Source organism: Drosophila rhopaloa, unplaced genomic scaffold, assembly GCF_018152115.1.
Source record: "Drosophila rhopaloa isolate 14029-0021.01 unplaced genomic scaffold, ASM1815211v1 contig_115, whole genome shotgun sequence".
In the NCBI taxonomy this organism is placed as follows: domain Eukaryota; kingdom Metazoa; phylum Arthropoda; class Insecta; order Diptera; family Drosophilidae; genus Drosophila; species Drosophila rhopaloa.
In genome coordinates this window covers 7,595,370-7,833,135 of record NW_025334990.1, presented here as the reverse complement: position 1 = coordinate 7,833,135, position 237,766 = coordinate 7,595,370, and the positions used below count along the sequence as shown (strand labels likewise).

Sequence of the window (237,766 nt, the reverse complement as noted above, 5' to 3'; positions counted from 1 at the left end):
ATGCGTGATCAAAGTTTCTATCTCCATCTCCCTCGCACTCCCTTTACCTGAGTAACGGGTATCTGATAGTCGGGGCACCCGACTATAGCGTTCTCTCTTGTTTTTGTAATATAAAAGCGACATATCGAGGAAATATATAATTTAAAATATTAAATTAATATCAATGGATTGGGCGAAGATATATTACTTGTTATAACGCTTATATTCTCATGAGTTTCTATGCTTAACTTTATTTCTTTCTGTGGATCTGCGCAATGACAGCGAGTGCAGATACAGATGAAGAAATGCTGCCGCAGCCGCTGCTCCTTTCACTTTCAATTCGTGTGCGAATCGAGAGCAAAACGGACTCTAAGCTTCGTTAAATAGCAAGGGGCGGCAATCAAAGGTAAATAGAAGAGATCCGCCAAAAAAGCCGATGCCGGATGAATCATCATCGTTCGATCGTTCGGCAGCGGATGCTGTCTTTTGACCGCCTTGCGGTTTTCCAAAGGCCATTCCGACACAGAAATCATCACATGCCATCCGCCGCTGTTTTGGTAACTCGGGTAAAACCCGTACCACCCCGTTTTAAGATCAAGGCTTTCCCGTCCAGCCTTGACGTTGAATTGTTAAGTATCCACTGTACGGGTTTGAACGCTCGAGTGGCGCAAACAGATAACAGATGAACCATTGTGGGGAGCGATTTGTGCGCTCCGTAAGTAAGTTGTCACGGCTCAGCTTGGAACTGTTGAACTCGGAACACGTAATTGTGGGCAGCTGCAGAAGGTCTGGGAACTCGAAGTTAGATTATCTTCAAAAGTCATTTAATGTTCGGTAAGACTTTTCATATATTTTTCTGAAACTTTTTTAGTAGATTTTATAGTAGATTTTAAGCTAAATAGTAAGTATATTTATAAGACTTCATATATTCAACAAATTAAAGAAATAAATTATTGGTATTATCTTAATATATTTCTTGATAACAAAAGATATGGTTTTGTGGTTTGGGAAAAGATAATGTTTATTTGATAACAAAAGATATGGTTTTGGGAAAAAATAATGTTTACTTAATTAGGAAATGTACCTAATGAATATATAAAATTCCCTAAATGGCATGAAATTATCCTTTCATTATTTTTATACCACAGTTACTAGCTGTTTTCTGTTTTGTTCTTTTATTTTGCTTTTATTTTTGAGAATTTTTATAATTTTGCCTTTGGACCATGGACTTCTGGGACACACTGGTGATATAGTCTGCACTTAATGTGGTTTGCTCTCCGTTGCTCATAAGTTGGTGTGAGTTGGACAAGGCGCACACGCTGCTTTATGTACATTTCAATCAAATCAACTGCAATTAGCTGTCACAGCCGAGTCACAGCCTGTCACAGTCTGTCAAAAGGCATTAAATGTTGCGACGCTTTCGTGAATTGCGGGTTCTGTTTTTCTGTTTTTCTGGTTTTCTGGCTATCGGGCTTGTGGTGACTTGCTTTCGGGCCAAAGGCATTGGGAAAATATGAACTGAAAATGTTTAATTGGCGGCTGTCATGTTTGGCCAGTAACAAAAACTGATATAAAACGATGGTGCTTACTATTGGCCATGGCGGCCAATGATGCTTTACGACTTCATATCATAATTGCAGCTTACGAAAGGGTGGTTAGGGGGGAGTTGATGGCTGGCAGAGGGGCGATAAATACACCAAAAAAAATACAATTAATTTAATAAGTTTAAGTCAATTGTATTCTTTTCTTTATCAAATTTATATTTGGATTACTTTCAATTCGGATTACTTTAATTTAAGATTATCATATAAATTTTGTTCTGATTTCCAGAACACTAAAATGTATTCGTTAGTTATTAAATATAATACAATACAATACAATACAATAATAGTATTTAGTCATATGTAAATATAATTAATTATCTTCTAAAGGAATTGGTTTAAAAGACCAGGGATCAAGGAACGTTCCAGGAACATTTAAATAATCTTAAATATTTTCTTAAATTATTGCTTTGCTTTAGTGTGAATACCAGAGGTACATAATTAAGGATAGTTCAATGGCAAAGCATTTTTATGTTTTAAGATTGGTTTTCCTGTCGTAATTTGTCTTTAAAGTATGTTAAACAAATCCAAAGATATTACACCAGCTTGGATTGTTAAGATCTAAAGGAAAGAAAACTTAGAGCAAATCCTACGATCTGGTATCAGCAAAAATTGCATTGATTTTGGGAGATGTTCACATTATCAATAATATATTTTATTTTCGGTGTACGTACTTCTGCCGGCATTAAGCAATAATTTGTATTATTTGTACAATGCGGTGGCTGTTACAGTACTCCATCTCCCTGCTCGATCGGCCCCCCTTTCCCCCTCTCCCAGTTCACCGCCCCAACCCCTTTTGATATCTTTTACGCTTGTCTGTGCATTTATTGTTGCCTAATCGACGGAGGGGCATTGGAGGGGGTCGGCGGTGGCAGCGGTATGGGGCAGACAGCTGATTTTCCCAGTACCGCTTTTGGCGCTGCTTCGTAGGAAGCGCAGCGGCGTCGCTGCGGCAGCGCAGTCGCCCGAAAAGCTCGCGCTCAACTTCGCTCAGCTTTTGCGCCTGCGCAGACCGTTCAGACTTCTTTGAGACTCCGCTCAAGAAGGTCGTGTTTGCGCTTCGCTTCGCCTCGCCTCGCTCAACTTCGGCTTAAGTTCGGTGCGCGTTCGCATATTTACAGCATAACATATATATTCGTGATCGCGATCGCTGTAAGTGCCAACTGTGTGAGTGCAGGATTAAGATAAAGCCCAGGACTCGAGGCGAAATACGGCCAGAAAACTGCAATTAAAGTGGCAACCGATGGTAGCTGAAATTCGAGAGAGTGAGTGCTACGGATTGGATTCAGCTTGCAGTTGTTGTAACAGCCTGCAATTTCAAACGTCGGCCCCCCTCCCTCCCGCCCCTCCCCTCCTTCGCCCACCGCTCTGCGCCTGACAGTGAAAGTGATTTGATTTTGCAATTGGAGTCGCAATCGCCGCTGCTGTTGCTGTTGTTGTTGTTGCGAGCGACTTTGAACAATATTTCTGCTTGTTTGCTGATCCGATCAGCCAGCAGCAAAAAGCAAAAAAATAAAAGCATTTTTATTTCTTATTATTACACTCGCTTTAACCAAACGAAACAAAACTCCGGCAAAACAATAACGAAAAGTGCAAAGAAAACAGCCACATAAATTGCAAGCAATTTGTAATCGGTATCCTAATAAACAATTTCTTTCTCTTATTCCGCACAGTACTAAACTGCCACTGTGCTCTTAAAACAAACAAACAAAATTGGATTAATTCTCAGCGTATTTGCGCTAAACTGCAGAGGTAAGATAACCAAATTTGTTGATTAAACACGTTTTATAAGGCATTCAAATTGATTTTTGCCGCTGCCAGCGATTAAATCATTTGGACGTTGCAACATTCGCACTGCTCACGAACCGCAAAAAAAGAAACTGCTCAGTTATGGTGCAAAAGTAAAGCGTCATTATCTAATAAATCTTACCATATATATATGCCCACTCTGCAAAATGCATAAAACGCAAACCTCATGGCGTGGTCGTGGTCTCTTGCAAAATGTGGAAAGTATTTGCACTTAAATGCTTGCAAAATGCTGGACACATAATCCACCGCAACAGATTCATCAGGGTGTCCCGTTTGGGGAGTGGTTGTGGTTTCCGAATCACACCTGTAAGAGATATATACTTCGATCTCTGGAGTCTGCTAGAATCCGGTGGACAATTATATTAATTACTCTTCGTGCATGCAAATGTGAAGTGGGGCACAGCTGGCTTGCAAAACAGGAAAATAGTTAATAACTATATTTTTTGTGAGAACCGCACATTTATCATATTTTTTGAAAGCGTAATATTTTGAATAGACCAGAAAAAAATATTGTATGAAGGAAATCTAGTAATTTCGACTTTTCTACTTTTTTCTCCGGCAATAAAATCTTTTAAAAACCTTAACATGGGTTTAAATAAGTTGACTTAAATAATGACATTAATTTTTCTTTTACTATTTCTGCAAACATCTGATTTCAGAAATTGTCAACTAATTTTTTAACCTTTTAATTTTTTTAAAATTAATTTCCAACATTAATTTACTTTCAAAAGCCTTAAAAATGAACTAAGACAAACTTGTTTATTCTTTAATAACACCTACTTCCAATGTATACCTCAAAAGTCATCAGGTTGTGACCCAATAATATGTCATTGCGATAAAACAATGCCAAAATTCGTTGGATTATTCAATGTGTTTCCACATTAACAGCTTGATAATTATTATATAACTGACACAGACTTGGAATAATAAATAGGTTGGCTTGAAAGGGCTGAATTAAAACAAAAGCAAAAAAACCATGTCAAGTCGCCAATAAAACAAATAAAAGCCAACGAAATGCAAAAAGGAAAGAAACAACAAACCGGAAAACATAAATACTGAGGCACATACAAAAGTGCGTAAAAGAAGGGCAAACGAAATGTGAAATGAGTCAAAAGGCAGAAAGAGGAAAAGAGGGGCGCATCGCAGCGGCGTCTTAGCCTCAATTTGGTTAACTGCAGCTTGAGCCACAAATTATTTGGCAACGTTTTTATGGCTCCGTCGATGTCTTGTGTTGACTACACAATATACTTTCGTGCGAGTGTCTGTGTGTATAAGTATGACATGAACTTCATTATCAGCAACGTTGAACGCCGACGCTGTTTGTTTTTTTTTTTTTTTTGGTAACATCTCTTTACTTTTTTTTTCGTTTTCCTGAAGTGGTTTTATTTTATTTTGCTTTTTCAATGTAGGGCTGGCTTATTGCATAAGCGGAGAAACTCGTATTGCCTGCTCTCTGGAGCATGCTACAATATATATATATACATATATATATAGGTGCCATATTTATATATGCCTTGGTTGTTGTGGCTGAGAACTTTCTTTCCAGCAGCCCGACACAAATTACTTAATTTTAGGAGCTGCTGCTGTGGCCTTAAATCCGGTTCGGGATTTGGGACCCTTTTTCATCATGTAATAAAATCCAAAATATACGACCCGAGCGTTGGAAAACAAGTTCCGCCAAATTGTGACCATGGCCATGGATTTCTTGGCTTCATTTGCCTTGCTTTTATTTTCTTTTTTGATGCTTTATGTAAATATTTTTCTCTCTTTCACCTTCTTTGTGCATTGCTGGCTTATGTAAGCCAATCGAAATGCTTGAAAATTGTTGCTAGCTTTATGCAAATGATTTCTCAATTTTTTGTTTTCATCATTTTTCTTTCTTCGCATCGAGTCCAATTGATTATGCATTCGGGCTGTTTGTTTATCGGCTTGTTGTTGTTAATTGGGCGCTCCGTATTTTTTTATTTTTCTTTTTTGAGGGGGAGGTGACCGCAGTGGCTACTGGCTATGGGTCGGCTAATTATTTGTATTTGACTGAGCTTAGGTCGGGGCAAGTTCGTGCCCTGAGTCTTTTGTTTTTATGTGGGTAAGGAGTGGAGGAGGGGATTTCCCTACATTTCCGGATATGTAAACTCTTGCAGCATCTTTAATCCGGGCAAGATTTGTGATCTAAGTTTTTTGTTTTTAGATTGGGTGGATCTCTAGTTCGTTGCCTAAGTCTTTTGTTTTTTTTCTGCTTAGAGGCGAATAAACGGCCATATAAATGGTTTTACAGCACGCCACGAGCCATTGGCACGAGATTCTCTGAAAGTTTATTGCGCTTATCTAATCGGACGTTTTAGAGCTCTTACAATCTACTGATTAATATTGCTCATTCGCCGTGTGATCCTGCCACAGTGTTAGTGGCGCTAATTGCATAATCATCACCATTGATATAACGTGTGCGATTTGCATGCAACGCTTCATATACATATAAACTTATCAGTTTTTGTTTTTGTTATTGCTGTTGCCATGGTCCACACTCGGCCACTTCTTAACACTCGACTGCTGCCGGTGTTGACTTAACACATTCGTAACAATTGCGCAGCAGCCTTGCGTATTGAATATTAATTAACACTCTACGGGTGTGTGTGTGTGTGTGTGTGCGTGTGCTTGTGTGTGGAGCAGACGTCACAGGTGCCATCATTTGGCCATCGATTGATTAGGTGGACGGGCGTGTTGAAACGCTCTGGGCTGCGGTTTACAACGGCACTTACCTTACCCAACTCTCGCGGCTCTAATATGTATATTTCGCTTGTCGTCTCCTCTGTTTTGGGCCGCACAAAATGTGCCAATGGCATGACACCGATTTCCACTTAATTTAGCTTTGGCCGGGCCAAGACGAGCGCAGCTGTTTGACCCACTTGAGCGATGGGTGGTGGTGCCAGTGCTAGCTGGTGGTGGGAAAGTCAAATGGGTTTAACCTTTCGGCTTGTGCAAACAATTCGTAATTGCAAATGGTAGCAATTCAAAATAATTGAGCAAATCTATTTTAATCCCATTTGGCCAAGACGACGTCCACCGAAAATGGGTGTGGGAGTGGAACGATGAACGGGAGGGGCTATCAATTTTGTGGTTGCTGTGATTGTCTTTTGATTGCCTGCTTAAATAAATGTAAACGTTTAACCAAGGAAAAGTTGGAAAAACACGAAAATTATGTTTGCGATCGTTTGACGAAACAGTACAGTTAATTTTGATACAATGAAAAATGTTTAATTCAAAAATTGTATTAATTAATAGTAATTTTGTAAAAATAGTTTAATAGTTTTGTATAAAAATGCATAGGTCACATAATAATTATTTTGAATATACAATCTTTACAACTATTTAAATTTTATTCATTTTTGTTGAGCTATCGATTTGATTTATTATTAAAAACGAGGACGGAAGCTAACTTCGGCAAGCCGAAGTTTTAATACCCTTGCAGACTTTGCCGAAGTTGCTAAAACTGAAAAAGTAGCGAAAGGAATAAGATATACATAAATAAACTAGATTTGCGTCGTTTGATGTCAATTGCTTTTATACTGCAAAAATGTCATATAAAAATGGAAAAAAAGGGATACTTTCGCAGCCTTTAACTATTTTTCCTACGGAAGCTATAAGAAATAGACGTCCGATCGGCAAGCGCTTTTACCCTAATCAAGATATGCGTAAATAAATAAGACTTGGAAAAATGTATGTCAGTAGCTTACACACTACGCGAAAAATTCAGAAAACCAACAAATTTGGACCGATTTCACCCTGTTGTTCCTATGGGAGCTGTAGGATATAGACGTCCGATCGTCACGTGCTTTTACCCTAATCAAGGTATGCATAAAAAAATACGATTTGGAAAGATTCATGTCAATTGCTTATATACTGTGCGAAATATCCTAAAAATCATTAAATTTTAACCGATTTCACCGTATTGTTCCTATGGGAGCTATAGGATATAGACGTCCGATCGCCAAGCGCTTTTACCCTGATCAAGGTATGCATAAAAAAATAAGATTTGGAAAGATTTATGTTAATAGCTTTTACACTGCGCGAAATATCTTCCATTCTTGAAAGTTATATCCGATTGTTCCTATGGGAGCTATAGGATATAGACGTCCGATCGCCACGCGCTTTTACCTTGATGAATGAATGCATAAAAAAATACGATTTGAAAAAATGTACAGCAATAGCTTTTACACATCGCGAAATATTCTGAAAAACATAAAATTTGGACCGATTTTACCCTATTGTTCCAATGGGAGCTATAGGATATAGGCGTCCGATCGTCACGCGCTTTTACCCTGATCAAGGTACGCATAAAAAAATAAGATTTGGAAAGATTTATGTCAATAGCTTTTACACTGCGCGAAATATCCTAAAAATCATTAAATTTTAACCGATTTTACCCTATTGTTCCTATGGGAGCTATAGGATATAGACGTCCGATCGCCACGCGCTTTTACCCTGATCAAGGTATGCATAAAAAAATACGATTTGTAAAGATTAATGTCAATAGCTTTTACACTGCGCGAAATATCATAAATTCTTGCAAGATATATCCAATTGTTCCTATGGGAGCTATAGGATATAGACGTCCGATCGGGGCGATTTTCAAACTTGATCTGCGTACACATGTTTTAGGACGATTGTGAAAGTTTCAGATCGCTAGCTTTTAAACTGAGCTCGCAAACGGTATTGAAACAGACGGACAGACGGACATGGCTATATCGACTCCCCTATTGATCCTGATCAAGAATATATATACTTTATGGGGTCGGAAACGTCTCCTTCACTGCGTTACAAACTTCTGACCAAAATTATAATACCCTCTGCAAGGGTATAAAAATTAAGTTTTCTATAATTATACATAAAAAAAGATTAGCTATACGTAATTAATTTAATTTTTAAATAGCGGATGTAGTATGTACTTGTCTGATTGGCAGCAACTTTTACCCTGAGCAAGGTGTACATAAATAAAATAGATAAATTGCATAGTTTCATGCCAATAGCTTTTATACTGCAAAATTGTCATATACAAATAGGGAAAAAGGGATATTTTCGCAGCCTTTAACAATTTTTCCTACGGAAGCTATACGATATAGACGTCCAATCGGCAAGCGCTTTTACGCTGATCAAGGTATGCGTAAATAAATAAGACTTGGAAAAATGTGTGTCAATAGCTTATACACTGCGCGAAATATTCTAAAAAACATGAAATTTTGACCGATTTCACCGTATTGTTCCTATGGGAGCTATAGGATATAGACGTCCGATCAGCACGCGCTTTTACCTTGATGAATGAATGCATAAAAAAATACGATTTGAAAAAATGTACAGCAATAGCTTTTACACATCGCGAAATATTCTGAAAAACATCAAATTTGGACCGATTTTACCCTATTGTTCCTATGGGAGCTATAGGATATAGACGTCCGATCGTCACGCGCTTTTACCCTGATCAAGGTACGCATAAAAAAATAAGATTTGGAAAGATTTATGTCAATAGCTTTTACACTGCGCGAAATATCCTAAAAATCATTAAATTTTAACCGATTTTACCCTATTGTTCCTATGGGAGCTATAGGATATAGACGTCCGATCGCCACGCGCTTTTACCCTGATCAAGGTATGCATAAAAAAATACGATTTGTAAAGATTAATGTCAATAGCTTTTACACTGCGCGAAATATCATAAATTCTTGCAAGATATATCCAATTGTTCCTATGGGAGCTATAGGATATAGACGTCCGATCGGGGCGATTTTCAAACTTGATCTGCGTACACATGTTTTAGGACGATTGTGAAAGTTTCAGATCGCTAGCTTTTAAACTGAGCTCGCAAACGGTATTGAAACAGACGGACAGACGGACAGACGGACAGACGGACAGACGGACAGACGGACATGGCTATATCGACTCCCCTATTGATCCTGATCAAGAATATATATACTTTATGGGGTCGGAAACGTCTCCTTCACTGCGTTACAAACTTCTGACCAAAATTATAATACCCTCTGCAAGGGTATAAAAAAGCATTTTAATTGTGTTTACAATTTGTTTCTTTGAAATGTAACATTTATTTGGCTTATGGGGAAGATAAACATATTGACCAGAAATAACAAAAAACCATTTTTATTATTATGCCTTTGTACAAGGCGTTGAGTGAAAAGCAAGAAATTCTGATTAATGTGTAAAATGTGTTGTTATGCATATGCATGTTATGCATAGTCATATTTTTCAAACCAAAGAAATAAAGCTTTGTTTACAATTAGTTCAAAGGCATTGTTACCAGCTGGCAGTTTTCACAGCTTAGTTTGTAAGGAGCCGCTAACTGGGATCTGGCATGAAAGCAATTTCGGCTGTCTTCTTTGGGTTTTCTTAATTTATTAGCCAAGCGCTGGTCTCCCTCCTCCATAATTTAGGCATTTTCCCCCAATTCAACAAAATGCATAAAAATTTCCTTGAGTCAGCGGTGCAGCTTGTCTCGCATTTATTTTATGCGCAACTCATCAGCCAGCGACAAACGGGAGACAACGAAAATGACAACTTTTGGCTGAGCTTTTGTGTTGCCATTGTTGTTGATGTTGCTGATGTTGCTGGCGATGTTTGCTGGTGTAGCTATTGCCATTGTCGTTCGCCGCATTAGCCATTGTCTTCAGTTGCGGGGAGAATTCATTTGTCGTGAATTATGCGTGGCCAGATAAAAGAAAAGTCTTTCGGATTTGAGACGCATAATCGACTGCCCAAATGCAATGAGCAGTGGAATATCGCATCTGCATACGCAACTGCAACCAGTTGCTGCTGTTGCTGATGTTGCAGATGTTGCTGCTGCTGCTGTTGCTGCTGTTGCAGCTGCGGTGGCGCATTTAAAATGCATTTATCTCAATTACGAGCAGAAAAGCAACCAAATCGCTTGTTTACAACGAAATGGAAACGAAATGAACGACGCATTGTTTGCAGCTGAAAAAAAACTTTCACTGCCAGCGCCAAACTAAAACAAAAGTAATGAAGTTGCGGGCGGGAGGGATCTGGGGAATCCAAGGTATAGCTCCGAAAAAACACAAAACCCTTACAGAAAATCCCAGCAAAGTATTGTTAATTAAAACAAATAAACTGAAAGCAGACAGAGCAACGTAAAGCGATTGTAAATTATGCGTAAGAGTCGGAGAAAGAGAAAGAGCCGCAGAAAGCCAGTTTCCGGCGTCCTTCACTCAAGGCCGTTTCCATATGGAGAAGCAGCACGCATGTGCATTCGCATTGTTGCTGACCAACCATGATGATGATGATAATGATGATGATGATGATGATGACGATGGGGCAGCTGTCATTTAAGTGCAGTCTTATGTAACCCGATCCAGGAGACCGTTACGGGATGGATTAGCCCGGACTTAGCCTGCACTGCCCAAAAAATGTAAATTGAGTTTTGCAACAGTTGCATCACAATGCGTCAGCATGGCAAAAAACAAAAAAAACAAGAAAGGAAAGCTAACTTCGGGCGGAGCCGAAGTTGATATACCCTTGCAGAATACTCTGTAAATTATATTCTCCAAAATTATTCATATGATGCATTCTTAATACTCATAAAAAATCCCAACTTCCTAACTTTAAAAACATCAAAGTTATGGCATTTCCAATCGTTCAGTTATATGGCAGCTATAGGATATAGTCGGCCGATCCTTATGAAATTTGGTAGGTCGGATTGATTGGCCAATTATAAAACCCATAGAAAATCCCAACTTCCTAACTTTACAAACACCAAAGTTATGGCATTTCCGATCAATCAGTTATATGGCAGCTATAGGATATAGTCGGCCGATCCCTTTGAAATTTGGTAGGTCGGATTGGTTGGCCAAATATAAAACCCATAGAAAATATTAACTTCCTAACTTTACAAACACCAAAGTTATGGCATTTCCGATCAATCAGTTATATGGCAGCTATAGGATATAGTCGGCCGATCTCGGCCGTTCCGACTTATATACTGCGTGCAAAGGAAAGAAGGGTGTGTGCAAAGTTTCAATTCGATAGCTTTAAAACTGAGAGACTAGTTTGCGTAGAAACAGACAGACGGACAGACAGACGGACAGACGGACAGACGGACATGGCTATATCAACTCAGGAGGTGATCCTGATCAAGAATATATATACTTTATAGGGTCGGAGATGTCTCCTTCACTGCGTTGCACACTTTTGACCAAAATTATAATACCCTCTGCAAGGGTATAAAAATAACACCATCTGGCAAAACCAGTTGAGTCGCCAAAAAATATTTCATAACGAACATCTATACATAAAGTGTCCGCAAAATGTGTTAACTATTATGCAAAGCTGTCGAAGCGCCGAGTCACGTTTTCGGGAGGCAACATCCCAGCTTCCTGGTGGAAAATTGGAAAAATCGCAGGCCGGCACACCGCAAAATCAAGTTCAAAATGTCAAGTTTGAGCCAAGTTAAAGGAAGCGATTGGCAGATCGGCGCACAAACAAACACTTTTCGCCGAGCAGCTGCTCTCGTGGTGCTTGAACTCGAAATGAAAGTGAAAAGACGCCGACTTCGACTGCACCGCTGCCGAGCAGAGCGAAAAAGCTGGCTAACTCTTACTTTCAAGGCGATTTCTGTATAGCGACTGACCAGCCAGTGCAGCCATACTAACGAGGAGTTCTGAGACTGGTCGACTATAGAGTGCACTCACTGTGATTGGCAGGGGAACAAATGTAGTTCAAACTTAAGAGGCAGTCTCCCTAGAACCAAAAAGCAAAGATTTAGAGATTATTCTAAATTATGTTAAAACTAATTTTTCTATCAGTGAAATTAATCTAGTTTAGTGGTTCAATTACTATCACAAATCGCTTAGAGTTTTATTTTACAGGTATATAAAAACATTTTTATTTCCAACCAAAAACATATTTGTTGTGTAATTCATTAAAAACTTGTGGCCAGCTCGTAATTTACTTCTGCTGAATTAACATTATATGCAGAATAAATCGAACTATTAAAGAAAATGTTAATTAATACACTATCTACACTCCTTCAAATTAATTAAATTTGGTAATATTTTCAAAACATCTTAAATCGTAATTGTTGCTAGCAATTGTTGTTAAACATTTTCTAAAAATAAAGTTTTTTTAATTAACTTAATTCTGTTTTTCGTAACTCATGCAGTATTTAGTTTTTATTATACCCCAAATTCAAATGCCACAAATTAAATGTGTGCAACTAGGACATTTGAATGCAAGTCATATTAAAATGTAATTAAAAATACATATTACAATTCAACATAATCATAGCATCCAATTGTACACAAACTTAACTAATATGCCTTTTAGGCAGACATAGGGTACTGAACTACACCTCAAATTTGCTTTTATTGCGCTTTTTTATTACATCCATTCATTTCCTTCTATCGTTAAACGTAAAAACAAGGCAGGCAAAAAATAAAAAATTCGCAAAAAGTAAAAAAGGGAAATTAAATAAAAACACTGCGAGTTGTCAGGTGCTGATGATGGTTTTTCCAGTTTTCCCAGATGCTTTTATCGCGGCGACAGGTTTCCAAAAACTCAGCTGTGGCTTTTGTGACCGAGGAAACGCGTGTGGCAGTGGCAAGTGCACCTCGGCCAGCAACGGGTTTCTTTTTTGTTTAGCGTAAATTGATGATTTAAAATTAATTTGCTACGGGATTAATGGGAATTTAATGCGCAAAGCGGAGATTATGCTTTCTGCATTTATGCATTACGAGTTAGCTCCACACCCACTCATAATTGCCCAAAAATTGAAACCGGTTTTTTGGTTTAATAATAATTTCTGTTTATCCGTTGCAGGCAATTAAGGAAGTAATTCGTGGCCGGAGCTTTAATCGTGAACGTTGTCGCGATGCGGTGCAGCATGCAACCACACGAAACCGCTTGAAACGTCGCTGTTAAAGCGTCAACAGCAATTGCCATAATTGCCATTGGAGCAGCACAGTCCAATAACCGCTGGACCCGCACATACACACACACACCACACACCTTGTACACCACACACCTCATACCTATACCCAAGCACACCCCATCCCATCCCGGCACCCGGACCAATTCGGCATCGAAATCATCGAAACTGGCATCCAAAACCCGCCACACGAGCTGAGCTATCGGCGGCAGGCACACAGATTGCCGCAAATCCAGCTGAATTGTAACAGAGCCGCCGCAACGCGCCGGAAAATCGAAAAATCGGAAAATCCGAAGTGCCGCGACCGAGACCAAGACCAGACCAAAAAAACCAGTGAGGAGAGAGATCAATGAACGCGGCACGCAGCTGACAGGCATTCGGTTGGATATCCACTTTTCAGCAGCCAGCAGAGCGTAAGAAAAGCGAAACGGACCAACTTCGCATTGCTTTTGGGGCGGAGATTCAGCGATCAGTATTCAGCGTTCACCGATCAGCGTTCAAGTTCAGGCCGGCGCCAAGCAGGAAGTGGTGCGGCTGCACCTTAATTGGAGGCAGAGCCAGTGTCATTACCACCAGACAACCACCATTCACCGCCGCTCATCCTGCTCGATGTAAGATGTTAGTATTAGCCAGCAACAGCCGCAGTACTAGCCTCAGCCGGAGCAGCACACGCAATAGTTGGAGATGGAGCCGATTGGCGTTGGCGATTAATCTGTTCGCCTACTGCTGTTGTGTTGTCTCCCCTGCGGTGGCCACGCCCACCACGGCGGTCACCACGGCCGCCCTCCTGTCGGGCCACCAACTCCTGCCTTGGCAGACATCTGCAGCGGCGGCCACCACGCCCTCCACCGCCCGCAATCTGTATGCCCCCTACCAGAGTTTCAGTCGGCAGGACGACATCAGCTTCAAGGATGTGCGCCAGCGCAGCGATGGAACGGTGGTGCAGTCCTTCGGTTCCTATCGCACCGCCCGCCAAATGGGTGGCTTTGCCAGTGCCCAGCGGCGTTCCGATGCCGCCGTGGAGATCGTTCCGGCGCCATCGGTGGAGCTGCCCCAGAGCGAACTGATCACGGTGCCCAGGCAGCTGGTGCCCACCATGCCGGAGAATGTGACGCGACAGGGAAGGCGGCGCAACTACATGTACATACCGCTGCAGACGGAGGGGGAAAATGGAGGTGCGGGATCGCTACTCCAACTGCGTCCCAGTCGGAATGCCACCCTGTCCGCTTTGGGACCACCTGCCGATGGAGTGGCCGCCGTGGCCCACGAATTCGGAGCGGAACTGGCCACCCAGGGAAGTCCGGAAGAGCAGCCACTTGAACTGGAACTGGGTCCCGATCGCACCGAGCGCAGTGATCTCTTGGCCGCCGCCAGTTCCACGGACAAACTGGAGTATGCGGAGCCGGAGAATACCAGTCGACGGGTGGGATTCCAGTTTCCCAGCTACAGTTTGAAGCCAGCCAGTCCTTTTCATCCGCAAGCCTATCGCGAGGATAACCCCATCTTCGGGGAGACCAGTGCAGGGGGCTATGAACCCCAGCCGTTCAGCGAGGATGCAGCTGCTCCTCCTGTTCCGCCACCCACGCAATACGAACAGCACGAGACGCGCCACACCCGCCAGCTGTACTTCGATACGGACACGGCATCCTCCAGCTTCGAGTTCCCCGGCCTGGTGAGCAACTCCAAGCCACATGGACTGAAGCTGTACCGCGACGATGTGACCAAGTTTGGGGACATCAATGGACCGATCACCGCCTTGCCGCAGCAGAGACCGCAGCGCGGCTTCTACTTCGGCGACACCGAGTTCCGAACGGGACCACCTCCCGCTCCAGTCCGCCAGTTTGGACCGCAGAAGAACTTCCAGGAGTATGTGGGTCCCAGCGAGTACCAGGGATCGCGCAAGAGTCGCTACTACCCGTACAAGTCGTCTCGCAGTCCCCGCGTGGTCTTCCCCACCAACGACAATGTGGGCACCACCGGACCCAGTGGACCCGCCGGCAGCAGCGGACCCTCCGGAAACGGGGTTTACTTCAGCGATAACATCGCTTTCAGGTGGGTACCTTTAATACCAAAGACTAATAAAAATAGGAAGCTACACATCTGCTTGGTGATGCACTTGATTGAAGGATATATATATTGTATAATCTCCCTAAGAAGCGTTTGACTGAAATATAAACAGGGACTACATGGCTTTTTTTTGCTAAGAAGTTGTAAAAAAGATATTGATTTAATTCATTTCTAATTAGTTTTTTGTTTTGTATTTCTTTACAAAACAAAAAAATATTTACACAAATATGTCTGTCTGTCGTTAGCAAGTTCTAAAACAGATATTGGTAATATTTGATTTGTTTTTCTATATAAAAATATGATAAAGGAATATAAATTGTTTTGATTTCCAAGCTTTATCGAAGTTTTAAAAAGTCTATTAAGAAAATTTCTCTTAATTTATATCGGATTGGTTTTTCTAATCGAAAAACCTTCAATAGTTTACACGCTTACCATATTTTACTTTAATTTTTAAATTAAGGAAATGATTTGGCTTTTGTGAGTAATTTTCTTCGCCTTTTTAAGGTTTTCCATTTTTTAAATCTTTCCATCTTTTTTATATATTATACGATGTCACTATGTTTCAAACCAGATAAGATACAGAATTCTATATTTTTTTTAGGGAACTTACATTTTTTGTTGTCAAGAACAAAACATGTTAAAGAAGCTAGGCATGTATTAGTTCTAATTAGCGCAACTTATGTTGTTCGGAGGATTTTATCTTTTCAAAAACTAACCCCAGCATCCAATCTCCTCCATACCAACAGGGACCAGAACTTCGGCATCAACGAGCTGGCCGCCGTGCAGGATGTGCGGAACGACTACAGTCTGCAGGAGCTGGACAGTGCCTCGGAGGCGACCAGCAGTCCCCAGTCGGCGAGTACGTTCAAGGAGAAAGGTAAGTGCCTGCCGCAACCGCAACCGCAACCGCTCCTCCGACTCGACCCCCTCCCCGCATTCGGTAGGGCTTAGGAAGGGGCTTCAGTCAGCTGCTGGGAAACTGCTTGCACTAGGCCACAATAGAAACCCACACACACACAGATTCCCACATTTATTCCCACCCACCCCACAACAACACGAGATCCAACCGATTGCAACTCCGATTCCCATTCGACAGTCGACATCACTACGGACACGGAGTGCCAGCACCGGGGCGGTACGTGCGAGTTCTTTTTGGGCTGCTGGCTCTCCGGCGGCCTCATTCAGGGCACCTGCGACGGACTGCTGAGGGGCTGTTGCCACCGCACGGCCAAGTCGGCCAATCTGGGCAGCTCGGACTTCGTCGGCAATGCCGTAGATCTGACCGATCTGCCGCAAAAGAACTACGGACCGGTCAACAACGAACCCAGTGAGTGTGGCAGCCTCAGCTCGAACGCAAGCCAAACCAACTCCAAACTCAAAACTCAAACTCCAAGCACGTGCACACTAAAACCCAAAATTACAAAATACCAAATACCCAAAAAAATATATATAAATAAAAAGCGGTTGAACGAAATAGTTGAGAAATAATTTGCATGCCCACCTCTAACAATTTACGTATATTTTGTAGTTCGTTTTGTTATGTAGTTATGCACTCGTAATTCGCATTTGTTATTTGTTACACTCTTGGGTAGTTTTCAGTGCCTAATTAAGCCGCAATCTGTGCAACTATTTGGGCCTAGATGTACGCTGAGATGCCTATAACACACGCCACTCAACCAAAAACCAAAACCAAAAAAAAAACCACCCGCGAAGGAGGCTCAATCAAAAGAAAGGCTGAGCACAACACAACACAAAAAAATAAAAATATATAAGTTTAATTGCCCGGCATGAGCATGTTAATTACCACAGCACGCTAATGATAATTAAGCCATATATTACACATAGCTTAACGGCATTATGCTCCATGTCCAGACCCCGACCAAACCGAGACCCCAAATCCCATCAAGACGCGACGACGACGACTCGACTCTAGAAAGCTGATTTGAACCCGGCAGCTGCACGTTGCCCGCTTGTTTGGCTAATTGCTTGCTTGGTGGTCACCCTCTGTTGTTAAATGCTTCACTAATCCAATCCCGAAAATCCCTTAAATGCTAAGAGGTCCTGGAACTACACATATGACTTGACTTACCTTTGCCTTTTGCTTTTCCAGGCTGCGGCATTTCGCTGGCCAAACAAACCGCCCAGCGGCGCATTGTGGGCGGCGATGATGCGGGCTTTGGTTCCTTCCCGTGGCAGGCCTACATCCGCATCGGATCCTCCAGGTGAGCATCTTCATCAGGGTTAACTGGCTCCTCCTTGTACTCACACTACCCCTCGCCCCCTTGCAGATGTGGAGGTTCGTTGATCTCGCGGCGCCACGTGGTCACCGCCGGTCACTGTGTGGCACGGGCCACTCCGCGCCAGGTGCACGTCACCCTGGGCGACTACGTGATCAACTCCGCCGTGGAGCCCCTGCCCGCCTACACCTTCGGCGTCCGGCGGATCGATGTGCATCCGTACTTCAAGTTCACGCCCCAGGCGGACCGCTTCGACATCTCCGTGCTGACGCTGGAGCGCACCGTGCACTTCATGCCACACATAGGTGAGTTTCCTTAAAAAATAGTCATTAATATTTAAAAATACAAAATTATATTAGCATAACGTGCTTTCTTAAAAGTAATCTTATTATCAATGGACCGAAATTATAGTTGTTTGAGACTAAACTGGTTTTTATGTATTAAAGTCACAAATTAAACTCCTTATTACTCTTGTCTACAAAGCGTATACAAATTAGCCGGATTGGAAAACATATTGAACTCATATAAGAATTATTTTCGGCTCTTGTGATTCAGTGTTATTAAACATCGATTACCATTGAAAGAAAAACTTGGTTAATGTGTACTCTTAATGGGCTATAAGAATTCTCTTAAGATTATGAATCTATAAAACTTTATTTAAATAGGTTATTCCACAAGTTAAAATATTACTTAGTCTTAATACTATAACAACGCCTAGTGCTTAGCGGGGAATAATTTGAAACGGTTAAAAATTTTCCAAAACAGTTTCAATTTAAAATGTTATTTTTGCTACTCATTTCAATCTACTCATTGAATACGGAGCCTTGGGTGGAACAAGTGTTAATAACTGATATAATCAGTTTTATTACTTGGCCCCTATTTTTAGATTGAAAGTAAGAAAAGGTGATAAATTTATTAAGACATTTATAAATAGCATTTATAAGCTAATGAGTAAGCAAACAAATTATTTTTGAGTTACAAACTAAGTATTAATGGTCCGACATTATAAATATTTTCAGCTCCCATCTGCCTGCCAGAGAAGAACGAGGATTTCTTGGGCAAGTTCGGCTGGGCCGCCGGCTGGGGAGCTCTGAATCCGGGATCTCGGCTGCGACCCAAGACGCTCCAGGCTGTGGATGTGCCGGTGATCGAGAACCGGATCTGCGAGCGCTGGCATCGGCAGAACGGCATCAACGTGGTCATCTACCAGGAGATGCTGTGCGCGGGATACCGGAACGGGGGCAAGGACTCGTGCCAGGGCGATTCGGGAGGACCCCTGATGCACGACAAGAACGGACGATGGTACTTGATTGGTGGGTGTTGAATGCTAGATGATCCCTTAAGCAACTGTTTAAACTATAATCCGTTGATCTCCTTCAGGTGTGGTCTCCGCTGGTTACTCCTGCGCGTCCAGGGGGCAGCCGGGAATCTATCACAGCGTCAGCAAGACCGTCGACTGGGTGTCCTACGTCGTCGGACTCACGATGAACATCTAGGGACGACGACGACGACGACTCTAACTTATTCTCATCGCATTCGCATTAGCATTCGCACCTGCCTGCTAAGTGGGCCACAGATTGTTTTGTACATAACTCACTTCATTCTGCTCCCAAATCCGACTTCGCTTCCACTCCGATCCACGTCGACTTAATTTATGGTTACACAAGAAATATATATATATATATATTATTATAATTTAACAAACAAATTAGCGCAGTACAATTTAGCAATTAGGATTGGCTGTGTGTGTCTGCAAGATACACACGTGTGCGATATATTTGCAAACACCCTAAAAAACTTTAAATTAATTATAACTGATAATTATGGTTTAATTTACTTAGTCATATGCGCTGTTATGTAATTTTAAAACTATTTATGAACTACATTTCGTGTGTAAATAAATTATACAAATGTTGAAATGAATTCGAACTTGTCAAACGTTTATTAATCGTGCAAACAAAGTCCAAATGTCATTTAAATCTTTTTTTTCTCTACTCGTTGCTGTTGTAGTTGCAATTGTCTTGATGTTTCGGAATTGTGCAATTTACTTTTGGATCGGCAGACGGGGCAGGTAGACCTGCTGATAGGGAACCCCAGCCGCGGTCCACGCTTGCTCGGCATCCTGATAGTAGAACCCGCCCATGTCCCCACTTTTGGACTGCTGCTCCATCACTCGAAATAGGGTGAAGACCTCGTGGTAGATCTTGTAAAAAATAACTACCAGAAAATGTACATATTAGCAGAGTGGCATCTTTGGCTGGATAGCATACCTACCCAGTACAAGGGTGAACACCAGAAGACACATTAGAAAGCTCGAAAGGTCAATAAACAGACCTGCGGTGGCATAGAAAACCCCCAAATAAAGACCAAAGCCAAAAATAACGCCATGATAGATCAACCACGGGTACATCAGACAACTAGAGTCCTAAAAGAGAGGGTGTAAAATAAGGTAACTGAGTATTATACTACTGAGTTCGCAATACCATCCTAAAAAGAGGCTATTAATATCAAACTTGTTTGCATAACTGAATTGAAATAAATATATTTTACCAATTAAATCAAAAGATATACAGAATTCTACCGATAGCTAGGAAAATCTTATGAAAATCTTATCTTATCAAAAATAAATTCACAAAATATGTCATGTTGTGTTTATAATGCCAGTTATTGGTGATCTTAAGTATATATAATTACTAAACTTAAAAAATAATTTATGATTTTCTTTGTGAATATTAGATGGACTGACAGAAAATCTGTAAGTTACATTAATCCATTAAACTTACCCGGGCGATACCTATTAGCAGCAGCAGACTGACTCCCATGTTGATCAGCGACATTCCATAAACAATAGTGCTAAAGATGGTCAACACTGGGCAACGACCAGCAAATCAGGAATTAGTGCCTCTAAACCTAGGGTCTAATATCAAGTCACAATACTCACAATTAATCAGGGCCTGCTGCTCTGTAACCGGAACCAAGTTCATAGGCCATTGCTTGAGCAGCAGTTCGATGTCCGGCTGCAAGTGGATTGTCAGCACGGAGCTGCCCAGGATGACGCTGGAGATGATCACGCCCAGCCAGCCGAGGATGAGGACATTGTACTTGAGGTTCTGGCACTGCACATACGAGATGCTGTGGCTGGCGACCATCGCCATGGTGGATGCGGATCTCTTACTGCCAGGATGCGGCGGATCGTTGGGGGCCATTGTCACCGTTTGTTGGGGTTCAACTTAACGTACGTTTTGCCGGATTCAGCTCTTCTTGGGCTCCGTTTTTGGGGTTTAGTTTGTGTTGCTGTTTGTGTGTTTGCAACAGAACAAACAACGATGAACTGAGAGTCAGGTGATAGGCTTCAAGGTGACTGGAAAGTTAGAAATCAAAGCCTACTGTGTATGTTATTGGATGAAAGTATTTTTCAATATAATTCTAACAAGTTTTCAGTTCTTATAGAACCATGGTGTATTTCTATTACCATAGGTAAGGAAAATAAATAGTTGGCAATCATTCAAAAGAAATTCAAATTAATTTTTAGACTCCAAGACAAATCTGAACAAAAATCAAAGAGGTTATTGGTTTCTTAACACTTAAAACTTTATTCTCACTTTTATACTCAAAATTACTTGGGAGAGTGACACCCAAGAACCCTACTTAATATGTTAATCCCACACAACTCCGCCCAGCTGGCGACAAATTAGAAAGTTATATAAATTAATGTGTGGACCCCAATTCGGTCAGTGGTTCTCCTTTGTCTAGATGGCCTAACCCAAAAACACTGCGATTGCCGCAAGAGAACTGTTCCCATTCCGGCGAGATATGCCAGCGGTTGTGGCAATTATGTCGCATAAAATAATTATAACAGACTGGGAGAACATTTCCTGCGCCGCTGGCGGCGTCATCAGCATTTCGTAATAATTAGTAAAGATGAAGAAGATCGTTGGTAGCAACTGAAGCGGCAGCAGTAGCAACAGCAGCAGCAACAGCAGCAGCAGCTACTCAACCCAGCAGCAACATCAACTGGCGACAGCAGCAACACAAACGAGAACCAAGATCAACCTGTTGCTGCGTCTTGGCTAATGGCGTGAAGTTAGTTTGCGTTTGGCCAGCAGCTCGTGCGGTTGTGGCTTATAACTCCATCTCGATCTTCAAAAACCAAAAGAATAGTTCTCGGAAACGGAAAATGTGTGAAACTCGGGTGCGTGGCTGCTGGGAAAAGGAAAACTGATGGAAAACTGTGCCATCGAGACGGCCATTCAGCGAATTGGCACAGTTCCCATTTATGAGTGTTATATAAAAATCCATTAACGACCGACCCATTTGCAAGCGACCCCGAAACTTGTTCGCCTATCAAGGACACACATCTCTTTCACTGGAGAAGATCGCTTGGCTGTGAGTCACCCAGACAGGCCCATAAAACGGCATTGGCAGCGTCTTCTAGTAAAAGTGGAGCAGCAATAATAGGAAATGTAAGAAGAAAACGGCAGAAGCCAGCTTAAAAAGTGAATAAGAAATTGTCATGCTTTCATTAGCAACAAAAGCGTTATAGCCCATTCCAATGGAGTGAAGTGAAGTGAGAATTGTTACCCCCGAACAAGACACTAAGATGCAGTTGCTGCTGTGGCTGTGCCTGTGCCTCCTGCTCCTCTGCCACCTTGGCCCCGCCCAAGCCAGTGAGTAGATCGCATATCGGTTCTATGCACCACTAACGATCCCAATCCCGATCCCCGCCAGACATCCTGAACACGCTGCTGGGCGTGCCCGCGGAATGCGTCCACCAGAGCGGCGTGTGGCCCTGCAAGCTGAGCTTTTCCTGCTGGCTCCAGGGTGGCAAGCATGCCAAGGGCTGTGGCAGCAACAAGTGGCTCTTCAGCTGCTGCGTGGCCGATTCGCAGCACCAGCTCCAGATGCAGCTGCAGCATCACTCCCCCTCCCCGCTGGCCAACCTGGTGGACTACGGCAAGCTGAAGCTGAGCTTGAACAGCCTGCCCAAGCGCATCATGCTGCGCCGACGTGACGACAACGAGCTCCTCGGCCTCAAGGTGGGTCGCAGTCGGGAATAATTGAGTTATTGCCACTGCTGAGCGGGATAATTGAGCAATTTCCCAGGCAATTGACAGACAGGCGGGATTTAGATCATTAAAGCCGGATCAAGGACTGCTACTCCTTCTAGACATTATTTATTAAAGCTTCGGCACGCCGAAGTTGCAGCTAAACCAGAAACGCGTTTGGCTAAAAATCATTATATCGTGAGTTACATACAAATACATATCTTTAAAACCGGGGAAGATAAGCCAGCTAATCTTATGGTTGGTTTTATCTTCTATCCGATATTGTCGGCAGATTATTTGCACATTTATTTAAGATCCATGAGTTTATGTTTTAAAAGGTTGACAATTTGTTTTAGAATTTGTCAATCGATCGTCCGATCTCGGCACACTGCCTGCAATAAAAATCAGAATTTTTGTAAAGTTTCGGTTTTTTTTTATCAAAGCTCTGAAAAATAATAGTCAAATGTCATAGCTTGTTGAATAGTTTAGGTCGTCAGCTGCACAAAATATACATTCTTTTAGCTGTCTCCCTCATTTTGGATAAGTTAAGCACAAAAACCTTTAAATGTATTTAATGGCCAAAAGCCCGAGAAAAATACATTTTTGTTTCGGTTTTTTGATCAAAACCTTGTGAAAAAATAGCTTAATATTTGAATGTCATACCTCATTGAATTTGTAATCAAATTTCCAATCGATTGGGATTTACAGCTTACAAATTTAATTTTTGTCCAATTTTCGAGAAAAATCATGAAGTAACACCTTATAAAAAATGCAAAAATTGGTCAAATTTTTTTTTTTTACAAATTAACACAGAATTGATAGATTAAGAAGATTAAGATCCTTGGCAACAAAAAAAAGCCGTTCTTTTGGTTATGGGTCGTATTTTAGCTTAGTTAGAACAAAAAGCACTGAAACATTTTCATTTATGGTCGAAATTCCGAATAATTCAACTCGAGTCTTGGTTTTTTCAAACTAATGGCACAAGCATGGTTGCTCTGCAATCCAATTTAAAATTGATTAAGTTAACTTATATAGTGTTTAGTTCTAAACAATCTTTCTTGAATTTGCGTAACAACATTAAAAATACAAAAAGTTGTGGCTTGATTTTAAATTATAGGAAAGTTAGTTATAATGAAAGTAAGGCACTCCACTATCCAACTAATATAAGTAAAGTCGTGGTATGTAAATTCATGGAAAATCTTAAATTTGATATTAATTAGTGCAATGTAAAGTGCCAGTATTGTTCACCTCTTCAAATTTATAAGTTACTTGTTGATCACAAATAGGGATGGTCTTTGTTACATTTTAGTAAAGCCTGTAAGCTGGCAATAGGAACTCAGCTTAAATAATAATTAGGAATGGTTATTCTTAATAAGTATAAACTTATATGCACTTAAGTACTCGTACTAAGCCTCTGGCAAAGCTAGCACAAAAGCTAATACAAAATTGTTATTAACAAAACTGTTCACAGCCCGAGTGTGGTTTGCCACGAACGGCGCAAAATACGCTGCAGAAGCGCATTATCGGCGGTCGTCCGGCGCAGTTTGCGGAGTATCCGTGGCAGGCGCACATCCGCATTGCGGAGTATCAGTGCGGCGGAGTGCTCATCTCCGCAAACATGGTGGCCACGGCTGCCCACTGCATCCAGCAGGCCCAGTTGGCTGACATTACAGTATATCTGGGGGAACTGGACACGCAGGATCTGGGCCAAATCCACGAACCGCTGCCCGTGGAGAAGCACAGCGTGCTGCAGAAGATCATCCATCCGCGCTTTAACTTCCGCATGACCCAGCCGGATAGATACGATTTGGCCCTGCTGAAACTGGCCCAGCCGACGGCCTTCACGGAGCACATCCTGCCCATCTGCCTGCCGCAGTACCCCATCCGCCTGATTGGCCGGAAGGGTCTGATCGCCGGATGGGGCAAGACGGAGGCGCACATGGGTCACGCGGGCACCAACATGCTGCAGGTGGCCAGTGTACCCATCATAAGTGAGTACTCCTGCAAGACTTCTCCCTTGATTTTAGTAATACCTTTTTTTATAGCCACCTTGGACTGCATTCGCTGGCACGAGAGCAAGCAGATTAATGTGGAGATCAAGGCGGAGATGTTCTGTGCCGGTCATTCCGATGGCCACATGGATGCGTGTTTGGGTGAGTTACTTACTTTCTACCATAACATAACTAAATAATACATTTTTGAATCAAAAATTCTGAGGGAAAACGAATACAATGTTAGTTAAATTAATATAATAATACAACAAAGCATACTTTTAGGCTGTACTAAATTTCTGTTGAGTTCAAAATATGCTTGGTAAATTGTTTGCTTGTACCAAAAGTTTAAAAGCAGTTATGGGACAATTATTACAATGTACCACACCATTTATATAAACAATATGATAATAAATCTGTACACCTAATAATTTTATAACGTTGAAATCCGGATTTGGAAATAATTAAATTAATACGACTATAATTGTTTAATTGAACTTGATTTTTAGTAGACTTCAAAGTAAAAAAATTATGCGTCTTAAATCTGAAGAGAAAGTAACTTAATTAAATTACAGGCTTGATTTGTGTACTTTTAACAAACGCCAAATTTTTAATACATACGTTATGCATCTAATTAACCAATATCACACAAATATAATATTTTTCAGGCGATTCAGGAGGTCCACTGGTGATCAAGGAGCGTGGACGCTTTGTGCTTGTAGGAATTACCAGTGCAGGCTTTGGCTGCGGAGTAGATCATCAGCCAGGTGAGGGTTCCTCAACCTCTGTTATCTACCAAAAAACTAAAAAAGGTAATATTTGTTTTTACAGGCATCTATCACAACATTCAGAAGACTGTGAGGTGGATACAGGAAGTGGTGACACGCAACGAGTTATAGCTGCAGACGACCCTGGAAATCCCCTCCGAACCTTTGGCAATGCAACCCATCTCATTAGTTTACGGCTCGTAGCATTAGGCAATGGCAATGTGCAATCCGCCGCCAGAGACACAATATTTACTAGATTTAATAAACAATACAATTAGCTAATTGTAATTTCGTTTGCCATTTGGGGGAAGTGGGCTGGAGACCGACCTTGAACGCCGCCCGCCGCCAAAAAAAGAGAAAACCAGGCGGCCCAAACAAACGAGCCTCTTGTTGGGTTATGTCACTGGTTTTGGCCTATTTGGTGGAGTGCCACAAATGGCACAATCCCTAACTGCCAGGCGGTAATTTGTACATTAGGCACATTAAGACCAGGCAGCCTGCGTTGCCCAATGTTGTTGCGCAGTGCAATTGCTGCTGTTGGGATTGCTGTCGTGCTGCACCGCAGCAACATACTTATTTCGGTGGGCGTTGGCAATGAAATCGAAAATGTGTGCCATTGAATGGCCAATAATTATTGACTGGTAATCATTGGGCCCCCGGCTCGAAAGCTTCTTTGTGCCGAAAGCAAGTGTCACGCTTGAGATAAAGTCCCCATGTTGCTGAGTGGAATTTTCCGGCTGCAATTTGTTCGGCAATTGTTGGTTTTGCTAAAACACCAATTTGTGTTTGTGAGGGAAAACGCGACTTCCTCTTTGAAATGGTGAAGGTAGAGAGGCGCGAGTGGGCAAAGAAATTGGATATTAGTCATGGAGACAACACCAGCGACAGCGGCAACATGCAATTGCCAGTTGAGCGACAAAACTCGTTGCCTTGGCCACTTTCGTTTTCAATGCGGGTCTCTCGTCGTCTTGGATTGGATTGGATTGAGCTGGCCGGGCTTTTCTCTCCGACGCTCCGCTCTTTGGTGACTATTACTCAATAGTCGGCGCTCGGCACGCTGCGTACCGCTCAGCAGTCCGTTGGCGGTGTTGATGGCATTTTGATTTTGAATTTGTCAGCCAACTGTTTATTAAGTGTTTCGACGCGACGGCACACTGTTCGCGAACTGCGGCTGCATTTGGGCGACGCGAGACCGCAGAAAACGCAGAAAACGGAGTGTGAAATATTAAAGATACGCTCTGAAATATTGCCAAAGCCGAAGCCGCGAAAAAAAAGAAGAAGGTGGAGAAAATTGTGAACTTAATTCCATTTACTGGGCCGCACTCCTCGACATTTCGGCCTGCTATGCAAACGAGGCGCGATTATTCAATCAAAAACTCGCGCCGCTACGTGAATTAAGTGAAACACAATTGCAGAAATCAGTGACAGGCGCGGCAACAACAAGTGTAAACAACAACGAAAGTATTGCAAAATGCGCTCGCCGCAGCAACTGTTGTTGCTGATGTTGCTGCTTGCAACAGTGGTCGCTGCTGCTGTTGCTGGCCACAGCAATTACAATTCGGTGTACAACGAGGTGATTCCGCCGGAGCTCAAGCAGGCCATCAATAAGGAGCTGCCCAAGGAGGCCAAGTTCTTCGATGAGCTGGACTGTGAGTATTACGCCCGAAGTTGCCCCTCCCTCTGCAGTCAAGTCGAATCGAGTTCGTTGCCTAAGTCTTTCGTTTCGCCTTACACAATTTGCATATTAGTTAACACGCCATGCTTAACCTTGATCTTCGTCAAGTTCGGCCCCAATTTCCAATCAAGGCAATTGAGAAACCCTTTTGAAAAATCAGACTTGGGCCCCGGCGAAAGTTGAGCATTCCGTTCTTGGGCAGCCAATTCATCTTGTTTAATTGGACTTTCCAAGAGAAAGAAGCGAAAGGCAATTAAGACCGAGCTTAAGGTGATTACACATTAACATAAAGGCCCAAACTGCGAGATGTAGATCCACAAAGAAAGGCCGCGTTTTTGGGCAACTGTGAATGACTATTAAAACGCTGGCCAGCCGGGCAAAATATTATAAATCAAATGCAAGCGTGTGGCGGCTGCACAAGTTCAATGGCAGCTGCTGCCTCCACGGATATATGTAATATGAGTACGGTACGAGTACGAGTACGAGAAAAGCAAAAGTGTTTCCAGATACCGATACACAGACAGGAAAATCAACTGCAATTAACTTCAATTGCACACTGGCAGTATTCGAAAGTGTTAACAGCAACCGCCGTGAGTCGGCCATTTTCCCAAAGATTATAGATTATTTGGTTTGGCCTTTTATGTAAGCAGAAACCTTGGCCAAAAAAAACCAAAACCAAAAATAAAGTCCAATTGAAGTCGAGCAAATTGATGGCTCGGCAACATGTTGCTGCTCGGTTCGCTGGCAACATCGCCGCTCTGCTCTGTTTTTATTGCGACGAAGTTGCTCTGCAAGTGAAATGGCCAACAGCGGCTTGTCTTCGGCTCTTCGGCTGCTTTTCGGCCATGGTAGCTCGGCTCTTGGCTTGGCGGCCACAAAAGCTTGGCTTAGTTCTGAGCCGATTTTCCCGACGCGCGGTCGCCTTTTCAGTTCACTCGCTCCTCGCCGACTGTGTGCGCATGCGTAAAGAAAGATAATTCCAGGGGCATATAAAAGTGAAGCGGAGATTACGATTTTCTTTTTTTCGAGCCGTCGAAACTGCGCATGCGTGAACCGCGCTCAAGAAAGCGACCGATGAAAACAAAAGTGAAATCCTTGGTGAACTAGAGGCAGGACTGCAGCTGGTCGCGATCGACTTGCAGTGACAAATCAATCATAAGCCAGAAAGCGAAAGTGCAGCTACCCCAACGAAAGTGAAAGTCCGCGTGGAGAACCCCCCTTTTCATACGTTTAGCCGCCATGTTGCCATTGCCCCCACACTCCAAGGACACCTGGCTGCGGCTGGTGATCCTGGGTGTGCTGGCGGTGAGTGCAGCGGATGGCCTGGGCTATCCCAGTGCCCAGCAGGAGCACGACATGCTCATCCTGGACGCCCTGTCCCGACGCAGTGGAACCGGATACTACGGCGAGAACAGCGTGATGGAGATGCTTTCCCGAAGTACTTAGCCCCGACCAATTTGACTTGACTCAGACAAGCCCCAACCCTCTTGATTAATCTCGTTCCCCCACCGCCCCCTGTCTTTACAGTGATACCGCAGTCGTGCCGCTTTCGTGGCCACAAGTTCGAGTGCGGCCTGTCCATCTCATGTGTCTTGGGCGGCGGCAAGCCACTGGATCTCTGCTCCGGCGGCATGATCTGGTCGTGCTGCGTGGACAAAGATCTCGACGCCGAGGAGAGTCCGCATGCCGCCCCGGTCAACAACACAAGTGAGTATCGCCCCCCTTCCAAGTGCATACCCCATTCCGATTCCCCAAAAACAAGACAAACAGTTGATTCTGAAAGACATTTCGCCTCCTGCTTTCCCCGCGCCATTCCCTCCAATTGTAAATTGCTGCGCTTCGAGTTATGCAACTCGGTTTCGTATAATAGAGCAATAAATTAGCTTGCATTTCGAAAATGACAACAAATTGCTCTGCGCACAAGTACACAAAGTATGCCTTTGGGCTTAGTCCGGGGTAACTCAGCTAAATAGCAACAAACCTGGTTTTCCAAATGGATAATACATTGGTGATAGCTGCAGAGAGTTTGGTACTCTTCTAGGCCTTGGAAACTAGGCTTTCTTTAGTAGTCAAAATATTTATTTCATTTTAGGGGATAGGATAACTGCCATGGTCTAAAAAAGCTTTGGATGTTTTTTATAAGAATTCTTTAACTAACCATAATTCAAACTGTTTTTATCTGCAAAGAATGATTATCTAAAACAAAGGCTATAAACTTATAACGTTATAAGTGTATAAACATTTCTTTCATATTCAAACTTTGTATTTATTTATTTTAAAAAGCAACAAAGTTGTTAAGATCAGTTTTTTCATTGTACTCCAAAATGTTTGATATTTTGACTGTTATTTTTTAATGGAACCCCATTTTGCATGATCCGAATAGAGTTTCACCATATAAGCTTAAAAAATTATAAGAAAAATTTAAAACAACAAACTCCTGCATTGATGTTGATGAAGGATACTCCGATTTTTTATACCTTGCTACAGAATTTACTCAAAGTTTTCACAAAAAGGGCGGAAGTACAAAGCAGAATTTGAATTATATCTTCCGATCTTTTAGTAACCTTTAAGAATGGAGTTTTTAATGAATAAGCTTTTTTCTTGATGACCTAGTGACCTACAACATAATTAGATTTTAGACACTCAGTGCTTTTTATATGGGAAAGTCTAAACACCAGTCCCAAAATGTGGGAAATTTTCATTCGGGAATTGAAAATTAAGGCAAAACTAGATAATTCATAATATATTCAGTAAATAAAATCATCCATTTTTTGTTAGCATTCACATACTTTGAATTAACATTAGATGATGTTATTATATTCGCTAATATTACCTATTCTCTATTCTTATTTATTTTTGAACGTTTCCTTCATACGTTCACATTCCTAAAACCAACTTGAACGAGTACCCGCTGGTTTATGGATCAATTGGTTTGCCATCAAGTGCATTGGTTATATCGTAATCGCAGTGGATGCAATTACCAATTCGGCAATAAGTGCAGCAAGAAGACCTACGAGAAGAGGCAGAGCCACTTACTATATATTATGCCACACACGCATGACTATGGCCAACGAAGTTTTGTTTATTTGGCTACTGTGAGTTGCTGTTTTCCTTCTTCAGCTGTTCCGCAGCTATTTTGTTGTGCTCTGTTTAATTTTCTAGATTTCTGCCTTCTTTTTTCGAATGCGCACGTTACAAACATAAAAGCAACCTGAACAATAACAAAGCATTACAACATGTTATGAATAATTCTTAGTGGAAAATTTTGTTTTCCACCGCCTCTCTCTCTTTCTGCCCCTTTTATTTCGGACTCACATCAATCTCGTCTTCAACCTTTTCTTTTACCGCAATTTAACTTAATTTTGAGAGTTTTTTCCCCCACTTTTCGGTTAAACATTTCCTCAAAGCCCACAAAGAAGCGGGTTCTGCGTGCTTTCTTTGGTAGTTCATGTGTAAAGTTTTCCCAAGACATCTGGCGACAATGATAAAGCCGAAAACCAGAGTCAACGTCAACCCCGAAATGGGCAAAACTCACTTGCGGAAATAAACGAAGGTGAACGTTTTCGCATTTAAAAGTGAAATTTTTGGTTTTCTTTCTTTGTTTCAATTCGGCACCCTCAATCCCCACCGCCCCCACCCCTTTTCGAGGGTTTTATTATTTTGTTTGCTTTCAAATGTGGGAAAAATCACAGCGTTAAAGTTACGGCATAGCCGAGCTCCTCGAAAGTGTTAATCAAGTCATGACGCCGTTCTGTGTCTCCCCCGAAATGGCTTTCGTATTGGTTTGAATTACGTGCGAAACGCCCAGTCTTTGTTTTAATGACATGACTGACCAGTCTGGAGCCTGACATAATCGCGATCGTGTCTGGGGACTCACTTTTTATTATGATTGCACGTCAGTTTTTTGTTTGGGGGAAAGTCTGACACCGACTTCAAGGGTGACCCCTGGGAGTTGGTGGTCAGATCATCATCCTGTATCACGATTCTCACACACAGGCGACATAATACACTTGCATGACATATACCCCGACCTGTCGACGAACGCCAACAAGCCGCAGCACCACCTGCACCACCACAGTGGCAACGGCCTGTCGGCGGCCTCATCCACCTCGTCCACGGCGTCCTCCTCCTCGGCACGACCGGCTTACCCCAGCAGCTACTACGGCACCAAGCGACCATCCTTGTACAGCAGCGGTTCCAATCCCTATAAGCCAGGATCCAGCCGCCCATCCTCCTCCTCCTCCTCCTCCTCGTCCTCCTCATCCAGCCTGAACAGCTGGGAGCACGAGGGTGGAGGCGGCCACTTGGGCAACATCAATGGGATCACCAACCACCTGGACAGCTTCTTCGATGCCGAATCCACGCCGCCGTTGGACTCGGCCGGCGCACCACCACCACCATCGCCCCATGAGCCACTGCCCAACGCCCAGGCCTTCGCGGTGGGCAATGTCCTGGATCTCAATGCTGGCGAGGCGGCGGATGAGTACCAGAGTGGCGGCGGCGGGGGCTACCACGATGCCAGCTATCGTCCAGTGCCGGGTACAAAGCAATCTCAAAACACTCTCTGTTCTCTGGCACCACTGCAACGGGTTTTCCTTTAAGCTGCACCACACAACCACACAACCACTCACCCACTCTGTCACCGCTCACACTGTTGTTCTCTTAGATTCTGTAGATCTTTTCTATACTTTGGTGGACTTTTAAGGGTACCTATGAGATTAACCTTCCTATAACATATCCCATTCTTTATTCCCAGGCTGCGGTGAGGTCTACACCCGATCCAATCGCATTGTGGGAGGCCATTCCACCGGCTTTGGATCCCATCCCTGGCAGGTGGCACTGATCAAGAGTGGATTCCTCACCAGGAAGCTCAGCTGCGGTGGTGCCCTGATCTCCAATCGATGGGTGGTCACAGCCGCCCATTGTGTGGCCACGTAAGTGTTAAAAGTACTAAGAGAATTTTAAAGATAGTAATAATATCTTTGAATACAGCACCACCAACTCCAACATGAAGATCCGCTTGGGCGAGTGGGATGTTCGTGGCCAGGAGGAGCGGCTGAATCACGAGGAGTACGGAATTGAGCGAAAGGAGGTGCATCCCCACTACAATCCCGCCGACTTCAAAAACGACGTGGCCCTGATCCGTTTGGATAGGAATGTGGTCTATAAGCAGCACATCATACCCGTCTGTCTGCCGCCTTCGTCCACGAAGTTGACGGGCAAGATGGCCACCGTGGCGGGCTGGGGGCGAACCCGACATGGCCAGAGCACAGTGCCTTCCGTGCTGCAGGAGGTGGACGTGGAGGTGATCTCCAACGATCGCTGCCAACGATGGTTCCGCGCGGCAGGACGTCGCGAGGCTATCCATGATGTGAGTGCATGTAACATACATTTATAAATAGCTAAAGTTACCGTCTTAAAATTTTTTTTAAAAAAATTTTTGTATTGGTTGGTCTGCTTCAAGGCTTAACCTGCAAGTACACATTTTAATCTTGTCGCTGTTTTGTATGGAATGGCTGCATTCGGACAAAATAGTATTTCTAAGCTATATTTTAGTTGGTTTACAAGTAATTATTATTATCTTTTTCTTGCCCCGAATCTAAAAAATATTAAATTAAAAGTTGTCCCTATTTCTGATAACAGTCAAATGAAAAAACACAATAACATGATCATTGGGGGTTTGGAGAAGACTATATATTTAACTAGCAACCAAATGGTATAATTTAATTGATATTGCGCCTATAATAGGTGCATCATTTTGTTTAAAGAAACAAATATAGAAATAATGATTTATATTTATTTTTTTGCTTCCAGGTCTTTCTGTGCGCGGGATACAAGGATGGCGGGCGGGATTCCTGTCAGGGCGACAGCGGCGGGCCGCTCACGCTGACCATGGACGGACGAAAGACGCTGATCGGACTCGTCTCCTGGGGCATTGGTTGTGGGCGGGAGCACCTGCCCGGCGTGTACACCAACATCCAGCGCTTCGTGCCCTGGATCAACAAGGTGATGGCCAACGACAACGCGTAGGAGCCACTGCACCAGTGAATTTACAACCGGAAGACTGCAGTCACCGCTCGAGGAGTCCTGCAGTCGTGTGCGTCCGCTGCGGAGATGAGGAGGTGCATCCCGTCAGCCAGGCCATGTGATTCCTCTACGACTCGGGGTTGCTAGTGTGTAAGACCAAGGCCTTTGGGGCCTTGTATTTATTTTGACCATATTCCACGTCCTAGGGATCCCTTCGCCTTCATTCGTTTCTCATTGCATTCCACGCATTCGATTTAAGTTTTCGATATTTATTATACACTGCTCGAAGAAAGATTCCTACATTTGAAATCCACTTTCACGTACAATTATATTTATAACTTTAATTATGTTTTAAAATACAAATAAAAAGTATTAAAAATTAATCAAGGTTGTTTTTATTTCATGGGTATTTTCTTTTATACTTAAAAAATGGCCTAATGGCGTAAAACATTACCTTGTGAAAGCAAATTTCGTAGTTATACACTTCTTAAAGTTACTTGAAACTATAATCAGTAAATCAGTAAATTAAGTTCAATTAATCAGTAAAATAATTTTTAAATTATTTATTTGTATCCTGAAAGATTATTATGCCCCCTGTTCTTAATTATTAAGGGTTTTATTGTATTTGAATTCGACCTTATAAAGTAACAATAGCAGCATGAATTGGTTTATCACAAAAACCCTTTGGCATCTTTACATTACGCCTAATTGCAGGCAATACTTTTTGTTATGGGAACTCTACACGAATTTTACATTTACATTGGACATTCTACACCTTTTAAATTGTGATTAAAAATACATAGCATACTTTTCGCCAGCAGCTCAGCCCTGACACTAAATAAATGATTTGAAAATAGATAGGAATCTGTATTTATCTTGTTAGGCAAATAAAAAACAGGGGCAGCAAACATCAGTCAGAAAGGCACAAAAGACACGAACAACAAACAGTGATATCTTCGGGAGTCGAGATAAGCGGGAAGGTCCAAACTGTTGAGTAACTGGGTCCATGCAACAGGTGCCACATGCGGCGCATGAGCTGAATTTCTAATGAGCCCAACTTCCGCTACTGCCTGGCTGGCCAATATCTCCGCTGGGCATCATGTGGATTGCGGGGCAATCAAAATTCAATAATATAATCAAGAGGGGAAGAGACAGAGACGAAGTGGCTAATGAAGGAGCTTATCAGCTGCTCTCTCCGCGATCACATCTCTACGCTCTTAGCATCCACATTGGCATCCACTTCTTCGGGCACTGCCAATTGGCCTGGCCAAAGAACAGGGGATCGCTCCGGCTTCCAGTCCCCAGTGCCCAGTCAGTCGCTGTGGAGCAGCGCCAGTGTCAAGGTCTCTCGAGTTCAAGGAACGGCCAAAGACACGCGTCATCGTCATCGCCAAGTCAGTCAGTGGTGGATGGTTAATTGTGCGTTTTGTTTTGTTTGCTTTCGATTCATTAAACAAAGATGTTGTGAGACGCGTTTTGTGTGATTTATAATTGGGTTTTCTTGGCAGTTAAATGGCTTTTTCATCTGGCCTAATGATGTGTTTATACGTGTTTTGTGGTGGTGTCTTTATAATTTACAATGCGAATAAAAATTACTCCAAAACGAGTGCGCTTCTTAAAGCTAGAAAGTGCTTTTCTTGAGAATTTAAGCAAATATGTTAGTGATAGATACAAATATTACCCAGCTGAAAGTGTCTTTCTTCACAGAATCATTCCGGCTTAAAAGTTCTTTCTCAGAAGTTTCTGAGGCAAATGTCCAAAAATAAAGGAAGTCACCATGCAATTCTTATCAGCCAACAGGTTTGCCTGTTAGGTCCAGCATAATAACGATTGACTTTCTTAACCTGACGACGTGCATAAATTAAAAGACAAACAAACGGCGGCCCTCGAACTCATACTCACACGGGTGACAAAGAATGGCAAGCGGCAGCAAAAACAAACTCATTTGCACCACAAAATATTAAAAGAAAAAGCCAGCCTGTCTCTACATGTGTGTGTGTGTGTGTGTTGCCCGCTCTGTTGTCTTCTGCTTCTTGCTATTTTAATGTGAAAGCGCTGTTAGCCCCAAACCTCAACCCCCTCCCCCCGCCAAACACCTTTTGCCGCCAATCAGCTGTGAGCCGCCCCAAGAAAAAGAAGAAAAAAAAGAGAGAGGTGGCCAAAAGAGAGAGATGGTTCATTTGAATAAGAAACAGAAACAGAAACAGCGCCTAGCTTTTGGCCGTTCTCGCTGTTGGCCTTAATGGAAACCGTTATGCGCGTAGCGCAGTCAACGTCGACTGCACGCATGCGCACATGTTGGTGGTTTTGGCTTTGCCTTTGCTTTTGCTTTTGCTTGTTTTTCTTTGCCTTTGGCTTTGAGCCGGAGCGAGCGAGAGAGCGAGCTTAGCTTACTTACCAATTTCGCCTTACCAAGTTCTTCGGCTCTGCCGGCGTGGCCAAATCTCAGTCGCAGCGGGCAGAGGCAGCGGCAGAGGCATCGCAGCAGCGACTTCACCTGGCTCACCTGGTTTGTGGATCTTTTGTGCGAGCTCCACTCCGCAGACGTGCGCAACTTGTCGCGCTCTTAACTTGGTCTTCTGCTCGTCTTCCGTATTCCGTATTCCCTCTTCCGCGTGTGTGTGTGTGAGTGCGGGGCCTAAACGATTGTGTTTGTGAAATAATTGGCCTGACCCAAAAGTCCCGAGGCAAGTTCAAGTGCAAGAATACAAACCGATAGGAAACAAATTTCGGGAACTAAGATTTTCCCAGCCGGCCTAACAGTGCTTTGTGTGATTTTTTTCTATAAAACAAAAGGTAGAATTCCGGAAAAAGGCCAAGAGCCAGTGTCAAACAAAAGAGGCAAAAGTGAAGAAACTCATAAAACGAAGCGGCCACAAAGAGTTAAGAGTTATAATAACACTCATATGGTAACAGCAAATTAAAAGAAATGACCCAAAATAGCTGGCCGCAGTGAACCGAGCCGCGACGTCAACTGAACTGGCAGCCAAACGCAAGTAAATGCAAAAGATCCGAGACTTAGATACGCATCCGCCAGATATGCCGGGCTTTTGTGCCCAAAGTGGCTGTGCACTTTCTACCGCGTACAAGTCAATTAAGCGCCAACTCACTACGGCCACAGATACAGATACAGATTGAGATACAGATACCGAGATACCGAGATACAGAGCAGCCGATAGATGCGCATAACTGCAACTAACTGCACCAGCAGAAGGCAGCCGCAAAACAAGAGCAACAAGTTCAAGCGCCGCAAACACGGCCAAAGCTTAAAAACGAGTCCAAAGCAAAAGTCGCCGTCCGCCCGGCTCCTCCTGTAAATTTATTGAAATTCCTGTAAAATGCAGGCGAGCCAAGGCGGCTTGCCACAAGAGTTGGCAACAGCAGCAGCGGCAACAGCGGCAGCGGCAGCTTACTATAGTACAAGTGTTTCAATTGCGCTGCGACTGCCGACTGCTTCTGCTTCTACTTCTGCTGGGGCAACTTTGCTGCTGGGAAAAGGCAAGAGCAGAACTTTGCCTTCTCCAGCTTCCCCTGCCAATGTTTTCGCCTCCTCTGCACCTTGGCAAACGATTTTTGCTTTTCGGTTTAAAGAACTGGTCTGATAGTGGTTATGCCAATGCGCAGGCGAGGGTATGCCGGGTTAAATGGAACAGTGAACAGCAGGCTAAGGCAGTCTAAATTTGATTAGGGATATTTTTATAAAACTTTAAGTGCCTTGTTGGCCAAGTGACACTTTTAAGCTGTTCTTCTTGCTTAACTAAAGGATAATTGTGGGGTTTTACTCTTTTACAACTTTTGGTGTCGAAAAGAGAAATTTATTTAGGTAATTAAGTTTATCTGGGATTGTCCCAAGGATACCGCAGTTAATTTCATTGGCATTTCAGTGTTATATTAAAAGAGCGTATTTAAGACCAACGTTTTACCAAAGACAATGAGCATTTGAACTTGGCTTGATGGAAGAGCACATTTATAATCCAAACACTAAATGCGTTTTAAAAAAATATTTTTCCTACCTTAAAAAAGCATTTCCACAGTGTTTCTATGATTATAATGTTGTTTAGTGAATACTTTTCACAGATTTATTACACAATTATACATATTAATTAATACAATACAAAATAATAATATGCCAAATTAAGTAACACAATTTTAAACCTATCTGAGTCACCAATCGAATCTCTAATCCTTTTCAACTAAATGACTCACTAACTGATTCACTCATTAGGTTGACCATTAATGTAAATTTGTCAACTGAAAATGTTTTGAAATGAGTACCAATAGGTCGACTACATCCCAATCACACACCAGCTCTTCCTTATTGTTTGAGACCTGCCAGTCCGCCTGTCTTTGGTCTAAAACGCACTCGACAGCAGGGAGGGATGGAGGGGGAGGGGGGAAAGGGGCCAGGCACGTTTGTCTTGCGGCCACAGATGATCTGGCAGTAGGATGCCTGTTGCGTTATTTGCATTTCACGTTCTGGGGCCGCTCTGGTTTATACAGGTTTGTCGGGGCAGATCTCCTGCCAGGCCGACGATGATGGGATGATAGGATGAGGGGCTGCGTAGAGTAGCATAAAATGGCTTGTCGTAATTATTGTAATTTGCATTCGGCATTTGCAATTGAGAAATTGCCGTTGATGGTTGCATTGAACCTGCAGTCGCAGCTGCCGAAACAATTAGCCGGCCCTCAGCGACAGGCGATGCGCACGCCTGCCCATCAAGTTTGTGCCCAGAGTCTTTCGTTTTCAGCTAATGAACTGGGGATGCCTTGGCCACCAGTTGGGGGACCAGTAGCCCAGAGCTACCAAACCGCTGAGCCATGGCAGCCCGCAGCTGAGTGGACACAATACCAAAAAAAAAAAAAAAAGTAAAATATAACGCACACACAAAATTTCTCCGAGCTCCGTTTTTGGTAAGCAGAAATGAAAGCAGCGCCAAGCGAGACGCACTTCTTATTTGATTACACTAGAAACGTAGCCGATGTGTATGTGGTTTCTTTTGACGAACTAGCCGTTCCACGGCAAATGGCATAATTCTTTTGTTCAGCATTTGAAATTACAAGCTGCTGCTGCTGGCATTTCACTTTTCCTTTAAGTAAATACTAAAAAAAAAAGCCACAAAGAAATTCGTTGGCTTTCGCTTTTACTCAGGGCAAACCCAGCTGCAAAATGTATTTTTAATAACAAACAAAACAAATTGTAATTTCACTTTTAACGAGCAAATGAAATTGTCACTTGTATCGAGTCGCAAAGTGGAAATTACTTAATTGCCCATAAAGCGAGCTGGAGTTGGTGTTGGAGCTGGAGGGACAGCCCCGGCGTTGGAAATCAAAATCATGCAAATCATCCGCTGCTTCTGACCCAGATCCGGCCCAGATCTCGCTCTTCCCAGGCATTCTGGTTATCGCTCAGAAATTCATGTTAATTTGCACACACAGCCAACAGCCAACGCCAACACAATTATACAGATACGCATACCGATATGGTCTGAACGTGACCCAAATACACAAATAGCTGGCCAACATTTTTGAGGCTGCGAAAAGCCAAACAATCGTGGAACTGGACTTGAGATCGTGTGTAGTACTAGTCAATGATTATTTCGATTTTCGATTCCAGTGTTTAATTGAGGTAATCCGCCTGCTAGCTGGTATGTTTTATGGCTTCCGGTCTTAATTACGGATTCTTGATACGGATTTAGCATTCGGGCTTAATTAAAGCCATTTACTAAGCTGCGGTCCAAGTTCCTCTGAGCCCGGTTCCCCGGTTCAACGACCGTATTACGCAACGCACAGAACAGCCGCTAACAATGAGAGTTACTCTGCCCCTTCCCTCGGCAAACGCAGCTAATTTCTCAACGCTGCAGAATCGTGACTGAAAGAAAGACCAAGCCATGCCATGCCATGCCATGCCGATCCAAACCAAACAGAACCGAGCTGAGGAGAACGTTCGATCAATGAATGTGTTGTCACCGCAAGATGCCTCCGGGCATGGGCATAAGTATGCGACTCGCCTTGTCATCGGATCCCGGAGCAGGTCCAGTTAACTCCAGCCAACTCATCATCATCATTCGCTGTCGCCAGTTATTGGTTCGCTTTCTTTGATTGCTCCGGTTTATGTCATCATTTCTGTACATTTTCTAGCGATGAACTTTCTTTGCCAGATCGAACTCCGGCTCAATTAGGCGTGTGTTGAACTTCAAGACGGTCGTCGATGAGAACCAGTTGGTTAGGTGGCCCTGGGAATGGGAACCTGGGGTTAAATGCATTTCCGTACGGTTATATAAACGGTGGACAGATTATACAATCAGTTAAACGATTCCCGTTTGGGTCGCTTTCTATGCACACACTTTTGCTTTCCATTTGGGGCATTTTGGGCATGACTAAACCGGGCAATACAGCATATTACACATACGCCCTGGGTGCCTCGGCAAATTTAGCTTCGCTCGGTTTCTGTTTCTGTTTCTGTGTGTGTTTTGTTTCATTTTTTACCCGTTTTTGCATATGCAAGTCACCGGAGACAGACTTTCACCTACTTGAGTCAGCATTGGTGTATTGCTTCTACGCACTTGTTGCTTCCTCTGTTTCGCCCGCTTCTTTTCCTTGTGGTTGTTGTTGCTGTTGTTGGGCCGTGCCCATCAGCTTGGGTGTAGAAAAAAAAACATGGATAAGTTTAGTGATCAATTTGAATAGGGCCGTAAAAAACGTTTCACATTTTATATGACTCACCTGGAGGGCAGAAGACTCACCAACTTGTATGCTCTTTTTGCAGATGGATGCACAACACACGGATACAGACACCTACACGTACACAGCAGCCAGGGCGGTAGAAGCCACAGATCTGAACCCCAAAAAAAATAGATCATCAGCGATAATTCCGGTCAAGATGCCACGCCCCAGCCTCGTCTTCAGCCTCCTCACACTGGGCAGCCTGCTGTTGCTGCTGCTGCTGCTGCCCACGACGATAGACGCCAGTCCCGTCTTCGTGGATAATCCCAGTTTAGCACAGTGTAAGTACCCGAAGTCCCCACTCTCACTTCACTTATTGAATCATCGGCCCAATCAAGTTTACGGGTGTCAAGTCATTGACGCTCTCACTTAGCTGGAATTACTCAGCGCGAAGCGATTCGGCTGCAGATGCAGATACCGATCCCATCAGGCCTTTTCTTCTACATTGTTTCCCAAGAACTCCAGCACTTTCTCTCACGTAGACAATTAAAGTTTTTGTTTTTTTGGGAAGGCACAGTCAGTAGAGCATCCAAAGTGATTACAATGAAATTAAACCCAGATCCCAAGTAGCCCCACCTTCAACCAGAAGCTAAAAGAAACTTTAAAAAATATAATAAGCACGTTCGGAATGAAGTAATAAGTATGAGATGGGAACTCTGGCATATCCAAAACATCTTAAAAGCCAAGTTTAAAAAGAAAATGTCATATTTTGTATTTTTTGATAGCCGCAAAATACACTTAAAAGTACAAAATTGGTTTTAAAAGACATCTTCATGGCATTAAAACTTTAGCAAGCTTTCCCTTAACGAATTTTTTAGTATTCTCCAAAAGAATATGCTAACAAATTTATTATTAAATTTATGTCTCGTTTTGAAGATATAAAGATAAAGAGATTAATTAAGATTTAAAAAGAAGAATAATAATTAAGGCTGAACTATTTGTTAGTTAGAGTTTCTAATAACAATTATTGCAACTCAAAAATAAATTGAAAAAGGCTTCACAAGATTTTTTATAATGGCTTACTTTTTTTAAGAATTAGCCATAAATATTAAATCTGTGGTAGATAAATAATTGGACTAACTTAAATCATAAAATCATAAAAAAATTTGTTTAATAGTCACTTCTTGAGCTATTTTCTTTATGCTTAAAAAATTATAGTTAAAGATAAAGTTCCTTTTCAACATAAACAGCAGCTGGCAGCATTAAACTTTATTGCCAAAAAGACGAGAGCTCGGCAGCAGAAAACAAAAGACTTAAGCGACGAACTCGCAGGCAGTGAGACCAAATTGAGAACAGAAACAGCGACAGAGCCAGAGCATTTCTAATGAAAGTAATCAAAATTAATGACAACAGAGACAGGCGTTGCCGGGAACGAAGATTAATTGGGTCACAGCCATTAAGAATCAAATTTATACGCTATTAGCACTTCCTCTGTGGCCGCACACAGCTGCCAATTTGTCTGCCGAAAGACAACAAAGCGCAGCCTTTGAGCGAAGCCAGCGGAGAGATGAAAATAAAACTACGAAACTTTCATATAAACCGAGGCTGGCCTGGCCAAAGAGCCAAACTGGCCAAACGTCAGCGAGCAAAAGCAATTGAGGTCAGCCATCAAAGAATGTTGCCATAAAATAAGCAACCGCCGCCGCCAGTCGGGCCAGTCCGACTTGGACACTTGGACGCGGACCGGGAATCGGAATTGGAATTGGTATCGGAATCATACTCGGACTCGGACTGGCACTCGCACTCTGGCCAAGAAAGCGTGTGCCGGCGAGCATTTCATGTTTACGACTGGACCGCAGCGGCAACAAAGAAAATATAAATAATATGGATACACACTGGCAGACAGACAACCGGAGGCGGGAAGAGGTGGCTGCAGAAAGCGGAAAGTAAATTTGATGGCAAGTGAAAGGGAAATAAGGCAAACAAACCCGGAGATCGAACCGAACCCTCGGTTCTCGCTTCTCGCTGCTCGGTTCTTGGCTCATGGCTCTTGGCTGACGGTGACCCACTTAATCGGTGCGCCACTCACCACAATCGGGCCACGAAAATGTGGTGCCGCATTCGCATGCCAAAAACGAATTTCCTACATTGCAATGCGGGCCTCACCAAGTTCCATTCTGGCTGTTTGGTAGGCCAGGCGAGTGGCTAGCGAAACATATGCTAAGCTGTTGACCCAAAAAGCCACAAAACGAAATGCAAACAGAAACAGAACCGCTGCCGACTCTCGGCCACGATCTATGGAACGTGACAATGTCTCGGGCTGAATTCACTTTACGATGGATTGATTTTGACTTTCGGCTCCGCTGCCCGCAAGTTCGTGCCTTGAGTCATCTGTTTTTGGGCCGCCTTTTGAGGCATTGAAACTGGAAAATGGCCAGGAGAGCTCAGGCCAAAATGTCGTGTTAATTGCATAAGAAATGCGCGACACTTTAGCCGTAAAGTTCAATAAACGCAAAACACCAAAAAGTCAGTTGGCAATATTTATTTGGATACACTATAAAAGGGTGGGAGTATCAATGTATAGGGTTTGATTTAAATGCAAAGTATGTGAAATGTTTTTATTTTCATGACATGTTTTAATTTCTAACTACTTGTAATTGTGCTGGCACAAACTTAACTTAAAACTTATATTTTAATTCGTATCACAGCTTAAAAAGCATAACAAAATTGTATGTAGTTGAGTATCTGCACTTCTTATCCAAATCGTTGGGATTTCAAATGCATTATATAATTATTATGAGCTCATATACTAAATGTTCCCCATTAAATAAAATCACCTTAACGAACTTTTTTAAATCATATCTGGAAAGGTTAGTGAAAATACTTTTTTTTTATTTTGAAGATAAACTTTTTACTTGTTTCTATTATTTTTTACGCTTTACTTTTAATAGTATTCAAAATGTATACAGCATCTGTTATCCTACTAGAATGAAGCAGTTAACAGTTCATAAAATCCTAAATGAAAGTCATTTTCGAAATTCGCACCTCCCATAATGCTTTCCAAAAAGGTATTTAAGAAATCGCCTTGGTCAAACGGCGTCCGAATTGTTTTCTTAACATTTAGCAGCAAAAATCAAGCAAAGTGGCTTATTTATGTGCGAGTATTTTAAGCGCTTAGCCCGAAATGCCACGGCCAGCTTGTTAAGTAAATTTATGGCCAAAAAGGGGGAATCAGGACCGCCAACTGGGCTTTCTTCGGGGGCTCATGCTGTTCGAAGTTCCCTCGTCCCTGGCCGCGATTTGTCAGAGCCCCGAAACACCAATAACTCTTGGCCCCGTGCTGCTGCCTGTAATTATATAAGTTCAAAGCTCGGGCTCTCGGATAATTCTCGGCTCGATTACACAATGACGATGATGATGACGATGCTGGCGGTTCTTGGAGAAGCGGCAGCCGCAGAAAAGCAGAAATCATAAATAAATAACAATAATGCGGATGGGCTACTGTTGCCTCATCGGGCGGTCTTATGTGTATGTTTTGGCCGGGTGATGATGACGCCCTTCAGCGATCTGGCGGCTTTTATGGGTTCTCCTCGTGCTGGGCTTTGGCTTTGGGTTCATGTTCATGTTCGTATTCGTATTCGTATAAGTGTTCGTGTTCGTTTGTTGCCACTTCATTTTCACTTGTGTTAACTGTTTGCCTAACGGTAAAGGCCTGGCTCAAATTGGCGTACAAATTCGAAGGCGTTAATCGCCGCGGCAAACGGAAATGGTGTGGAGCAGTCGATTTGAGTCGGTGGAACCAGAATGGGAATCTTATTTGCTTTGTCCCCCCATCACCACCATCATCATCATTATAATCGTTATTCTGTTTTACCATTATGCTGATTGTTCTGGTAATTATCTTGCCATTGACAGTCCAATCTGGTCGAAATATTCGTCATCTGCCCTGCATCGTTCGCAAATCGGGACGGTCGGGAGTCTGCATGTTTGCCATTGATTGCATCAAGCAGAATGGCACGCATCTGGGAACCTGCATCGATCGCTTCTACTTTGGCTCGTGCTGTGCGATGAAGGTGAGTTATCAGCCATCCTGAATCTCCGCCAGATGCCACTAATTCCCCTTTTCTGTTTTCCCCCAGGAGGAAGCCCCGCTCTTTGCGCCGGAAATCAACGACAACAGCATCGACCAGAACACCATTTCCCACTTTGCGCACGAGTCCACCACGCTGCCCACCAGCGCCCTCTTCAAGCTAACCACCGAAAGCAGTCTCTCGAGTGATAGCACCCACCAGCACACCACCAATGAGCTGCTCAAGAACGTCACCCAGTCGTACCTGAGCACCGCCAAGCCGGCACCTGTTCGCACCACCAGCAACAGTTCGCTCATAACCACACGCCGCCCACCGCTGGCCCACACCACCCACAAGAACTCGCACTTTGTGGTGCGCACCACTCTGAAATCCGCTGTGGTGCCGACAACGACGACGCTGACGCCAACCATTAAGCCGCCACGCCGTCGCACCACCACTGCCAAACCGGTGCTAACCACGGCACCGATTGTGGTGGAGCAGCGCATTGAAACCACCACGGTGCCTACGAAGTTTGTGACTTTCCAAATTGTGGAGACCACGACGCCGACGGTGACCGATCCCACCCACCTGCAGGAGACCACGACAACCACCAGCACCAGGCGACACACAAGGCCTACGGGGAGTAGCTCAGTGGCCAGTAGGACAACCAGTAAAACAACAACCACTAGCCCCACCACCACAACAACAACATCAACAACAACAGAAGCACGCGCCACAACAACAACAAGCACAAAAGCAGCTGTGACCACCCCACGTCCAACACCACCACTGCGAACCACCACGCCAAAGCCACACAAAACACATTCGAGCCGGAGGCCAGCGCCTGCGAAAAAGCCAGCGAGTACAACAACAACCACTGCCAGTGGATCACAGTCCACTAGGAAGCCGGCTGATAGTGTGGCGAGTAGCAGCACCACTGCAAATGCCACCACAGCCACCACCTTGCCAGCTCGCAAGCCAGTCATTCAGACGAGCAGCAGCAGTAGCAGCACCACTAGTTCAACATCAACAACAACCACCGTGTTCAAGGACGAACTGATTAGGAACCGCACCACAACAAGGCTGCCAGAGCGCACCACCCAGGCGCCGCGACCCAAGCCAAAACCCACCGGGGAAATTGTAAAGGTGCCCGCTCTGCTGGCTGAGCCAACAACAACCACCGGAACAACGGCAGGATCCAGCAGCAGTAGTCCTTCAAAGACGCCAGCCAGTAGCACCACTCCCTTGGTGACCAAAAAGAAACCGAACACCACCACTGCAGCACCTACATCGACTACAACAACAACAACCACAACGCCAAAACCCACTCGGAGATCCACAACAAAAGCTCCAACAACAACCACCACTAAGGCAACAACAACTACTACAAAGGCAACAACAACCTCCACCACTTCGACAACAACCACCACAACAGCAAAGCCTCTGCTCACCACCGAGGCACCCACAGTAGCACCCCTAACAACAACCACCAAAAAGACCGGACTGATCACCTGGACAGATGTAGAGGCCGAGCCACCGACCAATGCCAGCATTTCCAACGATTGGCAACCTGCACCACCTTCAAATTGGGTGCCACTCGCCACCCAAACACCTGAGGCGGCGAACCAAACATCGGCAAGCACAGGTAAGTCTTGCACCACTCAAAGAAAATATGTTAAGGAACCAACTTTGCTTACTCAAGATTAATTTATTTTCCACATACATATGTAAATTATCAAATTATTATATATATTTGAAATAATCCTTCCATAAATTATTATAAAGCACACCTGAAAAAAATGTTTCTTAAACACGATTATTACTTTTAAAAATTTTACTTTATATTACTACTATATTTCTACCTTAACATGATCTTACGTTTTTATTTATTTTTTAATTTGGATCAAAAATGTATTTTGAATACGAAATTGTTGATAAAACAATGTTAACTCAATCTAGATGCAGTCTATTGTCTGACATATATTTTCATAGTGTTTTGATGGCCAAACTAATGCCAGTTTTTCACTCCTTTACAGCACCACCCAGCGCCACCGACAAAGTGGTCATCTCGGTGGCCACCAGCGTTAGTGAGGTGGAGACTCATGGACCGGGCAAGCCGCACAAGACCACAAAGCCGTCGAAGCCGTCGAAACCTTCCAGCACCGCCAAGCCCACCACAACAAAAACAACCACTGCGGCGACAACCACAGTGAAAACCACAGAGGCACCAGCGAGCAGCATAGAATTAGCCTCATCTACATCATCTTACACGGATCTCAGCAGTGAGGTGGCAGCCAGCAGCAGCAGCAGTAGTAGTAGTAGCAGCACCACTAGCACCACCACCAGCAGCCCAACAACCACAGCTGAAACCACCGATTATAGCGGCGAAGAACCGAACACAACGACCATCGAGGCTACAGGCAGCACCACCGTGGCACCCGCCAATGCATTGGAGGGCGTCGATTACAAGGAAGGTGAGTGCCGAGAAAACCCGTTTCCTGCGGGGAGAAATCTATTAATACCCTCGTGGCTGACTTTGGCCATAAGACAAAGCCAACGTGCGTGGCCATTAAATTCAATTTGAAGGCTAAACGCTGGCCTTGGGCCCGCATCGGGCTGAAGACCACGAAGCGGAGACATCTTCCGAGATGCTGTCCTGGGCCAGCTCATAAATGGTTACACCGGGAGAAAGTACAACTAAATCTGTTATCGGGCTTTCTTTAAACATTTCAAGGAAATAACAGAAGAATTGGTTATGGGTGTCACGATTTCCTGTGAACATAATGCCATAAAAATCAATTCAAAACTTAGCTGCCGCTATAAAGAAAGATCAGAGTCGCTTCTATCGACATTTTTTAAGTAAAGTAATCATGTAATGTGGAACTGTTTGGTATTACAAAATATTAAAAAATTTTATGATAAATAGTTTTTTCAAATTGCTAGTTATGCTATATTATGTAATTATTATAACTTAAACTAAACTATAAACAAACTATTCTTGACATCCTCAGTATAATTTGCATACAATTTCGACCTAAGTTCAATCGCTTTAATTTAATTGGTTTTAAAGCTCTTCGGTGAAAGTGTTAGTTAAAATGACGAGATCAACAGCACTGCCGTACTCATGAAAGTGCCTTCTAATAACTTAAATTGCATGATTTGATCTTTCACTTATAGTTGTTTTAAAAATGTTAGAAGTTACTGTGATATTTTTCGCCGTGCAAGAACACTCCTAAGCTGGACTTTTGCTAGACGCAGTCCGCAACAATTTTTACAGCAATCATTTACAATAATGACTGCATCTGCATCGAGTATGGGATCGCGTCGGTCATTGTGCCGCCTGGGTCACGTTGCCGGTCGTCTGCCAAAGCTCTCCAAAAACGAGCCAATCCGCACCCTGTTCCTGCACCCTGCTCCCTGTTCCCTGTTCCCTGTTCCCTGCAGCCCGTTGACCGATTTGCGGCGGCGAGAGCAATCTTGATGCACGAATCGAAACGAGTCGCGGGTTGTCTCGGCTCGGCTCGGTTCGGTTTGGTTTCGTTTGGTTTGGGCCAAGGCAAGACAAGTTGCTGGCCATAAAGTAGGCCGTTGACTGCCTGAGCCTGCCTTGCGGCTGGCCAAAGTCAAGGACTGGGCTGCTGCGCCTCCTTGGCCAAAGCACATTACATTTGGGCCGAAATGACTGAGTGCCAGTCGGAGTGATTAAAATGTTTAAGACCCTGGCGGGCCCATTACCTTAATTGTGACCTGGCGCAGGCCCATTAACCAAGATCCCACTCTGTATTCTGTATTCTGTATTCTATATTCTATATTCCAGTCTGCGGTCGTCGCATGTTCCCCGAGCCCCGGATCGTTGGAGGAGCTAATGCCGCCTTCGGACGCTGGCCCTGGCAGATCTCGCTGCGCCAGTGGCGCACCTCCACCTATCTGCACAAGTGCGGAGCGGCCCTGCTGAACGAGAATTGGGCAATTACCGCGGCCCATTGCGTGGACAAGTGAGTGGCCTTAGTGGCTTTTCCTTGAATCCCTGTTCTCATAAGTGTGATTTTCAGCGTGCCACCCTCTGACCTGCTGCTGCGCCTGGGCGAATACGACCTGGCCGAGGAGGAGGAGCCCTATGGCTACCAGGAGCGACGTGTCCAGATCGTCGCCTCGCATCCGCAGTTCGATCCTCGCACCTTCGAGTACGACCTGGCCCTGCTGAGGTGAGCTATGGCCTGTCCTGGAGAGGATTAACCAATAAAGAGTTTCGTTCCCCTCCAGATTCTACGAGCCAGTGGTCTTCCAGCCCAACATCATTCCCGTTTGCGTGCCCGACAACGATGAGAACTTCATTGGACAGACGGCCTTCGTCACCGGCTGGGGTCGCCTGTACGAGGACGGACCGCTGCCCAGCGTGCTCCAGGAGGTGGCCGTGCCCGTGATCAACAACACCATCTGCGAGTCTATGTACCGCTCGGCGGGCTACATCGAGCACATACCGCACATATTCATATGCGCCGGCTGGAAGAAGGGCGGCTACGACTCCTGCGAAGGTGAGTGATGGCCAGAGGTCGGGAAAGGGACCTCCTGTTAACGCCTCTGTCTTTTGTTCCCAGGCGATTCCGGTGGCCCGATGGTGCTGCAAAGGGAGGCGGACAAGCGATTCCAGCTGGGTGGCGTCATCTCGTGGGGCATCGGGTGTGCGGAGGCCAACCAGCCGGGTGTGTACACCCGCATCTCGGAGTTCCGGGACTGGATCAACCAGATCCTGCAGTTCTAGAGCCCGTCCTGGCCAGATCCTTAGTGAATGCCTAGCACGTCTTCCCCACAACGGCATCGGAATCCAACTCAAACTCGGACTCGTGCTCCGGTTATGAAGAGAGATCGGCGGATCAGATCGGACATAACCCGAGCAACGATTCCAGTTGCCACCATTTACCTCCACCTGCCCGCACAGCAACCACTGAACCAGAAACTGATAGCACTTCCATTGTCATAATCGTAATCTTACACTTAGCGTTGCCTAGCCTAGCCTAGCCTAGCCCTAAAACTAGTTAGTGAATGTGATTAACCAGAGGTCACTGTTGCAGTCACGGCTCATGTAACGTATTAATCGATTGGACTCCTAATTTATTCCCATTTGCTGTACATAATTTTCTAAATTATTGCATAACATTTACACTTAGCTTTAGTCCTAAACAATATTAATTTAGGGGACTCGACGGCGGTTGGGTCCCTCGGTAGGGCATATTATCACGTAAGTCGCTTCTACCCGAATCGATCCATGCGGCAGAAGCTATTGTAATTTTATTTTATAACTTACTGTAATTATTTATTTATAGCAGCTCATGCACGACAAAATTAATTCAATTAAAATGTTTAAAACAAACAAACTAAAGTGCGTTTATACTTAATTTATTTGTCAAATCTGCTTTTATTTAACAGCTCTTTAAATCAATGAAGTAATCAAATTAACCTTTTAAATTAAACTACAAAAGGCCAGCATTATCCTGATCGCAATAAGAATTAGCTTAGAAAAGTAATCGTACACCATAAACCTGATTAAAATGCCTTATAATTTCAATTTTAAATTGCATACGAATCAGTGCCTCGAAGTTTGGACACAAACAAACTAAACATTTATTGTTGGGCATATAAATGAGCAAAGTAAATTTTCCTCTGATTTTAATTTTTCTAGAAAATGAATCACCCTCCCCGCATCAAGACTCCGTGGCGCAACGGTAGCGCGTCCGACTCCAGATCGGAAGGTTGCGTGTTCAAATCACGTCGGGGTCATAATCATTTTTATAGAATCGCGATTAAAATTTAATTTTTGTAGTCACACACACAATAAAAACGCTAATTACAAGTGGTTTTTTTTTGTAAACTATTTTGTCTTAAATTAACTCACAAGCAAAAGATCATTTTATTGGGAAAAAAATTTAATTAATTTTGTAGGAATGAAATTCAATACAAATACAAATTCCGATTTTTATCAGGTTGGTTTAAAAGGAAATAACAAAACTTGTTTATTTATGGAATAGGTTTTCTTGTCAAAATATGCCTAATACAAACACCTTATGATCATCAGAAAGTAAAGTCGATATTAACATTTTAGTCTATCTTGTTTTTAAAGGTGTAATTTTAAACGTAGCCGCTGTTAGATCGTTTGTGATGGTGTAGTCACCGAACCAAAAATTACGTTTGGACACATTTTCCATAAGCATCGGTGGTTCAGTGGTAGAATGCTCGCCTGCCACGCGGGCGGCCCGGGTTCGATTCCCGGCCGATGCAAACTTTTTTTACTTCTATGATTGATCATCGAGGCATCCATATCGGCGTATACCATTATACCATTACCAATTATAAATTGGTTTTAATCTTCAAAATTTTATTCGTTTTGAATATTGTTGCAAAACGGCAACAAATTTAATTTAAATGTATGGGTTTTGTTTTGGTTGCCCTTTTCTTGGCGGCTTACCAGAATGTCTTGCATCTACTCGATCGAAATTAAGATATGTATTTGCTCACTTTCAGCTCACCAACTAGTTCCTCTAAATTATAGCTAACATTGGGGTCGGGACGGCACCTTTTAGTAGGGTTCCAAATAACTACTTCGTGGTTTTATTGAGTTATAAGTGCAAAAAAATCCTAAATAGGCTTTTAATTAAAAAAAAACTTCCTTTGCTTGACCCCGACGTGATTTGAACACGCAACCTTCCGATCTGGAGTCGGACGCGCTACCGTTGCGCCACGGAGTCGTTGTTAGAATGCGCGCCCAAAGGTCAACAAGGACTAAGTCTCTCAAACGTCATGTGATTTAGGTTTCGTTAATATTAATAATGGAAAGGGGCAATCTTTAGCCTCTCGCTTAAATTATAAAGTTAGTTTTAAGCAATTTTAATAGGACTTTGACTAAAATATGTTTAAATATTTTCAGAAATGCACATGCAGATGCGCAAAATACATAGCGCCATCTTGCGTTGAATTTTGCGCTCTGGTATCGATAGCCAGGCGAGCACATGTATCGAACCGCTGCATGCAGCCCTGCGTTTTCTTAATCGCAGCCAACTTCACTTCAACGCGTTCGGTGTATAAGATTTCGGGGCCATTTATTTATTCGCAACGAATGCGAATGTAAAAGCGAATTCGGTGATTTAATTGTGCGCGCACGGTGCTAGCAAACATTGCGACTTGACTTTGGATACATTTTTAGCGCGAGTGCCATTTGCCGAGAGCGCGATTTGTCGCTTAATACCCAGCTCTTTTTTTTCGCATCGCCAGCTTTTCAGCGGTGCGTTGGTGTGAGTGAGCGTGTGTTTTTCTACCGCCAATCCAGAGTTGAAGCGGAAAAATGGATGTGGCGAAGCTGGAGAAGATGAAGGTGGTAGACCTGCGCAACGAGCTCCAGTCGCGTGGCCTGGACACCAAGGGAGTCAAAGCAGTGCTCATCGAGCGCCTGAGGGCCCATGTGGAAGGAGGAGCCGGCGACGGAGGTGAGTTTGTGTGTATGCGTCATTTGTGCGCCTGTTTGTGTCTGTGTGTGCGAGTGGCTTGCCGCGTCTAACGTCTATGTGTGTGTGTGAGCGTGTAACTCAGCGTAAATTAGTTGTAAGTTCTCCTTATATAATGGCCAGTTCTTACCTTACAATTTCCCTCCTCCAGAGAATGCGCCGGTCACACCAAGCCGCAGACAGCGCCGCACGCGTTCCATGTCCCGCTCCCCTTCGCCCGTGCAAGCTGCTCCGGTAGCCGCAGAGCCAGTGCTAGACACCCTGGAAGAGGAGGAGCAGCCGGTCACGGAGGATAAGCCGGCGCCAGAAAAGGAACAGGAACCGGAACCAGAGCCCAGTGTACAGGAGGAACCTGAACCAATAGAGGAGACAGAGGAGACATCCACAAACCAGGCGGAAAATGAGGAACCGCAATCGCTGGCTGAGGAGTCTGATGAAAAATCAGATTCAGAAGACAAGGAGGAAACAGTGGAACAGAAAGACCCTGCCTCCGCACCACAAGATGAAGTGGTCGATGAACCCATGGAGGAAGACCATGACTCTGGCCCAGAGGAACAGGAGCAGACGCAGGCGGACGAGCCAAAGGAGGAGAAGCAAGAGAAAAACGCTGTTGCCGAGCATCAGTCAAATGGCGATAGCCAGAAAATGGACGTCGACGATGAGGAGTCGGCTGCCCCGAAAGCAGAGGAGAATGTAGAAACCGCTGCCAAGTCGGATGAACAGCTCCAGGAGCGACGCAAGCGCTCACACAGTCGTTCACGCTCCCGCTCGCGTAGTGGTTCCCGCTCCCCCAAGCATCGCAGTAGTGTGAGCGACAAGCGCGACTCAAAGTCGGCCGCTGAGGAGCGCACCGTTCCAGAGGACGAGCCCACCATCGAGGAAAACAAAGTTGGACTGAGCTGGCGTAAGTTTTAATATAAATCCAAATATAAAAACGCCTTTGGAAAAACTAAGGCTTAAATTAAATTCTATACAAATTGTCGCGAAACTGTCTAATTTGTATTGTTTTGTATACTTCTATAATTTACGTTAACACACATAGAATTCTTATTTTTGGATCACATAGTTTTTGTGGTGATATATATTTTTTTATATTGACGTAAAATTATTAGGTATAATTTAAACGTTTTTGTCAACATCAAAAGCGTTTGATTAGTTATTTTGTGTTGAATCATGAACTTACTTCGCACTTCTATAATTTACGTTAACCCACATAGAATTCTTATTTTTGGATCACATAGTTTTTGTGGTGATATATATTTTTTTATATTGACGTAAAATTATTAGGTATAATTTAAACGTTTTTGTCAACATCAAAAGCGTTTGATTAGTTATTTTGTGTTGAATCATGAACTTACTTCGCAGCTTAGAAACCAGATCAGTGTCCAATGTAAATAATATGTTCTTAATTATTTCACGTGAGATCACTTTGGATGAGCCAAATTTAGTTATTTTACATCAAGCTCAGTTTAATCTCGAGCGATTTATCGCACAATAGCCTATTCTTTCGCACAATATGTTCGATTTGTCATTATTCATGTTTATTTTAAAGCACCCAAAGTTTATTGAAACTAAAATTGTTTTGCATCTCTATTTTAGTGGATTCTGACCTGCATTTGCGCATTGATCCCACTACTTTTGCCTCGGCTAAACCTTTGTCATCGGAGATTTACTCCCTGATTTGGTCTGGAGCTCGAACGAACTTTGGAGTGCGCGAGGGCAAAGTGTGCTTTGAGGTGCGCCTGTCAGAGGAGTCCCTGCCGGATAACTCGCACTACTTCCGGGATGAGCCCCATGTGCGAGGCTTCCGCGTGGGTTTTTCTTTGCCACAGAGCTCCCTCCTGCTTGGCGAGGCAGAACATTCATTTGGCTACTGCGAGACTGGACGAAAAGCCAATCAGGGCGAGTTTTCCGACTACGGCAAACCTTACAAGCTGGATGACGTGATTGGCTGTTATTTAAATCTGGAGAGCGAGCCATGCATCATTAATTACACTCTGAACGGCGAGGATCTCGGTGTCGCTTTCGAGTTTGAAAAGAGCATACTCGGCGAGGAGGGAGCCCTGTTCCCGCACATTGTAACCAAGGGCTACGAATACTCGGTAAATTTTTCAGACTCCGAGCAGTTGTTGGTTAATGCCGAGAGGCCAACGCGCAAGCGCCGCAAGCCTCGCAAAGACGAGGACAAGGACAAGGACGACGACAAGGATGACAACGATGGCGAGAAGTGGAAGGTCTTGGACGAAGCCACAGCCGACGACGATGAGGTTGAGAAAAAGGAAGAAGATAGCAAGGCGTCTTCGGATAAGGACGAAGAAGAAGGCGAGAAGCCCGAGAAAGCAAAAGAATCTGAGTCGGAGCCAAAAGCAGAGCCAGACGCAGAAGCCGAAGCTGAGGCTTCTTCTGAAGCTGCTAAGCCGGAACCAGAAGCTAAAGAGTCTTCGGAAACTGGTACGTATTGGTTAAATTATAACACTTTCAACATAAATCTGCAATTATCGCGTTTTCTTTTTCCCCAGCTGAGGCGTCTACTGAAGCTACCGGAGAAGGGGAAGCTGTAGCCAATGGCGATGCGTCCGAAGAAAAGGCCAACGATAAAAAGCCAGTTGAGGAAAAGAAGTCGTCGGCCGACAATGATGAAGAAGACGAGGACGGCCCGTCACCCAACAAGCGAGTTAAGACCGATGGGGATTCTGAGAAAGCAGAGTCTGAGAAGGAAAAAGAAAAGTCACAGACCGAGGATGAATATGAGGATGTTGTGCCCGAGCCAAGAGATACGGCGGCGCTGTTGGAAGGCTATGTACTGATAGGCCTAGTGCCTGTCGAACAGCTGGTTTCCGGCCCACAACGCGCCGGCTCTCGAAAGGAGTGCGAGGTCATTCTTTTGGTTGGATTGCCCGGAGCAGGAAAGACCCACTGGGCCCTTAAACATGTGGCTGAGAACGCTGACAAGCGATACGAGCTGATTGGACCCGATTCATTCATTTCTAAGATGACAGTGCGTTAATTTGCATTTAAGACTATCAATTATAAACTAATCTCATCCGACCCCCTTGCAGATCGATGGAGCCTCCCGAAAGACTGTGCACAAAGGCCGCTGGGACAAGGTGTACGAGATATGCTTGAACAGCCTGGCAGCTTTGGAAGATATTGCCATGAAGCGGCGTCGCAATTTCATACTTGACCAGGTAAAACATAAACAAATGACTTACACACACCCGAAACAAAACACCAGTCCACAAACACACAAGATAACACAATGAACGAACGATAACCAAACACCAAACGAAACAAGCGAGAATTATACGTTGATGATGTCTTTGGCGCCCGGCCATCACACTGGGGCTCAGATCCCCTCGGGAATGGGGGGATCCACCAACAGGGGTGCAACTCAGTTGCTCTACATTTTTTTGTTGTGTACATTTGAGTATGAATTATATTGCTCATTGCTCGAACCGTAGAGATCCCAAGTGCCCCAAAGGGGTGCCAACTCGCTTAGTCGGCAGGCAGGTATGTCCTAACTGTAAGTCGATCCGATAATTAGAGTACTTAAGTTAAAGGCAGTAAGTATTGATGGCATACCCGTAAGCTTAAGTTTTAGGTGCAGGTGCAACAGTTGACGGGGCAGTTAAGAGGGCATTGTAAGAGAAGTGGGGATGGATGTGGAATGAATATGGCATTGGAGAAAGATGAGTGAGTGAAATGGAATGGAATGGAGGGAAGTGAAGTGAAGGAGGAGCGAGCGGCATGGAAGCCACTGTAAGTAGACAAACACAAATCCGATCGACGAGTCGTTCGCCTACAATCTAATCACATATACGTATTAGTACCTACTATCTCTACTCTCTATCTCTCTCTAAATGCCAACTATCTCATATATATGTATGTGTATCTACAGAGAGCAATGCGATGCTTCATCCTACAGCCAGCAGCACAGCCAACCACGACTACTTTTACCCCATTGTACATTCTATTATCCTTATGCAAAGTATTAAGTCAACTGTTGTTAGAAGTGGCCGGGTTAACCCGAGCCCTCTAGGTATTATGTTGGTGTGCGCACCCCTTCCGTAAGACCCCTCCCTGGCGGAGTGCGGGTGAGAAGTGGAAGTGGGTGTCCCGCCGTGCCACAGGTATGTGTTAGCTTGTAAGCGCAGAACCCGGGCTCCACGCGAGTTGGGCTCGGCAGGAAGGAGTACGTTTTCCCGGGGTCTGCAACCGAGCCGAATCATCAACGTGTTTCTCAAATGGCTTGCTATCCGTTCGACGACTATCCCAACAACAACCAAACCAATCCAACCAAACTACAACTGGCAGACAATATCTGAACCCAATTCAACAAAACACCAACCAACCGATCAACTGTATTCTTGTAGACCAATGTTTATGCCTCGGCCCAGCGACGTAAAATGAAGGGTTTTAACGACTTCAAGCGCATTGCGGTTGTTTGCATACCCAGCGAAGATGAATTGAAACGTCGCATCGCCGAAAAAGAGGAAAAGGGAAATGCTTTTACAGTTAAAGAATCAACAATTAATAACTTACGAGGTAAATATTGTCCACCACACCAAAGCAACGAATTGAAAAATATCAAGAATAATGTACGATCGTATAACTTATGTTCTACCTATCTAAATAAGGAGACATTCTTGTAAAAAAGAAAACATTATAAAAAGTTATGTAAAGTACTTAGTTTTTAAGCAGCTGCACTTTATGTATCTGTACTTAATTGTAACTATAAGCCTTTAAAAATATCTCATAATTTAATGATTTTAATTTCCATTATTCATTAATATTTATTATATAAACACCCACAAGTCCTCTTGGCAACTGGAACGTATAAGGTCTCACTGGCATTTGATTTATAAATGTTAAACGGATAACCATCGATTGTTGTATGCTTCTTTAAAGTATATATTTTTTTCGTTCACCGTTCTGAAAAATTCAAAATATTATTCCTTACGCGCCCAGTTGCCGACACTTGACCTGACCCGTCCTTACTCCCATTCTCCCTCTATAATAATTCCTAATGTATAATGATAACGATCGAATTTTTCTATCGGGCAACCTTATTTATGATGCACTCGCAATCTTTTTCCAGCCAACTTCACACTTCCCTCGCTGGAGTTTGGCTGGTTTGATGACATAAACTACACGGAGCTAACTGGAGACGAGGCCAAGAGCGAGGTCAAGAAGTACAACGAGAAAGGCAAGAAGGCCATCGATGCGGATAGGTCGCGGGACAAAAGGTCCCGGGGAGGCCGTGACAACTATCGCCGTGATGACCGGAACCGGAATCGATACAACGATGACCGTCGACGCGACTACGGCGGCCAGCGGCACGAAAGTCGGTGGAGCGATTCGAGACGTGGAGGCGGCGGCGGTGGTGGCGGAGGCGGCGGCGGCTACTCTAGCAATAGTGGAGGTGGAGGAGGCGGCAGCCGTGGGTACGACAATCGCCGCAGCTACATCAGCGGAAGCGGTGGCCAGCAGAATTGGGCGCAGAACAGCCGCAGGAGCGGCTACGATGATCGCGGTTACGGTGGCGGCGGAAGCGGTAGTCGTGGCTACGACAATCGTAACCGTGGCTACGCAGCTGGCAGCGGAGGCGGTGGCGGCGGTGGTAGTGGCGGTGGTCAGCAAAACTGGATGCAGAACAACCGCAGAAGCGGGTATGACGATCGCGGTTACGGGAGCTCGCGAGACTACCGCGATAGAGACCGCGGCAATGACCGCAGTCGAATGGGAAGCAACGACCGCAACAGGGGCAGTAGCCAGAGCAGCTATCGCTCGGGAGGCGGTACTCATCAACAACGGGATTTTCGGCCTGGCCACCGCGACACCAAAGAAGATAGTCGCGGTGGCTATGAGCGGTCAGCTGGTCAATCGCTGCCCAAGTACGGCAATAACTCTGCTGCCGGCGGAGGCTACGATCAGTACAAGCAGGCGGGTGGAACACCCGGCGGAGGCAAGGTAAGTGTGCAGGACTTTTTCGATATGCGACAGTTACTTAACCGAAACCTTTTTCCAGGCCTCTCTCAGCGGCAAATGGAGCACCTACACGCAACACCATCAGCAGCAACAGACGGCGCAGCATCAGCAAACGGGTGTCTGGCAGACTCAGCAGCAGTCACAACAGTACCAGCAGCCGCAGCAAACGGCGGCGGGCCAGCAACAATACTGGGCCTATAATCAAGTGCAGGGTAAGTACGGCATTGTGTGAATTCTTGGGTTGCAAGATCTAAAGTATTTGATGGTTTACCAACAGGTTATGGCAACCAACAGGCCTGGCAGAGCGCCGATCCGCAGCAGCAACAGCAATGGATGTCCTGGTGGCAGGTAAGCAAGTCGTCTCGAATCGGAAAACGGAAACTAAAGAGCTCCTTTTTCTTCCAGCAACAGCAGCAGGGCTCTGGCGGAGCAGCGGCCGGAAATGCCAGTGGCGGAGCGAGCGTCAATGTCGGAGGCGCCGGTGGGAATAATGATGGCGGTTCCTCCAATCATTATTGGTCTCAATATTCGTACTCCACACAGTCCAATGCGGGCGGCGACAAGAAGTAGAATGCATTCTCTGCACCCCTGTTCCACCTGCCCAGACCCCTACATTGTCGCGGAAGGAGTAAACCACAAATCTGAACTAAACTTTATAAAATAGTTTTAAAAGATTAACAAACAGTAAAAACAAAATTAACTTAGTTTAGCCAGTTTTAGGCGTATGGCCGTTTGGGCTAGTCCAAACCAAACCACTACGAGGGCTAACCCTCAATCAAAATTCTTTCCTAACACGCAGAAGCATTGTATACCATGAAGACGAGCTATTTCATTATAAATTGAACCTTCATTAATGTTTCGTTTTTCATTTTCCATAAAGCATTTTCCCTTTGACGGTGGCAAAGCAAATAAAAGAAACTCGGTCTTTAATCTGACACTACGTATCTAGGCAGTACAACTTGTTTTAACGTTTTATTATGATTATTGTTTTATTTTTTACAATCAACGCAAACAATTGAAAGGAAAGCATTAGAGAAGAAACATTAACAAATAAATCTATACATTGAAAAAATTAAACAAATGAAGTTTGATTGTGGGAGGTATGGGTGGATACACAGTACAAAATAAGAGCAAAACAAATTCCTAAAAAAGATTTCCAACACATAAAATAAAATGTGTATGTAAACCATCATACTTGGGTACATTTTTAACAGAATGTTATTTAATAACAAACTTATAACCTTTGGAATTTGAATGTATGATCAAGAATATGTATATGTTCTTTATACAAGCTGGTTTTGCCTATTACATTAGTTGATTTACCTTTTAGTCTAAAAGTAATGTTAATTTGAATTAGAATCTCCACCATCACGAAATGTGAAAATATTTTCATTCAAAATATTTACATGGATCAAAATAATCCGCTGCTGTTTGTTCTTTCTAGTGGTGATAATTTCGAATGATAAGCAGAATTAACCGAAAAATTAATGGCTACCTTTTGAGTGTGTGTGAGAGCTTTTAGGCTACCACTTAAAAATTCTAAAAAAATTGGAGAACTGTTTAAATTGAAGACTTTTTTTTGGAAAAAATTAACTCCAAAACAAAAGCAGCTATAAAAAAAGAAATAAATTAATTTTTAGTAACGCCGTTGGTATTTTTTAGTACATTATATTTGTCAGCTGTTTCGGCGTATTTTTGTATCACGCCTTTTAAAAAGTAAACCTAATTTTTTGGTAAGTGCTCGTTCTGCATAAAAATTAAAAGCAAGATAAAAACAGTTTAGGGATGGGTTTCAATTTATCTACCTGTGTACTAATACTTTATGTCAGAATACACACCCAATTCCAAAGAATTTCATACCGTATGGTCGCCTAGGTGTAATTGGTTTCCAGTAAATGGCGATAAGGCAGCGTCGCCTGCATGACACATACTTTAAAGGTATTTTCAATTGATTTTCCACAGAAAGGGCACGGAACCGAATCCCGAAATGGTGGCCATACAATTGTTTAACGAAATCGGAAGCATTTTCCGAAACGTAAGTTTTGATTTGTATTTTAAACGGCATTTCAGTTGACCTATTGAATTTTGTGTTCTTGCGATAGACCCCTACGTTTGCCCTCGTTTTGGAGACACTGCTGGTGATAACTGTGATCTGGCTGCTGCTCCATAGGCGCGGCGGAGGTCGTCGACGCCGACTGACCAAGGAGGAGGAGGACCAGATCATCGCCGACTTCGAACCAGAGCCCTTGGTGGGGGACACCGATCCCGATCACCCGCTGCTGCGCACCCGCATCGTCCAGTCCAAGGTGGGCAAGCAGATCAGGGTCGATGGACACGACTGCTTGAATCTGGGCTCCCACAACTACCTGGGCTTCCTCGAGGACCAGGAGATTCTGGACGAGGCCTGTAAGTCCCTACGCAAGTACGGTGTGGGATCGTGCGGACCTAGAGGCTTCTATGGCACCATGGACGTGCACCTGGATCTTGAGGATCGTATTGCCAAGTTTATGGGCCTGGAAGAGGCTATTGTGTATTCCTACGGCTTTTCGACAGTGGCCAGTGCCATTCCGGCTTACGCCAAACGTGGAGACATTATTTTTGTGTAAGGCTATTATCCTTGTTCTGAATTGTGGTGCCTAAGATTCGATTTTTGCAGGGACGAGGCTGTCAATTTTGCCATACAGAAGGGCCTAGATGCCTCGCGGAGCACCATCGCGTTCTTCAAGCACAACGACGTTGAGGATCTGGAGCGCCTGCTGATTGAAATGGAGAAGCGGGACCAGAAGAACCCCAAGAAGGCGTTGAAGACACGCCGCTTCCTTGTCGCTGAGGGCATCTATATGAACACCGGCGAGATTTGCCCGCTGCCCGAGTTGGTGGCCCTGCGCCAGAAGTACAAGCTGCGACTGTTCCTCGACGAGAGCATATCTTTTGGCACATTGGGACAAGGCGGCCACGGAGTTACTGAGCACTTTAATGTCGATGTAAGGTATTATCTTTACAGGCTATCAAAAATGTAAATTTGTTACTTATCTTTTAGCGTGATGAGATCGATCTGATTTCGGCAGGAATGGAGGGATCCATGGCCACCATTGGTGGCTTCTGCGTGGGCTCGCACTTCATAGCCGAGCACCAGCGTCTCTCTGGTCTGGGATACATATTCTCGGCCTCCCTGCCGCCCATGCTCACCCAGGCGGCCATTTCCGCCTTGGATCGCTTCGAACGAGAACCAAAGATCTTTGAGCAACTGCAGTCCAAAGCTAAGACGCTGCATCAAAAGTTTTCGCAATTCAGCAAGCTGACCCTGCGCGGGAATGAATTGTCGCCCGTGAAGCATTTGTATTTGGCCCAAGCCGCCGAGAACTTTGATAAGGAACTTAAACTGCTCACCGAGTTGGCCGATAAGGTATTGGTTGCTCCCTTAATTGTAGTTAGGAAAACATCGTACATTTCCTCTATTTTTTACAGTGCATTGCTCGAGGCGTAGCCGTGGTGCAGGCTGCCTACTTGCAGAACAGGGAACGCCAACCGGTCCGTCCAAGTATTCGCATTGCTGTCAACCGATTGCTGGAGGATGCGGACATAGCCACCGCGTTTGAGGTTATCGAGAGTGTTTCCAACGCCGTCCTTTAATTTTTTGTTTCGGAAGGAGTCGGATTTAAGACAAAGGCCTTACTGTTATAATTAATGGCCTAACTTTTGGCTCTAACCTTTTTCCAATCATTTATTTATATCCAGTTCAGTATAAAATATTTAAGCAAAACTATTGATGGCCTTGCACAACTATTTGTTCCTGAGTTGTATTACCTTTAAATAAACACATTAAATCTAGGAAAATTCCAAAGATTACAAGTTTCAGATAAGGCTGGTTAAATAAAACTTTTAAGGTTACTTGGTACATATGTAGGTGTTTCCTATCGCTTCGAAATCACGAATTTAAATTTCTGATAATGGAGCTACAATGTGAGTCAACATTTATGATAATTTTTATAAGAACCAATTACTGTGGACCAGATTAAATAACAAAGGCAGTGTTCGGAAGTGGTTTAAAAACTTTAACACTTGAGATATTCACCCAACAACGGGGGTTTTAGATGAATTCTTTAAATATTTTTTTTTAAATGTAGGTTAATCATCTGTTATAAGCAAATACTTATCGATTTGGCTTAGGAAAATATTAAAAGTAAAATGGTCCCCTTAGCGACCGTATCCCAATTAATCTGTAATAATCATAACCCTTCGACTTTCAAAATGATGTATTCGTTCCTCCAATGAACTTGACTGCGACGACCCCAAATCATGATGCTGTGCTCATAACGCTCCGATGCCGGTTCAGGCGCTAAAAGCGATCGAAGATCGGCAATCAGCGGCAATTGGGCGTATACGTACTATGTACCCAGGTGCTATCAGTGCGGGTACGCAACATTTGGCGACAAAAACATGCAATTACAGCGGTCGCCTTCCATTTGTTTTGTTGTTTACATACGCGAATGGCAGGCGCAAAGGCGAAAGTTGCAAAACCAGCTGATCCGTGGGAAAGCTCCCGTTACCCGGCGAGCTTTTGAGTTGGACTGCAGCTGATAGTTAAGCACAGTTGTCAGCCAACAGGCAAACCAGCAGCGCCTTCGTCTCCGTTTCTTTTCATCTGTTGCCCACCGAGAATCTTCTCGGGCTATTCCTTATCCGCCATGGTCGAGGTTAAGGACATCGAGAAGCTGTTCGAGACTGACGGCTATCTGAGGCCGTTCGAGCACGAGATCCGACGCCGGTAAGTAGAGATCCATTTTCCAGGTGCCACCAAGCCAAACAGCACATCATGTAACCCAACCCAAGGTTGGCGCCGGCTTTATGCGCTCTATGCTGATAAGCGACTACGGCGTAACCGTAACCCATGCTGCACAGCCGTATCAGCTTCTGGCCGGAGTCGGCCCACCTCGCCACCCGGTGACATGCAGTTGGAAAACTGCGTTCGCAATGTCGAATGAAGGTCGCCGGTGTTTGTTGCCCTCTGTGTGTGTGTCAGTTGGCTGGTGTTCGTGTGTGTTTTCTAAAACAATTCTTTGAGGAAGTGTTCGCAGCGTGCTACCGGCGTGTTTGGAGCATGGATCTCTTGGCCTTGATGGCCTATTCCGCGTTGACCAAATTGTGTCGGCGCCATTTCTATTTTTGCATCGCTGCAAATCTAAACTTTTCTGCTGCTCTTCCGCTTTTACGAATTTTGTTTTGATTTCTTTTCTGGGCGGAAAACATTGGGTTGGGAAGATTTTTGTTTTTGTACTCTTGCTTTTGATTCCTAATGAATTTGAGTTCAAAACTTTTATACTGTGTATAAAAGAGTGTATTAAAACATTTTTAAATGTTAAGAAGACTTTTGGTTTGTGAAACGGTGCTCAATCTAAGATTTTTCAATTTAATTTTTTTTAATTTAAAAATTTAAATTTGTACACTGGTCAGATTTTTTACGTTTCCTATTAAACGCTCTAGCCCTTTTTTTGGCATTTTATGAATGAATGTGTATAAATCCTAAAATACCTATAGAGTAATGTTCTTTCAAAGAAGATATGTATATACTTTAATGTAATGTTGGTGCTATTTAACCAATCTAATCATTCCTTTCGTAGACATGGCGTACTCCAGGACTGGTTGAGCAAGATAAACCAGAGCGAAGGTGGAATGGAGGAGTTCTCGCAGGCCTACAAACACTATGGCCTCCATTTCCAGCCGGATAATTCGGTGATTGCGCGCGAGTGGGCACCTGGAGCCAAAGATGTATATCTTACGGGTGATTTCAGTAAGTCTTCTACTATTTAGACTCCATACACAAAGTGTAACCGACTGCCTTAACCCCACAGACAACTGGCACTGGGAGTCGCACCCGTTTAAAAAACTCGACTTTGGCAAGTGGGAGCTCCACCTGCCCCCAAACGAGGACGGTAGTCCGGCCATCAAGCACATGAGTGAAATCAAGGTGATCATTCGTAACCATTCCGGTCAGTTGTTGGACCGCCTGTCGCCCTGGGCAAAGTATGTGGTGCAACCGCCCAAGTCGGCCAACCAGGGGGTCAACTACAAGCAGTACGTGTGGGAGCCGCCGTCCTACGAGCGCTACCAGCGCCAACATCCGCGTCCAGCCAGGCCCAAGTCGTTGAGAATCTACGAGTGTCACGTGGGCATCGCCTCCCAGGAACCGCGGGTCGGAAGCTACGACGAGTTCGCCGATCGCATCGTGCCACGGATCAAGCGACAGGGCTACAACTGCATCCAGGTGATGGCCATCATGGAGCACGCCTATTACGCTAGCTTTGGCTACCAAGTGACCAGTTTCTACGCGGCATCCAGCCGATTTGGCAACCCGGAGCAGCTCAAGCGCATGATCGATGTGGCTCACTCGCACGGTCTCTTCGTTCTCCTGGATGTGGTCCATTCGCACGCCTCCAAGAACGTACAGGACGGTCTGAACCAGTTCGACGGCACCAACAGTTGCTTCTTCCACGACGGAGCCCGCGGCGAGCACTCGCTGTGGGACAGTCGACTCTTCAACTACGTTGAGTACGAGGTGCTGCGGTTCCTGCTATCCAACCTGCGTTGGTGGCACGACGAGTACAACTTCGACGGCTATCGCTTCGACGGCGTCACCTCTATGCTGTATCACTCCCGGGGAATCGGTGAGGGCTTCAGCGGCGACTACAACGAGTACTTTGGCTTGAACGTCGACACGGACGCCCTCAATTATTTGGGCCTGGCTAATCATATGCTGCACACACTAGACCCGAAGATTATCACGATTGCGGAGGTAAGTGGAACACTAGTTTTATGATTTGAGTGCTTTTATTTAAAACGAGGACGGAAGCTAACTTCGGCAAGCCGAAGTTTTAATACCCTTGCAGACTTTGCCGAAATTGCTAAAACTGAAAAAGTAGCCAAAGGAATAAGGTATACATAAATAAACTAGATTTTCATCGTTTAATGTCAATTGCTTTTATACTGCAAAAATGTCATATAAAAATAAAAAAAAAGGGATACTTTCGCAGCCTTTAACTATTTTTCCTACGGAAGCTATAAGAAATAGACGTCCGATCGGCAAGCGCTTTTACCCTAATCAAGATATGCGTAAATAAATAAGACTTGGAAAAATTTATGTCAGTAGCTTACACACTACGCGAAAAATTCAGAAAATCATCAAATTTGGACCGATTTCACCCTGTTGTTCCTATGGGAGCTGTAGGATATAGACGTCCGATCGTCACGTGCTTTTATCATAATCAAGGTATGCATAAAAAAATACGATTTGGAAAGATTCATGTCAATTGCTTATATACTGTGCGAAATATCCTAAAAATCATTAAATTTTAACCGATTTCACCCTATTGTTCCTATGGGAGCTATAGGATATAGACGTCCGATCGCCAAGCGCTTTTACCCTGATCAAGGTATGCATAAAAAAATAAGATTTGGAAAGATTTATGTTAATAGCTTTTACACTGCACAAAATATCTTCCATTCTTGAAAGTTATATCCGATTGTTCCTATGGGAGCTATAGGATATAGACGTCCGATCAGCACGCGCTTTTACCCTGATCAAGGTATGCATAAAAAAATACGATTTGGAAAAATTCATGTCAATAGCTTTTACACTGCGCGAAATATCATCAATCTTTGCTAGATATATCCGATTGTTCCTATGGGAGCTATAGGATATAGACGTCCGATCGGGGCGATTTTCAAACTTGATCTGCGTACACATGTTTTAGGACGCGTGTGAAAGTTTCAGATCGCTAGCTTTTAAACTGAGCTCACAAACGGTATTGAAACAGACGGACAGACGGACAGACGGACAGACGGACAGACGGACATGGCTATATCGACTCCCCTATTGATCCTGATCAAGAATATATATACTTTATGGGGTCGGAAACGTCTCCTTCACTGCGTTACAAACTTCTGACCAAAATTATAATACCCTCTGCAAGGGTATAAAAAGATTAGCTATACGTAATTAATTTAATTTTTAAATAGCGGATGTAGTATGTACTTGTCTGATTGGCAGCAACTTTTACCCTGAGCAAGGTGTACATAAATAAATTAGATAAATTGCATAGTTTCATGCCAATAGCTTTTATACTGCAAAATTGTCATATACAAATAGGGAAAAAAGGGATATTTTCGCAGCCTTTAACAATTTTTCCTACGGAAGCTATACGATATAGACGTCCAATCGGCAAGCGCTTTTACCCTGATCAAGGTATGCGTAAATAAATAAGACTTGGAAAAATGTGTGTCAATAGCTTATACACTGCGCGAAATATTCTAAAAAACATGAAATTTTGACCGATTTCACCGTATTGTTCCTATGGGAGCTATAGGATATAGACGTCCGATCAGCACGCGCTTTTACCTTGATGAATGAATGCATAAAAAAATACGATTTGAAAAAATGTACAGCAATAGCTTTTACACATCGCGAAATATTCTGAAAAGCATAAAATTTGGACCGATTTTACCCTATTGTTCCAATGGGAGCTATAGGATATAGACGTCCGATCGTCACGCGCTTTTACCCTGATCAAGGTACGCATAAAAAAATAAGATTTGGAAAGATTTATGTCAATAGCTTTTACACTGCGCGAAATATCCTAAAAATCATTAAATTTTAACCGATTTTACCCTATTGTTCCTATGGGAGCTATAGGATATAGACGTCCGATCGCCACGCGCTTTTACCCTGATCAAGGTATGCATAAAAAAATACGATTTGTAAAGATTAATGTCAATAGCTTTTACACTGCGCGAAATATCATAAATTCTTGCAAGATATATCCAATTGTTCCTATGGGAGCTATAGGATATAGACGTCCGATCGGGGCGATTTTCAAACTTGATCTGCGTACACATGTTTTAAGACGATTGTGAAAGTTTCAGATCGCTAGCTTTTAAACTGAGCTCGCAAACGGTATTGAAACAGACGGACAGACGGACAGACGGACAGACGGACAGACGGACAGACGGACAGACGGACAGACGGACATGGCTATATCGACTCCCCTATTGATCCTGATCAAGAATATATATACTTTATGGGGTCGGAAACGTCTCCTTCACTGCGTTACAAACTTCTGACCAAAATTATAATACCCTCTGCAAGGGTATAAAAATTTAAAAGGGATCCAAAAGGAAAAAATATAGTATTTTTTCGGAGTATGTTCAATATATCTGCCATTTTATGATCCCTGGAGATTGAAACCCAAGATAGTAACGATTTTCTTTGTTTCGCCTAGGATGTATCCGGAATGCCCACCTTGTGTCGTCCCGTTTCGGAGGGCGGCATCGGATTCGACTACCGCCTGGGAATGGCCATTCCAGACAAGTGGATCGAGCTTTTGAAAGAGCAGAGTGACGACGAGTGGGACATGGGCAACTTGGTGCATACGCTGACCAACCGTCGCTGGATGGAGAGCACTGTGGCGTACGCAGAGTCCCACGACCAGGCGCTGGTGGGGGACAAGACGTGCGCCTTCTGGCTGATGGACAAGGAGATGTATACGCACATGTCGACAGTTTCTGACTCCTCGGTGATTATCGATCGAGGAATAGCGCTGCACAAGATGATCCGCCTGATCACGCACGCCCTGGGAGGCGAGGCGTACCTTAACTTCATGGGCAACGAGTTTGGACATCCCGAATGGCTAGACTTTCCGCGCGTGGGCAACAACGACTCGTATCACTATGCTCGCCGCCAGTGGAATCTAGTGGACGACAATCTGCTGAAGTACAAGTACCTCAACGAGTTTGATCGGGCGATGAACGAGGCCGAGGAGCGCTACGGATGGCTGCATTCCGGACCCGCCTGGGTCAGCTGGAAACATCAGGGCGACAAGATCATCGCTTTTGAGCGCGCCGGCCTGGTCTTCGTCTTCAACTTCCATCCCCAACAAAGTTTCACCGGCTACCGCGTGGGCACGAACTGGGCCGGCACTTATCAGGCAGTGCTCTCCTCGGACGATCCTCTCTTCGGCGGCCACAACCGGATCGATGCCAACTGCAAGCATCCCTCTAATCCGGAGGGTTATGCCGGTCGCAGTAACTTTATCGAGGTCTACACGCCATCGCGCACGGTCGTTGTCTATGCCCGCGTCAGCGATTAGCTTCTGGTCGAGATCTACACGGACCGGGTCCCTAAAATTTTTAATGCCTAAAACGAATTTCACATATAGTCATAGTGTTTGTTAATGTTACGAATCGGAAAGCCATTATTGAAATATATGCTCATTGAGGTATAGTTTTCTAACATCAATTGTTTTGTATTATTGTTCTTCGTAGTAAATAAAATACAATTCCTTAACGTATGTCCACTGATACATACAAAATTGGGAAGCAAACTTTTAGGCTGAGGGCGTATTTATCTTAAGACGAATTCTCATTTCCACAAAGGTTAGTGATTCTTTGTGGGCGTTCTTGGTCCAGGTACCCCAATGAATACCATAACCTTCTTTTTTAAACTCTCCAACTTTAAAGTAAAATGCATTGAGGGAACTGTAATTTCAAGTCATTAAATTAGAACTGTTTACTTAATTTTGTATTTAATAAGTTTACCTGATTCCACATTTATCGTACCACCAACCACCGCCGTACTTTTGTGCGCAATTTATATCAGATTTGTCGTTATCACGATCAAACGTGCTGAACTGTTTTCCTATATTGTAAATTAGGGCGTGTCCGGCTGGACTTTCTTTATATTGGCCAAACATGTCGGTAAGCGGATACGATTCTTCTTCGGATCCAATCTTGAAATTGGAGTAATGCGCGGAGGTGGTATTTCCAAAAACGTCGCCAATTCTAATATTAAGTTCGTATTGACCTGCATCAGTCAGTCGATGTAATTTCTCAAGCCCGAGGAAAAACTCTCCTTTTACATCTCCGAATCCGTTCTTATAGTCCTCCCACGTCCGATTGAAGTCCTGAGATCCATCTATACGCCTTTGAATGGTCATCCAGCCATCTTCATCGCATGGAACTTCAAAGTATGTTATTCCGGGTAATTTTATTTTGTAAATGCCTCTTGGACTGCTGCTGGGACATCTGTCTGATCCATTACAGGTCAATAGTTGGTCGGTTACATCGGTTAGCTCCTCATGCGCATGCGATACGCGACTTTCCAAGTCCTTAATAGTTTGCGCCATGGTATTCAATAAGTCATCTTTGTCCTTGTGCTGTTTATTTTGTGTATTGATTTGGTTATTTTTTTAAATCTTACTTAATCCGCCAGTCGTTATCAATTACCGTTTTCTGCCACTGTACAAGTTGATCGCCAATGTTCGTCATACAATCATTATCGCAATTAAAAATAATTTTTGAATTTATTATGTTTGCACAGGTAGGAGGTAGGACCTCTAAAACCAAAAAATGCAGGAAAATCACAAAAAATCCCGATTTCATTATGTTGAACGTGCCAGGCACTAAACCAAATTAATGAAAAATGAGGATGGCATGGTATTTATATAGTATTAGACAGTGTTCCCGAAATCATGGAACTTAAAGTCTGTTCAGCAGTGAAGCCGAAATTATGCGGAAATTCTAACATTTCATCACCCAGGAAACAGGGGCAAGGTTGCATGAGAGATCATAGCTAATGTCATCTATTGTTGATATGGAGTCGACCCAAAAACAAATGTATACATAAGTCATACAATTTATAGAGGAACTTATAAAGAACTATGTACATACATATGTATATAAATTTCTGCTACATTAAGTGTGTCAATGGTAGTGAAGCTGAATTTATTAGGAAATTCCAACATTCCACGTCATCTTGTGATAACTAGATTATGTACAAATTTTATATGTAAGTTTGCTTCGGACATTTAATCTATTTGTTTGTGATAAGAATCACATTTTTAAAACCCGACTTGTGTAAGCCAACTGCAAACGCCAGTTTGTAAATATAAAACGGGTTGTCATTTAATCAGTCATGTTGAACAAATGTATGTCTAATAAATGCCTATAAATTACATTATATAAAATTATTTATTAATTGATACAATTAAAACTACATTAGACACCAGATATGTGGTCTGAAAGGGGCACAAATGTCGCATTTCTGGAAAACATGCGTTCCGATGCTCTTGTCTTGTTGGTTAGTTACCTTTCCCTGAGGGTCGTGAGTATAAGTACATAATTTTGTTGGTTTTTAAAAACAAATTTCATTACGTTTCTCAGATATGTGACCCCTCCGTGGTATACAAAATGAAGAACATTGAATGTACGACAGTGCCCGGGTACTCTGCGAATGCTTCGTGCTATTTAAAGGCCCTCAATTGGAACAAAGCTGTGGCTCAAATGGACGTGGACCTCGTGAAGCCTTTGTATAATATCTCAGTAAGCTCAGCTGAAATGGGGTACCACCCTCACATACATTCTTATATTTATCATGAAGCCTTTCTTTAGGTGCGAATTCAGCTCTTCAAAAGGGACTACAGCAACAAGTTCCAGCCGTTTCTTATAGATGTGACCGTAAATGTCTGCGATTTGTTTTCAAGGCGAAGTTTTATGGCATATGGGTTAATTGTTCTCAAAGTTACAAAGAGATTTTCAAATTTTAATCATAGCTGTCCTTATGATGGTCATTTATTTGCACGCGACGCATATCTCGACGAATCGTTTATTCCAAACTTTTGGCCATTGGGTCTCTACAAAATAAACATCAGTATAATGGAAAACTACTTAAGGCCTCCAAATGGAAATGTCGGGGTTATCGTTTGGTATGTACAGTCTATGGAGCCAATCAAAAGGAAGAAAAATTAGAATAGTTTTTAGATCCTTACCAAATCTGTCGTTGGTATTCACTTCATAGCAAATATAATAATTAACTTCATAAAAGTATTAAAAACATTTGTATATCTTAAAAACAACGAAGTAATAATTTGTTTTATTTATTCTTCCGAATATTACATTCGGAGCTATATGACAATGATCAAGAATTAATATACTTCATAATTCCTCAGGTAGACAGGAAAACAGATCGACACGTCTTTGATACCAATTACATATCATGAATATAAATAATCAGTTCTGATCGCCTGCCAAAGGAACAAATGATTAAATGTGGTTCACTTACATTATGTTTACAAATTAGGAACCTTTTTTCCATTATAACAAACGTTGAAATCTTCGAGTTATTCCGTCGTCATAATCCAATTTAGGTTTTTAATATTATTTACCTGCTGTCAAAAAAGGAAACCAACAAGAAAAAATTACGAATTTTATTGCTTTAAATTTTTAAAATTGTATTTTATTGTTTATAATAAATATATATATGTATACGTAAAGTAATATTAGCTTTAGAATTTGTATCATACATAATGTAGGCTACATGAGTTGCTTAATTGTTTGCTTTTTTGCTTTGTTATTATTTAAAGTATATCTTACAGAAGTGCAACTCATTTTTGCTTATTTGTCTTAGATTACATAATTTTATATATTTTGAATCATTGTCTTCCATCAATTTAAGTTATTTTAGGCTTAACCTAGCTTCGCTTAGCTTAGTGTGTTGTTGTTGTGTTCTCGGGTTGTTGGTTTCGCAAGAATCTTTTAAAAAAATGCTTTAGTCTCTATTCAACTTAGAGTAATGTTAGGTCAGTGCTATGCTTGAATTCCTATTTGTATATGAATGGCATAACAAAATTGCAAATAAAATATATAATATATATAGGTATGTAAAGAATATACAACATGTTAAAAGAAATTATAAGGACGAGGGTCTGGTCTCGGGGTGCACAAATAAGAATGGTTAACAAAAATAAATAAATAGATTGAGAACTTATTGAATAAATACTACATGAATTACGTTGCATAGTTGCCTGTCTATCTCTCGTTATGCAAGGAACAAATTATATTTATAAGTAGTTGTAGAGAACGCTCACGTAGAGTTACAAAAGTCAGTTTTCCTTTAATAAAACGAAACGTTTCTCTCAGAACTAAATTAGGCTAAACATATTTTTGCCCGCTCTGTAGGCAGGTCAAATAGTTACAACTGGTTTGGGGTGTGTGTCTCGTCTTTGCACTTAAACGTTTAATTTAGCTTAGGCGTAAAAATAATTTAACTTTACGATGCTCTTAAGTATGCCTTGAAACGTACCTAATTGATTCTTCCGCAACACCATTCGCGTGTGTGACTGTGTGTTGAACAACATTTGATTTGTATTCTTGTAGGCATTTGGTTTTTGAATAAAAAAATAAATTTTGTATGCACATCCAACATTGTGGTAATATCAGTTAGTTTAGCTTGGCTTATGTTTGAGTTATTATTCATTTTATTACAATACAAGCATTCCTTTCCCATTTCCGGCAATTGGTGGCCAAATGTGACGATTTTTAACGTGTTCTAAAATCTAAACACAAAAACGTTGCTGACAGAACAAAGCTTAGCTTCAGCTTTGTCCCATGAGCAACCGAATCACGGCTGAATCTTTCTGAGCGTTTTAAAAGAAGTAAGTGGTCGGCATTATGGTGGCACTGTTCAAAAATCGACCCATTTGGCCACCCATTAGCCCCTACGCGGCGAACAACTGAGCAGCAGCAGCAGCGGCGGCCTGTTGCTGTTGTTGCTGCTGCTGCTGTTGCTGCTGCTGCTGGGGAGTGGTCGCCATGATGGGAATGGCCGTACCGTCAGCCGTGAGGAGCAGGGTCTGCGTGGCCTGGGGCGTCGCCGTGGCCTGGACCTGGGCCGTCGAGTCGTTGGTGGCCATGGCCACGTTGCCCGGCAGAGCAATCAACTGGTGCTGACCGGCTTTGCTGGGATGCGGCACCTGGGTGGCGGCGATTATGCTGCCGTCGGCCGATTGCAGGAGGATGGTATTGGGCGGGAGATTGAAGCAGGTCACCGTACCGTTGGAGGCCACTGTCTGCAGCTGCAGTGGAGGCGGCTGGGGGGCAGCCAACAGCATTGTGGCCCCCGTTGTGGTGGCCCCGTTGTTCGTGCTGCTCAAGTCGAGACCATCAGTGGTCGTCGCCTCCTGCAACTCCGACTGCTCCTCGCTGGGCTCCTCGTCAATTATCTCCTCGACCAGATCGTCCTCGTTTAGCTCCTCAATGATGTCATCCTCGTTCTCTAAGTAAGCGGAGGCCTCAACGCCGGAGCTAACCAGGTTGACGGCGCCCGGCGGCGAGGGTGTGGGCGTGGGCATGGGCATGGCCAGGTAGTTGTCCCCCGACTTGGCCGTCACGGCCGTGCCCTTGGGTATGCGGAACTTTCGCAAGATTTGGGCAGTCGAGGAGGACAGCGCATCCAGAGCGTCTGTATCTTCGTCCAGGTCGTCGTCGTCGAGTTCCTCGTCATCGGCCAGTAGCTCTTCCTCGGCCACAGGCTGCTGCTGCTCCACAGAAACCGATTCGGGTGCGACGATAACTTGGCGCTGGTTGCGATTGGAGGCATTGACGCGCACCAACGTGACGCCTCCGGTACCGCTTCCTGTTCCGGCCTTGACATTCCCATTGAGGATGCTGAGGGGCGGCTGCTTGGTGGCACCACGAGCGGCCAGCAGGATGACAGGAGTCTTCTTTGCCGCCGGCTTGGGGCCATTGCTTGCGCTGCTGCTCACCACGGCGGCCACGTTGTTAGCGGTGGCATTGTTGTTACTGGTGCTGCCACTGCCATTGCCATTGCTGCTGCTGTTGGTGTTGGGAGGAAGGATTGCATTAGTCGCATTACTAGTGGGAGACGGCACATGGGGCTGGATATGGGTATTGGACATGGGAGAAGTTCGGCTCGAGAAGGTGACAAAGTCGGCGAACTTGTCGACGAAACTGCTGCCGCCGCTGGTGATGTTGCTGCTGCCGCTGCGACTGCAACAATTGTTGCTGTCGGCGAGGCGAGCACGGGCGTTCGCCTGCTTGACGATGATTTCTTCGTAGTAAATGCGATCCGCTTCCACTTGGCGACGCTGCGAATCTTCATGTGTTGTGTTCATGTTCATGTTCTTGTTCTTGTTCTGATTTTGATTCTGATACTGATTGTTGGTGGTGTTCTGGGTTCTGTGATTGCTGGGTGTGTATGGCCGCTTGAACATTTGTTTCTGGTTGTTGTCGTGTTTAGAAGAACCTGTTGTTGTTGTTCATGTGGTTGTTGTGGCGCATGATTATGAATTTTTGTGTGCAAATCATAGGGAATAACACAAAAACACAAACAACAGATGAACGTAAAATGTTGTTGGGTGAAAAAAGAAAAAATAAAAACAATTTGATTAGCATATTTGCTTGATTCTTATTTTGATTTGTGTTAGTTTTCGTTTTTGCTTTCGTTTTGACCTCTTTTTATTTAATTTAGATGTTAGATATGCTTAAATCAAAGTTAATTTTGGTTAGTAAATGATAATGACACTTATGACTGGTAGCTTAATCGAATGTAGATGTGTGGCGATTTTGTACTGTTTAGTGATTATTAGCCATTTGCACAGACACTTATACGGAATTTATGTGCAATTTTTTAGTATGAGTATCGGTTCAGGTAGTTCCCTAAGTTTTGGTTTTTTAGACGAGTGGTAGTCAATGAATCGATGGTTGTTAGGATGCAGAACCCAAGGTATATTGGTCAATTACAAAACAAAAAAATATTATGCAAAACAAAATATAAACAAGAAAATAAAGCGTATAAACAAAAGTACACATACCTTTCACTAAATGTCCAATTTTAATATTTTATATGTTTTTATATTTTTTGTTTATTGTTTCTGTTATTGGGATGTGTTGGAGATAGTTATTTGTTTGTTGTTATTGAGTCTCGGTTTTCGATCGGTGCTGTTCTTGCACACTCACACAATTAGTGATGATGAATGAGGAATAAGTGAATCAACGAATGAGACAAGACGGGATGTCCTCAAGCAATTGAGTATTATGAGTATGTGATGTGACGGATGTAAGTACACAAATGTTTCGATAAGTTTGTTTGGTTTGATTATTCATGCTTGGCCGCTGATCTTGGCTAACATTGAAAATGTCTTCCATTTGCGTTGCTTTTGCTTGGGGATTATGGATAGGGTTTTCGTTTGTTTAGCGATCGTGTTGATTGCAAACTCAGCGATGAGTTTTTATTTCATTAAATAGAATTTTTGGTACTTTGGCTGCAGCTGTCTGTGGCGGTCGATTGTTCAGAGAGCTAATAGCACTGCCTCTGATATATCGTAGCTATAGTTATAATGCGTGTTTTTTATTTGGGCGAGTGTTATATTGTTGGGTTGTTGATTTGATTGTTTGATTGATTGATTGATTGGTTGGTTGGTGGGTTGGTTGTGTGTACATAAAATAAAACAAGAGAAAAAGAAAGAAAAAGAACAAAATTGCATTGAAGTATAAAACGTATTTGAACACAAGTTTTTCTCGAAACAAAAAGGAAACGAGTTGGTTATTATGATTAATTTTGGGGTATTAATTGGGGGTAATCGTTGGCATATCATTTTACAAGGAAGCAACAACAAGCCACACAAGGAACAGTCTATTGGCAATAGAGTGCAGTACCTCAGTGGGTTCATGATTGGTAAATAAATAAATGCACAAAAATCAATTCATACGACTAAAATACAAACTGAAAAACTCTGTTAAAGGCTACAAAATAATACAAATACGTAATAACTAAAGATTTACATAATGAATAAGATAAGTATAAGAAATATAACTAAAGTATGCATAATCCTAGTTTAAAACTAAACAAGTTAATGCTTAATGTATCCCCCTTATTCCCCCTTTTGTTCAGTTTTAGTGTTTTTGTAGGCGGCCATCGGGTGTTCTTAAGTTTTTTGGTAGTAACTACACCGTCGTTGCGCGTCTCTAAATACGTGAAAGGAAGATCAGCGTCGCAATCGCAATTAAAGGGTTACGGAGGCAGAGATAGCGTTATTTTGAGAGAGTTATAGATACAGATGCAGAGATATAGTACAGATATATATACAGAGCGGCAATCTAATCGAGCGCGTTACTTTAAGAGAAGTCGGGCAGACAGAGGAGGGGGTGGGCTAGTAGGTTCGGTTAGTTGGAAAGAGCGTTTACCTAATTTCTTTGGTTTCCAGCAGCGACGAGGTGTTCACATCGTTCACCGCATTGATCATCGAGGTGGGCGAGAAGGGCAGGTGGTACATGGAGGCGGTGTCCAGGGCGTAGGCGTCCCCGCCCTTGATCAGCAGCTCGTTCTTCAGCTCCATGAACTGCTGGTGCGGATTGTGGTGCGTGGCGAAGGGCTGCTGCTGAAGGAGTTGCGTCTGCTGGTGGTGTTGCTGCTGGTGGTGCTGTTGCTGCTGCTGGTGGTGCTGATGTTGCTGGGTCTGCGCGTCCAGCGCGTTCGCATTTAGCGTGGGCTGCGCGCCGGCGTGCGTCGTGAAGGTGTACTGCGAGTAGGGACACAGGTCGCCCAGCTCGGCCGCTTCCAGTTTGGGCTGGAAGTTCTGCAGGCCGTCGGGCGTCAGGATCTGGTAGCTCTGAACCGTGCCGATCACATGCTGCTGCTGGTGCTGCTGGTGTTGTTGCTGCTGCTGCTGCTGCTCGGCCACTGCCGGAGTGGCCGCCGCCGTGGAGCTCAGATAGGTCACGTTGTCCAGCTCGTAGTGCGGCTGCTGCTGCGACTGGGTGGCGGGCTGCTGGGGCTGTTGTTGTTGCTGCTGGGTCGTCTGATATGTGGTCGCCGTGGGCTGCTGGCGCTGTGCCTGCGGCGCCGTTGCATATATCGCCTGCGTTCCGTCCAGTTGAAGCGGCACCAGGTTGCCGGCCTGGTCCTGGATCATGATGCTCTGCCCGTGCAGCTGTTGCTGCAACAGCGCCTGCTGCAACTCCAGTTGGTTCGAGTAGATCAGCGTCGTGGTGGGCGCCGCCGCCTGTCCGCCATTTGGCGTTCCTGGACCTCGCTGCAGTCCCACGGAGCTGGTGGCTCCCGGATTGGCTAGCGCCAGCTGGGCCCCACCCGGCAGGATCATCCCGCTGAAGTCCAGCGAGGGCAGCGTCTGCAGCTGGTGCTGCGGCTGTGCGGGCGTCGAGGGAGCCAGCGTGGTGGTCAGGCTGTGTTGCATCGGCTGCTGTTGCTGCTGCGAGTGACTCGCACTAACCGGCGTCAGGGCCAGGGAGTCCCCATTCTGAACGTCGTCCAGCACACTGTCGATCTGCGCCAGGCGCTTCTTGGCCGGTGTGTTGGCGTCGCCGGCCTTCGACTTGCGGACACGCGGAGTGCGGGCGGTACGCGCTCGCTTCGCCGGCGGACCATCGGCCTTCAGCGGCGTCGTGGTGGCCGAGGGCGGCATGGGCACGTCGCCGTGCTTGTCCTTCTTGTGCATCTTCATCTTGTCGGGACGCGAGAACTCCTTGTTGCAGATGGGGCAGGCGAATATCTTGCGGTTCTGGCCCTCGTGGAAGAGGTAGGCGTGCCGCTGGAAGCTGTACTTGTTCTTGAACGTTTTGAAGATGTCGTTCTTGGCGCAGACCAGGCAGTAGGCCACGCCGTCGATGATGTGCTCGTAGCGGGCAATGTCCAGGCCACGCACGCTCATCTTCTCCAGGTACTCGCCCTGCTCGTCGTCGGCGATGACGCGCGTCTTGCGCTTGCGCTTCTGCTTGGCAGCCGCCGCCGATCCCGACTTGGGCACCATCGAGTTCATCAACGTCGTGGCCGAGCTCTGCTGGTCCTGGCTGATCGTGTAGCTGGTGGTGCCGGCTGCCTGTTCCGCCGCCTCGGCCTCCACCTCCGCCTTGATCACCTGGTACTCCTCGTACTCATGCTCCTGCTCCGGATCGTGCTCGTGCTCCTGGTCGTGTTCGAGGCTCTGCTCCTCGTACTTGACCTGCAGCAGACCGCTCTCCTCCTCGTCCTCCTCGTCGCCGACGATCCCGTGCTGGGGCTCGTACTTGATGATGTCGGCGGCCACGGCGCTGCTGCCGTTACTCAGGCAGTCGCTGCTGCCAGGCTCGCTCTTGAGCACGTGGTACTCCTCGTACGTGCTGCCGTCGAACTCGATGATCGTGCCGTCCGTGTTGACCAGCGCGGTGGTGGTCGTGGTCGCGGGCACATTGCCCTGGGGCACGGGAACGGGCGTTGGAGCGGCGGAACTCACTGCCGGCATTCCGCCGTTGTAGTTCTCGAACACTATGGTGGTCGGGGTTTGTCCATCCTCGCCGGTGGTGGTGATGTAGTGGTAATGTGGCTGTGGCTGCTGCTGTTGCTGTTGCTGCTGGGCGTGGGTGGCGGTGATCGTGTCCACTCCGTTGGTGTTGGCGTTCGTGTGCAGGATGGAGGACGAACTAATAGTTGTGACCACATTGTCTTTTGTTTATATATTTTTTGAAAATACATATTTGGTTTGGTTCATAAAAGATGTGTTTGAATGTAATATTTGCATAAATCAATAAATCAATTCGTAATCGAAATCGAAATCAATCAACAATTCACTCAAATCAAGTTCGGATAAAACTAATGTAGTGCAAAATGAAAGCTAAAGACGGCCAAACAATTGCGTGCAAGTGCCACAGATGGGAAGCATCTGCCGCACTTACACGTGCCGCCTGATCGAATCGTTCGGATATAGCAGCATTACAGGATATATAGATAGAATGTGAGTGAATTGGTTTTTGTTTGTCGGTAGAATTTGTGTTTTTACTTAGATCTACTTTACAGCAATCGTAATCGTAACTCTGGTACAGTACTCGCAACTCAATACGTACTAAATAAAATTAAATAAATAATCGACTTGAATAACTGAAGGTGGGGTTACAGGAGGACAGAGCAGAGGATGAAACTGGTGGTGTGTTGGCCAACGTTGGTCAGACTCCTCCACTTCGGAGGAGCTGAGAACGGAGTGTGTTTGTGTTGTGTCGAAAGTGGGTGAAAACAATAAGTGACGTATAGAAGGGGGGATATAATAGTGTCATTGCTAAAAATAACTAAATCATAAACGCAAATCTAAAAACTATGAGTTCAATTACAAATTTGGCGCTCAAGAGCTGCCCAATGTCCGTCACGCGCATGGTCAGCAATTTCGGTTTGGTTTCCACCCTTGGGCGCCAAAAGTTGAATTGCAAAATCTTAAACTAGCTAATAAAGTAAAATAATACGTGAACAACAATTTTTGAGCCTTTTTCGACGCGCTTTGCACGGAGTTTCCTCGGTTGAAATGATTTGTGCATTTATCTATGTGATAGTTCCAATATTCATGACAATTCGAGAAGAGACAGACACAGACCTGGGGAAGGGTGTCGTAAATTAAAGACGAGCATGTAGTGTGTGGATCAGTCGAAAGCGGTTGTTGTTATTAATTGGGCGATGCGATTGGATTTTGATATTTTGAGATTGGTCGGTGGTTAATTGAAGAGTTTGTCGCCTTTTCTTTTCTTTTCTTTTTTTTCTTTTCTCTTTTTATTTTTCGGGAGGGGCAAAGGTGTGACAAGAACACGGCAAATGGAAGTCAACTTCATTGTTTGTTCTTATTCGAAACATTCGCTCTAAATGGCGCGGTTGAATTTTGGCACAAAACATTAACAAATAATAAAATCAGTATTAAATGTCGGATGGCAAAAGATGGAATGGAATGGATGACATGGAATTTCTGTGCGACACTTACGAAACAAAACATTTGATTGGATTCGAATTTGGCCAATTCGGATGACGGTCAAATCATAAGGGGGTGAGTATTGTATTTACAATGAGCGGTTAGTGGTAATAGCTTTAACTGAAACACCAAATACGAGTACACAAGAGGGTTAAACCATACACAAAGACTACAACCAACAAACAAATAAACATAAAGCAAACAAATTCAAGGCAGACACTTACCGGCAACACTAGTTGCAACATTCTGTTGCTGCTGCTGCTGCTGCGGACTACTGGCCGTAGTTTGATATGAAGCCGTGGCGGCAGTTACGGCATGTCCGTTTGCATCACAGAGTATTTCATTTTGCAGCTGATAGACATTGCCGTCCGTACTGCCGTACTGTTGCTGCTGCTGCTGTGGAATGCCATTAAGGGTATTGGCCGCGGGCAACATGTTGACGTAGACAATCTGTTGCTGCTGCTCTTGACTAGACTTGGATGTGGATGCTCCTGCTGCTTCTCCTACTCCTGCTCCTGCTGCTCCGGCACTCGGCTGACTTAGTTTTGGTATCTTTCCCTCAAATTTACGCGATTGTTGCATAAATTGCAACGACGGCTGCTCCTTTTTGGCATCTGAAAAACGGCAATCGGTAGAGTTTAGTGCTTGATCAGGCCACGATTTTCAGTGATTGTGATTAAATGCGGTTGGTATTGTTATTGTTGGTGTAAACACACACACACACACACATGGACTCTGGGGGTTTTCTGGGTGAGGCACTGCGATTGGATGGGGTAATGGTAGTGAGTAGCCAAAGCAAGGGAACGAGTGAAGCAGATTCTGGGGCGGCAAAGCAAGAAGAACAGGCCCAGGCAGCACCAACACCTTGGATTCGGTTTAGTAAAACAGTTTTGGTTTTTGGTTAGTTTTTAGCATAGATTTAAAAGCGTGATCGTATATTTCTCTGACGCACTCTTACAATTAAAACAAACTAGACGACTTATTTGTACATTAAACACAAAACGAAACGATGAAATGTTGGTCAAACAGATTAAGACATGAAATTTTGAAAGAACCGAAAGACAACGAAGAAGCTGTAAACAGTGGAATGATGTTGCTAGAGGAGGGAATGTTTATGGGGCATTGGGTTTAGTGTATTTTGGATGGCTTGGAGGTGGTCAGGTGAAGCTGTGATTATGTGGATGCAGTGGTGCAGTGGCTGCTTAAGCTGCTGCTCTCACCTCCGCTGCCATCTGCTGCTATGGTTAGTGTTGGTGTCACAGCTGCAATTGCTGCTGTGGGCGATTTTGCGACAGCGACTGTGGCTGCCGCCGGCGATGTGGCACTAGAGTCCTTTTTCCGTCTCGTCGGAGTCTTGCGGGGCGTGCTACTGGCCTTGCCCCGCCTTGCCCCCCGCGACGTCGACGATGTCGAGGATGCCGGCGATATGGAGCGGTCGTCCTTGGTCCGCGGACTGCGACCTCGACTGCTATTCCGCGAGTGCGTCCTGCGTTTCGACGCCAGCCAGTCATCATCGTAGTCGGCATCGTACCGGCGCTTCTGCTTGCGCCGCTTGAAGTCCTCCTCCTCGTCGTCGTCTTCTGTCAACGGGAAGATTCAACAAACAAAAGAGAGGGAAGAGAAAACAAAAGCGAGAAAAGGGAGAGATTATAGCTCAGCTGGGGAAGATCGACTCAAGGGCACCTGCCAACCCACACACCTGTGCCGTCGTCTATGTACTCCAACAGCTCCTGCTTGGTCTTCAGGTCTGCCGGACTTTGCAGGCTCATGGCGTCCTCGTTCGGAAAGTCGCCCTCTTCTACGCCCAGATCTCCGGTGTCCAGTGTGAGCACGCTCTCTTTCAGCATGGCCTTCACATCGTCGGGCACGTTGGGATTCTGCTGGATTTCATCCAGATCCAGATCGGGATTACGCTCCTTGAAGCTCTTGGCCTTGGTGGGGTTGCATTGCTTTTTCATTCTGGGGGAGGGGGAGTGGTATACAAGAATAAGACACACTTGAAAGCCCAGGAAAACCAATGAAACCTACTTCTTATCACACAGCAAGACATCTAGGTGTGGTGGCAGTGGAGCGGCGCTGGGCACCCCGTTCATCGGATCCTCCGGATGCCTCCCAACGTCGCGTCCCTCCATCCACAGGTCGTATCGGTCGTTCTGGAAGCGCTTGACAAAGGTGTCCATCGATATTTTGACCATGTCATTGCTGCAGGTGCACTGCACGGCCCGCTTGCCATACTCGATCCAGCGCTCCATGGCAAAGTTGGTGGACTCGGCACAGTTGAAGCCGTGATTGAAGCCGGCATGGTAGCCAAACGGAAACGTGATCATGATCTCGCCCGCCTCCTGCGTGATCTGCAAGAGCCGAATTTAGAACGGCCACTAGGCGGGAATACAACTGATTAACGCACCTTGCTGACGGGCACGTCGTGCTGCTTGAGAATTTGCGGTGAGATGAGCGTCATCTTGTGGCGCAGATAGGCGTTGCAGTTCTTGTAGCTGGCCGGAAAGTACTGGTTGGCCACCTTCTCCAGCTTGCGACCGCACTCCGGCGGCACCACGTACCATGTCTTTGGCGCCCCAAAGTGCAGGTAATTGATGGAGTACAGGTCCATGTCCTCTGTGTGCCATGCAAAGGTCGTCTTCCACATGCCAAAGTACAAGTAAGCGGTGTTTACACCGTCTATCTGTATGTTGTAGTCCTTGTTCACATAGTCTAGGATAGTGCCCAGCCGGTTGATGTTCCAGCTCTGCAACGGCAAAGGCAACGAATCGTCAACGGGGAACGGAAACTCAAACACAAGCCCTAATCAACTTACATCCTGGTCGGGATCTGTGATGCTACCGCTGACATCTGCCCCGTAAATGGGTGCCACATATGTTATGTTCTTCCAGTACTTTCGCTCCAGATCCTCAAAATCAAAGTGTTTGGGAGTGGCATAACGTTCGGTGCTGGCCAGATCACTGAACTGCTTGACCGTCAGTGGCTTCTTTTGTATGTTTATTTGCTGGTAGTAGCCCTGTTTGCCGGTAACCACCTGGCAAATGGGCGCCGGAATTGTGACGTTCAGGGCATCCAAATCGGCGTACCCACTACGTCGTGGCACCCACTCCGGTGGAGGCACCACCTTCGCCAGACCGGCTTTGTGGGCGCCCTGAGACTCCATGTAGGCTACATACTTGGGAAAGTCCTTGAACTCCTCCCAGGTGGGTCGAAAGACCATGATGCGGGGCACCTCTGACATTTTCATTTTTCTCACAGCTTTGTTTTCGTTTTATTCTGAATTGCCTCCTTTTGTACTCTTCGAGACACCTTTCTCTCGGAGTCCGATGCTTCGATCTGGAACTGTGATAGAAGCAGCATTAAAACTCCGTACTCCGTGCGGCCCATTAATCTCGGGCAGATGCCTGGCCCGTCCGCCCGACTGCCTGCCCCGTCGCTAAGCGCTCAACGATCGGATCGGCTGCCTGTCAGAAAACAAACAGAGAAGGAGCACAGGAACAGCTGCAACTTTTCGAGGTTTCTTTTTAATGGGCGCGGCAGCGACAACAGCAGGCAGGCAGGCTGGCAGGAGAATAGAGGCTGGCAGGATATGCAGTTGCGCTACCCCTGCCCTTGTCTTTTGAGTGGTTTTCCTCCTGTGCTAGCAGGCCCCTTAATAACCCATAGGAACCCATAAAAAGTGCAATGATCGTTCTTTTGATAACCTTACAAACTAGAAAGAAATGTTGTAAATTGAGTACATATACCACATTTCATGCAGAACTGGCTGAAACGTTTAGAGTTTGGGGAATAAGCTGGTTTTATGGAAATGATACAAGCTGAAAAGGTTAAATTCATTTGAGTTTCTTACCAATATTTATTTAATGATTAAAGCTAAAGAAGTTATATTAACAAAATGTATTAAATTAATAGAACACAATAAGCAAAAATAAGAAAGCAATACACAAATAAAACGTTTTAGTCTGGAGGCTTGATACTTAAAGCTGTTTTATAAAACATAATAAGTACATAAGTAGTTTGCAGTGCATCCTTATTATAAACAACTATTTATTTCATAAACAAGAAAGGAAAGCTAACTTCGGGCGGAGCCGAAGTTGAAATACCCTTGCAGAATATTCTGCAAATTATATTCTCCAAAATCATTCATAATGCATTCTTAATACTCATAAAAAATCCCAACTTCCTAACTTTAAAAGCACCAAAGTTATATCATTTCCAATCGTTCAGTTATATGGCAGCTATAGAATATAGTCGGCCGATCCTTATGAAATTTGATATGTCGGATTGATTAGGCAAAAATAAAACCCATAGAAAATCCCAACTTCCTAACTTAACAAACACCAAAGTTATGGCATTTCCGATCAATCAGTTATATGGCAGCTATAAGATATAGTCGGCCGATCCTTATGAAATTTGGTAGGTCGGATTAATTGGCCAAATATAAAACCCATAGAAAATCCCAACTTCCTAACTTAACAAACACCAAAGTTATGGCATTTCCGATCAATCAGTTATATGGCAGCTATAAGATATAGTCGGCCGATCCTTATGAAATTTGGTAGGTCGGATTAATTGGCCAAATATAAAACCCATAGAAAATCCCAACTTCCTAACTTTACAAACACCAAAGTTATGGCATTTCCGATCAATCAGTTATATGGCAGCTATAAGATATAGTCGGCCGATCCTTATGAAATTTGGTACGTCGGATTGATTGGCCAAATATAAAACCCATAGAAAGTCCCAACTTCCTAACTTAACAAACAGCAGAGTTATGGCATTTCCGATCAATCAGTTATATGGCAGCTATAGGATATAGTCGGCCGATCCCGGCCGTTCCGACTTATATACTGCGTGCAAAGGAAAGAAGGGTGTGTGCAAAGTTTCAATTCGATATCTTTAAAACTGAGAGACTAGTTCGCGTAGAAACAGACAGACGGACAGACAGACGGACAGACGGACAGACGGACAGACGGACAGACGGACAGACGGACATGGCTATATCAACTCAGGAGGTGATCCTGATCAAGAATATATATACTTTATAGGGTCGGAGATGTCTCCTTCACTGCGTTGCACACTTTTGACCAAAATTATAATACCCTCTGCAAGGGTATAAAAAGGTCCAATTAGGAAGAATTATTAAAGTTAGAAACATAAATATAGCTAATAAAGGTTTATTCCTACATATGTAAAGGCTTCTACCATTAACATTTAATTCAATTAAAATGTGAATTCTATATAATTTCTAGCAGCAAACATGATTTGCTTGTGCTTTCTAGGACCACGATAATTAAACGAACTCTTAAATCCAAAAATTAGTTAGTAACTTTAAATAATACATTTGGTAGTTTTCACAAATAACAAATAATTATTTCTAAGTTCAATCAGTTAAAACTTTAATTTTAATTTATTTATCACTGAACCAGCGAACACCACAATTAATTATTCTATCAGGTAAATTTTCCTATAATTTCATCAGCAAATGAAACAAAGATTCTCAACTATAAAAAACATTTAAATCCATTGTTTAACACATATTTAGAAATACATTTATGCATGTGGGTTAAATGAATAGAACAAAAATAACAATTAAATAAGTCATGCATTGATGAAAAATTTCGCTGCCTGTATTTCTGTATACGCTAAAGCCTCCCAAAAAATCACAATAAATCAAGCTGAAGTGGATAATTAATTATTGAGTGCCAGGACGAACCGTTTTCCCCGCGGCAAGCCATTTATGCAGATCGAAAACGCCCAATAAGCCAATGACACAAATCCGGCGACATCTTTTTCCCAGTCAATACCAATGGTTTTCCGTTTGTTTTTCCTATTTTCCGCACAAGCAGACTGGAAGCTCTGCAGGCCGGAGGAGTAGCGAGGATAACGATAACGAGGACAACGCTGTGCGAGACATCCCAGAGAACTAGATGAAAATTTACGCAATTTTTCGGCCACGCAGAAAACTGTACCACCACCCGAGGATTTCAGAGAGCGAGGACACAAAAAGGAGCGAGAGAGAGTAGAGCCGACGATGGTGGGGAAGGGGAGGAGTGAGGGGGGCGATGACGAGTGCGCAAAACTATTTACTAGTTACAAAAAGAGAGCGAATGGGAGGGAGGGAGCGAGAGACAGTATGCAAAGGAGCGGGCAGGATATACTCGCTACAGAGGGGTTTCAAAATGGGCGAGTCGCAATGCGGCGAGTACGTGTGTGTGTGTGTTTACGGATGTGTGAGTGTGTTTGTGAAAGGACGAAATTTAGAACTCACTTGTGATGTGCTTCGATGAGTTTTTTTTTTCTGCTTCTCTAGTTTATTCGATGCTCTCCGTGCGTAAATCCCAACAAAATGGCAAAAGTAATTGTGTGACTAAATGAGTAACGCTTGCTTTTTGTTGTTGTTCTATTTGCTGCTGCTGTTTTGCTTTTGTTTGTATTGAGTTGTAGTTTATTGCACATTATTTTATTGTGTATTTGCATATGAAACTTCTGCTCCTTTTTTAACTAACAGTAACTAATTTGCACAATTTGGATGTTTGATTCGACACTTGAAGCACTCTTTTGTTTTGCAATTCTTGTAGAATGATTTCGCTTTGGTTTTGGGTGGGTGTTTTATTTATTTTATTTTATATTATCCTGCAACATCTGATGGCGTCGTTGTTTTGCGTTTTACAGTCTTTGACTTGGTGGCAGCTCTCTCTTCGAGGATGTATATATATATATGTGTATGCGAAGGTACTAGCTAACGAAAAGCACTCACGACGGGCGCGACATGTCTTAGCGGTCTGAGCGGCAAGCGTCGACTGAACGGCAGTTCCATGCCAGGACGATAGCGACGCAGGCGTCGAAAGAACTCGCTCGCACACACACACTCTCACACGCAGAAACACGTACGCATGAGAGCGTTGTCCTTTTAATGCGAATGCTCTGGTCAAAGCATAATGCGAAAGGAAAATTGGTGTAGAGCAAGAGGGAGACGGCGCAAACAAGTTTGACAGGATAATTGTGGAGAGGGAAATGCAAGCCGAGAGGAAAACTGGCAGTTTCTACCGCTCCTCCTTTCCTTCATCCATCCATCTATCCATCCGTTCGTCGAACAATGCCTTTTCCCTGCTCTTTCGTTTCATTGCGAAAAGCAAATGTGGCGAAATGAAAAATGCATTTGCCATTTGAAACGCTCTCTCGCAGTGGGGACTTCCATTTGCCAACTCTCTCTAAGCAGTCAGAGAAATCACAAAGGACTTAATCCTCATTATGCATTGTCTTGGCCCGGATTTCGGATTTTGGCGAATATCTAATCTGGGACTTATGGATCGAGGATCGCATGTGATCGTTCGTAGGTAAACGAAAGCGGCAGGGGTTAGAGTTTAAGGATCCACTTGAGACGGGCATCAAAGATACTCTCTCTTGAAACGGCTTCATGTATCGGGCATTTAATAATTCAATATTTGTGAAATCATAGCAAAACCAACAAACAGGATATGGGTCATATATTTATTTGTTTGTTTTTAGAAAATACAATTTTGAAATTAAATTAGATTTTGTTATCCGTTAGTGCCCGTTTAAAATTCTAAAATATCCGTCCTATGTATCACATATTTTTAAACAACACCAATTTCTCTGTTTCTGCATATTTATAACATTCACTATTATTGCCCTTAAATCTCCAAAATTATTTAGCTCGCAAATTACTCATTACATATATACACTTTACAGAGAACAAATTAAATAAAAATTTAAAACAATTAATAACGAACAAGAGAGAACGCTATAGTCGAGTGCCCCGACTATCAGATACCCGTTACTCAGGTAAAGGGAGTGCGAGGGAGATGGAGACAGAAACTTTGATCACGCATAACTTTTTAACGAATGGTCCGATTTGAAAAATTTCTTCTACATTTCGATAGGTATTGATAAACACAATAAAACTGCATTTTTACTTTTCCGAAATATTTAAATTTTTAAAATCGTATATAAGCTATTGTGGGCGTTAAAGAGGGCGTGGCACCTTTTTGAAACAAACTTGCGCTGCGTAGGAACTCCTAGAATCTGCATGCAAAATGCCAATCTTCTAGCTTTTATAGTTTCCGAGATCTCAGCGTTCATACGGACAGACAGACAGACAGACAGACAGACGGACAGACAGACGGACAGACGGACAGACGGACAGACGGACAGACGGACATGGCTATATCGACTCGGCTAGTGACCCTGATGAAGAATATATATACTTTATAGGGTCGGAAACGCTTCCTTCTAGCTGTTACATACTTTTGCACGAATACAATATACCCTTTTACTCTACGAGTAACGGGTATAAAAATAGTTAGGCTTGTCCAGGACCGCCATGATTATACAAAATTACACATATTACATAAGTTTTAGCTAAAAACTTTTATAAGAAGAAAACAAAATATTTAATGACAGTGGCTATTTATTGATCACTGCTAATATGGAAGAAAATATTTCATGGCAGGGACCTTTAATTGCTCTAATTCCCCAAAGAATAAAATTACAATTTGCCAAATCCCTTATAATGCTCCATTTAATGGAACATGAGTTTCTGGAATACAAATTAGCACATCTGAAACAGAACAGCGAAGGATAACTGCAGCGAGTAATTACGTGATAGCGCTTCGATAACAAGCTTCTCCGCATCCTGTGAGCAGAAAACCCATACAAAAACCAACAGAAAATTATAAAACGAAGCAAAATGGGAGAGAGGGATAGAGACACAAATAAAAGGAAACCGGGCTGAGTAATTACAGCCGCATAAAACGGGGAAAGGAATGCCGCGGAGAACATAGTATAATTTACAACATGTCATCAGTCGGGCAACGCCTATGGAAAATGGAGCTTGGGGGAGCGGTTAACGGAGAACGAGACCGGCAGGATCAAAGCGTGACCAGAGTACAAAAGAATGGTCACACTGCCAAAACAAAAAGGTGGCGGGGTGTCATGTCCAAGGATCCTGGAAACTTGTTTCTCAAAAACAGCTCAGGCATAACGTACAGAGAGTACGAGCGTAAAAAGGACGAAATAGAGAGAGCTTGCAGGAAAGCAGCGAGAATGACCAGGCAGCGGCGGCTTCGACTTCCGGCAGGAATTACTCACTCACACACACACAAAGGGGCCGTGCTGCAGTTGTGTACACAATGTGGTCATTGACTGAACGGTAAAAAGCGAAAACAGGAACCAACAGCAGCAACAAAAACAACAACTGGCGATGACGTCGTCAACGAAGAACACACAGAGAACCGCCATAATGCGCGTCCCCTTTTTCCACATTCCCACTTTCCCCCCACCCAACCTCCTGAAATTTTATATTCCATTCCGCAGACACACACACACACATACAGACATTCGTCCTGTGTCTCGTGTGATTTCACAAAGCATTTCTCTAATACAATTTCTCATAAAATTTCAATTCGAGCTCCGCTCCGCCTCAGCTGCGACAACAACTACAAGATTATTTATGCTTTTTTCCTTGTTCCTGCTGCTTGTTGTAGTTGTTCCTGCCGCTGCTGCCAGTTGCCCGTTTTATATCCTTTTGTGACGCTAAGCACGCGCGTCGAAGCCGCACGGTGGGCTCAAATGTATTAATGGTTACATTTTAAATTTTCTACTAGTATTTTTAATCCTTCAATGTAAATTTGTAGTTTGGATGTACAGAGATGTACCATGTAAGATTAAAGTAACATAAGGAATTATTAAGATTAAAATAAAATTAAATTTGCATTATTTTAGACAACTCAGTCATATGTCCTTTTTTAACAAATTTAATATTTGCTGGTTTCTCCAGAAAGTATGCAATGAATTTCCAAAGACCTCTTATTTGATGGTCAGAACTCTTGAACAAAGCCTTTCCACTTGATTTTTGTGCAATCGAATTTTTTAAAATAATCTATTATTTGAAACACAATGAGCTATTGCACATGTATCTATAAAACTCAAAACCGAGGGAAATGTAATTTACATATTTAATTCATTTCCGGCACGAGAATTACCACTGTGCGGCGACGACAGGCATCGACCGAAAAGCAAAGCACGCGTCCCCTTTTCGAAGTTTCCCTTTTGTTGTCCTTTATCTCAATTGCACAACTGTTTGGCTTTGGCTCGTTTTTCTGCCTTTGCCGCTGGCCTTTGTTTTGTTTTTATGCTTTTCGTTCGTTACATTTTGTGATTCTGATGAGTGTGAGTGTGCGTGTGTGTGTCGGTGTCTAGTGTTCCTGCGAGTCCTTTTTTAAGCAGGCGCCCAGCTACAGTCGTCCATTCTTTTGGTTGTTGTTGCGTTGTGAGCTAAGTGAATAAAAAGCGCAGAAGAAGGAGGAGAATTCGAGGCGCATGACAAGTTTCCCGTCGCAGGCTTTCGGCGCACACTCGCTGCTCTCTCTCTCCTTTCTCTATGGTTCCCCCCAGCCCCGATTCTCTATTTCTATTTCTCTCAGCTGCAGCACGCCCAGCAGCTGCCGTCGCAATCTAATTAATTCTCCTTCTCGCCATCGTTCGTCTATTGCTCGACACTTTTCGCATCCCAGGACTTATTGGTCAGCAAAATGGCGGCCATGTGGAGCACAAAGCGGAAAGCGCAAGGATATATAGCGAATGTATAAACAAGGAAAACTTTTTAAGATGCCTATAGCCGTGCTCAAGTGGCAACTTGGCTATCCTGCCTGGGGAAAGTCGATCGGAGTAGGATGTGCGCGACAGGACCTTCGTTAGCACACACACCACAAACAGTATGTGCTCCAAATTAGGATCTATGGCACTGCATAATATAGAACGAGGCCACGAAGCACTAGACAAAATAACATATATACCTTTTAAGGCTTTACTCTTACTTTTTCGTATTTTCGATTTCTAGAATTCAGTTTCGAACAATTGTTTTACATTTTAATTTATTCACCGAATACATAATATAGGATTAATAGCGACAAATCAATACGTCTTATTTTCTATGTAGGTTTACTTTTTGTATAAATTAAATTTTTTTCATTTAAATTTTACAAGAAGCGTTTTATGGAAATTAAAAATGGCAGGCGATTTGTCCATCAGAGAAAACGTTTCTTAAGCAAACCCAGCAAAATGAAATGAAATCCCTTTGAGAATGTTGATGGGGAAACCAAGTGCAAAGATTGAAAATGTTAAGGGAATAAAGCTCTGCAAAGTAGGCAATAATTGCCCCAAAACACTCCAGAGTATCTACCTATTGCCGTAAATGCTAGCCTAAACCTTGCACAACACCATGTGTTTTAACCCCTTAACCCCAACCACATGACTTGAATAACCTCAGTCGGAAGGGATCGCACCACCCACCGGCGGCCAATGCATCGCAACCACCCGGCGGGGCGAGGACCTGTTGAGTTGACAACTTGTTCACACTTCAGCCACGGCTCGGAACCACCACACCTGACCTGCGGACTTCGGGCGGGATCTGTGCCAAAAGCACCACCTAGTCCGGGGGTATGTTTGGTTTACTTTATGAATGGGAGCGGGAGCGGATGCTCCTTGCTCTGCTTTAACTACCACCGAAGGTTCGCTCTGTTTTGGTTTCCATTTGTTTTTTTCTTCTTTTTTTTTTGGGAAAACCCCTAAATGTGACGAAGACGTTGTGTGGATGGATGACATGCCGGCACACGCCACGCCACCGAATCCTTATCCGTATCCGTTCCCGAGGTGGTGGGTTCAGAGGCACATGAACATGAACATGAACATGTCCAAGAGCAAGAGCGGATACGGTCGGTGCCGGTGTCTGCTGGGGTTGCTTTCGTTTGTTTACATTTTGGGGGGTTTTCCCAACGTCCTTGCACCTACGAGAAGGCCGTGCGGTTCGATGTGGTGCGTGCGTGTGAGCGGAACCACCCCATGCGCCATGTGGCCCAGAGCAAGTGCGCCAAAGTAGGTCGGTGGTTGCTCTGGCTCTGGCTCTTGCCCTGGTGGTGATTCCAAAAATATGCCCAGACATGTCTAAGGGTTACTGCCACTGCCACTGTCACAGTTCGGTTTTTGTTTATAAACATTGCGCAAAACAGCTGATTTTCGGCCATCCCCCATAAGCTGCGTCCCGCATTCCGCTCCACATCCCCCAAAAGTCGGCACTCCGCAAGGATGAATGGTGCTCCAGGCGGAAAATACTGCATCACCTGCATGCCGAGTTCTTAATCGGAGAGCTAGAGCTCGGGCAGGCCAGCTGGCTGGCACAGCAGCAGTCCCGGCCCTTTGCAACCGACAGATGTCGGCCGTTAATGGACGTTCGTGGGCAGGCAGTCCGACGAATTGCAGCCGGCGTTGAGGCATTGAGCGGAGCCGAGGTGAAAGGACAAGGCAGAAGGGATCGAGAACGGGCATAGCTGGCCTGCTGTTGCATTGATTAGTTCACGGACGGTACTGTTGTTAACATCTGGTCCGTCGTCCCCTGCTCATCGTTCATCGATCCTCACTTGGCATGTGCCACGGCCCAAATGACATCTGCCAGCTGCCTACTACTCGTGGGGCCCCAATGCGAACGATTCTATCTACTCGTCCCCGTTTGATAGTTCCAGTATTTTAGTGCGATATCGCGGTCTTTTTTGCGAGCAGGTAACGGAAAAACCTTATTTAACAAGAATTATGGACGATTCGATGTTGTTTGTAAAGAATGACATCCTTTGTATTGCCTCAGTTGTAAGCCAATTGCCCTTCGTTACACAACAAAAAGGCAAAAAACTTATCGGTATATAAATTGAGATAACAAAAATGTCGTTTTTGTAATTTGAAACATAACCGTATTGGCTTGTTTTTATTAAAGCCTCAGGAAGTTATTTTGTTTAAAACCGAGCTTTGAAAAAACTAGAATCTCGATGTCGAGAAACTTCAAGCACAACAAGTGTAAGCAATTCAAATTTTAGGTAAAATCGAAAATATTATTGTTGTAATTTTTGACTGAACCGAGACAATATTATACATTGTCATGTTTTTAATAAAACCAAATTGGTAACTGATCAGGTAGCATAACCGATATGCTGGCTCCATCGCCAGCTGCTTCTCCAGCATCAGCATTAGCGTCGGCATCAGCTGCCCGACCCCACAGGATGCCTTTCCAATGCCCGAGCAGCCAGCATAAAAAACTTGCTGCAAACGCGAACCAAACAGCTTTCCAAAAAAGAATTCTCCCAGCTGTAACTGGACACCGCAGCCCGTAGGGATAAGAATTGGGAATGGGAATGGGGACTGGGATAAGGTCGAGCACAGGAAGAGGGGAACGATTGCCCCAACTGGGAAAAGTTTCGAATTGCGTTTCGAACAACTGGCTTAGGGAACGAAACCGGTATGTGAACGGGGCCAGGACACGACTGCGATCGAAGGCGATTACATACAATTTACGAGAAAGGAGCTGGGGATAAGAGTCGTCCAGAACTGTAACACCATTTGAGACTTCCGCTTTTGGCTTTCGTCAAAAAGGAAGTGCAAAATGTCGCTGAAAATCACGGCTTCCCTGTCGTTTCGCATTCTGTCTGTCCCGGTGGCAGCTGCATTTTGCCACCGTGTTTGCGCAGGCGTACGTTGAACCCTGTTCCTTTAGAAGCCGGAGGCAGGTAAAAACAGACGCAGACAGAACGGCAGATGTTCAAGAGTTCTTCACAAGTCCTTTTGTCGCAGGTCAGTTGCTGCCTCTAGAAGAGTTGATTTTCGTTATCCTATCGGTGTCGGAGGGCACGACAAAGGCTTGTCAAACATTTGTTTACTTTTGTTTGCTTAGAAGAAGTCATTGCCTCGAATGTAGGGGGGAGAGACTATTAAAACCGCAGCTGCGATCAAAATAATGCTCTAAACTGGCCAGAAATTCATGAAACCTTCTTATAAGTGTATTAGAGTTTTATCTTACATCTCTCTCTTTTCGAATTTAATGAACCAAGGTATAACTGAGTTTATTGACATTAAAAATTTGAACCGCACATTGAAAAAGAGTCCTTAATTATACTTTCCACCCAACTAGCAGAAAGTACGAGTACTTTGTAAAATGAACAATAAGATAATATTAAACCAGAAGCCTTGTTCATTAAAATCATTGCCAGCTTTTTGGTGCACACTAAATGTTACACGACAACATTAAATGCCATATCCTGCTCTTAAGTAAGCAGATGTAAATACACTAGTGTCCAGATTTTATATTCGCGTTAATTACTGTCTGTAATAAAATCAGTAGTTTACCTTAAGGAGGGCTTATTATAATTGTTTAATGTAAAATAAAAGAGATGTGTGCGCAAAAAGAAATTAACTATGGAAAGCCAATGCTTACATATATGAACCGTTAGTTTGGCCAGATCAATACCGATCCGAAAGATTTTCGAACTTTCTAGCGCACACTATGCAAATATACTATCAGGATGAAAGATATATGAATGAAAGCTTATGGATGTAGCCAAAATGGTGTACAAGCATCATATTAGTCAACATGGAGATATATGCATAATTCTTCAATTTTAAACCAATCATTCATATGATATAGAAATTCGAAACATTAGGTTTTTTACTTGATCCTCTTGCACATTAACAAATTCTATTGGTTTAGGTTCATATAGACTATCTTGGATTAATACACAATTCAAATATATCAGTCAAATTAGAGTTTAATTTGATATATTCTAATGATGAGTTTAAAGAAAGTAACTACAGACATTAAAAAAAAAATGTAGAGAACGATGTGAGAACGGCTTGTGAGATTTTGACTCAATCTAATTGGATTTCAATGGGTTTCTTCTATTGCAGCTGAATGGCAAGGATTCGTAAACGTTTTTATAATGCTATCTTAATAAATACAAAAAACAATTTTCGTAAAAATGTTTCCCCCACTTGAAGATGGTAGTTCTTATCTCGTCAAGGATTTAATTACTCAGTGATACTAAAAATTAAAAATTGTGACATTACAAAAAGAGGAAACCATGAAAGTCTTATTGTATTTTCTCGTCTTCATGGTAAGCTAAAAGTAGGTTAAACTGAAAAATCATATGGAAATGTATGTACAGTTTAAAACCTGCTTTAAAGTTACCATGTATACGGAAAAACAGGGCTTAAAATTGATCATCGAATTTTAATAAGTGCCATTCGCAGTGCTACTAATACGTCTCTGACTGTGTTCTTATTGGAAAGAAAGAATGCTCGGCTAGCGAATTTGCCAAGTTAATGGAATTAATTCGGGTGCAACTGTTCCAGCAACAGAGTGGGTGGCAGTGGGTGGTAGGGAGGCAGCCCCGGTTGGCGAATTGAAAAATCGATTTTGCACAACTGACTCGCTGCCGCGAATCGCCATTGGGAAAATAGGAAGCCGATGGGAGACTCACCCGATTGCTGCTGCTGCTGCTTCTCCTTCTCCTCCTCTGTTCACCTTTGGTGGGCGTCTCTGGAGGATGTGGGCACGTCACGCACCTGTATTTTCGCGTATTCCAGGCAATCCGCACTGCCGGTGCAACGGAATCGGGAATCGAGGAATCGGAATCGGCGTACGTGACCGAGAAAAGGTGCACATTCACAATGGACGCAGACGCAGTTTATTTACAATAGATTAGCTGCGCGGTGCACATGTCTGAGTGCGTTGTTGTTGTGGTTGCTATTGCAATTGTTCTACTATAAACGTTGAATGCCCCTCCTTCGCGGCAATAGTTTTAACTTTTGTAAATATTTGGCAGCGAAACACTCGCCATTCCTATAAGATGGCTGCTTATCAGACGCTTCGTCTCCAGTTAAAGGAACACACACACTTGAAAGGAAACATTTGCACTGGCGCGATACCTTGTCACTGGGGGTATGTTTATGCATCCCCCGATCTCTGGCTGGTGCCCGTGTCCACTTGTCGTTCCACAAAAGCACAACACAAATTACACCAGTTTATGTATTTTTCGCAAAAAATCTAGCCATGATGCAAAAACACCAAAAACACTGTGACCGAAGGTGTGACCAGATCCGTGCAAGTACTTCAAACCTATTTTAAATACCGATGCAGTGCTAACGAAATCATAATAGTGTTGCCAAGCTGAAACACACTAAGTCGAGCGATACAAATAGCCAAATTAGCTATAAACTAATTATTTGAACAGTTACTTATTACATAAAAAATTACTAATGCATATATATTAAATGAAAATTACATTATTGCAGATTGCAAATTTAAACTCATTTTGATTCGTTCGCTTTAAATCTTAAAAATTATTTGTGCTGTCCAATAAGTGATTTTAAGGTCTATAAAAGCCTTGATTTAAAAATATATTGTGGGCGGCTGTAGTGTTTCTTTTACGAGTTTTATTTCTTGGAACGAAATTAAATAAGTTTTAAATAACCTCCTAGAATCATTAAAAATTTAACTTTCAACTCACTTATCCTTAAAAGAAACAAAGTGTTTAATATGCAGCGAAACAAATTAAATTTTTAAGTTGAACTAAAATGAAATATTAATTAATACAAATATGAAATATTTGTAATAAATAATAAAATATTTAGTTAATAATAAACCAGCAAAACGGAACAGTCGCTTAATTTAAAATAAAAACGATGTTGGCAACTCTGCTCCCAAACTGCACACGTTTTCATCTGTTTTTTCTGCGACTCCAGTAGAACTGCATGTGAGTAATGTACTCCGGCCATTTCATCACTTGACTCACGGTTGAACCAGCCAGATTTATCCTTGCGAACACCTGCGAAAATGCCCGAGGCTGAAAATCAGAACGATGCCAGTGCCCCCGCCGGAGCCGGCGGTGATCCCCCCAAGACTGCAAAGCAGCTGGAGAAGGAGCGTCTAAAGGCCGAGAAGCTGGCCAAGCTTCAGGCCAAACTGGACAAGAAGGCGGCGGCTGCTCCAGTAGCGGGCGACAAGAAGGAGAAGCCCGAGGTGAGTGTCCAAAACAAACTACCAAGTACCTTTAATTGGGGCCCCGAAACGAGGTTATGTGGCCAAGTGAGAGGCAGTAATTGCTGCCCATTGTTTGCTGGTGAAAGCTAAAGTGGTTCTCCATTTACCACCCTTTCCAGAAGCGCACCAAGGAGGTGAAGGAGGCTGCCGTTTACACGGCCCAAACGGCGCCTGGAGAAAAGAAGGATCTGAGTGGCGCCCTGCCAGATGCCTACAGTCCTCGCTACGTGGAGGCCCAGTGGTACAGCTGGTGGGAGAAGGAGGGCTTCTTCACGCCCGAGTATGGGGTGAGTCCATTCAAGTCTTGGCTATGCAATCCAATCTAATATTTTAAGATCCTTCAGCGCGCATCGATTGACGCCCCCAATCCTAATGGCAAGTTTGTGATGATCATTCCGCCGCCAAATGTTACGGGATCCCTCCACTTGGGCCATGCCCTGACTAACTCCATCGAAGACGCCATCACGCGATACCACCGCATGAAGGGAAGAACCACCCTGTGGGTGCCTGGCTGCGATCATGCCGGAATCGCCACTCAGGTGGTGGTGGAAAAGCTGTTGTGGCGCGACGAGAAGCTCTCGCGGCACGATCTTGGCCGTGAAAAGTTTATTGAGCGTATCTGGGATTGGCGCCGGGAGAAGGGCGGCCGTATCTACGATCAGCTCAGGAGCCTGGGCTCCTCCTACGACTGGTCGCGAGTAGCCTTCACTATGGACCCCAAGCTCTGCCGCGCCGTTACCGAGGCCTTCGTCCGCTTGCACGAGGAGGGCAGCATCTACCGCAGCTCTCGGCTGGTCAACTGGTCGTGCACCCTTCGTTCTGCCATATCGGACATCGAGGTGGACAAGGTTGAGATCCCTGGCCGCACCTTCCTCTCCATTCCTGGCTACGAGGAAAAGGTGGAGTTCGGCGTGCTGATCAAGTTCGCCTACAAGGTGGAGGACAGTGACGAGGAGATAGTTGTGGCCACCACCCGTATCGAGACCATGCTGGGCGATACTGCCGTGGCAGTGCATCCAAAGGACGAGCGATACAAGCACCTGCATGGCAAGTTCGTCGTGCATCCGTTCTCCACACGCCGCCTGCCCATCGTGTGTGACGAATTCGTTGAAATGGAATTCGGTACGGGTGCTGTGAAGATCACGCCTGCCCACGACCCGAACGATTATGAAGTTGGCAAGCGCTGCAATCTGCCCTTCATCACCATCTTCAACGACGACGGCTTTATTATCGGCGACTACGGTGAGTTCACAGGCATGAAGAGATTCGAGTGCCGCAAGAAGATCCTGGAGAAATTGAAGTCCCTGAATCTATACCGTGAGACTCTGAACAACCCGATGGTGGTGCCCATCTGTAGCCGCTCCAAGGACGTTGTGGAGCCGTTGATTAAGCCCCAGTGGTATGTCAGCTGCTCGGACATGGCTGCTTCAGCCACCGAGGCCGTGCGCTCCGGCACTCTTAAGATCATCCCGGAGCACCACACCAAGACCTGGTACCACTGGATGGACGGAATCCGTGACTGGTGCGTGTCGAGGCAGTTGTGGTGGGGCCACCGAATTCCGGCCTACCATGTCAGCTTCAGCGACCCCACAATCCAAACAGGATCGGTGAGTAAATCAGTTTTATTTCCTAGCTTTATCTGTGGATAATATTTATTGTTCGATTTGCCAGTCTGCACATGGAATAGTGGTGGGTGAAAAGTAAAGCCTAAGACTTGATTCGTTGTGTTTTATGTAACAAAAAGTTAGGATTAGGTTAATATAATCCCTTATTATTTAGATTTACTTAAAACGTTCTACTTGCTTACCTCCCAGAATGATGATGAGCAGTACTGGATTGTGGCGCGCACCGAGGAGGAGGCTCTGAACAAGGCAGCTGAACGGTTTGGAGTGGACGCCAGCAAGATCCTTCTGAAGCAAGACGAGGATGTCCTGGACACGTGGTTCAGCTCGGGCATCTTTCCCTTCTCCGTGTTTGGCTGGCCAGACCAAACCAAGGATCTTGAGACGTTCTATCCTACATCGCTGCTGGAGACGGGCCATGACATTCTCTTCTTCTGGGTGGCTCGCATGGTATTCTTTGGCCAGAAGCTGCTGGGCAAGCTGCCGTTCAAGGAGGTCTACCTGCACCCAATGGTGAGGGACGCGCATGGTCGCAAAATGTCCAAGTCCCTGGGCAATGTTATCGATCCAATGGACGTGATTTGTGGCATCACCTTGGAGGGGCTTAATGCCCAACTTGTAGGCTCCAACCTGGATCCCCGCGAGATCGAAAAGGCCAAGGCTGGTCAAAAGCAGGACTATCCACAGGGTATTCCTGAGTGCGGTTCAGATGCCCTGCGCTTCGCCCTTTGCGCCTATATCACACAGGCGCGCGACATCAACCTGGACATTAACCGCGTGCAGGGATACCGCTTCTTCTGCAACAAGCTATGGAACGCCACCAAGTTCGCCCTGCTCTACTTCACCGGGTCAGAGAAGTTCGACACGGAACTCAGCGCGTCTGATGCGATCAACCAGATAGACGCCTGGATCCTCTCGCGTCTGGCATCTGCCATCGAGACCTGCAACAACGGCTTCGAGTCCTACGATTTTGCTGCCGCCACCAGCGCGTGCTACGCATTCTGGCTCTACGACCTGTGCGACGTGTACTTGGAATGCCTGAAGCCGATCTTCCAGAGCGGCAGCGAGGAACAGCAGACCGCCGCCAGGCGCACCCTTTACGTATGCCTCGACTTTGGTCTGCGTCTGCTCTCTCCATTTATGCCCTTCATCACGGAGGAGCTCTACCAGCGGTTGCCGAGGGCCAATCCCGCGCCCAGCATTTGTGTGGCCAGTTATCCCAGTAAGTCATCATAAATTCCGGTTTACCCTATAAACTATTTAAAACCATATTTCTCAACCTAGGCAATGTGTCTTGGCGTAGTGCGAAAATAGAGTCGGACGTTGAATTCGTTCAGAAGGCTGCGCGCATCATTCGCTCCGCTCGCTCCGACTACAATCTGCCCAACAAGGTTAAGACCGAGGTGTACATCGTATGCACGGATGAAGTGCCCACTGAAATACTCAAGCGCTACGCCGGTGATCTGGCCACCATCTCATACTGCTCCAAGGTGGTGTTCGACAGCCCCGCACCACCTGGATGCACCATTCTGACGGTGACTGGCCAGTGCGAGGTGCATCTGCTGCTCAAGGGCCTCGTGGAGGCGGACAAGGAGATCGCCAAGCTGCAGAAGAAGAGTGACCAGCTGGTGCAGACAGTGGGCAAGCTGACCCAGGCCATCCAGGCCGCCGACTACGCCACCAAAGTGCCCGCCGAGGTGCAGGAAGCCAACGAGACGAAGCTATCTGAATCGCAGGCAGAGATTGTGCGCATCGCTGCCGCCGTTGAGACACTCAAACTGATGTGAACAGGGAACGGTAGCAACAGCTATTCAGGAACACTGGTGATTGATATTTCAGCACGCTTGCCTCGCCAGCTGCTGGGCTTTACTTAAATATATTCGTATACTACACGCTTCACTCGTAAAAACAGTTTATGCATTTCGAACAGATTATATGTCTCAAAGATGGTTTTTTTTAATTTATTACGTCCCACATATGAAATTTTCCCCAATATAAATAAATAGAAAAATAACATTTGCTAAAGGATTTTGGTTCTTCATATCCCAAACTACCAGGTTAATCGGGTGGCATGATCCGTCTTGCGCTTGGACATCTTGATGTACCCCAGAAACTGCAACTCGGCTACGGCGCGTGTGAAACGGGCTCTGGATGATAGTGAAATTGAAACGATAATCAATGGATATTTTAGAAAGGAACCAAATCTAGTACTCACTGGATCTGTGGATCGATTTGCTCTTGATTGCCCTCCTCGTTGTCGCTGCCACTCACCACAGATCGGAAGGCCTGCAGCCAATCGAATAGGTTTATCATCCTCCCACACTCCAGGTGCAGCTTGTAAACCACGGAAAGATCGGGCAGGGTGCCGACCAGCTGCGACTGATCCTGGAGCTCGCAGCATTTGCACTGCATGTAGAAGTGCGGATTGTTGAGGGCCGTGTGCAGTGCCGCCCGCGGAGCACCGATTATGTTTCTGCGCACGGTGGCAATGTCACTGAACACGAACAGCTCGTGGATCGGGGGTGCATCCTGCAGCGGGCGGAGATGACCCTGGATGAGGTGCGTCCCGATAAGCTGCAGAGTCTTTTGCAGGGCCCGAGCGAAGTGAGTGGTGCAAGTGTTCTGCTGAAGCCGGTTCTTGTCCTCCTTGCTGCGTTGCAATAGCTGCTCCTTGAGTTCCTGACGCGAGCCCACCTGAGTCAGATGATCGGGGGTCGGACGTCCTTCGATGGGTGATGTCGTTGTGGTCGACATGGTGGCCTTAACCACATCATCGACTGACTTGCGGATTGATTCCAGCTGAGGTCGCAGCACAGCCCTGCAGGCTTCGCCAAGTTCCAGAGCAGCAATCTCGTCAGTCAGAAACTGCTCGGTTCTTTCTAGGCAGCGACTCACCTTGGAGACAAATTCGTCCTTGGACAAAAAGCTCAGCATCTGTACACACTCTTTGTACTCAGGCGAGGTGATGACCGCCTTGTTTAGGCAGTTGACATATAGCTCCCGACGCAGCTTTCCCAGCGGACAACGCGGCAGATCGCCGACCAGCTCTGTGAGAAACTCAAGTGAGCTGCGGAAGAGCAAGAAGTGGAGCAGGCAGTCGCGCAGCAGCTGCGGCAGTTTTTTCTTCAGGTAGTCGTCGTCGGTAAGAACGGCTATGATGCGCTTGCAGTCATTTATCTGCTCGACATAAGGTCGAAACGAGGGCAACCTTCGGATGGTCTCCATGTCATCGTGGGTCAACTGCTTAATGCGTCCCAAGGCCTTACTGTAGTCCGTGCAAAGTGCAAACGCATTTCCACCAAAGAAGTGCTCCATCAGGCAATACTTGAAGCCCTGAATGAAACCGTGGATGGAGAAATCGTAATACAGGAATATGTGGGTCAGGAACTTAAAGGTCTTTCCCGAAAGGTGGAAAGCGTACTTGGGCGACAGCAAAACTCTTTCCAGAACCTAAGAGGTTTAAAGATATTGGTTAATAAAAAATTATGGCAACATTTCGGGAAGAAAGATTCATGGTTTTATGTGGTAATGTTTTATCTGAGATAATCAGATAAAAAAATTAAAATAAAATATAAATCGCTTTTGTACATTTGAAATGGGATTAAAAAAATGCATTGAGGTAAAAAAGCTATGAAACTGCCAAAAAGAAAATAAATAAGAGCCAACATAAAGGATAATTGACTTCTTGTATATAAGTAAGCTATATATTACGTAATGTAATTATTGTTTTTCATATTCTTGAATTAAAAATATTTAGGAGTAAATTCTTTAAGATATCAAAAAATTCTACTAAAATTTGAGATAAACGTAGATATTTTCAATTAAAAGGTATTTAAAATTATTAGTTTTAGATCGAATAACTGAATTAATACGGGCGGAAAAGGAATATTATTATTTCTTGTCAGGATCAATCTCTTTACCTCGTTTAGACCCGTTGGGGCGGCCTGCGTCTGAAAAACCCGTAAACGGATCTTGCTGCTGACATGGTAGGGCAGTGTGCCATGAACGGCTGTCATGGCGGTCGCCACTCCCAAAACCAGGACGAATGGCAGGGTGCCGCAGTGGGCGCTCAGGATTAGGATGAGGTCCTGCAGCACGCTGGCAGCGAAGCACTCGAAGTCGGGTAGGATGATGACCAGCTGGGGCTTTCGCTCCGAGTGGAAATTGTTGGCATACCAGGACTTAAGCTGCTTCATGGTGCACTGTGAGCGACGCAGTCGCTTGCGATCCCTATCCGCCACCTCCTCCTCCTCGTCATCATCGATGTCCTCTTCACCCGCATCATCTTCGACGAGTCCGAAGACCAAAGATTCCACGGCGGCCTTCAGGGTGGCGCAATCCCTCGACTGCAGCACGCAGACTCTCGCAGCCTTCTGAGCATGGAGTCGCTGGGTGAGTGCCGTGAACTGACTGAGGTGATCCGGCTGATTGATGCCCGTCAGCAAGGCGGCGGTGGGCAGGACCTCGTCCTGGCTTGCCCGCTGTCCCTGGCCAACCACAAAGTCCACCAGATGCTCCAGGGTGCGGGCGTAGCTGCGGTGTTGCAGGTCGGCAATGTGATCGTTTACCTGGTTCCAGGCCCTGCGGTATTCCGCGTAGAAGGGCTGCTGGACGACCTCCTGACCTAGAAGGCTACTGGATCCCGGAGCGGGACGCTTCCGCTTTCCGGCCGCCTTTTTGCCGGCTCGAGTAGCGCCATTTTTGTAGACAAAACAACCCTAGAGATTTAACAAAAGGAAATGAGCCAGGATGCCTGGTAAAAAGGAAAGAGACACTCACCTTGGACACGGAAATGGTGGGATCCATCGCGCCTCGTTGTCGTGGAGTCTTTGAGTCGTGGAGACGTCGGTTTGCGTTTATTTATTTGTTTAGCTTAGCTCAGCTCTGTTTTGTGCCAATTAAAGTTTGTTCACCGGTAGAACGCGAAATGAAATCAGCTGGCAGCTGTGTGTGTGGCGCCAACAGCGCGTAGTGTTGGGTAACTTTGGTCTTAGAGGGTAGTGCTGGTATCTGTGAAGGCGGCATTTTTAAACTTAGGTTTAAATATAGGTAGTTTGGCAGTACTTATGACATTATCTTAGCGTAAGTATAAACAAAACATCCAGCTTAGAAGTTAATTTTTTTGTACTTACATTCTGTTGTCCAGTTATAATAAGATGGCTCATCCGTCGTGGTGTCCTTGAACAGCACAAAATTGTTCGATAGTTGTAGGTCACAAAGGTCCGACCACTTTGGAGCCAGTTGAAAGGAGAAAAGGTACATGAGAAGGAAATCGAGGAACAGTATAAGGGCTCCTAGGAAATAGTCATTCGTGCGCATCTCGGCAAACCTTCCACCATTGATAATCTGCGCGTGGTACATGACGAACTGTGACGACAAGTGTTGAATGGGATTTTATCGCTCGATCTATTAACTAGTTTTGTACCAACCATCAATATGCTGATGACGATAAAGCATCGAGCGATGATAAACGAATACGGAGCGTTTACCACGATGTAAAGCATCACGAAGTATATAGCGCCAATAATGGACACCACGGCGAGGACAAATAATACCACCACATCCAAAGTCAGATCAAGCTTAAAAAGGATTTTTTATAAATGAATATACATATATACCAAATGGGATTGAAGTCACTCTTTTTAGGAACTTAGAATATAAGTTATTTGAGATTTTTAAAATATTTTGTTTCCAATTTAACTGGTTTTTATAACTTAAAAATTAGTTCAGATTTTTCAATATGATGGACTACCGTATTTTAAAGGGGTGGAGACATAAACTTTAAAGTTACAGAAATCATTCTTCTGGAGTTCGATATAATGTATGTATATGCACTTACCGGTAAAAAGGAGCCGCACGCAATGAAGAGTACCAAAACCAGGGCCCATATGATGAAGCTAAAAAGGAATTGAAATCTATAGTGCCGAACAATCAAAGGTACCATGCCCAGCACTATGCACTCAAACTGAAAATAAAGTCACTTCTTCAAAATCAAGCTATGAATCGCTTATATGACTTACAATTAGCACTGCAAACAACCAGTTTACCATGTTATTGAAACGCAATGCCTCAAAGAAAATGAAAAGAACAAGCAGTACTAGGCCTATCCCAAAGAAAATACAGCTCACCCAATAGTGAACAGTAAAGAAATCGTTTAAAAAGCCTCTGAAAATTAAGGAACGGTCAACATTTAGAGGGCGGATAACAGGACCTTGAATATACATACATAAAGTAGAAAAGAACCCACTGCACCAGCGCCACAATCAAAAATATTCCGGTCAGGAGGTAGGTGATCAGGGCAAATTTCCTTCTCTCCCTTCTGTAGTACGAATTTTTTTCAGGCATGGGTTCCATTGTTAAATTTTATTGTGTGGATTTTGTTTGTGTCATGTGAATAATTGTATGTGATTTGAATAGAAAATGGAGTTACTAGAAAAAGATTACTAGATTAGTAGCAAATAATTTGCAAGCACTGCAAGTTTCTTTAAAAGTAAATAATTATTTTAGGTTTGTAAATCCTTGTTAATTTTTTCCTTTTTTATTTAAAATGAATCAAGAAGAGGTACTTTTTGTATGATCCTTTATAACAAATTTTTAAATAATAATACATATATCATCGACCACTTTTCTTGAGCCATCGATAGTTCCATCCCTAGGGCACTTATTACCTTTTTGTCCATCGCTAAAAGTGTTTTTTAACTGGTTGCTGGAAGACGTTGTGTTTATTTACTAAATGGCGGACCAGCTAAGCATTAAGGTGAGTTTAATGACCACTGTCTTTTGATCTTTAATGTGCAAGATCCTTCTTTAAAGGGCCGCCCCCATAATACGGAAGAAAATGGGAAAGTCAATGAAAACGGGGAACCTGCTAAGGGTAATGTTTATGCCACCAAATCCGCCGAAGTACTGGTGCTTCCCGAAGCTCTGGAACAATTGCTGGCTGTAAAGGATCACAAATTGACTGAGGTGAAGAGCACAGGTTGGACAAAGCCCGAGGATAAGGATAGATCTATAGACTTGGACATCTACGATGATTTGGACGAGGTGAAGCACAACGAGGGTACAAAACATGAAGAAATGGATAAATCTCTGGATTTGGACATCTACGATAATATGGACGACGTGGTGATTAAAAAGGGGACAAAACATGAAGAAATGGATAAGTCTCTGGATTTGGACATCTACGACGATTTGGACGACTTCCAGAAGGCAGAGGATCGTGTACGTTATGCAAAGGGCACTCTTTTGGAGTTGTTCGATTACAATTTTACCATTTTGCAGAAAACGAAGGAGCTCATGGCATTGGAGGTGAAATACGAAAAGGCGATTATCGAAATCGGGGCCCTGAAGGTTGAGAACAAGGCGCTCGAAAAAAAGATAAAGACCATGGAGGTGAACCTGCAGAATCTGCTGGATACAGCCAAGTCAGAGGTGAAAAGAAAGGAGACCCTGATTGCTCAGCTGCGAAATGAGTAAGTAAGCCAATTCTTGATCAGACTTTTAAACTTACCCTGCATTTTTTTCCACAGAAAGGACGACATATGCTTTAGGCGGAAGCGAGGGCGCGAGGTCCAGGAGTCGGGGCAAAAGGGCCCCGAAAGCAAGCGCCTTAAAGAGTCCCAGTCAAGAATAGTTGCCACAAAGGATCCGGAAATGGAAAAAAACCCTTTCAGGACGGCTGCAAAAGAAAACAACAAGAATTTGGATATGAAGAAGGCAAGCATAAAAGATGACATCAAGAAGGCCAGCACAAAAGATGATGTCAAGAAGGCGAGCACAAGAGAAGATCCCAAGAAATCGGACAGACGAAGCAAGTCCCCCAAGCAGTTACAGCCCAAGGCCAACGAACGAAAATCAAGCGCGCACACTCGACGCCCAGAGAACCGCCAGAGATCAAGAGATCGGCGCCACAGCCGCAGTCGGAGTCCAAAACATAACACTAGGCGTGAATCCCACCAGAGTCGTGAGAGCAGTGCCCGGCATATCAGACGACGTAGCCGTTCCCAATCGCCCAGGTCAGTCACACAAAAAGGTCATTAGTTACCTTTATTGATAGCAGCATCTGACTTTTGTTGCAGAATCCAGTTGGCAGGAGAAAAGTCCCATACCGTAACGACCCTATGCGGCGATAAAACGAATGATCTGTCGAGCAAGAGCCCTCACATTGAGTTGGCCAAAATGGAAACTGAATTGCAACCGTCGAGAAAAGTGCTTTCCAAGCAAATTGATCATACTTCAGATCTTAATATAAAGTCCTCGACTGCAATAAAGGAACAACCAAAAGAAGTCTCTGGTGGTTTTTTTTCCGAAATCTCCAAATCGAAACAAGAGTTTATTCCGGGATTGAACAAAATTTCTCAGCCAGAACCCATGGAATTGGTTCATAAGGAAATTGAGCTGACCAAAAAAGTGACAAAGCCTGTCGAAAAGATTAATATTATTGTAGAGAACCATGCAACTGGCTCTGCCCACAGTAAATTAAAGGAGACGACGATTCTGGGCTTAAATCTAGATGTGCCGAGAAATGATAGAAGCAGTAAAATTATTCCAGCAACTCTTTCTAAACCTGAGACTGAACTTCAGGACGTTCTTGAAGGCCAAAAGCAACTAGAGGAACCGCAAGTTAAATTAGAAAAGGAAACAAATATTTCAAATGAACCGAGTGACGTTCAAGCAGATATAAACGAAGACAGATTAGACAACGTAGTACTTACAAAATCTGCCGAAGCTTACACAGAAAAGTGTTCTCAGTTAAATGAAAACACCAAAGAGTCTTCAGAGGAAGACATTCGGACGTTGACAGAAAATTGCACGGAACAAAATCGAGTGACTATACCCAACGCCGGAATACAGATCATCGAGGATATACTGCTGCCTAAAATATCGTTTCCTATTGTTAAAGTCGACAAGCAGTGCGAGCCAACAGCAATCACGAATTCAGCATGTAATGAGGACAACTTTGAAGTGGTTGACCACAACATTCGTTTAGGCGAGACAAAGGAACCAACACCTTCCAGCTCTACCGACGATACTCCAATAAAGTCAGCCACTGTCTTATACGCTAAGCCAGACTCAACGAAGGTGGACCACAATGATGAAAATGACGAGGTTATCCTAGAGGCTGCTATGAACTTGCTGACGAGTGAGCAGGATTCGCCAAGCGTCGCCGATCCTACCTATCCAAATCTAAGTATCGAAGAAGACGCCATTGAGATGGCGTTGGAGCAATTGCATCAGCATTCACCAGACGACTCCGTGGTGACCTCTACATCAAACAGAGCCCTGCAGACACCCAAACAAAACCTTATTACCATGCTCACCCAGTCTCCCATTCAGGGCAGCCCTTTAAAGTCCAAGGAGGCATCAAAGGAGAAATCACCGATGGCGACACCGGAAAAGTCCTGCATTGAGAAAACCCCGCTAAAAAAGAGAAAAGTCAACATGGATAGTTCGACGGAGGCACCGCCAGTGAATTTGTCGGCGGCCAGCGAGAATGTCAGCATGAACAATACGTCGGGAACTAGCTTGTTCGATGAGCCCTCAATAGTGACCAAACGCTGTACTCTGGGAAACACCGACTACCAGTACGAGCTAATAAATGGCGAGACCATATTGCGAGTGAAGCGTCGCTGTCGACGCCGACGACCAGCACCCGCGGAATTCCAGACGGATAGTGCAGGCGACAAAACAATTTAAAAAATATGTAATTTTTAATTTTTATTTACATTTATTTTAAACACGTGAAATTTTGATTTCTGAGTGTCGCCATTTTCTGTTATTCAAGCCGCGACTTAAGTACAGACTTAATCGACTTGACTTGAACCTTTGAGCATCTTGGACCATGAGTAGACGACGAACCAGAAGTATATTGCAACACCTGTTGATTACAATGAATACAATATTAAGTTTCTACAATTTTTACAAAACAAAATAATTAGCTTTAATGTTAATCTAAGATTGGTATGTCCTGGACACACCTAAAATAAACAATATGCAACTTTATATTTAAATATTCAAATTATTCTTGGAATTTAATGTCTTATGTTTAGATAAAAACTCTTACCGAAGCCAGCCAAGATAAGCAACAAGGTAAAAATTACTGCACCAACTTCTATGCAAATATAAATAAGAAATATGAGGTCATATATTATGCGAATTATGCCTATTATTAAGTACGCAAAAACCAATTTTTTAATTTGCTGGAAAAACGTTAAGTATAGTATTAATTTATTGATATTGGGGAGCAGAGGACACTTACCACCCAAACAGAAACTATAACCAAAACGCAGGCAACCAAATGAGCGCTGTGGATAACGAAGGTGAGCATCCAAACATAGTAGGTAGGTCCGTAGTAGTTGTTTTCAATATTATTATTGGGTTCGTCGTGGATCGACTGGTCTTCCCAGTCTTCATAATAGGTTAAGTCTGTATAGTGGATCTTATAACCAATGCCTTTTAATCAGATGCTAAGAATACCTACATTTTGTTTCTAAAATAACTGCAGCCGCCATAATCATATCTATAATAGCGACAGTAAGAGTTCCCCATTTTAGGACACAGCAGCAGCATTTCATAATTATACACCCCATTCTATTTAATCAAATGTATAAAGTTTTCTATTCTAGTTTTACGAGTGAGTATTTACGATAAAGTGATACGTTTGTCAAGATAATTACCCTGCCAAAAAAATTTCAAAGATATCTAGATTTACGACCTTTTGATTTTGAAGTGAGTTAAGAATTGGTAGTTAGGGCTATTAATCAACTGGAGTAGAGCCTCCGAGCTTCTTGTACCATGAGTAGATAATAATCCAAAAGTAGACCGCAAGACCTGTGGTGTGAAATAAATAATACAACTTATTTGTGAGTAACAAAATAATTTCACTTAACCAGCGATATCTCACAATCGAAATTATTTTTTAAATAAAGAGTGGGTGTTAATGTAGATTAGACTCTTACCAATTCCAGCTAATATAAGACATATGGTGATAACATATTCAAATTCAGTTTTGATTATAAAATATATTAGTACTATTATGTCAAGAATGAAGCGAATTATCCCAGTTATTAAGTAACAAATAACTAAGTTCTTGTTCGGCTGGAAGAACATTAAAATGCATTTAAACTTATACATATATCATACAAAAAATGGAAGACACTGCTTACCTTACAAATAGAAACCATAACTAAAATGCAGCCAACAATGTGAGCGATGTGGATAACCAAGATGACAATCCAAACAATTTCCATAGCGCTCCCTGAGCTAGCAAAATCTGTGCGATGAGTTATTAGTAATCTCTTCTAACCAGATATACAATAATCCTTACGTTTGCAGTCGAATGCAACTGCTGCCACCAAAATCAAATCCACAATGGAGGCAATAAGAGCTCCCCATTTCAGCTCGCAGCAGCAGCACTTCTTAATAGTAGGAATACCCATTTTATTTGACTGTGTTTTTGTATACTTTTTTATTATATGCCGAACTGGTGAACGTTCGAAGCGACACTAAACTGACAGCAAATTTCAAGGCAACTTAAATTAAATATTTTTTTGAAATGACAAGATTCATATAATACAAGGAAATTTTATTTTTTCATCGGGTTATACCAAGAAGCCACTGTTAGCCAAAAGTAAGTGGCTGGAACTGTAAGAAAAGGTAATTGTAAAATAGTTAAAAATGAAAGACTTGAATACTTACACAGACTTAGACCGATCTACCAGAAGAAGGTGGTATCATCAAAGGACTTCGTAACAATCCAATTTAAAATTAGGAGCAAGACAAGGAAACGCATTAGGGCAGTGGCTACAAAGGGAACAGTCAATATTTTTTCTCCCTTTAATAAAAAAAAGTGTCAGTGAAGGACGAAAATACATAGTTATCGTACTTATTATGGACTTACCGACACTACGGAAGCAATAATGAGTATAGAGGCGCCAATGTGGAGGACAAGAACCACCAAACAGAAGATGTACTTTGAATACCCAAATCTATTATAGTAGAAGTCGGCACCAGTATAAAATTCCCAGTCTTCATAATAGCTTAAGTCTGTAGACCTAGATTAACGACCGTTTGATTTTGAATTGAGCTTAGAATTTGGGGCTATCAATCAACTGGAGTAGAGCCTCCGAGCTTCTTGTACCATGAGTAGATAATAATCCAAAAGTAGACCGCAAGACCTTTGGGGTGAAATAAATAATACAACTTATTTGTGAGTAACAAAATAATTGCACTTAACCAGCGATATCTCACATTCGAAATTTTTTTTCAAATAAAGGGTTAATATATATTAGACTCTTACCAATTCCAGCTAATATAATACATATGGTGACAACATATTCAAATTCAGTTTTGATTACAAAATATATAAATACAATTATGTCAAGAATAAAGCGAATCAGCCCAGTTATTAAGTAACAAATAACAAAGTTCTTGTCCGGCTAAAAGAATTATTAAAATGCATTTAAACTTACACATCACACAAAAAACGGAAGACACTACTTACCTTACAAATAGAAACCATTACTAAAATGCAGCCAATAATGTGAGCGATGTGGACAATCATGATGACAATCCAAACAATTTCCATAGCGCTCCCAAAACTTGTGCAAATAAAATCAGTGCAAACAAAACCTGTGCGATGCGTTATTAGTAATGTCCTTAAACCAGATCTCTAATAATCCTTACGATGTGAGTCGAAAGCGACTGCAGCCGCCAAAATCAAATCCACAATGGCGGCAATAAGTGCTCCCCATTTCAGCTCGCAGCAGCAGCATTTCTTAATAGTAGGAAACCCCATTTTATTTAACTAAGTTTTTGTATACTTTTTTATTATATGCCGAACTGGTGAACTTTCGAAGCGACACTGAACTGACAGCGAATTTCAAGGCAACTTGAATTAAATTTTTGTTTTAAAATGACTTCAGAGGAATATAATACAAGGAAATCTTATTCTTCCATCGGGTTATACCACGAAGCCACCGTTAGCCAAAAGTAAGTGGCTGGAACTTTAAGAAAAGGTACTTGTAAAATAGTTACAAATGTTAGACTTGAATACTTACACAGACTTAGACCGATCAACCAGAAACTGGTGGTATCATCAAAGGACTTCGTAACTATCCATATCAAAATTAGCAGCAAGACAACGAAACGCATCAAGGCAGTGGCTATATAGGGAGCAGCCAATATTTTTTCTCCCTTAAATATAAATAGGTGTCAGGAAGGGACGAAAGGTAGTTATCGTACTTATTATGGACTTACCGACACTACGGAAGCAATAATAAGTATAGAGGCGCCAATGTGGAGGACTAGGACCACCAAACAGAAGATATACATTGAATACCCAAATCTATTATAGTAGAAGTCAGCACCAGTATAAAATTCTAAGTAAGATATCGACGCTGCTTCTGTAATCAAATTAAAATCACCACCCCTTTTGCGCCTCATCCCTTTATACAAATTAAAACAATTATTCGATGTTTATTAAAGATACTTTCCTGATACTTACATGGCAAATAGCATCCGCAAAGAAGGCTCAAGATTATGTCCACAAATCCAGTTATTAACACGCCCGACGGAAGATCAATGAAATAAAGGAATTTTTCGACAGGTGCCATTTTAAGGAGTTATAGTTTGGACCAATGTGTTGTTTTGCTAACGCGTGGCCAGTTTATTGTTTGGTTGTGAAATTTAGAAACTCTGTGATGACAAGTGATTCAAAGACCACTTGGACATAATAAACTGTGGAACAGCAAAAGTTCATCAACATGGTTTCTACCAAATCCTCCTTTTTTTGGTACAAATATGGAAAACATATTTATCAAAGCATGAACAAATTATTTGTACTTACTTAAGGGGGGTATAGCATTTAATTTTTTTTTTCTGATTGCACAACATTTTGAGAATATTGTGTTAAAGTTTTAGATCGATCCGAGTAAAGCTTCCGAACTTATGGACAGTTGAAGCTCGTTTTGTATGGGTGTCCAAAACTTTAAAACGCTCTCCTGAAAAGTTACCCTTTTCAAAGTCGGTGTACACGATCCTGCAAAATCTATCGGACGGATCGTTTTGAAATTTTGCACAGTTGTTCTCAACTAAATTCCTCAGGTAACGCTGTCAAGTTTTTTTTTTTTGAAAATTTATTATTTTTAGAGCAACAAATATCTTGACGTTTTAGGCGAAAATCGGTGTTTTTGACTTTCAAGTGCCTTAAGAAACCGAAAAAAATATAAAAAAAATAAAAACTTGACAGCGTTACCTGAGGAATCTTGTTCTTTAACTAATGCAAATGTATTTTTTCATTTTGGATGATTCTGTGACCGGTTATCGTGTACACCGCAAAACATATTTTCTTCGAGGCGCCGCCGGAGATTGCCTGTATCTAAGTCAATTTTTAATATTTTTGGAAGAAAAAAATCACACATATTTTTTAAATGTTGCCCAATCACATGCAAAAAATTTAGCTGAGACTATCCGTATCGCCAATACAAATTTTTAAAAAATGACCGATTTTTCACCGAATTAACTATACCCCCCCTTAATAGAAGCTGAAAACATGTTTCAGAAAAAGTTCTGCTTTAAGAGATGTTAAGTTTAACAAAAGAATATTTATAAGTATATAATTTCCATTTCTGAATACGTCAAGTGTTAGTGCGTAATTCTTTTATTTTTTTTTCAATTTACTCCTTAACTAATATAATTATTTTACTAATTAAGCCCTTTTTATATGTGTTTAAAAAAGGGTTTATGTATATTGCTATCGAAATAAAGTATGTAACATGTGCATTCAAGTTTTTATGACCTCATAAAGTATACGTATTCTTTATCGCCATTAAGAGCCGAATCGATCAGTTTATTTTCGTCATTCTGTATAACTTTGGTAGCCATTTGGCTATGTTGGTTTCAATCAAAAATCTCCTTTAACGCCCTTAAGTAGGCAACATATTTTAAAACAGAATAATGATTTGCGGGTCGGCTAAAGCTTTCTTCCGATTTTCTCTTAGAAATTGAGAGCAACAATCTTTGCTTTAAACCAGACATGGTAAGAATCGTTTATCTTTCTAGGTATTGACAGATATTCGAAATACTCGTACGAAAGCTCCCCACTTGGCTTATTCCCGCTTCGACTTGGAGTCCGCCTCCTCGCCAAGAAGGATGCGTCGCACCGCGGGCAGCTTGAAGACCGGAATGGAGAGCACGGCGCCGGCACAGGCGCCAATCCAGTAGACGATGATGTGCTCCAGGTGGCTGTGACCGCGGCAGCCCCACTTGAGCGCCGTGGCCAGGACCGGATTGAAGTAGCCGCCGGAGAAGTTGAAAGCTGCAAGCAGGACATAGTTAAAGGCGTAAACTACTTAAGAGACCAGCATTGGGCAGGCGGATCGGATTGGACAAGCGCTACGCCACTCACCTGCCACCACCAGGCTAGTGCCGATGAAGGAGTCGATGTAGCTGCCGAAGCGTGGCTCCTTTTCGCTGATCGTCTTCGAGGCCAGTCGGCAGAGGAGCGTGGCCACGCCCTCGATGACCGCGCCCAAGTACGGGCTAACCTGGAGGTCAGCGTTGCAGGCCTCGAAGGCCCGTCCGCGATGGGTCTCGGCCAGCTCCAGCCACCAGAAGAACTGCACCACCCGGTAGACGCAGCATCCGCCCATCAGCTCGGCCCAACTGCGCAGCGCCATCTCCTTGAAGCTGGTGCGACCCTCCAGCACGTCCTCCATGTGGGTGTACGGGCAGGCGGAGGCGTCGCCCCACACCCGGCCCCACCAGATGGTCAGCAGGAACAGGCAGATGGCGTACATGGACACTCCGAAGTTGTCGGCCACTGAAAAGGTGATAGGGGAGGGCTTAAGACATTTAACTTTATCTTGGGCGCTAGTTAAATTTTCGTTCAACATAATTTTCTGTAGCTTCCTGTTTCAACTCCTATGAAATGTTCACTGAAAATTTAAGGTGGACACACCAAAAGCTATCGAATTTATATTAGTTTAAAGTTCAACAGAACTAAATTGGTTTTTTAAAAAAATGCTAAGACTATTTAGCACGTGTGTCCAAATCTTTGAAATCTTATTCTTTTTTTTATTATGTAAATATAGTTGGAAAGTTGTTTTTAACGATTATAAAATAAGTTCGTACTCCTAATATCTAAAGAACCGCTTCTTTACTTTTACATGGGTTACAAGGATAATTGTAAAATAAAATCGATATTGTAATTCAAAACTCACCAAACATAATACTCACCTATGATCAGCTCGAAGCAGCAGGCACACAGCTCGGCGGCGGCGATAGCCTCGTTGATCAGGATGGGAACGATTCCCTCCCGAGTCACCATTCGCCGGCTGATAACCCGGGCGATTTGGGCCAGTGCACAGCAGCCCACCATGAACAGGGCACTTATCCCCAGCGCTGTCGTCGACATGTCCTGCGATTTGGGGGTAAATAGAATTTATTTGTCTCAAATTTCAAATTCCTTATTTTGTCCATATCTAAGCAGTGTTTCAAATACATACTTCCTGAAAACTTAAATAAATCAAACTAAAGTGTACTTTCATGTAAAAAGCATAATTGCTAGCATAGAATATTAAGTAGTAAATTAAGAAAAAGGTTTTTGTTTTGAGAAAAAAATGACAAATTAATTATAATAACTTTTGAGATCACATTTTTAAAATGGGATATTTGTGTACGAGTTAAAATTTTTCAGACTCAGAAATTTATATACTAGTGTGCCTTTTCTCGTTTGCAAGTTCGAGGCCGCCAAAATGATGTGCAAAATCCAAATTTTGCAAGCTAGAAGGAAGATACCTAAGTTTGTCTAGTTTTTAAGCTGCTTACTAAAATTATTTATGTTGTAAAAAAATATAAACTCAGGAACTAATTTAGATTTGTATAAAATTAAGTGAAAAAGTTTTTAGTCACAACATTTGACACCGAAATATGTTGTGATTGAGTGGTTTTTTTAAGTCAATATTGCGAATAACACGAATAAAAGGTTAATCCTTTAACCCTTTTCTCAAGGCCTCCTTATCTCTTGAACCTTGAAAAATTTGCATTTCAAAAAACAATGTAAACTTGTGTATGTTGTGTGCAAAAACTATTTCTGAATCCAAAGCACAAGCGAAAACACTAAAAATAAATGTTTGGGCTGAGGCTTGACCGAGCCCCAAAAGCAAATAAATACGAAAATTGTGTTTTGGAAGAAAGCGTTTATACGAAATTTAAAACAAAAATCTTGCAACTATAGTATATGTTTTTGTGATTTTTGTTTGCACATACTTCGCAGTTATAAAAGACGAGCTGGATTAAAAAATCAGCAGGAGGACCGCGTAATGAGGCTGCGAGAATTGTCCGTCGACTGAGACCTAGTATAAGTGATTTATTCGTTGATCACTCTCCGCTCGCCGGGAAATCATCTGGCTCTGCTATATTTATACGCTGGGTACCTGACGTAACAGATCATACGGCAAAGAGAGCGCCAATATTCAAAACAACCGCACTTTACCCTTTCTAAATGGGCAGCACTGCCACCAAGAGATCTATCGAATGGCATCTGGCTTATCGATAATCAGCTGACTTTTTAAGAGCCGTCTACACGAACAGCTGATGATTCTTAGGCAAACCCCTTTAGTGAATTTAACTTAGAACAAACCACTGGTAATAAACCATTAATATACGATCCATTTGACATTTAAAGTAAACTCCATTCAAACCGTGACAAAATTTGTATTATATTTTGGGAAAGATTAAATCAAATAAAAATCTGACCAAAGATTGCCTCGTGTAAACGGCACCTAAAATTGCAAAACCATAACATTATTGAAAGTGAGTGAAGTTTGCATTGGGCAATACAGTTTTAATCGATTTATTAAGATAGAGTTTAATTGTTTCCAGTGTTGGAGCTGCTGTGCAGGATTCGCCCGACAAGGCTGCCATGGAGAAACTGCATGTCATTAGCAATTCAACCGATACAGAGACGCCCCCTTGCAACAGAATCAGCGGGAAAAAGTGCGGCAATCGACCACGCCGGATTCACCGAGTGGCGGACCGTCTATAGCCTGCCGTCCATAAGGATCTTGGCTGCACTAAGTAAGCTCAAAGTATACCAGGCGGCTTTCACGGTGGCCGGAGCGCCCATAGCCTTTGCGCTGGGAAACGCCGGTCAACTGAGCTCGGATGCACTGGCCATTTATGGCACCGTGGGAATCACTGGCCTTGTCACTCTCACACTCGCCAGCTACGCGGCCAGGAATCTGGTGGGCTTCATCTACGTCAACGAGCAGCAGGATCTGCTGAAGCTAGCCTATGTGGACTTCTGGGGACGTCGGCAGGAGACCCTGCTGGAGACCGAGGATCTGCTGCCCAGCTGGGAACAGGGAAGTCCATCCCGACTGAGATTCGCTTCGTCCATCTGCCTGCGCAGCGATCCTAAACGGCGGTACAAACTGCTAAATCGCTTTGGCCATGTCAGCGATCCACAGTTGTTTGAGGGTCTTTTTGGAGATTGATTAAAGTTAGTTTTATATTTTTCTTGTACCGGTAAAGTTGTTATTATCTGAATTACAAAATCATGTACAAAGTTAATTATGCCTTACTAAACTATTCGGAGGTTGCTATTTCCACTTGTTGCTCTGTCGGTCTATTAAAAAATTTTCAAAGTGTATTCTTACTTACAAATTTGAAAGTACTAAGAAAATACTTTATTACAAGTATCTACAAATATTGTTTTATAAAAAAATGGGCTGATAGTCTGTAACCATCCGGAACCTAAAAGGCCATTATCATTTTCCCAAGGCTATGGCCTCTTCCACCTGCAGAAGATTGATAAGTTTATTAATGATTTTACTAATATTATTGATGGTTTAGTAGTACTTACCGTATCCGGCAGCTTCCGATTAAAGGTTTCTGGCAGTAGCAGCGAAAGTAGTCCTGCTACCAGTGATAAGGCCCCAAATAGCAACAGAGGCAGCGGTTCGTAGTAAGAAGCCTGTCGAGAACGTAACCAAATCATTAAATTCCTTGGATTTTTAGAATGTTTTTTCATTCAGAACATTTTTAAGGGCAAAACCATATTTGTTTAAAGTAAGTATGTACAAATTTAACTAATTTACTTTAGTTAGAAAATAAAAGTAACTATGTTTAGTTTTCAAGATCTAAATCCCTATAATTTTGAAGACATCTGGTTTACTTTTTTCTGTACTATTAGAAATGAAATAAGCTCAAAAACTTTAGTTTGACTTTTGTGATAGAATAAAGCACCTCTTTCTACATTTAAAATTTTTGTGTTTTCTGAAATTTTATCAATAAAATAGGACGGAACTTACCAACAGAGGCACAAAGGGAGCCAGCATCGCCCCAAAGCGGGCAAATGTAGACATAACACCGACGCCTCCGCTCCGAATGACCTAAAATGAGTTAGTCCTAATTAATTTACTAAATAATTTAACCAAATTTGCATACCGTGGGCATCATTTCCGCGGTAAACGTGTAGATGACGGCAAAGGAGGAGGTGATTCCCAGTTTTCCAATGAGAAAAAGCGTCACGACCAGCCAGTTGGCACCTGGGAGATAAAATAGGTATTATTGACGGCCAGGGAAACGGGTGTTAAGTGCACTAAGGTCAACCGATCTTGAATCACAATCTAGGGAACTTACAACTCCACGAGTTTCTACCCTCAACTCCGGGCTTGCATGGATTCCAATCTCCTTGCGCTTAGCGGGTATGCACGAATTAGATTTTATTTGTTAGACACAAAGATTTTTCCGTATACTAAATGATTTATATTTGAGACTTAAATTACATTTTTCTTCGATTTTCTAAAATTAGGAAACTATGGTTTGCTATTTACACTTATATTAAAATGAATTGATTTATTTTTGAGAATTACAAATTATTTTTAGGAATAAGATCAATTTTAAATTTCTGAGTGGCTTACCAGTCGTATGAGTGATATTTTTGACATAGATGTTATAACTCGGCTAAATCTTAAAACAACACTTTTTTGTTTCGTCTTATAATAATTGAATACAAAACTTACGAAAAGAGCTATTTAGTGACATATAATCGTATATGATGTTTTAAGTAAGTGGCTTACGTGTCGTATGAGTAATATATACAAACAAGAACAAAACATTTTGTACACAAAAATCTGCCGTTATTCTCCTATCTAATTAAGGGGTTGACTTGGTACTCACCAAGGGTAACAAAGCCGCTGGCAACACACGTGATGGAGCAGAGCAACAGCGATCCGGAGAGGGCCAATCGACGGCCAAGTCTGCGCAAGAACAGCTACTGGTGAAGGATTGGGGTTGGATAGGAAAGATGGTTAGTCACGGTTTAGGTCGGTGTCAGTAGACAACCTACCCATGCGAGGCTATAGCCGGGGATCTCAACTAGGCAGACCAGGGCGAAGTTAAGGTACTTGTTGCCACTCAAACTGGTCGCATTCAACGAAAGCCCGTAGTAAACGATGGCGTTCACTGCCCAAATGAGAAGCAGAATGGCATACCTGCCCATCAAAGTGGGACAACCCGCGACCTGTTTGATTGCCACCCAGATCTTGTCGTCTTTCCGCTCGGCCAGGACACCACCTTCGGCCTCATCCTCCACTGCGGTTTCCGCGTCCAGCTCCTGCTGCTTGAAACTGGCCATCAGCTCAACGGAGATGTCCCGCCGGTTCACCTTCGCCGCCCGTCGGATGATGGCACCAGCCTGCTCCCGCCGATTGCGGGCCAGGAGCCACCGCACCGACTCCGGAACCAGCCAGAAATAGGCCACGCAGATGAGCGGTGGCAGCGACAGCACCAACTGCAACTGACGCCAGTCCGGCAGAAAGACGGACAGACCCAGCAGTGCCTCGCCCACCGCGTAAAAGTAGTTAAGCACGATGGAGGACATCTCCCGCTTCCGCGGACCCACCATTTCCACGCCAATGATGAAGGCCAGCGGATATACGCCGGAAGTGCCCACCGCGTTGAGGAGGGCAAAGACCAGGAAACTGGAGTAGTCCCAAGCCAACGCCTGCGCCACTCCCGTCAGCGCCATGAACACAATGCAGATGAGAAAGACGTGCTTACGCCCATATCTGAAAGGATTGGCTATTAGAAAACCAAGGCTTTGATTGCATTCGGACGATTAAACTGATAACATAAACATTTAAATCTCTTTAAAACTGTTATTCGTTTTTGAAATACAATACTGAATTTGAGTTTTTAAACTAAACAAGAATATTTAATTCCCTGAATTTTAGATTTATTGCACTCCAGTAATAACAAAAAACGCCACCAGTGTATTTCTGTAGTCTATAAATGTATTCCGAGAGTGAAGCAAGATGTTGTACATACCGATCGGCTAGATAACCGGAGAGGGCTGTTCCCACCACCAGACCGGCAAAGTGCATTGTGCCCACGAAGGCCAGCTTCCAGAGATTCTCCTGGCAGTGCAACCCCCACTGCTGCACAATGGTCCGCTCCGGACTGCCATAAACGAACTGCCCGCATCGCTCCGTATCCGCTGTAAAGTTATCGGCCGAGCACCGATCCAAAGACCACGGACTCCAAGGTTCGGATTCGGGGTTACTTCCATTCGGCACGAACCTGTCACAGGTTGCCGGCGTGAAGTGGCCCCGTTTGCTCCAGCTGCCGGGCACGGCAACTGAGACCCAATCCGCTCCATAATCCGGCTCCTCCGGACTGTCGCAGCCGGGCACGAAACATCGATAGGTGGGAGATCCGGCCGTAAAAACATAAGAAAGGCTGTTGGCGGCTGCAAACAGAACCGGCAGGCATATGAGCAGATAGTTCCGCCGCTGGAATCGGCCGAACTCTCCTATTTGGGCGAGGATGTCGTCAAAGTCCAGGATGGCAGCCGCCGCACCTGCCGCTGGAGCTGACATGCCAAGGATAAAAGGACTTTCTCTTCTCTCGAATAAGCGGAAAGGCAGTTTAAAACTATGGATTCCGGATTTCAAAGGCACGTGATCTGCAATTAGTATGAGATGTTATACATATGCCATTCTAATTTTGATCACGCATTAGTCGGATGTATAGCGTAAAATATCGAAAATAGAAATACCTAAAACTAAACGCTTAAAAAAGAGGTACAGAGGTCGGTATACTCAATGTGTTTTCCAGAAAATATATATATCGAATTTTATTAAGTAGTATTTTAAAATAATTGGAAATATTACTTTTGATTTTTAATTTTTTTCTTTTGTTCAATCACAAATATTGAACTATACTAAGCTGCAGAATCTGAATACCTGATGCTTCTAAAACATAGATAGGTAAATAATAAAGCGTACAACGTACATTTTTGAAAATTCTAATGAACTAAATGCAACAGTAGTGATCTTAATGCCGGACATTTTCGAGGCAACAACGGTTTTGCTTTCTTGTCACACTTTAAGATCGATGAATTGCCTTCTGATCTTATTAATTTAAACGAAGCAACATTAATTGTAAATAGTCCCAATGTAGTTGCGGGAATGTACATGCATGCATGCAATCCAATCTTTGCCAATTGAGATAAATTGTTGCATGCCAGTGTCTTGAAAAACGGAGAGTGTTGTAATTGGAATATGTGTTTCAAGTTTAGTTGCTGACAAACAGAGGAGATGCATGATTGATGCGTGCCAGCAGAGAATAATGCATAATGGATGAGCGGTGTGGGAATTGCCAACAGGTATTCCGAACGGGGGTTCCTAGCGGGCTGGCGGGAATGAGTCTCCTTACCCGCAAGTTATTTGCAAAGGTCAGGGTCGGGGTGGATTCTATAATTGCAGCGACTTGGTGGGAAATTCTGCAGGCTGCTGAAATACGTTGGCCAAGTGTCCAGATAAGGCTGCTCCCATTATCTAATCACTACGAGTTTTTAATGATGCACTTGGCGACTCTGGTGTTTTGTACACGCTCATTAGACCGAATAATTGCCGGAGACTCACTGCTAAACACTTGGCAGGTGTCTTTCGACTAATTATTACGTTTACCATTCACCAAATAATACGCGCGATTCCACTCCGGATGTCCGGGTCCGGTTTTAGCTCCGGGTCGCTTATCCACTCCGAATCGCACAACGTCTGGCGAAATACTGAATTTTCTTGAAAAAGAACATGCAAACGCACACAGAGAGGCAAACACAATTGCTATCTTCGTGCTCAGTCTAAAATCAAAGTAGCCGGCATTAAAATCAATACCAAGAGAAAACTTTGGGGGGAATGAGTTTAGGAGCTATGTACTTTCTCTTACAGCGGGAGCCGCTAAGAGAAACGCTTGCTGATCGCAAGTATTTTAACACATTCGGGGAGGATTTTATCTAGATTTCATTTCAGTTTACTTTAAGTGCAGAAAGAACAAGGGTAAGAAGTTTCTAATCCTGATAAATGACGGCAAAAAAATGCTTACGCATGAAAACAAATTAATAAAATTATTTTTTTAAAAGAAAACTAAAAAGTTTATCAACAAATGTAAATATATTGCTAATGACAAGGCTTTATCAAAAGCAGAAAAAAAAGTACTTAAGGGCAGCTATTTGAAAAAAGGATTAATTTTTAATGAAATGTTACTTTACTCATGAAGATGAAAACAAAGTTTTATGGTGACGAAACCACTTAAAAAATTAACTATTTAGCTTTCGATCCGTTCGGCAGTCAGATGTATCAGTTAAACGGATATGCTTATTATCAAAAAATCGTAGATAAAATGCTTCAAGTGACCGCCGGTCAGCTTTACTTCTTCAGTTTGATAAACTTGGAGGCAAACTCGTAGATGCCCACGGAGTTGTTGTTCTTCTGGTCGTACTCCACCCAATCGTCCTCGGAAAGATCGACTTCTTCGAATTCCTGGCCATTTTCCGCCGATGAAACCCGCCATCCGGTTCGGGGTGAAAAATCCACGGGCTCTGCGCCGCGGCACTCGAAAACCACGACGGTCTTGAATCCACCAGAGTCGTCCGCCGTGTAGGGAGCTGTGCATAGAATGCGTGTTCGAATTAGGAACTATACTGTGGCTCGGGAGGGACTCACCATTGGACTTATCTACGATGTCAATGCTGTTTTCCCGACTACACATCTTGCATTTCATGAAAAAGTTAAAGCCAGCCGCATTGCGCGAATCCTGCTGCACCCGCTCAGATTCGGTGATGTCGTGCCATTTGTCCGACTGTTCGCCGCAGTTACTGCACTTCAGTTTCAGGAAGAAGGAGTAGTCCGGATGACACGTCTCCAATTTGTCCACGTTCTCCAGGGTGGCGGAAATCTGGAGACCAACGCGCACCATTTCGTTAATTGTTCAATATTTACATATATTTCAGGCAGTCCGAAATCAGCTGTTGGGCAGTGTGGCCAAATAAAGAATATGTTTTGACTATCACCGTAGTGGCAACACCGCCAATGATAGTGAATATTTGGCTGCAACTAATCGTAAATAACATAACAAAAATCATTTAATCGTATAAAAATATGGATCTGAACATGAAACCTTCTTTGGCTGCCGACGAAATGTTCTCCGAAGGCCCCGGTTACATGGAAATGGACGAGGTAAGCCCTTAGCAAAGCTTTTCCGTTAATAAAACACGAAATACAAAGGGGTCCCAGGACATCTTCGTATACCCTTGCAGACACTTTTATAACTTCGGTCAAATGGTCATATAAATTATAATTTATATATGTACGGATATATTTGTGATCAGCATATCAAGACAATTCAATATGGACATGTCCGTCTGTTCGCTATTGTCCGATTTACATTATAAAGTGATCGGACGACTTTATCTTATTCCTCCCATAGGAAATATCCGGTAAACTAAGTAGATTTAGCAGTCTTGAGGCTATTTTAATGTTACTCTCTATTCCTTGTCCAGTATGAGGTATTCTACTACTCCGGTATTATCCAGTGAGTTTTATGAAAACTAGTTGAGTAAAAATACCCCAAAGTTGTTATTGTTCAATCAAAGGTATTAAATTTGGCCTGCAGAAGATAACTTCCTTTCATAAATTGTATCCTTTCAGTCCGGTGGAGCAACAGGAATGATGATGGACCATCTGCCCTCTAACGACAAGCACGTTCACGCCGACTTCTACAACGATTTTGATGACCTCTTCGACGATGACAACTGGGCCAAGATTAAAGCCGATGCCAAGCAGTAGTCTTATGCAGGATCGACCACAGTTTAATCGAAGGATTGAAAGATCAGTGTCTGCAGTTAGTTCTTCTGTCTGTAATTTTACTTGCATAATCATCAGCGATCATCGGTGTATAAAAAATTGGTTCAACTATTGTTTAATCGCTATAATATTATATTCATTTGGTTCGTATAACTAACGTAAATTGCCATGTGAAGATAGTGCCGAGGTGGTTTTGAACTTTGGCGTAGCGTAAAATCAACAAAATGCATAATTTTGTACAGAAAACGAAACTAGTAACTAAATTTACGATATCGAACTGAGTTGCAGGTGGAATGAAGCAAACGTAATCATGATAAATACAAATGTACACAATAACCTAGTGGATCCATTGAGTGTGTTAACCAAGTTGTACGCCCGGGGCAAAGCTATCCGTCCAACGGGGTGCCCAGGTAGACCATTGAGACCTCGGTGTTGCCGTAGACAGCGGATACTGTGGGATAGAGCTTCTTGTCCGGCAGGCCTGCAAAAGCAAGGAACATAGGATTATGAGTTATCCAGCTTGGAGGCTAATATCGTCGAACCTCGGAAGGCCACGCCCAGGAACTCGTAGTTCTTTTCGAACGACAGAGTGTTGTCCTCGCAGTCGAGAATGACGCGTATCCGCTCGCCCACCTGGTACTTGGGTGCGTTATTCAGAAGCGGGTAGCTGCCCTGCATGTCTCCGTTGTGCAGCAGGTGGTTCTCTACCAGGTTCCAGCCCCAGCTCTGGTCGTCGGAGCCGAGTAGGGCCACATAGCCGTGGCATTGCAGCGCCGCCTCCTTGGTGGATATGCCGATGACGGCCACCGTACCCAGCGGCCCCTCCCAGATCACCTCCCAGGTGTGCCGGCCGTGGCGAAACCCGATTTTGCCCCGAGCCGCGTCTGTGCTCTGCGCCACGGGATTGCTGAGGACAGGAGGAGGATTGTGAGTGAAATTGGTAGATCTACTATTTTGGGAACCCATACCGATGCAGGGTGAATCCGTTGGGCTTGATATATACGTTCCGGGAGCAGTCGTTGGGACTCCAGGCGTGGAAGTACGCCCGCAGCTTTGTCTTGTACGTGGAGACGGAGGACAGCAGGTCGGACTTAAGGGCATCCTTGGGCAGCTTGTTCAGGCAGTGCCAGCGCCAAACGTCGCTGTTCTCGTCGTTGAGGAAGTGGTACCAACTCTTGCACACCTGCGAACAGTAAGGGAAGGTATTTAATCTTATCATGGTTATATAGGGCCAAAGGCGCACCTGTGAACAGTGGCTCAGATCGTCCAACTCCAAGTAGGAGAATATCACCTCCAGGACGTTGTAGTTGCACAGCGCCGCCACCGGATCGACCATTGTGCGGCTGCTCCTCTGCTGGGGACTTGTTAGATAGCTGCTCTGATTTCCCTTGGCCTGTTGTTTGTCATTTTTCCACACCAACCAGAAAAAAGACTCTAGAAATTCGCGATTGGACTCCACAGTGTGCCCGTCCGTATCCTGCTGTTGAAATACCTCACGGCTGAACCAAGTGGCCACTTTGTTTACATTCGCGACCAGTGTGGCAAAACAGCGCCGGCAACCAGCTGCTTGCAACACTGCGTAAATTGATGCGTAAATTGGCGCGCACGGTCTGCCATTTCATTCGCACCCGCACACAGCCTGCTTTGCCTTTCCCACATGAAAACGAAAAGCAGCCACTTGGTGGAAATTTTGTGGCCATCGTGCTGTGCTTAGAAATCGTCCAAATTCGCGTCGCCATATACCGTTTGAAAGCGACAAATCCGGGGAATCTTTTGCCACCTTTCCAGAGAAAATCGAAACGCGAGAAGTCCGCGAAAAAGGCCACCGAAAAAGGGCCGCCGCTGTGAGTGTGTGTGACCAGAAGAAAAAAAATGCCCTGCCGCTGGAAGTGAAAAATGCGCTCGCCATTTTGACTCGGGCGACAGTTTTTGTACAAGTGCTCTCGTCGTCGTGGTCGTGGTCCGCATCCGGATTTGCACACGTGCCCCAGTCCGTGGCAGTACGTCCGAGTCCCTCTTCCACCTCCACCGCCGCCCCTTCCAGTTTTCCCGTACACACGTTGCGGCAAAGGCACGTAGCACTGTTTTTTTGTTTTTGGCGGTACACCAGGTGAGCGGTAAGCGGCAACAACAATTGCTATCCGGCTGCTACTGCTCCACCATCAAAAAATGGCTCATTCAAATATCGGTACTGTGAAGGCCAACGAGGTAAACTTCTTCTTTCGGGACGATAACGGTAAGTGGGCGGCATCCTGCGTCAGGACTTGATTAGCGGTGGAGTGGGTGCACTCGCTCCCACACACACGCCACCACACACACACTCTCACACACACTACAAAGTTGCATGGGCAGCGTAAAACGCCATCTTTGCTTTTTCGGGTTTCTTTTGCCTACCGTATTCATCGTTTGATACGCTTTGGGGGGCCAGCAAGACGAGCCGAAGAGTGCTAGAAATTGGCAAAAAGTAATAATAAAAGACAGAGAGACCCCCGCGAAATAACAACTAAAATGGGTGAGCCACCCAAACCCGCCCCCGCTCCCTTCCAATCGCCCACCGCCCAGTTGGCGCGCTCACACACACATGCACGCGCGCATTTTCTCCCACTTTTTTATCGGGCAGCCAACAGCTGATTACTTCGCCGCTGCTGTGAATTCGCTTTGAGTTGAGGATTTTGCATGAAGCAGCGGACCAGCAATAATTCGTGGATTTGAGCCAGTTATTATTCCAATGAAAACAATAAATTCAACTTCAACCGAAAGTATCTGAACGGTGTGACATTCTGCAATTGTATCAGCGAGATAGAGAAAGACGGACAGGGCGGGAAACAGAGTGGAGAGAAAAAAGGCCAAAACAAGAAAACTCTGCCACACCAACACACACGTATGCATGCAGCCACGAAGCTGAGGCCCAAAACAGGCGAGCGCAAATAGGTGTAAGCGCTGTACACGTGTGTGGTTGTTTGTCGTCGAGTTTATGCGGCAATCCCCGATTGCAATATCTTGAAGTTCTAAAAATAACAAATTTTATTGTATCGCTTGGCTTGCGTTTTTCGCAAACAAAGCCTTGTTGTGTGAATATAGGGCAAGATAGTTTTTTTTTTTAATTAACAATAATAACCATTATATGTTATCATTACCACTGAGGTGCTTTAACCATGTCCATCTGTTCAAACAAACGGATCTCAAAAACTGTACAAGCTCAATGTTAAGCTTCTATGTATACTGTATTCCGAAGTTATTAAAAAAAAATAAATTCTCGATTAACCGCGAATTATCAAAAAAGAATTTGTGAAAATGTGGTAGAACTCTATATTGAATAAATAAAATTCTGGCCCCAAGTTTGTGGTCATGTAGACATTTAAAGCTGGATAAAACCATAATTGATTAAAACTATTTCCAAAATTGTTGCTACCGAATTATTAATGCAGAGTCCTAAATTCTTTTTTACTTTTGTTTCTATAGGTGTATAATGTTTTGGGAGCATTAAAATAACGAAAATACCCTGAGATAAGAAATCTAGGCGTTTGTCATTGTTGCCGAATTTGGGACACGCATAAACGCAGTATATCGGGGTTTGCTGTCTGCTCAAATTAGCGACGGACCCGGTTAACTGGTCGACTGGTGGGGGCGAAATATGGAATTGCTCATCCAATTGCTGGGACTATTTGTTCACTTGAGTTTTGGGACACTGTCTAGGCATAGTGTTATCAGTTCCACCGAATCCAAGACGCCCAGGCCGACCATCTGGTTGGCTAGTCCGGTATTGGCCCGTACTGGAAGCAGCTTAAGCCCCCCGTGAGCCTGATCTGAGTCATTTGCAGATGTGTGTGTGTTCTTAGGTGCGAGAGAGTTGGCAGGTATTTTTAGTGTTCGACCCTTCGCTGTTTTTGTTTTGGGCCCTTTATCTTAGTTTTTCTTCGTATACTTCTAGCTTTGTTATGATTATGCAAATCTCAAACAGCGACAGGTGAATGAATAATTATTACATCGAACGAAGACCATGTAAAACTTGAAATGTTTAGAAAAGCCGGTTAGATATGTATGTATAAGACCAGGGCCGCCGAGCAAGTCGCGAATATTTTGTTTTCATTTTTGATCCAGTATCTTGTGGATTTCCTTAAACAATCATTGATTAAACGGCTTAATGCCACGTCTCGAGCTCACTATATGTCTAAGCATTCATAGTTTGTAATTTCAGTGTTGCAATATTATTTATTGGTTTAATCTTTTAAACTTTAAGTTGGCATTTATTATAAGATTGCTATACCTACAGACTATATATTTTTAATGATTTTATAGTTACATACTAGTAACTATCTACAATCGGGCGATATAGTGATCAATTAAAGAAAATTTTATTATCTACGTTCTACAAACACTTTTTTGGGCAAAAATAAATTTATAACTGGATCAAATATACACGTTCGTATATATAAATGTACATACATTAGTTTTTAAAAGTCTGATTAAACATATAAAGTGCATGTCGAAAGATATTAAAGATAAATGTAGGTGGGCTTGGCCTGAGTGTGAGTGAAATCACTTTTTTTGGGAGTATCAAGTATGTATATGATCTAGTTTCGTGTTGTTTTTACAGATGTCGCGATCATTATCTACTCATTATGTAATATACAACATATTTACTAAAGATAAGATAGAGCACCATGTAGTTACCGATTTTAAATAATCCATTCAATAGGGAATACCGGTCTTCGGCCAACAATCGAGCCGAGTCACGAACTCCTCAGTTTTTGAACCATCACTAGTTGGTTAAGGTTCACCTTCGGTCACGTGCTGGCCATCTCTAATGTCCAGGCGATCTGGTTTCGGGTTGTTTTTGTATATCTGAATCTTTATCCTGGCCACACCACTTTATACACACGCACACTACCGCTCTGCGAGTGAGGCTAACTGTGTGTGTATGCACCCCAATCTTACCGCTTACCTTTTGTTGTTGCATTCCGCCTCCAGTGCGCTTCGTTCGCTCATTTCGCCGTGCGGCGAAAACAACGCATCGTTGATAGTACCAAACTCACACACACACTCACTCTTACCCTATACTCACACGCATGTGTATCTGTGAAAATACATGCAGTTGTGTTATCAAAGAAGGCAATTCAGTCGCGTGTTATGTGTATATCCGAAACTAAGGAACATCCGCATCTCCGTGTTTCCAATCCCGCAGGACAAATAGCCAAGAAGCTGCAGCCGGCCCAAAGCAAATCCGAGATGGAGGGTGGAGGAAAACCCATGGCAGTGGTGTACGCCACGGGCTCATCGGCGCGCAACAGCGGAAGTTCTAGCGGCATCGGCAACGTGGGACGCATGGGCGCCTTCAGTCAGATGGTGAGTTCGAAACGCTGCCCCCAACCCAAAGAGAAGCTTACTGTAATGATCCGGTTAATCTGCAGGGCTCCAGCAATCAGGGACAGTTTATACGGCTACAGGACAACGGCCTGGTTATTCCAAAATCAGAAGGTAAGACTCCATATAAACAAGGAGATCATCAATTAACCATGGATATCTTCTGTTAGCAGGTTCCACGTACACCACTGTTTCGGCGCAAAAAACTTCAGGGACGACAGGCAGTGGCCTGTACGACGTGGTAAGTTGGTATTGGAGTAATCAGTTCTTCACCCGATTAAATCTCTCTTGTATTGCAGATAAAGGGGGATCGCTATGTGAAGTTTACGCCAAACAATCCCATGAAAATCAAATCAAAACTGTAAGTAGCAGCTCGAAAGCAGGCCCAGCTGAAGAGGCTAATGAGTTATCGTTCCCAACCAGCCATGCCATTCAGAGCAACTCCTTGCACTCCATGTCCGCCTCCACATCGTCCATTCAAAGAAAGCGCAAGCCGGACAAGGCCGGCAAGGGATTGCGCCACTTCTCGATGAAGGTCTGCGAAAAGGTGGAAGAGAAAGGCAAAACCACCTACAACGAGGTGGCCGACGAACTGGTCAGCGAGGAGATGAAAAACAATGCGTACGACAACTGTGATCAAAAGAATATCAGACGTCGTGTCTACGATGCGCTCAACGTACTGATGGCAATCAATGTTATATCCAAGGACAAGAAAGAGATCCGCTGGATAGGGCTGCCCGCCAATTCGGCCGAGGTGGGATTCGCTTTACTCCAAATCATACATGATAACATAATATTACCCATGTTTCCATAGCAATTTCTGGCCCTGGAAGAGGAAAACAACCTGCGCCGCGAGCGCATTAAACAGAAGAGAGAAATGCTGAAAGAAATGGTCATGCAGCATGTGGCGTTTAAGGGATTGGTAGACCGGAACAAGCGGAATGAGAGCCAGGGCGTGGTGCCTTCTCCGAATGCCTCGATCCAGCTGCCGTTCATCATTGTAAACACGCACAAGTCCACCAAAATCAACTGCAGTGTGACCAACGACAAGTGAGCCCCTTTCACTCACTATATAGAACTCGTGTCTGATCATAAATCTCTGTTGCAGGTCCGAATACATATTCAAGTTCGACAAGACGTTCGAAATGCACGATGACATTGAGGTGCTCAAGCGCATGGGTTTCTTGTTGGGTAAGTGGTATTATTCAGTCGGGCTCTTTCGCAGGGAATTTAACGTGCATTCCAACTCTTTTAGGTCTGGATAAGGGCGAATGCACGCCGGAGCACATTGAACGAGTCAAGTCGTGGGTGCCTCCAAACCTCGCCAAATACGTGGAAGGTATGGCTTCCTATATTATGTTAAATCCCTTCATTAAACCCTTTCATTTATTCAGCCTACGCCACTGGAAAAACTGGCGAATCCATGTGCGAATCGGACGACGAGGACAACGAGTTAAACGAGTACCCGGAGTCAGCCAATGAATCCCAGAGCTTTGCACAACACTCGGCACAACACAGCAACGATGCCGAGTTTAAGCTGGAGATGGATGATGACGAGCTGGACGACGAAATCGATTGAGCTGACTGTGCCGCCGACATTGCGCCAGCCATGGCCGATGCGGACGCGGATGCGGATGGAGGAGCAGATGCAGATGCGGAGGATACATTTAGTTTTACGTTTATCAACGCTTTGTTAGGTTTGCCACGCCCCCCCGGTTAGGCGCGAGCCCCTCTCCACTCCACTCAACACCCAATCCGACCCACCCATACAATTGGTTTTGTTTACTTCTTAATGAGACTCTATTAAATTATACAGCTCGCATAGACGAGAAAAGAAAATTCGGTAGTTCATGTATGTACGTGTAGTTCACATACACAGTTTGTACTTGTATCATTGAAGATTTATGTTTAAGCTCAAACGTTTTTAAAATAATTTGTCTAGTTAAGCAGAACCCGTATTTTAGTGCAAACCACATTTCATATTTGGCAATCCCGCGAATCCACAGGCCCAAGCTAATGTTCACTCTCTTTTTAGTTGTTATGAGTCTCCCTTTTCCCCACATGCCTTTTCTTGTTTGGGTAGGCATAAGTGAAAACGATAATGTTATGGGTAATTAATTGTCTCTTAATAATATAATATACCAAAATTGTACACATAACAGCAATGAAATGCAATTATTTTTAGAATGCCACAAGCAGTTTGAACTGCAGACAAGAACGAACATATGAAATATGTTTAATTTGCTTACACCTTTCGATAAAACAATCATGTTTTTATTTCTCAAAACCCACAGTTTAAGTTGACAACGGAGAGCAGATAATTGCGAAATAATCAACCTACCTAATTAGTAATAACAATTAAAACGAGATATACATTTTCAGAATTTGTATTTATATTATTGAACCTTCTTCAAGTGAATACAAAAAGCATACAAATACAAATTAGTAGAAAGTCAAGTATAAGGCGTTAACAATTAAGTGTCGAGCATGTAGTTGTGTAATAAATCGAAATAATTAATTGCATGGATGCAAAGGAAATTACAAACAAGTAAGACGAAATCGAACCGAGTGACAAGTTAATAAAGTAATTTGCATATTGTAAAATATGATAAATCAAGAATCATACCGTCTTTCCCTTAATTTATTTGCACAGGGCGCATTGAGAAGCCCTTGTACTACCTGAACTTTAAGGAACTACCCAACAAAAATAAGTCTCAATTCCAACCCACGACATATGGTTTATGTTTACTTTCATTGGGATCGCTGAATAATTAACATTTACAACTAAATGGAAATATACAAAATGCGGAAGCTAACTTAAAATACAGGGACGTACATATACAGAAGCTGAACCGAACATAACTTAAATTAAAGCTAATAACCAGAGCAGTTGCTCAGCTCAGGCGAATCCCTCGCCCAGGACAGCTGTCGTCGTTGACGGCGGTCCCAGAGGCTCCTGCTGCTGGGCGGCAAGGTTGAAGTCGTAGTTCATTTGCTGCTCTAGCGGCGGAGAAGCGAAGGCTCCCGCCGACAAATCCATCAGTTCGGGCTGTGGCTGGGCAGGTTTCACCTGGTCCTGGATCTCTTGGCGCATTTGCTGCGGCGATTTTACATAGCTAATTGGAATGATGCCAGATGTCTGGCCGTTAGTGGTGGCCAGGGCCCAGCCGGTGTTGAGCAGATTGAGAGTCTGCTGGATGTCGCGGGGGGCCACATGAAGCGTTTGGCCTGCGCGCAGCGAAAGCTCGCTTTGACTGCGCCCCACGAAATCGTAAACGGCCTGGGTTTGAATCGGTGCCGTCCACTTTGCTGGATTACGGGCTGGGAGGGATGAAAACACAGGCGTTATTCACGGTCTTATCTTAAGAAGCCTTATCGGTCAGATTATAGCACATGGACGGAGCAAAGTGCTCTCGATTAGATAAACTAGGCTGTGCAATGTGCAAGGCTTACCTTCCTCTTGGGCGGTGTTTGTCACTGTGCCCAGCAGCTTCATAATCAAATAAGGAGCTGTGAAGATGAAGCTGATGAAGGCCAGCACCGGCCAGGGTGAGCTGCCCTTTCGTGGAGCTTGGGGCGCTCCTCCCGCCTGGGGATTGTTCTCGTTGAGGGCCTCGGCAAAAGCCTTCTTGAAGGCCGCCGAAGAAGGGTCCAGGTTGGATAGTCTTAGCCAGAAGAGAATCCTTTAAGGGTAGAGATGTTAGTATATTAAAATAGCATACTTCTACACCATACTCACTTCCTGTAGATCCAGTTCAGGCCCCGAAATATGGCAAACGTCGTCCAAAACTGGGCAAACACACTGCGCAGCCGTCCAAAGTTCGCCGCCACGCCAAGAATGGCCCGGAACGAGCTGGTCAGCGCGAAGAATGTGGAGTCCAGCATGGAGGCAATGTTGCCGATGGCCGAGACCAACGATTCGATGCTTTGGAAAGCCGGACGTGAGCTGGCTTCTGCCATCTGAATGAAACGCTGCTCCGGATCATTTGCGCCGGGTGCTCCGTATCTGTTGTATGCTCCGCCAAATCCTCCGCCGTAACCGCCACCATACCCGTAGGAGCTGCCAAAGCCGCCCATTCCTCCGTATCCAAAACCGCCGCTGTTAAAGCCACCGAATCCACTAAGGCCGTAATTGTTTCCTCCGTACCCGCCACCGAATCCACCGTACTGCTGGGTCTGCTGAAACGGTGACTGAGGGAGGGGAGGAGGTTGCACCGGACCGGGCAGCGCCCTTACATTGCCGTAAGGCGTGCGCAGCACTGCCTCCGTCGAAGGTACTCCGCTGGACACGCCCACTCCGAAGTTGCTCGAGGGCGGCAGCAATGGCGCATCGTTGATCACCGCGCTGCGCAGATTGTTGTTGTCGACCATGGTGACCGATTCCGACTGACTCCGGACGAAAGGAAAAGTGCCGTGAACTTTACCCCGCGGCACGACAGTTGGTTTTGTACTGCCAGCTGCGAAACTTGATCGGCGAGCTCTTGTTTAATCTTGCGGGCGGGTTATTCAGATTCGCTCGCTCTGGTTGCCTCTAAACTCCAGCAGAAGCTTGCCAATGAAATCGGACAGATTTTCGTTTTAATAATTAATCAATTTTAGCAGTAGTACCGTTTTATATTTTTCGAGCTGTATTTAGCGGGAATTTAGCTAAAAGTTGAAAACAAAAGATGGGACTTTAGAAGTGTGACCGTTGAGGTTTGGTATTTATAGCTAGAATTAACGGTCTTTTATCTTGAAAGTAAACTAACATTTTAAAGAATTGTAAACAACATAATTTAATATAATTATTTATGTAAGCAAAAATAATTAATAATTACTTAACTAATAACAGCATCGTGATATTCGACTCTAAATTATGATAATAGATACTGTGCTCTTAAAATGTATTGAAGAGAAAATATTGGGTTCATTCCGGGAGGATTGCGATTGCCTAGTAAGTGTATTAAAAAATATTGTTTTTGCTTAAAACTAATATTTGTTTTGATTAATACTTTAAGAGGAAAAATAAAAACTAATCCGGGAGTATTCAAGCATTTTAGATAAACTCACACAACATATATTAAACAACTTTTGTTGGTATTTTTCTGAAAATTTTGAAACTCTAAATTTCAAGGTCCCTTTTACTGTAAAATTAAACCTAAACCTACTAATCTGAAGAGAAAACGAGTTTTACTGTAGTTAACTTTTATCTTACGGGGTGTCAACCCTGCCGGGCATCACCAATTCATTAATGAACTGTAAAACAGCTGTGGAACCAGTGGAACACAATATGAGTTTTGATGCCGACTGCGATGAGTTTATTCAAAACAAACTATATCGCACCAAAGGCAAATGTGGTAAGTATATTCGCCTAGATTTTGGGACCCAGAAAATATACCCGTGAAAATCCACAGCTATATATGCGCGCCAATCGGATGTGTATGTGGCGGTGAAGCACAAGCCCACTCTTCGATCCACTGCACCCACTTTGGCCATGGCGGAGAGCAACAACAATGTGGTTAGCATGCGACATGACATCTGGTTCCACATATCGATGCATATAGATCCGGAGGACGTGCAGTCCTTCGCTCTGATTTGTAAACAAACCGCCGGACTGGTGGCTTCGAGGGCCTTTTGGCGTAATCTATACCGGCGCTACTGCAACGGAGCCACCTCGGGCTGGAATCTGAATCTGCCCGCCCATCTGCAGCCGGAGCAGATGCGAAACTGTGATACCCAGACACTCAGATCCCTTGTCATCCAGGCGCTCTTCCGCTGCCATCGTCCGCTAAAGGTTCGCCTGGAGCTGGGCTACAACCTGGACTGGCTTGTGCAGCGCACCTTCGTGACTTGCTGGCTGAAGCAGTTCCAGTGCCTGTGGATCATGTGCTATAAGTTCTTGAACCGACAGCCTAATGTCCACAACGAATCGGAAATGGAAACCAGCGAGGTAGTTAATGATTGGGAATCCCTCGCCGAAGATGATGTGGGACAATCACATGTAACCCTTGAAAATCACAATGAGGGGGTGGTTATCCTGGTTGTGCTGTGCCGACACTTTGAGCCCACTCCCACTCAGTTGACCTACAGCAATCAGCAGGCACGCTACCGTCTTCGGGCCACCCGCGAACTCCTCTGCACAGATATGCGGGCCAAGAACCTCGAACTAGACTTTGCCGAAGATGGCTGCCGAAATGTATCCGTAACCGTTAAATACTCTCGCATCGAAAAGTACAAAGTGCTACCCTGGTGGCATCCAGATTTCAACAGTTTTATGAAATAAAACTCTCATCCGCGACTTCTTTGTTATCTACTGCAGGTCATATATTCCTTATCTACACTATTGTAGTGTTCATACCTTATCTTGAAAGCTACCGCCCAAACAAGTGTTCGACATCAAAAACAAGCACCTAGCATGGATCGTTTTTATTCAAACGGACTCGGGAGTTACATACTTCTGGAGGGAAAATCACATTTGCATACCTAAAAAATAAAACAATCAGGTGCATCGTCGTGGTAAAAAAGCGATTATGTTTAGGGACTACAACTGGAAGAAGACTGTTCATATATACACACACTTTTATCTTAAACATAACTCTAGCGGCCACGAATACAAAACATTCAAGAGGTGGTCTATGTAAATTCCGGTTTTCAATGTTCGGTGTCTTTTCTTTAGAATTAATGGAAGTGCTTCCGTGGATTACCCTAAACCTTGCCCAAAAGGTCGTGGCCATAGGGCTTCTTGCGATAACCCTTGAAGGCGAACAGCTTGAAGGCCAGCACCATCATCACGATGCAGAAGGCGTACAGTAGCATGCCCATTCGCATGTCGATGTCGGTGAAGACGCTGGAGATCTGGCGCTTTTGCCGCATCTTATCCGCCGTGGGATGCAGCAGTTCCTCCCGCTGCACTCCGTACCGGCTTACGAACTGCGGATTGTGTATGTTCTTGAGGAAGCCTAGCACGGCGTCCTTGTTCCACTCAATCTCCAGGTTCTCCGATTTGGAGCCGGGCGATCGGTAACATTCGCTGCAGCTATCCGGTGATGGAAACTGCTTCTTTGGAAATTCTGGATCGTCAGTGGCGTCGCCCGCAAGTCGCTGGTTCACCTCATTATGGGCCGCCCACAACCAGAGGACCGCCTCCTCCTTGTTCGGCACACTCCAGATTTTTCGCCTCGATGCCATTGCCTGTGAAGCGTAAACAAATGAAATTACTCAATATGTGAGCGCATCGAAAAAACAACTGTTGGCACAGCTGCCGAACGAAGACCTACTTAATTACAGTGGTACCTCGTTGGGGATCCCTGATATTAATAGAATGGGAAGATCATTCCGCCTTAATCACTGAACCTTTTGATAATTGTAATGTTTATTTGACAAGTGTTGTTTACCTAGAATCCACTTATAAAACAATGGACCGAACGTGGTTAATTTTTCTGACTAAATTACAGTTCCGCAACGTTAACATTTTAGGCGGAACAATAATTGTTAATTTACATGGACCAATACTGAAATAAACACGGAGATGACTTAATGAACTAGCATTTTAAGGTGATCAAGAATATATACTTAATAGTATCGGCAACTGTTATTGTAGCAAGTTACTAACATAAATATACACAAATACAATAAGCCCTAGTAGCCTGTGAATACCTCGAATAGGTAATTAGCCTTTGGAGAAAGTGAGTTGTATGAGTCACGGATTACAAATAACAAATAAAATCTTGCTTTAGAGCTTGGGTCAGAAAAACTCACAATACAAAATGTGACTATATCGTGGTTATTCAATTAGTGCAATTATACAAGCAAAGTACGTGTAGCGAAATCAATCATAGTAAGCACCAAAGAACACCCGTAAAACCCAGTTTTCAGAGCTGCTGATCTGAAGAATACATTTTTTTATGAACTCGGCATTAAAATATATACAGGTGTAGCTGATTTAATGGTCTATTTAGGGAGGTAAATTGGTTTTGTAGGAAAAAAATCGAATTATCATGCATGGAAAATTCCCTCTGTCAGCACTCAAGTCTTTTGTTTGGTAATCAACTATCCTCCCCCCCATAACGATTGCCTTCCTAATCAGCACTATTGTGGTCATTGGCACGTAGCTGGTCGCCTACTGACTCACCTGAAAGTGCTCGGAGCACTCTGTGCAGCCGAAGAAGTGCTTGATGTAGCCGTGCATGGCTTGGAGGACTTCTAGCGGATCCTGCGAGTCATCGTTTCTGGCCGCCTGGACGGTCATGAAATGGAAGAGGGTCCACAGGGAGCAGCTGAAGCCTCGTAGTCGTGGACTGGAGCCGGCACATCCCACGAAATGAGTGGAGGAGTAGACAGGTGACTGTTGCCCCTCCAGACGCTTCAGCTCCTCCTCGAACTCTTTGCCAGTGAGAACCTCGTTAAACTGGACCACGTAGTCCTTTAGCTTGGACACCAACTGATGACCATTAGCTCCTAGCGGATTGTACCGCTGCAGCACGGCCAGGAAGCGCTGGAGGGCAAGCAGTTTCTCGCCGCTGATCTCGCTCACCTTGGCCACCTCGTTGTGTAGCACCGTGCGAATGGCCTGCTCGAGGTCCGCCTGGTAGACGAAGTGCTTGTTCCGCTGCACTTCCTTGATCAGTTCGTTTTGCCCGGTGATCTTTATCGACGGCGTGGACACCGGTTGAGGAACCTTAATTGGTCTGGGGGTAATATTCTTCTTGCCCAGCACTTCCGCCAGCTTTTTGGCGTACGATTCACCGTTGGCATATTCCGGCGCGTACGCCTCAATCTCTCCCAGGCGATTCACCAGGCTCAGTGGCAGATTGGCGGGATCTATCTTAAACTTGGCTGAAGCTGCGGGATCAATGACGCGGCGCACCTCCACCGCTGGCCACTGGGTCATGAACAGAGCCACCTCGATGCCGAGAGTGGTGTTCTCCGGTTCGTGGACCACGGCCACGTACTGCTTAACGCTGCTGAGACCTTCGAACAAGCTGCTGGCGGAATCGTTCTCCGTGAGGTAGTGGACGTTGGGCCAGTAGGAGTTGTTGTGGCTGCTGGTCAGGTTCTCGGCGGCCACCATTCCAGCCAGCAGTTCGCGGATCTCATTCACATCCTGCGTCTTCAGATTCTGTCCAAAGTGCTGGGGACCCGGCTGGAAACCGGGACCAAGGTAACGCAACGTGGGATAGCCCATCACCTCGTAGTTTCGGCAGACGGCATTGTTCTCCTCGGCCGCGCAATCGATGGCGGCCACAATGAGCACCTCAGACCAGGGCAACAGGTGCTCCGCTACTGTCTTGTAGGTGGGTGCAAATCTGCGGCAATGTCCGCAGTATGTGTTGTAGAACTCGACGAGTGCTCCGCGATTCTGGTCCACCACGGTGGAGTTAAAGTTTTCCACCGTCAACTTGACGACCTTGTCTCCATCGTCGTAGAGTCCCAATGTGGGGTCCTCGGGAGCGGACTGCTGCTTTAGGAGCGCCTCGTATCGCGGAAGGGGAACGCCCGCGGATGTGGAGTCCAACAGCAGGCTAATTGCTAGAATCACCAAATACGCCACCGACATTTTTCGGATTTTCCGGAATTGGGGGAGCGGTTGCGATTCGTACGGAATGCGATGTGGAACGCGACTGATACGATAAGATTCAACTTAAGCAAAGCATTTGGAATGTTTTACGGTCGGTTCGCAAATGGTATGATTAACTGCACTCTCTCTGGAGATGGGCGCGTGACTGGCTTGTCACGCACGGCCCGACCGCCGTTAGAAACTTGTGGCTCAAATAACTATCCATTGACAGATTTAAAAAACAAGTTTTTTTTAATATTAAGAAAACTAATTGGAAAATATCCAATTAATGCTGCGTAAAACAAATTTGTTAACAAGGTGTCACGGTTAAATTAATGAGGCCCGTGCCCATATCTAACTGTCAATGACTTTATTATCACTGCGAACTAGTTCTAGTAAGAAATAATGAACTTTTAGGCAAAAAAACTCGGTTGCTTTAGTAATAACCGAAGCTAAATAAGTCGAAACAGTAGTATTTATATTTAAAACAATTGCTGAAAACTTAAAGAAAATGATTTTAAAATGTTCTTTGTTAAATTCCATTAAAAACCACGTCTTGATTTTGTATATGTACAACAAAAGTAAACTTTAATGCTTTTACAGGAATGGACTTACCCATTGAAATACTACGAAACAAAGCGAGGCTTGACCTGGTGTGATTGTTTCTTATCAGTTCGTTAAAGTATTATTTATTATTGAACAACTCTTATCAAGCTGTTTTTTTGTAGGATCTGCTAGTTTCACAAATGTTTTATAATGTATTTTCTTAGTCAAAAGATTAAAATTAAGTTTAAGAACATTAAACATGTAGCGGACCTTTCCAGCATAAAATCAATTGAGTTATAAGTTTATTTTAGGTTCTTCTAAATTTTTTGAAATTTAATACATTTTTAGAGTCACTAAGAGTCATAGAGTCATACAACTTTCGTCACACTTGAACTATTTTAACGGTTCATTTTTAGTACTTTTATTTTAAATGGTTATCAATTTTACCGTTAACAGCTATGCCCAGAAACGATTTCCAGCACTTTTAAATTAGATAAATTTATAGATTCACATAAAACTTTCGTCACATTTGAATTAATTTAACAGTCTACTGGTTCATTTTAGTACTTTCATTTTCAAACGGCTATCAATTTTACCGTTAACAGCACTGCCCCGAAGCGATTTCCAGCACTGTAAAAAGGAATCACTGTGGGGGTGTAAAAATAACGGGAGTAAAATGATTTTGCGCCCGTGGGATCGGGTTAAACCCCGTTCCATGTCGGATTTGGCGTGTTTCCTGCTTGTGGCCATCTTTGTGCCGGTGACATACATCTTCCAGGTGACCACTGTGATGCCGGAGCTATTTGCCATAGGAGGCTTTTGGTACACGGTACTATGGCTGGCCAGCCTGTTCGTCATCTTCAACATCACCTCGAACATGCTGGCCTGCATGTTGGTGGATACTAGTATCAGAAGTGGGTACCTTGCCATTATATTAAAGTATATGTACTAAGATTATCTTTCTAGTGGAGCTGTTAAAGCCACCAGTGGACACGGGGAAGTTAGCGAGGTGGCACATGTGCCACGACTGCCAAACTCTGGTGCCACCGCGCTCCTGGCACTGCGAGGTGTGCAAGGTGTGCGTCCTGAAGCGGGATCACCACTGCCGATTCACCTGCTGCTGTATCGGGCACCACAACTACCGGTACTTTTTCTTCTATCTGGTGTACATGATTATCGGATCCTTGGCGGCTGCCATAATGGAGAGCATCTACCTGTGGCACCTCCATCCGGATATCTACTGGCGGTGGTCAACTCTGTTTACCGTCTTCGCTCCCGTCGTCAGCCTAATGCTGTATCCCAGCTGGGCGTCCTTTTACGTGGTAATATATGATCTCACCCTTTTAGGCTTCGCCATATCCTCGCTGCTTCTGGTCTTCCACTGGTCGATAGTCAAGAGCGGTTCGGTGACGAGGGAGCGCGGCACGAGGAAGTACGACCGAGGTTTGCGGGGCAACCTGGAGATGGTGCTCGGTCACAGGATGCATCTCACCTGGCTCTCACCTTTCTTACGTAGTGATTTGCCTCATGATGGGGTGAACTGGGAACCAATAGTAGCATTCTCGCCCAAGGAGGACTAGTTTACAATTGTGTCTTATCCATCGTTGACGTTAATACCGGATTATTGTAAAGATTTGTCGCATTTACTAATACGTTAAAATTGTAGTATCAAAATACTAATCAAGGCGGTGTCTTTATGGTTATACTGAAACCAACTAGTCAATACCTGAATCTTAATCAGTATTTATATCGTTCCACCTCTATAATATCTAAATCGCCTGTTTATATAAGCTTGGCTTGCGGAGACCTTAGTAGTTATTACCTAATGACTAGTATTATTATCCCATATTTTGACCAAGAAATATTTGCTTGGAAGTCATAATTTTGAGTAGCGACACTTTTTTTATAAACCAATTTTTATATCAAGTACAAAAGAGTTTTATTAAACTAAAGCTTTACTAAATATCAAGAATATTTTATTTTAAGTGATTAGTATTTATTCAAACAAAAAATGTACTTCATTTTTATGGTAATTTATTTAACAAGTTTTTTATATCAATTACAAAAGTATATTATTAACACAAGACTTTACTACTTATCGAGGAAACTTTCGCCTACCAACGACTTAAGCTTGGACAGGTGTACTTCATTGAGCGTAAATCCTTCATGGATGCGTTTAGCCAATGCACTGGAATCCATATTGTTCTCTACGGCATACTGCAGGACAACCAGCGCCTGGCTGGGTGACTTCTCCAACACGCTGGCCTCCACAAACTCTTGCAGAGCACTTTCGGCTGGCGTTCCGGGAATCCTGTGCTGGTTCTTGTCGACGTGGGCGAACACTTCACAAGCTTTTTCGAAGTTACCTCCGCGAACTAGCAGCGTGAGGATATCTCCCAGCATTTGCCCGGTGAAGGAGACCTTTCGTAGGCGCTTAATAGCGTCTTCTACCTTCTCGTACATATCTAGGGCCACCTTGGCGCCCTGCTCCGGTAGCTGTTGTTGGGCGGGGGATTCACCACTCGGCTTATTGTCTACCAAAATGCGAAGCACATATAGAAGAAGGCTTTCGCGGTGCGTGTGATCGAAAACAACCATGTCCGACCAGATGCGTGGCACATACTCCACCCCGCCATTGATCTCGACGGCTCTCAGGATCTCCTCCATGATGCCCGGCTCGGGGATGTAGATGTTGGGTACCAGCAGGTCGTAAGTCAGCATGAAGTCATCGAGCGACTCGGTTTGGCACAGCAGTGCTAAGTAGTTGCGATAATAGATCGACTCTTTGAAAGAATCGCCTACCAGATCGTAGTTCTTGCCGGTATGCAACAGCTCATTCACCTTCTTGGCCAGCGATTTGTCGTGTAAGTGATTGCGGCACACATCCATGGCGGTGGCAAAGAAGTACGTGTCCTTGGGATGCTCAATCTGGAACTCCTTGCCAGCGATGTCGTTAAGAATATCCACAATAACGTGTGACACTGGTCCCCTTTCCCGGCAAAAGATGATCAGCAGGTAGTAGTAGGTGCCCAGGCTGGGACTCACGCCTAGTTGCTTAAATTCCGGCAGCACCTGAAGGGCAGCGGAGCGTGCTAGCTTAAAGTTGCCAAAGGTGCTGATGCACTGAAGAACAGAATTCAAAGTTCCCAAATTGGGTCTTAGCTTCTGCTGTGACATTTCCTGCAGCAGCTCCGTGCAGAGCTGCCAACGCTGCTCGGCCGTGTCCTTCAAGAAGCTTACTATTTGGATAATGGAATTAAAGGTGTTTGTGTCCAGTTGGATCTGCTTTTCACCGGCCTCTTGCAGCAGTGCATATGCTCGTTCGCACTGCAAATACTTAGCCATACCACGGATAAGGGAGGCGTAGGATTGCGGCGTCTTTGGTTCGATTTCGGAGTATAGTTTCTCTGCCAGATCCCCATCCTTCCAGGTCTTGGCACTCCGCTCACGGCGTTGGTTGTTCTGCATGAACCAGCGCTCCTCGATATACTCCTCCGGCAGTGGTTCCTGATTGTTGTGGAAGCACACCAGCTCCAGAAGGCTTTGCTTAAGATCGGGGCTGATTGAAGTACCCTTTTGTTCAAGCAGGTTGTAGACCAGGACAGCATCCTTGAGTTCACCTTGGCTAATCAGTTGGCGAAGGGAACTCTCCTCCACGTGGGAATCTTCGGTGTATACCATGCTGGGTGCGAATTTTTCGACCGCTGGTTGAGCTTCTTGGTGCTGAAGGATGGAAAATCGTTAGATCCGGGTAATGTTCCTCCTGACCACTCACCATAAATAGCTCGCGGTGCTCCTCCTTGATCCATTTGGCCGCCTTGCGTCCAGATTCCTTTGACATGGCGTAAGTGCGTTTCGCCGCATTGGACATTGGTATCAGGAATGGGTCATCGTGGTATTTGTAGTGCGGAGCAGTGTGGTCCCTGCCCACGGTGCCGGCCAGCGCTTGGAGAATATCGGTGGGCGAACGCTCGATCCGATTGGGAATCTCAATGGTGGAATGGGAATCCTCTGCCGGCGCTGTTGTGTAATGTGCTCCGCTGGAACTCAAGCTGCGCGCAATGTTCGCCCTGGGCAGCAATCTCAACTGGCGCGAGAGGTACATGGTGAAGCAGGTATGCCGACAAATTACCCTGATTTTCAGTTATAAAACCAAAAAAATTAAATGTTTTCCTGGTTTTTAGTGGCGAAAATGCAGGTGCTTCTTCTTGCTCCGAAAGTGTGGTCGAACAGCTGTTCCTAACAGCAGGCTTAACAGGGCGGCTAACATTTATTGTTTTGCAACACTAATTCAGGGCTGCTACATGTGTTTAGAAATAAACGTTACATTTTAAATTCCATCCATAATTAAGTTCTTTTATATCCAAATAAGTAGGAGCGAAATTTTAAGTACTAAGATTGTAATTATTAAAAGTAATTTCTCAAAATTGTTAATTATTGTATTTTTATAGTGGGGGACCCTGAACTGTTTCAACACAGCAACTGCAATCCCATTTAGTTGCTGATCGGCTTTCAAGGCGTTCGTTTGTCTGTTTTTCTACCTGATATTTCCGATATGTCTCAACCTAAGCCGATTTTGTACTACGACGATCGCAGTCCGCCGGTGCGCAGTTGTCTTATGCTAATTAAGCTGCTGGATATCGATGTGGAGCTACGGTTTGTGGATCTCTTTAAAGGCGAGCAATTCAAGAAAGACTTTCTGGAGGTAAGGGAGGCAAATTTATTCAGTGATAATTCATTTATATTCTTTGCTTAACAAAGTAATCTTAACTAATTAAAATGTATTGTAAGTTTTAGTCTGCTAATATTTTAAAAATATTAAATATTAGTTTTTGTGTAGATAAATTCGGAATCTATTAAAAATTTAAATTTATACAATTTTTCAGTTAAATCCCCTGCACAGTGTTCCCACATTGGTGCATGGTGATCTGGTTCTGACCGATAGCCATGCTATACTTATTCACCTGGCGGAAAAGTTCGACGAGAGTGGAAATCTGTGGCCTCAGGAGCACGAAGAACGTATGAAAGTCATGAACCTCCTGCTCTTCGAGTGCTCCTTTCTCTTCCGACGTGACAGTGATTTCATGGTTGGTTTTCCCTTACTTACTTGCACTACTTAGTTTTAATTGCTTCTATATGTTGCACAGTCGGCAATTGTCCGCCAGGGATTTGACCAAGTGGACGTGGCGCACCACGAACGCAAGCTGACCGAGGCATATGTCATCATGGAGCGCTACCTGGAAAGTAGCGATTTCATGGCCGGACGACAGGTAACAAACCACCTCATCTGATTGCGATTCCCTGTCGTTGTGGCCGCGGTTCAATTGAGTTTAGAATTTCACCTTTGTTGCTGCGGTTTCAGCTGACGCTCGCCGACTTATCCATCGTGACCACATTGAGCACCGTCAGTCTCATGTTTCCCCTGGCGCAGTTCCCACGTCTGCGGCGCTGGTTCACCGCGATGCAGCAGCTGGATGCCTACGAGGCCAACTGCGGCGGATTGGAGAAGCTGCGCGGAACGATGGAGAGCGTCGGGGGCTTCCAGTTCCCATCCTCCTCTTCCGCCTCCTCCGCCGAGGATGTGGAACAGCTCTAGATAGTTATTAAAATGGCGTGTTTAATTTGGCTTTGGCCTGGAGTATAATTTCATGTTTGCTTTGCAGGTGAAGGTTCAAGGTATATGTGAAATCTCTCTAAATAGATGGGAAAGTATACATAATAACTCAAATTTCCATATTTTCTTATCATTCCATAACAGCACTTTAATATACATATGTAGTTGCTCATAACTTGAATCTTTATTAAACTTTTTTTAGAAAACATAGTAAATATTTGTTTAAAATTAAGTAATAAAAAATGCTTTTTAAAAAATTGTAAACATTTTATTTCTGACACACAAAATGCATTTAATGAACTAATTAAAAATGTGAATCAAATTGATTTTGAGCTATAAACTACATATATGCATCCAGATGTGAAATTTTTGTTAGAATTTTGTATTGCTTTCTAGAAAATAAACAAATAAAATCTCATTATAGCCCGAATTTTTAAAGCATTTTGCATTCAACAAATTACAAAAATTGGGTTAGTAAGAAAAAAATAAGTAATTTATGTTACACCAAAAATGTATACTAATAAAGGTATTAATTTAAAGATAAAGTTGTTTGGAAAGAAATATTTAAAAGCTAAAGAGTTGGACTTATTCATGTTGTTAAACAAAGTAAATCAAATGGTCTGCTATTGATGTTCAAAAGATAATAAAATCGTAATTTTTCCAACTTTGAGGTCCTATATCTCAAAACGCGGAAGAGATCTGATTTGGAATTTGGGAACGAAAATCTATTAAGACAGTATAAATTCATTAAAGAATAAAGTAAAGTTCACATTTTTTATACCCATTGTTACTTACCAAAAATATAAAGTTCATAAAATGTAAAGTATATGTTGGTTTCGACACACTTATTGAATTATTTTTTCATCTTTTTAAAACGACTCAGGGGAACGAGTATGTAAATAGCCACCCCCTTAACCCTTTTTATAATTCCTCGAATTTGGTATAATTATGGGTGCAGGAAATCCCTTTCCAGTTCAAAATGATGTTTGCTCCGCAGGAGGGAAATACATGTGTATTACCGCCGATTTCAAAGCAATTTAGCGGTTGGCCGCGAAAATTTACCAACTCATTAACATATACGCGCTTGACCCCTGTTTACTCACCAAACGTTGGCTAATATTTGCCTGCTCCGAACGTTTGTGTCCTAATGACAGCTTGTCAGGCCTAATAGCCGTATCGAGTGCCCTCCAGTTGAGCGGGGTAATCCTCTTTGAGGGCCAGCCACTAATTGCTCCGGCCCATCCTCGAGGAGCAAGTATGTAACTCAATGTCCTGGTCAGCCAACTCGAACAAAGTTTAACGCACGCATCGCGCTCCCCATCCGCACCCAGCTTTTCCTCTTGGGGACTACGTGCACCTGGTCCTTTCATCGGATCCCTGCTCCTTCGACCCGACTTCTCAACTGCCAACTGTCAGCGAAAAGTGCAGCCATTGCTATTGCTTTTTGTGGACGCCGTGCCGCAGCAGCAACATCTTCCCGAGGCACGCGGCAAACTTTGCGCTCTGCAAGTTTTTCAATTTTACCCGGCGTTGTCTCAACATTTATCTGCCCTTCGCGCTGTCAGTGCTTGTACAGAGATTTTTTTGTCACGGTGGCCGGGATGTTTTAGCTTTCTGTCAACGGTCATCCAACAGACCATCCGGGGTCCCAGATACACAAAACTGAATTATTTTACTTAAGTTTCATGGTACCCTTCTGCCGGAGGGATGAGCAACTTTGTCATGGGATTTGCATCAATTTGCAATTTTATGTGGGACCGCAAGTCGCAAATAAAATGTTGCATAAGCTGGAGAATCCCAGGAATCTGAACAGATTTTAAAGGCTTTATTTGGTCGACTAAAGGATTTTTCTTAAGAGACAAATAGATATATTTAAGGTTTTAATACCTGTCAGCCCTAATCGTTTGATATGAATTTATAAATTGAAAATATGTCCGTCATATATTTTAAACATAAAGTATATAATTTTACTTTTTAATTTCCTTTATTCGGAAAATGCAATTTATTTTACATAGAGAGTTGAAACCTGTATGCAAATTTGAACTATTTAAGAACCTCGTATTTATACGGTCTTTTGAGATAAAATCTTGCACTGCATACATTGAAAAGCACTACAAAAAATGTAATTCAACTAAAGAATTTTGTATAATGGCCGAATCTTAAGAGCATTAACTGCGTCGACACTGAATATTTAACATTTTTTCTACCAATTTTTTGTGTGTATTTGCATGTTGCTATGAATTCGATTAAAGGCCACGTTGTCCCATATACATATACATCCGACTTTATTTATGGGCAATTCCAGCGCTTGACGATGATGATGCAATGCCACCCACTGGGAAATGTCCCAGACCAGCGGAATCGAATTGATATTTAAAAGCAAATATATTGCACATACCGCGCGGGAAGGCAATTTAATTTAAATCATTATTATTGTTGTTGTTATGATGCTAAATAAATAATTAAAACTGAACAGGCTAGGACTTTTCAACCTGCATAAATTAGGCACAGTAAACACAGATAAAAAACCAATGGGAAAACAAGTTAACTTTTTTCCTATAAACACGCAATCATTTCTGTTTTTCAACAAACATGGAAAAAAAAACTTAATGTGAAACATAAATATTGTCCATGATGTAGAAAAATATACATAATTAAAGAGATAATAAGGAAAGACATTGGAAAATTATAACATTAAATAGATAAGATAAGATGAGTTCATATTTAAACTAATAATATGGGTTGAGTATGAACATGGGCAAATTTGTAATTAAAAACTATGTCATTGTAATTAAAACCGAAATTGTTTGGGGCCTTTGAATAGAAAAAAGTAATTACCCTATTTATAATACAGAAATCTCTGCTTCTGTTATCTCTTATTAGATACCCTAAATTTTCTCACATTTCCTGGCTAGCGGAGTCACCATAATTAGGCGCATAATGGCTTCAAATTAGCATAGCTGTTGAAAATTGGAGCCCAGTCATGAGGGAACCCTAATGCGGCACACATTGCCAGTTACAAATCGAGTTATGGATGACAGACGACAACTTTTGTTCGAAACTTTTTTTTTTTTGGAATGATGGTAGGGGGGTCCAGAACTCCTTGAGCCTAATGCCGTCGAATACTTTGTGCAAATTGATTTAGTGAAAATGCTGCTTTGAAGTCAGCCTTCAGCGACTGCCAGTCAATTTGCCGAAATGGAAAGTTTTGCGATGCGGAGGAGTGGCATAAACCTCATTACACGCTCCTAGTAAGTAGCCTAGCAGCCGGCTTTAAAGTGTTAGCCAGGAAATTCAATTAGGCCAGGCCATTTTATGGTAACAATTCACCATTCGAAGCATTCAGAGTCCAGGAGTCAGCGGTGCGTGATGCTGAAATATTGACAAAGTTTTCGCATTCGCCATTTGGTACAAGCGATTTCGGGCTTAGCTCTTCGATTATTACTTGGGCCAATATTTGCCGATTTTATTTCGGGTCAGACATTTCGTCTGTTGGCCACAAATTGGAAAGCAGTCACAGTTGAATTATTGATTAAAACGGCTGGCTGCCGACTCTCCAAATCCACAACCATTTCTAGCTTTTACTTTTGGCGCACAACTAACCGCCTTCGCACATATAAATTTCTATTATATTATTTTCACCTTCCATATTCTCGGCCAGCTGGCGAAGTAGACCTTTTTGTTGTGGTTAAGTGCTCGGCATCTTGGTTGCGGTCCTGCTGAATTTCTAATTAACCTTTTTTCGGTTTTTCGGGGCGGAGGCTGGACCACACCCACAGCGCCAGTATCATTTATCTGAGGCACTCGTCTTAAGATTTCCCAAAGACCGTTCGGTTGAATGATATTGGGTGAAAGCCAAACAGAAACCAAGAGAACAGACCGAACAAACATCTGACAACCAATAAACAAAAAAGTTCAAAAGATTCCGTATCGCAATAATTGCTGGAGCAAGTTGGGAACAAAAGAAAATCTTGATTTGAAATAGATTTAGAAATACTCTTGGGAGTTTAATAAAAACGTTATTAACTCTGAAGTATTATAAGGGATAATATATATTTTTTCATCCAAAATATAACAAAAACCAAAAGAAATTTGATCAAATTTAACATCTAACACTGTCTTGTCTATTTGTATTTTAGTGATTTTTTGCTAGGTTCAAATTTAATTTTATTAGATTTAAGGTGTCATATACGTTGACAAAAAACAATAAAACATAAAAATTAAGTAATTTTATATTTTCAATCTAAAAAAACGCTCAATTTAAGATTAGTTGGGAATACTTAAAAGTATCCATATTCGAATTATTAAATTGTAATTATTAAACTGTAATTGGAACATTTTTTCGACGTTCAAAATAATTTTTTTACTTGTTACGATTTAAGACAAAGATGTAAAAGTCACAATGATTCTCCTGTAAAAAGTGTATGAAAACAATAAAGTCAATAATAAAATGCAAATTAAATGCAAAGGTTAGCCAAAAGTCGCGCCAAAAGCTCTTTACAGTTTGTGTTTTGGTTTTTTTCGGTTGAATTGTCAGGAATACAGTATTAGCAAAAGGTAAAATCTATATATTTCAAAGAATATTTTCTGCCAACATTGTGCGAAGCATATTTCTTCGACGACAATGTGCAAATGCGAAATTTATTTAATTGCTTTTGTCGCAAGGAGCGGAAAAATGTCTAGAGAAATTATGGGAAACTTATAAATAACTATTCTATGCCATGACCGCGGCGAATCGAGTGTTTATTTTTGTTAGCAAAATGACGACATTGGGCATGATTTTCCAATTAAATGCTGAGCTTAAATAAATAATGTGTCTATTCTTAGCCGGCCAACTCATTGCCAATGGGGCACGAATCTGTATCTGTATCAGTGTCTGTTCGAATCGATGCTGTTTGTTTGCTTTTTGTTTATAAATGAAATTGCAGTCTGCAAACTGGAGCGCTTGACTCAATTTCCGTTTCCGCCCAGCTTCACTGTAAGCCAGCGGAAGCGGCACAAATGCCAGCAAGTGGTTGCTGCCCCAAGGGCGGGATCCTTTCCCCAACGACCTAATTTTCGCTCGACTTCATTTCGGATATGCGTTGCCATTTTTGGGCCATTGTACGCTGGCCATTTGGCCTTTGTGGAGTTTTTATGCTGATTTATGGGAAAATAATCCTGGCTAACTTGGCGCCTGGAAAATGGTTTCCCGCCAGGATGTTTCCACCCTCGCATCTAATTTTCCTGGACAAACATGTGTGTGTCCTCTGTGCAATTTGGCCAAAACGATGCTGGCTGATGATGAGGATGCATGGGGGACGGACCCAAGGGTCTGGATAAACATTTAATCAGGCGTTTGTTTGAATTGCAATTCAACTGGACGCTCTGCTTTCGAAATTCTCGAGTGTTCCCTTATGTCGTAATTGAATTTGATTCTTTCACTTACAACTCGACGTTTTGGCCCGCCCCCAGCAAATGCAATTACAATAATTTAATTGCCATGAAAAATGGCCGGCACATCTGGGGGGCATTAATTAAATTTTTGTGAAGACAATAGTCAAAACCCAGCCTTCGGCAAATTTAATTCACTTAAATGGCAGCAACTGCGGCTTTCTCCAATCCGCCGAGTATTTGTTAATTAAAAGAAATGAGACAAGTGGTCCGTCGAAGTGCCGCGGGCCAAGGAGGCGGTAAAAATAAACGAACACGCCATCTGTTTTGGGCGAGAGAAAAAGCAAGAAAAGCCTGGAAAATCTCAACTATTTCGGTTCCACCTGTTCGGGATTGAGAATATAGAAATAGTTGCGTTACCCAGAGCACAAATTCGTCGGGCCTTTTACGTGTATGTCGGGGATTTTCCGAGTGTTATCGAAATAGTATCCGCTCTAGCAGAATGATTTTCCCCCACCCGAAATAGATGTTGCTGTCCGATTTGTTTTGTTTGGTTTTTCTCCGACTTACTTTAATAAAATATTCATTTTTATTTTGCCGGGTGACACGAACTTTGGCACTTGCAAGACGCCTTGACTTGTCCTCCTCAATTTATTGCCCTCTTGTTCTGATTGTTTGGGTGTCTTTTGGCGTTGATATCTGTCTCTAACAAAGTGTTTTTCAATAACACAAGGCGCATAATTCAAGTTAATTGCCTGCTCATAAAATAATCGCTGGCCTTGTGTTTTTGAATGCTTGTAAATGGTTCGCAGTCTTGCTGCGTTGACTGGTAATCTGAATTTATACGCATTAACAGATTATAATTGCAATTTATTGCTTATTTTATGGGTTAAATGTAGAGGGGTAATATATATATTTTTTATGATGTATTATGAAAGTAAGCTGCAATTAATCAGTTCATTAATTCTTTACTTTCATAATAATTTAATTTAATCATTTTATATTCATAATTAAGTGGTGGCTAAGTTTTTTTGCGAATTATATAATTAAGTGTTTAAAGCTATTTAATCGAAAATGAAGTAGTGGCGCTACAGAAATAATATTGTTACAAACGCAATTAATATTAGCTTGTTGGCAATAATAGTTAAGGCCAATATAGTTAATAGCTAAAGGGAATTCCTTCTTATCAAATTTAAAAAATTTTTTAAAACTCAACTTTATTAAACAAGAAAGTTACGTAATCCTAGACGTTCAGAAACATATTTAATAATATTTTGCTTACTTAAAAAAGGAACAAATATAAAAGGTCAAAGAGCGTCCTTCAACGTTGAGTAACGTTAACTGCATTTTCATTTGAAAAACAAAAAAAAAGTTGTGGTTACTTTTTTGCCATCTAGAACAAAGTTTTATTCGGCAAAGTTTTTTTTTCCCGAATTCCATTTAATCATGCTGTTTGCTACCAAAACTTTTCTAACTATTCTTGCCGTCAGGATATAAATAATTGAGATGAAGTCCAAAGAGCTGAGATGTGGAATAAACGTTCAACGACCTGTATTTAGCCTAGTCGTTGAATCTAATCCATTATTAAAAATCTTCGCACAAGGCCAGACATGCTGTTCTGGATCCTAACATGACTTGTTGATACCCTCTAAAATGTTTTATTTTAATTTCACATTAATCAGCTTTAAAATATATCCTTTTAGTTTTAGTTTTTTTATTTATTAATTTTACTTTTATCAACATTGAGGAAACATTTACAAAATAATTAAAAGGAAAGTTTTTCATTTCATTTCATTTGGTACATTTCAGTGCTTAATAATCCAGTTATGATACGATTTCCGAAAAATTACGTTGATGTAAGTATAAACATTTTTGTAATGACCTTTATATTTGTTTTCCAGCAAAATAATAGAAAAGAAATATCGAAATGGTTATTATTTTTGAGGATGCTTCATTTCCATGGTATTTCTGGAGGATGTGTCTTTCGATGGGAACCAATTTGTTGCCAATTTTAATTATGATCCAATGCAGGCCGATGGAAATTACGAGCAACGAATGCACGCGCCAGAAAATGACAGCAGCAGGACAGCAAGCTTGTTGGCCTGGTCAAGTCCGAAAAATGCGGTTAACATGCAAATGAGCAGCGCATTTCGAAGAGCACCATGTACACACACACACACACACTCACACACACTTTCCATCGATTGGTCATGTGTGAAAATTATTAGGCATTCGTTGATGGTGATGCTTTGGATTTTTCCTTTTGCTCGGCCGATGAAGATCTAAAATTATAACGCACGACTCATGCGAGGGAGGCGGGCAAAGTCGGCGCTTCGAATATATAGAACGCCCACGCCCAGCAATTTCACACACTCGACTCCGAATTCGGATATATTTTTGGAAAATTCTTGAACGAATCTGTCGGAAAACGCTCTCTCGCGCTTTAAAAGCCGCATACGCCCCGTTGGCCGGCATCAGTGTTAGCTTGTCAGAGCTTTAGTGAAGATCCCACAGAACCCAAAACCAAAACCAAAAATCAAACATGTCTCTTGAGCGTGCCGTTCGTGCCAAGGTGAATACTTAAGCAGTGAAATTAGAAAGAAAGATCCTTAAAAAAATCTATAAAAAAAGTGAAAAAATGTGAAAGTTTTAGAGGATATTTGTGAATTTTAGTGCCTAAAGTTTTGTTTTGTTTTTATTTAATCCACCCAGATTGCCGGCAAGCGCAATCCCGAGATGGACAAGGAGGCCCAGGAATGGGTTGAGGCCATCATCAACGAGAAGTTCCCCGCCGGCCAGTCCTACGAGGATGTGCTCAAGGACGGTCAGGTGCTGTGCAAGCTGATCAACGTCCTGTCCCCCAACTCGGTGGCCAAGGTCAACTCCTCGGGCGGCCAGTTCAAGTTCATGGAGAACATCAACAACTTCCAGAAGGCCCTGAAGGAGTACGGTGTGCCCGATATTGATGTCTTCCAGACCGTCGATCTGTACGAGAAGAAGGATATTGCCAATGTGACCAACACCATCTTCGCTTTGGGCCGTGCCGTAAGTTTTGGATTTTATCAAGTAGTTTTTTGAACCCCTTCTGACCAATGGTTTTGGAACCATTGCAGACCTACAAGCACGCCGACTTCAAGGGTCCCTTCCTGGGCCCCAAGCCCGCCGATGAGTGCAAGCGCGACTTCACCGACGAGCAGCTGAAGGCTGGACAGACCATCGTGGGTCTGCAGGCCGGTTCCAACAAGGGAGCCACCCAGGCTGGCCAGAACCTCGGCGCTGGCCGCAAGATCCTGCTCGGCAAGTAAGCGCCAGGATGTCCAAAACACTTTTCTACACAACATATTATAAGTGAACACACACACGCATAACCATATATATTTTGTATGATGAAACATGAACACAAAGATATTCCTCACCAATGAAAAAACTCAACACAACAAAACACTCACACAAACAACACATTAAAGCAACGCAAAGGCTTGTCGCCTTAAATTAAGTATACGCCTAAGTTAATCTATTTATGAGTACAATAAAGTAATTCAAAAAATCCCAGTTTTCGACTTTCCGATCACCTTTATAACCTTGAGCTCTCTACGTTCTTGCTGTTGTTTTTTGTGTGGGTGTAGAGACTTTATTTATCTGTCTATGGTGCGTTCTAAAAATGACTTTTATACGTATAGATGGTACATATATATCATCGTATCAACGTTATAAGCCAAACGTAAACACACTCCGATGAGTGTGTGCGATGTGAAAAATTCCGCTGAAGCGTGTCGAGGTCAGAGCATCAGCGATGGGCAGAGTTAACATCAAGATGGGCCTGTATAGATGGTCTATATGTAAGGATTGGAATTCGCCCGAGGCGAATGCCGAAACTCACCTGTCGAGGCGTGAAATTGTTCACTCTAAAAACACTCGGGCATCTGTGTATTGCAGGTGCAACTATGATGGTGCCAAAAATAAGAAAAGCCAGACAGCTCTTTATAATTTATTTCACGCCTTCACTTTTTTTGTTTTCTTAATTTATTATAGTCTGTCTCTGGGATCCATTGATTGCTTACTGCTTGTTATCCCCTAAAAAAAAAGCTATTATATGAAAGAATCTCGAAAATTCTTTGAGATTATAATTCGGAAAAAAATTTAATATAAAATCAATATTTTTATAGATTTATTTTTAGCAACTATTTCATATTTGCAGTCCTCAAATGAAATATTCCCTTCATTAGTAGTGGCTAATTGAAGCGTACTAAGTTCGTGCTGAAGAAAGATGATTAAGAACAAAGCGTGCCAAATTCCGAGTTCTTATTTTTAGAATTTCAAATTTTCCAACAATTGCATGAAATATTAATGAGAACAGCTAAACGATATTTCCCCTTGGTTTCTTTTTGCTCAACATATAGTAGGAGAAAATAAAAGCAGGCAAATAAATAACAAACTTGACACTGAAAACATGGGGGATATATATTTTTATAATGGTCCATTAAAAGATTTTCTGTACCGATTCAGGGTTATTATTGATGCATAAACTTCTGAGTAGGAAGCATTGAATTTTGTTCCTACCCAATTAAACCTGTTGCTTATAGTATTAAGAAATGACAAACGTTAAAAAATATTCTTGTGGAAAATGTATTTAGCTTAAAACCGTTAGGAACCATGTAGAAATAATAGACTTTTCGTTGGATGAGGCAAAAGACTTTGAAGGTGACTATCAATTGATTTCAGGGTTTCCTTTAAACTGGCGACGCTTTTTTCCTTTTCCCGAATATATGCCACAGTTCGATCATAGTCGTACATCAGTGCTGGCGTCGCCAGGATTCCACCCTGGTAGTTCAACTCATTTATCCGACCCCTGATCTTTTTGTGCTCCAGTTTTGCCCGACAAAGCTCTTTCTTCACTTCATTTTTAATATTGTTCTTCTCTATTAGTTGAACCTTGAGTTCTGCTATTCTACTTTTCAGCCCAAGCGTCTTCTCACGATGATGCTTGGTCAGGTGCAAGTCCGTGTGGTATTGGCTGCGCTGCTTGCTCAGTTCCAGGTTTCGCTCTAAATGGGTTTAAAAATAAATATATTGGTTGAATGGAGGAATGAGTATTCAACATGACAAACCTTCAATCTTCTTTTCTAGTCCGAACACTTTGGTTTGTGTCATTATAAAGTCTTTCATGCTTACGCCATCGCAAACCACCTCTATTTCTTTGATTTTCTAAGGGAAGAATTTTAGGTTTTTAATTTAGATTCCTAGATTGAGGTATACTAAGAAATAGATAAGCTGACGAATGCGAATAGGGGCAGATAAAAGGATGGTTCACCTGATTAAAAAAACTGACGGAAGTTTGCCGATAAATACGGACACAGCAGCGGACAAAATATGAGGACAAAGTAGCGGACAAAGTATCAAACAAAGTAGAAGACAAAGTAGCGGACAAAGTATCGGACAAAGTATCGAACAAAGTATCGGACAAAGTATCGGACAAAGTATCGGACAAAGTATCGGACAAAGTATCGGACAAAGTAGCGGACAGAAAACATTGAATCAAAAAGATGTAAGCTACATTCTCTTTCAACCAAATACAAAATTACTTAAGCAGCGACTGCCGGATACCTACCTCCGTTATACGGCCCAATGTGTGTTTCTGTGAGATGAGCAGTAGTCGGGTGTAGCTGATTTGGTTCCGGAAGTCGGCCATCAGCCGCAGCTCGCGGGCAACGAAACGCTTGAGGAAGTCGGTCTCGGCATCCGGACGGACCAGGAGACGCCGCACCGCCTGCTCCAGATGCTCCTCCGTGCTGACGGCGATCTGCATGGCGTGGTTGAGGTCCAACGTCGCCTTGGTCGACAGAAGGCAAAATTTCTCCTTGGCCTTGGCCACGCGCTCCAGTCCGAAGGACAGATAGGCCAGAGCATGATCGTGGCGGGTGCAGTATATCATCTCCTCCGCCTGGGGCAACTCGGCAAAAGGTCGCTTGTTCTTCATGCGGCGGTAGTAATCTACGACCCGTTCCTGCAGCTGCCTGTGACTATCTTTCACCAGGATGTGGTCATGGACGATACTCTGCAGGGCGGCGAGCAGCTTCTCCTTGTCCAGTCTCTTCCGGATGTACTCCTCGTCCCGTCGCTCAGCTGTGATCACATTTTGAATCAAGTGGGTGATGAAATCGGAAACAATCTTCTGCGTCTTTAAAATCTGAAGTTCTTCATTCTCATCGACTTCGAGCTCTGGAATGTCTTCCTGCATGTCAACTAGGAAGTCTTCGAAGTCCATGTACTTTTTGGTTTCCGGTTTCTTGGGTTCAGGCAATGGAACATCCGGTATTATACCGTCGGACATCGACTCTCGAAGTGATTTAGAACTGCTTGATCTATCTTCTATGACAGTCTGGGCATCGTTGTGCGATTCTCCTGTCTCACCCTCAAAAGATTCGGAATCAAAGCTCTTATCAGCATCACCTACGCTCAATCTCCGTGACCTGACTGATTTTTGAGACCTCGCAGTCTTCAGGTCAAACTCCGACTCTTTTTGCAGCGAAATATCGGAAAGATTGGGCACCAGCATCAGTGTTTTGACCACCGTCTGCATGGGGTTGATGCTCCGTTTTTTTCCGGTCTCCAGGACTTCTGGTTCCGTTTCTGAGGAGGATTCGATTGGAGCGTTTGAGTCTTCGACTTCATCATCCGCTGTGTTCAAAGACGTTGTGAAGGCGGCCAAGTCCGAGTGGCGGTCTATTCTTTCGTGATCACTGCCGACGTCATTATCGAGTTTGTTCCACAACAATTGCTCCTCCTCTTCCTCCTTTTCAAATCTGGACTGTTGCCTTTGAAAGTTGGCCAGCGACCTTTTTCTTTTTTCTTTCTCCAGGATCTGTCGTTCGTGCTCTGCAATTTCATTGATTTCCTGTTCCTCCTTTTCACGCTCCTTTAGACGCTCATTAACTTCCCTCAGCATCTGCAATCTTTCCTCCTTCTCAACGCTTTTCACCAGCATTTCACTGGTCTGCGAGGATTGGGTGGAAACATTGTCGTGAACGGATGCTTCATCTCCCGGAGAAGTTGGGGGAATGGCTTCAGTTACAAGTGTTTCGCGATCGACAATCTCCTGCAAGATTTCATCCTGAATCTCTGCACTTGTTTCAGTTTCCATAATGCTGGCCTAAGACACAATCAAACAGCTGAAAAGTGTGGTTTTTTCTTTCTTATTTTATACTTTTTAGGGGTTAATACCACTTTTTTGTATTTTTTAAAAATATTTTTCAGTGTTTTTGTTTTTTATTGTATTGAGTTGTGTGTGTACTTGTGTACATATGTTTTGTGAGTGAGGCATAACCCCATTGATTGACAGCCTTTTCAGGGAGCATCTAATGCTTATTCAAATTAATGCTTGTTTTCTCGTCCTCATGGTAAACTAAAAGTAGGTTCTCAACTGTGAAAGAGTTTAAAATGTTGCAGCTTAAAACTTTCCTTTAGATTTTCAAGAAAGTCGATAGATAGAACCAGTCTGAATTTTTGTAAAATTCATCAAAGGTAAATATTTTATAAGTTTATGGGAGAATATATATTATTCTAAATGTGGAACTATGTTTTTAATATTTGGACATGTTCTCCTGATAATTTTAATTTTCTTAATAATGTAAAATCATCTTATAATCTTAAAAACCAGCATATTTTTTTAAAGATTTCTCTATTTATAAGAATTTAAAGTTAAAAACAAAGATCCTGCTTAAAATAATAGATATTTGAAAGTCATTCCCCTATTTTATCTAAAAATTCGTACACATAATAATGATAGCCATTGATAAGTCATTTTGATAGATCATAGACTTTATTGAATTCCACAGATGTAAACACTTTCTATATACTTCTACCCTCTGCTTGGCTGATACGACGTGAGAGTGCCTTCATGGTCTCCTTGAGCTTGGACACGGTGTCCTGTTTCTCCTTCAGACGGAGCACGGTTTGGTCGAAGTCGTACATCAGCGATGGCATCGCCAGGATGCCGCCCTGGAAGGTCAGTTCCCTGGACTGCTGCCGCATCTTGGTGCGCTCCAGTTTCACGTCGTAGAGTTGGCTCCGCAGGATGCGCTGCTTATCGATGGCGTTCTTCAGCAGGGTCTTCTGCAGGTCAAACTTCTCAGCCAGGGCCAGAGCCTTCTCCCTGTTGTGCCGGATGAGATGCACGTCCATCAGGTACTGGGTGCGCATCCTCCTCAGTTCGAAGTTCCGTTCTAAGGCGAAACAGGAGTGACCTAATGTTCTTGGTGAGGAATTAACAAGAACATACCTTCGATTTTCTTCTGTAAAGCAAACACTTCATTTTGCACCGCTATAAAGTCCCTTATGCTCAAGGTGTCGCTCAGCGTTTCCAGTTGTGTGATTTTCTAGGGACGAGAAAGAAAAGTTGGGGCTTATTTAAAATAATATAGATAACAAACATCTGAAATTATTATCTGCTGTAGAATTCACGGTCTAAAATATTAATCTTTCTTAAATAGACTTGATTGGCAGACCGGAAAAAAGGTATCTTAAATATTTGTTTACATTATTTCCCTTTTGGCAGGGATTATAACCAAATCGGGATCGGTTTCGGTTTATACCATCTTAAAATAAAGTTTAGGCAACCTTATTATTAATTTTAAAATTTGTAAAGAATATTTAAAATGAAAAAACCGTTCTATTGAAACATTCTTACTTACTCCCAATATGTGACCCAAGGTGTGTTTTCTGGTGATCAGGAACAGCCGCGTGTCGCTGATCTCGTTCCGTTTGGTGGCCATGAGCCGCAGCTCGCGATCGACGAGGCGTCGCAGGATTTCCGAGTCCGGCCGGACCAGGTAGTGCCGGAACGTGTCCTCCAGGCGCTCCTCCGTGATGGAGGCGACGCTCTGGGCGGAGTGCAGGTCCAGGATCACGCTGTTCATCTGGATGGCGTACTTGTGCTTGGCCTTATCCACCCGATTCTTGAGGCTGTCGAGCAGGGCCAGGGCACTCATGTAGCGGGCGGAGAAGCGCTTCTCGTTTTCCGGCGAGAGGGGCTGGAATACCCGGATGTTGCGGCTGCGCTTGTGATAATCAACGAGGCGGTTGCCCACCATCTCGTTGGTGAACTTCTCATACATATATTGATCGGTGATTTTCAGCAGCTCATCCATCAGCTTCTTCTTGTCCAATTTCGCCCGAAGTGCATTGTCCTCGTTCATGAACTCCGATTTGCTGGCCGCCTCCTCAATAAGATCGTGCAGCATTTCCGGGATCACATACCTCATCTCGCGGGCGATGGCAAGAGATGGATCTTCTATTTCCAAGACATCCGTGAATCCAACCGTTGCCATGGCATTGAAATCATCCATTGTAACGCCCTTTTTTTGGTGGTCAGCCGCGGGTGGAAGTTCCGCGAAATCGGGTATGTCGGAGATAACGGAGGAGTCATCCTGATCGACAGCCGCCTCCTCCTCCTCCTGCTGCTCGTTGTCCAAATCCCCAAGCGATCCGGATTCCGAGCTGGAACTGGAGCTATAATTAGACGTAGGATCGGCGAAAAAGCCCAGATCCTTCAAGCTGTTTGTCGTGGACTTGACTTTAGACAACTGCGACGACACAACGTGCTCCTCCGATATGTCCGACAGACTGGGCACATCGAAATCCCTCAGGAAGTTGGTCTTTAGCTGAACGGAATCGGGATCTGTCGGTTTTAAGGTTCTTGTCGATATAACGCTCATGGCGGCCAAGCTCATGCCGGCCAAGCTCATGCCGGCCAAGCTCATCGTATCCTCCCAATCCTCATACTTTGGATCCTTGTAGAATATGGTTCTATCAACGGGTGCGCTTGAGTAGGCTTCTGGCGGAAATATGTCCACCATTTTTTGGGGCTTGAATTTCGTGAGTAGATCCTGTACCGACTCGTCGGAGTCATCGTTCGACTCGAACTCCAGATCGTCGGTGGTGGGTTCATCAAAGCTCACCACGACATCGTCAGGCTCATCTAGTCTCTCATCCTCCTCCTCCAGTTTATCCCTCATCTCGTCGGCATCTTCCTCTTCGAAATTAATTGGTGGTACCTGGATTTCCGAGAGTGTGAATCGAGTGGTGACCAAATTCTTTATGCGCTCCTTTCGCTCCCTTTTTATCCTCTCCTTATTTTCCTCTGGCGATAGATCTTCTGTGGCTTCCGTGTTCTCCACTTCTAGGTCAGCTGAGTGTTCGGTGGTGCCTATTTCCTGGCCCTCCTGCCAAGGCTCCAATACGGTCGATGGTTGGGGTTCCACGTGGATAATGGCTTCACTGGCCTTGGGTTGGATGGCCTCCTCCAGCTTGGGGATCTCCTCCGGCTTTGAGATCTCCTCTGGTTTTGAGATCTCCTCCGGCTTGGGGATCTCCTCCGGCCCGACCATGGGTTCGGGAGGCAGGACCACGGGGGGATCTGTCAATGCCTCGGTGGCCTCGACCACTTTCACAACTTCAGCTGTGGACTCTGCATCTTCAGCCATTATGGGAATTTGTCGGTTTATTTATTATATTACTTTTTATTCTTTAATTATTTTTTTTTTAGTTTTTTTTGGTGTTTTTTTTTTGTATGGTTTTGTGTGCATTTTATGTGTTTGTGCGTAAGAGTGTTTTGTGTGTTTTCAGGTTGCTTTTAATTGTGACAACTAACTCAAAATGCTTTTAATAATAAAAACTAAAAGGTTATGTTTGTTTTTATTTTTATTAACATAACTGTATTATTTGGCCTTATCTTATTCATCTTTTAAATAGAAAATCTATTATCAATTTTTTTTCGCACTAAAAGTTGCTTAAAAAGTGCTTATAAATATAGTTGCATACTTTTAGGCTTTCAATAAAAGGTAGCGTTTCTTGTTTGTTTGATATTAAATAGCCAATCTTAAAAATAGAAAAGGTTGAACAAAACATAAAGTGTATTCAACTTTTTTCTATCATATTTACTTAAAAGGGAAAAAAATTAATCAAAACAGATTTCAAAAAAAGTCAAATTGTAGGTACTTGCACAAGTTATGAAGTATAAATGTAAAAAAAAATTAAAATAAATTCCAATATCTGAGCTTGTTAAGGGTTGAAAATTACTTTTGACCCCCGCACTTTATGTATACATATAAAAAATATACAAAATTCAAGATTCATGAAGTTAAACCCTAATTAAGCTAATATAAATCTTAAAACAATGAAAAACAATATTTAAACAAAATAAAGTCGGTCGAAAGCCATAGTAGCTATGGCCGCTAGCCCCCGATGTAACATTAGTTTAGAACTTTAAGCTTACAGTTTGTAAATAAATAAATAAATATTTCAATATTTTGCAGTATTTTTGTTAAGGTCCTTGTCCTTAAAATTTAAATTTACGAGCGAGCTTAGCTTGATTTAAAGCTCCGATTTTTAGCACCATCTGGGGTCCAATTGGAGGTCCTAAGTAAATCTTGCGACGGCTTTAAAGTTGATTGATCGTTTCCCATTGTGTGCGTGTGCTTTTTTTATTCTGTTCGAGTGCGGTAAACTTTATGACATTGATAAATTTTTAATAAATATGACAAAATGTTGGTGCTTTAATTCACTTCATCCAGCCGCGCTTTTTGGGCAGCACCAGGTGCTGGGCGATTTACATAAAAATGCTGCAGTGCTGGAGATTGTAATTTGCATAGGAAGCACTGCAGCACTTGGAATGGATTTCAGGTCTTAATACTTTCCGTTTGATTGTCTTTCTGGCGTGGAAATTGATTCAGCAAAATGCCAAATGGTTTTAAATTATGCATGAGCCTGCGACTTTATTCCCCAAACCCGCCGGTTGCCTTTGATGTTCGGAGGACATCTGGGAATCATATTCAATAAGCCGTATCCGACGTGGAGGCCAAGGAACTTTTTTATGACAGGCGCAATGGGCCAATCCCCTTTGATGGCTGTTAAATAAATTTGTTTTCGAAGCCGTTTAAGCCATTGCCACGCCTTCAGGTGAATGATAGCCAAACTTCTGATGGACCTTTAATAGCTGGGTAAATACCGGCGACACAATAATTGCTCCTGGACATTCGTCAGTGGGCACATGTGGCTTCCAAGAGGTCTTAATTCCAAGTCACCTCACGTCTTGAACGAAACCAGGGGAATCCTTTTCCTATTTATCATTCCGTCAGAAACTTTTTCATGAATCCTTTTTTGCTCCTCTGTTTGTCTGCATTAAGTGGCATTTTCGGCTCAGGCGGCTACAGTATCTGCCGGATACTTAAGAAAAATCTTGAACTTGACTTTCCCTTCCAACTACGCTTCAATTACGCTGCCACGTTCCGCCTAGTAAAATTGTAATTTACGAGTGTTTCTATGCACAGCGAGATAAGCAGCCGCAAAAACTGTGTCACTTAAGATATTATGGAATAAAGTTGGTGCTTTCCTAATGGAAATTCAGATATTCGCACTTCATTTTCAAAAATCAGACGACTATATAATAAGCTGCCCTAGGAATAATCGGAACATTGTTATCAAAGTCGACATAACTTGATTGGTTTTTAACATATAGGCATAAAAGTCTATATACTTATAGTCGTTTTATAGAATAATTCATATTTATACTTTTGCAGAGGGTATTCTAATTTCAGTCACTGAAATAAATGTATATATTATATTAAATTATAAATATATATATTATAAATGTATATATATATAGTATTGATCAACATCATCAGGCGAGTTGATTTTGTCCGTTTCTAAGCAAACCAGTCCCCAGTTTTAAAGCTATAAACTATTAACTACAAGTCATAACTTTGGAAAAACTCTTCTTTCTATTGCAGTTAGTGTTTAAGTCGAATCTGGCCGGAAATCGAAATCGAAAAATATAATATACAATTTTTTTAAGAGCTAAGAGTATATGTTTGCTTCTTTACTGGATGTTAGAGCTACATGTAAGGGCATATAAACTGTCAGAAGTTAGCTTCCTGTCTTGTTTTTAACTTGTGCATTTAATATATTTTCGTAATCAGTATTTTTATTGATTCGTTGAAACAACTAAATATATTTCTAAATAACAAAATGACTAACTGTTTACTGATTAAAATCATTGTTTGTGTTTTGTTTATTAAAACCATAAAGCTAAAACAGAACTGTTATCACCAATAAATTGTTAAACATACTTGCTAAGGCAGTGCAACACTGTAAACTAAAGTTACATTTTTGTTTTTAAATGTTACCATCCAAACCAATTAAAATATAGTTTGATTTCTCAAAACTGAAGTTACACTTCAAAAGCCTATAAATGGTTGGCATCTTGATGCCACATAAAATTTAAATTTTCAAATAATTCGAACTTAAATGGTTTTTTTTAGTGTATTTTATTTATGTTAAAAATATATTTACAATTTCTTTTCTATTCTTCCTGACTCTGAAAGTACATATATACTTATTAATGAGTCTAGTCATGGGTTTTTTTTTACTGTGCAACGTGCGCGCACACTTAAACATTTTTGCGCTTGTTTTTGGAAAGCCTCAATAATTACGAATTGCGCGTCGGATCTGATCTTTGGTGATCCGCGGGCTTATCAGCCTGCTTTGCTTGGGCGGCTCAATAGTGCATCGCTTCCCACAGCCTCTCAATTTGTTGACATGAATTATGCAAGTCAAGTCTGGAATGCTGAACTCGCAATTGGCACAAACTCGGAAATTGCGCAGCGCTGCGGAAACCGAGAGAGAGTGTTATGTGCAATCTATATGCCAAATGTACGTTTATACAGCATTTGATTGAAGCTTTAATTATATTTGCGCCCGTAATCACAAAATCGCAGTCCACGCGCATAATAATTTTATTTAAGGTTTCCTGGATTTCTTTGCCGCCGGTTAGATTCAGTTTGGAATAGTCAGTCTTGGCGCAAAGTGTGCCTAGAGGATCACAGAAATATATAAAGCTAACAAGGATACAACAAGGATACTAGAACGATGCAGCGATCGGTGTTGCTCCTGCTAGTTTCGTCCCTTCTGTTGTGTGCGGCAATGGCGATGCCCGCGAGTGTGGAGAAGGCCGAGGATGACTGGCTGGACGAAGTGCTGCCGGGTGGCGCGGACAGCGAGGAGCTGCAGGACCTGGACATCAGCACCGGAAACCACATCAAGAAGCGGTCTGCCAAGGACGCCAGCAGCTCCTCCGAGGAGCACAAGGACAAGGCTAAGGACAAGGCGAATAGCTCCGGGGATTCCTCTTCCGAGGAGAAGTCAACAACCACCACCGAGATTCCTGCCAGAAAACGACGGGAAATTTTATCTAGAAGAAGGCGTGAGGTTAACGCAGACGACCAGTTGACGGAGCAGAAATCCAGCGATGAGCCGGAACTGGATGACCAGGCCGAGAAGGAGCTGGATGAGACTTTGGAAAACACCAGCATCGAGGACTATGCCCAGGGCTGTGAGGTCTCGGATGTTGTCAGCGTCAAGGAGGCCAATGAGGTTAATGAGGCCAATGAGGCCAATGAGGCCACCTACGCCGAATGATTTCTATAACACCTAATGATTAACAATAAACATGATGAAAACCTTAAATAGACACAGCTACTTAATAATTTCTGTACTGTAGGTTGGGGCGCATGGCATTAATGTGAACACATGATGCAAAAAAACAAATATGTATAAATTAAAAAACAACTTTCTTGAGATGACAATATATGTACAACGTTAATATTTTTTTAGATTATCTTGAGCTGAAATAAGTGTCGTCGGGGTATTATAAATTGTTGCGGCTTCGTGTTCATAATCAGTTCGAATAAGTCCATCATTCAGAGAGGTTCTTCTACGCATTAAAGCTAATAAAATGCTTCGCTCGACAGTTTTCTTCCTAATCTCAGTCTTTTTGCTAGTTTTAGCAGTTGCTGAGCGATTACTTCCGAAGGATATGATGACCGTCTCTGAAATAGGCGAATTGTGCCCGGGGCTGCAAGGTCGGCATTATAACCCATATTTAAAGGAAATTTGTGAATTATTAAGCACACGCAGTTCTATAAACATGTAATACATTTAATTTACAAAACAAGTAAATAAGTCTTATCTTTTCAACGAAAATTTAAAAACATCCCATATAAGGCTTGATCAGTCCTATTATTTCTATCAAGGCGTTAGTTTAAAAACTTTCTTAATTTAAGGTAAGTCATTAATATCGGTACTTAAACAATACTTTATGAATACTAATAACAATTAGACCCTAAAATATTTACTATTACAATGGCAGAAATTGTTAACTCAAAAATTTCTGTACTGTAGGTTGGGGCGCATGGCATTAATGTGAACACATGAACACATTGAAAAAAACAAATGTGTATGTATAAATTAAAAAACAACTTTCTTGACATGACAATATATGTACAACGTTCATATTTTTTTGTCGATTATCTTGAGCTGAAATAATTGTCGTCGGAGGATTATCAATTGTTGCGGCTTCTTGTTCATAATCAGTTCGAATAAGTCCATCATTCAGAGAGGTTCTTCTACGGATTAAAGCTAATAAAATGCTTCGCTCATCAGTTTTCTTCCTAATCTCAGTCTTTTTGCTAGTTTTAGCAGTGGCTGAGCGATTACTTCCGAAGGCTCAGATGACCGTCTCTGGAATAGACGAATTGTGCACGGTGTTGCAAGGACGGCATAATAACCCAGATTTGAAGGAAATGTGTGAATTATTAAGCACACACAGTTCTATAAACATGTAATAAATTTAATTTACAAAACAATTAAATATGTCTTATCTTTTCAACGAAAATTTAAAAACATCCCATATAAGGCATTATCTGTCCTAATTTTTCTATCAAGGCGTTAGTTTAAAAACTATACTATACTTAAACAATACTTTATGAATACTAATATATTTAAATTTCCGACAATAATTTTGTTGAATGTTTTTCCAACTTAAATTAACACTTAATGATTAACAATAAACATGATGAAATCCTAAAATAGACACAACTACCGAATAACTCTTGACTTATTCCATCTTAAGCAATTTGCGGGCTTATGAAGAGTATTTTTCTTAACCTAGTTGGTTAATTACAAATTTAAAAAGTTTTCCAACCACAGCAATTGTGAATGCTGCGGTCGAACAATTAGACCCTAAAATATTTATTATTACAAACGCAAAAATTATTATCTCAAAAATTTCTGTACTGTATGTTGGGGCGCATGGCATTAATACGAACTCATGATTCAAAAAAACAAATATGTATAAATTAAAAAACAACTTTCTTGACATGACAATATATGTACAACGTTCATATTTTTTCGATTACCTTGAGCTGAAATAAGTGTCGTCGGGGATTATAAATTGTTGCGGCTTGGTGTTCATAATCAGTTCGAATAAGTCCATCATTCGGAGAGGTTCTTCTACGCATTAAAGCTAATAAAATGCTTCGATCAACGGTTTTCCTCCTAATCACAGTCCTCTTGCTAAGTGCAGCAGTTGCAATGGGATTGTATGGATGCCCTCCATTTAGAAGGAATCGGATAAGCTTCCATGAATTTAAGGAAATGTGCTTGGAGTGGCCAGAACCGCAATTTGATAATCCAGAATTGATGAAACTTTGTGAATACATAAAGACACCCAGCACGTAAAAAGTGAAATAAATTTAATTTGCAAAACAATTATGTATGTCTTATCTTTTCAACGAAACTTTAAAAACATCCCATATAAGGCCTTATCAGTACAACTATTTCTATGGGTCAGGAGCTCAAGCCGTTAGTTTGAAAACTGTCTTAACTTAAGGTTATTCATTAATCTTGGTACTTAAACAATACTTTATGAATACTAATATATTTAAATTTCCGACAATAATTTTGTTGAATTTTTTTCCAACTTGAATTTGTATAATACAATTTTAGAAACCAAAATTAAATTCAATAATATTCAATATAGTTCTATTAGATTAAATACAATTTTTATAATACAATTTTTTAAACCAAAATTAAATTAAATAACACATTCTAATTGTATTAGCTTAACACATGATTACAATTTGAATGATACAATTAACAAATATTTACAATTACGTGCCATGTTGATGGAACTAAGGGCGTCTTTTAGGTTCAATCACAATGCAATATAGACATTGATTTCCGTTTTTGTCTGTTATCTGCCAGACTGAATAATGTTTGAGTCAATAATCGCATAATCACCTTTGAGGCGATAAAGAATTTATTGAGGTTTCTTGGACAGCCAGTACGATTGATCAGATACAGTTCGAAAAAGTCAGTCATAGTGCGAGTTACACGCAAAGGAAGGCAGTGAGATATTGTTGAAAAGGATATTACAAAAATAAGCAATGCATCGGTCTGTGTTGTTGCTCCTAATCTCGGCCTTTGTGCTGAGTGCGGCAGTGGCTCTGCCCCTAAGTCTGGAGGAATCAGAAGAGGTGGCTTCCCATTCAGACGTGGAACTGGAGCCTCTGTCTGAAAGCTTGGACACCAACGAGAAGCAGAATTTGGATAGCAGTGTCGAAGAAACTGTCCACAAGGAGCTAGCCAAGGAAGCCAGTAGTTCTGTCGAGGAGCTCAAGGACGGGGGAGCTTCATCGGAGGAGGAGAGCTCGGTGATCCCTGCCAGAAGGCGCAGATCAGTTGAACAGGAAAGGTATAGGAACTTACACGACCTTGCCTATATTTGCCCGCTGGCTGATACAACCGAATTGGAGGAAGGCGACACCTTAAATAGTAAAATCAAAATACCAGACATGTATCCAAGTTTGATTTGTAAGCCACAATTTATTTAAAGCCAACCCAAAAAAATAGAAAATAAATGTGTCTTTTAAAAACAAAATGAAATGGAAAACAAATACAACTCTTCAAATTTCTTTCCCCCGGCATTTTTACCCCTGACCCATTAGTCATCTGCGGACTTATCAGTTTTTCCATCCTTATCAAGACAGCGCCGTCAATGTCACCGAAGCTCAGAACAAAGACGTGTCAGTTTGATGTTAGTGTATGTCTTAGAACTCATGATTCATTTAATTTAATCTGAAGTCATTTGGCCAGTAAGCTGTGTAAGCCCCAACAGAAAAAAATCTGGCCAATTTTTTATTATTTATAGAAACGACTTTAGGTTAAAATTTCATAAATCGTATTCTTAATAAAAAAAACTCTCTACAAAAATTATATTATTGTTAAAGTTAATTTAATTAAATAGAATTCAAAAATATTTTTTTATATAGAGTTTATAGAGTTTTTTTAAAGTGTATAAAATGTAAAGTATTTATGTATAGCTTGTAAGTTTTCATTGGTACTTCAATTTAAATATTAAAATATCTATAAATTTTGTATATGTTGGCTTTGGTATCGATTTTGTATGTTAAACTTGTTTAAAGTGTTTTTTCACTATCTTGTTTTGCACCAAATTTTGTTTTAAAAAATCCAACGCATATTCACAGATTGTATTTGCCTTTATTAAACAGTCTTGTTTGTCATACATACGTGTCATCTGCATTTTAAGCTCGTTCCCAAGTTTGGGATATTGAAAACTTTGCTCTCACATTTTCCTGCCGGCCTTATCCCTTTGTCTGTCTTGTGGCTGTCACATTTGTTGTGGTTGTTGTTGCCTCGGCTGATAAGACACGTTTGGCTCACTCTTTTATGGCCAGATTCAACACATTTTTGTGGCAACTATTCCTTCAACATACTGCCTACACATGTATGCAGTATTCCCTGGGCTAATCGAATTTTTTTTATCAGGTGTGTGTGTGTGACTTTTCTTTGGGCCTTTCTCTTGAAATTTCTTTCATATGTAATTTTGATTTTCCATTGTTATTTATTTGACAAGCGAAATACTTTGCTCGTGAGCTTGGCACGTTCAAGTTGTTCACTTGGCTTTAATACTTGGTAGTTGACATGTGTTTGTTTGTAGTTGGCTACAGGAATAAACAATACAACGACTTTAATAAATCATTTTTCTTTTTATGTAGATTTTATGGTATATTTATATTTTTAAAATAATTTATAAACAAATTTTCTTGTTTATGACTTTATCAGTAATTTGGTCGTAATTTTTTCTTTACTCGTAAGTAAGTACCTATTGATTTACCTATTGATTTTATATAATTGTTACACTAACATCTGTTGTTGTTCTATACAATTCTCATAGCTAACTTAATCGACTGCTACTGTACGCTACTGATTGTTACTAATGGTTTTATTGGAAGTGGTGCAAAGAAAAGAAAGTTAATTGCATGAAAAAATAAATTAAGAATATTATTTTTCCATTCCTATCTTCTATTCGTTATTTGTACATTAGGTCCTTTAAGTAAAAAATGTTTTCAATGAATAACATAAAGTATTCAACGTGGCGAAAATGCAACAAAAAGAATGCAACAATTCTGCGGCGGCACATTATCTAAAAAAAGGAAAAACTAACCAAGAGGGGGAGAAGAAAAGCAAGAGAGAGAATGGGGAAAATGGAAAAGATGCAGCCACAAAGGAAAACTTCTCGAAAATTATTTTAGTTGCCCAAGTCGAGTGCAGTTGTGTGGAAGTGAAAGAGAAGCCAAAAAAAAAGAAGCAGTCAGCAACGGCAAGAAAACGTGTTAAATACACTTTCCATAATTAACTTTCATAGTTGCGGTCTTGGTTGTTCGAAATTTTTGGAGTTTCCGTAGTTTTCCGCATTTTGCAGACTAAGATTTATTAAGATTCGGGTTGTGCAATGCGTGACTGCTGATTATATAAGTCGCACAATTGGCCAAAGTTCAAGTATTCAAGTAGTTCTTTCAGTGGAAAAGTAAGTTGGAAAGTAAGCAAAAATTCAGGTTGTGTCAAAAAGCCGGCAAAACTAGAAAAAAAATATTTTTGCACGGGCGGAATTTTGACAGGCGAACGGCAACAAGCAATCGGGAAAAAGAGCAACTAAAAGTTTCGCAGGAAAAGAGCAACAGAAGAAGGAAAATAGAAAATCAAGAGTGCCGCCGGCAAGAGCGTGAATTTATAAATAAAACCAGCGGATAGGAAGAGATCCGGTGCCTCTTCGCAAGAGTACGGGTAAACAAAGCGATGCCGGAGCCACTGGGACTGGTCTTCTCCATGCCGGAGACAAAGTCGAAGGCGCCTGTTATTAAGATGTCCTGCGGCATCGGCGACACGGATGGCTATCCCGCCTTCGACGTCGACTCGGATGCATATGCCACCAAGGACGACAGCAGGTGGGGATTCCTCATCACCGGCGGTGCCGAATTCCACATGCCGCTGACAGTCTTCCAGGTGAGTTGGGGTCACCACTGGGGTTGCCATTGGGCTGCGACTGTGATTGGAATCGCGGTGGTTGGTGCTTGAGAACGTAACCATCTGGTTCCCACAAAATCATTTTATTGACACAGTCAAACTCCTTTTGAAATGGTTATTACATTACAGACATTATTAGTTGACAGTTTTTAACAATGCTTTTTAAGTTTTAGTAAATCAATATCTTTCTTCAGCATTTATAGTGTTTTAAAGTCGCAAACAAGTATACAATATTGGAATTCTTATTGACAAATTACTATAAATAAACAAGTTTGAAGTTCATATATATCATTATTTTAAATTAAAGAGTGTTTTCGCATTTCTACAAATTAGAAAAGACAACTGATTCTATAAAAATACTTAAAGGCAAAACAATCAAAAAAAATATATAATAACCATGTTATTTAGAATTTCCAATTTAATTAAACGCAGAAATGTTCAATACTTTGTTGAGGTTTAAAATTATTTATTATTACTATTTATACCCGTTACTCGTAGAGTAAAAGGGTATATTGTATTCGTGCAAAAGTATGTAACAGCTAGAAGGAAGCGTTTCCGACCCTATAAAGTATATATATTCTTGATCAGGATCACTAGCCGAGTCGATCTAGCCATGTCCGTCTGTCCGTCTGTCCGTCTGTCCGTCTGTCTGTCCGTCTGTCTGTCTGTCCGTATGAACGCTGAGATCTCGGAAACTATAAAAGCTAGAAGATTGGCATTTTGCATGTAGATTTTAGAAGTTCCTACGCAGCGCAAGTTTGTTTCAAAATGGTGCCACGCCCCCTTTAACGCCCACAATCGCTTATATACGATTTTAAAAATTTAAATATTTCGGAAAAGTAAAAATGCAGTTTTATTGTGTTTATCAATACCTATCGAAATGTAGAAGAAATTTTTCAAATCGGACCATTCGTTAAAAAGTTATGCGTGATCAAAGTTTCTATCTCCATCTCCCTCGCACTCCCTTTACCTAAGTAACGGGTATTTGATAGTCGGGGCACCCGACTATAGCGTTCTCTCTTGTTTTAAAATTCCAAAATGTTCTTGAAACATCCACAAATGTAAATTTGAAGTTCAAAATATTGAATTTAACCAATATAATAAAAAAAAATTACAATAAAATAAAATCAAGCATTTAACAACTAAGCACAAACAAGACAACTAATCAATGAACCACTTTTATCAATCGCCCAATAAAACTTAAGAAAAAACATATTTCTTGGAAAAACCGAGATTTATAAATAAGTATGGCATAGCCTAGCGAGGTTTTACTGTGGCAACTCCTCCGCTGCAGTTGCGGTTTCGTCATCGTTTCCAATTTTTGGTAGCGGGCCAAAACGACAACCGCCCAACCCACGTCAAATTTGAATTCCAATTATGCTATGACGAAGTCGCATCGAATGCAAATTGGCTGCCGCCAAATAGAAGCGAACATTTTATTGTTTCTGGCATCTGCACCTGCCGCGCCCCGTCTTTTGTTTTTAGTTCTCAGTCTTTAAGGCTTTTCTAGTCTTTTAGTTGTCTGCCTTTGCCTCCCCCGTCCCTCTTTTTGGCTCACTTGAGTCTCGAGTGAATGTACAATATTTGGGTTAGCCGAGTTCCACTTCTTCTTCATATATGACATGCCTACAGTTGGTGTAATAAAATATAGATGTACTAAAAATATCAATAAAAAAATTGTACATATCACATAATAACTATATATTAAGCAGTAATGAGAGTTTTTTTTACTCCAAAACTAAATCAATATCAATCATTATTATTGCTTTGTAAACAATAACTTAAACAAATGAAACGGACTGTATCGTGTACATATGTATGCAAAGTGTTTTACCATTAGGAAAAACTATTAGTACGGCTTTCGACTTTTGTGCAACATTTTACTTTTGACGTTTTGCGTTTAGTCTAAAGAAAAATATCAGTATTCGTTTTCTTTGTCTTATTTCTGAATTCAAATCATTTTGGGTTCAACGTTTGAAGAGTTTAATGAACTGGGGGTTTGAATAGTTACCAAGTGAAAACAAAATTATTAAACCGTATAATTCAATTATTTTCAATTTCAAAGTTAAAGTATTTATTTAAGTCACTTTCACTTTTAAGTTCCAAATATGTTTTCAAGGTCAAGAAACTTTAAAACCATAATTACCAATATTGTATGTATTAATTACTTTGAATCAAATGACTGCTGATGATCCACTACTATCATAATAACTCAAAATTAATAATTTATTTTTAATTATACGAGGCCATTGTCCAGGGTATAGACACAGTTGAAACGGGTATATTTAAAAATACCGCATTATGTCTGTTTTGCTTTCAGTTTTTATTGTTTTTCATTATTTGTCGGGTCTTTTCTTTTGGGAGCAGCCGTTCAGTTAGCTCATCTCGTATACATGTCATCTGTATCTGTCGTTCGCGCATCGCGTATATTTTCTGAACCTAAACTCAAAGTACGCAGATATCCATTCAATTGCGCCTCGAAACTCGAACGGTGCGGTTTCTGCGGCTCTTTGATCGGTGGAAAGTGAAAAGTGAAAGGAGACGACGGGGTTTCGGCAACGCTGCGCTCTCGATTTAAATCGACATCTTTGGCTCCTTGCAGGTGACCCCAAACGGCCTGGCCGATAAAGCGGGCATTCGCCTGGGCGACATCATACTCGAGATTAACGAGGAGGACGCCTCGCAGCTGACACTTTCCCAGGCCCACGAGAAAATCAACTCGACGCCCAAGAAGATACATTTCCTGCTGCGCAAGTAGGTTGCCCCAGATGCACTTGGCTCGCGGTGCGTCTGGGTGGCTCTTAGGCCGTTTAACTTATGCAATGGCCAAACCACTGACTTCTCACTTCCGTCCATTCCCCCTGCAGCATGGAGGAGGACGATCCCATGGGCCAGTTCGAGGCCGGAGAGGAGAAGTCGATTGTGATGCGGGTGCCAAAGCCTCTGCCGCCGCCCAGTGGTGAGTACTTAATGCCGCCTGCTGTTAACTCTAATTGCATGAGCCCCAAGCACACTTCAATCCCCCTCCTTCAGCCCCATTCCTCGACCGCACAGAAAAAAGTGACATGGAACTATACGTTTTCAATTTGTAATATAACATGTCTTACTTATTAATGGTTTTTTTTAAGAATCAGCTATTTAAAGCTGTTCATTTTGAAATGAGAATACTCCATACAGAAAAACGTCAATTATGGTATATTATGTTTCAGGTTTATTTGTATTGATTTGTCTTATATTGCGAAAATTTAAAATAATAATAAAGTCAATGGCTTATTTTCTTAATAAACTTGGCTATTCTCGAAGATGTTTCATAAAAAGATAAATAAAGTGTGTCAATCCCACAGAGACATTAGCTAAAATGATTTGTTTTTCGTTGAAAAATCTAAAATCTAATTAAGTTCAATTCAATTTCAAGATAGACTCCATTAATTTTTACTTTAAAATTTAACTCTATACAATTTTATCACTCTATCGATTGCAAAATAAAAAGTATATTTAACTTATTTAGTTTATTGTTAACATAGAACATATGAATAATCTTAAATTTCTTCGTTGCCTCCCACCAAACGTTTTTCGTAGACATTTATCTTAAATGTTGGAGAACTTTGTTTAATAGAAAGAATTCAATCACAGACTGGATATGATATGATTGCCATTTTTTTCTGTGCAGACCCGTTCTGGTACTCACTTGGCTTTGTATCTTTTTGTAGACTTCCACCCAACCCCCCTGCTTGGCTCGCGTTGTTGGCATCCGATAATGTGGCAAGACCCCCCGGAGCCGCCGAAGCCCAAGAAAAAGAAAACCAAAACCGAGCTGGACGACGAGGGCAACGAGGTGGTCATTGAGCTCAGCGAGGACGAGTCGTCCGACGAGGAGGAGCAGGTGAACCAACCACACGATTGCATGCCAACAACTCTGCCATCGAACTTAACCCATTCCGTTTTCCATTTTCCATTTTCCGCTGTGTGTTTCCGTTCCCCGCGTAATGCCCCCGCGATCCAGGAGCTGCCCCACCATCGGATCATCCGGAACATCCGGCGCTTCTTCGCCGAGGTGGGCGATAACCAGGAGCTTCGCAGCAACACCATCGAGAACATGCTGATGGCCCTGCCCAGTGCCTCCAAGGCCAAGTGAGGAGCCGAACTCCCAGCTAACCGGCTTGATCCTTGGCAGCAGAAGCTGCCACCCCCTAACCCCGCACTGAGAAAAAATGTTTGTTTGAAATAGAGAATATTGGGAAAGAAAAATTGTGATTTTACAATCTAAACATTCATATCTGTTTCATTATTGAATTTAAAATTTCAAATCTTAAATACTTTTTTTCTCTGTTTTTACACATGGATAAAAAATAAATTTTAAAGATTATCAGAGTAGCTTTAATCTAAAATCCAGATTACTGAGTCTCGATTTAATTTTTATTATGGAATATTACTGCTCTGCTGCTATTAAGAAAAGTTTTTAAGAATTAGCAGAGTAGTAATATTCTTTAAATTATAAAAAAATATGTTTTAATTATTTCTCTAAAAATCATGTATAAATCATGTATTTTTGTTGTAATAACACAATCTTTGAACAATAATATTCTTGATTTAGATGACATTATTTCTCTGCGCAGAGTGTACTATAATCTCACTTTTGTGTACATAACTTTCGATATTTTGTGTCAGTGTTTGTTGCTTTAATAAAAAACAAATCCCCTGAAAACCCCCGAAATGCAATTGCTCCTTGATGGATTCCATTTAGGACGCATTCGTGCCAGCTCCATCGAGTTGCGCCTGCTGGAGATGCAGCGAAAGCTGTCGGCCATAGCCGAAATACCCAAGATCCTGTGCTCCACATTGGCCACCGTCTCGCAGAGCTTTGGCCGGATGAGTGAGTCGGAGGTGGATGAGGACGAGGAGGCCTATGTGCAGCGCAAGTTCTCCTACGACGAGGATGCCCTTGACTTCGAGCTGAGGGACGGGGATCTGGCAGGTGACACTGAGAGTGACGAGGATGATTTGGTGCAGGTCCAGGAGGATGATGGCTATGATGGCCAGGAGGCGGGGCATGCCCCCAAAGGTGGCAAGCAATCAAAGCTGCTGAAGGATGTGACGCCGGAATCGGATTATGCATCGGAAGCCAATTATCCGGCAAATGAGGCGAGTGATGACACGGAATCCGAAGGTGAGCAAGAGTCTGGCAGCGCTGTGTATTTTATGAAATTGCCAGCGGCACCAGCCGAGGATACCTACTCCTCGACGGAGGACGAGGATGACAGCGACTTCTTGAACACCACCTACACCTGGAATCTCCGCAACGTGCCCAAGCTGCGCATTAACGATGCCGAGGCCGAGGGCGAACTGACAGTGGGACACCAGGCGAAGGAGGTGCCACAGGAGGAGCAGCTCAAAGAGAGGGAGCCACTCTTGGAGGCGGAGCCGCCTAAGGTGCGCCCAGCCACGCCCACACCGCAGGCACCGCCTCAGGATTCCGCCGAGGGACAGACGCAAAAGGTAATGCCATCGCACATCATAATCAGCCCAGTCAGATATCCGCACGGATTCAATTGAATTCAACAAATCCTCAATGCTTTCACAGAAAAATTATACAAAATATTTCTTTAAGATTCACTTTGACATTTATATTAACAAGTTTCCCAAAAACTTTTTATGCCTTTGTTTGGTCTTTGCAATGGTTTGGTTTTTACGAAATAAAAGAAACTGACAAATTGTTTGATTATAGAATATAACATATAACGTTATCGTTTTTTAAATATACTTGTATTTATCATTATGTAATGATCCATATAAAGTTTTACATAAAATTGATTCTTGCATAAACAATTATTGTGCATAAAAAAAACCGTTTTATTTACTTTTGAAATTTCTCGGTATTTTAGTTAATTACTTAGAAAGAAAAGAAACCATATAGTTCGTAGATTGTATAACTTTATTTATAACATCTAACAAAAGCGCGGTTAGATTTTTTATTAAAAAAATTTTTGTATAGGAACAAATGAAATCTTGATTGAACATTTTTGTGTAAAAAAGAAAATCCCTTTTATTTCCAAGGTTATAGATAAATTCATATCACTCCTGATGCTTTTTTCTTAACAGTTGCTTTTCAGACTGGATAAGCTGGAGCGATCTTGGCCCTGGGCGGACCGTGAGAAAATCATTTACAAGTGAGTGGACAAGTGAATCAGACCAGGAATGAATCCCAATTTAACACCAATGTATTCCAGGCAATCCACGTGCCATTTGGTGCCACGGAAGCCGCTGGGATTGGTGGGCCAGCGAATGCAGCTGCTGCTCAAGGACAAAAAGGAGTGAACCCACAGGCGGAGGAAGGAGTCAGACCCCACGTTAAACAGTTCCTGCCATTAGCTTAAGTCTAACCTCAGAGGGTGTACATACCGACTGCGAAGGGTGGGTGTGAAGTGGCCAACTTTTAATTGAGTTCATTATGCAAATACACAGGCGACAAGAGCAGCCTCAACTCCAGCAGCACTTCAATTAAAAGCCGCACACCAGGGCGTATACGAAACTCTATTCAAACACACTTCACACCCCAGCCTTTTTACCCGAGTAAAATTTTTAATTAAAGTGCACTCTCCCGCATGCCAAAAAATCACTGCCAAGTCAAACGCAACCAGAGTCAAAATCGAGACAAAACCAAACCAAAAAGTAGACCAAACTCAGCTCCAGCTCTCCAACTGGCACTTGCCACTTGGCCAGGTTTATGCATTATTTGTGACCACACCATAAATTCCAGCTGAAGGCCAACGCAATGCACTTATCCCTCCGACAACAGGACGTCCAAGTCACGCAGGATACGAGAACGGGCGATGACGATGTCAGAAAATGTTGCTTGAATTTTACCCTTAATTTTAGGACTATTTACTCTTGCAAAGGAAAGTATCACGAGATCAGTGAAGTTTATTTTATAATGCAAAATCTAATGATGTCTAAAAAATTAAAATTCTGCAATTTATTTTCAGTTTATGTATAAAAATATCTACATTAAATAATCTTTGCTGAAATTTAGTTTAAAATGGATTTAAAAGTTAATAAAATTTTCTATAGACTTTGGCTTATTTAAAAGGCGTTATCTAAAAATGATTTAAGGTTTTTCGATTTTTTAAATATTTTTTCTTGCTTAAGTTCAATCCTTTTTTTTATTATTAATAATTAAAACTCTTGGATTAAAAATAGTTTCTTCTTTTACTTTCCTCCAACTAAAATTTCAGGATAATTGTTTACATAAGCATGCTTCATTAAGTCGTAAGTGTAACAAGAGCCTTGTTAGTTTGCATATCATAAATGTTTTCCCATCTGTTAAATTCCCATTCGATGGCAGCCACAAAAACAACGAGCTCTGGAATTAAATAGCTCATTTGCCTGCTGGCTGATGAGGAAAGTTTACTCCGGCGGGCATACGTGGCGTATGAGCTATATCAACCTGGGCTGAAAACAGCATCGTGTTCTCCATGCTTTCAGGCGCGAATAATCCGTAGAATTATGAGTGTCTGAGAGCAGGAGTGTGTGGGCACACGGATAGTGCACAATGTGAAACTGCCACTTATCGCACACACTTTACATTCATAAAACATTGTGCCACACAATGGGGCAACAGCGAGGGCACGTGTGTGCAACACAAACAAACAAACAAAATCGCAGTCACCGCCACAGCCACCCACTGCCACCTGCAGGTACGTCATTAAAAAACCCGCAACGGGAAATGGCCAAACCAGAGCCAGACCTCAACGGATAGTCCTCAATAAGTGTCAACAAATGTTGACAGCTTTGCAATGAAGGTTGTTGCAGTCGTCTGTCCTGGTTGGCCAGAATAAATTTTCTGCCAGGTTGTCTGTAAGTTTGCCTGAGAAAAGCTGACACCCTTTGGCCATTCTGAGTTTTATAATCAGTTGGAAAACTAAAAAAATATGATACACATAAGATTTGTCATTTGCTCAACTGCTAACCAGCACGGTACTTACTTACTAAATAACCTTAATAAAGATTTTTTTAACTACCTCAAAAGTTTAGGTTTTTTTTTATGGTACTTTTTCTCCTTTAAAAGAACTTGTAAACAATTATTTCAAAAATAAGTACGAGCTCTTTTTAGCTTTCATCTAAAAATTATTGCATTTGCCCTGAATTACTTTTTTAATGACACACTTAAATTTAAAGACGAATAATTTTAAAGAATACTCTGCCACCAACATAACTATTTTACTATAAATTCTTAGATGTGCCTAGAATATTTTAAGTACCTTTTTTGTTATATCCAACTTTAAGGGTTGAAGCTTTAATACTTACCTATTATGAAATTAAATCACATGAATCGTTTGACACCCTAGCAACACAGCTATTATTCTTATTATTAAATATTCACTATTAAAATATTTACTATTTACCAACTTTAAGTTCACAACTCTCTAGAAACACAAATAAAACTACAAGCCATTTCAAAATATCTTAATATTGTTGATACAGAAAACCAGCAATTTCCATTAGGCCCCAATATAAATTAGGCTTCTGTTTGTCGCCCAAGCAAGTTTTCGATAAATGGGATTCGGAAGCACCTGTTGTGCCTTCATCACCAGGATGGCTAATGTCCATGGGGAACCAATGGCGGAGAGCTCACTTCAAATGGCATTCATTAAATGAGCATTAGGTTGTTGCTGTTGTTGACAGTCGTATCCTAGAATCATTAAACCAACTGAAAGTTGACTAATTAGCAGAGCAGGGCAAAACCAAAGGAACTCGCAAATGTTCAGCAGACATACATTTAATTAAAATTTTATTACATTTGCGTACATTCATAGACACACTAAAAGCGATTGCCAGAAAGCTCAGCTTACCACAGAGAGAGATATATTTTGGGGAAATGGTTTTAGGGGGGAGGTGGTGGGACTAGTTCTAGGGTACACTTAACACTTAAGACAACAATGATATTTAATATCCACATAAATTCTTACACTCATAGGTACAATAAATATGTTCTCATTCAAGTTGGTCCGTTGCCCGCAAAAGGCTGAAATTTATTTCGCAATTTGCATGCTGAGGAAACCAAGGAAAACTGAGGAATATACTTTGAAAACTTAACATTTACCATGCTGCAACTTGTGGCGATATAAATTCCAGTCTTGCTGGCTACGGAATTTGATTCTGTGTGTTTTGCAAGTTGTCCAGCAGTTTTCTAACAATATTTCAGGTGTCTAATGGTAAGCAAAAACTTATATAATACGTTTAACGAATCTTGCTAAACAAATAATACATTTTGGCGGTAAGACTAACGATGGTAAAAATAAACATCTAAAAAATTAAATCAATAGCCAGATTTTCCCTTAAAAATATATGGTTTTTAAAATCGTTAAGGTGCCAAAAACAACTTGTGTTAATTTTTATCATCGTAAATACAATATGTAGTTAAAGTTAATAAAAAATTAGTTAAATTCTATTCCCTAGTTATGGACACCCGAAATATTATTTTAAAATCTCCATGTTTTTTAGGAACATTCCTATGCGATAGTAACTGGGTTCAATGGGCTGTTGCATTTGGTGGGGTTTTGGGTTGTTGATCTGTTTTGGTTTCGGTATTTCAGTGGCTTAAACTATGAGATGTTGTGTGACTCGAGGGGTTTAACCTAAAGCGCCTCATCGGCCATCTGTTGTTGGCCAGCTCCCTCCATGCGAACGATGACGGTGCCCATGCCGTTGGGATGGCCATCTGCCGGTCCAGTTGCTCCGGAAGCGTCGGATGTTGCTGCCACGTCCGATGTTGCTGCCGTTGCTGCCTCTGCAACATCTTCCGCTATGGTCGTCATCAATGTCGGCCTGTCGGCGGTACCTGGACCGGCTGATGCCTGTGGAGCTGGACCTCCGCCGGCGGCCTCCCCCTCCTCCATGAGCGGCTGGCTCTGGCGGGAATTGTCGATGGTCTGGCGGCGTTTCAGGAACGGCATCCGGCTGCGCCAGCCCTCGAGAAAGGTGGATGAACCCGCCAGGCTCTGGCTGCGGGCCCTCTGCTGCTCCGAGGATATCTGCTGCCCCGGCTGATGCTGCTGGTGGTGGTGGTGTTGGGGGCCCGAGGAGGCCCGTCGCTTGGCCGACATGTCCTTTAGTCATACCTTCTCCTCTCCTGGCAGTGGCGGTCCGCAGCGCACGAACTACAATCAAAAGAACTGAGAATTTGCTATCATGGTGGTTGGCCAGTTGGCAACGGTGCGTTGGTTTCTGTAACTGTCTTAGATAATCTTTTCATTTTCATTTTTATTTTTATTTTTTTTGGTTGCATGCGGTTAATGCGTATCTATAGGCCAATAAACTGTGAGTGCTTAAGTGTGCTAGTGCTGCTGCATTACTCATACGCGCCGTAACCCGTGGTACAAAATTAGTAGAGAGAAAGGATGGAAGAAAAGCATGTGAAGCTTTTAGTACAAATCTTACCGAGACCTGAGTGGCTGTGTAGGAATTGGTCCGCGGTCGGTTGCTGAAGCACATCATCCGCCACTTGCGCTTCATTTGGGCAATCACCTCGCCGTTGAAGAAGCAGAATAAAGTGGCCACGCACAGACCCTGCAAAAATAGAATTTGGACAGAGTGAGCGAGCAGGCTAAATTATCGACGGGGCTTATCGCAGTTGTCCTTATTACAATGCCCATTACTTTTGTCCCTTTTGTACCCTGCAAGTGGGTATTATAATTCCATATCTCTCCATTTCTCAGGTGACAAAACTTGGAGTCGTAAAAAGTCGTAGTACATTTAAGCATAATTTATTTTAATAAGCGAGTAAACTCCATAAATGTCGAAGAATGGTCGGTATTAATGGTACTAAGTTTTTCGATAATAAAAATAGATTAAGACAGACGGAATATTTCTCCATTCACTTTTTTAATTAATTTTTAAAAAAATATAGAATTGAAAAGTTATTACTTATTAAATTTAGCTTTGTAATTTATTGCATATTTTAAAACATCCAAATAAATGTATTTAAACTGAAGTTATTGATATAAATAGCTTTGAAAGTATTTTTCAGTCAGATTTAAATACACTTTTTACAAATAAGCGATTTTCCAGGGTATACCGATTTCCGGTAGCCGCGGCCATTCTTTCTTTATTTTCTTGTTGGCCGTCAGTTCGTCCTAATACAATACATAATAGAATTTTGCTTGTTCCTTTGGTTATTCCCCCATCCTGCCACCGAGAAGGCTCGGTATTCATTTCGCCTGTCAGACGACCACTTCAACGAGCCGTGAGTCCTCCATCCTTCGTCCTTCGTCCTTTGTCCGTCCACAGGATCCATAGCGATCCAAACCCTCTGTTTACCATTTGTCTTGCCACTTTCTGCCTGATTGTCGCAGGCGGCATTCGTGTGGGCCATATATATATGTAAATATTTAATGTATGGACGGGTACGTGCATTGACTGCCACCAGGATTTCTGGTTAGCACTTCGGAGTGGGGTTTCCTTTGATTGCCACTACTCACGGAGGCCCATCATGGACTCAATCAGCCACAGTTGCCATCCATTTACTCCTATATTTTTGCAGGCTTTCCCGTCATCGAAATGGGGTTTGTTGCCTTTCAGCATATTGCAAGTTAGACATTTGTTGTTTGATTGCAAATGAAGAATTTTTTTCTGGAGTGGAGTGGTTGCCTCCACCTGAATTGCTTGATTTTCTTTTTATTAAAATGAGGAAAGCATATTTCAAGTAATCTTATTTGAGCTAGGAAGTTTCATATGAAGCTTTAGTATATTATGATTGATTTATTAATATTTTTGGTACTTATACTCATAGGCAAATTGGTGTTGGCTATTTATTTATTGTATATACTACATTATTGTACAAATAATTTATTTAATGTTTAGGCACTGCTAAAATGTACCTAATTTTTCATTTTCACCTGTATATTTTGGTATCCTTAAATGGATAGATGCAAAATAAAGCTTGGTTCTCCATATTTTTGTTTTTAATTTTTTTGCTAAATAAGAAACATAAATTGTTGTCTTGTGATGCTTCTGCCCACATTTTTTCTGTTTCCATACTTTGTGTTTCTTTTGTTGTTGTGGTTAGCTTAGTGCTTCCGGAATAAGCTTGACCAAAGCATGAATAACTAACATTGTAGTCCATGAAGAACACAAGACAAACCCAATATATGAACAGGACCTTGATGCATTCATTCTCCCTTTTCTCTTTTGAGCCATTTATAAAGTTTCCGCTTTAACTATCGTCCTTTGTCTTGCAGTTTACCCATTTGTTAAGAGTGCTCGTGGTGTATTCATTCCAAATTTTACGCTTTTTATGGGACTTCTTTAAGTTTTCTTACTTCCCGCGCTTAATTATAGATTTAAACTTTGCTTAACTCGATTTTGAAATTTAATTTTCACAAAACCACTTCACCCATCTAAAGCCAATTAGTTGATTTAAAATATTTGGCAAGAAGTCCAGATCTGCCATGAAAACTTTTAAAACCATTTTTATATTACGATTCTGTTGACATCTGACGTTTGTTTTTCACTTTAGCTTTCTGCCAGGCGGAAGTTTTTAATTCAATTTGGGGAGAACGTGTTTTGTCTGCACATCTGTTAAATACAAATGTCCCTAAGCTCTTGGGGGGAAAAGCAGTGGAAAATCTCTGGGGAAAAGCTAGCTAGCTGACAAATGCCAATTGCAGCAAGTTTTGCATTTCGGCACAAAAACAAGCGAATAAACACGTTTACATGCATATAAATTCTCATCTCCGACTAAGTAGTTTCGGGCTTTTGCATTTCCCTCGTCGGAAAATCTCCCCGTTCCCAACTCAAAAATTATTTGATATTCTTTCCGGAGCTGAAAACTTGCGGGGAATCTTTTACGACTGTCGACATAATCATTGCGGCTGCCACAATAAATCCAAATTTTATGCAACCACCGAGTTCAGCGACAAAAGTTTTTCATCTTAGCAGCAAATACGGGAACGGAAAACAACGCAATAAAAAATAAACAAAACAGAGAACAGGGAAATGCAAAAGTGAAGTCCCTAGTGGCTGGCTTTAAAATCTCGGCTTCCGAATAAAAGATTTTATCAATCGATTGACATTGACGAAAACGATTCAGCAGAGGTGACATTGCTCAGTTGCCGGGATATATAAAAAGCTGGCAAGAGCTCAACTGCAGCTTAGCCAAGAACATTTTATGTTTATTTGCTAGATAATGGATTTTCTTTTTGTTTCAGGGGTTTTTGTTTTGAATTGGTTGTCTAGCTAGTCTACCTTTTTTTGTCGATTAAATCTGTGATAATTTATTGAAAGCAACTGCTTAAAGAACAGAGTGTAAGTGGGAGATATATAAACTTACCATTTCTCCCCAAAAAGTTTTATAAAATTATGAGTTGGTACTAAAATATATAAAAATATACAAAATATATAGCTTATGTTATTAAAACAAGATTAACTATTCTCTGTTCTGGAAGATAAATAATTGATTTTTATTGAGGTCACCTTCTTTCCTATTTATTAGATTACATATATAAAATATGCTTCAATAAATTTGGCTGGTTTTCTTGCTTCTTTTGAAACCCAAATTTAATAAAACAAAAATTTAAGTTTCCAATTTAAGAGAAAACGTATCAAATGAAACACTTTCTGTGTCCCTGCAAAATAAATGTTTTGCCAATATGGAAATCTTTTAAGTTGAGACCGCAAAACATTTACCAGAGCAATCGTTCGACAAGATACTTTGGGGACTCAACATACAAAATGCTCATGTTTTTAAAGTTTTCCCGTGTTGTCTTTAAGTTGTGGCCAAGGAAAATATGTTAACTGACTGTAAATGCTGGTCTATCGAGACTGACTTGGCCGGAGGACAAGCTCGAGTTGCTTTTACGAGGAGCTGCGTGCTGCAGTGCATTTCATGCTCAACTTGCTACATTTTTCCAGGGGGAAACTTCGCTCCAATCTCGGCCAGCAATTTAATATACTGAGAGCGGGGCAAATGCCAATGGCGGGAATTCCACATTGTGGGTATTTTCATTATTGATTCGGAAAAAACCCCAGGATCTAATGAGGTTGGTATTTGGTATTTGCTGGCTTATTTGCATTCTTAGCTGTGGATACACGAGGCGAACTAACATCATAACTTTTTAGCCAGCTCAGAGTCGTAAAGTGATTTTATGAAAGCGTGCAAAACAAAAGCCGGAATGAAACGAGGACAGGAACGAAAACATTTTACTTACTTGAAATGAGGCCGTAAACGCCGAGATGATTTCGTATGTATTCTCCCAGGGATGTCCGGGTGCAGGACGAAACGGCGTTACGATGTACTGGAGGCCGAGCAGTGGAACCAACAGCAGTGTGGCCCTAACAGGATGAGAGGGTGAATTATAATGCCTTGTTTTGCTTGGGTTGTGTATTAACATGCAAGTCAACGCGGCGTATGCGTAATTTAAAATGTAAAATGAACCAAACTTCCAAGTGCAGAGCGCATAAACAATAAAAGAGCTGTCGGATGTAAGGGAGGTTTCTAAAAAGGAATACGCAACGATAAATACGGGGAAAACAAAATATAATTACGCATTCGCCCCGTGGGCCAGTTGAAAGTTATTCGTTTCGCTTTTAAACGCTTCAGTCTCCACAGTTTTTTTTTGTTTTGTTTCGGCAATGTGAGTTATTTCGTAAAGGAGAAGGAAGCAACTTACCGAAATGCCTGCAAAACAGTTCGCGATGGACCACAACTGCCCTGAATACTGGCCGGAGCATTCAGCTTCAAAAGGACAACGCGCACGATATTGCACAGGAACAGCAGATTGAGGAACATGGAGATACACACGGGCACCACCAGAATGTTATCGTAGTCGGTTGGGCTCATCCAGCAGCTGCAAGGAGGAGGAATACGAGATGAATCAGAAGGTGAATTGCTGATCGATTTGATTTGCATTTGCCAAAGCATCGGATAGACCAAATATCTTTCCTACACAGAGACAAAAGGGAAACAATTTTAAAATTGCCGAAGGAGTCTTCATTTAATCGAAAAATAGATTAGTATAAAATTTATTAGAACAAGTAAAGTTATATGAATTTTACTACAATACAAAGATAATTATTCAGGGTTAAGTAATTAAATTTGCAGATTTAATTGGATAACTAAATTTCAGAAATCCTACCAAATTATAAGACCTAAATTTTACTAAGTTATAAACAGAGATTTTATAATTAAATTTGTTTTTATACCAACATAAAAATATTTACATAAATTTAAATATTTAATACAGGTATCTCATATATCTTGACTTTGTTTTATTTTGAAAAGTGTTATTTTATTATCAAGAAACCTCCCCCAAATGAGCCAGAAATACCTATTTAGCTAATGAAAACGTGTGATAATTTGCTCTCTCTGTGCATAATACTGCCATTAATTATTCACTTACTGCAAATGGTCCTCGGGAGTGCCGCCCAGACCGCGGGCCATGCTATAGACGAATATGACGATGGCCGGCGAGCCCCAGCCAAAGGCAATCAGCCATTTGACCAGCCGTTTCTCGGAAATGAATGCGGCCACCAGGACGGTGTGCAGGTAGAATCCTTCGCAGAGCATCCACGAGTAGTTCGATAGGAGGAAATAGTGCAGGTTTATGTGCAGAGCCACGCAGCGCATCTGGGGATTCACACGGATATATGGGGATTTTGGGAAATCGGAAACCGAAGTTGATTCATCATTACGCATACGCCAGGTGCGCCCACTTACCGGACTGTGATGCAGGAGCTCCGTATTCGGCATGACCAGCAGGTACCAGACCAGCCACAGCGAATTGTTGGCCGCAAACGAGGCGAACAGATTCATGTGCAGCGTGATGCGGGCGCACTTCAGGGATCTGGGCAATCGAAAGACAAATATGCGAATAGAATTACTTTGGGCGAGAAATTGTTGTAAGTTTTTGCTCTTTTTAGTTTTTTTTTTTTTGGCGAAATAGCAAGTTTGTCTGCCGATCAATTTGCATTTGGCCAGGGGCAAGTTGAGCAGATTGGATAGGACGATAACCAAATGTCCAAAGTTCATTTTCCATTTTCCTTTTCTATCTTGCACAATTGCATTGATTGCTGACATCTGGCCAAGCTGAATTTTAATTTGATTCCTCCCCAGCAATTCAATTCGAAGGCTCAGATTGTTTTCTTTCACATTATTTAAACAAGAGAGAACGCTATAGTCGGGTGCCCCGACTATCAGATACCCGTTACTCAGGTAAAGGGAGTGCGAGGGAGATGGAGATAGAAACTTTGATCACGCATAACTTTTTAACGAATGGTCCGATTTGAAAAATTTCTTCTACATTTCGATAGGTATTGATAAACACAATAGAACTGCATTTTTACTTTTCCGAAATATTTAAATTTTTAAAATCGTATATAAGCGATTGTGGGCGTTAAAGGGGGCGTGGCACCTTTTTGAAACAAACTTGCGCTGCGTAGGAACTCCTAGAATCTGCATGCAAAATGCCAATCTTCTAGCTTTTATAGTTTCCGAGATCTCAGCGTTCATACGGACAGACAGACAGACAGACAGACAGACAGACGGACAGACGGACAGACGGACAGACGGACAGACGGACATGGCTATATCGACTCGGCTAGTGACCCTGATCAAGAATATATATACTTTATAGGGTCGGAAACGCTTCCTTCTAGCTGTTACATACTTTTGCACGAATACAATATACCCTTTTACTCTACGAGTAACGGGTATAATTAGGTTCATTCTATGAGGAAAATACAAATAATTTAATCCATTTAACTTTAATTTAAAAATGCTTTTCAAAATAAATTAATTTAATTTCATGGCGACAAAAGCAATTTGGTTATTTTCTTTGCATAGAATTTCATTATTAAAATACTTTAAAGTTGCTCAATAATTTAAAAAGAAAGTTAAGATTGTAAAAAAATAAGATATCAACTTTCTCAAAGAAAACTCATTTATTGCGTTCAGTTCAGTGAACATTAAATAAAAAAGTTAAATTTAGTAAAATGTAAAATTCTTGGTAACAAAAAAGTACTTTTTTTAAATAAACTTGTAGCTTTAAACGGAACTTACTTAACTTTTTCTTTTAACCTTTTTAAATTTGTGTGTAATAGTATTTAATTGTATTTATCTTAAAATTAAAATAAATAAATTTAATTCGTCCAGACACCCACAGTAATTTCTCCATTCAACCAATTAAATTTTATTTAAATTGAAATTCCCTGGTATTTTCATTACAGTTGTTTGAAGTGAGTCGGTTTGTGGGGTGGGCTATCCAATCCCGAGTTGGTCACGCTTCTTTGTCATTAAACTTTTAATTATCCACTTTTTTAGGGCAGACCAAATTCCCACACGTCGCTGGCCTCGTTTTATTTGCCTTTGGCACACAATTTAAAACACTTCTGTCAGTCAGGACGACCGTCCTGTCCATGGAATTCGTATCTATCTGTATCCGTATCTGAATCTGCTTTATCCTTAGCCCCACATCTCTATCACATTGGGCGATAAACAAACTGAGAGCACTAATTGGTCTGCAGGCACTGGGAAATTAATCGATATCCTGCTTGAAGACCCTATTAAGAGGAGGGGGGTGCGACAAAGTATTTTCCCATTTCCGGCGTCAATTGTGCCGCATTAAGTGAGTGCAATGAGCATTTGGGCCAGCACCCAGGTTGGCAGTTGATTAAGCCATTGTCGCATTGTCACATTGTTTGCCGTCAATAAATTTCACTTTTGGCGCCAGTCGACATAATATTAGTCGTAGTATAACAACCCGCTAGCCTCATTACCCACGAGTGGATTTTCATGCACCCAACAAAGAAGCTGTCAACTTGCGGCCAAGATGAAGGAGTGGATGGGGGATGCCTCAACCCAATACTTACTTGAAATAACCCAATATGGCCAACGACAACAGTATGGCCAGCAGGGAGATGCCGTAACCAACCTCGTAGATCAGATTCACATTGTGCTTCCACTAGCGATATAAATACATAGATATATTCCTCTTAATTAATCGCACTCGGGTAAAGGATCAGCTTACCTCGAGGTCGTCCAGATTTACGCAGGTTGTGTAGTTGGACCATGTTTTATTAGTCAACGGATGCTTAAACCATTCGCCATCGAGGCCACACTCCTTATGGGCATATCCTGTTTATATATAATAATTTAAATATTATTAGCTTTCAATAAATACAAATACAAACAATTGCAGTTGTGTTTAACAAAAAGTAAAAACCTCTGCTGCTTACTTTACTTATTACTCTTTTTTCAATAAATTTTAAAATAACATTTCCTTGAACTAAACTTTTTTCCCAAGTCATCTGCTTGTCATCCGTGTAAAACACAAATATTTACGCTTACTAAATGTGTGCGATTTTCTTACTGACAGTTGGATAAATATTTCAATGGATAATATAACCAATGGCAGTTTTGTTTAACAAAAAGTAATAACCTCTGGTGGTTACTATACTTATTAAAACAAATATTAAAATAATATTTCCTTGAACTAAAATTTTTCCCCAAGCAGTTATTTTATTAAGGCAAATATTTATTAAAATCTGCTTGTCATCCGTGTAAAACACAAATATTTACGCTAACTAAATGTGTGTGATTTTCTGATTGACTGTTGGATAAATATTTCAGCTCATATTTACATTTTGCGGTGGACCAGAGGATTAAATTGTATTAACCATTATTTATTGCATCTGCCACCGAACTAACCGCAAACAAGATGTGGTTGGCATTTGAAATGAAATCATATCAATTCGTTTTGTGAATTAAAACATTCATAACCATTCCCTTATTGTTGAGGTCATGTATTTATTCAAGTCGAAGTTCGTGACAAAACTTTTCCGTTGCTTCGAGTGCTGTTCGATTGCAAATTATCAAGTTTTCGGTGCAATTTGCCAAGTGGCACTTGTCGGAAAAGTGCACAGAATTTTTCGGTGAGGAATTTTTGTGGGTGAAGGTGAGTTTTATCAGTTCCTTCTATTTTCCGGCTTTTTTCGACCGATGATCTTTTGCTCGAAGCCATTTATCGCCGTTTGGCACGCAGACGGGTAAAATCACGTATACGCGCTGTGTGGCAGATAAGTAGCCGGTGGGGAAAGGGGTGGGGGAGTTGGCGGGCGTAGCTCACCACATCGACATCCGGCGACCGGAAGTGCCATAAAAGTTAATGGCGGCGCAGTGCCAAAGCACATAATCTTGTACAAGCTGGCGGCGACCCCGAAAGGAAAGAAAAAAAAACGGAAAAAGAAAAGGGGAGGCGCCAATCCAACCACAAGCTAAATGTTGTGAAAGTAGCACTTTCTTGGCCATCGCCTTGTTTTTCTGCTCTCGCTCGCTGCCATAACAAAAAAAGTCATTCAACTTTGGCTATTTTCGTTGTCCTGGTCATGGCCAAAACGAGGTTAGGGTTTAAGTTGGCTTGCTCCATATTGCTAAGCGCCACCCATTAATGCAAATTGATATGCAGCACATGATTTATTCCATAAACTGCTTCAAATATTTATACATATTTATGCTGATTTTCCCAGAGCGTGCCTGTGTTTTTTAATATTTGATTTTATGCTCGAAATAATGAACATTTGCCAAGCATAAGTAATTAGTTTTCGTTGTGTGTGTATAGTTATTCGACTGATTAATTCAAATAGCACTCATCTGCTAATTACGAATTAAATGCAATATTGTGGTGCAAAAATATGAATTATTAATCCAGTCACCTTTGACTGATATCCCACATCAGCATTAATGATTCAACAATGAGTTTGAAAAACTATAGAAAAAGGTTTTCATCTCTAATTAGATTATTGTGGCCGTCATCAACACCTTGACAAGAAAGCTGATTAATGGTTTTAAAAGGGTTTTTCATTTATATTTAGTTTGAAAAAGATAGTTAGCTATTCATAAAAATTCTTTTCATTTATTTATCCTGGTTTTTGTGCTTTTCGTGGCTTTAAATATACATTTCCCACTGCTACTGCTACCTGAATTTAATTTTACCCAGCAGCCAGAATCCATTTCGTCCTGTTGTCTACGTTACATTTGATTTTCAGCGAGATCCCGGCAAATTGTGGCAAATCAGGCGAAAACATTTTAGCATTTTGTCGAGCTCTTTTGGATAATTTAGTGGCCCAAGGAGTTTCGAGGAGCCTCCTCCCTCAGCCCGTGTGGTTTTTGTGAATATTTTATGTAGTCATACGACACGAAATCAAAGCATAAACATAACATGTTTCCAATTGATTTGGCCTGGCTTCGAGCGTATTTTCTGTCTTATTTATGTGTATATAACGATGGGGCTTGGGATGTGGCCAATTAGAGGGTAAGTAGTCTACCCATTTACCCAACCGCAGTGCCTCGTGCAAACACATTTCCCTCTGGATAAGTACATATAAACATATATATATATATATGTACATATTTTTTCGTGTCATATGCAGATCCCCAGCTGACCCCAAAACGGATGTAGCTTTGTGGAATTTAATAAACAGTTCAGCTCCTGCCGGCCGTACTTACTTGCTGGATCGAATCCCGTGATGAAGTCCGGGCAGAGTTCGTAGGCGGAGGAGCCCGGGGCCGTATCCGGCCAACAAAGCCAGCCATCAAAGGTGCCGGAGCAGCGGGGTCCTGTGTCTGTTTGTCGGGGGAGGGAGAGGGGGAGGGGGAAAAGGGCGGCAATTTAAAGTTACTCGTGCATAATGGACACCCAAATTGCAGTTGGCCAGAGCCGTTTCCACGGAGAGAAAATGACATTATTATATATCAACTAGATTGCAATCTTAAATTTTTGTATTTTCATTTATTAGTTTTAAAATTCACAAATTGTATATTACTTTTACTATCAAACTCAATTTTAACTTATTTTTTATGTTACTTGTGCAACATTTTTAGAATTCTGATTCTAAATGTTCTCATCGAATATAGTTAAAAATCTTTTATAATTTTCTTGTTTGGATATTAAGGCGATTTTAAACTTGAATGTATAAATGGGCTATATCATAAATATCAATTGCAATTTAATGTTTATGTCAGTGTCCATACTGACACAAAAGTAAAACGAACGTTTTTTAAAAATGTTTATGACATTAACGTGATATATAAATTGACTTAAGCTTTTATATGTAACAATTTTACTCCAAATAAATTTAAACAATTTTTTATGAGTACTTTCTGAATACGGAGTTAAAACTGCAGTTGTAATATCAGTTTCTCAAACAAAATACATTTATTTTTAGAAGTAAAAACAAATGGTTTATATTGAAGTACCTCTTTAATATTTATGTAAAAATTCACAATCAATAAGATATTTAAAATCACAGTTGGCTGATATTTTCTCTCAGTGCAGAACTCACCCGCCAGTTGGCCGCTGCCATTTAGCCGCGTTTCGCAGGCGGTCCTTAGTGCATCGAAGTCCGGACCGCTCTCCGCCGCACTTTCGGCGATGGAGGCGGCATTGCTGCCACTTCCACTGAAAGATACGTTGGCGTTGTTGTTGCTGTTGCCAATCTGCTCGCTCATGGCTGCCTGCAACTGCTGCACTGCGTTCGCTGAAATGTGGCAAATAAGTTTCGTTAGTCAATCAAATTGGTTTTGGGCGAGCTCATAAATGTATGGCGAATGTGTGCCGCCTCCCCATAAGTATTTTCCGTTTTTCGGTCCAGTTGCAGGAAAACTTAATTGGTTTTCCAACAGATTGCTGCTGTTAAAGTTCCAGGACTACATACTGTGGCAGCGATTTCAACTACATTATTTATGGTTGCACTCATTGACTTTTTACAAACAGCTTAGGACTTGCGTGACTAACTTAATTGAACTTCAACAATTGCATCAACAATTAAATAAACGTATTTATTGCAGATGTGGTTCAATTAATAAAAAGAATGGAATAAAATGTTATCAATCAGTTGCATTAGTTAATTAAGTACTTTAAATTATAGCATTATACAAAATATTTATTTAGAGTAGGAGGAATTAATAATGGCCTGTTCAAATTTCAATTTTATTTAAAAATTTCAAGACGCCAATTTAAAGTTCCTAAATTTGTAGCGGTATTGTGTTTATAAAGGAAAGTATGTATTTGCAATTTCTTTAATTCGTAAGCAAAAAGTTTTAACGAGGCTATAGCCACTAAAACTAATTTAATTGAATTGGATCAAAATAGAGATGCAGTTTATATACTTTATACGCTGTAGACCAGTGATTTCAAATAATTTTTATCAGTTTCCTTTTGGCGATGCCAGTGCAAATAATAAATATATTGAGTTTTACTTGAATTGAATAGTTGCTTTATTATTGCATTTCGTTTTTATTAATACTTCCTTTTGATCAATAAAGTTTTATATTATGCATTCTCTGTATATTTGCATATTTCTTTAAACCAAATAAATATTTACAAGTTTCTCTGTGCATATTTCTGTCAACTGCAATGAAATTCACCTGCATAAGCTGACAATGTTTTTGTGGACAGCAAAAAGCAATAAGGTGTGTGCAAATATTCACTTGCCCGGCACAGACAAATATTTGTGCCGAGATGTTGCTGTTGCACATGTTGTCCTGTCCATGGTAGCAATGTCCAGTTGGCAATCGAAGATTTTCGATTTTGGAATACCAAACGACAAATTGCTGGCATGTGGCAAACAGAACAGCACAGGTGATTTTCCCCTTTTCCCTCTTTTCAGTTTGTAATCTTATCGTTTAGGCAAATTGCTGCCTGCACTTAAATGACAAAAGTGACAAGAGCAAAAACCACAAAGGCAGCCAGGAACGCAGAAAATGCTGCTCCGAAACGAACATCATAAAATCTAGGATTGCAAATTGGTTGTGCAGAAAATGAAATGAGGGGATTCCCCGAGGGTTGGGTAATGGGAATCTGAATGCATTTTGTGTGCACAACACTTGGTGAGCAAACTGCGTTTTATGACAACTCTCTGCCATGTTAAATCGCTTTTTGCTGCTCTGCGTCTCCTGTTGTAATAATAATACAAGTTTTATATTTATTACGCAAATTACATGAAATCGGGTAACATCACTCAGGGCAGCTCTTACAACTTTCGCTGGTGTTGCCCTCGATTTTGTTAAGCTCATCTCAAAGCAATTGGGTTTAATGCTTAAGCTGAGCAGACAAATTTGGTTATTAACTGGCCGTAGCCATAAAAGTCATTTGAAGAGCGAGGGCTCGGTCTCGGGGCCACTTAAATTTTACGACTTCTCGGTACGAACTTGCCCATAAATCCTCGTCGCTGAACCTGAGCATCAGCCATTGAATAAATAAGCGATTCGGTATTCAAGTGGGTTGAATAATAGTTAGGTGATAGATAAATCGGATAAATCATGCAGAATGTGGTCATGCAGCCAAAACAGTTTATTCGAGTAGCTCGAGGGTACATTTTAAGTAAATAACGAGAAAAGCTTTTATATCAAATAGCTTATGCTTAAAGAGTTTTTGTTTTTCATGAACGGGCTCATATAAATTACTTTTACGAACTATCAAAAGTTAGTAAAATGTATGGCTTAAAGTTATTAGGACATTATTTTATAATAGTTGTTATTGTGGAAAAACTCAGAGAGAATTCACTATTGCTTCTATCTACTTTAGATGCATTTTTTTGCCTAAGTACTGTGTAGGGAAATCTTGCTTCTAAGTTTTTTTTGTTGCTATAATAGCTATTAGTTAAAAATTAGTAGGTTTAATTTTTATACCCGTTACTCGTAGAGTAAAAGGGTATATTGTATTCGTGCAAAAGTATGTAACAGCTAGAAGGAAGCGTTTCCGACCCTATAAAGTATATATATTCTTGATCAGGGTCACTAGCCGAGTCGATATAGCCATGTCCGTCTGTCCGTCTGTCCGTCTGTCTGTCCGTCTGTCTGTCCGTCTGTCTGTCCGTCCGTATGAACGCTGAGATCTCGGAAACTATAAAAGCTAGAAGATTGGCATTTTGCATGCAGATTCTAGGAGTTCTTACGCAGCGCAAGTTTGTTTCAAACTGGTGCCACGCCCCCTTTAACGCCCACAATCGCTTATATACAATTTTAAAAATTTAAATATTTCGGAAAAGTAAAAATGCATTTTTATTGTGTTTATCAATACCTATCGAAATGTAGAAGAAATTTTTCAAATCGGACCATTCATTAAAAAGTTATGCGTGATCAAAGTTTTTATCTCCATCTCCCTCGCACTCCTTTAAAAGTAACGGGTATCTGATAGTCGGGGCACCCGACTATAGCGTTCTCTCTTGTTTTTATTAAAACCTAATATTTTAATTATGATTTTTTAAACTAATAATTCTCTTTAACTTCTTATTTCTCAATAGAAAAGTAGCAAAAAGAAATCTTCTATTTAATAGTTGAAAATGTTTTGATTTGGACAGAATATTTGGAATTCAACTGTGATGAAAGGTGACTGTTTGTTAAGCATAACTCGAAGAAAACAAGCTGAATATAAAAATCGGAACATAAAGTTGGTGTATTTTGCCTAGCATACTTTCTAGCGTGTCTCTTGGCTGAAATGTTTCAGCTCGACTTGCTTTTAATGTCCCAGGATGTGGGGGGTGGGGGGCAGGGACCTTGACGCCCCATAGCCACCCCCTGCCACCCCGACACACCCCCCTCGATCAGCTAATAAAAATATTTTTACGACAACGCGCGAAACTCACGCAAAACGTTGGCAATAACAGAAATTAGCAATAAAAGCGTGTGGAAAAGTGCCATAGGCGAAAAGTAGCCGGGAAAAAGTTGGTCTATAGGGAGGGGAATGAGGGGGAGGGGAGGGTGAGGGGGTGGAAGGGCCAAGGAGGCAGCTGCGGTGCGTTAAACAAGCTTGACTTGACTTGACTTTGACTTCGGCAGCCCTGCGCTAATGCCTGATGTCAGGGATCCGTAAATTGCATTTGGTAAAAGCGAACGAAAGCGGGGAAACTTCAATAAAAACGGCGGGGGAAATGGGAAATGGCGCAGGGGGGGGGGAGTGGTGGAAAGCATAAAACTGGCAAATGTATTTCACTTTCTGTATGTGCGTTACATGTGTAGGGCATCTATTTTAGCACTCTGCATTGAAGTGTCGACCCTGGCCACGCCCCCTGCGCCGCCCCTTTTGAAAAACAGAAAAAAACTGACATAGTGAAAAACTTTGTTCGCGAAATGTTGGCAAAACTGTTGTGTATTAAAAAACGTAGCCATGCGAAATTGTGCCGTCTGCATCTGTCAAAATGTTTTCAATGGCTGGTTTGGTTTCGGTTTTCCCGTGTGTGTGTGTATACGGTCCCCCTGACGTATGAGTAATGAAAATGTTTGTTCGCCGATTTCCAATTCGCTGGCTGTCAGTTGTGAATCGAGTCGTGCTCAGTGGTACGTAACCCAACTATCCCACGGATTGTTTATCTTCATTCCGCGCTTCAGCCAAAAACATCTTTTAGTTTTCGCTGGTGAAATTTATTAGGCGCATAAATCATAACGCATTGTCTGCACCAGCTTTATATCGCCCACATGTTAAGATCATTGCATGATTTATGATAGATTTTCCCTTAGATTTTGTTCGCTTTTTAAGCAAACAACAGCATCAATTATTAAATGTGCTGGTGGGTGGCAATTAATACATCCCTGAATTGTTGCAAAGAACACCATTGAATGTGGTATAAATCAAATGTGTTATATGCTTTAAGAGATTGTGTTAAAAGCCAGCCATTTCGACAGAATTTTGTATTCCATTAGGTATTTTCTGTGGGGGAGGATTTGTTGAACGGGCTTTTAAATTGTTTAATAGCATTTCGCCTAAAACAACATTTCTGCTGTTGCGACAAGAGTGGCTGAAACGATTTAGCCTTGGCCCGCACAGTGGCATTCCATTTGGATTTCCCCAGATTGGTATTGATGCACCGAATCGTTTTCCATTTTCCACCACTTTTGTTGCAAACGGAATGACACAGCATAAAGGCAATTTATAAGCTTCCAATTTCGCCTGCTCCTGTGGATTTCAGCCGGGGATTATAGGTAAAATCTGTTTTTATTGAAGAGAAATTTTATTTGTTCTTTACCGTCACCAATTGAGCCTGAAAAATGACTTAAAGCTTAAATTAAAAAGCAATATGTTATTTAATGACCGAATATGAACCCATTATATTTATTGGTTCACTCAAAATGTAAACTTAATTTACTGCAAACAACTATTTAATTTATTTGGCTTTTGCATTCATTTGCGATGCATTTTTAAGTGATTTTTTAAAGCTGGTTTTTAAATTTATAAGAAAAATCTGTAAAATGAATAGTTTACTGCCCTTGTGTTGACTTTGTAAGCTGGGGATACTTTCATTTTGAGCCCTCGTATTAATATGCTTTCTTTTATATATTTCACATTTTATTGCCCTTAAAAAACATTCTCCGATTTATTTCCCCTATTATCACCCAATAATGTTAGACATTCGTCTCAACCGAGAATGGAATTTACTCAAAAAGGAATTGAAATCGTCTTGTCCACCAACTGACAGACACATTCCGCTTAAGTTGCCTATTCAAATCGCATTTTGTCATCTTGTAAGCTCCACCAGAAGTAATGTCCGGGGAATGTATCACCAGGAAGGGCCTTTTGTTGATGATAATAATGCCAACTGACAGCTGCCATGGGTACGATTTGAGAGCGTGTTGTCTGATTTATTTAGCGCTGCACTCGGCAGCGTGGAAAGGAGCTCATATTTCAAATAAATATAAAGTGTAAGTACGGGATAGCTCAACAGGCACTGGGCTCCTTGCCGAAAGGGTCCACACAAGGACATTACTCTCACCGCTAGCCGGATGTATCTGTTAACCGGGGATTATGCTGGTTGGGCAGCGTCAAAAAGCTGGAGTGGGCCATAAAAATGCTGCCGGAGATTACGAGAACAAGCGATTTATTTACTTTCAACACACACTCTCTGGACTTAAAACTTGGCGAGCGTGGAGCGTGAAAGCCGAACCCCAAATGGCATGGAATAATTTATAAAACTGCTCCCAAATAACCCGTCCGGCAATGAATTAAAGAAAGATGAGGCTTTAAGCCAGTGAGGCCGGCTAAAAAGGAGTTTCAAAGGACCGGCGTAAAGTGCATTTGTGCTACATTCTTGCTTTGTGGGCGTTGTTTTTCCGCTTCCTTTGAGCCTCCTCCAGTCGACCTTTGTCCTGGTTCATTGCCTTTCCTTTTGGCCTGGGATTGAGGTGGGCTTTTGCTGGGTTCTAAAATGAAATACGTGCCACACGTGCTAAATGCCTTGTTCTCGCTTCCTCGCAGCAACAATTGCACAATTTGCTCGCGCACAAAATTTACATATGTCTAAGCCAAGGTAGGTGTGGGATATGGAATGGACTTTGTTTGCCGTCTGTTGTTTGCTCTTTCACAAATGTCTTGCGGTCTACTCAAAAGTGCTCAGCACAACCATAAGCATATACAGGTAGGGTGAAAATAATAGCTCTTAGGATGGTTTCTGCATTGTGCAAATAATTCATATTTTATCATGATATAAGAGACCCACAAACGATTTATATGTCATTGCTACTTGGGAGGTTAAAAGTTAAAACCTTTTTTATAGGAAGTTAACAAACATCTTTTGTAAAAATATCTATTGATTTATATTTCTTCAATCATATCCATGAAGATTTAAAACAATAAAATCTAATTTTTTCTACGTGCATTGGTAAGTCTATAATAAATAAATAAGTAATCTCAAATTTCACATTCATTAATTTTATATACTTACATTTACATGGTATAGTACCATAATAAATTAAAATATATTTTTTTACTTAATCTTTATTTAATTGTAATATTATCACACTTTAGATTTGAATTCTTCATGGAGCTCCTACAACATCACGTTTGGTTTTCGCATGACCGAAAATTATTTGAAATATAATAAGCTTTGATATGATATGATATGAACACATGTATTCTAAATTCTATTACATTGAACGCAACTGTTTGCCCATATAGAACGCTAACAAGGAGAAAAGCAGCTGCTCAAAGACACATTGCATGTGCCGTATCCTTTTCAAAGTGTGACAGTCTTGGAAACAAGCAGGATCCCTTTCCCCAGCTTTTATATAACTTTGTCATTTGGCCAAAGCCAGTGAGAAAATTCTTACTTTAACTGCGCTTATTTGTTGTGCTGCTTATGTACTTTGATTTCAACAACTTTTCCGCGGGAATAAAAGTACTTTCCCCCTCTTTTTCGCGGCTCAAGTGCACATTTCTTTCATTTTGTTATTGTTTGGGTAACTTTTTGTGAGCTGGGAATTTGTTTTTCGGCTGGCTCTTATAATAATTCCAGTTGGGGCGTGTTCATCATAAAATTTGATTATTTGTTGCCGTTGCTAGGACGGGGGAATTTTGACAAATTCTTTGTAGTCCAATAGGAATATGGGGAAGGCGTAATGATTAAAGTGGGTCACTTCAATTTAAACAAAAGCCAAACTTTTTCTGGAATTGCCTTCGAAGTTTTTCGAGTGCGTTCTTAGGCGGAAAAGCAATTTTAAATATTGTTGAGCCGATTTAAAGACTTAAAAATGTTTATAGTTTACTTTTATTGGGGCATGGCTTAAAACTTTTGCGAATATAAATTAAAATTTAAAAAGGTTTCAAGGTAAAATAATATGTAATATATTGGATTTTGTTATGTTAAAAATTATCTTTTCATCTAACGAAATTTAATTTGAAATATTTTGGATATTTTATGTATATTCAACGGAATAAGTTTTCCTCATTTGATTGCTATTATTCCTTATTCACACCCTAAACACTAGCTCACAATTAATTTGATTTGACTACAATCCCATCCTAAATTAGACCCAGAAATTAGAGTCTTCCGAGCACGAAGCCAAGATAATTATTTGCCCCGCTCACGCACTTTCACTTCCTGCAGGACGAACTCAATTCATATCAATAACATTACTTTGTGGCCGACCTTTATTTTCTGTTCACTCAGTCAGGACCTCCTTCTCCTCTACTTTTGGGCCACAATTTTGGCAACACAAATTGGTGTAGGCAGTATTTTCGTTGGATACCCAAACTCTCACGACCTCGTCGCACTTTTCACTTTTCATATCAGCAATTTTCTGCACGTCTCGTTGAGTTTTGTTTAAATGTGTTTACAATTGACTACACCCGGGTGAAGAAAACCCGTCGAAAGTTGAGGGGAGCGGTGGAGGGGATGGGATTGGATGGAATGGGATCCATTGTCAGCGGCCTAAGTCGAATTGTTTTGTCCTCGTCACCTCCAATTCCATGCCTCAACCCCAAATGCCTTCCCCTCTGGCAGTCAGCTAATGTCAATTGGGAAGGCAGTTTGATTTTCATATTTCATTTCATTTGCAATTTGCGTTGCCTTTAGACAATTGTTGCTCTATTCATATGGAAATTCGCAGTTGCCGGCTTAAAGCGGCTGTTATTGTTGATGTTTTCTTGCTGTTTTTTAGGCCTTTTTATTTTCTTTTTCCATTTGGGGATGCTGTTGTGCTTCTTTAGAATTATTATTTTTTCCTACCTTTTACAGATTTTAATTAAAATTTAAAAATGTGACTCAAGCATCTATATTAGATCTTATGCAATGGCATTTATATTTTAATAAATACCTGTGCATATACAATTTATGTATTATTTTTTTTAGAACGATGTTAAGCAAATTATACTCTTCGTTCGTCTTTTAAAAATATCGCAGCTTTTTTGTCAGAATATTTTTATCATAAGCTAATTAAAATGAATTAAGCACAACCACAAACGATATAAATTGTTATTGGATATGTATTGCATTAACTTGATTAGTAAGCAATGACATTATGATATTTATATTCATTTATTGTTTGATTATTTACGCTTCAAGTCTGTTAACAGTTTATTATTATTTTAGTTCGTGGATTAATAATTAAAGTAATTGACATATATGCGCAATGGCCTGAATCGGAAATCATTCCATAAAAATTAATTAACTTAGTTAATGTTGTAAAAATATCTTTGACTGCTATTAGCTGTACGATTTACGACGATACTGCTGTTTTATATCGTAATTTATTGTTTCTATATTGAATGTACTGAAACAACTATTATTTCTGATTCGTTTATTGTAGCCTTGACTTATTTATGACGCTGCTGTGACTTCTGTTCTTTGTTGTGGCTGCTGTTTCAACTGTTGCTCTTTCTGGAATTTCGCAGCAGGGTCATTGTGTAATTGTCAGTGGTTCATCTGACTTGACATCTCCTGCCCCTCATCTCCTCCCCCTCCCCTTCTGTCCTCCTCGCATGCATAATGGACGAACAATAGTCGTCAGTCGAGGTTCAATAATTCCAAGTGATGGGCGAGTTTTCGAGGCCAGCTGAGGCTTTTGTGTTCGAGTTACTCTCGATTTCACAAAGTTTCTGCCTAATTTTGCATATAATCCACACAAAGGAAAAGTTAGCTTTGGACTTTTGCCTGTCCGACGGGAATTTGTTCGAGATGTATTAAAATGTGTAACTCTCAAGCAATTGGGTTTGAATTTTAAAACACTAAGAGTTTCCAATTCCAAAGTAAATCGATCCGGAAACCGAGTTTCCAACATAATTTCTTGTGTTTGCAGGCCAAAGTTTTTAATTGAATCCAAAAGTTTCGGGTGAAGTGGACAGTGTTGGTCTTAGGTAAACTTAGTGTTTTGGATCGGACCGAATCTAATCTGAATCAATAACCAGCAGCGAACTGCGTCACTCAAAGATACGACTAGCTGACCAAGTATCTGGTGGAATCAAAAATTAATTAAATGTATCTATGGGCGATGGCGCGTGCTAAGTTGTGAGTTGTGGGTGATTCAGCCAGCACTTGTTGCGCTATCTTTTCGAGGTCGGATCATAAACTTTTCAGACAGCTGCAAACTTTTGTTTACCGACTTCTTGTTAATGAAACCATGCGAAGATGCTACTAACGAAGTAGAACTTGTTGGCTTAATTAATTCAGTTGTAGTGTAATTTTTCCGGCTCGAACTTGTGCCGCCTCGGATATTTAATTAGGCACCAGATGACAACGGCATGAGCATGAGCATGAGCATAAATCTGCGTGCCAAACAAATGAGTTCGTTTGTGAGGCCCCTGCACAAATGTATCTGCCAGATACAATCACAATTCCATTACAAGCCAGTCAAGCGTGTGTGTGTGTGTGTGCTGGCCAACATTTCTTGGCCACATTGTGTGCTTGGCATTAAGTGCTTATCTGATTTGCCTTCTCGCCCACGGGACAAGTCCAAAGCCAGAGCGAAAAGCCAAGTTGCAGCCGCAAGCCATGTCAAAGGAACTTTGGGCTTTGAACCTTTCGTGGCGCGTTATCGAAAACAGTTTTGATTGCACGCCTCGGAGCCAATTAAAGCGATGTTGCCAATTTATCGCAGTTCCCCAACGGAGCAACCCAATGGCCAGAGACTGTCGGATAATTCAATAAACTTGGCCTGATTTATCTCCCAGGGCGACTTTGTCGCTGGCCAAAAATCTCGGCCCATGTGGATTCGAGGAGGACGACTGCTACTGCTGTTCTCTGTGTTTATGCATTTAGCAAATTACGGGCATTATGGCACATGTTTAACCAGATTCTCCCTGCCTGGCATATGCTGAATGTGTGGGATGCAGATAGTACACAGAAAAAAAGGTTTAGCCTTTAAAAAAGACACCATATTCGTCGAAAAATAAAAACAACTGTGAATATATTTATTTGTAAATCAGAAAACGTGCAGCATAAAATAAAACTGAAGTATGCAAATTTAGAAATGTACATCAAACAATTTAAAAGTTTTTTTATACCCTTGCAGAGGGTATTATAATTTTGGTCAAAAGTGTGCAACGCAGTGAAGGAGACATCTCCGACCCTATAAAGTATATATATTCTTGATCAGGATCACCTCCTGAGTTGATATAGCCATGTCCGTCTGTTCGTCTGTCCGTCTGTCTGTTTCTACGCAAACTAGTCTCTCAGTTTTAAAGCTATCGGATTGAAACTTTGCACACACCCTTCTTTCCTTTGCACGCAGTATATAAGTCGGAACGGCCGGGATCGGCCGACTATATCCTATAGCTGCCATATAACTGATTGATCGGAAATGCCATAACTTTCGTGTTTGTAAAGTAAGGAAGTTGGGATTTTCTATGGGTTTTATATTTGGCCAATCAATCCGACCTACCAAATTTCATAAGGATCGGCCGACTATATCCTATAGCTGCCATATAACTGATTGATCGGAAATGCCATAACTTTGGTGTTTGTAAAGTTAGAAAGTTGGGATTTTCTATGGGTTTTATATTTGGCCAATCAATCCGACCTACCAAATTTCATAAGGATCGGCCGACTATATCCTATAGCTGCCATATAACTGATTGATCGGAAATGCCATAACTTTGGTGTTTGTAAAGTTAGAAAGTTGGGATTTTCTATGGGTTTTATATTTGGCCAATCAATCCGACCCACCAAATTTCATAAGGATCGGCCGACTATATCCTATAGCTGCCATATAACTGATTGATCGGAAATGCCATAACTTTGGTGTTTGTAAAGTTAGGAAGTTGGGATTTTCTATGGATTTAATTTTTGCCCAATCAATCCGACCTATCAAATTTCATAAGGATCGGCCGACTATATCCTATAGCTGCCATATAACTGAACGATTGGAAATGCCATAACTTTGTTGTTGTTAAAAATCCGAACATTTTTTATGAGTATTAAGAATGCATCATATGAATAATTTTGGAGAATATAATTTACAGAGTATTCTGCAAGGGTATATCAACTTCGGCTCCGCCCGAAGTTAGCTTTCCTTTCTTGTTTTTAATTCCTTTTGGGATTATTAAGCGCTCCGTTTTTTTTTTTGTGTAGCTTCTAAGATCCCGCTTCCCCGATAAGCCATGCATTTTGGCTGCTGTTTCCTCCTCCACCAAACTCGGCATAATTTTCCATATTTCATGCTGCATGCAACAATGAATGCCAAGTGGGTTAAACGAATGCCAAATTCGCCCTCATGCTAAATATTCCGGATTGGTTATAGCAGCATGAAACTTCCTGCATTGTGGCATTTAGCATAGCCTTAACTTAATTAAATTCTAGTGTTTATGATTATATTTTGCTTGTTAAGAGTATCTGCGATTTTGCATATCGTGAAATACTTTTGAATCTATTCGTTGTTAAATTGTATTTTTTGTATACTCATATACAAAAATTATTACTTTTTTATTTATTTCGTAACACAATAAACTGAATTAGTGCGTTGTTTTATTAGTCTATTATAAACAATTTAATCCACTGCAATATAAATTAAACAAGATTTATGACTATTAGTTAATGAACACACCTTGTAATAATATTTGCTATCGCTAATCATAGGATAATTAATAATGATCGGGAATTATTGACTTAAAGAGTTATTTATGGGCCTTGTTAAATAAAGAATAATATTTAATAGCACCATAAAACCGCTGCTTAAAACAAATGGCTTGTAGTCAATTATACTCAAATTTGAGTAAATGCCTAGACCTTTGCGCACTTAACACACTTCACACCCAATTTAACCCACCAGAGGATGGCCAAGAAGGTGCTCCAACTGGGCGTGGAAAAGGGAGCGCTGAAGAAAACCCTTAAGTGAAAGGAACAAGAAAATACAGAACCCTTAGCGGCCGTGTCAAAGGAAAGCGAAATGTCGAAATGAATTTTCAGACAGTGAATTATGTTTTCCTTTGCCACACTCCGTTCTTCATTCGCCGCTTTTTTGTGTACTTTGTGCCGTGGGGCGGCATCTTAATTACCTGCAATTTCGTGGCCGCAAAGCGCACACAAAAAAAAAGGCAACAAAAGGTTGGAAATGCGTGGGTGGATGGGGGGTCTTTTACCAAAAAGGACGCTCCTTCAATAGAGCGTTTTAATTTCAATGGGTAACTATGGCCGCGGTCCCAGATCCCGTAAAAGGATATGCTTAATGTATGGATTTTGTTTGCCAACTTTTTGTGCTCCGTGCTCCTCTCTTTCATAGATATAATACGCCATAACTTAGCATAAATTACGCGGACTCGCCCAAGGGGGCGGCATAATTGCTGTTTATGCATACTTAATCAACTGACCAAAGTCGAAACGCAAAGGATTTAATGACGAGCTGAAGCTCGGAGTTCCGCTGATTGGATCAGCTGGCTGAAAGAACAAAAGCGGAATTATGTCGGAGCACGCAGCCCGCAAAACTTCAATTAGTTTCTGGTTTAAGTTTCAGTCCCCGGCCGATTGGTGGTGGATCACTGGCAGCCGAGGACATCGATGGCCACATCCCCCAAACCCGATGGATGGGGCAGATGACACTTGCCGCCCATCCAACTGCCACTCACTCGAGTCAGTCGTGCGAAGATGGACATTTGTTAAAACAATCATGGGTAGAAAGTGGGGGCTATATAGAGATGCACTAGAAAAAATCTTATGATCGATTCTAAGATTTATATATTAATTATACTACATTTATAGCGCTATATTTGCAGATTCATATTTGCAAAAAATAAATTTTAAGTTTCTATATAAAGCCAAACTTCCGCTGAACAAAAATCGTATAAGCAAAGGCGCTTATAACTCCTTAAAAATATACTTATAAATTACGACTGATTATGATATTAATACTATTTGAATTTGAAAATTTACAATAAACAAAAATTTATATATTTTATATGTAAATAATTTATACTTATAAATTACGATTGATTTGTACATCATAATCACCTATACTTATTATTTAATATTTTTAGATAAAGCCAAACTTCCGTTGGACAACAATTTATATTACTTATATTTATATTTTTTATACTTATAAATTACGATTGATTGGGATGAACATAGTTATTTGTAAATACTTAATGTACCTATAATGAGGTGTATTTCGTTGTCTATGTCCCCTCGGGTGTATTTATGAAACATTTTGCATTATTTATACCACTCTGGAACTCATTAGTCGGGATTTAGCAGTGGCTAAGCAATGGCAGCAGCTTTAAAGCAATGGGCAGCGAACATTAAGAGCAGCTGACCTTTGACCGACTTAATCCGCAGCTCACTACATTCCGCCTGCTTAGAGCCACTTGACTGGCGGAATCCATTCGCAGGACACTCGAGCAGATCCTGTCGCATAAAGGCCAGGCTCTAATTGAAAGGGAATTTCCTGCGAATGGGTCCCTAATTAATGTTGCAACAGTTGTTGCTAAAAGTTTCGACTTTTGTTCACCAAAAACATGTAATTAGAGTGCCTGCTGTTGGTGGTTTGGGCATTAAACAACCCAATAAACAAGCTAATGAACATCCAATGGGACTTGTGGCACGACAAACTCGAGACCGACAAAGGCGACCATTTGGCAGCTGACACTTGGCCACAATTCACTTCCTCTTTTTACACTTTTCCCTTTCTGCATCTTTAATTAAGTTATGCACGCTTTTTTAATTGCTCAATACACACGGATCCGGGCCAGAATTGTGAGGGCGGACAGAGTGGGTGTGGATGTGGGTGTGCTCCCTCGTTTGCTACTCTTTCTCTAATGCAATTTTCATGTTGCATGTTGCATATGAAAGCAGCCAACGCACCGCCAAGAGAGATGTGTTTATTTATGCCATGTGATGCTCGTCTTGCAGTTGGAACCTTGCCACATGTGCGTCGTCCCATAAATATCGCGCATACGCAGCATTGCCGGCAGGTTGGCCACAACCGCTAACCTGGTTGTCCCAGACAAAGCAGAAACCGAATTTATCATTAGAATTGCATTAGGGCCTGCATTTGCCTTTTTATATAGACAACATTACCGCCCACCAAAGTTGCAAAGTTCAGTTAAATGAGTTCAAAGGGAAACTTTTTGATTTTCGTTTAATACATTTTCAAACTTATCTTGATATTTTGGTTTATTATTAAAACAAATCAATATAGAAATATAAATTATGTCACTTGAATTATCTTATCACAGTCTTGAGTAAATAATGCTACCCATGTTTTGCACTGAATTACGTAGATTGATTTTGGTAGATAATACTATACTATAATTAAAATATAGCCCCATGAAACCTATAGATAATGCTGAAGTTGGTTAAGTTTCCGGTATCAAAAATAATCTCTATCTCTTATGGATTGAAGAGGTTTATTAAAGTCTCCTAAGACTAATTGAAAAGAAAAGGTTTAACAAACGTTTAGATTATATGACTATAATAGTTAATAGTTAAACTATTTTTATCGTCCATATTTTAATCAAAGTAATGTTCTTCAGAGATAAAGTGATTCTTTTAGCGATCATAAAATATGTGTTTATGTATGTTTAAAGTTCATGATTGTTAATTTGCTATATGTTCATTAGAATTTGGTTTAATAATCTTGCAATTATTAAATTGGAATCTTTAAGCATCAGCTTTGATAATTTATTATGAATTGAATAAAGATGCTTTTAAGCCTTGAAAAAATAAATGAGAAATTAAAAATTTAAATATATACAATGGTAATTTTATAAAATGTCAGACTTAAATACATTTTATAAAATTACCACTTCAAGGCAGACGGTAAATAAAATCTTTCCCTGTAAAACAGATGCATAAATCAATTGCCGTTTTAATTATTTGTAAATTGAAACTTAACTAAGTTTCAAAAATGTTCAGTTCTTCAGTTACCGAAAAGTTGTAAATGCCGCCCCCGAATTCCCACGTAAATCCGCCCAGTTTGTCAGTGTCTGTGCGACACGCCCCGAAAATTGTTTTAATTGCAATTACCGATGCCACACTATTTGGCGGCCTGTGGCAGAGTTGGCTGCTTTCTGGAGACGTGCCCAGAGGCTTCTGCTGAAAATGAAAATTTAATGACAATTTGATTTGCGGCTGTCAACACTTTTGGCCAAGATGCCAAGTGCCGGGTGACAGGCGACTTCCGGCGCGATAATAAATGGCGGGCGTACGTGTGTGATGTGGTGTGTCAATAGCACGGCGCGTTAACAAATAAATATTTCTGTGGGCCAAGAAGTGTCTGGGTGTCTGGGTTGGCTTAGTGCTGCCGTTAATGGCAACAAGTGTCTGACAAGGACCCGAGCATGAACTTGGCAATTTGCGAATGATTTATGGCGGGGCGGGGCGAAATGCAATGGCTTAATCTAAAGAGCATATCGATGTTCGCCGCAAATCATATTCAAAAGGCAGCCCGAATCGGAAGTGGCCACCAACAGGTGTCCCTGGCTGTGTTTGTGGCACGCTAATTTATGGCCAACTGCTGGCCACTGCAGCATCGCAACCCGCTGGGCCAAGCCCACGCTGCAATTGATTAATGTCAGCGTTGCAAATTAAGTCCAACAACACACGATGCCCCTTGTTATCTTGTGTGCCGCTTTTATCAAATGCGGCACACGTGTAAGCCACCTTGGAGTGGATGCGGATGTGGCAGATGTGTGTGATGCTTCATTAGCGCCGACAGCGGCACAAAGGAGCTTCTGCCAGCTGGTGACTCTGTGGTGACGTGAACTGTCACCGGCAGAAGGAGCAGGGAAGGCAGAGGGATCAGAGGAACCAGAGGGAGCAGCCAAAAGCCAGCAGGTGGGCCAAAAAACACCGGCCTGTCATCAGCAGGAATCGGGGCAGGGGCCTCTCACAGAGAAACTATTTTCCCCACTCGAACTGCGACTGGCTAAAGCCGCTGGAAAAGCTGCTCCAATAATTCCTTCGGCTAACGATCTTTGTTACGGGCCCACGACTAAATGCCGGCGCAAGAATGCAAGCCTAGCCTTATCTCAGTGCACTGGGGAAAAGTTTGTGTTCCTTTTACTAACGACTTATGGTGGAAAGAATTGCAAGAATTTACTTTATCCCATTTTCAACTAATCGTTAATTCTACTAATAAATAAAGTGCCACATAAAATGAGGGCTTAAATTGTACTCTTGCCAAAATTAAATAACTAAAGGGTTATAATTTTTGATTTTGGAATGCATGATATAATCATTTAAATTTTGATTAGCTTTTCTTGACTTTGTTTTCTTAATAAATAAAGCACTTTTTCTTAATGTTCCCAATAAAACCCCTTTAAAAAAATTTGTATTAATTTGAACATTTTACATCTCTTATAATCTGCAGTAATGGATTTTAGTGATATTGATACTTGTTAAAAAAACGACTTTAGTTAATATGATAACCAAAAGTGTGGCGATAGTAGTAACTTGTATTTCCTTAGATATGTGTGAAAAAGAATTAAATTAAATGAGGAATAAATAGTGGCTAATAAAAAACGTTAACTGCCCAATTGAGATGCCATTTTTTGCGGCAGTGTGTGGGGGAAAATCACGATTCTTCCTTGCAGCCGGGGACCCAGGAATGGTCATGACAACGAGGCCTCGACTCGACTCGACTCAACTCGACTGAACTATCTGGCTATCTGGCATCAGCAGATGCTGCTCCGCTGCTGGCCGCTTTTGAGATGTTTAGCCAGCAGACAAATAAGTTGATGTTGATTGTTTTTGCCTGACTGCGGCACGTAAACGATACTGACAGTCCATGGGCCGGGATCCATCTGGCCAGGCGAAACTTAATTTCTACATTTGCCGGCAGATAAATTTGCAGAGTGGGTAAACTGGTAGCCGCGCACAGTGGGGCAATCCCATGGATTTGTCAGTCGGCCAAGGCGCAGAGCACGCATCTCTTCCATTAGACGCTTTTAGAGATTGTTAAATTCCAATTAACAACTTTTTCTGCCAGGGAAGCTGCAAGCTGGGCTGCTGCCTTTTAAGGCTATAGCTCTAGCTTCAGCTCCAGCTTGAGATTCCCTGAGACCAAGAACAAGTTGTTTTGGCCCGCACACACTGGGCCATGTAAGCGGCGGTCGCATAACTTGTGTAGTTTGTTTGTTTTGGCCCACACTTGCTGTGTGAGTCACGTCGCCGCGATGTTCCTGCATTGTAATGCTTTATGGAGTCCCATAACCATTTGTTTTAATTTTCCTGCATTTGCCTGCGGACAGTTTGGCCTTAACAATGACCGTTGGCCGTGCGAGTGCGAGTGCGATCTCGTCGTCGTTTGATCATCGTGCCCACTTCGCAACTGGCCGCACGCGGGGTAATGAAAATTAATTGAAAAATTGATTGAAATTGTGCACTGAGCAGTTCAATCAGCGCCAGCATTTTGTTATTGTTTAGACCTGTCCGGTTTTTTTTTTTTTTTGGCTTGTTTCGTTGCTGTCGAGAAAACTCGTGTGTTGGAAAATTGCGATTTCAGTGCTTGGTGAACCCAAAATAGCTAAAAATTGCAATTAATTTGAAAAATTCTTAATACAATAAACACTGATGAGGCCCAAATCCATATCCGACTGCCTGTTATGTAACCACGCTGTTGAAATTGTTGGTCAGCAAATTAATTTGGCAGCCGGCTAAATAGGATGTATCAATCAATGGGCCAAAGCCACAAATGATGGGAAATTGATAACAAATAGGGAAATTGCAATTGGCCAATATTTGGGGGAGCTGAGAGCCTTGCCAAAAGTTGATTTCGATTTTGTTTACATGAACAAAATCATCACATGAATCATTCTTAAATCGCTTTTATTAAAGAGAAAGAAATACCATAAAATCGTTGACTAGATAAACAGCATAATACAACTTATAATGGCAAAGTGGTAAAGTCTTCAAAAACATTAAGTAAATCATTTGGTCTAAATCGGTTTTTTATTAGGCATAGGAATGTTAATGTTTTAAACAGATTGGTAATCTATATTTAGAATGGTATACGAATATATATATATTCATATGTTATGAAGCTTTCCAGACTTTTTGATCAACATTCTTTCGATATAAAAATAATTTTAAATTCCTTCGATTATATTTTTTATACATTTGTTATAGTAATAAATGCGTTTTTAATTGCTTTAATTTTTTGTTTTTATGATGTGCTTGCAACTTTTGTAGTAGCAAATGCATTGTTTGTGGTATCTAAATATCATTTAGAGTAATTAAGAGTCATTACTACTTGCCTTATCTGTTTTCTATTTGCTCCAGTAGAAAATATACTTCCTGAATAACTTGCTCAAGAGCAGTGATTTATATCTCTTGAGAGTCATCCATTCACTGGAAGCTCGCAGCAGACTACTTTGCAATCGTATATTATCTCTGACAATATTTACTCATTAGCCACTGCATTCCGTTCACGTGGACATAAACAAACTAACGAAAAAACAAAAAACAAAAACCAAATAAAGAGTAATATACATTTCTAAATGCATTTTCTGGTCCAAAATATTCGCTGCAATATTCCCGGCTAAGAGATAACGTTTTCCTCAGAATTTATTGTTTAGAGTAGAGACTAATGCAAACCCACGCCACCGCGGTTCTATCGTATATAAGCCCATGTATCTTGGCCCAGTATCTATGACATCTACGCTGCAGTCCGGGCGCCACGTAAATGGCTAATGGCAAATGGCTAACAGCAAATAGCGAATTTAGCCGGTGGCAAATTGTTTGCTTTGGGCCGCCAGGCTCAACTTGTAACAGTGACAAATGACGGCAGATATATCATGATCATCGCACAATAATGATAGTGTCGCGTCGTGCTGTGAAATCATCGTCGATTGCAGATTGCCGATTGCCGATTTCCAACCGTACGCTCAACAATTAAAGACATTTCGGCCAGATCGCAAGATTTATGGCTTTACAACGTGCGTCAGCATGAAGCTGGAAATCAAAAATCAAACGAATGAAGAGAAATGCTGCTCCATTGATTTATGCAGCTGCTACCCGAGATTCGACGGCCAAACAAAAGCCAATTCACAATTTGAATAGATGGTCCCAAACAAAATCCTTTGAGCGCTATTTCCCCAATCAGGCATTTGCATAATGGCCATCCATTGGGAGCTTATCTTAAATATTTCAATCATTCCGTAGGCCAAGTTCTCAATACATAAGTATAACAAAAGAGTCAAATGCACAGTTCTGATTTTCACTTTCACATATTATTCTCGGTTTGTTTTCTTGACAATGCAGAAAAACTATTTCTTTGAAAACCAACAAAATAAATGAAAAATGGTCGGCTTTTAAAAAATTTCTTCAATACATTTGGTCATTTGAGTTCACTTGAAAATAATTTCATCATTTTTTTTTTGGTTTTATTTCCGAAATTGGTGAATTTATTAGGTCTACTTAAATTCATTTTTCTTGCAGGTAAATGATCAATTTCACTTTCAAATAATACCGATAAGTAGTATTAATTTCATATTTAGACTGTATAAATTGCGTCTTCTTCATAAAAGGTAACCAAAACTAATGCATTTAGTTTTATCGCAAATTTAAAAATCCTGTTTTAACTTTTAATTTAGCCTCTTAGAAAGTAACAATACTGCCCAAATGGCTTAATTGTTGGGTAAAGATATTTAGACGTTTTAGATTTTTTGAGGAGCGGTGCCCAAAAGTATTCAGCTTCTGTAGTTTATATTATAAAATTGTCCAATGGTTTGGTACACAATGTATGGTAAATGTAAAGAGATAAAAACCCCTGAAAGTGTATGCCAAAACGCAGGCCTCACAATTTCCGGCTCCCAGTGGCGACGGCATGTGTGCGTTTTGAAATATTTGCCCATTGTGAGGGGGCTTACCGTGAAGGAGGAGGCTCGCACAAGGAATTCCTCCTAGGCAGCCCGCCGCATATCCTGCGGCGATGCAGTGCTCGGCTCCCGACTTTTCCTGGCTTTGGTCCCAGCCCAGGATTCCGCTGCAGCCAAGCGGTGCTCGTTGACGTTGTCGGCAGTTAATTGAATTAGTTGTTAATTTATGGCTATGTTTTCACTGGGAATTTGGTGAATGTGCGCGGGGTGCGACGGCTGGGGAAAGCCAAGATATGCCAAGGACTCCGGCTCTCTTTTGTGACACCGGCGGCGTCGGAGACTGGGACTTGACTTGATTAAATGCCAGCCACTTGAATTGGCCTTTAAGCGACACACTCGGGCACTCCACTCCGCTTGACTCCCCCACGCGGAAACCGATGACAATGGCTTCGACAAAATAATAAAAGAATAAGTAGAGCACACACTTTTCAATGGCTGGGGCTAAAACTTTTTATTGTACACCCATTTGGGTTTAATGAGCGATTCGCGCACACGTTTCGAAAATGGCTTGGAAAATCGTTTTTCTTTTGTTTTGGAACCGGCTCGGATGCGCGAGGAGCGTTCCGAATACGCGGCAGTTGGACGACAACTGAAATCCGCATGCCACACAGCTCGCAGCCGGCGTGGCTGCTGCAACAATGTTGCCGGCGGTCATGTTGCTGTTGCTGCCGTGACGACCCATCAGCAACATTGCGACTTGCTCGAGTTAACTCGGCTTCTTATCACTGCACTGTGGGTAAATAGTCCAAATTTGCATTTCCGAAAAAATAACTAGTTTTCATCAAGTATAGTTTTGCCATTTCACACAGTTGTGCCGTAAAAATAATTTTTTCATCCATAAATCTTATAAATAAAATAATTTTTCAACTAAGACCTATATTATATTGGATCGCTCTTTTAACTTAATTGTGTTCAATACTATTTTTTATTCAGACATATGTTGAAACGTTCTTTTTACTAAGACATAACTATAAAACCTGAAACATTACTTGTTCAGATTCCAAATTAAATAAGTTGTTAGAGGTTTTCCGAAACAGTCTTTAATTTCAGCGACTTTCTGACCATAGTGCAGTGGTGCCCAAGAAAGAGGTTTTCCGAGCTTTATAAGAGCTTTCCACCGCCAGATTGGGCACCGGGCACTTTTTGTTGCTCGCAACTTGTTGCGCTGCCTTTGAAGAGGCTGATAAGCAGAAATGCTTCCATTATTTCAAATTCAAACGAGGCTTATTGAACTGTGCCGCCCATGATAATCATAAATTGGCGCCGCTCATAAAACTGTGGTTAATAATCGCTATTAACATCAGCCGAATTCTAATCCTAATTTAGACTATCAGTGGTAAATATTTTCAAAAAAAAGGGGGATCGGCTTCAGAGTCAACTTTTTGTAAACACTTGTTGATAGTCTAAAGTTATAAAAGTTTATGAAAAGCATCCCAATATATTATTAAAGATACTAAGTTTGGGTTCTGTCTTTGCTTATCTGAAATACTTTCCTTATTATTCAATCCTTTTAAAGCCTGAAAAGTCTCAAAGAGCTTTTAGAAAGTTCGTCAAAGCTATCAGGATGTTAAATTGAAAGCTTTAAGGACTTGGTTCTTAGCTTTATATTGAAAACCATTAGATCTTATTATTTACTATTTATAGATATTCTTCCATAAATTTTATTGATAACATGTCTCAATTTATGTATAATAAATAACTATATTTTATAAAATATATACTATATACATTTTCAAATTACGTTCACAAATTCTAGAAGTTTGAAATGCTAACAATTTTTAACATGATAGATGGCTTTGAAGTGGTGTCGATTCACCTGCAAAAACTTGCAGGCGTTTAGATAAAGTTTAGCCAAGATTGGAATCTGATAAATATGTGAACCACTTGATAGATTGTCCCACACACTGTTTGTTCATCCAGATAGCCTGGCCTCTTGAGATAATATATCGCTTGTCTGGTAATTGTCACAGACAAATGTTGACACCACCGCTGTTCTGATAAGTCCACAACTATCTGTAATTGATAGGGCAAGTGCTGGGAATAGAAAATGAAAGCCGAAAAGTCCCATACGATTGTGTGTGCCAAATCAGTTCCCCGAGCGGATCTCTTTGATTGCTAGCCGCTAATGCTTGGGCAAACATTCCGCAAATCTTTCTTTTAAAGCTCATTTTAATGCCAATTTCTTTGTTTAGTTTACATTATCAAAGAATTTTTAACAGCTTAGGACACAACGTAGGTGAAAGCAAAACCAGCCTCATTCTGCCTGTAGATGTCGTCGCTGTTGAAAAGAACCATCAAAGGACCGGGATTGTTGCCTGAATAAGAGAATGATTTTAAAGTTAGAAAGTTAAAAGTATATAGAGAACTAAAACTAGGTTAGGTTTTTATACTTTCTTGTTAAGTTAAGAAAATAATACAATTTGAAAGTAACATTTCCAAATGGTATAAATTAAACAAAAATAAATACATATCAAAATATAATGTTTTCGAGTTGTTGTGTTTAGAAAGAAGACTGATTATTATAAGTGTAAATTCTTTGTGGAAAACTGTTTAGCTTTCGACAAAGTTATTAAGCTTTTCTTTTTTTTAAAAAAAAAGAACATGCATGGTCTTTCAAAAATATATATCATATTGGAAATATGGTATGTATATAGCAAACTTCATCAACGGAAAGTTAACCAAAGTTAAAATTTGGTAATGGCTAGTTATATAAATAAATGGAATTCAATATAGACATATAAACTTTTCCCTTAAATTTCTAGAAATTTGTTGGTCAGTGTTAACTGAGCTTTACCACCCAGAAAAGCTGTGTCAAACTTACTCGATATGACCACATCCTTCTTGATGGAGCCACAGAAGTAGGTGGCGTGCTTGTGGCTTTCCTCGAAGGTTGCCTGAGGCACCATCAGGAAATCGGCATCCAGATCGTTGGTGCTATCGCTGCTGTAGCAATTCTCATCGGTCGTCAAAGTACTGGCCGAAACCACGTCGCCAACGTTGAAGTCATAGGCGCGAATGCTGTGTAGAATATGATAGATTATGAAATAGTACTTATCGGATAAAGAACAAAGTCATCTACTTACGTGAGCGCCTTAGTTTCAGTAGTGCGACGGAAGCAGATGGCGTAGTTCATGCGGGATGGATAGATACCATTGCCGTTGTTGTAGTTGAAGGACTTGACCGAACCCTTGGTCTGGGGGAAGTATTGAAGACAGCCGGGCGGGGCCACAAAGAAGCCATCCTTGATGGTGCTGGCACGACCCTCGATGGTGGACTCCTCCTCAACCAAGTCCAGTGAGCGCACAGAGGCTCCGGCAGGGCACTCCAGCTGGGTGATGGTCACGTCCCAGGAGGCAGTGGGCAATCCAGAGGCACCGGCACGATCGGCCAGGGAAAAGACCAGATCCACAACGGACTCGCCACCAGTGGCATTCAACGGCACATAGATGTGCTGCCACACTTCAGTGCCGCACAGTTTCAGTCCACCGACCTCGAAATAATCCTTGGTGCACTCGGCATAGGTCAGGCCCGATCCTTCGGATTCCAACGTGGGTTGGGCCAAGGTCATGGCCCACTCAATGCGCAACTGGCAGACGTACTTGCTGTACTGGGTCACATGGTATTCGCACTGCCGCGGGGGATTCGTCGGATTCACCAGGTTGATGTTCTTCGAGGAGCTAGTGCCTCCACAAACGGGCTTGGCCACCGAGGCGGCTTCAATGGCCGAAAAGGCCACCAAAAGGAGCAGGCTGCTTGCTATGTAGTTCCTCATCGTTCTGAGTCTACAAAACAGTGGGCCGTTGGCTTTTTATGGCCGACGGCTATCTGATTTTTCCCTCAATTCGCGTCCAATTGTCCGGGTGTTAGCTATCATGATCGATTGGTTTTATCGCTCTGTTTGGCCCAAGGGGGCACCTGCAGTCTAATGACAGAATCGCAAACATTTGAAAACTTAACTAGGGGGTAGGCATTCTAACTGCTCTATCTGTGGGAAAAAGTTACCAAATTTGTAAGGTTTTTGTGATCTAAATGGGTTTTTTTTTATACGAAATTTTTTTTTTAGATTTTAGAGGCAAATTCTAGCATACAAAATGTCTAATGATAGATTAAATTTCTTATTACAACCATAAAGGCAAATAATTAAAACAAAAAAAGGATTACTATATTTAATAATATATAACATTTAATTGCTTTTTAATAAAATGTCTGAGGAAATTACTCATTTATTTAAAACATTTTTTTCACAATTTATTTTATTATGTTTAACAATAAAATAAATGCTAGCCTTAAAGTTAAACTATTATACTAACTGAATATAACGAGTACCTATTTGTACGAAATACTATATAACCCAAGTAAAAAAGGTATTTAATAAGGTGTCATATAGTTTATATTGAATTAATTCTTGCAATTTTTCAATATACAAATGTCGCTTTAATAAACTAATTTTGCCTTTTATGGACATTCTATTAAATTTATTTATAGCCTAACATAATTCTTTATTTTTTATCGCGACCAAAGTCTCCTGCAAGAATTCAAAATCAAAACAAGTCTAATTCTAAATTAGTCCTAACAAACCCCTGCGATTAGCGATAAGTGTGATGTGCAGGCTTTTGACAGCTCTTTTATCAGTAAGAATGCGACTATCTTGACCGAAATCAGTTGAATGACATTGTGCTTTTTTAAACCACATTCACTTTAAAGAAAGAACTCCTCGCTGGGGCTGCATTTATCGAAGTGGTTGGTTGCCCAACCCGTGTTGTGCAATTCGATTCTAATTGGGGTCTTGTCATTTTCACACACCCACCCAGTGTTTGTTGCCTCTTTTCACTTTTTGACATCATCATCATCATCGCTACTATCGATCGTCATCTTCATTTATGGCGATGATAATGAGATAGCCAGCCAGCATGCTTCGCGACACCCAAAATTTGAGCAAACATAACCCAGTTTTGTCGGATCTAAGATCAGAGTAATGGACACTTCGTCGAGGTTCAATGACTTGATCGAGCGGCGTTGGGCAAACAAGTTAATAGGCGCAACTAGCTCGGCTTGAATATTCATTCCGGTAAGTGACGAACCAACTGAGCTTCTACCAAATATTGACACACTATTGCTTCTAACACGAAAATCTCATCACCGCATCGCTGCCAGCGCCGATGTATCTTTCGGATTCTTCGGCCCAAGAAGTGCTATAAAAGCGGTGCGACCCCCAAAAGATCCACACAGTCGATGTGAAAGTGCGTGGGTGAAGAAGAGTGAAGAAGCTGACTAAAACCGAGGATTATGATTGGATATACGCTGCTGTTCCTGGCATTTCTGGCCTTTGCGCAGGCGCAAATGCTGAATGACACAAGTGGAGTTGTTGGTCAGGAGCCTGGCCTTTGGCGCCAAGGCAGAAGGAGGAGTGTCCTGGCGGACAGCTGCCTCACCAACAGCGGCACCACCGGCACCTGCCTCACCCGCTTCAAGTGCATGCGGCAATCGGGCACCGTCAATGGATATTGTGGCACCTACGGCGTCTGCTGTGAAAGTGAGTCAAAGAAAGTGATAAAAAGGAAAAGTGGGTCAATAATTACTCTTCCCAAAATAAGTTCGGTTATTTTCCGTTTCATAACTATGTCCTTCAATGAGTTAAGGTCTTTAGCTAAAAAAATTAATGCTTAAATTATTCGTTTGATTAAATTGAAATTCTTTTATTTCATGTAATAAAAGTGAAGAATACCAATAAAATATGGTTTTACATGAAAAGAGAAAATCGAAAAAGGATTAATTAATTTTTTAAGAACATTGTTCGAATATAAAATTATATTTAATTTTAAAGGTACATTTTAGCGCTTAGTGAAAAAAATATTTATTTAAAGTTGTGCAAAATTTGTGAACCAATTCATCAATTCCGTTTAATATTTAAAAGCTATTTTAAGTTTACCATAAAGGCGTTAAAACGAAACTAAATGTATACAAAAAATTTAATTCTTAGCTGGAAGAACTTATTATTCCCCTATTAATAAACAAATAAGTTTGATCTGTTAATAAACTAATCATTTTACCACTTCTCTAGCTAACATTCAAGTGGGCTCCTCTACGCGCCAGAAGAGAACGATTATCAGGAATCCTGGCACTTTGTCCAGCGATTTGAATACCTACACCATCGAGGCTTTCAGCAGCAATGTGCAGCAGTTGCGCATCGACTTCGAGCAGTTCGTGATGCAACAGCCCACGGAAACGGACGGAGTCCTGGAGTGCCAGGACTATTTCGAGGCGGGTGGCTTCAAGTTGTGTGGCGTGAACGATGGCCAGCACCTGTACTTGCCCTTCAATGCGGCTGCGGGTGTGGATCAGGTGACCCTCACGTTTGCGGTGACCACCAGGGGAACTGCGCCCGTTTGGAGGCTAATTGTAACCCAGCTGGAGGGGCCACCGATGAACACCAAACGGCGTTCCAGCACTTCTGCCGCTCTAGGAAGCTCCACCAATTCCCTGCAGGATCTGCGCGACATCTTCGCCTCCCATCACGCCGACTACGAGCTACTGGCTCCGTCGGGCTGCCAGCAGTACTACACCGATCTAACTGGCACCATTCGCAGCTTCAACTTCCAGTCTTCAGGCACCAGCAACTATATGCCCGATCTGAGCTACAACATCTGCATCAAGTCTGCGGGCAGCGCCAGCATGATTGAGTGAGTAAAGTATTTTTAGCTTTAACCGAATCCATAAAAACCTTATGTTTGGAAAATTACAGAGCTGTTTATTCTTTAGTGTTGTCAATGGAGAAAATTGGCTTATAAAGTCGAGTGCTTACTTGTTAGAGTGATAAATGTTGTAAATTAGCAACTTTAAGGATCACCAGCTTAAACATACTTCAAAGTTCGCTATTTCTATAAAGTTTTAAAAAATGATTTTAAGTGGAAGTTTATTTTTTCTGTATTTCTTACTCAAAGAGATATTAATAAGTATAGTCTTCACTATAAACGTATATAGACCCTGTGCTAAAAATATTTTATTTTAACTATTTCAAATTGTGTATTAGAAAGTTTTTCTAAGCAGGTCCCTGAAGTGCTGACATTACAAATATTTCGAAAGGATAAAGTTTTCTATTAGTCTGCAAACTTTCATTTTGAATGCTTGGCAAATTTAAATAAACTAATCTTTTAAAGTAATTGAATTCAATTTCAATTGCCAGTTTTGGATTAAGTATAAACTTATTGAAATGAGTTTTGTAAGTTCTAAAATTCCTTGTTCTTGCGACTGCTATTATTTTTTTAAATTTTTGCTGAAATGGGAACCACCTTTCTGTGATCATATTTTGACATACTCAGACCAATCGGTGATTAAGTTGAGATTGAATTGTAAAATTAACCCTTAATGTGCTATGTGTATTAATGAAAAGCCAACCATCCACTTAACAGGTACTCCTTCAGCAAGTTCTCGATGTCGGTGCAGTCGGAGACGGGGGAGGGGTACGACGAGTTCTGCCACGCCACTGTCCACACAGCTGGAAGGCAGGAGGACTATTTGATGATACCGCAGGGCATTCTGGCCAAGAACATGGCCTACCAGCCCACCTACTACTGCGGCACCAACAACAACCTGCTGGTCTATGGTGAGTGGTTACAATTGGAATTGGGAGTGGGAGTGGGAGTGGGGGGATGGAATTTCCCGTTGAAAACCACTTGATGTGTGGCTTCCATATTGCAGCCTCGCCGCCCTATTTAATGCACTTCTCCAGCGATGAGCTCACCTTGAATCCGGACGTGGAGACGGGCTTCAGTATGACCTACCGCCTGAGGAACTCGCTCCTTTAAACGCTCTTATATTCTCTAATAAGTTTGGATAGTTTCTTGCCTAAGATTTAATAAACTCGAATGTATTTAAGCCTGTGTTTTGGTATTCAGTTAATGAGCTTGTCAAATCAAGGGGATTATGAGAATTTTGGGGGTGGGGTAACTAAAACACACACAATCAAACGCACTCGCAAAAAGTTGGACAAACGCATTAAGGAGCTTGTGCGGTCAGCGACACGATTATCCTTTTAGTTGCGTAATTAGTGTGATTAAAGTCAAGAGCTCCGAGGCCCGATGGGGTGCCAATACCCCTTAAATAGCTATAATGCCGTAAGAGAGAACAGTGGCAAGCAAATAGAAATGTATAAAATGCGCCATTGGCAGCTTTGAGAGCTGGGAAGCGAATCGAGTCGGAAACCCACAGCACCGTCCCCTCTTTTCCCTGCGGCCTTTCACTTCGACAAGGTGCTAGATTTGGAAGCCCGCTAATTGACGGCCAGCGCATTCTTCCAGCGATCATGGCTCATTTGGCAGCGCCGGCTCCGAGAATCACTCTCGCCCACCCACTCCAATCCAGCGCGGTGTAAATTGTAAAATAAGCCAATCAGGCACATGCCCAATCCCAACGGTCAATATTGGTGATTGGTTCGGGGGAGTCTCTTTATGGCTGGATTAGCGTCCTCGCACCTGCTGTGGGTAGCCCTATTAAGTGGGGTCCAGGTGAGAAGTTCCCTAACAAGCCCAGAGTTTCTCATACCAAATGGTTACCCGGAAAGAGCGGGAGTAATAAATAAATAAATAAATACGTAGGTATTCAAGAGAAAATCAAGCTATATGTGTATTTATGAGTAAGCCACTTGAAAAATGGGTGCCAAAACTTAAGAACTTGTTTATATACTTGTACTTAATAACAACCAAATTGTATGATAACCTAACAATGATCAATGATTATTAAAATAATGGAAATAAAATTGCCAAAGACTCACAGACTGTTTAATTTTAATGCCAACTTCAACGTTTAATTGTAAATTGTTTTTTGTTAATTGTAATCTGTGTCTTAGAATATTTTGACTTAAAGATTTATATAATTTTTTTAACATTGGCCATAAATATATAACATTAAATTAACCAAGCTTGTCAGGAAAGTAATTTAATATTATGAATGTACAATCTCCTTAACAAAACTTCCCAGGGCATCCAAGCTTCGTTGTGCATTTATTAATTTGTACCCGTAACATTTTTTTTGTGGGTGGCAAACAACAAGCCATAAAGCAAAGTTCCCCTGGAATGGCTTGCAGCGGCTTTCCCAGGTACAAACTGCTAAATGTTGCTCATAAATTAACGCCAAACTAAACTGCAGGTGGTGGGTTGTGGGTGGTTGGTAGAAAGAGGTTGGCCAGCGGCTCCCAGGGTGGCTAAGGCTAAATGCTGTGAGTGGCAAAAGATCGACGACAGCCAGCAACTGGCAACGCGTCGCAGCTGCAGTGAAAATAACGAAAATGCATTTTAAAACCCCCCAAAAGCAAGCGAGGCGAAAGGAGAAGGCCGAGGCGAAGGAGCGAGCGAGGAAAAACCAGGAAAAACAAAACAGAAGGAAAGGGATAGCGTTCCACTGGACTGGCCAGTCCCTCGTTCTCTCTCTTTCGCACGGCGTGTCTGTGTGTTTAAGTAATGATTTTGCAAAATATGCGCAAAAGTGCCAACACCAACACCCGGCAATATGGTGCCCTAAATGGAGTGTAACCGGAAGTGCGAATAGCGTGCAGCTGGGACGACCAGTTGACCAAGATAAGATGCCGCCTCGATTCGGGCTTAAAGCGCTTAAAGCCAATTCGCATTGATGGCTAATAAGCAAAAAGGGAAAACTCGGACACACGAATGCAAGCCAATTTGTCATGGTCAACAGGGGTGTGAAAATGCATACCAAAGTGGTTTACAGAGAGCTGCAGTTTTTGGCTCGCGAAAGTGCAAATGGAAATTGTAACGGACCATGTAAGGTGCACTGAGAGAAAATGCGAGTCTTAGTAGGGTAAAAATAAGTCCGTATGTTGGCTTTGAAAAGGTCAACCTTATTTTTTTTATAATGAAAGCTAAAGTACTATGTTCTAAAAGGTGGTTTAAGATACTTCTTCTTTGGTAGCTCACAACTGAAATAAAAACAAGAGAGAACGCTATAGTCGGGTGCCCCGACTATCAGATACCCGTTACTCAGGTAAAGGGAGTGCGAGGGAGATGGAGATAGAAACTTTGATCACGCATAACTTTTTAACGAATGGTTCGATTTAAAAAATTTCTTCTACATTTCGATAGGTATTGATAAACACAATAAAACTGCATTTTTACTTTTCCGAAATATTTAAATTTTTAAAATCGTATACAAGCGATTGTGGGCGTTAAAGGGGGCGTGGCACCTTTTTGAAACAAACTTGCGCTGCGTAGGAACTCCTAGAATCTGCATGCAAAATGCCAATCTTCTAGCTTTTATAGTTTCCGAGATCTCAGCGTTCATACGGACAGACAGACGGACAGACAGACGGACAGACGGACAGACAGACGGACAGACGGACAGACGGACATGGCTATATCGACTCGGCTAGTGACCCTGATCAAAAATATATATACTTTATAGGGTCGGAAACGCTTCCTTCTAGCTGTTACATACTTTTGCACGAATACAATATACCCTTTTACTCTACGAGTAACGGGTATAAATATATGTAAATTGTAATTTGCATTGCTCTAATTCCATTCGTCACAAAATGAATAAAGTTGAGTATACTGTCATTTCTACTATTTTTGTTTAGCTTTTATTGTACCCTCTATAGCTTATAATGAGAGATGGACTGTATGAACAAAAATCGTTTAATAAAAAGTAATAGCCATATAATGTAAGTTATTTTATATTCCATACAGGAAATGAGCCTTTGGTATTTGATATTACATTCTAGTGATTTGAAATTACTTTCCAAATTGTCTAAAACAGCATCCAAATTGTCTAAAACAGCATTTGCAAATACAAAATCAATTCAAATTGGATTCCATCAACAGTTCAATGAAATAGAGTTAGAAGAAAAAATATTGCCTTTAAATATTTCAATGCACATTTTTGGACTGCCCATCTAGCAATTTGAAATCTCTAACAATTAAAAACAAATGTAGTAGAAATATTTACAACATTCTTTCTGTTATAAAAACGTCAAGAATTGATGACCCATTTTGATGATATTTTTACCGTGCAGGCTGTCTCTTTCCCCGCCACTCTACCCCTCTCTTTCTCGTGGAGCTGTTGTTGTCTTATCAACACATTGCCGCCAATATGGAGGCTCATGAAATGAAACGTAAATATTGAAGCTGTCCTTTGTGGCGGGTGGTCCTTTATCGAGCGCCGCCCACCGAAATGTCCTGTTCCCATAACATTTCTAAAGACAAAAACAGTCGAATCGAGATACAATTGCAATGCAGAGTACGGAAAAGAGAGGAGGATATTGGGCGCAGAAAGAGACGGCAGGGAACAACTCACGTGTGCTCTGTGTGCGAATTTTTGTTGATTTTCATGGCATATTTTACACTGGCTGTAAATACACACGCGTACGTGTGTGTGAGGGTGCAGCAAGAAATAAAATTGAAATGAAATATGCAAACATGAAAAATATGCGCCAGCCCGAAAATATGCTACGAAAAAATTGCCAGTTCACAGAGAGGCCCCAACACACACACACACGCACACACATGAACACCCAGATGCAGATCCAGATGCACACACCCATACGAGTACACTCATTCATGCACCCACACACTTGCACTGGCCACTCGGCTGCGATTTATTGCATTATCAATAAAGTGAATAAATTTTGAGGTTATTGTGGCGTGATAACGGCAATTTTTGTACTTTTGCTCTTGTTTCTCCGGCATTCCAACTTTCGCATGTGTGCGTGTCTGGGCGTATATGTGTGTGTGTGTGTGTGTGTGCGGGGCCGTCCTGGAATGGTAATACTGTGTAAATGGCGCTGTTAATTAAAAAATCACACCCATGCGTATCGCCGTCGCCAACAATTAACTGATTAAATGCTTAAGCCGCTTGGCTTAAAGACTTCCCATTCAAATTGAACGGCTATGGTAGGGATTTGGCCAAAGGTTCTCGAATGCAAAACAGTTTACTTGAATGGACAATGTGAAGATTTAATTTTTTTATGCAGTCCTTGATAAATGTTTTCTGTGGGAGTTAATATCGAAGTATATCAGAATAATAGCAAGACAATCTCCACAAAAATACTTTCACATTTATGGAACTTTTAGATTTAGCATCTATAATAATATATTAAACTTTCAAATTGACTATGAAAATCAAAATGCCCCTAATACATAACATAAACAAATTAACCTGCCTTTTCAAAATGTTCAAGATAGACTGTCAATAAATAAAAACGAATACATTTGGAACACTTGCATTTAATTGCTCTATAACTTTGATTTAATTCTGATTTATTGCTCATTCAAATCGTCGAGCTTGGGTTTTTAAGTATTATTAAAAGACATTTAATATGAATATATGCACATTTTAAAATTAAACAGTAATAGTTTTGCTATTTACCATATTGCAGTATTTACCATAACTGATACAATATTAATTAAGCATTAAAGCTAAATAATTGCTCAAACAAAACTGCCCAAAAGCAAATGCAATTAAAAATCTGATTTAATTTATAATTAAGTCAAGTAAATCCGAAACCAACACAAAATCAAGATCTAATTATTTTCAGGAGTCTTAATTTAATGCATGGTTTTAAGCAATCATAAACTAAATAAATATGAATGTTTCAATCACTTATGTTGTGCATGATTTCGATTATGATTTATGATTAATATAAACCAAATTGAGTTAAAAACAAGAGAGAACGCTATAGTCGGGTGCCCCGACTATCAGATACCCGTTACTCAGGTAAAGGGAGTGCGAGGGAGATGGAGATAGAAGCTTTGATCACGCATAACTTTTTAACGAATGGTCCGATTTGAAAAATTTCTTCTACATTTCGATAGGTATTGATAAACACAATAAAACTGCATTTTTACTTTTCCGAAATATTTAAATTTTTAAAATCGTATATAAGCGATTGTGGGCGTTAAAGGGGGCGTGGCACCTTTTTGAAACAAACTTGCGCTGCGTAGGAACTCCTAGAATCTGCATGCAAAATGCCAATCTTCTAGCTTTTATAGTTTCCGAGATCTCAGCGTTCATACGGACAGACAGACAGACAGACAGACAGACAGACAGACAGACAGACGGACAGACAGACGGACAGACGGATAGACGGATAGACGGATAGACGGACAGACGGACATGGCTATATCGACTCGGCTAGTGACCCTGATCAAGAATATATATACTTTATAGGGTCGGAAACGCTTCCTTCTAGCTGTTACATACTTTTGCACGAATACAATATACCCTTTTACTCTACGAGTAACGGGTATAACAAGAAAGGAAAGCTAACTTCGGGCGAAGCCGAAGTTGATATACCCTTGCAGAATACTCTGTAAATTATATTCTCCAAAATTATTCATATGATGCATTCTTAATACTCATAAAAAATCACAACTTTCTTACTTTAAAAACACCAAAGTTATGGCATTTCCAATCGTTCAGTTATATGGCAGCTATAGGATATAGTCGGCCGATCCTTATGAAATTTGGTAGGTCGGATTGATTGGTCAAATATAAAACCCATAGGAAGTCCCAGCTTCCTAGCTTTGCAAACACCAAAGTTATGACATTTCCAATCGTTCAGTTATACGGCAGCTATAGGATATAGTCGGCCGATCCTTATGAAATTTGGTAGGTCGGATTGATTGGCCAAATATAAAACCCATAGGAAGTCCCAGCTTCCTTACTTTACAAACACCAAAGTTATGGCATTTCCGATCAATCAGTTATATGGCAGCTATAGGATATAGTCGGCCGATCCCGTCCGTTCCGACTTATATACTGCGTGCAAAGGAAAGAAGGGTGTGTGCAAAGTGTCAGTTCGATAGCTTTAAAACTGAGAGACTAGTTTGCGTAGAAACAGACAGACGGACAGACGGACAGACAGACGGACAGACAGACGGACAGACGGACATGGCTATATCAACTCAGGAGGTGATCCTGATCAAGAATATATATACTTTATAGGGTCGGAGATGTCTCCTTCACTGCGTTGCACACTTTTGACCAAAATTATAATACCCTCTGCAAGGGTATAAAAAATTAATACTTGCTTTTATCCCCTTTCTATATGAATTTTTGTTAATTGCGATAAAATCTTGTTAATTGGTTTACCACACAATTTCTCCCCTTAATTGGCAAATTGTTCTTTAATTAGCGACTAATAATCTGCAAATTTGGCATCAAGAACTTTTGATCAAAGCCTCGTGTGCCAAAATGGAAATGGTACGGGTATCTAAACATCGATACGCTCATTCGGTTTTCCCTATTATTTGACCCGCCATGAGTTCTTCTTTGTTTACATTCCCACAGAGCCCAGAAAGCCAGAATGAGTCAGTTTAGCCCCACTCTTCTTATCGGGCAGCTAATTCATGCGGAGATGCAAATCCAAATTCAAAACCATATCCAAAACCGAAAGCAAAACCAAATCCAAAATCCCAATCCCACTCTGAGAACAGGAGTTTGAGTTTGAGTCCGTATGCAAATCAAGTCGGCGACACGGTAACTGTTTGAACTATGAATTTCTCGCCGTTTGTGTTTATGGAAATTTCGGGAATTATGCAAAACGCTGCTGACTCACGCACACCCACACCCACACCCACACCAACAGCCACACACACCCATTTGTATTCTAACACCTTTTGTGTGTGGGCGGGTGTTTGTGTGGCGATTGTTTGCCTCTTCTGTATGAGTTATAATATGTTAATCGCTACCGTTTGCCTGTTTGCATATTGAATAATTGCCGTTATGTGTGGGCGTTTCGTGCCTTTGTTTGCTAATGGTCAATAGGTTCCATTATGGAAAAATTGGCGGACACATCAAACTGTCAACAGATCAAACAACGGCGACACTGCTGCTGCTGCGCCACTCTCAACATTAGCTATTCGATGATCTGGTGAAAGGGTTTTTCGCCGCGGGAGGTTTTGGCAGTGATGATGACGACAAAATGGGCGCATAAAGGGGCAACTCCAGCCCACAACCACCCCCAAGGCCACCCCGCAAATGAGCGAGCCGAGCAACGTTTTAATAAATTTGTAAACAGATTTGTTAATTTCAGCATAAAATTTTGATGAGAATTCAGCCATATTGTGCACGGTGTTCTCCTGGAGAAAGCTTCTTCTATCTCTCTCTGCGGATGTGTGTGTGTGTGTGAGTGTGTGGGTGTGCGTGCGATGGTGTTAAGTATGCGTGTTCAACACAAATAACGATAAAAACACAAAGTTAACTGCAGGCAGACAGTAACTGTAGAAAACACTCGAAGAAAATATCACAGCATTAGAATTAAATATATTTCATTTTAACAATTTAATTATATTTTAAACTTAAAAAAATGGTTTAAGATTTTTAAGTGATTGTTTTTTTTGTAGAATTTAGAGTAGTTGGATTTAACATAGTTGTTTTTTATTTCATCGATATCTAGTTAATAGTACAATATGGTCTAAATATTAATGACAAGTCCTTATAAAAATGCAATATTCATGCCGATAGTTTAAAGAACGTTTAGTTTTAGTTTAGTTTAGTTTATTTTGATCTGATAGAAATCACATTAATAGATACTTATGTATTTTTACTGTTCAATTTAAGTATTATTTTTGCATGGTTTAAATCAGATATTATTTTAAGAAAATACAATACTTAAGATGATGAATAATAAAACATGTAAAAGTGTATCTAACTCCCGTTTTGATAAAATGATTTGCAAAGCTGATAACAGAATTGCATGGTATTTCTTTCTGTGCAGGAACGAGCGAACGTTGAGTCGGATTTTTAAGGCCGGCAAATGAAACTCCCTCCGCAGAGTGTGTGTGTGCGTGTGTATCCTTTAAGTACAGCATCACCATCAGCGGGAGCAGCAGCAACAACAATGTGCGGAAAAGGCGTAAGAATTTAATGAAAATCATCAACAAAGTGAGGGCCATTACGGGGGCGGGTCTGGGAATTGGGGGCGTTTTGGGGGCTGGAAATGTAACCAAGTTTATGATGAGCCACGAAAATTAAGACTACAAATGTTTGTTTGGCTTAAATGAGTTTCCCTCCGCTTGGCGACAGGTTGTTTTTGTTTTTCTTGGCCTGAAAGTAAAAATAAAAGCCGCTTGCTGTTGTTCTGCCGGCATGTTGTGTTGTTTTTTTTTTGTTGCTGTTGTGGAAAGTTTAAATGCCACCGAGACAGTTTACATAATGAATGAACAGGGGGTGGTGGCTTTTTATGGCCATGTTAATTATTAGATAGAATTTGAAATGAGATTTCGGCCGAAATGGTCAGCAAATGTTGCTTGGCCGTCAGCCGGTCACAACGATTCGCCATAATCATAAGCGTAATGGCCATGACCAAAACAGTGTCAATGGATGCCCGAAAAGTTGGCGCAATGGAGCACGAAACTAATAAGGATAATGCGCGGGTCCTTCCGCCGACATTTCGACGAGCGGAAGCGCGAGACATCAGCAAAAAATAAATTCCGCCCAGCTCCTAATTGCATTGCAACCGTTTTCGTGTCGCTTCTGCCGCTGTGGCTGCAATTATCGCGAGTGTGCGAAAAACTGCTGCATTCAGTGGGTGGTTGGGTGGCTTGGTGGTTGGGTGGTTGGGTGGTGCGTGTGGGTGGTGCACCATAAAAATGCTGCCTCATCTGCCTTTCGGCTTCCGCGAGTGCAAAGTGCCACAAAAGCAAACGCATAAAACGCGACATAGCTTTTGGCAAACATTTTCCGTGTTGCGAGAAGAGCTTTTAACAGATGCGAATGATATTTGGCTTCGGTTTATGCCATTTTTTTCAGTCAGCATTCCAGCCTTCAACCGTAATTGTAATGAAACCCCGCAAAGATTATCGCAAAAACACATATGGCTTTTGAAATGTGGTTAGATTTTCACAGAAAGATTATACATTTTTCAAGGTATAAAAACTAACTTTTAGTAAATTCAAGCTGGGTATATTCATCTAAAATATTTATTCAATTTAAAAATATCCCCTTTAACACATGTATATAAACACTAATTCATACGAAGTTTATTTTGCACTAAAAAATTATGTCACAACAAACCATTTGGTAAAAAAATAAAAGACATAAATTTTTTTATTCAGATTATTATCGAAGGGTTAAATACATTTAACAATATAAAAACCAATGTCCGTTCACACAAACATTTTAATACATTTTACAAGCTAATTCAAGCGCAGGTTTTTCTTTCTTAAAAATTATTAAATTTTAACTTTGGTTTTCTTTTTAACGTTTTCCCATATTTTTGGAGCATACAACCGCATAATGTGATATTTTTCCGCCACACATTTTTTGTCCTGCTTTAATGTAGGCAACACAATTTAAATAAATTCGAGCTAATTTGTAAAAAGTTTGTTTGGCTTCGCGCTTGCGTTTGCTATCGCTTTTTTACGATTTAAATATGCCTGGCTATTAAATTTACTTTTTGGGGGTCGGACCCGAGCTGACAGTTCCGTACGCCTCATTTCAATTTGTTTCGTGCTGTTGGCTTGTTAGCCGCCCGCTGGCGTGTCCTTGGAGCTTCCTACTTGGTCCTTGGCCCTTAACCCCTGGCCGCCCTTGGCCACAAACTTGCGCTAAGCTATACATCAATGGTGGGCAGTCGAGAGAAAAGCGGCGACAGGCGACTGTCAGCGTCAGTGTTGTCACAATTACCTAAATTGAAATGAAAAAAACCGATAAAAAGTAAGCGAAAATCCGACTAAAACTGTGACAAAAAAGTCTATAAAGGGGCTTACATTTTTAAAGTAGATAAGGTGATATTCTCTTGATCGATCTATTACTGATCTGATTTTTAATAATCTACAGTATACAGTATGTTATGGTTGCTTGCAACATGTTTGATCGAACAACTAACATCTGTATTAAGAAGAGCAGCTGAAAAGTAGGCAACAATTTCTGATTTAGTTTAATCACAGCCAGCTTAAGCTTTGTTTAACTAAAATTTGTATATCTATCAAGAAAAGAATAATACACTCTGGAAACATTACAACTCGACCAGCTAGATATTGTTAATAGCAATAAATGTCAAAATAATAATTTATATGTAACAATACCTTGTAGAAAATAGGCTAGATTTGTGACCAAAGGCATTTTTTCGATTCCAAAACGACACCACTGAGCTGCGTGTTTCCGCTTCGCGACAGAGATTAAAATTTTTTCAATTTTTCCCCCGTTTTGTTTGCTCACTGGGAGGCGGTCCAGTAATCAGTGGGGTACTTCCCCTTCTTAGTGGCAAACGGAGATTAATGTTTTGGGGCCCCGTTAACAGTGACTAGCTCAATCCGCAAGGTGCCCGCGATGCTCATTGGGCCTTATGAGTTTTCCAATTAACTTAATGTGCATAAAAAGCAAGGGCCGCCGCAAAATGCACACGCAACGCTTAAAACGTGAAACGAGCTGGGGGAAAACGCCGTGGAAAACAAACAGAAATGCGTTGAGAATTTATGACATCTTGCTTTTTTATGGCCAGGAGCTGAGGGCCGTGGAGCGTGGAGTTCGCTTTCGATACGCGCTCGATTGGCCCACGGCCCCGGGGGCAAAGGGGGCTGCCGGGGGGGATGCAGAGTGTGTGCTGTCAATTCAATCAAACGTTTCATACATCAGCGGACACACCGAGTCCCCATGGCCAGCACACACACACTCGCAGCTGCCTTTAACCCTTTAAGCGCCGGATGGGCCAAACTGCTCGCATAACACTAACCGAACACGAACGATGCCACTAAGCGACAGTAAAGTGCAAAATTCGTGCACCAGAGTGCATGAAATGTCGATGAAATTCATAAAAACTGCTCACGTTTTATTGAAATAAAATATTTATGTAATGGACAGTGAACTCTTTGCGTGGCAGAGTGGGGACGGTGGGGAAGGTGGGAACGGTGGGGGGTGGATACGGTTTTGGGCATTTGCTAAAGGTTAACATGCCCGGCAGAGAGGGCCACTGAATGGGCGGCGGAATCCGCATGCAGATGGGTATAGGTTGTAACCAAGTTGTTCTCAAAATCATTGGAAAGGAGAATTACATATTAATGTTGGCTGAAAAAGGAAAAAAAAATAGAATTATTTTTCTTAGCATATAGTAGTAATTTTTTTGGAATTTCAGAAATACGGAATTCGTTTCATAAAAATTGTGCATCTATTATCATATAGCTGCCAATCGAAAAAGTATTGAAATATCAATATAGCTTCATTGACAAAGTTCTTCTTTATTAATGAAATTATTGAAATTTTCGAAAACTGGCTTTGTAGAAAAGTAACCTTAACTCTGCACATTAAAGGCCATAACTTTTCTCACAGAAATCCAATTTCAAAGTAGTATATCTCCAAAAGCTTGTAGTTTAGTTAACAAAAAATCTGAGTTTAAAACTTGGTTTGTAATTTTTTTTATCGATTTTTTGTTGTTTTTCCTGATGTAACCCCTTTCGAACTTTTCGAAAATTGGCCTTGTACAAAAGTGACCTAAACTATGCACTTCTAAGGCCATAAATTTTCTCACAGAAATCCGATTTCAAAGTGGTATGTATCCAAAATCTTCTGACTAAGTTCCCTAAAACTCTGCGTTCAAAACTTGGTTTGTAATTTTTAGTCGATTTTTTGTTATTTTTCCTGATGTATCGCCTTTCCAAATTTTCGAAAACTGGCTTTAACTAACTTTTCTTATAGAAATCCGATTTCAAAGTGGTATATCTCTAAATCATTGTCGCTTAATTCCTCAAAATTTTTCGCTCAAAACTTTGTTCATAATTTTTGGTCGATTTCTTAACATTTCTTGTTTGAACCTAAATCGTTGAATTTGAGTGCACTATTCTTTCTGTGCATGAGTACGAGGTTTCCTGGTGAATTTGGAAACCAAAACGTCCTGAAAATGTACCTTCAGAATTGTGTGTATGGTCTTGTGGTTGCGTGGGCGGACTTTGTTTGCCATCCGCCGCAAAATGTGTTCACCTTGCTGTTGCTGCTCCATTTGTAGTTGCTGTTGTTGTAGTTGTTGTTGTTGCTGCGGTCACATTTGAAGTCGTAAATTTGTCGCACGTAAAGGTTTAAGCAGCCACGTTACTGCCGCCGTCCAACCCCCCTAATCCCCTCCAGCCTGTCGCAGCTAAAAGGTTCATCAGATAGCCAAAAAAAAAAAAAGGAGGAAAATTATGTTGCTTCTCCGGCTTCTGATGTTGCCGCTTGCTGCTGATTCCCGTGCAGCGATGGCATGCCCAGGAGCCATCGCCCCCGGCCGTAGTTTCTCTGGCCGGAGTCAAAAATTCATTGAATTGCGGCCGCTGCATTATTAATAAGCCGAAAAATTGTTGTTGCCCGCCACTTGCCGAAAAATGGGGCGGGGAGGGGGCGGTGTTGGGTGGTGGATTGCAATTGAAACGTGCGACGGCAACTTTTACAGCCGTCTTGCATTTATTTCAATTTGCTGTCTGCGTCTGTGTTCCCCGCCCCATTCTTTGCCTTTTGCCACAATTCTTTTGTCTTAACTGCCTGTCGCCCATTTCTTTCCCTCGGAATTTGCCTGCCGCACGAAGCTGCCGCTTTTCCCCGCTTTCCCAGCCTTTCCTGCTCCCCTGAATGGGTCTGAGTTGTAGTTATTGTTGCGGCGTGGAGTCCTCGGGAAATTGAGAAGTTCTTGACTTGGAGCATCTTGTCATCGTTCTCAAGCTGAGCGGTTCTTCTAAACAGTGCGGTTCGGAAGTGTAGCTAAAATCAAGGAGTTGTCTAAACTTAAGGACATGCTTATTTGGGTAATTAAATTTTGGCTTCAAATAAATGGTATTAGTCTGTATTTAATACTAATTTATATGATGCCAATGCGGTATTATAATTGATAAAAACTTCCTATTGCGTATCATATGTATTTAATGGGAGTATGTTCTTTTCCAGTAAATTTGTTTGTGGATATCCTCATTGGTTAGAAGTATTATTGGATTTAAAAAATACAAAAGTACATACTTAAATTTAATCTTGTCTACAATCAGTTTTTCTGCACAAAGAAAGCATTTATTCTATTTTTAAAATTAACTATCAAATGAATGTTTATGCAATTAAAATATTTATTACGTACATTTGAAAATGTCAATTAAGTTAATGAATTTGGCATTTATGACTAATCAAGATAAGTAACATTAAAACAAGTATATAAATTGTTGATTCCCTTTCAATATTTAAGTCATTAAAATGTTATAAGCTCTTTGTAAATTGGAATTGACAAATGTGGAATAATTGTTGAGATTATTTTAGCCAATGCAGACATTGGTTAGACTTACAAATGCAATGCCAGCATTTTACTTACTCTCAATTTGCACAACTTCCCGTAAATCCTTCGAATATTCATGTAGCAAGTGAAAATATGCCAGCTGAAAATATTTATTTCGTTGGAATTAATCTGTAAATAACAGTAGCAATCAGCCGAGGCTGAAAGGACCTAAAAAAAAAGAAGAATGTCGCACAGGGGCAAAGGAATTCTTGACCTATGGCAAACGGCAAGTGTATCGCATTGATTGATTTTTCATTACATATCCAGGCGGCATCCGCTGTGGAGGGGGGGTGGTGGGGTCGAGGGCTTCAGCTCCATCTCCAGGTCTTGGCATCCATGTTTACCACTTCCGGTTGCCGCAGGAGGAGCGGTGCATCGACTGCAGCAGCAGCAGCAGCAGCCACATTGGCAATTGTGACAATGGAACAACTGCATTTTGGCCCGCACACACTGCCCAAAACGGGGGGTGAATATGGATGGTCGAAGGACTGGGCAATGGGCCGGCTTGTTTCACATTTCCGTCACACATGCAACTCGATTCCGTTCGGCTACGCCCACATCCACATTTGAACCCATCCCAAGGCTGCCGATCTGGTCATGTCAATGTGGACAACTTCACTTTAAGCGAGGGACCAGCATTGCGCTGGACACTGGACACTGGGCACAGGACACTGGACGAGAGGACAAAGGACGCGTGGCTGGGGCATTTGGATGCCAAACGGCAGGCGAAGGATTCTCCATGTCCTTTGACACGCGCTCGATTGCAATTTCTCTTTGCATCTGTGTGGGCACGCTGAAAAATTGTTTTCTAATTTATTCTATGCAAAAATCCAATTTTAAATATAATCAAAAGTAACCAAAGATAACAAATAACATACTTAATTTCTACCTTTGTTTGGCTGAGCTTCCAAAAAGCTGCTTTAATAGTGATAATAATGGTTATGTTTGGGTTTAGTATTTACAAAAAGAATTAATGAAATGTTTATAGAAGTTACTGGTTTTACACCTTTTTTCACATAAGTTTCTGTTTCTGTTGACTGTGCATTTAAAAATAACTTAAGTCAGATTGAAGAATATGTACCTTCAAAATTATAGAGTTTAAGGTTTTGTTTGTCCCTTTATTTCTTCAGTGTGACTGCAATGCAACCAAAATGTAAGAAATGCCTGGCAGCAACAGTACAGGCTGCAACTCCCGTCCGAAGGACCCCCACAATTTGGCTCAAATGTGCTGCACACTGTTTGGACCTGGTGTTGGTGCTATTTCATTCCATTCTAGGCCTGCAGTTCGCTTTAAAGTTACATTTTTCATTTGCCATGTGTGTGGGTGTGTGTGGGTGTGTGGGTGGACGAGGACCAGGACGAGGACGAGGACGAGGACGAGTGGCAGTGTGTGCAAATATGCAATATCCTGTAGCTGCACAGCTCCTCCTGCGAATCGAGAGCAAGTGCCAGTGTTTGTCATTTTTGAGGCTGTTAATTTTAAACTAAAATCGATTTTTCATCCGAGCATCTGCCGAATGGCCGGAAAATATTGAATGGCCAGGCCCAACCAACGAGGGGGGCTGAGGGGGTCCTGGAGGCGGTGAAGGAAGGGGAAAGGGGGCGTGGCATTCCCCTGTGTTTGTAAGGCAGTGGCATGTTTAACCTCGTTTGCAGCAGACACTTGTCTAATGTTTTATTGCTGTCTCACAGGCAATGCAGTGCGATGCAACTGCAATTGCATAAGACTTAAATTAATTAATTTGCCACCAACAAACACACACTTGAGAAATAGAAAGGGGGCAAAAGGAGAGGGGGGGGACCCACACAAGCACACTGACAGGACAAATCCTTTGGCAAGTGTCTGCCTAATGAGCTGCAATTGCTCCGCCTGCTGCTCCTGATAAAAACCGAATGGTGGGCGGACACAGTGACTTCTTCTGGCCGAAATACAAAAAAAATAAAAAACGTGCCAAGAAGGAGGCCCCCCAGAGCAATTTGTGGCAATCAGCAAATGGCCAAGGCGATGCTGCTGCAGCTGCATTAGCTGCCGGGCGACACTTTTGCGTTTTTCGTAATTAAATTAGTGCCAGTGTCGAGCATTAGTTACACTTTCCCCACACTCGCACACTCGCACACCCCGCACACCCGCACACCCGTACACCGAGCACTGGCAGTTTAAATTTGCCACAAACCTCAGACGTTTTCCAACCCCATTTTCCATTTCCCATCCCCACTTCACATTGTCAGCAACTGATTTTGCACACTTTTGCAAGCATTTTAAATGTTTATTTGTCCGCTCGTTTTATTTCCTTGGCCAGCTTAGTTGTGTGGCATCCTGCGGTCGGCAGTCTGAACTTTTGCCTCTGATTTCGCACAAGTTTGGGCATTAAAGAGCAAGAGAGATCCAATCCCGAAGAGCTGCTGCCGTGATGGTTATTAGAATACTTGTCCGAAAACGGTGCAACACAATGCAATGTACACATTTTTCCACAGCAAGCTCAATTTCATTTGGTCGCCGTGACCCGAAAGCATTTTCCAATTGTGGATTCACTATCCTGTTTTGTTTGCCGTTTGCTTGTCGGCCTGACTGCAAAACTATTTTCGAAGATTTACGACGAAATTGTTTCGGAACTTTTTGATTTCGTTTCGTCGCACGTTGTTGCAACAGTGCTCGCTGCTCGATTTTGGTTTGGTTTTCCCGAGAAGGGGAACCCCGGGGAAAAAAAAAAGGATTAGGTAGTACGTGCATGTGACCGTCCGAGAACTGCGGGTTCTGGCCATTTGTCACCCCAGTACAGAGCAATTTAAAGTGCCCCGGAGCATGAAGCACACATGTCCTTGCTGCCAACTTAATTACACGTGGCCAAACGAGAGACCTGGCCCTCATTTTCATTTTCACTCTTGCCACACGCTCTTAAATTCTGATGCCCGATTATTATCTGCTATTTGCATCCTTTCGAGTGCATTTTAATACGCTTAAGTGCACGGCGAGTCCCTAAAACTATGCAATGAAAAATAGTTCAACAACTTTATTATGAAATTTCTGCAAGTCAGGCTGCAGTCAAAGCTCAGAATAAATAAAAATACCATTTGTAACCCGGTATGTGTGTGTGTGCGGGTGTATGTGTGCTTGTGTGTGTGTCTGGATTTGTTTGTGTGTATGTTAGCCGAGTGAAGCGCTTGGCAAATAGAAAACAACACAACGAGGGTCGGAAAAGCGGACGGCTGGCTGGAAAAACAGGCAGCGACAGAGACAAACTGACGAGTGTGCTTAGTGGGCCATGCAAAGGTTTAGTTTCCACTCTTTGCTTTTTTATTCCCAGATTTCTGCCTCCACTCCCCTGCTGCTGCTACCAAGTCTGAGCCCTGTGTAATTGCCAAGAATGCAGCTGAAAGCAGCTTGATATGCATGTGCTGCCGGGGAACAGGAACATCACAAAGGCAGCCGGATCATTATTAAGCTGCGACGCAAATCCAACAGATACTGATGGCTCCGACTTGTGGCACATCTCAGAGAAATTGCTCCGTCCAGAAGCTGAAGTCGAGAGCCGGATATGCGTGATAATTGTGTTAGCATGCTTCTTAAATCCATTATTTTTACCTTTCGCTTATTCACAAGGCAGCTCTCAAAAATGCTTGTGTTTTCTTAAACTACGTTTAAACTATTTGTTTGATTTTCATCCGATTTTAAAGGTTATTTTATGTAAAACATAATTTTCTTTTTTTCTTTTCTCAAAGTAATGGTTTTGTTATATATTAGAATCATTGCTTTAAATCTTACTTGCAATTTGCACTTAATAATACGTTTAAAATTAAAACTATCTTAAAATATCAAACTGTACTACACATACTAAAAAAAGTTATTATTATGAATTCATAAGGAATCTTTGCAAAGACCTCGCATTCCTGATTTAAACTTATTTATTTAAAGACCTAAAACTTAATTTAAAAAAATATATTAAGTCTGGTAGCAGATTTCAGGATTGATATTTCTTAAATGTAATTTTAAAAAGCTAAAAATCACGTTTTAGAACGATATTTCTGTAATCCTAAAGAAATTGAACCCGAAACGAGTGCACTGAATGGTTCTCTAAGGATTATAAAATCATAGTTTATTTAAAATGTATTTAATATTCCCTTAAGCTAGCTTAAGTCAATCCAATCTCATCGGCTATCCAAAGTGAAAAGATAAGTATTTAGTATGCAGTTACCCACGGCTTGTCGGCTTATCCTTTAATAAGAATTAGTATTTGCATTTGCTAAGCAATTTTAACGCTTGGACGGGCAGTCATTAAAGCGAAAGTCGCCATCGCAACCGGAAGTGGAGAGTGGAGGAGGGGTAAGGGGAAGGGGAAGGGGCAGGGCGGAAATGGGGGAGTCGGTGAGCAAACACAAACTAACAGCCTCAAACACATCCGTACCGTTAATGTGCCTGTGCCTTTGTATGGGTGGCATGTGGTTAGTGGATGGTGGTGCCAAGGGGGAAGGGGAGAGGGGGAGGGGACCCAGAGGAGAGTGGCGGTGCCGAGTGGGTGGCACCCACAGTTGGCAAGTTGCATGCGCTTAATGCAAATCCTTGAAACCACTTGCGGCCCACTCGAAATTTTTAATTTTTCCCACAAAAGCCGCACTCGACAGAACTCGAGGCGCATCAACATCAACCGACTCGTGTGTCAGCGTGTGTGTGTCGCTGTGTGTGTGTGTGTGTTAGCTGATGTGGCATTGCCGCTGCAACTTGCAACTGTTGCAATGGGCATGAAACAGAAACACTTTGGGCCGCCATGCACCTAGGCGGAATTACAAGTACGCGCCATGTTCGTTTGTATTTCCACTTGCTATTGCTGTGCGGTGTGTGTGTGTGGGTGTGTGTTGGCCTCAGTGTGTGTGTGAGTGTGTATGTGGGCCTCTGTTATAGATAGCAGGAAGTTGAGGGGCCGGGAAAAGGACCTGCGGACCGAGTCGAGTCGGAGATGCGGCGGCTTCCAGTGTAAATAGCATAAAAAATGCGAATGCATCCGCCACATTGCCCTCGACTTGCGAAACACCGAGTCCAACGAATTTTGAAAAAGATTTCAAGGCATATTTTACTAGACAACTTTAAATTACAAGGACTTTAAACTAGTTTGTTAAGCTTACTGCAGTAGGTGACAGTTGCACAAATTATATTTAACGCAGAAAATATAGGTTATATAAAAAAAATCCTTAATTGCCTGATGTTGGTTTTTTACATGCAAAAAATTACGTCAATTACCCACTTATTTTTATAGCCTTTTCACACAATAAAACACTGGATTAGATGATTTATGCATTTGCGTAAATACACCTAATTAAACTGATTTATTGTTTAGTAAAATTATATGTACATTATCAAATTATAAGAATATTTAATTATTAACAGAATAATTTTAAATCTAATTATTACAGAGTAACTTTAAATTTAATTATCATTATCAAAAAAGGTTTAAAGAAATTTTTTGCCTTTTTACATTATAATTAGCAATTGAAATTGTCCGATTTGCAAGGTTTTGGTAGCATTTAAACTAGTGATACTTTTCTTACATTATAAAATAAAATTCAGCTGTACAATTGTGTCAAAAATATAATATTTAAATTCTATAAAATCCCGCGAATATACATATTGATTAAGGAGCTATATTAAATGACTCTAAGGAGAACTTAATATCTTCTAACTAATTATAAAATCTTATGTTATCTTATTTCATAGTTTTAAGAGAGATTTGTCCATAGGCAAGT

At 41.9% G+C, this 237,766-nt stretch overlaps 40 protein-coding genes, 3 non-coding genes and 1 pseudogene across 82 annotated transcripts; 23 read left to right on the top strand and 21 right to left on the bottom strand.

Moving 5' to 3' along the window:
• Positions 1–2,618: 2,618 nt before the first annotated feature.
• On the top strand, positions 2,619–19,554 carry LOC108043410. 4 transcript variants are annotated; one of them, XM_044460977.1, is made up of 9 exons: positions 2,619–2,732; positions 3,254–3,332; positions 13,221–15,381; positions 16,143–16,273; positions 16,493–16,723; positions 17,507–17,618; positions 17,685–17,938; positions 18,653–18,946; positions 19,014–19,554. In XM_044460977.1, the coding sequence occupies exons 3-9, from the start codon at positions 13,946–13,948 to the stop codon at positions 19,127–19,129; spliced, it is 2,574 nt and encodes an 857-aa protein (XP_044316912.1). In that variant the 5' UTR covers positions 2,619–2,732; positions 3,254–3,332; positions 13,221–13,945; the 3' UTR covers positions 19,130–19,554. The 4 variants fall into 4 exon arrangements, with proteins under 4 accessions (XP_044316912.1, XP_044316915.1, XP_044316913.1 ...); XM_044460980.1 differs by having other exon boundaries at positions 2,619–2,747; XM_044460978.1 differs by lacking the exon at positions 2,619–2,732 and adding an exon at positions 2,758–2,845.
• LOC108051634 lies at positions 19,553–20,939 on the bottom strand. Its single transcript, XM_017133786.1, has 4 exons — positions 20,575–20,939; positions 20,417–20,502; positions 19,908–20,058; positions 19,553–19,850 (listed from the first exon to the last, which is right to left on the bottom strand). Exons 1-4 carry the CDS (start codon positions 20,837–20,839, stop codon positions 19,678–19,680), a joined length of 675 nt encoding a protein of 224 aa, XP_016989275.1. The 5' UTR covers positions 20,840–20,939; the 3' UTR covers positions 19,553–19,677.
• An 800-nt stretch (positions 20,940–21,739) lies between these two features.
• Positions 21,740–25,664, top strand: LOC108051617 (serine proteinase stubble). Its single transcript, XM_017133769.2, has 7 exons — positions 21,740–22,096; positions 22,160–22,300; positions 22,362–22,669; positions 24,150–24,669; positions 24,724–24,831; positions 25,338–25,436; positions 25,501–25,664. The coding sequence occupies exons 2-7, from the start codon at positions 22,234–22,236 to the stop codon at positions 25,566–25,568; spliced, it is 1,170 nt and encodes a 389-aa protein (XP_016989258.2). The 5' UTR covers positions 21,740–22,096; positions 22,160–22,233; the 3' UTR covers positions 25,569–25,664.
• Positions 25,665–26,548: 884 nt separating this feature from the next.
• Positions 26,549–33,452, top strand: LOC108051608 (serine proteinase stubble). Of its 4 annotated transcripts, none has more exons than XM_044457723.1 (6): positions 26,549–27,085; positions 28,639–28,818; positions 31,108–31,650; positions 31,868–32,045; positions 32,104–32,482; positions 32,926–33,452. In XM_044457723.1, the coding sequence occupies exons 1-6, from the start codon at positions 26,908–26,910 to the stop codon at positions 33,139–33,141; spliced, it is 1,674 nt and encodes a 557-aa protein (XP_044313658.1). In that variant the 5' UTR covers positions 26,549–26,907; the 3' UTR covers positions 33,142–33,452. The 4 variants fall into 4 exon arrangements, with proteins under 4 accessions (XP_044313658.1, XP_044313662.1, XP_044313657.1 ...); XM_044457722.1 differs by lacking the exon at positions 26,549–27,085 and adding an exon at positions 28,019–28,549; XM_044457727.1 differs by lacking the exon at positions 31,108–31,650 and having other exon boundaries at positions 26,553–27,085.
• Positions 33,453–34,466: 1,014 nt separating this feature from the next.
• Positions 34,467–49,211, top strand: LOC108051341 (serine proteinase stubble). 5 transcript variants are annotated; one of them, XM_044457716.1, is made up of 9 exons: positions 34,467–34,557; positions 39,905–40,142; positions 43,717–43,874; positions 43,941–45,516; positions 45,908–46,345; positions 47,689–47,866; positions 47,924–48,076; positions 48,135–48,406; positions 48,470–49,211. In XM_044457716.1, exons 2-9 carry the CDS (start codon positions 39,905–39,907, stop codon positions 48,631–48,633), a joined length of 3,177 nt encoding a protein of 1,058 aa, XP_044313651.1. In that variant the 5' UTR covers positions 34,467–34,557; the 3' UTR covers positions 48,634–49,211. The 5 variants fall into 5 exon arrangements, with proteins under 5 accessions (XP_044313651.1, XP_044313654.1, XP_016988920.2 ...); XM_044457719.1 differs by having other exon boundaries at positions 34,492–34,532; XM_017133431.2 differs by lacking the exon at positions 34,467–34,557 and adding an exon at positions 35,683–35,825.
• A 366-nt stretch (positions 49,212–49,577) lies between these two features.
• Trnaw-cca lies at positions 49,578–49,649 on the top strand. The gene has a single exon. It is a non-coding gene; the product is annotated as a tRNA-Trp (tRNA).
• A 427-nt stretch (positions 49,650–50,076) lies between these two features.
• Trnag-gcc lies at positions 50,077–50,147 on the top strand. The gene has a single exon. It is a non-coding gene; the product is annotated as a tRNA-Gly (tRNA).
• Positions 50,148–50,542: 395 nt separating this feature from the next.
• On the bottom strand, positions 50,543–50,614 carry Trnaw-cca. The gene has a single exon. It is a non-coding gene; the product is annotated as a tRNA-Trp (tRNA).
• Positions 50,615–50,920: 306 nt separating this feature from the next.
• Positions 50,921–58,032, top strand: LOC108051325 (heterogeneous nuclear ribonucleoprotein U). Of its 2 annotated transcripts, none has more exons than XM_017133401.2 (10): positions 50,921–51,349; positions 51,519–52,271; positions 52,967–53,818; positions 53,887–54,365; positions 54,427–54,555; positions 55,741–55,912; positions 56,466–57,337; positions 57,396–57,567; positions 57,633–57,703; positions 57,764–58,032. In XM_017133401.2, the coding sequence occupies exons 1-10, from the start codon at positions 51,208–51,210 to the stop codon at positions 57,923–57,925; spliced, it is 3,804 nt and encodes a 1,267-aa protein (XP_016988890.1). In that variant the 5' UTR covers positions 50,921–51,207; the 3' UTR covers positions 57,926–58,032. The 2 variants fall into 2 exon arrangements, with proteins under 2 accessions (XP_016988890.1, XP_016988889.1); XM_017133400.2 differs by having other exon boundaries at positions 57,761–58,032.
• Positions 58,033–59,020: 988 nt separating this feature from the next.
• Positions 59,021–61,255, top strand: LOC108051342 (serine palmitoyltransferase 1). The gene is made up of 6 exons (XM_017133432.2): positions 59,021–59,088; positions 59,318–59,390; positions 59,458–59,957; positions 60,012–60,339; positions 60,396–60,761; positions 60,824–61,255. The coding sequence occupies exons 2-6, from the start codon at positions 59,343–59,345 to the stop codon at positions 60,986–60,988; spliced, it is 1,407 nt and encodes a 468-aa protein (XP_016988921.1). The 5' UTR covers positions 59,021–59,088; positions 59,318–59,342; the 3' UTR covers positions 60,989–61,255.
• Positions 61,256–61,947: 692 nt separating this feature from the next.
• LOC108051333 (1,4-alpha-glucan-branching enzyme) lies at positions 61,948–67,646 on the top strand. Its single transcript, XM_017133411.2, has 4 exons — positions 61,948–62,123; positions 62,977–63,146; positions 63,208–64,148; positions 66,631–67,646. The coding sequence occupies exons 1-4, from the start codon at positions 62,044–62,046 to the stop codon at positions 67,495–67,497; spliced, it is 2,058 nt and encodes a 685-aa protein (XP_016988900.1). The 5' UTR covers positions 61,948–62,043; the 3' UTR covers positions 67,498–67,646.
• Positions 67,647–67,734: 88 nt separating this feature from the next.
• Positions 67,735–68,532, bottom strand: LOC108051300 (ficolin-1-like). The gene is made up of 2 exons (XM_017133358.1): positions 67,946–68,532; positions 67,735–67,885 (listed from the first exon to the last, which is right to left on the bottom strand). Exons 1-2 carry the CDS (start codon positions 68,530–68,532, stop codon positions 67,735–67,737), a joined length of 738 nt encoding a protein of 245 aa, XP_016988847.1.
• Positions 68,533–69,458: 926 nt separating this feature from the next.
• Positions 69,459–70,153, top strand: LOC108051301. Its single transcript, XM_017133359.1, has 3 exons — positions 69,459–69,485; positions 69,569–69,727; positions 69,797–70,153. The coding sequence occupies exons 1-3, from the start codon at positions 69,459–69,461 to the stop codon at positions 70,151–70,153; spliced, it is 543 nt and encodes a 180-aa protein (XP_016988848.1).
• A 1,124-nt stretch (positions 70,154–71,277) lies between these two features.
• LOC108051311 (probable lysine-specific demethylase 4B) lies at positions 71,278–94,995 on the bottom strand. 10 transcript variants are annotated; one of them, XM_017133369.2, is made up of 9 exons: positions 94,245–94,973; positions 81,740–82,266; positions 81,332–81,670; positions 80,953–81,275; positions 80,624–80,883; positions 80,145–80,504; positions 79,149–79,538; positions 75,389–77,642; positions 71,278–73,018 (listed from the first exon to the last, which is right to left on the bottom strand). In XM_017133369.2, the coding sequence occupies exons 2-9, from the start codon at positions 82,169–82,171 to the stop codon at positions 71,902–71,904; spliced, it is 5,475 nt and encodes a 1,824-aa protein (XP_016988858.2). In that variant the 5' UTR covers positions 82,172–82,266; positions 94,245–94,973; the 3' UTR covers positions 71,278–71,901. The 10 variants fall into 10 exon arrangements, with proteins under 10 accessions (XP_016988858.2, XP_016988859.2, XP_016988864.1 ...); XM_017133370.2 differs by lacking the exon at positions 94,245–94,973 and adding an exon at positions 85,196–86,575; XM_017133372.2 differs by lacking the exon at positions 71,278–73,018 and adding an exon at positions 73,331–73,448.
• A 392-nt stretch (positions 94,996–95,387) lies between these two features.
• On the top strand, positions 95,388–99,453 carry LOC108051321 (valine--tRNA ligase). Of its 2 annotated transcripts, none has more exons than XM_017133396.2 (6): positions 95,388–95,519; positions 95,574–95,785; positions 95,926–96,093; positions 96,151–97,413; positions 97,621–98,650; positions 98,713–99,453. In XM_017133396.2, exons 2-6 carry the CDS (start codon positions 95,600–95,602, stop codon positions 99,213–99,215), a joined length of 3,150 nt encoding a protein of 1,049 aa, XP_016988885.1. In that variant the 5' UTR covers positions 95,388–95,519; positions 95,574–95,599; the 3' UTR covers positions 99,216–99,453. The 2 variants fall into 2 exon arrangements, with proteins under 2 accessions (XP_016988885.1, XP_016988886.1); XM_017133397.2 differs by having other exon boundaries at positions 95,413–95,519; positions 95,570–95,785.
• Positions 99,345–102,324, bottom strand: LOC108051322 (origin recognition complex subunit 3). The gene is made up of 4 exons (XM_017133398.2): positions 102,208–102,324; positions 101,349–102,146; positions 99,644–100,878; positions 99,345–99,575 (listed from the first exon to the last, which is right to left on the bottom strand). Exons 1-4 carry the CDS (start codon positions 102,232–102,234, stop codon positions 99,479–99,481), a joined length of 2,157 nt encoding a protein of 718 aa, XP_016988887.1. The 5' UTR covers positions 102,235–102,324; the 3' UTR covers positions 99,345–99,478.
• On the bottom strand, positions 102,322–103,822 carry LOC108051324. Its single transcript, XM_017133399.1, has 6 exons — positions 103,655–103,822; positions 103,449–103,593; positions 103,268–103,393; positions 102,858–103,007; positions 102,561–102,795; positions 102,322–102,438 (listed from the first exon to the last, which is right to left on the bottom strand). Exons 1-6 carry the CDS (start codon positions 103,780–103,782, stop codon positions 102,419–102,421), a joined length of 804 nt encoding a protein of 267 aa, XP_016988888.1. The 5' UTR covers positions 103,783–103,822; the 3' UTR covers positions 102,322–102,418.
• A 287-nt stretch (positions 103,823–104,109) lies between these two features.
• Positions 104,110–107,430, top strand: LOC108051302. Its single transcript, XM_044461843.1, has 5 exons — positions 104,110–104,185; positions 104,242–104,649; positions 104,710–104,900; positions 104,958–105,443; positions 105,507–107,430. Exons 1-5 carry the CDS (start codon positions 104,162–104,164, stop codon positions 107,122–107,124), a joined length of 2,727 nt encoding a protein of 908 aa, XP_044317778.1. The 5' UTR covers positions 104,110–104,161; the 3' UTR covers positions 107,125–107,430.
• Positions 107,120–108,871, bottom strand: LOC108051330. 3 transcript variants are annotated; one of them, XM_044461846.1, is made up of 8 exons: positions 108,755–108,871; positions 108,594–108,700; positions 108,387–108,525; positions 108,105–108,258; positions 107,909–108,049; positions 107,687–107,853; positions 107,492–107,627; positions 107,120–107,305 (listed from the first exon to the last, which is right to left on the bottom strand). In XM_044461846.1, exons 5-8 carry the CDS (start codon positions 108,015–108,017, stop codon positions 107,232–107,234), a joined length of 486 nt encoding a protein of 161 aa, XP_044317781.1. In that variant the 5' UTR covers positions 108,018–108,049; positions 108,105–108,258; positions 108,387–108,525; positions 108,594–108,700; positions 108,755–108,871; the 3' UTR covers positions 107,120–107,231. The 3 variants fall into 3 exon arrangements, with proteins under 3 accessions (XP_044317781.1, XP_044317782.1, XP_044317783.1); XM_044461847.1 differs by having other exon boundaries at positions 107,909–108,044; XM_044461848.1 differs by having other exon boundaries at positions 107,909–108,018.
• Positions 108,872–108,876: 5 nt separating this feature from the next.
• On the bottom strand, positions 108,877–109,749 carry LOC123037203 (annotated as a pseudogene).
• Positions 108,877–111,122, bottom strand: LOC108051331. Of its 2 annotated transcripts, none has more exons than XM_044461844.1 (9): positions 110,933–111,122; positions 110,686–110,873; positions 110,487–110,622; positions 110,113–110,432; positions 109,931–110,058; positions 109,727–109,865; positions 109,328–109,604; positions 109,126–109,261; positions 108,877–109,071 (listed from the first exon to the last, which is right to left on the bottom strand). In XM_044461844.1, the coding sequence occupies exons 1-4, from the start codon at positions 111,039–111,041 to the stop codon at positions 110,374–110,376; spliced, it is 492 nt and encodes a 163-aa protein (XP_044317779.1). In that variant the 5' UTR covers positions 111,042–111,122; the 3' UTR covers positions 108,877–109,071; positions 109,126–109,261; positions 109,328–109,604; positions 109,727–109,865; positions 109,931–110,058; positions 110,113–110,373. The 2 variants fall into 2 exon arrangements, with proteins under 2 accessions (XP_044317779.1, XP_044317780.1); XM_044461845.1 differs by having other exon boundaries at positions 109,126–109,230.
• A 942-nt stretch (positions 111,123–112,064) lies between these two features.
• On the bottom strand, positions 112,065–114,800 carry LOC108051335 (aquaporin-11). The gene is made up of 4 exons (XM_044460791.1): positions 114,697–114,800; positions 113,665–113,845; positions 112,835–113,248; positions 112,065–112,744 (listed from the first exon to the last, which is right to left on the bottom strand). The coding sequence occupies exons 2-4, from the start codon at positions 113,840–113,842 to the stop codon at positions 112,536–112,538; spliced, it is 801 nt and encodes a 266-aa protein (XP_044316726.1). The 5' UTR covers positions 113,843–113,845; positions 114,697–114,800; the 3' UTR covers positions 112,065–112,535.
• A 210-nt stretch (positions 114,801–115,010) lies between these two features.
• LOC108051337 (transmembrane protein 186) lies at positions 115,011–116,001 on the top strand. Of its 3 annotated transcripts, none has more exons than XM_017133421.2 (2): positions 115,011–115,242; positions 115,312–116,001. In XM_017133421.2, coding segments are annotated over exons 1-2 (615 nt in total). In that variant the 5' UTR covers positions 115,011–115,241; the 3' UTR covers positions 115,926–116,001. The 3 variants fall into 3 exon arrangements, with proteins under 3 accessions (XP_016988910.1, XP_016988911.1, XP_044312430.1); XM_017133422.2 differs by having other exon boundaries at positions 115,295–116,001; XM_044456495.1 differs by having other exon boundaries at positions 115,030–115,074.
• Positions 116,002–116,078: 77 nt separating this feature from the next.
• On the bottom strand, positions 116,079–120,985 carry LOC108051313 (organic cation transporter protein). Of its 7 annotated transcripts, XM_017133384.2 has the most exons (9): positions 120,151–120,985; positions 118,762–119,398; positions 117,782–118,502; positions 117,613–117,706; positions 117,073–117,129; positions 116,878–116,978; positions 116,742–116,822; positions 116,294–116,404; positions 116,079–116,228 (listed from the first exon to the last, which is right to left on the bottom strand). In XM_017133384.2, the coding sequence occupies exons 2-9, from the start codon at positions 119,310–119,312 to the stop codon at positions 116,199–116,201; spliced, it is 1,746 nt and encodes a 581-aa protein (XP_016988873.2). In that variant the 5' UTR covers positions 119,313–119,398; positions 120,151–120,985; the 3' UTR covers positions 116,079–116,198. The 7 variants fall into 7 exon arrangements, with proteins under 7 accessions (XP_016988873.2, XP_016988875.1, XP_016988874.1 ...); XM_017133386.2 differs by lacking the exon at positions 117,073–117,129; XM_017133385.2 differs by lacking the exon at positions 117,073–117,129 and having other exon boundaries at positions 116,079–116,404.
• Positions 120,986–121,112: 127 nt separating this feature from the next.
• LOC108051319 (UPF0587 protein CG4646) lies at positions 121,113–121,758 on the bottom strand. The gene is made up of 2 exons (XM_017133394.2): positions 121,440–121,758; positions 121,113–121,381 (listed from the first exon to the last, which is right to left on the bottom strand). Exons 1-2 carry the CDS (start codon positions 121,690–121,692, stop codon positions 121,143–121,145), a joined length of 492 nt encoding a protein of 163 aa, XP_016988883.1. The 5' UTR covers positions 121,693–121,758; the 3' UTR covers positions 121,113–121,142.
• Positions 121,759–121,790: 32 nt separating this feature from the next.
• Positions 121,791–122,924, top strand: LOC108051320 (COP9 signalosome complex subunit 9 homolog). The gene is made up of 2 exons (XM_017133395.2): positions 121,791–121,952; positions 122,424–122,924. Exons 1-2 carry the CDS (start codon positions 121,875–121,877, stop codon positions 122,559–122,561), a joined length of 216 nt encoding a protein of 71 aa, XP_016988884.1. The 5' UTR covers positions 121,791–121,874; the 3' UTR covers positions 122,562–122,924.
• Positions 122,613–124,081, bottom strand: LOC108051318 (F-box/SPRY domain-containing protein 1). Its single transcript, XM_017133393.2, has 4 exons — positions 123,823–124,081; positions 123,548–123,762; positions 123,122–123,486; positions 122,613–123,060 (listed from the first exon to the last, which is right to left on the bottom strand). The coding sequence occupies exons 1-4, from the start codon at positions 123,913–123,915 to the stop codon at positions 122,966–122,968; spliced, it is 768 nt and encodes a 255-aa protein (XP_016988882.1). The 5' UTR covers positions 123,916–124,081; the 3' UTR covers positions 122,613–122,965.
• Positions 124,082–124,178: 97 nt separating this feature from the next.
• LOC108051316 (transcription factor Dp) lies at positions 124,179–130,563 on the top strand. Of its 3 annotated transcripts, none has more exons than XM_017133390.2 (10): positions 124,179–124,815; positions 127,765–127,925; positions 127,991–128,057; positions 128,117–128,184; positions 128,243–128,304; positions 128,367–128,697; positions 128,758–128,993; positions 129,052–129,134; positions 129,199–129,282; positions 129,338–130,563. In XM_017133390.2, exons 1-10 carry the CDS (start codon positions 124,749–124,751, stop codon positions 129,520–129,522), a joined length of 1,344 nt encoding a protein of 447 aa, XP_016988879.2. In that variant the 5' UTR covers positions 124,179–124,748; the 3' UTR covers positions 129,523–130,563. The 3 variants fall into 3 exon arrangements, with proteins under 3 accessions (XP_016988879.2, XP_016988878.2, XP_044312429.1); XM_017133389.2 differs by having other exon boundaries at positions 128,114–128,184; XM_044456494.1 differs by lacking the exon at positions 124,179–124,815 and having other exon boundaries at positions 126,341–127,925; positions 128,114–128,184.
• A 98-nt stretch (positions 130,564–130,661) lies between these two features.
• LOC108051317 (probable peroxisomal membrane protein PEX13) lies at positions 130,662–132,599 on the bottom strand. Its single transcript, XM_017133392.2, has 3 exons — positions 131,683–132,599; positions 131,397–131,626; positions 130,662–131,264 (listed from the first exon to the last, which is right to left on the bottom strand). Exons 1-3 carry the CDS (start codon positions 132,312–132,314, stop codon positions 130,843–130,845), a joined length of 1,284 nt encoding a protein of 427 aa, XP_016988881.2. The 5' UTR covers positions 132,315–132,599; the 3' UTR covers positions 130,662–130,842.
• Positions 132,600–133,160: 561 nt separating this feature from the next.
• LOC108051327 (transmembrane protein 183) lies at positions 133,161–134,220 on the top strand. Its single transcript, XM_017133404.2, has 2 exons — positions 133,161–133,279; positions 133,337–134,220. Exons 1-2 carry the CDS (start codon positions 133,174–133,176, stop codon positions 134,203–134,205), a joined length of 975 nt encoding a protein of 324 aa, XP_016988893.1. The 5' UTR covers positions 133,161–133,173; the 3' UTR covers positions 134,206–134,220.
• Positions 134,221–134,333: 113 nt separating this feature from the next.
• Positions 134,334–137,618, bottom strand: LOC108051326 (sulfhydryl oxidase 1). Its single transcript, XM_017133402.2, has 2 exons — positions 136,054–137,618; positions 134,334–135,113 (listed from the first exon to the last, which is right to left on the bottom strand). Exons 1-2 carry the CDS (start codon positions 137,476–137,478, stop codon positions 134,628–134,630), a joined length of 1,911 nt encoding a protein of 636 aa, XP_016988891.1. The 5' UTR covers positions 137,479–137,618; the 3' UTR covers positions 134,334–134,627.
• Positions 137,619–138,642: 1,024 nt separating this feature from the next.
• Positions 138,643–140,108, top strand: LOC108051329 (probable palmitoyltransferase ZDHHC24). The gene is made up of 2 exons (XM_017133406.2): positions 138,643–138,938; positions 138,991–140,108. Exons 1-2 carry the CDS (start codon positions 138,701–138,703, stop codon positions 139,602–139,604), a joined length of 852 nt encoding a protein of 283 aa, XP_016988895.1. The 5' UTR covers positions 138,643–138,700; the 3' UTR covers positions 139,605–140,108.
• LOC108051328 (protein PTCD3 homolog, mitochondrial) lies at positions 140,039–142,262 on the bottom strand. The gene is made up of 2 exons (XM_017133405.1): positions 141,800–142,262; positions 140,039–141,747 (listed from the first exon to the last, which is right to left on the bottom strand). Exons 1-2 carry the CDS (start codon positions 142,127–142,129, stop codon positions 140,116–140,118), a joined length of 1,962 nt encoding a protein of 653 aa, XP_016988894.1. The 5' UTR covers positions 142,130–142,262; the 3' UTR covers positions 140,039–140,115.
• A 274-nt stretch (positions 142,263–142,536) lies between these two features.
• On the top strand, positions 142,537–144,068 carry LOC108051308 (glutathione S-transferase E14). Its single transcript, XM_017133366.2, has 4 exons — positions 142,537–142,729; positions 142,911–143,111; positions 143,172–143,294; positions 143,387–144,068. Exons 1-4 carry the CDS (start codon positions 142,580–142,582, stop codon positions 143,618–143,620), a joined length of 708 nt encoding a protein of 235 aa, XP_016988855.1. The 5' UTR covers positions 142,537–142,579; the 3' UTR covers positions 143,621–144,068.
• A 7,388-nt stretch (positions 144,069–151,456) lies between these two features.
• LOC108051305 (muscle-specific protein 20) lies at positions 151,457–152,563 on the top strand. The gene is made up of 3 exons (XM_017133362.2): positions 151,457–151,583; positions 151,724–152,056; positions 152,125–152,563. Exons 1-3 carry the CDS (start codon positions 151,554–151,556, stop codon positions 152,314–152,316), a joined length of 555 nt encoding a protein of 184 aa, XP_016988851.1. The 5' UTR covers positions 151,457–151,553; the 3' UTR covers positions 152,317–152,563.
• A 1,058-nt stretch (positions 152,564–153,621) lies between these two features.
• LOC108051306 lies at positions 153,622–156,321 on the bottom strand. Its single transcript, XM_017133363.2, has 3 exons — positions 154,620–156,321; positions 154,120–154,216; positions 153,622–154,056 (listed from the first exon to the last, which is right to left on the bottom strand). Exons 1-3 carry the CDS (start codon positions 156,150–156,152, stop codon positions 153,656–153,658), a joined length of 2,031 nt encoding a protein of 676 aa, XP_016988852.2. The 5' UTR covers positions 156,153–156,321; the 3' UTR covers positions 153,622–153,655.
• Positions 156,322–156,808: 487 nt separating this feature from the next.
• LOC108051307 lies at positions 156,809–159,615 on the bottom strand. The gene is made up of 3 exons (XM_017133365.2): positions 157,702–159,615; positions 157,290–157,386; positions 156,809–157,233 (listed from the first exon to the last, which is right to left on the bottom strand). Exons 1-3 carry the CDS (start codon positions 159,490–159,492, stop codon positions 156,860–156,862), a joined length of 2,262 nt encoding a protein of 753 aa, XP_016988854.2. The 5' UTR covers positions 159,493–159,615; the 3' UTR covers positions 156,809–156,859.
• A 3,218-nt stretch (positions 159,616–162,833) lies between these two features.
• Positions 162,834–163,531, top strand: LOC108051340. Its single transcript, XM_017133429.2, has one exon. The coding sequence runs from the start codon at positions 162,935–162,937 to the stop codon at positions 163,481–163,483; it is 549 nt and encodes a 182-aa protein (XP_016988918.2). The 5' UTR covers positions 162,834–162,934; the 3' UTR covers positions 163,484–163,531.
• Positions 163,532–166,199: 2,668 nt separating this feature from the next.
• Positions 166,200–166,800, top strand: LOC108051309. Its single transcript, XM_017133367.2, has one exon. It carries the CDS (start codon positions 166,291–166,293, stop codon positions 166,735–166,737), a length of 447 nt encoding a protein of 148 aa, XP_016988856.2. The 5' UTR covers positions 166,200–166,290; the 3' UTR covers positions 166,738–166,800.
• A 1,643-nt stretch (positions 166,801–168,443) lies between these two features.
• Positions 168,444–176,310, top strand: LOC108051334. 4 transcript variants are annotated; one of them, XM_017133417.2, is made up of 6 exons: positions 168,444–169,210; positions 171,834–171,985; positions 172,099–172,190; positions 173,976–174,727; positions 175,331–175,398; positions 175,459–176,310. In XM_017133417.2, the coding sequence occupies exons 1-6, from the start codon at positions 169,004–169,006 to the stop codon at positions 175,544–175,546; spliced, it is 1,359 nt and encodes a 452-aa protein (XP_016988906.1). In that variant the 5' UTR covers positions 168,444–169,003; the 3' UTR covers positions 175,547–176,310. The 4 variants fall into 4 exon arrangements, with proteins under 4 accessions (XP_016988906.1, XP_016988902.1, XP_016988903.1 ...); XM_017133413.2 differs by lacking the exons at positions 173,976–174,727; positions 175,331–175,398; positions 175,459–176,310 and adding exons at positions 172,942–173,114; positions 173,235–173,936 and having other exon boundaries at positions 168,453–168,734; positions 168,826–169,210; XM_017133414.2 differs by lacking the exons at positions 173,976–174,727; positions 175,331–175,398; positions 175,459–176,310 and adding exons at positions 172,942–173,114; positions 173,235–173,936 and having other exon boundaries at positions 168,453–168,746; positions 168,826–169,210.
• Positions 176,311–177,991: 1,681 nt separating this feature from the next.
• Positions 177,992–179,334, bottom strand: LOC108051339. The gene has a single exon (XM_017133427.2). It carries the CDS (start codon positions 179,332–179,334, stop codon positions 178,867–178,869), a length of 468 nt encoding a protein of 155 aa, XP_016988916.1. The 3' UTR covers positions 177,992–178,866.
• Positions 179,273–211,365, bottom strand: LOC108051338 (calcitonin gene-related peptide type 1 receptor). Of its 3 annotated transcripts, none has more exons than XM_044461866.1 (11): positions 210,787–211,365; positions 190,565–190,759; positions 189,729–189,845; positions 187,252–187,358; positions 187,094–187,185; positions 184,944–185,070; positions 184,627–184,853; positions 183,898–184,074; positions 183,436–183,559; positions 179,669–179,797; positions 179,273–179,388 (listed from the first exon to the last, which is right to left on the bottom strand). In XM_044461866.1, the coding sequence occupies exons 2-11, from the start codon at positions 190,728–190,730 to the stop codon at positions 179,344–179,346; spliced, it is 1,311 nt and encodes a 436-aa protein (XP_044317801.1). In that variant the 5' UTR covers positions 190,731–190,759; positions 210,787–211,365; the 3' UTR covers positions 179,273–179,343. The 3 variants fall into 3 exon arrangements, with proteins under 3 accessions (XP_044317801.1, XP_044317802.1, XP_044317800.1); XM_044461867.1 differs by having other exon boundaries at positions 179,300–179,403; XM_044461865.1 differs by lacking the exon at positions 179,273–179,388 and having other exon boundaries at positions 179,490–179,797.
• A 1,581-nt stretch (positions 211,366–212,946) lies between these two features.
• On the bottom strand, positions 212,947–214,567 carry LOC108048691. Its single transcript, XM_017129512.1, has 3 exons — positions 213,879–214,567; positions 213,617–213,813; positions 212,947–213,110 (listed from the first exon to the last, which is right to left on the bottom strand). Exons 1-3 carry the CDS (start codon positions 214,565–214,567, stop codon positions 213,016–213,018), a joined length of 981 nt encoding a protein of 326 aa, XP_016985001.1. The 3' UTR covers positions 212,947–213,015.
• Positions 214,568–216,034: 1,467 nt separating this feature from the next.
• LOC108048692 lies at positions 216,035–218,650 on the top strand. The gene is made up of 4 exons (XM_017129513.1): positions 216,035–216,328; positions 216,857–217,475; positions 218,205–218,398; positions 218,494–218,650. Exons 1-4 carry the CDS (start codon positions 216,082–216,084, stop codon positions 218,598–218,600), a joined length of 1,167 nt encoding a protein of 388 aa, XP_016985002.1. The 5' UTR covers positions 216,035–216,081; the 3' UTR covers positions 218,601–218,650.
• The last annotated feature ends 19,116 nt before the right edge of the window (positions 218,651–237,766 follow it).

Coding starts and splice junctions, on each gene's coding strand:
- LOC108051316 (XM_017133389.2), top strand. CDS start 124,749: ATGGCTCATTCAAATATCGGTACTGTGAAGGCCAACGAGGTAAACTTC. Junction 124,816..127,764: donor CTTCTTTCGGGACGATAACG/GTAAGTGGGCGG, acceptor CCAATCCCGCAG/GACAAATAGCCAAGAAGCTG. Junction 127,926..127,990: donor TGGGCGCCTTCAGTCAGATG/GTGAGTTCGAAA, acceptor GTTAATCTGCAG/GGCTCCAGCAATCAGGGACA.
- LOC108048692 (XM_017129513.1), top strand. CDS start 216,082: ATGATTGGATATACGCTGCTGTTCCTGGCATTTCTGGCCTTTGCGCAG. Junction 216,329..216,856: donor CTACGGCGTCTGCTGTGAAA/GTGAGTCAAAGA, acceptor CCACTTCTCTAG/CTAACATTCAAGTGGGCTCC. Junction 217,476..218,204: donor GGCAGCGCCAGCATGATTGA/GTGAGTAAAGTA, acceptor TCCACTTAACAG/GTACTCCTTCAGCAAGTTCT.
- LOC108051306 (XM_017133363.2), bottom strand. CDS start 156,152: ATGGAAACTGAAACAAGTGCAGAGATTCAGGATGAAATCTTGCAGGAG. Junction 154,217..154,619: donor CATTGGGCCGTATAACGGAG/GTAGGTATCCGG, acceptor TTCTTCCCTTAG/AAAATCAAAGAAATAGAGGT. Junction 154,057..154,119: donor ACTAGAAAAGAAGATTGAAG/GTTTGTCATGTT, acceptor AAACCCATTTAG/AGCGAAACCTGGAACTGAGC.
- LOC108051308 (XM_017133366.2), top strand. CDS start 142,580: ATGTCTCAACCTAAGCCGATTTTGTACTACGACGATCGCAGTCCGCCG. Junction 142,730..142,910: donor TCAAGAAAGACTTTCTGGAG/GTAAGGGAGGCA, acceptor ACAATTTTTCAG/TTAAATCCCCTGCACAGTGT. Junction 143,295..143,386: donor ATTTCATGGCCGGACGACAG/GTAACAAACCAC, acceptor CTGCGGTTTCAG/CTGACGCTCGCCGACTTATC.
- LOC108051320 (XM_017133395.2), top strand. CDS start 121,875: ATGGATCTGAACATGAAACCTTCTTTGGCTGCCGACGAAATGTTCTCC. Junction 121,953..122,423: donor GTTACATGGAAATGGACGAG/GTAAGCCCTTAG, acceptor GTATCCTTTCAG/TCCGGTGGAGCAACAGGAAT.
- LOC108051301 (XM_017133359.1), top strand. CDS start 69,459: ATGCGTTCCGATGCTCTTGTCTTGTTG. Junction 69,486..69,568: donor CCGATGCTCTTGTCTTGTTG/GTTAGTTACCTT, acceptor TACGTTTCTCAG/ATATGTGACCCCTCCGTGGT. Junction 69,728..69,796: donor AGCCTTTGTATAATATCTCA/GTAAGCTCAGCT, acceptor GCCTTTCTTTAG/GTGCGAATTCAGCTCTTCAA.
- LOC108051328 (XM_017133405.1), bottom strand. CDS start 142,129: ATGTACCTCTCGCGCCAGTTGAGATTGCTGCCCAGGGCGAACATTGCG. Junction 141,748..141,799: donor AGCACCGCGAGCTATTTATG/GTGAGTGGTCAG, acceptor TCCATCCTTCAG/CACCAAGAAGCTCAACCAGC.
- LOC108051302 (XM_044461843.1), top strand. CDS start 104,162: ATGGCGGACCAGCTAAGCATTAAG. Junction 104,650..104,709: donor TCCAGAAGGCAGAGGATCGT/GTACGTTATGCA, acceptor ACCATTTTGCAG/AAAACGAAGGAGCTCATGGC. Junction 105,444..105,506: donor AGCCGTTCCCAATCGCCCAG/GTCAGTCACACA, acceptor CTTTTGTTGCAG/AATCCAGTTGGCAGGAGAAA.
- LOC108051319 (XM_017133394.2), bottom strand. CDS start 121,692: ATGGTGCGCGTTGGTCTCCAGATTTCCGCCACCCTGGAGAACGTGGAC. Junction 121,382..121,439: donor CATCGTAGATAAGTCCAATG/GTGAGTCCCTCC, acceptor TTCTATGCACAG/CTCCCTACACGGCGGACGAC.
- LOC108051617 (XM_017133769.2), top strand. CDS start 22,234: ATGCAGTTGCTGCTGTGGCTGTGCCTGTGCCTCCTGCTCCTCTGCCAC. Junction 24,832..25,337: donor CCACATGGATGCGTGTTTGG/GTGAGTTACTTA, acceptor AATATTTTTCAG/GCGATTCAGGAGGTCCACTG. Junction 25,437..25,500: donor CGGAGTAGATCATCAGCCAG/GTGAGGGTTCCT, acceptor TTGTTTTTACAG/GCATCTATCACAACATTCAG.
- LOC108051325 (XM_017133400.2), top strand. CDS start 51,208: ATGGATGTGGCGAAGCTGGAGAAGATGAAGGTGGTAGACCTGCGCAAC. Junction 53,819..53,886: donor TAAAGAGTCTTCGGAAACTG/GTACGTATTGGT, acceptor CTTTTTCCCCAG/CTGAGGCGTCTACTGAAGCT. Junction 55,913..56,465: donor AACAATTAATAACTTACGAG/GTAAATATTGTC, acceptor ATCTTTTTCCAG/CCAACTTCACACTTCCCTCG.
- LOC108051313 (XM_017133384.2), bottom strand. CDS start 119,312: ATGTCAGCTCCAGCGGCAGGTGCGGCGGCTGCCATCCTGGACTTTGAC. Junction 117,130..117,612: donor CAGCGGCTTTGTTACCCTTG/GTGAGTACCAAG, acceptor ATACCCGCTAAG/CGCAAGGAGATTGGAATCCA. Junction 116,823..116,877: donor CCGCGGAAATGATGCCCACG/GTATGCAAATTT, acceptor AACTCATTTTAG/GTCATTCGGAGCGGAGGCGT.
- LOC108051321 (XM_017133396.2), top strand. CDS start 95,600: ATGCCCGAGGCTGAAAATCAGAACGATGCCAGTGCCCCCGCCGGAGCC. Junction 95,786..95,925: donor ACAAGAAGGAGAAGCCCGAG/GTGAGTGTCCAA, acceptor CACCCTTTCCAG/AAGCGCACCAAGGAGGTGAA. Junction 96,094..96,150: donor TCTTCACGCCCGAGTATGGG/GTGAGTCCATTC, acceptor AAGATCCTTCAG/CGCGCATCGATTGACGCCCC.
- LOC108051338 (XM_044461865.1), bottom strand. CDS start 190,730: ATGAGCGAGCAGATTGGCAACAGCAACAACAACGCCAACGTATCTTTC. Junction 183,560..183,897: donor ACTGTTTTGCAGGCATTTCG/GTAAGTTGCTTC, acceptor TCATCCTGTTAG/GGCCACACTGCTGTTGGTTC. Junction 179,798..183,435: donor CGTTTACGGCCTCATTTCAA/GTAAGTAAAATG, acceptor CTATTTTTGCAG/GGTCTGTGCGTGGCCACTTT.
- LOC108051300 (XM_017133358.1), bottom strand. CDS start 68,532: ATGGCGCAAACTATTAAGGACTTGGAAAGTCGCGTATCGCATGCGCAT. Junction 67,886..67,945: donor TACGATAAATGTGGAATCAG/GTAAACTTATTA, acceptor TTGAAATTACAG/TTCCCTCAATGCATTTTACT.
- LOC108043410 (XM_044460977.1), top strand. CDS start 13,946: ATGTTAGTATTAGCCAGCAACAGCCGCAGTACTAGCCTCAGCCGGAGC. Junction 16,274..16,492: donor GAGTACGTTCAAGGAGAAAG/GTAAGTGCCTGC, acceptor CCCATTCGACAG/TCGACATCACTACGGACACG. Junction 18,947..19,013: donor CGGACGATGGTACTTGATTG/GTGGGTGTTGAA, acceptor GATCTCCTTCAG/GTGTGGTCTCCGCTGGTTAC.
- LOC108051317 (XM_017133392.2), bottom strand. CDS start 132,314: ATGGTCGACAACAACAATCTGCGCAGCGCGGTGATCAACGATGCGCCA. Junction 131,627..131,682: donor CTGAACTGGATCTACAGGAA/GTGAGTATGGTG, acceptor CTACCCTTAAAG/GATTCTCTTCTGGCTAAGAC. Junction 131,265..131,396: donor AAACACCGCCCAAGAGGAAG/GTAAGCCTTGCA, acceptor CATCCCTCCCAG/CCCGTAATCCAGCAAAGTGG.
- LOC108051322 (XM_017133398.2), bottom strand. CDS start 102,234: ATGGATCCCACCATTTCCGTGTCCAAG. Junction 102,147..102,207: donor CCACCATTTCCGTGTCCAAG/GTGAGTGTCTCT, acceptor TTAAATCTCTAG/GGTTGTTTTGTCTACAAAAA. Junction 99,576..99,643: donor CAAATCGATCCACAGATCCA/GTGAGTACTAGA, acceptor ACTATCATCCAG/AGCCCGTTTCACACGCGCCG.
- LOC108048691 (XM_017129512.1), bottom strand. CDS start 214,567: ATGAGGAACTACATAGCAAGCAGCCTGCTCCTTTTGGTGGCCTTTTCG. Junction 213,814..213,878: donor ACTGAAACTAAGGCGCTCAC/GTAAGTAGATGA, acceptor TATTCTACACAG/CATTCGCGCCTATGACTTCA. Junction 213,111..213,616: donor GAAGGATGTGGTCATATCGA/GTAAGTTTGACA, acceptor TCTCTTATTCAG/GCAACAATCCCGGTCCTTTG.
- LOC108051608 (XM_044457722.1), top strand. CDS start 28,351: ATGTTGCCATTGCCCCCACACTCCAAGGACACCTGGCTGCGGCTGGTG. Junction 31,651..31,867: donor CAGCTATCGTCCAGTGCCGG/GTACAAAGCAAT, acceptor CTTTATTCCCAG/GCTGCGGTGAGGTCTACACC. Junction 32,483..32,925: donor GTCGCGAGGCTATCCATGAT/GTGAGTGCATGT, acceptor TTTTGCTTCCAG/GTCTTTCTGTGCGCGGGATA.
- LOC108051335 (XM_044460791.1), bottom strand. CDS start 113,842: ATGTCGACGACAGCGCTGGGGATAAGTGCCCTGTTCATGGTGGGCTGC. Junction 113,249..113,664: donor CTGCTTCGAGCTGATCATAG/GTGAGTATTATG, acceptor TCACCTTTTCAG/TGGCCGACAACTTCGGAGTG. Junction 112,745..112,834: donor CACTAGCCTGGTGGTGGCAG/GTGAGTGGCGTA, acceptor TCCTGCTTGCAG/CTTTCAACTTCTCCGGCGGC.
- LOC108051340 (XM_017133429.2), top strand. CDS start 162,935: ATGCAGCGATCGGTGTTGCTCCTGCTAGTTTCGTCCCTTCTGTTGTGT.
- LOC108051329 (XM_017133406.2), top strand. CDS start 138,701: ATGATTTTGCGCCCGTGGGATCGGGTTAAACCCCGTTCCATGTCGGAT. Junction 138,939..138,990: donor GGTGGATACTAGTATCAGAA/GTGGGTACCTTG, acceptor TTATCTTTCTAG/TGGAGCTGTTAAAGCCACCA.
- LOC108051331 (XM_044461844.1), bottom strand. CDS start 111,041: ATGGCACCTGTCGAAAAATTCCTTTATTTCATTGATCTTCCGTCGGGC. Junction 110,874..110,932: donor TTGCGGATGCTATTTGCCAT/GTAAGTATCAGG, acceptor ATTTGTATAAAG/GGATGAGGCGCAAAAGGGGT. Junction 110,433..110,486: donor GTTGATCGGTCTAAGTCTGT/GTAAGTATTCAA, acceptor CTTTTCTTAAAG/TTCCAGCCACTTACTTTTGG.
- LOC108051327 (XM_017133404.2), top strand. CDS start 133,174: ATGAACTGTAAAACAGCTGTGGAACCAGTGGAACACAATATGAGTTTT. Junction 133,280..133,336: donor TCGCACCAAAGGCAAATGTG/GTAAGTATATTC, acceptor GAAAATCCACAG/CTATATATGCGCGCCAATCG.
- LOC108051305 (XM_017133362.2), top strand. CDS start 151,554: ATGTCTCTTGAGCGTGCCGTTCGTGCCAAG. Junction 151,584..151,723: donor AGCGTGCCGTTCGTGCCAAG/GTGAATACTTAA, acceptor TAATCCACCCAG/ATTGCCGGCAAGCGCAATCC. Junction 152,057..152,124: donor TCTTCGCTTTGGGCCGTGCC/GTAAGTTTTGGA, acceptor GAACCATTGCAG/ACCTACAAGCACGCCGACTT.
- LOC108051334 (XM_017133417.2), top strand. CDS start 169,004: ATGCCGGAGCCACTGGGACTGGTCTTCTCCATGCCGGAGACAAAGTCG. Junction 169,211..171,833: donor TGCCGCTGACAGTCTTCCAG/GTGAGTTGGGGT, acceptor GGCTCCTTGCAG/GTGACCCCAAACGGCCTGGC. Junction 172,191..173,975: donor GCCTCTGCCGCCGCCCAGTG/GTGAGTACTTAA, acceptor GATTCCATTTAG/GACGCATTCGTGCCAGCTCC.
- LOC108051324 (XM_017133399.1), bottom strand. CDS start 103,782: ATGGAACCCATGCCTGAAAAAAATTCGTACTACAGAAGGGAGAGAAGG. Junction 103,394..103,448: donor GGTTGTTTGCAGTGCTAATT/GTAAGTCATATA, acceptor CTTTATTTTCAG/TTTGAGTGCATAGTGCTGGG. Junction 102,439..102,560: donor TTATAACTGGACAACAGAAT/GTAAGTACAAAA, acceptor CCGCCTTCACAG/ATACCAGCACTACCCTCTAA.
- LOC108051318 (XM_017133393.2), bottom strand. CDS start 123,915: ATGGTCGATCCGGTGGCGGCGCTGTGCAACTACAACGTCCTGGAGGTG. Junction 123,487..123,547: donor AACGGATTCACCCTGCATCG/GTATGGGTTCCC, acceptor TCCTGTCCTCAG/CAATCCCGTGGCGCAGAGCA. Junction 123,061..123,121: donor CCTGGGCGTGGCCTTCCGAG/GTTCGACGATAT, acceptor TTGCTTTTGCAG/GCCTGCCGGACAAGAAGCTC.
- LOC108051307 (XM_017133365.2), bottom strand. CDS start 159,492: ATGGCTGAAGATGCAGAGTCCACAGCTGAAGTTGTGAAAGTGGTCGAG. Junction 157,387..157,701: donor CCTTGGGTCACATATTGGGA/GTAAGTAAGAAT, acceptor TCTCGTCCCTAG/AAAATCACACAACTGGAAAC. Junction 157,234..157,289: donor TTTACAGAAGAAAATCGAAG/GTATGTTCTTGT, acceptor GTTTCGCCTTAG/AACGGAACTTCGAACTGAGG.
- LOC108051333 (XM_017133411.2), top strand. CDS start 62,044: ATGGTCGAGGTTAAGGACATCGAGAAGCTGTTCGAGACTGACGGCTAT. Junction 62,124..62,976: donor GAGCACGAGATCCGACGCCG/GTAAGTAGAGAT, acceptor TTCCTTTCGTAG/ACATGGCGTACTCCAGGACT. Junction 64,149..66,630: donor AGATTATCACGATTGCGGAG/GTAAGTGGAACA, acceptor TGTTTCGCCTAG/GATGTATCCGGAATGCCCAC.
- LOC108051634 (XM_017133786.1), bottom strand. CDS start 20,839: ATGGCCCCCAACGATCCGCCGCATCCTGGCAGTAAGAGATCCGCATCC. Junction 20,503..20,574: donor GCAGCAGGCCCTGATTAATT/GTGAGTATTGTG, acceptor GTCGTTGCCCAG/TGTTGACCATCTTTAGCACT. Junction 20,059..20,416: donor TGCTAATAGGTATCGCCCGG/GTAAGTTTAATG, acceptor CCTCTCTTTTAG/GACTCTAGTTGTCTGATGTA.
- LOC108051341 (XM_044457716.1), top strand. CDS start 39,905: ATGGATGCACAACACACGGATACAGACACCTACACGTACACAGCAGCC. Junction 43,875..43,940: donor GCTCGTGCTGTGCGATGAAG/GTGAGTTATCAG, acceptor GTTTTCCCCCAG/GAGGAAGCCCCGCTCTTTGC. Junction 46,346..47,688: donor GGGCGTCGATTACAAGGAAG/GTGAGTGCCGAG, acceptor TCTATATTCCAG/TCTGCGGTCGTCGCATGTTC.
- LOC108051326 (XM_017133402.2), bottom strand. CDS start 137,478: ATGTCGGTGGCGTATTTGGTGATTCTAGCAATTAGCCTGCTGTTGGAC. Junction 135,114..136,053: donor AGTGCTCCGAGCACTTTCAG/GTGAGTCAGTAG, acceptor TACGCTTCACAG/GCAATGGCATCGAGGCGAAA.
- LOC108051330 (XM_044461846.1), bottom strand. CDS start 108,017: ATGGGGTGTATAATTATGAAATGCTGCTGCTGTGTCCTAAAATGGGGA. Junction 107,628..107,686: donor TTATAGTTTCTGTTTGGGTG/GTAAGTGTCCTC, acceptor ACGTTTTTCCAG/CAAATTAAAAAATTGGTTTT. Junction 107,306..107,491: donor GCTTATCTTGGCTGGCTTCG/GTAAGAGTTTTT, acceptor TGTAATCAACAG/GTGTTGCAATATACTTCTGG.
- LOC108051339 (XM_017133427.2), bottom strand. CDS start 179,334: ATGTCGGCCAAGCGACGGGCCTCCTCGGGCCCCCAACACCACCACCAC.
- LOC108051311 (XM_017133369.2), bottom strand. CDS start 82,171: ATGAAAATGTCAGAGGTGCCCCGCATCATGGTCTTTCGACCCACCTGG. Junction 81,671..81,739: donor TCACAGATCCCGACCAGGAT/GTAAGTTGATTA, acceptor TTGCCGTTGCAG/AGCTGGAACATCAACCGGCT. Junction 77,643..79,148: donor TGTTGCAACTAGTGTTGCCG/GTAAGTGTCTGC, acceptor TATAAACAAAAG/ACAATGTGGTCACAACTATT.
- LOC108051342 (XM_017133432.2), top strand. CDS start 59,343: ATGGTGGCCATACAATTGTTTAACGAAATCGGAAGCATTTTCCGAAAC. Junction 59,391..59,457: donor TCGGAAGCATTTTCCGAAAC/GTAAGTTTTGAT, acceptor TTCTTGCGATAG/ACCCCTACGTTTGCCCTCGT. Junction 59,958..60,011: donor CGTGGAGACATTATTTTTGT/GTAAGGCTATTA, acceptor CGATTTTTGCAG/GGACGAGGCTGTCAATTTTG.
- LOC108051309 (XM_017133367.2), top strand. CDS start 166,291: ATGCATCGGTCTGTGTTGTTGCTCCTAATCTCGGCCTTTGTGCTGAGT.